The sequence below is a fragment of the Oryctolagus cuniculus genome, chromosome 14 (genome assembly GCF_964237555.1).
Source record: "Oryctolagus cuniculus chromosome 14, mOryCun1.1, whole genome shotgun sequence".
In the NCBI taxonomy this organism is placed as follows: domain Eukaryota; kingdom Metazoa; phylum Chordata; class Mammalia; order Lagomorpha; family Leporidae; genus Oryctolagus; species Oryctolagus cuniculus.
In genome coordinates this window covers 21,427,865-21,716,222 of record NC_091445.1, presented here as the reverse complement: position 1 = coordinate 21,716,222, position 288,358 = coordinate 21,427,865, and the positions used below count along the sequence as shown (strand labels likewise).

At 40.6% G+C, this 288,358-nt stretch overlaps 1 long non-coding RNA gene and 1 pseudogene across 2 annotated transcripts; one reads left to right on the top strand and one right to left on the bottom strand.

Annotated features, from left to right (window-relative positions):
- Positions 1-82,780: 82,780 nt before the first annotated feature.
- Positions 82,781-208,541, bottom strand: LOC127492777 (uncharacterized). Of its 2 annotated transcripts, XR_011381948.1 has the most exons (4): positions 207,097-208,482; positions 156,270-156,345; positions 91,763-92,468; positions 82,781-91,328 (listed from the first exon to the last, which is right to left on the bottom strand). It is a non-coding gene; the product is annotated as an uncharacterized lncRNA (long non-coding RNA). The 2 variants fall into 2 exon arrangements; XR_011381947.1 differs by lacking the exons at positions 82,781-91,328; positions 207,097-208,482 and adding an exon at positions 208,495-208,541.
- A 131-nt stretch (positions 208,542-208,672) lies between these two features.
- On the top strand, positions 208,673-209,424 carry LOC127492776 (ribulose-phosphate 3-epimerase-like; annotated as a pseudogene).
- Positions 209,425-288,358: the final 78,934 nt, after the last annotated feature.

The window sequence follows — 288,358 nt, the reverse complement described above, 5'->3', positions numbered from 1 at the left end:
TGTACTAGTTTACATTTGCACCAACAGTGGATTAGTGTACCTTTTTCTCACATCCTCACGAGCATTTTTTTTTATTTCTATCTGAAAACCATTCTAACGGGGATGAAGTGAAACCTCATCATGATTTTGATTTGCATTTCTCTGAAGGTTAGTGATCCTGAGTGGTTTTTCAAGCATCTGTTGACCATTTGAATTTCCTCTTTTGAATAATGCCTGTTCAAGTCCTTTTCCTATTTCTGAACTGGATTGTTTCTTTTCTTGTTTTTGAGTTTCTTGAACTGGATACTAATCCTTTATTGGTTGAATAGTTTCCAAATATTTTTGCCTATTCAGTCAGTTGGCTCTTAACTGTTTTCCTTTGCAGTGCAGAAGCTTCTCAGCTTGATGTAATCCCATTTGTCAGTTTTGGCTTTGATTGCCTGTGCTTCTGGGGTCTTTTCCAAGAAGTCTTTGCTTATGCTAATATCTTGCAGAATTTCCCCAAAGTTCTCTTCTGGTAATTTGATGATACCTGGTTGTAGGTTTAGGTCTTTGATATATTTTGAGTGGATTTTTGTGTAAGGTGTTAGGTAGGGGTCTTGTTACATACTTCTGCACATAGAGTTTGAATTTTCCAAACACCATTGTTGAAGAGACTGTCCTTGCTCCAGAGATTGATTTGAGCATCTTTGTTAAAATAAGTTGGTTGGATTGATTTCTTGGAATTCTATACTGTTCCATTTATTTACATATCTATTTCTGTGCCAGTACCAAGCTGTTATAATTTAACTGCCCTGTAATATGTCATGAAATCTGGCATTTCATTGTGATGCCTCCACCTTTGTCTTTGTTGTTTAAGATCACTTTAGCTATTCGGGGTCTCCTGTGTTTCAAAATGGATTTCAATATCTTTTTTTCTAAATCAGAGAAAAATGTCTTTGGTATTTTGATTCCAATTGCATTGAATCTGTAAATTTTAATTGTATGGGCATTTTGATGGTATTAATTTTTCAATCCAGGTTCATGGAAGATTTTTCCAATTTTTCATATCTTCGATTTCTTTAATGTTTTGTAATTTTCATCATTGAGATCTTTAACCTACCTCCTTGGTTAAATTTATTCAAAGATGTTTAAACATTTTGTAGCTATTGTGAATGAGACTGATCTTATAGCTATTGTGAATGAGACTGATCTTTCTCATAAATGGCATTGCCATTGCATACAAAAGCTATTGATTTTTTGAGTGTTGATTTTATATCCTGCAACTTTACCAAACTCTCTTATGAGTACCAACAGTCTCTTAGTGGAGTCTTCTAGAGCCCCTATATACAGAATAATGTTATCTGCCAACAAGGATAATTTGACTTCCTCTTTCCAATTTGTATTCCTTTTATTTCTTTTTCTTGCCCAATGGCTCTGGCTAAAACTTCCAGGACTGTATTGAATATGATGATGAAAAAGGGCATCCATGTCTTGTTTAGGGTTTAGTGGAAATTCTTCCAATTTTTCCCCATTCAATATCATGCTGGCCATGGGTTTGTCATATATTGCATTGATTGTGTTGAGGGATGTTCTTTCCATACCCAATGTGCTTAAGGCTTTTATCATGAAAGAGTATTGTATTTTATCAAATGCTCTCTCCACATCTATTAAGATAATGATACAGTTTTTATTCTTCAATTTGTTAATGTGATGTACCACATTTATTGATTTGCTGCATATGTTGCAGCAATCCCTGCGTACCAGGGATAATTCCCACTTTGTCTGGGTGAATGATCTTTCTAACGTGTTGTTGGATTCTATTAGCTAATGTTTTGTTGAGAATTTATGCATCTGTGTTCATCAAGGATATTGGTATATAGTTCCCTTTCTTTTTATTTTTTCTGGTTTTTGAATTAAGGTGATGCTGGCCTCATAAAATGTGTTTGGGAGGATTCCCTCCCTTTTAATTGTCTTTGAATAGCTTAGAAGAGTTGGAATTAGTTCTTCTTTAAGAGTCTGGTAGAATTCAGCAGTGATGCCATCTGTTCCTGGACTTTTCTTTGAAGGGAGGGTCTTCATTACTGATTCAATCTCAATCTTGGTTATTGGGCTGTTTAGGCTTTTATTGTACTCATGCCTCAAATACAGTAGATTGTATGTGTCCAGGAATCTATCCATTTCTTCTAGGTTTCTCAATTTGTTGGCATGTAGTTATTTGTAGTAATTCCTGATTATTCTTTTTATTTCTGTAGTATCCATTGTTATATCTCCTTTGTCATCTCTGATTTTATTAATTTTGCTGATTTTCTTTAAAAATCAGCTCTTCATTTCACTGGTCTTTTGTATTTTTTTCAGTTTTGTTTATTTCTTCTCTTATTTTAATTATTTCTTTTCCCTTACTAATTTGGGTTTCATTTGTTGTTGTTTTTCTAGATCCTTGAGATGCACTGATAGCTCATTTATTTGGTGCCTTTCCAATTTCTTAATGTAGTCACTAATTACTATAAACTTCCCTCTTAACACTGCTTTTGCTCTATCCCATAAGTTTTGACACATTGCATTGTCATCTTCATTCATTTCCAGGATTTTTTTATTTACTTTTTTATTTCTTCTATGACCCACTGTTCATTCACAAGTGTGCTGTTCACTCTCCACATGTTTGCATATTTCCTAGAGAACATTGAGTTGTTATTTTCCAGCTTGATTCTATTGTGTTCTGAAAGTATACATGATATGATTTCAATTTTTTTGTATTTGCCAAGATTAGCTTTATGGCCAAGCATATGTTCTAGGCTAGAGAAAGTTCCATGCACTTATGAAAAGGATGTGTATTCTTCATTGTTGCATAAAATATTCTGTTGATATCAGTTAGGTCCATCTGGCACAAAGTATGGATTAGCTCTATGGTTTGTTGATTTTCTTTCTAGTTGATCTGTCCATTGATGAAACTGGGGTGTTAAAGTCCCCCATTACTATTGTATGGGAATCTATCTCTCCCTTTAGATCGAATAACATTTGTTTCAAATAGTCAGGCACCCTGGCATTGGGTGCATAGACATTTATTACGGTCACATCTTCTTGTTGAACTGATCCTCTCATCATTACCTAGTGTTCTTGTCCCTTTTAACAATTTTTGTGATAAAGTCTATTTTTTCTGATATTAGGATGTCTGCCCTGTTCTTTTTTGCTTTCTGCTAGCATGGAATATCTTTTTTTATTCTTTCACTTTCAGTGAGAGAGTGCAAAGGCAGAAAATTTAGTAAAAGTACAAAGGAAATCTAAAGCAAACAATGGGAATATTTATGGAAAATGGCAGGGCCAAGTCATTATTTATCAGTAATAGCCTTGAATGTAAATGGCCTAACTTTTGCAATAAAAAGGTACAGACTAAGTGGATTAAAAAATAAGACCCATCTATTTGTTACCTGCCATAAACACACCTTATCAACAAAGAATGAGAGGAAGAATACTGCTAAGATAATATTCCCTGGGGATCTTCCAAGATGGCTGAATAGGGTGTAGCCACACTAACTTCAGCTACTCTGGCACATGAGAAGAACAAAGGCAGACAGCTGGCTGAAGCAATGTCTCTGTCTTCTCTCTTGTCCCACAGAGTCTTTGCTGTTTTTTAACTTCTTTGCTAAAAATTGTCATCAGTCCAACTCCTGGAAATGTGATCCTGCCACCAAATCCTTATGGAAGAAAGATGACAGTAAAATGGCATAGATATCTTACATCTGAAAAGTACTAGAGTAATGGCTTTTTAAATTTTCTCATTTGAAAAGTTACATCACCAGTGACCTGTCATGTGACATGTATCCCTGTCATATTATGGTGTACAGGGCAGTCCAAATCTGTAATGTTCTAGCCCAATCCCATAATCCCCATGTGATCATGAGAAAAACATCAGACAAACCCAAAAGGAGGAGAACTGGAAAGTACTTATCAAACTCTCAGAGCCATGAAAATAAGACAGAGTAACCATCACAAATCAGAAGATACTAGAAGACACAAGTCAATGCAATATTATTGACTTGGAACAGAAAGAAGAATTTAATAGAAAAACTAGTGAAATCTAGAGGAAGTCTAGAGTTTAGTTAATAATACTATGCTAATTCTAGTTTCTTAGTTTTGAAAAATGTACCATGGCAATGCAAAAGTTAACAGTAGAGATGGGGCCGGTGCTGTGGAATAGTGAGTAAAGCCACCGCCTACAGTGCTGGCATCCCATATGGGCACCGATTTGAGTCCCGGCTGCTCTACTTCTGATGCAGTTCTCTGCTCTGGCCTGGGAAGGCAGTATAAGGTGGCCCAACTCCTTGGGCCCCTGCACTCCCATGGGAAACCCAGAAGAAGCTCCTGGCACCTGGCTTCGGATTGGCGCAGCTCTGGCCATTGCAGGCATCTGAGGGGTGAACCAGTGTTTGGAAGACCTCTCTGTTTCCCTCTGCCTCTCTGTAGCTTTGCCTTTCAAATAATAAATAAATAAATCTTAAAAAACAAGACAGTAGATGCAAGCTTTATATTTTCTTAGCAATTTTTCTAAAATCTGAAAATATTCTAAAACAAAAAGTTCATATAAAAATAAACAAAAATGTGTTAGGATGTCATATGAAGAATTGGGTGTCAAAAACGCACTGCCCTCTTACTCACCCTTGCCCCAGAACTCTCACACTAGAGTAGGCAGCTGTCATGCTGTGGACAGCACTGAGGAGAGGCCTACAGAGAGACAAGAAACTGATGTCTCCAGGCAGAACTGACAAAAGTCGTGTAATTGAGCTGGGGTAGATTCTCATCCTGACAAGCTCTGAGGAGACTACAGCGCCATCTGACATACACTTTCAAATTCTACGTCATAGGCATCCAACTAAGTCATATATGCATTCATGATACACAAAGACTATGAAAAAACAAATTTATAGTTTTTTAAAAATTGAGCAATTTAAGAACCTAGCCAATGGAACTGACCTGTGAATTCTAGAGTTATTAATAGAACCAAGAAAGCATATTAGAACAATAGAGCAAAAAAAGCCATAAAATAAATGATACTATAAGTTATATTTCTTTATGTCTCTCCAATGACTTTTCACTTTCAGGCATAAGAAGAGATACTGAAAACAGGAAGCCTGATTCATAATTATCCCCTTAAAAAACATTACTTTACAGAAACTTGATTGAAGGAAAAGAAAAAGAATAACAGAAATATAAAGCTTAATACATCCATACATTATGCACATGTTGACAATGAAAGACCTATTATATTTGAAGTTCTATTTACACCTACAAGGACTTAGAAAAAGAGGAGATTCGTTATCAGAAATTCCTTACAATTTTCTCAATAGAAAAATATCAACATTTAGTTTATCTATTTAATGTTAAGCTTGATTCTTAGAGATTTACAAAAGAGAAAGTCAGAATCTACTACAACTTCATTTCATGACTTTCTACTTTCCAATGATTCTAAGTATGCTGTTTCATAAACACTACACCTATAAGGACAGGTAGTTTAATAGAGGCCACAACCAAATCCGTATTAGATTTAGAATTGTAATGTTCTGGTGAAAAATTCTGTTTTATTCCTAACTATAATTACCAGAGCAATTTAATAAAACCTTAAAAATGAGTTTCCTGCTAATGGTGTTTAATAGATATTCTCTTCTTTAAATCTAGTCTGTTTTAACTATGTAATCTATGACAGCAGAGAATAAGAAAGAATATGAAAATTTTTTGATATAGGAAAAACTTCATGACAGAATTAATAAAAATTAAAATGGAAAGGTTGTTACTCAAGTAAAAATTTAAATCACGTACTCCTGAAACATCAGGAAAGCAATCCAGTACTTTGGAGGAAGACATGGAAACTAAAATCTTGTTATCAAGAAGACAGTGGTTCCATGAAATAGAAAGACAATGGCTTAGTCATGTTCATTAAAATTTGAAATGTACAAATCTTTTGAACTGGTGATACAACTTCTAAATGTTAATTCTAAAGAAGCATGCAAATCATATCAATTTATGTGTAGAATGATGTATTCATTGCAATATTAGCTATACTACCCAACATTGAACATAATCAAACATCCATGAATTAGCATGCACTCTTATCACCTGTGTAGTCAAAAACACTAGAAACTCTCACTGATTAAAAAGGATGATATCAATCTATATGTATTGACATGGAAAGTTGTCCATGGTATAAAAACAAAAAAGCAAGCTGCAGAATACTTATATTTGTATTTGTATATAGCAACCCAGAAATATTCTTCCACATATATTTACATAGTTTTCTTCCTCACTCCCTTCCAGTATACAGACAAAAGTGGTCTGTACAGAAAGAACTTCCCTAACCACTCATACGGAATATAACACCCACCCACAACTGACACCACCGCTGTGCCTTTCTATGCACCACCTGACATACTACATTTATTTATTTATTTATTTATTTTTCATAGGGACTTGGTCTGTATTCCCAGTTTCTAAAACAGGGCCTAGTACATAAAGAAAAATCAGTTACTATTTGTTGAAAAAATAAACGGATTCATGAATCCTTTTTAGCGGATGAGAATAGTAGAGTACAAAAGAGTTAAATGGTTTATCTGACTTCTTGCAGCTAGTGAAAGCTGATGCCACAATTAGTCCAAATTTGAGCCTTCGATCTTAAATACTTTATGATACACCATGCCCAAATACATTCTCTGCTTTCTGTTCTTTCCTGTTTTCTCTCTCCTCACTTACGAAAGCATGTCAATAAGCACTTGTCATGCTTCCCAATTCATTTCACATTATTGTCTGTATCAAACTTTTAAAAGTTCTATTCCTATTTTATTTTACTTTTCCCTTAACTGCAAGAACACACACTACTATATATTTAAGTATATCCTTAGATGTGCATATCTCCTTGAAAGCTATGTAATCCTACTGAGCACATGTTTTTAATAGCTCTTTAAATTTTGTTTGTGGGCTTTTCCACTCATGTCTAGTCCATATTTTTAAGATCCACTGCCTGTTTTGGGAAGCTTTGCCTAAGCTTGTGAACTATCACTGGGTAGTTTCCACCCTGCGTCCTGACAAGACCTCTCCCCACATTCGACACTGAGTCCCTGCCTGCCCTCTAGTCTCATCCACACTTACTCACCATCGCCTTGCTGGGATCAAAACAACTCACAGAAATTTTTTTCTTAGAGCAGATTTTTCTTACTTTTGTTCATCATAGTCCATATCCTGTAATGCTTTCTGAAGCAGTTGACACTTTACTGACAAGTTTAGGAAACCAAGATTGTTTTGACTACTTTATCCTGTCAGTATGCTCAGAATAGGACAGAAGTGCAGTCTCCATATCCACTTAATCTTTGACCTTACTACTGAGGTGGCCAACAAGGGCCCCAATTAGTAGCAGATCTGAAAGTGGATCTAGATAGCTTCTACAAACTCTGCCAATGATCAGAGGCAGCGAATAAAAGGAAAGAAGGCACGAGAATGTCTCAGGGTTATATCTTTGATAAGAAATAACAGAAGCTCTCTGCTTCAGGCTTTTAACTTTCCATTACAAAAAAGAAAAAAAAAAAAACTAAGAAAAAAAAAAGGGAATGAAATCTGGAAGACAAGTCCTAACCAGCTACATGTTATTTCTGTTTTACAAAACATTTGCAACCATCCCCACATGCCTAAAATTCATTTAAATTCCTTGAGTTTTTACCACCTACTTTTTATATTTTTTATCATTAATAACCATATTACAAGGCTATATCTTGAAGTTGTTCTTCCTTCTTACTATCTTGCAGTTGAGGAAGTGTAGAGAGTGTTAAAGAATCAAACCCACAAACATTTTGCCCAAGTCCATTATGGAATCATTATTATCACATCATATAATAAGATTGTGAGTCTTGTTCCTTCACATCCTCATTTCTAATGAATTAGAATACCTGCTTTGTTGTCCTTCATTTATCAAATATTTTTATTGTTCTATGACAATTTCTGCTTGATAGAGGCAGTAACTATAATCATGAGATGATGAGAATATGTCCTAAAACTTAACTTACCAACATTTTCATCTAATCTTAGTTCTTATTTAGAAAAACTCTCCCTCATCCTAACTCTCTACTTCCTGATTGTATGTCCTTGAGTAAGTCATATACTATCATTCAGACCCAATTTGCTCATCTATTGTGGCCAGATGTAAAATACTACTGCAGGTCCAGGTTGAAAATCCAACCAAAGTAACTCTTTCCTCATCAATCATATTTTTAAAAAGCAGCAGATGTAGTATAGTAGGTGAAAATAACTGGAATTATTTTTTGCATTCAGATTTGAATAAATCATGTTAACAAAAGAGAATATAAATAAAATATAGGTACGTGGGGTTAAATGAAAACAATGCATGAAAGCAGTTTAGAAGTCCTGCTACTGGGCCCACGCTGAGGCATAGTGGTAAAGTCACTTCCTGCGGTGCCAGCATCCCATACAGGCACTGGATTCCAGTCCCAGCTACTCCACATCCAATCCAGCTCTCTGCTGTGGCCTAGGAAAGCATCTTAACAGATGTTCTGTAGCACTGAATTCATCAATTCCTTATTTTCTTTCTGGGACTTCCTCCCATAACTCTGATTATGCCCTTCTTCCTCTCCCTGTCCCTTAACTGTTCCCAGATCCTTGACCCTTCTAATGTGTGTACTAATTGCACATCACATATTTGATTTTCATGACTACTTCAAATGTTGACTATGCTTATGTGAATAAACTTGTGCAAATACATGAAAGTACGTATTTACACATATAAATATGTGCTCTCTGCATTTTATATATATATGTAGATATAATTTTACCTGTTATCTCTGTTTTAGCATTAAACCATATATATAACTGGCAAGAAGATATCTCTAATTTTATATCCTTCTGCCTTATCAAAACTTTCACACTGGGGCCAGCGTTGTGGCACAGCAGATTGAGCTGCCACTGGGGACACAGGCATCCCATATGGGCACCAGTAAGAGTCCTGGCTGCTCCACTTGTGATCTAGCTCTCTGTTAATGTGCCTGGGAAAACAGAAGATGGCCCAAGCGCTGGGGCCCCTGAAACCCTGTAACAGACCAGGATGAAGCTCTTGGCTCCTGAATTTAGCCAGGCCCAACCTTGGCCACCACAGCCATTAGCCATTTGGGGAGTGAACTAGTGGACGGCAGACCTCTTTCTTCTCTCTCTCTCTCCCCCTCCCCCAACTTTCACATTTTAGGATTGTTTCCTCCTCTGTTTCTTCCTATTCACTCAGTTAATGGGGAGAAACAACAAAGCAATTAAAGACCAGAGGGAGAGGGAGAGTAGGACTGAGGGAGGAGGTAGGGAGGGTAGGGTGGAAAGTTCCATTATGCTCTTAAAACTGTATTGTGAAATCCATGAAATTTCTTCCACTTATATAATTAAAAAAATTTTAAAAAAAGACTAGAATGAGTCACTCAGGTGATCTTAGTACTGGTCATACAGAGCAATGTATTCTGGTTTTCTATTTCTATACCTCCACAATTAATTAGAGCCAGTGAGAAGCTCCATTCTTTCTTTTTCTTCAATTGCCAGCCAAGAAGTCAATGCCCTGGGTGATCTCAGAGATTGCTTTTGGATCATAGCACTATAAGATGGCAGAGACGCTGTGACCTTGGGTCCCTGAGTAACTATGTGGAGACCTTCTCTTGCCATGTTTGTATTGTGGTCAGCCCCTGAAATTTCAGTGAGTATCTGGTACAGAAGTATTGTCATCCTAACAAATATCAGTAACAGCAAATAGAAGCCTACAAGATCATTCAGCTTATCATAGCAGAACTTGAGTTTGCCAGTGGGCCCCACTGACTCCAAAAATCCATGCTCTCCCCCTCAGCCATTGCTCATCTGGGTCATCAGTTTACCTAACAGTTTTTCACATGGCCACCTACATACGTTTTATATCCAATTATATGACCCTCTTTGTAGGAAAATATTCTCTCTCCTTCCATTTTCTGACATCCTGGACCCTAGTTCATACAAGTAAGTAAACAAAACATGCAAAGAAGTTACAACAATTGACACTGTAGGAAGATGAGCAAAGAAAGATTTGAACCATCTACATGATGTTACCTCTCTACTAAGGATGGCCTATGTCAGGATCACTGGGAGTGCTTGTTAATAACATGAATTCCTGGGGCCGGCGCTGTGGTGTAGCAGGTAAAGCCACCACCCGAGTGCCAGCAACCCATATGGGCCCCGGATTCATGTCCCGGCTGCTCCACTTCCAATCCAGCTCTCTGGTATGGCCTGGGAAAGCAGTAGAAGATGGCCCAAGTCCTTAGGCCCCTGTATCCGTGTGGGAGACCCAGAAAAAGCTCCTGGCTCCTGGCTTCAGATCAGTGCAGCTCCAGCCATTGTAACCAATTGGGGAGTAAAACAGTGGATGAAAGGCCTCTCTCTCTCTCCCTCTCTCTCCCACTCTGCCTCTCCTCTTTCAGTGTAACTCTGACTTTCAAATAAATAAATAAATCTTAAAAAAAAATAAATAACATGGATTTCTGGAATTCATCCCAAGCCCACTGCTGCAGAATCTGTGTTTCGTTCATTTTTTAGGTACACATCACAGGTTAGTCTGATGTACATACCAAAGATGAAAATCAATAATCTAAGCATCTTAAATTCCATCCCTTTTTCTATCTTTTTTTTTTTTTTTTTTTTTTTTTTTTTTTTTTTTTTTTTGACAGGCAGAGTGGATAGTGAGAGAGAGAGAGACAGAGAGAAAGGTCTTCCTTTTGCCGTTGGTTCACCCTCTAATGGCTGCCGCGGCCGGCGCACTGCAGCCGGCCCACTGCGCTAATCCAATGGCAGGAGCCAGGTACTTATCCTGGTCTCCCATGGGGTGCAGGGCCCAAGCACTTGGGCCATCCTCCACTGCACTCCCTGGCCACAGCAGAGAGCTGGCCTGGAAGAGGGGCAACCGGGACAGAATCCGGCGCCCCGACCGAGACTAGAACCCGGTGTGCCGGCGCCGCAAGGCAGAGGATTAGCCTAGTGAGCTGCGGCGCCGGCAATTCCATCCCTTTTTCTAAAGAGCACATCCCTGGTTAAACGTCGTAAGTCTAGGCATCTACAGAAAATTTTGAACTGTCTTCTAAATTTCATCTTCACAAGATATGAAACTTAACGGAGGCTCTAAAGGAAATAATGAATTATAAACAAAATCATTTATGCACTAGAACTCAAGAGTCTAGCTCCTGAATGTGCAGATTTTCTGTTATCTCCTTTACTTTTTAAATTATTAGGAAGACTGTTAATAGCTATTGCCATACGAAGTATATCACTACCTACAAACTGGCCTCGAATGAAATTAAGTAGACTTTTTCTTCTAGAACTCAATTATCCATTTTGCAAAGCATTTTTGAATGAAAAATATTTGGCATAAGCTTGTGCTTTTTGGCATGTGGGTTAGGTTTTTTTTTTTTTTTCTATGAAGGTAATCTAGCTAAAACACAACCTGAGCAAACATATAAATATGACTGTAAGATTTTCTGGCATTATTTATATAATGAATTTGACACAACAGGAAGTGAGCTATACCTTAGATACACTTGTCTTCACTTTTCAAAGTGCAAACAAAAGTCTCTTGTCTGGATGCTAAGTCCCACATATAAAGCGAGTACAGTCCAACTGCCATTCTGCTTGATTGCCTCCAACCATCTGGTTGGCATTTGTCCCATGTAGAGAATGCCAAAACATATCCCAAACAATAAAATATTCACTGAAATATATATTTTTATCCTGGGGAAATAGGAATTTTGGTATGCAAAATCAATTAATTCCTTACATAAGCATTCATCTATGCAAATCTGAATATACTGCATCCCCAAATTTGTTTCTCATCAAAATTTTCACTCAGATCTAACACAGTAGCTGATACATTGTAGAAGAATATTGAGAATACGATTTTTAAAATTCTAATAGTGTATAAGAGTCATGATTTTGATAGATATTAACATGTCTTCACCTTGCTTTTTTGGTCCAATTACATAACCATAAAATTATACCTCTAAATTTGTAAAAATCTGATATGTAGCTCAAATGGATGTGTGTTAATAATCAAAGGTATATGCAGTTTGGGGAAATTTCTGCATAAATAAATAATTTTACAGGTAATTTATTTAGATAGACTATCTAAGGGGAAATGTGGATCACATTATAAGAGCAACAAAAGAACTTTATGTTAACCAGAGGTCAAATGTAGAAACCATAAAGACAGGTATAAATGTGGCCAAGTTAGCATGATCCAGCACATTTATACCAGGTACCACCCATGTCCACCTTCTTACATGAAAGAGTACCAGAACAATATAATTAGTCTGCGGGCATTTGTATTGGGTGAAAAAAAATCAACATAATTTTAAGAACTGTGAACCCTTTTTTTCTGAGTTACTGGGATCGTGAAAAGAGGTTTTTACGTTAGAGATTTTGCTCATGTGTCATTTTCTATCAGATTATTTTCCTCATAAATTCATCTTAAATCATTTTAGTAAAATTTGGATGTGTTCACTTCTATTTAAAAAAAAACTAAGCACCAATAAAGATCGAGTATTATAGTCAAACCCTGTTTAAATTTTTGTCCTTCTACTCATTCAATAAATGCATTCATTTTTCTCCATCTTTGCATGATCCTCTGCACTTTCTGTTATTTCTGCAGAAACATGTGAACACAGGAAGATATGACTACGGGGCATGCTCAATCCATTGTATAATGTGTCATAAAACTGAACCCTTCAAAAGATATTTAGTCACAATTTCAAAGTTTTTCTTTAGCCTGTTTGATTTAAATTTACACATTTAAATAATGTTTTAATACAAACTTTTTCTTTTTTCTTTTTTTCTTTTTTTAAATTTATTTAACAGAGTTAGACAGTGAGAGAGACAGAGAAAGGTCTTCCTTCCATTGGTTCACCCCCAAATGGCCGCTACGGCCAGAGCTACGCCAATCCAAAGCCAGGAGCCAGGTGCTTCCTCCTGGTCTTCCATGCAGGTGCAGGGGCCCAAGCACTTGGGCCATCCTCCACTGCCTTCCGGGGCCACAGCAGAGAGCTGGACTGGAATAGGGGCAACAGGGACTAGAACCTGGTGCCCATATGGGATGCCGGTGCCGCAGGCAGAGGATTAATCAAGTGAGCCATGGCGCCGGCCCCCAGACTTTTTTATTTATCAAATTTAAAATCTTTCCCTGAAAAAATACAAAATTATTTATATCCTGATTATGCCCAGAGTTGGGACTTCAAAGCAGAGTTTGCTCCTGGTCATGTAGATCCTCTTTGATGGCTTGCGAATGAACATGAAGATCTTGATGTAGAAGGTGCAATGGGACAAACAGTTAATTGTAATGAGAATTGAAGACATTGGGTTCTGTTCACACAACTAACTATTCTGGACTGGTAGTAATTCTAAATTTATTTACCTGAGTCCAATCTGTACCCCAAGAAAGTGGAACAAAATCTCTCCATTTCCTTGGAAGGCCAACATCCTAGATTTAAAGATGTCTAACTATGCCTGAGCTATCTAGAGAAAATGTTTATTAAATTACTTAGGACAGTGCCTGGCAAAGAAGTGGTCAAATTCTAGTTTGAATCTGAATGTAGAAATCTATTTCTCTATAAATATACATAATATATAAATATGTAGAATGTATTTATATTATTATAAATGTACATGCTAAAGTTAAAGAAAGAGACTGAAAGTTTACTCATTTAAAATTCAAAATCTTAACCATTTCAATCATACCTATCCTCTGACACTTGAAATAGTAAACATATATTCAACACGAGAAATGTATGACAAAGTATACCACAAAAATCTGGCTCTTCAGGTTGGAATTGAGTGTGTAAGGACTCACAAAAATCCCTAGTCATTTTTTTGTTGGCTTGACAACTGCCTTATCCACAAAAGTAACTGAAGAACTGCTCGAGTGCATAATTTATAACGCAGATTTTTCAATTATTGTGTTTTCTAGAAAAACACTAATTTTTTTAAAAAGTTGTAGAATGTCAAAAACAGCATCAAAAGGTTCTTAGCAGTATTGCCTCAAACTCTTGCCTTCATTAGCCCTGCTGGTAAATGCTAAACTGGAGCTATTTTAAAAGCACTTTTTTACTATATACATTTATAATACCATATTCAAACCACAATCCATGAAATTCTTTGCTAATATAGGCTGGAGCCATATAAACCCAGCCATGATTTAGTGGATCTAATTATAAACCACTTCCCCAGGCCATATCATTCAACTACCAATGGAATCACAGGTTATTGCTTTCTATAATTTGTTCCATCCAAAGATTCTGGGGCCCTAACCCAAATTCATTAGGTGAGAAGTTATTCATCCTAAATGAAAAGTTATTTTCTTTTCTCAATGTCTCCCTCTGCTTGCTTTCCTCTACAGAAGATATTAAGAAACTCAACAGTGCATTTATTTCAAGATAGAAGAAGAGAATAAAACTCTCCAAGGAGAAACAATTGCCCAATTTAACATTCAACTTTCTGACATCAGTGGTTGCAACAATTTAGTGATTCTCCCTGTGGAAGCTTCCTTAACTACTTACTCAGCCCCAGTCCCACCAAGTATCAGGAGGTCATGTGAGAAAACGTTCTGGCTCTACATAAACTCAGATCAAAGTAAAAAGAAAAAAAATGTCGAGCCTAAAGCATTTATTCACCGGGTCCATTGGAGAAGGCCGTAACTTGATCCTAAACAACTGCATTTCATGAAATGTGTCAAATGTGTAGCAGGTGTTCCATAAGAGTGTTATCATTAGGAGATATAATTTCTTTCTCTGAATATAAATATTAGACCACAGACTCAGATACTTTAAAAATACTCATTTATGTCTTCTCATTCAACTAAATTACACTTGAGTCCTAGGCACTATGAAACCAGGACAGCAAGAGATTCAATTTCACACAGTTATTATTTCCCTGCACCCCTCTATGATCACACCACGACACTGGAGGCTTATGCAACTCTGAGAAAGAGAGGCAAGAGCCTTAGTGACCATTATAATATAATCTTCATTCATACTCTCAACTTTCAAGCATTTTTTAAATGATTCATTTATTTATTTGAAAGATCTGCAGAGAGACAGTGAGACAGAGACAGAGCTCTTCCACCCACTAGCTCACTTCCCAGATGGCTGCAATGAACAGGTCTGGGCCAGGCAAAAGTCAGGAGCCAGGAACTCCATCCAGCACATGGGTACCAATGGCTCAAGTACTTGGGAGTCTTCAGCTGTTTTTCCAAGAGTACTAGCAGGGAGCTAGATAGGGAGTGGGGCAGACAGGACTCGAATCAGCACTCATGTGGGATTTTGGCATTGCAAGAGGTAGTCTAATCCACTGTGCCACTGTGCCACATTGCCAGCCCCTCAGCTTTCAAACAATTCCTGGAGCAGGGAGGTTTTTTTTTGCTTTCCTTCTATGTATGCAGGGAATCTGTTGAGTTTGGAAAAACAATGCCCATGGTTTCCTCTCCAGGAGAACAACACAGCTAACCCTTTACAGCACTACCCTTTTCCAGAGAACTGCAATTGGTGATTCTCAGATGCCCTGGGGGCCCCACACCCACAGGTGCACACCTACTCACTTCCATTTGGAGCCCTATGTGGAAAGATACTCCATTTTCCTTCTCCCTTCAAGAAGCCCTGCTATTGTTGGAATACAGTTGATCCCCTCTGAAACTGATGCTGCAAAATCATTCCCACTGTGAGATATTAGCAGACTGGGAACTTAAGCCTATGGTAGTGTTTAGAGTTGGGGCCTTTGGGAGGGGATTAGAATTAGAAAAAGTCATCAGGGTGGAGCTTCCTTTATTGAATACTTTGTGGCGTCATGAGAAAAGAGAGGGAGATCGTAGGATACATATGTGTTCTCCTTGTCTCTAGCCTTGATATGATACCCTGAGTCACCTCCAGACTCTGACAGCATGAATGCCAACACCAGATGTGGCCCCTCAAGCCTGGACCAGAAGCATGAGCCAAAATAAATCTCCTTTCTTTATAACTTATCCTGTCTGTCACATAGTGTCATTGGCAACAGAAAACAGATGAATACAACTTCTATTTTTTAACCTTGTGGGTACACTTGACATGAGATCTAATCACTTTAAAAATTTTAAGTACATAACAGTATTATTAGCTATATGCACAATTTTCTACAGTAGGTATCTAGATTTTATTCATCTTACATAAATGAAACTGTTACCTACTGATAACAATTCCTTTATTCTCTTGCATCCCAGATCCAATAAGCAACCCTACCCTCTGATTCTATGTGTTTGACTCTTTTAGAAATCCTGCATAAGCGAAATGGTAGTTTTGTTCTTCTACAATGGGCTTATTTCACTTAGCATATGCCTCATCTATGTTGTCTTAGATGAAAGGGTTTTCTTTCTTAAGATTGAATAATATTTCACAGTACATATATAACACATTTTCTTTATTCATTCATCAATGAGCATTATGGTTGTTTCCATATTTTAACTGTTGTAAAAATTGCTGAAATGAACATGAGAAGCAGACATCTATTTAAGATTCTCATTTCAATTAATTCTTTTGGACATACTCCCATTAGCAGAATTGCTGAATCACATCTTCACTATTTTTTAAGAAACACCCACACCACTTTTTTCCACAGCTACTACACCATTTTATATCCCACCAACAAGGGTTTCAGTTTCTCCACATCTTTGCCAACAATTGCTACATTATAATAATAGCCAATCTAATACGTGTGTGGTATCATCTCATAGTTTTGATTTACATTATCCTGCTAACTAAAGATGTTGAGCATCTTTTTCATACCCGTTGATCATTTGTATAGCTCCTTTGGAAAAATGTCTGGTCAAGACATTTGCCCATTTTTAAACACAATATTAGTTTGAGTTGTAGGAAGTTTCTTTAAATTTAGGATAATACTCCTTGTCAGACATTTCACTTCCAAGCATTTGTTCCTCTTCCGTTGTTTTTTATTCATTTGTTTCTTTTCATGTGCAGAGTTTATTTGGAGAATGTAGTCATATTTGATTATTTTTCTTTTTTTAAAGATTTATTTATTTATTTATTTGAAAGTCAGAGTTACACAGAAAAAGAAGGAGAGGCAGAGAGAGAGGTCTTCCATCCACAAGTTCACTCCCCAGTTGGCCACAACGGCTGGAGCTGCGCTGATCTGAAGCCAGGAGTCAGGAGCCTCTGGGTCTCCCACCTGGGTGCAGGAGCCCAAGGACTTGGACCATCTTCCATTCCTTTCCAGGCCATAGCAGAGAGCTGGATGGGAAGTAGAGCAGCTGGAACTTGAAACGGCACCCATATGGGATGCCGGCACTGCAGGCGGCTGGTTTATCTGCTACACCACAGTGCCAGCCCTTGTTTATTTTTTCTTTTACTGTATTTTTGGTGTCAAGAAATCATTGCCAAGACCAATTCACCAAGTTTTACCCCTGTTTTCTTCTGTGGGTTTTACAGGTTTAAAACTTTAATCCATTTGAATTGATTTTTTATACAGTGTAAGAATCAAATTTCATTCTTCTACACTTGGATATGCAGTTGTGTCAATCCTGATTGAAGTAACTATTTGCCTACTGATTAAAGAAAGAGTGTATTCCTGGCACAATTTCTAAAGGCAGGATAAGTTTGAGTTCACTTCTGGGCTCTCTCTTCTGTTATTGGTTAGTGTGTCTGTTTTTACATATCACTGTGTTTCTGTAGTTTTGTAAAATATTTTAAACCAGGATGTGTGAGACTTTTAGCTTCGTTCTTTCTCAAGACTACTTTAGTTGTTTAGTCTTTCGTGGTTCCATATGAATTTTAAAGATTTTTTTCTATTTCTATAAAAAATATAATTGAGATTTTCATAGATGATGCTTGAATCTATAGGTGACTTTAACAAGATTCATTCTTCCAATCCACGAACATAGGTTGCACTTCTACTTAGTTATGTCTTCTATAATATCTTCCTTCAAGGTTTTGTAGTTTTTACTGTGTAAAACTTTACCTCTTCAGTTGTTTATTCCTAAATATTTTATTCTTTTTATGCTATTATAGATAATATTATTTTCTAATTTCCAGTCCCTTGTAGTACATAGGAAAGCAATTAAATTCTGCATATTGATTTTGTATCCTGAAACCTTACTGAACTTCTTTATTAGTTCTAACAGGATTTGGAGAAGACATGAGGGCTCTTCAAAAAGTTATTTAAGATGAATATTGTGAAAAATCTATGCATGATTTCAATTTTTGCAACAAAATAAACTCTTAATTCCATTTTTAGCAATCTTTAAATTTCTTAGTTTTCTTTCAAAAGTTTAACATATGAAAATTATACATATTTAAGGGGTCTATGTAATGTTTTGTTACATGTATACATTGTGTAATATACAATCAATATAAATGTATTTATTATTCCAAACATTTAACATTTCTTTATAGTGAAAGTATCAAATATCTTATCTTCTAGGTTTTCTTCTTTAATACAGAAACTCGCTGTACACTAACATTACCTGTAGTTAGCCTATCGTGCAATAGAAACAACTGTAGGACATCTTACTCCTATCTAGCTATAATCCCACACCCATCAATCAGCTTCTTCCCATCTCTCCATGTCCACTCTCCCTACCACCACCACCCAGCCTTTGGGAACTACTACTGCCTTTAATTCCTGTGAGATCACCTATTATTTTGAGTCTACATATGAATGAGATCAAATCATATGTGTCTTTCAGTATTTTGCTTATTTCACTTAACATAATGACCTCTAATTCCACCCATGTTGTTGCAACAAGATTTCATGCTTTATAGGGCTGAGTAATATTCCATCATGCATATGTCCACATCTTCTTTATGCATTCTTTGGTGGGTGGAAACCTAGATTGTTTCCACTTTTTTAGCTTCTTTGAATAGTGTTGCAATAAACATTGGAGTGCAGAAGACTTTGCAGCAGATGGATTTGATTTCCCTCAGATACACACCAAAAAGTGGGATTGTGGATCGTGTAGGAGTTCTAGTCTCAGTTTCTTGAGGAACCTCCACACTGTTTTACACAACAGCTGTACTAATTTACATTTCCACCAACAGGGTACAAGTGTTCCCTTTCCAGTACATCCTCTTTTGTCTTTTTTATAATAGCTAAACATAAAGTGAGATAATATCTCCTTGTGTTTTGATTTTCATCTCCTTGATGATTAATGATGTTGAACAATTTTTTCATTTTTCTGTTGGTCTTTTATATGTATTCATTTTATTTATATCTGCTTAGATTTTGTGATCATTTTAATTGGATTTTTCGTAAATGTTCTCTTCACTCTGTTGATTGTTTCATTTGCTGTGCAAAAGATCTTTCACTCAAAGAAATTCTGATTGCCTATTTTTGCTTTTACTACTTGAGCGTTTGTATTCTGATCCAGAGAATCCTTGCCCATTTCAACATCCTGAAATATTTTTCCTATGTTTTCTTCTAATAGTTTCAAAGTTCCAGGTCTCACATTAAATCTTTAACTCGTTTTTTAGTTTATTTTAGTTTATTAGTTTTTATTATACTTTCAATGGATTTACACTTATACAGAAGAGCAACATGATCAATGGCTCTGCACTGGATGGCTATCTACTCCTAAAGTGTACCTGGTGTAATTACAAAGATCCTGGCTGTCTGGCTAGAACATAAAGGGAAAGAAAAAGTGGTAAATTATTCACACAATTCATATAATTTTAAACTTCTGTTATAATAATCTTTGATGCTGTTGAAGTTTGGAAAATATTGCATAGGTTTTACTAGTGTTTGTATCCCTAGTGCCTAACACAATACATTTTAATGACTGACTGATGACTGAATCAATCTGTGGATGAGTAAATGGTGATGGCAGGATACTGCTTTCTAATTGTAAACTGAGTTGCAAGTTTTTTGAAAAATATTTGATGTCTTTTGATTTTACATCCATTGAATTTGTGGCACTTAATGCCTCCAAGGGAAAACCAAAGAGTATAGTACAAAAAGTCAATGTGCTAAATGAATAAATCCTTTTTGGATATTTCAAATTTTTATTTATTTATTTATTGAAATGGCAGAGGGAGTGACAGAGAAAGAGACAGACAGAGATCTCCTTTCTGCTAGTTCATTCCCGAGATGCCTGCAACAGTTAGGGTTGGGCCAAGCCAAAGCCTGGAACTAGAAACTCATCTGGGTCTGCATGAGGGTGGTGGGAACCCAGTTACTTGAGTCATCACTTGCTACCTCCTATGGTGCACATCAGTAAGAAGCCGGAATTGGGAATCAAAGCCAGCATCACAATAGTCCGAAAATATGTGTGTGTTTTGGTTTTGGGTGTTTGGGTTGCTTTAGTTTTTTGTTTTTTTTTTTTTCTTTTCCAAGGGTAAGGCACTTAAGATACTAATGGATTTGCTATAAATTTTAAAATTCCTTAGCTTGGCAGATGACTTCAGACCCTGGAGATCTAGAAGAGGAGTCAGCAAACTTTTTCTGTAAAGTGCCAGATAGCAATTATTTTAGTATATAGGGGCTATGGGGCTTCTATACAATTACTCAACTCTGCTACTGTAGCACAGGAGCAGCCATAAATGAAAAGGCATGCAATGGGACAGGTTTGTCCAATTCCTGGTCTAGAGCATAAAGCCAAGTCTCTCTTTCTTATTTATTAGGTTTAGTATCTCTCTCTTCACTTGCAGTTCCTTCAAAAGATTAATGTATTATTTGCAGGCATTTGGTTCAGTGGTTAAGTCACTCCTTGGAACATTTGCATCCCATATGGGAGTCCCAGTTTGGTGATGCCACTGGGCTTTCAGCTTAGCTTCCTGGTGATGTAAGCCCTGGGAGGCAGCAGGTGATGGCTCAGGCCTTTGCATTCCTCCCATTCATGTAGGAGATCAGGAATGAATTGCAGACTCCTGGTTTCATCAACAAGGGCTATTGCAAGTATTTGGAGAGTAAAACAGCAGAAGGAAGGCCTATCTCTATCTCTATCTAACTCCCTTTAAAATAAATAATTATTTTAAAGAGATTAACTCATTAAATTTTTTTTTTTAAATTTTTTTTTTATCTTTTATTTAATGAATATAAATTTCCAAAGTACGTCTCATGGGTTACAATGGCTTTCCCCCCCATACCGTCCCTCCCACCCACAACCCTCCCCTTTCCCACTCCCTCTCCCCTTCCATTCACATCAAGATTCATTTTCGATTATCTTAGTATACAGAAGATCAGCTTAGTATACCTTAAGTAAGGATTTCAACAGTTTGTTCCCACACAGAAACATAAAGTGAAAAATAATAGATGATTTTTTTTTAAATGATGATGAAATCAGATCAGACCTATTGTCATGTTTAATCCCAGTGAGAGTCAAGTTGGGAATTGATAGTTTCTTTTCTTTTTTTTTTTTTAACAGAAGATCAGTTTAGTGTACATTAAGTAAAGATTTCAACAGTTTGCACCCCCATAGAAACACAAAGTGAAATATACTGTTTGAGTACTCGTTATAGCATTAAGCCTCAGTGTACAGCACATTAAGGACAGAGATCCTACATGAGGAGTAAGTGCACAGTGACTTGTGTTGTTGACTTTACAAATTGACACTCCTGTTTATGGTATCAGTAATCTCCCTATGCACCAGTCATGAGTTTCCAAGGCTATGGAAGCCCCTTGAGTTCTCCGACTCTTATCTTGTTTAGACAAGGTCATAGTCAAAGTGGAGGTTCTCTCCTCCCTTCAGAGAAAGGCACCTCCCTCTTTGAAGACCTGTTCTTTCCACTGGGATCTCACTCACAGAGATCTTTTTGCCAGAGTGTCTTGGCTTTCCATGCCTGAAATACAGAGATTAACTCATTAAATTAAGGAGTAAAACCAGAGCCACAACCCTGAATCACAAAGACTCAGATGCCCCTACAGTTAACATCACAGTGCTAGCCTCTATCAAAGTAATATCCATTCTTTCCGTAGACTCTAGACCTGATCTCACTTTTGCCATTAAAAATAAGCATACACTGGCTCCCATCATTGACCCATGAAAGGTAGGTCAAAAGCCCTGTGACCCAATCAGAGGTTCACACATGAACTGATCACACCATCCAACCCCTTTTAACCTAGAAAAATCTTTGCCCTTAAACTTCCCCAGAGTTCGGAAATAAAGAATATCAGCCTGACTCCTTGTTCTGTGCATTGTAAATAAACTACCTTTTTCCACCACCACAATGTCAGCAATTAGATTGTGGTTGTTTGTATGAGTAGACCCAGTTTTAAGGGTTTTATAGCATTTTCTCCAACTTGTTTTAGGGGTGTTCTATGACAAACATAAAGTAATAAATGTTGACCACAGAATAAAAAATGTTAAAAAGTAATATAAGGAGGGCTGGCGCCATGGCGTGACAGGTGAAACTGCCACTTGCAGTGCCAGCATCCCACATGGGCACTGTTTCAAGTCCTGACTGCTCCACTTAAGATCCAGCTCTCTGCTGTGGCCTGGGAAAGCAGTGGAAAATGGCCAAAGTGTGTGGGCTCCTGCACCCATGTGGGAGAACAGAAAGAAGCTCCTGACTCCTGGCTTTGGATCGTTGCAGCTCCAGCTGTTGCGGCCATCTGGGGAGTGAACCAGCAGATGGAAGACCTCTCTCTCTCTCTCTCTCTTTCTGTCCCTCCTTCTCCCTATGTAACTGACATTCAAATAAATAAATAAATGAATCTTTTAAAAATAAAAAGGTAGCATAAGGGCAGCTTTTCCCTTCAAAAGACATGAAAACAATCCTTCCCTGGAAGAAGCTGAAAGCTCCTGGCTTTGGCCTGGCCCAACACCAGCTGTTGCAGCCATTTGTAGAGTGAACCAGCAAGTGAAAGATATCTCTCTCTCTCTCTCTCTCTCTCTCTCTCTCTCTCATATTTTCTTTTTCTCCCCTCCTCTCAATTCTGCCTTTCAAATAAATAAATATTTTTTAAATATACTGCAAAAGAAAATGGTTAATATCATTAAAAGAGTTCCTGTACCCTCAAAAATAAGGATCCTGAAAACAGAATATTCATGTCTTCCAGGACTCTGAGAGATTTTGTGCACTCTAGAACAAAAATTTACAAGAACAATGGAGCAGTAGTGGCAACAGCAACAAATCTACTTGTGAATCTGCCAGACAGTTGAGTGGTGCAAGGTGTAAGGACCCCACAGAAGACAAGCTGGGGTACACAGACCCAGGCTGGAATTGGGCAGACAATGCCACTGAGCATCAATGACAAGCAGTTTCTGTGAGTGCAAAAATCTTATCATCTAAGAAGATGTTTCTGTAATATACTTAACCTCCATATACAGGGACTTCTGAGGGAACAAGCCAGAAACTACTTCACCTGACTGACAGGAACTGTAGAAATAGGGACTAACACAAAAACAGAAAGCTGCCCATCACTGTCAGTGAAGGCCAGTGAAGACCAGACACCTCTTGTTGTCCTCTCATGCCCACATTAATTCCTGTCCCCAGGGTCCATCCTGAAAAGCAAGGGAACCTGGGAAAGAGACTGACAGCCCTGGAATGGGTGCAAATAGGGAAAGATTTATTAAAACTCTTGAATGAGTAATTGAACAAAAACAAAACTTTCAGCTAAATTACCAGTAAGTTTCAGAGCCCTTGAAGCTAAGCTATTTTCAACTACAGAAAAAAAAATTAGCTTCAAATCTCATTTGAAGCTTTTCATTGTCATCCATTAATTAGTGATAAAGCATGCAGTTCTATGGATCAAGTTCATGCTCTCTCAGCAATGCCACCAGACAACTGCTCAGGGTGTCCTTGCTGAATCGTCCAAAGCAGTTATAAAAATGCCAGCAAAGAATTCTTTTCAGTTACATAACATTGAATCGCTGCTATAGCATCTGAGTTACAAACTCACACACATTCACCTTCATGAGAAGATACCAATATTATGCTCCTTTTGTGGATGAGAAATGGAGGCGTAGAGCGATTATAGTGCTTGTCCAGGGTCACAGAGGTACTGAGTGACAGAACCAGGGTTCTGCTTAACAGTGGATCATGAAAAGGCCTGTAGAAGAGATGACCCTCGGTTTTTGTAGGACATGAACACCTCCCTGATCTTTCTGTTCCTCACACTGAGGCTCTGTAATGGCCATCATTCTTTCTGAAGTTTCCTGCATTCACATATTTGCAGGAATTGTCATGAATTTCTCTTCATAAGCCCCCAACAGGAACTTCTACTAGATAAAAATTTTTTGTTGGCTTTCAAGATAATAAACCAGAAAATGAATGACCCTGATTTCCTTAAAACCTCTCTACAATAGAGCACAGCAGGTGAACCCTGACTCTGTGCAGCACACAAAGGAAGGCCATGCATGGCTCACTCCAGACAAAAAGGAAGGCTACATACCCAGGGTAACAATGATTGCACCTTCATCCTGACTGCTGCATGTCCACTCAGCTACTGACAGTTCAAAAAACACTGCTTCTTCATACTGAATGAAGACTGAAGTGAGTCACAAAACACAGACGATGAGAACTCTTCTTACTCATGTCAGTTGGGCATAATTCAATCCATAAATGACACTGTTTGATTTCCTTATTCCCATGTGGCTTTGCCCATTCCCTAAGCCAAGCAGTTCTAATGCTGGCAAGGTCACCTCCAGGGTCACTTTGCATTTCTGGTCCAACATAGAACTCTGTCCTGGAACATAATTTAGAAGCAAATTTTTAAGCATTCTTGAGAGTTACCCTTAAAAATGACAAATATTGGGGCTGGCGCTGTGGTATAGTGGGTTAAGCTGCAGCCTGCAGTGCGGGCATCCCATATGGGTGCAGGTTCAAGTCCCGGCTGCTCCACTTCTGGTCCAGCTCTCTGCTATGAACTGGGAAAGCAGTAGAAGATGACCCAAGTGCTTGGGCCCGTGTACCCGCGTGGGAGACCTGAAGGAGGCTCCTGGCTCCTGGCTTCAGATTGGCACAGCTCCAGCCATTACAGCCATCTGGGGAGTGAGCCAGTGGATGGAAGAGCTCTTTCTCTCTCTGCCTCTCTGTAACTTTGCCTTTCCAGTAAATAAAAAAACTTTTAAAAAATGACAAATGTTTTTGAATGAAACTTTATTACTATGAATTCCAGAGAAATATGCATACTCTGATCTTTCAGAAATCTGATATATCACCTTGTAGATTTAAAACAGTAACTATACTATGGCACGTATAATATGTTATAATATGTAGTTATTGTTAAGGCCAATATACCTTAATAAGGCCCAATAATGCTAGGTATTTCCAAGGACTTTCTTATTTTATGCATTTAAAGTTAAGTTAAAAATAATCAATTTCATTCAGTTGATGTATTTCTCCAGAAGATGGAATAATCAAGTAACAGAGATTTTATTTTGTACAGTTTCAAAAGAAGAGACCTCTCTTTTACACATTTCCAAAAGAAAATTAAGCTTTCTTTCAGCTCTACATATACTGTATATCACCACTAAACATCATTTATCTTTTTGCTTTCCAGATAAATTATCTGATGTTTTTGAGAGGAGGTTCTTCTTTGAAGAGTTTAGGATGTGGATAACAAAAAAGGAAAACTATAGATGAAAGGAAAATGCTACAGTGAGTGAAAGAGTTTTTATTTTTTTAAAGAATATGCTGTCATATTCCACATCATTTTACTCCTTTTCAGGGACAGCTGGGACCCCGTTGTGAGTCCTCACTCAGACAAAAGAGAAAAGTAAGTCTCACTACCATGAAGTCCTTTGGGGGGCTTGAGAGAGCCATATAAAAAGTGACTCACAAAGTCAGGGAAAACCAAAGACAGCAGGAATCACACTGGGAAGGGAGACCAGCATCTTAAACAGCCGTCGCATATTTTTATTTCATGTAAGATTGCGAGAAACCCTCAAGCTTTATATGCTTTATATTATAAAAACTTTTAGTAAAATCATTAACTGTCTTTTCTATACAGTAATCAGATTGGTTTATTTCCTAATTGCAAAAAACAACAATGAAAAAGATGAAAACATATACCTATGTAAAAATAAAATGTAAAAAAAAACTTTAAAAATAAACATAAGTAAAAATTTGTATGTTAACTATTTTTTTATTTGACAGGTAGTGTTAGAGACAGTGAGAGAGACAGACAGAGAAAGATCTTCCTTCCGTTGGTTCACTGCCCAAATGGTCACCACGGCCAGCACTGTGCTGATCTGAAGCCAGGAGCCAGGTGCTTCCTCATGGTCTCCCATGTGGGTGCAGGGCCCAAGCACTTGGGTCATCCTCCACTGCCTTCCCGGGCCACAGCAGAGAGCTGGACTGGAAGAGGAGCCACCAGGACTAGAACCTGGCGCCCATATGGGATGCCGGCACCGCAGGCAGAGGATTAGCCAAGTGAGCGACAGCACCAACCCCCATATGTTAACTATTAAGGTGCCCAGGCTCTATAAAACTATTTTTTTGTTTTGTTTTGTTTTGTTTTTTTGTTTTGTTTTGTTTTGTTTTTTGACAGGCAGAGTTAGACAGTGAGAGAGACATAGAGAAAGGTCTTCCTTTTTCTGTTGGTTCACTCCCCAAGTGGCTGCTATGGCCGGCACATTGCGGCCGGTACACTGTGCCGATCCAAAGCCAGAAGCCAGGAGCTTCCTCCTGGTCTCCCATGTGGATGCAGGGCCCAAGGACCTGGGCCATCCTCCACTGCACTCCTGGGCCACAGCAGAGAGCTGGACTGGAAGAGGAGCAACCGGGACAGAATCCAGCGCCCCAACCAGGACTAGAACCCTGATGCCGGCACCGCAGGCAGAAGATTAGCCTAGTGAGCCATGGCGCCGGCCTATAAAACTAATTTTTAAGGAATATCATATTATTTAAATAAGCAAAGGAATAGCCTGGAAATAAAAAACAACATTCTGAAATTGCAGACCATATTCCTATATCAATAATTCCCACAGATATAAGAAACATATTTCAATAAGACATATACTTAAGCAAGGGGAATATCTAAATATCATTTCATATTTGTCAGTGTTCTGTATATAAACTAAGTCAATGAGAAATGTATGTGTGAGTTGATACACATGATATCTGTCTAAAGGATTGTCTCTCATGGGCATGGAGGTAGGCAGGTCCAAGAGCTGATGTTTCAGTTTAGGCAAGGTCAGTGGTTGTTCTATAAAAGGACTTGAACTGATTGGATAAGACCTACTCACCCACTCATTTTGTTGTTGTTGTTGTTAATCTCATTCTTAAGAAACACCCTCATAGAAACAACCAGAGGAATGTTAGATCAAAAATCCGGATACCACAACCCAGTGAAATTGACAGACACACACAAAAAAAGAATCATCACATACTTGTTTTTAAGAGTAACTATAAAACTTTCAGTTATATATGTGCATGAGTATACTTGTATATATTATTTGTTTTTTTAAAAGATTTTATTTATTTATTGAGAGGTAGAGTTACAGACAGTGAGAGGAAGAGACAGAGAGAAAGGTCATCCTTCCATTGGTTCACTCCCCAAATGGCCACAACGGCTGGAGCTGTGCCGATCCAAAGCCAGGAGCCAGAAGCTTCCTTCAGGTCTCCTACGTAGTTGCAGGGGCCCAAGGATTTGGGCCATCTTCTACTGCTTTCCCAGGCCACAGTAGAGAGCTGGATTTCACAGGTAGAGGATTAACCTACTGTGCCACAGCACTGGCCCCCTATATTGTTTATTTTAAAGCAAGTTATGGGTCAAGCATTTGACACAGTGGTTATGATGCCTCTTGGGGTGCCTGCGTCCTATATCAGAGTGCCTGGGTTTGAGTCCCAGCTCTGTTTCTGATTGCAGCTTTCTGCTAATGTGTACCCTTGGAGGCAGCAGGTATAGTCCAAGAATTTAGGTTCTTGGCTTCCATGGGGAAATTTATTGGGGAGTACACCAACAGATGGAATCGCCTTCTCTCTTTCTCTCTCTCCGTTTTAAATAAATAAATAAAAATTTAAGCTAATGATATATAAATGAATTCAGAAGGAAGGTTGCTACAAACCCTTTGTACTTTTCAAAACTTAGATTCACTTCTTCACTTATATTGAAAACAATTTGTTATAATTAAATGTTCACTTGAAAATGTACTGTTCTTTTTGCATTTGATATTATCACTTCTAAAACACAGTAACTTTGCCAGCAGGGATAATTTACTGATCTGCATGAAATATTTAGAATGCTCAAATCTCAGCAACTGCAAGATGACATTTTGTCAAGATCAATAAGGTCCTTCATCTTTCTAAAGTATGCCACTGAATGCTGGGGTTTGCTTGGGAACATTTTTCCAGTGACAACTCAAAACACATTTTTCTGGATATTTAAAATGTAGTGCATCCTCAATTACTACTAAGCATAAACAGTTTATTTTTTTGTTTGACAGGCAGAGTGGACAGTGAGAGAGAGAGAGAGAGAGAGAGAGAGAGAGAAAGGTCTTCCTTTTCCATTGGTTCACCCTCCAATGGCCACTGCGGATGGCACACTGCAGCTGGCCCATCACGCTAATCCGAAGCCAGGAGCCAGGTGCTTCTCCTGGTCTCCCATGCGGGTGCAGGGCCCAAGCACTTGGGTCATCCTCCACTGCCTTCCCGGGCCACAACAGAGAGTTGGCCTGGAAGAGGGGCAACCGGGACAGAATCCGGTGCCCTGACCGGGACTAGAACCCAGGGTGCTGGCGCCACAGGTGGAGGATTAGCCTATTGAGCCGCGGCACTGCCTCACAGTTTATTTTTACAGTTAGCAGAAGACTTCTTGAAGCATCACCATTAATCATCTCTAAGTGATTGACACCTTTTTCAGCAACACTTTGTGATAGGTCAGTTCTAGGACTCTCAATCGTGTCTTTCCCAGAGGCTGTATGGCATCCTTCTGGACAGAGAAGATAGTCAGGACATCTTCTATATCATCTTCCCCAGCCATAACCTCACGGGAGCATATTTTGGTTAGTTATCTGAACAGTGTGCATGGAGTAAGAAGATGCCTTGTTTATCTTAATGTCTTAGAAAAATTCATTACAGATCGGTCCAGCAAGTCAGATTACAGATAAAGTCACTCCCAGGGAGATTTGCACTTCACTGATACTGATGCCAAGGTGAAGCATGGTCAATGTGTTATGATAACAAAGAGATAGAGAGATTCCCCTTGCTTGTAGAGTGGAAGGAGAGTGGGGATGAAGAAAGAAAGAGGAGGAATGGAAGGAAGGGAGAGTAAGGTGGAAGGAAGCAGGGAGGGTGAGAAGGAAGAAAGGAGGAATATTTCTTCAAGGAAAAGTGTACCCTCTCACCCTCATCCTGTCTAAAAGATGTTTCTGGCTCTCCTGACAAAATCAAAATATGGGTGAAAGTAAAATTTACTTTCATTTAGTTATAATTTCAATGTTTAGAGTTTTATTTATTTTATTTTATTTATTTATTTATTTAAAAGCAGAATGAGAGAGGAAGATATATATATTTTTATATATATATATATAGAGAGAGAGAGAGAGAGAGAAAGGGAGACAGAAAGAGAAAGAGATCTTCCATCCCCTGGTTCACTCCCAAATAGTGGTAACAGTCAGAGCTGGGCCAAGTGAAGCTAGAAACCAGGAACTCCATCTTTGTCTACCATATGGGTGGAAGGGACCATTGTACTTAAATGCAAGGTCAACCAGTATGCTTAAACATAAGGCAAAGATACATTAAAACACACTATTGTCAGTAAATGGTTCAAAGACACCACTTCCCACATATATGTACTGCTTTATTTTTTTAATTTTTAAAGACTTATTTATTTATTTGAAAGTCAGAGTTACACAGAGAGAGAAGAGGGAGAAGGAGAGGGAAAGGGAGTGGGGAGGAGAGAGAGAGAGAGAGAGAGAATCTTCCATCCGCTGGTTCACTCCCCAGATGGCCACAACAGCCGGAGCTGTGGCAATCTGAAGCCAGAAGTCAGGAGTTTCTTCCTGGTCTCCCACACAGGTGCAGGGACCTAAGGACTTGGGCCATCTTCTACTGCTTTCCCAGGCCATAGCAGAGAGCTGGATAAGAAGTGGAGCAGCCAGGATTTGAACCTGCACCCATATGGGATGCCAGAACTGCAGGCAACAGTTTTACCCACTATGCCACAGCACCGACACCTGCACTACTTTCAAAATATGTGCAAAGACTTCAGTAATGTATAAAATATAAAATAATTTTAAAATGTGACTGAATTCACTGTTGCATAGTATGATGTAGAGCTAAATAATTTTGAATCAACCTGAGTTTGAATTGCAGCTCTACTACTTTCTTTTTTAAAGATTTATTTATTTGAAAGGCGGAGTTACAGAGAGGCAGAGACAGGGGCAGAGCTGGAGAGAGAGAGATCCTCCATCGTTGGTTCACTCTCCAAATGGCTGCAATGGCCAGAGCTGGGCCCATCTGAAACCAGGAGCCAAGAGCTTCTTACAGGTCTCCCATAAGGGTGCAGGGGCCCATGGACTTGGGCCGTCTTCAGTGCTTTCCCAGGCCATAGCAGAGAGCTGGATCAGAGGTAGACCAGCCAGGTCTTGAACCAGGGCCCATATGGGATGACAGCACTGCCGGCAGTGGCTTTACCTGCTATGCCACAGCGCCAGCCCTGCAGCCTGTTTCTGTACCTCAGGATTGTCATATGAAAATGGAGAATAATTAATACAGTTTAGGGGTGATTATGTAATGCTTCAGTTAATAGATAATAAAAGTGCTAGTACTACAGAATGATATTTTAACTATTTTGTATAATATTATTAAAAAATGTCTTATAAACACTAGAGGGAAAACAACAGACACACATGCAAAATGTTGAAAATCGTTTTAAAAGAAGTGCAACACACCAACCCACCCATAAATATCAAAGTTAGACTTACTACATCTTTTACTGAGTCTTCCACTTAATTTTCTTTTGCAATGTATGATAAACTTTGGACTGTCCTTGCTATAATATTTTATTTTGAAACTGAATTAAAGTTACATGCTTGAAGAAACCTTAATTAATCATTACAATGCATGAGCCTAATGTTTGAGGCTTTTGCTTCTGAAATTTCAAAAATGTTATTAATGCCTTGAAATGGGATCAATGAAGTCACCTTTATTTCTTGTTAGTTCAAATCTTGAATGTCTTTTCCAGGAGGCTTAAGCTGTATAATGGAATTAAAGAAGGTGGAAGAACACAGTCACCAGATATGGAGCCAGTCTCATTGCTGTTTAACTGCATTCCTTCCTATTTGTCCCTCACTGAAAGTAAGAGGAGAGATTATGTTAGATCATGTCTGACTTCATATGAGATTGTAATGAGTTGCATTTTCAAGAGGTAAGAAAAGCGCTGACTTGCCAGAAAATGTTGCATGATCCTGGCTTCCCCTAGCCCAGCCATGGCTATTACTACCATTTGGGGAGTGAACCAGTGGTTGGTAGTTTGATCTTTCTCTCAGGCTCTCTCTCTCTCAGTCTCTCTCTTTCTCAATCTCTCTCTCTCTCCCCCCATCTCTCTCTCTCTTCTTCTGTCACTCTGCTTTTAAATAAACAAATAAATCTAATAAACAAATAAGTTGAAAAACTTAAACTTGGAAAACAGGAACCAGATATCACTCAATGAGTTTCCTTCCTGAATATCAAGTTGTTCTTGCTTAACAAAGTAACTTATTCTACCAGATAAATGTTATTCTAGGTCAACTAGAGAACAAAATGGTGGATGAGTATAATGATTCCTCAAATATTCATGAAATCAGAGAAATACAAGCATAACCCTTGCTTTTTGATTGTTTAGAACTGGACTGATTCTGATATAAAACCATTCCTTCTTGAAAGAATGTTCTTTCTATTCAAATGTTCATATTTGGCACAATTCTTCTTGCAGGAGATACATAACCCCTAACTTAAAATTAGAAACCATCAATTTTGGGAAGGGCAAAAGGTGGAAAATGTCATCTTCCAAAGCAGTTTGCAAAGGTTACAGATGGTGATCTGGAAAGTACAAAGGTTAATAAAAACAAGGGTGAAAATACATACTAATGCCACCATTTACCAGTAAGAGAGTTTCAGTTGCAACACATTTTTTAAGAAAATAACACATTATCACCTCTGATCATTAAATACTTCTATAATTTTACTTACAAAACTATCATAATTGTCCCAGTTTGTAAGACTTAATATGTTTCAAGTTTAGGCTAAATTTAAACACAGTCTGCAATATAAAGAGGAAAGCATTAATTATTTAGAAGCACCATTTATGAGATGCTGGTACCTTACAGTCTATGGGGACAAGAATGTATTAGTCATTCATTCGCTAAGCCTTAATGTAACACCTGTTGTGAGTAGACCTTACCATAGTACGCTAAATCACCTGCACAAGAGCACCACAAAGAGTCTATAGAAAATGGAACTTAAAGATGTGCTTATTTGGATGCAAAATAAATTTGAAATCCATGCACAGTTTTTCATAATATGTACTTTCCATGACCTTTTGAAGATATGTGGATACGTGATTTTTTTTCTTTTTTTTTTTAAGGAAGACTTTTTTTTTTCAAAATTTATTTATTTGTTTGAAAGTCATAGCTACACAGAGCGAGAAGGAGAAGCAAAGAGAGGTGTTCCACCGCTGGTTTACTCCCCAAATAGCTGCAACTACTAGAATGGGACTGATTGGAAGCCAGGAGTCAGAAGCTTCTTCTGGGTCTCCCACATAGGTGCAAGGGCCCAAGGATTTGGGTCATCTTCTACTGCTTTCCCAGGCCCTAGCAGAGAGCTGGTGAATTGGAAGTGGAGCAGCCGGACTTGAACCTGCGCCTATATGGGATGCCAGCACTGCAGGTTTTGGCTTTACCCACTATGCCACAGCTTCGGCCCCTGAATATGTGATATCAAGAATATTCTGCACAAAAATAAGCCTATCTTTTCATTCCACTTGCCACAGACTTTTCAAACTGCCCCTATAAGAGCGAAAATTATGAAACACAAAGGGAAAAAAATTAAGACTGACTTGTAAATCAGTAATCTCAATAAGCTGGAGTAAGCTGATCTTTTGTGAGAGAAAAAAATAATACCTCAAATAGTATTATACAGGAAGCTGTATTGAAACACAGTGATGGCATTACCTAGAGAAGCCCCTGGGATCAATGATATTCCACAGCCAAATCCCTCACCCTATATGATGAAAATAAATAAGGAAATATGTTGGCCGGCGCCGCTGCTCAACAGGCTAATCCTCCGCCTAGCGGCGCCAGCACACCGGGTTCTAATCCCAGTCAGGGCGCCGGATTCTGTCCCGGTTGCCCCTCTTCCAGGCCAGCTCTCTGCTATGGCCCGGGAGAGCAGTGGAGGATGGCCCAAGTGCTTGGGCCCTGCACCCCATGGGAGACCAGGAGAAGCACCTGGCTCCTGTCTTCGGATCAGCGCAGTGCGCCGGCTACAGCGCGCCGTCCGCGGCGGCCATTGGAGGGTGAACCAACAGAAAAGGAAGACCTTTCTCTCTGTCTCTCTCTCTCTCTCACTGTCCACTCTGTCTGTCAAAAGAAAAAAAAAAAAAAAAGGACCTATGTTGTGGCTAGATAAGTCTATCTAAAAAGAAAATCTGCTCTGCTCAGATCCCCACCATACTTACAACCCGCCAAGAAAAAGTCCAGTTTCATTAGTATGAGACAAAATTAAATGCCTTTATAATCAATCCAGTAACATCAATGTACAGGGATAAGGAACTGCTTACCCAATACCATTACTCCAAACACAAAGCAAGATGATGACAAGGGAAAAGAAGGAACTTTGCCAGGAAAGTCAGCAGGAGTAAAAATGTACCAGGAATTGGTAGACTTTTTGGGAAATGTTTACTGAAAGAATAGAATTTACCTGAAGCAAAGAAACTCTGCCCTTAGGAATTAAAATTAACAGCTCTTCATCTTTAAAAAGCAAAATATATAATTAAAGTTAAAATGGGTTGATCTGAAATAAATGGGACAATCTTATCTAGCAGCCAGAGCAAATGGGCACCTGGAGGACAACACAAGACTGAAAAATCAATTCACAGGCTGGCGCCGTAGCTCACTAGGCTAATCTTCCACCTGCGGCGCTGGCACCCCGGATGCTAGTCCCCATTGGGGCGCTGGATTCTGTCCCGGTTGCTCCTCTTTCAGTCCAGCTCTCTGCTGTGGCCCGGGAGTGCAATGGAGGATGGCCCAGGTCCTTGGGCCCTGCACCCGCATGGGAGACCAGGAGGAAGCACCTGGTTCCTGGCTTCAGATCGGCGCAGTGCACTGGCCGTGGCAGCCATTTTGGGGGTGAACCAATGGAAGGAAGAACTTTCTCTCTCTCTCACTAACTCTGCTTGTCAAAAAAAAGAAAAAATTTGTCTACACTGATATTAGAGTATTAAAAAGGAAAGTCAGGTCATTTTAATGTTTAATAAATGAATTTGAGTTTAGTTTTTCCTGGCAACTCTGGGGAACCTACCTGCCAGAGACAGGGTTAACTTGTGAAATGAATGACCCTCCTGAATAACAAGAGGACAGAAGAGATTTATTCAGGGGGATTCCAAGATGGCCGATTAGGGAACAACATACTGTGCTAGGCTTAAAAAAAAAAAATCATAAGCATAGGAAGTGCACTCTCAGGGGAGAACTGGAGTGAAAACCACACTGGAAATCCTACAAGAGGAAGAGGAATGCTATGGACCTGTGCGGAAGGTGCAAATGTGTGGCACAAACAGGAACAAAACACACACAACTGCAGCAGCCATGAGCTGGAGCAGGAGGTGGCCTGGCAGCAGCTTGGAGATGGAGGTGAGACTAGACTGCAGTGAACCCTGGCAACAGAGCTGGTGGAGAGCCTTGTGTGAGTCTGGACTGGAGCCCTGGGGGCTAGCAGTTGCTAGAAGTTTTCCATGGACCCAGTGGAAGTAGAGGGGGCATGTTTATCTTGCCCCAACTTTCCCACAACAGCATCCGCTGCCTGGCTGAGAAAGGGTGGGCACCATTTTGGGTTTGGGTGGCAGCTGCAGAAGCATCTGTCTGCATGAAAAGTAACTGGCTGAGACAGGCTGCTTATCTACAATACTGGTGGCAGTGGCAGGGAGAGAGCAACATTCTGCCAGTGGCTCTTGTGTGAGTGTGTGATCCAGAGATTGTAGCAGAGGGAAAAAGTTGCAGTCCCTGATGACTTTGAGCCTGGCTGGGAGGTGGCTGGGCACCCACATAGAAATGTAAGATGCTGCAGTCTCCCAGGATCAAGACACTTCAGTGGAATTGGCTCAGGGAACATCTACCTCTCTGTTGAATGGACAGATTGTCAGGGTAGAGTCAAACCTCTCTACACCCAGAGACTGTGGGAGCCTAATGTGCTGAGCATGGGGACTCAGTAGTTACATGAGGAGGTATAAGGTGTAGGTGGTCTATGGGCAATCATGCTCAGAGCTTCTTAGTTGCTTGGGGCAGGTCATTGCAGTGCAAACTGTGCTCACAGTGAGGACTGTGCATATCATTTGTGCTGTTCATACAGTGGCGTGGATGACTGATGAACACACTGGGGGCTAACACCTGGGCATTGCTCAGCTTGGAGGAGAGATGGTGAGGAGATGATCATACCAATAGAGGTGGCCATTCCCCCATTTCTGTAAACAAGAAACCTTCCCTGACCAACTTGAGTGTTACCCTAGATACTTGCTCCAACTTGGAGCACCGACCAGAACTCCCTGGCCACACCCACCACACATTTGTTGGTATTCACTAAAAGTACAGACATTCCACTAAGCCACAGAGGCATTGCTCAAAGATAAAAGCCATCAGAGGAAAAAAAAAAAAAAAAAAAAAAAAAAAACAACTCCACAAATACCTAAAAACAAATACAGAAATTCAAGAAACAAGAACAAGGAAGACACCATGACCCCCCAAAGGAACACAATAACGTTTCAATATTAGACTGTGAAGATGAAGAGACTGAGGAAATGCTAGAAACAGAATTCCAAAAATTAATCATAGAATTACTCAAAAGCAATAAGAAGGAGGCAATCATTAATTAAAGAAAACCCTACATGAAATGAATGAAAATTTTCCCCATGAAATTGAGATTTTAAACAGAAATCAAAATGAAATATTAGAAATGAAGAATTCAATAGAGCAAATAAAAATTGCAGTGGAAAGCCTTAACAACAGACTTGGCAAGGCAGAAGAAAGAATGTAGGAACTAGAAGAAAAATCTTTGGAAATCAGTCAGTCAGCACAAAAGAAGAAGGAGAAGGAATCATAAAACTTGAAAACAGTGTTGGAGATTTAAGGAATACTTTCAAATGACCCAACATACAGGTCTAAGGAGTTCCTGAATGTGTGGAAAGAGAGAATGGATTAGAAGGCCTATTTAGTGAAAATAACTACAGAAAACTTCACCAATTTGAAGAAAGGAAATCAAAGCAGAGGAAGCACATAGAACTCCTAACAGACATGACCAAAAAAGTTCTTCACAACACATTGTAGTCAAACTTTTCATAGTAAAACATAAAGAAATGATTCTAAAATGTGCATGAGAGAAACGTCAGATTACTTTCAGAGGATCTCCAATTAGTCTCACAACTGACTTCTCATCAGAAACCTCACAGGCTAAAAGAGAATAGTGAGACATAGTACAAGTCTCCCCAAACTTGTTTAGACAAGTCTCAGCGTGTCTCTGTTTTAGCCTATCTTCCTTCTCAAGTACCCTCTGTTGGGTCGCTTCTGTCTGGTCCTTCCTATGTAGTATGCACCTCAGAGGAGGTTTACTAGGGAGAACTTGATTCTCCCACTATGCTTCTTTGTGACTTCACCTGCCTAGTCACCAACCTAGGTGGTAACTGGGGCTGGCACTCCCTAGCTTAAAAATACCTTTGCTAAGGCTCTCTCCATGAAGGCTCATTGTCAAAATCAGGCCTATTTTTAACTCAGGGGTAAAGCCAGAGAGGTTACCATCCCATATCCCCTAACAGAAGTTAGGGTCCATTCTTCTGGGGGAGGGAATGTGGGAAGTCAGACGGGTTAGAGGGCAGTCAGGTGGTCCCACTGGGATTTAGTGTGTAAAATACTTGCTTTCCCCAGAGGTTGTCTTTAGCAAGGTCAAAAGTGCCTGCCTTTTCATTCCTTGGAATCTTCCAATCTTATAATAAGAATAGCAAGGGAATGATGATCCCTTCTGAGCTCCCAGTTTAACGTAATGCTAGACAGGATAAAAGATGGCAAATCAGGTCTTTTGATGGGTTTGTCCCTGCCTTGTAACTGAATGTCAAGTTTTTTCTTCCCCAAAATTGTGCTTAAAAACCCCACTATCACCAGCTCCTTCAGGTTTTGCATCTCTTGGAGCCCCCTCTATGACACTCTGGCTGGGAGTCTCTGGCTCTAATAAATCTTACTTTTAAACCTTAAAAAAATCAATATCATCAAAATGTCCATACTACCAAAAGTAATTTACAGATCCAATGTGATCCCAATCAAAACACCAATGACATTCTTCTCAGATCTAGAAAAAATGATGCTAAAATTCATAATAGCTAAAACAATGTTATACAACAAAAACAAAGCCGGAGGCATCACAATATTTGATTTCAAGACATACTACAGGGCAATTATATCAAAACAGCCTGGTACTGGCACAAAAACAGACACACAGACCAATGGAATAGAAGAGAAACTCCAGAACTCAATCCACAGATCTACAACCAACATATCTTTGATAAAGGAACTAAAATCAATCTCTGGAGCAAGGATAGTCTAGTCAACAAATGGTGCCAGGGAAGCTGGATCTCCTCATGGAAAAGTATGAAACTAAACCCATACCTTGTACCTTACACAAAAATCCACTCAAAATGGAACAAAGACATAAATCTATGATCTGATACCATCGAATTACTAGAGAACATCAGAGAAACCCTATAAGAGATTGACATAAAGACTTCTTGGAAAACAACACAAAAGCACAGGTAATCAAAGCCAAGATTGACAAATGGAATTACATCAAGCTGAGAAGTGTCTGCACTGCAAAAGAAACAGTCAGCAAAGTGAAGAGGCAACCTACAGAATAAGAAAATATCTGCAAACTATGCAACTGATAAAGGGTTAATATCCTGAATCTATAAAGGGTTCAAGAAACTCAACAACAACAAAACAAATAATCAAGTTAAGAAATGGGCAAAGGATTTGAACAGGCATTTTTCAAAAGAGGAAATCCAAATGGCCAATAGACACTTGAAAAAAATGCTCAGGATCATTAGTCAGCAGGGTAATACAAATCAAAACCCACAATAAGGTTTCAGCTCACTCCAGTTAGAATGCTATAATACAGAAATCAACAAACAACAACTGCTGGTGAGAATGTAGGGGGGAAAGTACCCTAATCTACTATTGGTGGGAATATAAACTGGTCTAGCCACTTGAAGGAAAGTATGGAGATACATCAGAAACCTAAACTTACACCTAAAATTTGATCCAGCCATCCACTCCTAGGAATTCATCCAAACCAAATGAAAACAGCATCTGAGTTACCTGTTCACTGCAGCACAATTCACAGTAACTAAGATATGGAGTCAACCCAGATGCCCATCAATTGTTGACTGGATAAAGACATTATATACATATATATATATATGTGTGTGTGTGTGTGTGTGTGTACACACACACCATGGAGTAATACTCAGCTATTAAAAAAATGAAATCTTGTCTTCTGCAACAAGATGGACAACTAGAAACCAGTCCCAAAAAGACAGATAGCACATGTTTTCCCTGATCCAAGGTAACTAACTGAGTACCTAAAATGTAATGTTTGGAGTGAAATGGACATTTTGAGATTTGATGATTGTTTACAACCTTATCTCTTCTGTTGAAGAACAGTTTCATTTTCTGCTTATTGTTTTTTCTTCATAGTATTTGTTGAACTCTTTTACTTAGTGCAGGGTTAACTATACGGTCATTAAGTAAACTGAAAATAGATCTTTGTAAAAATTAAGAGTGGGAATGTGAGAAGGAGGAGGAAGAAGGGTTGGAGCTTGGGTGGGAGGGAGGGTAGAAGGGGAGGTATCACTAAGTTTCTAAATCTGTATATACATATATATATATGAACTACATAAAACTGTGTAATAAATAAAATTTAAAAAAACAAGAAGACAGGAGAACAGAAGTGTACATAGAGGAGGGGGGAAAAACAGAATCCCAGCATGTGAGACGTCCAAACTGCAAATATCTTGACACTCTGTCCATTCAACCATGAGCGTCTCTCCTCACTCCTTGGAGGGCCTCTTCTCTTCTCTTTTCACCTGAAAATTGGCTAAACCACTTCACCCTACTCTTCGCATACTGCTGACCCAGGACTGAGTCTTGAACTCTCAAAATACCTGTTCAGAGTTGAACATCATCTCTTCCTCCTTCCACATTTCTCTAGCCTACCATTTCTTCAGCTGAACAAGATCTAAGCACAGGTATTTGGCCTTAGTTCTTTCTCTTATCGCTAAATCCAGTGAATTGCCCAGTCAACATGAATCTGCCTTAGTCCCTTCCAGCCCAGCATACCTTATCTCCAGTCAATGCCACTACTGAAGAGCAGCCTCCCAATTGCCGTCCCTGCCTCCTGCAATGCCTGTGTTCAGTGCATTTTCCATCTGGCTGATAGATAAATCTATCAAAAATGCAAATGACTGGTGATGATTTCACAAGTATGTGTGGGTGTGGGTGTGAAAATTTTAAATGTACATTTTAAAAGTGTGCAGTTCAATTGTATATTAAAAATACCTCAATAAAGCTATAACCAGAACAATCTGGTGATGTTTCTGCCATCTTTATAAACCCTTGAGGTAAAGATGGATTTCATTATGTAGCATGCAAAGCCCTTCCTATTTATACTCTGCTCTCTGCGTTCATCTCTTGCCACTATCTTTACACTCTATCTGCACCAACAACACAGTGCAGCTTCTAAAGTGTGAGTTTTCTTCTTCAGACCTTTTCTAGATTATTCTTCTTCTGCCAGAACAGATTTACCTTCCAGCCACTACTGTGCCTAACCAAGTCCCATTTGCTGTTATGGACATGGTTTAGATATCATCTCCATAGGAAGGATTTATCTTTCCTAGCAATATGGGTTGTGAGTTCCTTCTCTGTGCTCCCAAAGTTCCCTGGTCACAGTTCCGTCAATGAATTGTAGATTGGTCTCTTTTCCCTATCGCCATGAGTCCCTCAGCTCACTGGCAAGGGGTTTGTATTGATCAGCATAAAATCCTCCACGCACAAAATGCACCCAACACAGAGCAGACAAGCACTTCTAGTTATTAAGAAAAACACACTGCTGTGTTGAAAACAGGTTTATGGAATTCATTTAACCTAAATAAAAGGGGAAAAATGACTCTGGAGATGAAGTGATTGTACTGAGTTTCCAGGAGGGGGCCAAAGAAGAGACCAAGAAAGAAGAAATAGTCCATAAATTTTCCAACTGATGCAAAAAAGGCAGCCCTGCCTCATTAGGTGTAAAGGTCACAGCAATGGTATTAACACACATCGATTCATGCTCTGACCCCTCATATCCCAGTTAATTCATTCTGTCTGCCTCCAGGAATGTGATAGGAAGACTGAGCACACTTGGTAGGCATATCTGTGCACACACTGCTCCATGCTTAATTACTTCTGTGATCGCTTCTAAAACATCAACAAAGCATGCATTTAAAAAAACTAACCCAATAAACCTTTAACTCTCCCTAAACACGTTGCTATCCTGTTCCATAAGAAACATTTATTAATAAGCATTAATCTGGAATTTCAGTGTAATTCTTAATAAAAGGAAACCTAGGTCTTCTCGGCTGAATAAACACTTACTGAGAAGGCGAGAGGTTTTCTAAGTTCAAAAAGAATAAAGCAACGGGAAGAACCATTTCTTTCTGGGACAAGATTTGTTTCTATCTAGCCCATTTCAACCAGCAACTATAGGCACCTTACCAATTTCAAAAAAAGTTTTTTAAAATGATCTTGAATCATATAGACCACAGATAAAATGTCCAATGCTATTACACTGCTGTTTCTATTAAGACATTTTATGGGTCTGGCGCTGAGTGTAGCAGGTAAAGCCGCCGCCTGCTGTGCCAGCATCCCATATGAGCACCAGTTCAAGTCCTGGCTGTTTCACTTCTGATCCAGCTTTCTGCTATGGCCTGGGAAAGCAGCAGAAGATGACCCAAGTCCTTGGGCTCCTGCACCCACGTGGGACACCTGAAGCAGGAGGCTCCTGGCTCTTGGCTTCAGATCGGCGCAGCCCCAGCTGTTGCTGTCATCTGGGGAGTGAACCAGTGAATGGAATCTCTCTCTCTCTCTCTCTCTGTTTCTCATTCTCTCTGTGTGTAACTATGACTTTTAAATAAATAAATAAATCTTTTTAAAAAATTTAAAAAGACATTTTATAGCTATCATAACGTGGATGTAGTGGGAAGCTCTTAGTCTGTCATATATATGCTTATGTTACAGAATTAACATTGTCTTTTCAGATGGGAGATATAAGTCTGTGATCAGTCTGCACTCCATCCCAACTTTCGGAAAGGAATTGTAATCTGTTCCATCCCTGCAACCTCATCATTTTTGAAATTCAGTGACATAAGCAAGAAAATTCAAAACAAAAAGGACAGCGGTGGGTAAAGACATGGTAAATTTATAGTAGCATATAGAAAATAGCCAATTCTACTATAACCTTATATCTAAGTATTAGAGATACTTTGCAAGGGTAGATCAATAAATTCTGTATTTAGCATCCATGGATATTTATTTCAACCTTTAAATAATCTTCGAATATAAACAACATATAATATATTCATTACCATATCCATCCACAGAATCCTACACTTTAAAGTACATGATCAAATCCTAGCTCCCTTGGGAGCCAAATTTATGCCAATTTATTGAAACCTCAACTTGGAATCTTCCTGTCCTGAGTTGTCAATAGGGAGCCACAAATAAACAACTAGAAAATTTCCTATAGCTGTTTCTGTCCCTGACAACCTATGAAGCACCTAGTGTGGACCAAACAATAGAACATATGACCAGGATGCAAAAATGGGTGACTTGTGACTCTGCTATTAAAAAAAAGAGTATCTGGCCAGCACTGTGGCTCACTAGGCTAATCTTCCGCCTGCAGCACCGGTACCCTGGGTTCTAGTCCCGCTTGGGGCACCGGTCTTGTCCCAGTTGCTCCTCTTCCAGTCCAGCTCTCTGCTGTGGACCGGGAAGGCAGTGGAGGATGGCCCAAGTGCTTGGGCCCTGCACCCGTATAGGAGACCAGGAAGAAGCACCTGGCTCCTGGCTTCGGATTGGCATAGCGCGCCGGCCACAGTGGCCATTTGGGGGTGAACCAACGGAAGGATGACCTTTCTCTCTGTCTCTCTCTCTCTCACTGTCTAACTCTGCCTGTCAAAAAAAAAAAAAGTATCCAAGAAGGAAAGATAGTGAATAAATGATTATTAAGTAGATTAACTAATCAATTAAATGTAACACTACAAGTTCAACAGCAGGAACAAGGTACAGAAAAGGAAGATTAAGTGAGAATAAGTAATGCCCAGTTGTTTTCAAGGCAGTTCAACCCAAGAAAGAGTCCAGTGAATAATACATGTGAGACGTTACCCTATACCAAGCCCTGTGTGGGTTTCACTACACATACATTATCTCATTTTATCATTAGTATCTCATCGGGCAGACAACCAAACTAAAGCTCAGAGAGATGGAACAACTTTCCCAAGGCCATGTGGTGGAAAGGTAGCATCTCTCCTACACTGCCTTGACCGGGTGCTACGATAGGGATTCATTGAGCCAAATTAAATGGAACCAGAGCTGTAACTCTGCCCAGCAGCTTCAGCAACACTTGAAAATGTTCTCAAAATGCAAACTCTGATGCCCTTCCTTGACCCACTGAATCAGAACCCAGAGGGTCTAGTGCGCACAGCCTATGTTTGAACAAACCCAGGGGATCCTAAAGCACACTACCGTCTGAGATACTAAATTAGAGGGCAAGAACGGGATATTACAGGAAACTCCTCATGCATAGTTCAGCCCAGTTTTCACCTTTGCTGCCTTTACACTACATAGGCTTGAAGGGTTCACCTGTGGCATTGCATCACAAGGGGAAACAAAGAGACTGCACAGAGAGCACTTCCAAAATCTCAATGTGCGTATGAACATGAGGATCTTGTTAAAATGCAGGTTTCAACTGAGTCGATTTAGCAAGAGCCTGTGATTCTGCAATCTAACAATGCTCTTGATAACTCTGGTCTGCAGTTCTGAGGACTGAACAGAAAGGGCAAAAGACACAAAAAGTGCTCTGAAAACACAATCTTCTAAGACGTTTTAAAATTGACAGACAAAATTATGTATATTTATTGGGTGTAATATGATGTGTTAAAAATATATACACTGTGTGATGACTAAATTAAGCTCTCAAATGTGTATTACCTAATACCTCAGCTATTTTTTGTGGCAAGAGCATTTAAAACCTACTTTCAGCATTTTGTAAGAATATAATATATTGTTAAAAACTACAGTAACCACATTGCATATTAGTACATGCCATTATGAATCTCTTAAACTTACTATTTCTATCAAATTTGAATTTTATAGCCTTTGATCAATATCTCCCAACACATCCAAAGCCCCTACTCCCTTGTAACCACCATTCTATTCAGTACTTCTATGAGATAAACTTCTTTAGATTGCACGCCTGGTGAAATCATGCAAAATTTGTCCTAATATGCCTGGTTTATTTCACTTAACATAAGGTCCTCCAGATCCACCCAGGTAGCCAAAAATCCTGGAATAACTTTTTATTATATATTCCCAGGTTGTGGTGTGTGTGTGTAAACACGATATTTTCTTCATTCTTCTGTCAAGAGTTTAGATTCTGTATCTTTCTGTTGTGAATATTGCTACAATAAACACAGGGATGCACATCTCTTCAACATAGTAATTCCTTTGGATATTGTGGAACCAGAGATGGTTTGTGGAATTCCTTTGGATATAGTGGAATTGCTGATTCATATGATAATTAACTTTTTCCAGAATCTCCATACTGTTTTCCATAATGGTTAAACTATCCACATTCCCACTAACAATGTACAAGGGTTTATCCCCCATAGATCCAACAATACTTACATTTAGACAATTTGATAACAACCATCTAACCAGTAAGAAGTGATATATCACAATGGTTTTACAAACTTCTGTATCTTTACAAATCTTATAGTGTTTTGGTGATCCACACTGGAAAAATGCCAAAACAGCTTCCAGAGAATTGGAGAGTTAGAAAAACACTAGAATCTAATTTTCATAAAATACTCTCAGATTTCTCCAGTCTTTTTTTAAAGCCCTCAAGGAAGAAATTCCCACAAAAACTTAACCACACATTTCTGTACCTGAAGGCTTCTTAATTTTAGCTCACTCAAGTCCTAGGGTTACGGCTTCTGCGTAACTTCTTGCTCCATCCTCAGTGGAAAAGATGAACAGCTGACTAATCTGTCTTAAATATGAGCTTTTCAGCCACGTTGGCGTAAGTTACAGTTAGTTCAAGCTTTGCATTTTGACAGGCTAAACTAATTATTTGATTAGAGTACCATAGGGAATGACAAGACCATACTCTCTGACCACAGGCAGATTAGATGGACTCACAGAGGTGTTGTCATGGCTTAATCACTGTGTTTCATCAAATATTCAAGACAATCAAAAAATTAAAGCAGAAACAAAAAAACAGCTGAGAGTATGGAGACATAAAAGGGGCTATATGACAAACATTTATCACATCCATCAAATGGGGTACCACACTAGTGCTCATTGCACAGGTAACTTCAGATACAGCTCTAGCCCAATCCTAAAGGCACCATCTAACCATCTTGCTGCAATATGTAGTGCAATTCCCCCAACCAAATTAAAAAGAGGGGGGGATAAAAAGAAAAAGAACCCTACAATCACAGGGCAGCATAGCTGTGTAGTGAATGCACCTAAATTCTGTCTAGGATGGTTCTGCAGAACTCCACGCCACAGAACAGCTGGATTACGAATAAGAAAACAGCATGGCACTCTCTGGAGATGGCTGGATGGTTTGTTTGTTGGTGGTTGGTTGAGTTATTAGGTGTTTATTAACTCTCCCTTGGCTAATAGGATTATCCTGATGCTGAAGGTGATTTATTTAAATAGATGCTTAGGAAATTAGTGTAGCAATGACTCTGGGTGAAACAAAGACAGAGGAAATATGGGCCTGCTCTTAAGATAACTGTCACTGAGTATGTAAGGTGGCAGAAGGAAATGGATGAGTAGCTTTAAGAATTAAATTCTGTCGTTTGCATCAAAATGATTACAATTGGAGGACATCTTGTTGAGTGAAAAAAGTCTGACACAGAAAAACAAATACCACATGTTCTCTCTCATATTTGGGAGCTTACAAAATGCAAAAGCATCGGGGCCAGCGCTGTGGCGCTGCTTCGAGAGATGGCTGCTCCACTTCCGATCCAGCGCTCTGCTCTAGAAGATGGCCCAAGTCCTTGGGCTCCTGCACCCGCATGGGAGACCCGGAAGAAGCTCCTGGCCCTGGCTCCTGGCTTAGGATCGGCACAGCTCCAGCCAATTGGGGAGTGAATCATCAAATGGAAGACACCTCTCTCTCTCTCTCTCTCTCTCTCTCTGCATCTCCTCTCCCTGTGTAACTCTGACTTTCAAATAATAAATAAACAAATCTTTAAAAAAATGCAAAGGCATCAAAAAAAGGAATGACAGGAATAAATATTCGATTTTCGCTGCCTTTGTCCTCTCTCTCCTGAATCATCCATCATCTTACTCCAATTCCCTACTGCCAAGTGCTCCCCACTACCAAGAATGGCTCTTTCCTCTCTGGTTCTCTCCACACCCTAAGACCTCCATGAGTTTTTTTAGCCTAGATGCCTCCACAAGCCTGGTCCTCTCTACCTCCAGGGACCCCAGAAGCAGCACCTCCTGTTCTACATCTACCCCCATGATCCCAACAAAAGGTGGGTGGTGATTTCTGCCTCTTCAAAATCTATATTTTGATGAAAACCAAAGTCATTCTACTCCTCTGAAGGCTGCATAATTCAGGAGCCAAAGACATCCTTTTGACTGCCTTGTTGCTGGCCTGAGAGGAAAAGGGAAGTAGGAAGAGAGGATATGAGCATGAGTCCATTGTTCAAACTGCTATCCCCAAGTGAAGAGATGTACACAAATAACCAAAATGTAAAGCAGCATGTTCTATGAGTTGCAAGAAATAGATATAGAAGACATCATGGGATAGTTAAAAGGGTAATCCCTCAGAGTGGAGCAGAGGATGAACCAAGGGTATGGCATTTAGACTGCCTTTGACAGGCAGAGATGGGTTGGAGAACTTCCTCCATAGCATTTGGGAAAATGCTCAAAGGTAGAGAGGTCTCACTGTGTTTTTATCAAAGACAAATACTGCACAGGGCAGGCACTGTGGTGTAGTAGGTAAAGTCACTGCCTGCAGGGCTGGTATCCCATGTGGGTGCCAGTTCAAGTCCTGGCTGCCCCATTTCCAATCCAGCTCTCTGCTATGGCTTGGAAAAGCAGAAGAAGATGGTTGAAGTCCTTGGGCCAGTGCACCCGCTTGGGAGGCCCGGAAGAAGCTCCTGTCTTCTGGCTTTGGATCGGCGCAGCTCTGACTGTTGCAGCCAATTGGAGAGTGAACCAGTGGATGCAAGACCTCTCTCTCTCTCTCTCTCTCTCTCTGCCTCTCCTTCTCTCTGTGTGTAACTCTGTCTTTCAAATAAATAAATAAATTTTTAATAAAAAGATAAGTAATGCAGATTGAAAACTTGAAACATCATCCTTGCATGCAAGAAGGTTCAGCTCAGAATAAACCATCATAACAATTGATCATCCTAAACTGGAGCAAATTATCCCTAGTCCTAGGGAATACAACATATTTTTTTTACCATTACTGAAAAAGTGTTTTAGAAACTCCAGAATAAATCAGGTTACAAAGGAGTCAAAAATCATTCTGGGAAAGCTTTTCTGCTTGACACGCATGTCCTTTAATTTAAGAGAACCAAGCCCCAGTTGGTGCATTGTTAAGAATGAAGAGATCTTTGCTCTGTGAGACCATCATGTTTGACTCCTGGTTTATGTTAAGGTTACAGAAAAGAACATAAAGCTTTTATTCCCACCAGTGCCCTACTGCCAAGCACAACATATTCCAGACACAACATAAGGGAATTGACTCATGCATAATAAATGTTTTTTTCATTATGACCACTGAATCTTCGTGACCCCAGTGGCTCCACACGGCATGTGGTATTGCAACACTATGAGTAGTACGGTTTATTTCTTCTCAGAAATACATTGTTGTATATGCTCTCATCGGTTAGTGTGTCCCATCATTTCATTTAGATGTTAAACCTTTCTGTGCGTGATTCTCCTATAGGCATTTATTAGAATACTTGGCGCTGGCGCCGCAGCTCACTAGGCTAATCCTCCGCCTTGCGGCGCCGGCACACCGGATTCTAGCCCCGGTCGGGGCGCCAGATTCTGTCCCGGTTGCCCCTCTTCCAGGACAGCTCTCTGCTGTGGCCCGGGAGTGCAGTGGAGGATGGCCCAAGTGCTTGGGCCCTGCACCCCATGGGAGACCAGGAGAAGTACCTGGCTCCTGCCATCGGATCAGCGCAGTGCGCCAGCCACAGCGCACCAGCCGCAGCGGCCATTGGAGGGTGAACCAACGGCAAAGGAAGACCTTTCTCTCTGTCTCTCTCTCTCACTGTCCACTCTGCCTGTCAAAAATAAATAAATAAATAAAAATTTTTAAAAAATTAAAAAAAAAAGAATACTTGCTATTGGGTCAGAATTCAATCTTGGTTGAAAGAAAACACAAAAGGATTATTTGTGCAATGGAATAAAAAAAAATGGGGTTTCTGAAGAAGATAAAAGGTTTTCAAGGTTAAGTGAAAATTCTGTGAAACTAAGATATATATGTAAGTACTACATTATTCCCAAAAATATATCAGAGTCCAATTATACAGAAAAAAACTAATGTGTAAAATCAATCTCTTACCTATGAAGAACTGGAATTTTCCCTCAATGAAAGTCTTTTTTTTTCCTTATATCTTAGCACAAACTTGACATTTATCTGTCATCATTGGGTCTTATGGGATTTGAATTATATTATCCTTATCACTTTATCTTATTTGCAGATCTTAAACCTCGATCACTAGAAAATCTTTCTGGAGGCTAATAAAGAAGAAAAACACAGAGATAAAATCTAGGCATCTGAAAATCAACAGGGAAACTGCTTTATTGGAAAATCTTTCTGTTAATGCTAAAAGGAATTGCCTGATAGGCTTTTTTTTTTTTTTTTGGATGGAGAAAACTTTCACTTTCAAAACATAAATTTCTCAATTACTTCCATTTCCAGTTCTACAGAGTGATAAAACTAAACTTTAAAAAGTTCCAAAACTATTCTCATTCTCTTTCTCTCTCTCTCTTTCTCTCTTTTTCTCTCTCCATATTCATTCAAACTCACAATTACTGTTAAGAAAATAGTCACAGGACTATAAACTCAAACACTAAAATAAAATTAAGTAGTTCTAAGTAAGAGTTAAACATGAGGTATACATACATAACTGTAGTCTCTACCTTGGTTTTATCCATATTTTATGTGGTTCTTTGGGGAAAGGGACCATTATTGTGGAATGTAAATATAGGGTAAATTTAGGGACAGAATGTTAACATGTGTATAATAGTGCAGAATACATCTCTGTGTGTAAGTGACTGATTCAAAACTAATTAACCCAAAAGAGTCTTTCTGAATATATAGTTTATGTCTGGGATTGTACATTCTCAAAATTGCTTGATTATGTGGAGTTGAGAGAGAATTAAATCATTCTTAAATTCTGTGGTTTGGAGTGAAAACTTTTTTCCTGTGTCCTCAGCAAAGTCTTTGAGTATCTTAAAAAGCACATTCAATGTTTAAGAAGAAACAAAATAAGCAGAAATACAGCTTTCATAAATCCCGGATTGCTTTTTATATTATTCCATCATCAAAATAAATCTGAAATACACCTAACCATGTAGAAGCAGGACCCTGATTATCTGAACATTAATCGACTGTTTCTATTCGAGTACCCATTTTCTGCAATTTGAGGTCATTCGTTTGTGCAGATAAGAGTTAGAGAAAATAGCCATCAATGAGATATTTTCTAAAAAAAATCCAGAAATTTCAGATCTTGTTTAAACATTGTGATTTGCACAGGAGCATACCAAAAAAAAAAAAGAGTGAAAATACCCATTTCCCTTAATAATTTTCTGTAAGGATATTCTCCAAATATCACCTAAACTTTTTTAAGTATGAGTTAACTTTTTATTCTTTTAATTAAATATTATGGTTGCTGTTGTTACTCTTTATGCCTCAACATGTAACTCATTATCCCAATGTTTTATGGAAAAATATTTAATATCCTCTCGATCTGATTTTTCTATGTACACCACAAAAAATAAAAGCCAGCATGTGACACAGCAGGGTAAACTGCTACTTATGAAGCCAGCATCCTGTATCAGACTGCTGGCTTGAGTCCCGGCTACTTCACTTCAGATCCAGCTTTCTTCTAATGCGCCTGGGAAATCAGCAAAAGATAGTCCAAGTACTAGGGTCCCTGCACCCACCGGAGAGACGATGTTGGAGTTCCTGGCCCCCATTTTCAGCCTGATCCAGACCTGGCTGTTGCACCCATTTAGAGAGTGAACCAACTAATGCAAGATATCTCTTTATCATCGTCTCTGTCTCTATCTCTACATCTCTCTCCCTCAATCTGCCTTTCAAATAAAATAACTCAATCTTTTAAGAGAAGAAAATAACAGAAATACAAGTGATTTCCCGAATGTCTGCCCTTTGGCCACATCAGTTACAAGTATTATGCACCTTATCAGTTACAAATCTGTATCCAGTGGTGCTCCAGTTCATAGGAGACACAGAACATTCCCATTTTTCCCTTTAAAATATGTTTAAAAAAATCAAGCTTCTGTGATCTAATCTGCATCTATTAAGCCACTACCACCAAAAAATGATGCACATAACATTCAAAAATGAATATAACTATATTCTTAGTTTTCTTAATATTAAGGACTTGTGTGGCTTCTTACGTGCTTCTTTGTTTTATGCAGAAATCATACCACCCTTTTAATGACTATGTACTTAATAATCACATGGCAATTGGGGTGGTTTCTTGTGACTTCATTTTCAACTCACCAAGGCAGTTTTTCATTGGCAAAGATCAAAATGCTGGATAACATGGCTATGATGCCCTTTTCCAACAAAACCTATTACACCTGTTCCAACTCCTTAACAGCTGTTACTGCTGGTGTTCAGAACATATAAAGATTTCTTGCAATCCCCTCCTCCAAGAAAGCTCTTTTTCTTTATATTTTTTTTTCTTTTTCACTCTCCTTCCCTCTGGGAAACTTCTTCTTCTCTTATAAAGTGACTGCACTTTATTGCTCTCCTCTCTTTTCTTATCATCCGCCTTCTGTCACAGCCCAGCTGGGAATTGATTGAAGGAAAAAAGTGAGAGCTGGAATTGTTTCAAGTCATTTTCTTCTGAGCCTCAGGACACCCCAGGAACTGATTCATATACTTCTCACCTCTTTGCAACCTTCTCTCATCTCTTCCTAGTACCAGTCTAACACCACAGAACAGCGTGTGGCAGCCCGTCACCAAAAAAATACACGTGATCCCAAACCCCATTATCACCATGACATTTGATGCCCTAGACAATGAGACTAATGTATTGCCTTTCCCAACACTTGTCAAGAAATTTTAAAATGTAATCAAGTTATCCATCTTTGTCTGAGAGCTATGCACTGTCTACTACTGTAATTAAATGGGATGTGCATATTGAAATAAAGGAGATCAGCTATTTAACAATAAGCCTCTTAGTCTGCTCAAAATGTCTGCTTAGGACTCACAATCAGAGCATTCGCCTTTCTCCGTCTTCACTATAAGGAATAAATTGCTTATTATGAAGGTAAAGAAGAGGTTTGTAGCTATGAATGCTGAGCATGGAGCAGAAAATAAGAGACTTCAATATCACTATGGCTGCAGTCTTTTTTCCAGCCTTTGAGAAGCGAATTATCCAAAATCCAAAAATTGCTTCTTTAATATAAGCTAAAAATTGTCATTTATTAATCATATTACTGTTATATAAAGATCCTAAAGTAGAAATATAGGGACATGCAAAAGAGGAAAGATGAAGAGAAAAGATGTGGCAAAAAGGAGCAATTGCAGCCATTATAGTTAATAGTCCACAAGAATGAATATAAATCTATGGTATATTATATCAATCTTGCATATGTATCCTAAGTCACATAAGCCCTGGACATTTCCAATAGCTACAACAAAGCTAATAAAGTGAGAGTGGTATTATACAATAGCAAAAGAAAGCAAGCTTATAAGGATACATGTTGCAGAATTATGTTTGTGTTTTTATCTATAATCTCTTTTTTATTCACTAGCTTTAGGGGAGAAAAGCTTTCAAAATTCATTATCGGCTTGAGCTTGGCTCCTTTATGTAAAGTGATAAACTGTTTTAACTGTAGGTTTTACTTTATGGGAATTTTTACAAGATTTTGAAGCTTAAACTGTCATGGTTGTCACTCTGCCTTTGTAAGGAATTGAGCAAGATTGCAAAGGCTTTCTAGTCATTGGAATTTCCATGGATTGGACGCACGATGAAAGCAGAGTCTGGTACAGTGACAGAGGAAAGGAAAAAGGTGGGATTATGAATGTTAATTACTTAGGAGATTTCTACTTAGGCATGTGATATAAAGTTACTTAATTTACGTTTCACAATTGTTCTTGTTTCCACGTGCCAGAAATACAATGTTAACTATGGACATTGTCTTTCATCTTTCTCTCATTTACAGATAGCCCCAAGATGAGAGGTCTGAGTTGAAGCTTCATGTTGTTTATCAAAATTCCCTGCATCATCATCCCTCTGATGATTTTATGTCATCTCAAGATTTCTAGTCTATGGATTGTTTTTAATCTGCCTGGGTGTTTTTGGAAGAGACAAAATCCTAACAACTTTCCCGTTTTGTTCTAGAAATAGAAATTCTGGAATTTCAGAAGGTTAATGGCCTGCAAGCAGGGGATTGTGTTTCCCAACCTCCCTCCCTTGCAGCAAGGTGTGGTTAATATGACACAGTTTCAACCACTGAAAAACTGGCAGAAATTATCAATGTAAACTATAGATCACATTCTTACGAGAAATAACCACCTCTCTCTTTCTCTCTCCCCAGTGTTCAATGAAAATAGAGAGCCTGTGAAATAACTGATCATGCAGACAAAAAAAAAATGATAGAAAAATCAACCAAGAGGAGCCTGGTCTTTGAATGTCCTGCTATATCAAAGACTTCTACTCACCCGAAATGGTCTGTTGACTCTTGTCTGTTTTATGAGAGAGAATTCCATGTCTACCTTGTTTGAGTCCCATTTTTTGGCTGCCTTTGCTACAGCAACTCAGCCTACACCCTACCTATTACACTTGCTTTACTTCTTCCTATAATGCTTGTTCTTTAATATTCTAAGTGAATATTTAAAGAAAAGTCCCAGTGAATAGATTGCGGAAAGTACCAAACATAAAGATGGTGATACTATGAGCAAAGTGTTTTATATCAATCACCAAAAAACTTAACAGCCTAAGAATTCATTGTGACAATTGTAAAACTCAAAAAAAACCATTAAAGGTATTTTTAAAAGATTATTATTTGATTCAGAGTTACAACAAGAAGGGGAGACACAGAAAGTCAGAGATCTTCACTCCCAGATGGTTTGCTCCCCAGATGGTTACACAGCTGAGGCTGGGCCAAGCCAAAGCCAGGATTCAGGAGCTTCTCTGGGTCTCCCACATGGATGGCAGGGACCCAAGCACTTGAATAATCTTCCTCTGCTTTTCCCAGGCCATTAGCAGGGAGCTGGATCAGCAGTGGAGCAGCCAGGACATGCACCACTGCCCAAATGGGATGCTGGTGTTGGAGGCTTTACCTGCTATGTTAGCTTCATTTGTAAAAATGACCCAAAATTCTGAACTGTGTAATGCAAGATTTATCTATATAATTACAATATCTCAAAATCAGCAAAGGAAATTATTCAAAACACAATTTGGAATAAAGTTTCTCAGATATATTGAACATAACTCTTCAAGAGATGAAACTTAAGGAATAAGACTTTACATATGCAAAGAAACTTTGTATTTAAATGGGTTAAATTCTCTAATCAAAGGACATAGAGTAGCTTAATGGGTTTTTAAAATAAGATTCAATTATATGCTACCTACAAGAAATGAATATTAACTTTTTGAACACAAATTGGATGAAAAGGAAGAAACTGAAGAATATATTCCATACAAACAGTAATCAAAAGAGATTAACATAGCTATATTTATAGCAGATTAAGTAGAATTCAGGTCAAAACTGTTAAGACACAAAGGAGGTCTTTATTTTAAAAAATAAAGGGATCAATGCATCAAGAGGACATAAAATTATAAATATATATTCATCTAACAGTGATGCACCTAAATACTCAATGCAAGTTATAAGCGGACAGAGAGGAAGAAATAGATAATACAGTAATAGTAGGAGCTACAATGCCCTACTTCCAACTATGAATACATCAACCAGACAAAATATCAACAAGGAAATACTGGAATTTAATAGCACCTTAGAACAAATAGACCTAACAAATATAAAACTTTCCATTCAAAAGCAGCAGTACATGCATTATTTTCTAGTGCAAATGAAACATTCTCCAAGATAGAATACATATTAGGAGACAAAACAAGTTAACAAATCCAACAAGACTGAAATCATATCTAGTATTATTTCTGACCACAACAGTATAAAACTAGAAATTGATAACAGGAAAATTCACAAGTATGTAGAAATTAATCCCACATACTGCTGAACAACAGGTCAAAGAAGAAACCAAGAAACCAAGCAAGAAAGTAAAAAAAAAAAAAAAAAAAAAAAAAAAAAAAAGCAAACTTGAGACAAACAACAGTGGAAACATAACATATAAAAAGGTCTTGGATGCAGCATAAGCAGTCTTAAGAAGGAAGTTTAGCAGCAAAATGCCTACATCTTTTATTTTAAAAAAATCCCAATAAATAGCTTAACATGTATCAAGGAACTAGAAAAAATAATAAATTGAATCTAAAGTTAGCAGAAGCAAGGAAATAATTCAGATCATAACAGATACAGATAATTGAAAAAATAGCAAAAGAATCAATATAACCAAGAATGAATCCTTTGAAAAAACAGACAAAATTGACAAAACAATAGCTAAAGTACTAAGAGAAAACAAAGACTCAAGTATATAAAATAAGATATGAAATTGGATACAGTATAACAGATTCCTCAGAAATAAAAAAGGATATAAGAAACAATGATGAACAATTATTGGTCAAAAAATTAGATATGCAAGAGGAAACAATTAAATTTCTAAAAATACATAATTTGCCAAGTTTGAGTTAGGAAGAAATAAAAAGGTTTAATGGACCAATCGCAAATAAAAAGACTGAATAAGTAATTAAAAACTTAACAAAGGAAAGCCCAGAATCAGATAGATTTATGGCTGAATTCTGCCAAACACTCAGAAAATTACCAATACTTAAACTTTCTCAAAAAATAGAGTTAGAAGAAATACCTTCAATCACACTTTACCAGCCCAGCATCACATTGATACTAAGCAAAGATAAGACATCACAAGACATGAAAACTACAGGTTAATATCCTTGATGAACTATCAATACAAACTCCTGAATAAAATATTTGCAAATTAAATTCAAACACATTAAAAAGATCATATGTCATGGTCAAGTGGGATTTACTCCTGGCATGTCAGGCTCATAGAACATATGCAAATCAATCATATGGAACATGGCACTGAGAATGAAAGAAATAAAAGGCATCTAAATCAGGAAGGAAAAAGTAAAATCATCTCTATTTTAAGACGATGTGTTGGGTATATGTGTGAAGATTCCACATCGAAACAACTGTCAGAATTAAATGAATTTGGTAAAGCTGCAGGATATAGCATCAACATACAAAACTCAATAGGATTACTGTACACAAATAAGATCTAGCTGAAAAGAAAGCCAGAAAACAAAAGCATCTCATTTATGATAGCATAAAAGTAAAATAAAATACCTAGGAATATACTTAACCAAAAGGTGAAAAGACCTGAAGTTATATACACTGAAAACAATGAAACATTGATGAAAGAAATTAGAAATACAAATAAATGAAAAGATTTCCTGTGTTCATAGATAGAATTAATATTATTAAATTTTCCACACTACCCAAACCAATATACAGATGCTTTGCAATTCCCGTCAAAGTCTAATCATTAGATTTTGGACTAGATTTGGACTAGCACAAAAGCAGAAATGTTGACCAATGGGGAAAGGATAGAAAGTTCAGAAATATATCCAGGGGCTGGTGGTGTGGCGCAGCGAGTTAAAGCCCTGGCCTGAAGCGCCAGCATCCCATATGGGCGCCGGTTCTAGTCTCAGCTGCTCCTCTTCTGATCCAGCTCTCTGCTATGGCCTGGGAAAGCAGTACAAGATGGCCCAAGTCCTTGGGCCCCTGCACCTGCATGGGAGACCTGGAAGAAGCTCCTGGCTCCTGGCTTTGGATCAGCACAGCTTCGGCCGTTGCAGCCATCTGGGGAGTGAACCATCGCATGGAATACCTCTCTCTCTATCTCTACCTCTCTCTGTAACTCTCTTTCAAATAAATAATAAATAAATATTTTTTAAAAATATATATATATCCAAATGCATTCGGTAAAGTACATTTCTATAAGGTCACCAAGGAGATTGGATAACTGGATTTCCACATGCAAAAGAATGAAATTAGACTCTTACACTAAAAACAATAATCAATTCAAAAAGGAGCAAAGACATAAATGCAAGATCTGAAATCATGAAACACTCAGAAAAGAACATACAGGAAACCTTCTGTACCCTGGCCTTGCCAATGAGTTATTGGATAACAAAAGCTCAGGCTACAAAATCAAAAAATCAAAAAAAAAAACAAAAACGCATCAAACTAGAAAGCTTCTGCACAACACAGAAACAATCAATTAAATTAAAAGGCCATCCACAGAGGCTCATATTGTGGTGTAACAGGTTAAGCCACCACCTATGATGTTGGCATCCCATATGGGCAATGGTTTGAGTCCCAGCTGCTCCATTTCAGATACAGCTCCCCGCTAATGCAAGTGGGAAAGCAGCAGAAGGGGGCTCAAGGACACACCCACCTGGGAGGCCTGGATAGAGTTTCCGGCTCCTGGATTTAGTCTGGCCCAGTCCCACCTGTTGTGGCCATTTGGGGAGTGAACCAGCAGATGGAAGATAGCGCTCTCTCTCTCTTTCTCTCTCTCACTCTCATTCTCTCTCTCCCTTTTTTAATACTGCCTTTGAATAAATAAATAAATCTTTTTTAAAAAAAACACAATCTATGAACTGGGAAAATGTAATTTCAAACCACATATATTATAAGGTGTTAATACCTAAAATTTATAAAGTATACCTACAACAATAGCAGAAAAATAAGCAATTCAATTAAAATTGGGCAAAAGACATAAACATTTTCCAAAGAAGACATACAAATGACCAACATGTATGTGAAAAGATGCTCAACATCACTCATCAGCAGAGAAATGCAAATTCTAACCATCATGAGATATTATCTCACACATACCAGGATGGCTTTCATAAAAAGACCGGAAATAACAGGTGCTGGAGGGGCTGTGGGGAAAAGCAAACCCTTGTACACTGTGGATCAGAGTGTAAATTTGTGCAGTCTGTGGAAAGCAGTAAGAAGGGTCTTCCAAAAATTAAAAAATAGAGCTACCTTCTGACCCAGCACTCTCTCTTCTACATACACATCCAAAGGAGAGGAATTCACTGCTTTGTATACACTATGTATTTCAAAAAGAGCTAGAATAAGAAGTATTTTGAATGTTAGCACCACAAAGAAATGATGAAAGTTTGACACAAATAGGTTTATCCAGCTTTGAACATTACACAATGTTCATATACACATGTACTTGGAAATATCACATTGCATACCATAAATATGGACAGTTCTTACAACCCAATTTTGACTCAGATATGTACCAGAAAAATGTTTTAAAACTACTGTGCTTTGTCTAAGAAAAATACTCTTGCTAATCTAATAGAAGTAAGATATACAATTAGAATATTCATTAATGGGGGGCCGGCGCTGTGGCATAGCGGGTAAAGCTGCCGCCTGCAGTGCCGGCATCCCATATGGGCGCCGGTTCGAGACCTGGCTGCTCCACTTCCGATCCAGCTCTCTGCTATGGCCTAGAAAAGCAGTAGAAGATGGCCCAAGTCCCTGGGCCCCTGCGCCCACGTGGGAGACCCAGAGGAAGCTCCCGGCTCCTGGCTTCGGATCGGCACAGCTCCAGCCATTGTGGCTAATTGGGGAGTGAACCAACGGATGGAAGACCTCTCTCTCTCTCTCTCTCTCTCTCTTTCTCTGCCTCTCCTTCTCTCCCTGCGTAACTCTGAGTTTCAAAGTAAATAAATTAATCTTTAAAAATAATTTTCATTAATGGGTTTATTTTCATCCTTGAAAATGCTTTTTGATAATCCTATGGCCAGAAATAAATGTTTTAAAGTTGCTGCTGATGAACTGTATATATCTATATGAGCAAGCAATTGCTAATGGTATTACCAGAGAAAGAAACCTATTAAGTCACAAGAATAGAAATTGGGCCTCAGAACTTGCTCTCCAGGACTTAGAGGAGACAACACAGGCAAACATTGCTGTCATTAAGTATTAAACATCCTTTAATGGATATTTGAATGTCAGTCTTACTATCTGAAACTTTTATCTTTTCAATGTAGTAGCATCAATTTTGATTTCAAATACAGGAAAATCACCAGTGTTCAGTGACCAGGTAAAAGGGTGAGCCATAAGACAAATGTGAATTTAACTATATATAGTGTGCAGTCCGTTGTGTATTTTAACCTAGTGTAATTTTATCAAATACAAAAAAGGAAACTCTTGAATATTCTATCACACTCAGGATGATAAAGATACCAGGTAAAATCCTGTCAAGCACATAATAAACTTATTATTTCTTTCTGATTCCTGAGATCATAAATCTTTTCTCCTGCATGAGAATGAGAACTCATCTACTTGTCCACAAAACATGAACATTTCAGCAGACATAAAGCAATTTCAAGATTGCATTAAGGAGATTGAGGACTTCTACTGCTACTCAACAGATGATGGAGAACCCAAAAGTATGAATATTTATGCAAGCTTCAAACACAAGGCAATTGCCAGTACATGAGATTATGCTGAGGCTCACTCAAACTGGAATTTGCCCTCAGCAGAATTCTTTTTACAGAAGAAAATAAGCCAATCCACAGTCAATAGAAGATATAATAAAATATGGGAAGTAGAAGTAAGAAAACAAATTGTCTCAAGGAAAATAATAAAGACTGAAAAATTCTAGGTAAGCTGAAGGAAGCCTTTTGGTTTTGCAAACCTGGTGCATTAAAGCCTCACATGGTTCCATCTGCCTGAGTTTCTATCACACTACCTGGCACAAAGTGAATTCGCACTGAACATTAGCTCCTTCCTTCTTGCCTACATTCTCCTTTCATTCCTTAATATTTTTTATTTCTTTAGTTCCCAGTACTGATTCCTTTTTGAACTTGATGGAAACAATGGCAGCCTGTTGTCAGTTTCTCAGATGCTGAATAGTCACAAGGTTATTTTGTCACCAAGCTCCCTCCCACTATCTTTCCATAATCCTAGACAAGGAGACCACATTTAACTCCTGCAGTTAATGCTTCCATGTATATGCTAGATTCCTTCTTTCATGGACAATCAATATGCTCTACCATGTGCTTTTCTCACCATCTCCTGTTAGCAATCTTTGAACTTCTCTTTTTCTAAAACCTTATATTTCACCCTCAATGTTTATTCTTCCATAGGATGATAAAGTCACAGCATATAAGTTTCTTTCCTATTGCTGCTAAATGTTTTCCCCTTCTCTCTCTAAAATTTATTTTCTGTCCTGATATTAAAGAAAATGTTACCTCAGATGTCAATGATGATCTTTCTCGGTATATTTGACTTTTCTCTAGCATTGAGCATAAACATCAAACCTGAAATTTAGATCCCAAGACTTTGCTTTGGGCTTTAGTTTCCTTTCCTATATGAAGATTAAATGAACAAATACATTTGAAACACTTAGAGAAGTACATATAGAAACTGCCAAATAAGTTTTTATTTCTTTAGTTCTTATGTCTAAAGCATCTAGTCTTCAAGGTATAGACTCAAAGTAAATGATATGGTTCTTCATTCATTTCACCATTCAAGGTACAGCTTACTCATATACATAGTTCTCCACACTTAGGACGCCCAAACAAAATCTCCAATCTTGACCTCTTTCTTCTACCCTTACTACGTATTTCCTTCTTGTTTTCAGTATTTTGGCATTTTCAAGATTTTTTAGAAGACAGTTTAAATTGTACATATCTATTGTGTACAAAATAACACTCTTAAACATATATACATGATGGAATAGGCAAACCAAATCAGCAAATATATGAACTTCCTTACATAGCAGCCATTTTGTGGTGAGAACACTGAAAATCTACCAACCCACATTTTCATTTGCCAACCTGAACTCTATACATGTATGTCTTGCCATCTACATGCATATCAGATCCAAAATTTAAATCATCCCTACAACCAACTCTTCTGAGTACTCAGTTCTACATATTTGAAATAGTTTATTTAATTTTGACTTTTTTTATCTCTATCTCCCTGAATACAATATGTAACCTAGTTCTGTTGATCCTTATTTCAGAATATTTCTGAGTTGCCCATTCTCTCTGTTCTTTTAATTCAAGTCAAAATCAGCTAATGCCTTAGGTATACCAACATCTAAATGCTCTACACAACTCTCCCCCCTTTCCTCCCAAACCCTTTAACCTATCATTGCCAAACCAATATTCCTGAACCATGTTTGTGGCTATCATTCTTGCTGAGTCATTATTCAGTTCATAGTTTCTCCTTTATGTTTAATGTTTTTCTTTTTGCTGGGTTCTGTGTCTCTGCAACTTTGCTACTTACTCTGCTGTGACCTGAGCCTCTCACTCTAGACCCCTAACCTGCCTTTCATTCTATGCTATCGTGGTATTCTCCACACTTCTACTCACTCTTTCTTCACTTGCCTTGAAATTAATAGGTTCGATTCAAGGTTCAGTCCCAAATTTACATAGTCTTCTTCAACTTTTACTATATATTATTTCCACCAAACCTCCTCATGCAAAAACAATGCTGCCCAGATTTTTAATCTTCTTTGATGTAGTTGATATTCCATCTTCAGCTATTCATCACCCTCTGTTAAGCATTGATACTGCTTTAGCACCTTGTTTTAAAATGCAAAAACCAGGGCCAGTGAGGTGGGCTAAGCTTCTACCTGTGCTGCCAGTTCAAGTCCTGGCTGCTCCTCCTCTGGTCCAGCTCTGTGCTATGGCCTGGGAAAGCAGTTGAAGATGGCCCAAGTGCTTGGACCCCTGCATCCTCATGGGATATCTGGAAGAAGCTCCTGGCTCCTAGCTTTGGACGGGCTCAGCTCTGGCTGTTACAGCCATCTGGGGAGTAAACCAGACGATGGAAGGCCTTTCTCTCTGTCTCTCCCTGTCTCTGCAACTCTACCTCTCAAATAAATAAATAAATAAATCTTTTTTAAAAAATGCAAAAACCAGAAGGAAAAAGAGATTAAATGATTGTGGATCATGTTTAAAAGAGAAGTTGTTAAACGGGAATAGAATTAGGGTGCTATTACAAATGCATTTTGTTTGTGATAATTCAACAAGCCATATGCTTAAGTGTGTTTTCCATTGTGTGTATTGCATTTTACCAAAAAGTTAGAAATTATAAAAATAGAAGACTGAACAAATTATACAAAACACACCAAAATTATTATATTTTACCTAAAAGTTAGAAGTTTTAAAAATAGAAGACCATGAAAAATGATGCAAAACACATTAATTGTGTCTACTTCACAAATCTTCCTAGGAATAGAAGAGGGGGCAGTGACATTAGAAAATAAGTATCCAAGAATGCTGGGAAGACAGAGAACAGGAACTTGCCCAATGTCTAAAAGGGACTGACCCAGAGAAAAGACGATGCCTCTGAATGGCAGACACTGATTACCTCTTGGATCCATCCTCATAGTAGGAAGGCATAATTCCTTCAGGCTGTATCTCAGCTTAACAGAGATGGCCCTTAAATCTATCCACTTCCCTTTGCTCTGGCTGATTCTACACCTGCCAAAGCCATCTATTACTAGCAAATTGGGTTTCCCGCATATATTGATGTTAAAGAGTGGTAAGAAGAGGGGACAGCTGGTACCAAGCATAGATGGCACCAGATGGATCTTCCTTTGTAAATAAGCTGGGCTGTGGTATACAAATCAGTCTCTTCAGAGTCTGATTATTGTGAATCAATTCATCAACGTGTGAAGAACTTAGGAATACTGTTAGCTAAAGAGATAACTCTGGAATAGAGAGGAGAAGGAAAACACAACATTATGGAAACCATTGAATTATTTGCCTCTTTTTGGCCTTCTTAGCAATACTAGAAGAAAAAGTGGAAGCACAAAAAAAATGTGGTATGTATATATCATGGGACATAATTCAGCTATTAAAAAAATAATGAAATGCTGTAATTTTTGGCCATACTGTTTGTAATTGGAGTCTCCCTCATACACAGAATATTAAACAGTTGTTATCAGAGTAGAAGAGAATAGAAAACAGTGAGTACTATAGGCTGGGAAGGGTAGAGAAGAAGGTCGACTGACAGAGATTTGATAATGGGTCCAAAACAGAGTTAGACAAGAGAATAAGTTCTGATGTTTTAGAGCAAAAGGGCCATAGTTTAGAAAAATTTATTATGTACATTTAAAGGAAATAGAAGAGAGGAGCTTGAAGCCTCCAAATATTAAAAAATAATGAAATAGAAATGCTAATTTCCAGATTTAATCATTGCATATTGTATACACATATTGAAACATCACATTGTATTCCATAAAAAATATACAAACATCACATGTTAATAAAAAACTAAAATAAGTACACCATACTAGAGACACGGGGAGTTAGGTAAAAGTTACTACTAAGAAAATTTTCTTTGGTAAGCCTCTACCTAAAGGGGAAAAAATATGTGTATTTTCAATGAATTGTAGTTTTTGCAGCATCATTCTATTTTGAGGGACATCTTCCTTTGGGTAACCACATTTTTCCTACATCTAAGTATCTGTCATCCAGGCGGAGCTGAAACCAACCTCCCTCTACCCTCATCATGAGCAGAGATCACCTGTGAGCTTATTCCATTTATCCAACCAAAATAACCGCTTCAGAAAAGGCATATAATCCACATGAGAAAGTTTTCTACCATGATGATGGAGCTGGGTGCAGCCGGAATAATTAAAGACTGGAATGGCTGAGTCCCATCTCCCCATCACAGAGGAGGGCTGCACAAGATCAACTGAGAAATCACAGTCAGGTGAACATTCCACAAAAGTGGAACACTTGTGTTCAGAACAAATGCTAAATATGTATCCAGGAAAATAAAACAAGCCCGCCATATCCAAGCAAAATCAGTCAACTTTCAAGAAGAGATAGGCAGAATGTTTACAGTGTAAATTCAGCATCATTTCCACCATTTTTAGATTATAGAGCCAATAAATTACCCCAGCTGTGGTATGTTTTCTCTCTCAAAATTTATTTGATGTGCAGAGAAAAATCATATAAAAATAAAAATAAGGATAATGATAATCTGTCCTCTAGAGCTACCAAGTAAAACAATAGTACCCACAGGCTGGGAACTTGAGAAGCAAAAAGGAACAACTGGGTTCACAGGTATCCCATGTTAATGTTAATTTTGAACCTTCTGCTAATTAAATATAAATAATATCATGCTTTACATTCTTGGAAGATATAAGCATGACATTTAATTTTTACAAATTTTGGTGAAACCAGTTTTCTTCAGGTGATATCTATGAAATCTATATTACAAGTAAAATAATCAACCTGTGTTTTCCGTATTAAGACAATAAGGAAAAAGGTAACAAATGAATCCAAATCATTGGGTATAGGGCTCACTTCTAAATCTCCCCTCAACCAAAGTAGAACTTCTATCAAGTATGTCAGCACACATGGATAGAACATTATCAACCACTTCCACTATTTTGATATAAAGTTGTTAATTAAGTTACTTTAAGCTCAGTTCTTTCATGTTACCACTATAGCCTGTTATGTAGCATCACATATTGGAATTACTGTTGAGAATGGATGCAACTATTTTTCTTACGTATTTCAGGCATTCAAAAGGTCAAAAAAGAATATTATCATCAAACTCTCTTACTTGGATTTTGATGTTGGGTTATATCTAACAGGAGATAATTACAGGGAAAGACTTCTCTGGCTAAATCTCTTTCAATATGTCTATAATTCATTGGGTTCTTAACAACTCTGGATAAGTAGCAATGTGAATGCAAATAAAGGAATTCTGAAACAGATGTAAAAAATACAGAAGAGAAGCATCAGGTCTGGTTTTAAGATCTGATCTTACACATAAATCTGAATTACCCTAGGTGGGCCAAATAAAATGGGAATTTCAAACAGTACATAAAATGGCACTGATCAGTAAAAAGGAGTTGATGTGAATGGATTGAAAGGGAGGTGCCTTAAAAATAACTTGATGAGTATGAAATACTATCAATATTTAAAACAATGGCGTGGATTGATTTATACTAAAATTGAAAAAAATGTCATGACAAATTATTAAATCTATACATTCCAAGCAAAACTATATTTCTGGAAACACACGCACATATTTTTAATGAAATGAGATCATACACAACTGTTTTCTATGGAAATAAGACCAGAATTATGCATTGGCCTTAACTATAATTATCTGTGCAAAAAAAGATAATGTCTAATTGATGAGTGACATTTAACCTATGTGACAGGCATACAGATAGTACTAAAAGCAAAAACATAAAATCAATAGATACTATTTTGGGTGTGAATTGTGTGAATATTTAGAGAAGGAATCACTCAGGTCTTGCACATGTTGATCTTAAGAAATATACAAGTTAATGTTCATATACGACTTTCTCAAGGAAAAATTAAAACTTGCATGAAAAATCAGAGCTAGAGATAAACATGGGATCCTTAAAAAATCAGTCAAAATTACTATATGGAGGAGGTTAGGCAAAAAGGGTAAAGACATTTTGTAATTCACCTAAGAAAAATCTACATTAAAAAAAAAAGAGGAAGAAGAAAGTAAAAGAAGATTTTGAAAGAATAATGATAGACAGAACATGAGCTGAGACACAGCACTGCCACATAGTCCACAAAGAGACTCATCAAGTCAACAGAGCTATTTGATGGTGTCATGCATTTCTTAGAGCAAGACAATACCTGCAAAGACATACAATTAGACTTGAGAGATTGGTTCCAGCAGAATGTAAATTATTGTAAAATGCCATGCTGTAAGGTGTAACAAGTTAAGTGAAAACAGAAGACATGGAGTTACAAAGTGAATAGAATCCTCCTCCTCCCCTTTGTTCTACTCCCCGCAGTCTCCTCCAACTCCTCCTCCCTCTTCAAAGGTGGGTAGTGAAAAAAGAAAGAAACAGTAGCTAGAGGAAACATTAGTAGTAAGAGAAGTCTTTTTCAGACTCAAGTTGTCCTTCCCTTACTCAGATGTCCTTGATGGCTTCTCAGAGCCTGTTTACCCTGGCACGAAGTTTTCTCTGCCATCTGGCCCTCGCCTATTAGCCAACCTCAACTCCACAGAATCCAGCAATAAACATGAATTTTATAAAATTGTATTGTACTGCCACCATTATTTTTTGCTACCATAACTAACTTCAAATCTTTCTTTATACCATTTTCCTATCTGAGGTACCTTTTGTCCTAATCCCTATAATCTGATCAATGTTAGCTTTTCTTTACAATACTCTGTAATTAATACCTTACATTATTCTAGCCCTGGTACAGTTAGTTGTGATAAGGAAGATGTTTCCAAATGGTTCAACTAATCTTGCCCAAAATAGTATTTCACTATAAATATTCAGATATATATTATGGAGTTATATATGCTAAATTTTATTGACATATATATACATATCTATGTAATCAGGGACACAAATATCATTTTTTATTTGTAAAAGAGCTGAACTGTATGTTTCACTAGTTCATATTTCTTACTCTAGACTGTGTCAAACTATATTCTGTTTTCTTAGCAGGGATGGTATCATACACCTGCTTTATATTCCTTAATTGTCTAGCTTGATGCATGAAAGAGATTATCGATGAATATTTCCTTTAAGAATGAATTTAACTTCAGATAATTGCTTAATTGGGCTCTGTGTCCCCAGATGATGATATTCCTATCTTCTTTATACAATTTTTCTATTTCTTTGTTCTTTATTGTGTAATTCAGAAATAGTTTATTTCATTAAATCTAAGACACCATGTACTTTCATTTAATGCATCTGTGCACTGCCAATTATACCATAACATACTATCACCTATAAGATACATCTCAATTCTGAAGATGTTAAAAAGTAGAAGTAAGAAAATGTACCTCTTAGAATTGATGCAATATGGTTGCTAATTCTAGGAAATATTTTAAAAACATTGAAAACTTGCTAGTTTTCTATTACTAGGAAAGACTTAGTAGGTTCTTCCCTAAATAAAATGTATATTTATGGAGATAATTACTCTCAAAGAATCTTAACCTTATTTCAGTAGCTCACAGTTACACCAAGATAATTGAAAAGAAGTGCTAACATATATGTTCAAGTCAAACATGTTTACTGAGCAATTTAATAAATGCTAGTTGATCATAACCAGAGCAAATTTCATGATGTTTTAGAATTAGAAGTGTGATCTATGATCTAGAAAAAATTTGAGTTTGCTTTCTTTGTTGAAAGCACTTGCAAGAGGGTTCCAAGATGGTGGAATAGGGAGGGAGTTTACTGCTCTAATCTAGGGAAAGATAGTTAAAAAAAAAAAAAAAGTGGAGAGAGTGCAATCTCAGGGAATAGATAGGGAAAAACTGCAGAGAAAACTCCAAGCAAATTAGAGGGACACAAATTAGTGTGGACACACACAACACAGGACCCCCAACAGCCAAGAGCCTCAGCACCAGCTTTGGAGAGTGAGGTGAGAACAGACTGCAGCAGCCCATGCCACTGGCAATAAAGCTGTGGGAAGAGCCTGGTGTGAGTCCAACTTGGAGCTCTGGGGGGGAACAGTGTACCTACCAACCTAGGAGGGAAAAGGGGACACATTTCTCTCTCCTTGACCACCCAACATGGCGTCCTATAACTAGATGAAAGGGCAGGCGCCATTATGGATTCACGTAACAGCTGCGCCAGCTCATGTCTGAGTGCCCAGCAACTATCCAAGAGGAGATGCTGAGATGCCTGAGTCCGGCTGGGAGAATTGACAGGGGGCTGGTGTGGGGAGCAATCCGGACTGGACTGTTACTGGAATTAAGACTTATTCTATGCATCTGCTCTCCCACAATATGGCGCTGGGAGAGAAGAAAACAGCTTCTACACAGCTGCCTCCAGTTCAGCCAATAAACTGTAGGACTTGCTCCTGATTGGAGGAGAGCAGCGTACTCGGCGTGTGGGTAGCAGAGTTGGGATTGGCGGAAGGACTATAAAGGAGGAGAGAGACGGCATGCACCAGGAACATCTACGGGGAACATCTAAGGGGAACACCTGTGCAGCCCCCGAGAGAGCCGGCCGGCGGTGTGCCGCTCCCCTGCGGAAGTGGGGAATGTGGCAGGGGGAACCGCCCTTCCACGGAGGTGGAAGGACCAGCAGCCAACCCGGGAAGGACCAGCAGCAAACCCGGGGAGGGCCGAGCAGACAGAAGAACAGCGCAGGGTCCTGTGTCGTTCCTCCACGAAGACGGGGAGCGACATAATGGTGCCGTGACTCGGATATGAAGCCTAGGCAGGGCTTAGTGTCGTTCCTCCATGAAGAGGGGGAGCGACAGGCTGGGTGCTCATGACTATGGGAGCCTTGGGTGTTGGAACTGTGGAAACACTGTGGCTGCATGGGAGAGCACAGGGAGTGGCTGGGTCTTTGGGCAATCACTGTGGGCAGATCCACACCCTTGGGGCTCCATGACTCCCTGGTGAGGGTCATTACTGTAAGATCTGTGCTCACACCAAGGACTGCAGGGATCCTTTGTGTGGTTCTTGTGACAGTATGGATGAAGATTGTACCCACTGGGGCTAGTGACCAGGCATTGGTCTCCTTGGAAGACAGTAGGTGAGTGCAAGACTATGCTAACAGAGCTCATCAAACCTCCCCTCTAATTAAAAAAAATGAGAGAGGGACTTACCACACCCAACTTGAGTGTCACCTTGGACAGTGTCCTCACCCTGGAGCACTGAACAGAGTACTCTGGCCAAATCTAGTGCATGCCTATGAGTATTCACTAAAACAGCAGACACTACACTAAGCCACAGAGACATCGTACAAAGATAACAGCCGTCACAGAGAAAAAAAAAGTATCTTCACAAATGCCTAAAAATAAATGCAACATTTCAAAAAACAAGAATAAGGAAGACAACATGACACCTCCAAAGGAATACAACAATACTCAATACTACAATGTGAAGATGAAGAGATTGAAGAAATGCCAGAAACTGAATTCAAAAGATTGATCATGGGATTACTTAGAAGTAATAGAAGCAAATCCATGAACTGAAATCCATACATGACATGAATGAAAATTTTTCCCATGAAATTAAGATTTTAAATAAAAATCAAAATGAAATATGGGAAATGAAGAATTTAATACATCAAATAAAAATGTGATATAACTCCTTAGCAATAGACTTGGAAAGAAAGAAAAAATATCCAAGTTAGAAGACAAATCTCTAGAAATCTTATAGTATGACCAAAAAAAAAAAAAAGAAGAAGAAGAAGAAGAAATTAGAAAACAATATAGGAGATCTATGGGATACTATCAAATGACCAAACAGGGGTCTTAGGAGTTCCTGAAGGCATGGAAAAAAAGAATGGTTTAGAAGGCCTTTTTAGTGAAATAATTACAGAAAAGTTCCCTAATTTGGAGAAAGAAAGGGATGACCAAGTACAGGAAGCACGTAGAACTCCTAACAGACATGACCAGAAAAGATCAACATGACACATTGTAGCCAAACTCTCCACAGTAAAACATAAAGAAAAAAATTCTAAAATGTACATGAGAGAAATGCCAAATTACTTTCCAAGGATATCCAATTAGACTCACAGCTGACTTCTCATCAGAAACCCTACAGGCCCAGAGAGAATGGTGAGATATATTTCAAATCTTAAGAGAAAAAAAAATTGTCAACACAGAATACCGTACCCTGTGAGGCTCTCAGTTTATGAATGAAGGTGAAATAAAGACCTTCCATAGCAAACAGAAACTGAAAAAAAAATTGTCACCATTCATTCAACCTTACAAAAGATGGTTAAGAACAAGCTACACATGGAAACACAGAAACATGGTCATCACTATGAATGAAGGTTAAGACAGAAAATACTCCAGTAGGCTGGCACCGCGGCTCAATAGGCTAATCCTCCGCCTGCGGCGCTGGCACACCGGGTTCTAGTCCCATTCTGGGTGCCGGATTCTGTCCCAGTTGCTCTGCTTCCTGTTCAGCTCTCTGCTGTGGCCCAGGAGTGCAGTGGAGGATGGCCCAAGTGCTTGGGCCCTTCACCTGCATGGGAGATCAGGAGAAGCACCTGGCTCCTGGCTTCAGAACAGCATGGTGTGCCGGCCAAAGCGTGCTGGCCACAGTGGCCACTGGGGGGTGAACCAACAGAAAAGGAAGACCTTTCTCTCTGTTTCTCTCTCACTGTCCACCCTGCCTGTCAAAATAAATAAATAAATAAATAAATAAAAATAAATTAAAAAAAAAGAAAATACTCCAGTAGAAGTACAAAAGAACTCAGTAAACAACAGGAATATTTATGGGAAAATGGCAAGGCCAGGTCATTTCTTATCAATAGTCACCTTGAATGTAAATGGCTTTAACTCTCCAGTTAAAAGATACAGATTGGTTAAATGGATTAAAAAATAAGACCCATTTTCTGCCTACAAGAAACACATCTTTCCAACAAAGAAACATGCAGTTGAAAGTGAAAAGATGGAAAAAGATATTCCATGCTAACAGAAATCAAAAAAAGAGCTAGTGTATCCATCTTAATATCAAACAAAATGGACTTTAACACAAAAACTATTAAAAGAGACAAAGAGGACACTGTGTAATGATTAAGGGATCAATTCAACAGGAAGATGTGACTACAACAAACATATATGCACCTAATTACAGGGTACCTGGCTGTTTAAAAGAAAAGTTAAAGGGAGACATAGACTCCAATAGAATAGTAATGGGAGACTTCAATGCCTCACTTTCAGCAATGGACAGAAAATCAGCAAGGAAACAGCAAAGGTAATCAAAACTCTAGACCAAATGGACCTAACAGATATCTGCAGAACTTTTCATCCTACAGTTGCAGAATACACATTCTTCTCACCAGTGCATAGAACTTTCTCTAGGCTAGAACACATGCTAGGTCATAAAAAAATGAAATCCTGTTATTGGCAACAAAATGGATGAAACTGGAAAACATCATACTTAGTGAAATAAGCCAGTCCCAAAAGGACAAATACCATATGCTTTCCTTGATCTGTGGTAACTAATTGAGCACCTAAAAGGTAAACTATAGAAGTGAAATCAACACTTCAAGATGCTATGACTTTGAACAGCCCTTGTCTTGAGGAACACTTTTATTTTCATACTATTTGTTGAACTCTTTACTTAGTATAATCTTATGTGTGTAAAGTTAATTGAAAATAGATCGTAGTAAAAAAAAAAAGAATGGGAATAGGAGAGGGAGGAGGAAGAAGGTGGGAGTGCAGGTGGGAAGAATCACTATGTTCCTAAAGTTGTATTTATGAAATGCATGAAGCTTGTATACCTAAAGTAAAAGGGTTCTGGGGAAAAATTAAAATAAATAAAAAGAAGAAAGCACTTGCTAAGCTTCAGTATCAGCTGCCTCTAACTAAATTTCATATTTGTTCTTCATACAAGTGGAAGTTAAAGTAACTAAAAGCACTAACCATATATCACCCTACAACAGAAATGCTGAAAATGCACTAATTCATAAGGGAACATGCACAGGACAAACATAATGAAGAGATACCTTGATACCACAAACCATTGCGCAACAATCATCTTCTAGAGGTGAAAAATCTAAGGTAGGCAATAGCTGATAGCCAGAGGAACTCTGTAAGGTAAATGAGACCCAAGAGATCCTAAGTTTTATTTCCCAATAAGGAATGGCATTTTTCTATAAATTATGAGGCTGGTAATCAGTGGAAGACTTCACCCAACTTTAATAGACCAAACTTGCTAAACTCTTGCTGGAGGTCAGCCAGACGTTAAAAGCACCCATATGGCCTGATGATTATCTGCCATCCAGGGAAGCAATTGTGCAGAGCCTCAAGAGAATGAGTTTCTCTGATTGGATGACCTGATTTCCTTTTGGGCTAACAACTCTTTCAATTGCTAGACAAGGCCTTTAGCCCATCTGCTGGAAGTTTTCCTACAAATTACATAGAAAGAAAATTCTTAAGGGCTTAGTACTGACCAGGGAATCATTAAGGAGCCTCTGCAACAACAAGACAAAATTTATCACCAAACAATGGTTTTATATTTTTTTGTTTTCAATAAATAGTATTTTATATTTTCCTGACTGTTTTATGTAACTTATTAAATTAGGTCAGGTTCTTTCTCAATCATGGAATTGTGTCTGAAACTACTTGCTATAATGATTCCTTGTCTCTAGTGAGACTTTTGACATTTCCACAACAGTGTAAATAAATGCCATTTGGTTGCGGAGGACCTGCCTTTATGTTTGCCAGATGTAACTTTGTCTTTATTAGTGAAGGCAAATCAACCAAGCCAGCATTTCAATTTGTCCAGTCAGCTACATTTCCTTCATATAATTCAAACAAACAGTATTCTAAGAATTTTGGTGTTCCTGCATATTGGACCAACCAAATATTTGATCCTAGCCTGAATTATTAAAATTAACATAAATGTAGCATATATCTCCTGCAGGGAATAAGCTAACTGTTGTCTGCAGATAAAATCAAGCCTGCTGCCTATTTTTTTGTATAGTCCACTAAGAATGGTTTTTACATGTTTAAATGATTACATTGTTAGTGGTTAGACAAGTTCTTAACACAATAGCCTTAATTTTGTCTCTTGGCCCAGAATGACCAAAATACTGACCTTTTGCCCTTTCCAAAAAAAGAGTTTGCTAACTCCTGTTGTAGAACATCAGTGTTTGTGTGAGGAAGCTTTCCTAGGCTTTATGCCCTTATTTTTTTATAGCTACTGCTGCAAGATCCAGCCAAAGTGTACCCAGCAGCTACACAGCCTAAGCCTACTGCTTTAAAAACCTTACAAAACAAATTGCTGGCCTTCAAACCAGGAAAAATCCATGCTTACCCTGTATAGATGCCCCAGAGCTCAGTATAATGAAAAGTCACAAAGTGAGACCTGGCCTCAAGAGCTCTCAGATTCCCAATTCAAAGATTCAGGACTCTTTTCTTGTTATTCTCCAGGACTAGATTCTGTAAGAGCTTGGAACAGCCCAGTCGTCTTCACTGTGATTTCTGTGACGCCTTTTCTCTAAAGCTTATTAATGTAGGAGGTAGGACAGATGATCATCATGACAGCCAGGCAGCTCTCTCTCTGGTCATGGCTACTAAACCACTTGTTGCTCTTTTCCATATGTTGTGAGCTTTTAGGCAAATACTCAAAACTGTTCACCTCATCAAATATCCCACCACCTATAGAAAAATCGTATTCTTTTTTATCTAGTTCCTATCTATACTCTTATTTTGACTAAACTTTGATTTTCTTCCTTAATAGATGTACTTTACAAAGTGCAAGGCTTGGCCAGCGCCACGGCTCAATAGGCTAATCCTCCACCTAGCGGCTCCGGCACACCGGGTTCTAGTCCCGGTCGGGGCGCCGGATTCTTTCCCGGTTGCCCCTCTTCCAGGCCAGCTCTCTGCTGTGGCCTGGGAAGGCAGTGGAGGATGGCCCAAGTGCTTGGGCCCTGCACCCCATGGGAGACCAGGAGAAGCACCTGGTTCCAGCCTCTGGTCAGCGTGGTGCGCCGGCCGCAGCGCGCCAGCCGTGGCGGCCATTGGAGGGTGCACCAACGGCAAAGGAAGACGTTTCTCTCTGTCTCTCTCACTATCCACTCTGCCTGTCAAAAAAAAAAAAAAAGTGCAAGGCTTAAGCCTTAAATCTTCTATCTAATTAAAATGAATGCTATGATTGACACAGCACAACAATGACCCAGGATGTAAAACGCAGAATTGCACATACCACTCCTAGAAACCACATGGTTTCTTCTTTAGCCAGGGGCAACTTTATAAAGACCATATCTTTAAAGAGTTAGGCAGAGATAAGATTTAGATTTTACACTAATACCAGACTGATTGTTTAAAACAGAATCAAGTCATATCCAATATAGATAACTATCAATTTCCTCTTTCATATACATCCTATTAGTTTACAGTGGGACAAGACAGTAATGTTTATAATTCAGATATACTAATTTGGGGCTACAGTTACTAAATATTAGCAAATTATCAAAGACAATTAATAGATCACAATGAAGCTCAGAATGTAGATATCATTAGGAAAATCTATTAGGACTGTTTTTTATGCATAATGAGACAACTGGTCTTCAAATAAAAAGAAGAAAAACATATTAACTCCAACTAGGTAAGAGAGACAATATTGATAGGTATTTGTAACTGCTTCCATGTCCTTGGAAAGAATGTAACATAAATATACAATAAAAGTAGTCAAATTGATTTTATTGCTATCTGTGAGTTAGTCTAATCTTTGCTGACATAAAGTAGCCTGGATTGGATACCAAGCATACGAAAATAAAACAAGATTTAATTCCAAAATAAAGTTTCATTTCAGGCTTAGAATAGGCTGAAAGGTCACAGATTACATCACTATATGCTCATGTAATCAGCCACCAGCTTTAGAGCATGTGGAAGTAGTAATAGCAAATCCTTTCCAAGTAATCTCACATACATAAATGTTTTTTATATTCCCCTTGCCTATAAAACAGAATGAGAAACTCATTCAGCAGACATGGTGTTCACATGGGCAGATAAACTGTAGGAGACCTTGTCAAACTTTAACCACTGTTCGCTATTGAATTGCCAATGACAGTCAGTACCTTACTTTCAATATAACACTTCATGAAATGTGCCCATGCTTTTTGATAAGTGAAAAAGTGGTCATTAAGCACAAAGAAACAATCAACCCACCAACAGAGTGCAGCTCTGAATCTTAAGAGAAGAATTAAAATAAACGCTCAACTGGAAAATATCAAAAGACAGAAGGAAGACTGCCACCTTCTGTTCTCTATGAGAACACAAGTTCCATTTCCAGAAAGGAAAGAAGAAAGGGAGGGAGGGAGGGAGAGAAAAGAAAAAGAAAAGAAAATCTTGAGCCCCAGCAAGCATCCTGCCCAAGTTACCTGAAAAATTCCAAGAAAACAAAAAAGATTTCTGCTTTAGAAAAATCATTCCAAAATTCTGAGAAATTTATTATCCATTTTGAAAGAAAGGTTGTGGCTCTTTTCTATATAAGTAATAGAATTCCACATTAGGCTCTTTTTCTCTAAATAAAAGACAATAGGACACAGAAGGAAACACAATAAAAATGGCCTTGGCAATACTACATCACATCTAAAATTCCTAATTAGCAACGCTTACTCTTCCTTAAGCTACCTGCGTTTGTCTTTTTTGTGTGTCATCTTTTCCATTTCTATGACGAAAAGGCATCACATTTGCTGGAGTTCAGATTGACTCCTTCATTAACCATGGGTGCTTTTGATCAAGGCAGATATATTTACCACTATTCCACATACCCTGACAGGGAAAAAATTTATCTAGCACTGATTTTAATGAACCAGCAGAAAACACTCTTTGTACAGGAAAACACTCTTATCAGATACAGCTTTCTCATACTATGTAGTCACCAAGGTCACAAGTAGGGTTTTTTCAAAAAGGTTTAGCAATAATTAGGTTGTTCTTTTCAAAACAAAACTTTTAATTTATGATGTATGTTTTATAATTTTATTTGGTGACAAAGAGTAAAGTGTGTGTTTATATTACTTGTATTTAATTAGTCATTCTCTTCCTCTTGCTGTCTGCTGCTGCCTAGAAACAAAAAAATCTATTCTACAGCTGTTGACACTGTTGTGTCTGAATCTGTCCTGAGATATCATTAATATCTATGCCAGGATATTTGGCGGCCATGGCCTTCACTCCACTCTGTTGAGGTCCAGTGATCAAAATAACAGACCTGCCTGCTCAGTGGAACCAGAAGCTACTGGAAGGCACTGAGGGTCAGAGGAGAGCAAACAGACAGAAACAAAGTGTTCAACTTTGTTGACACTTACCATTGCAGAATATGTGTTTCTTCATGGTCTTCCTTTTTTAAAGTTTTATTCATTTACTTATTTGAAAGGTAGAGAGAAGAAGACAGAGATAGGGAGAGAAATATTTTCATCTCCTCATTTACCACCCAAATGCCAAGGCTGGGCCAGGCTTCAGACAGGAGCTTGAAACTCACTCTGGGTCTCACATGTGGGTGGCAAGGACGCAAGCACTTGCTGGCACCCATTGTGCATGCAGCAGGAAGCTGAATAGGAAGTAAAGCTGGAACGCAAGGGATGTTGATGGGGGCTGTGGACATCCCAAGCTGTGTCTCCATTTCTGTGCCAAATGCCTGCTCCCCAGGTTATGTTTCTTAAGGAATTATTAAGGAAATACAACACGGGGACATTAGACACCCTTAGGAATTCAAAGGATAACGTTGAGCGGGCTGTGGTTGCTCTCTCTTTTAGCTAGACACTCTTTTCCATTCTCTGCACAATGGAATTCCTACCTCAAGCATTCTAAGATATCTCTCTTAATCAAGTCATGATTTTAGATTCTGCAAAGCTTAGCTTCAACATTATACAAAATTGTCATTTATGAGAGTAAAAGAACCAGAAAAATCAAGCATATAAAATATATTTTAAATTATCTCACTAGCTCCTATACTAAATAATATCCTAATATAACAATCCTAGCTTCATAGAAATGTAGTTTACCTCTCAAAGCTCCACATGCACTAAAATGGAAGTCCAAAAAAATTTTAAGAAGGCATGCAGGGGGCTGGTACTGTGGCACAGTGGCTTAACACCCTGGCCTGAAGCACCAGCATCCCATATGGGCGCCGGTTCGAGACCTGGCTGCTCCACTTCCAATCCAACTCTCTGTTATGGCCCAGGTCCTTGGGCCCCTGCACCCATGTGGGAGACCTGGAAGAAGTTCCTGGCTTCTGGCTTCAGATTGGTGCAGCTCCAGCCATTGCAGCCATCTGGGGAGTGAACCATTGGATGGAAGACCTCTCTCTCTCTCTCTCTCTCTCTCTCTCTTTCTCTCTCTCTCTCTCTCTGCTTCTCCTCTCTCTGTAATTCTGACTTTCAAATAAATAAATCTTTGGAAAAAAAAAAGGCATGCAAGATTTTTGGAGACACTTGTGAAAAGAATGAAATAAGGCAACAGCAGAAGCTAAAAAGTAAGACAGAGGGAAGCAGAAATGCCCAGTGGTAACAGGATTCTTTAAAACTGTGATGTGATCAGGTCATGGCACACACAGAGCACTGAGGTGGATGGAAGGGCTACAGCTACTCATAGCAGGGATGAAGCTGATGGTGATAACAATTTGCAAGGACATAAGACCAGAAGGATTATGTGGAATCTAGTTCCATTGATGTCAAGCTAAAAGAGGGCAAAAGTGAAATCTATTGCTTAGTAAGAATTCACAAGCAGTGAAAATCAAAAAACAAGAAAGTGATTAATAGAAACATCAGAAGAGTGATAACCTTTAAAGGAGAGAGCAGTAAAATCGCAAAGTGATATATAGGGGGGTGTTTTTGGAGCCAGTGATGTACTGTTTATTTATTTATTTTTTTGACAGGCAGAGTTAGACAGTGAGAGAGAGACAGAGAAAGAAAGGTCTTCCTTTTTCCGTTGGTTCACTCCCCAAGTGGCCACTATGGCCAGCGCGTTATGACTGGTGCGCTGCGCAGATCCGAGGCCAGGAGCCAGGTGCCTCCTCCTGGTCTCCTATGTGGGTGCAGAGCCCAAGGACCTGGGCCATCCTCCACTGCACTCCCGGGCCACAGCAGAGAGCTGGACTGGAAGAGGAGCAACAGAATCCAGCGCCCCAACAGGGACTAGAACCCGGTGTGCCAGCGCCGCAGGCAGAGGATTAGCCTAGTGAGCCGCCGCGCCGGCCGATGTTCTGTTTATTGGCGTAAGTGGTGGGAAAACTGCTGTCCCTTGGAAATTCATTGTGGTATTACACAGGTAATACTTTGTGTTTCCTTCAGTATGTGTGTTCTACATCGTCATTACACATGAAAGCAAAGGAGACAGACAGAGGACAACAAATGCAGCAAGCAAGCTGGCTGGGTGGGGGGAAGGAAGCGGAGATAGAAGGGATGCTGAAAAGCAAGCTTTTTCCTACTAGACAACTCCAGGAAAACTCAGCAGCTCGTGGATCTGATGCTCCAAGAGGTAGGAGTGAAGATGAACTAGGAGGAGAATTGGTTTGTGCCTAAGACCGCCAGAGCCTATATCCTCATCCACCTGTGCAGTTAGGGGACTTCCCAGACTCACCTGTAAGGGAGATGGAGGTTGGGGAAAAAGAACCCTGCTCTCAGGAAGCCAGACACTGATGAGAAGACAAACATGGAAACGAGGGAATTTGGTGAAATCTGCCCAAAACATGTATCATCAGTCACCTGTCTCAACCTGACTCCTCCAATGCTGGAAGCAGATTTATCCACTCCCACTCGCAGCTAGGCAGCGGAACTTCCCAAGTTCTCTGGGAACTTGGGAACTGGAGAGAAAATAGAGATATGGAGGGTCAGGTTACCAACAAAGCAAGTGGCTCTGCTCTGCTCAAGCATTATGGCTTCCAAACAGTCTTTAGATCTGCACACTTCAGGATTACCAAGGATCTCCAGGGATTTCAGAAAAGTCCCCTCTAAGAAAGAAGAGATAAAACTCAAAACAGCAACACCACAGCACATAAACTCAAAAGAAAACAAAGATCATGAAAAATGAAGCAGGATAAAACTTCAAAGGCCTGTAATCAATATTCTCAGTGAGATAGAAGAGCACCATAAAACACAAATGGGTAAATTTTATGAAATATGTTATACCTCAATAAAGGTCAGCTTAAAAGTTATGTTTAAAATTGAACTTTCAGAAACATGGAAAGATAAATTGATAATTAATAATGCAATGGAAGACTTGAGATAAAAGTTAAGATTTCCTAGAGAGAAAGTGAAAGACAAAGAAAAGTTGAAAATAGGAGAAAAATATTTAAAAAGTAGATAATTGGACAACTGCAACATTGGATTATAATGAGCTCTAGAGAGACAGCCTAGAGGAAATGTAGGCAAGGATATTATCAAAGAAGCCATAAAAATTTTTCTCTAAGCCAAAGGATATATTCCCAGGCCAAAAACAACAACAATAATAAAAACAACAATTTCCCCCACAAACATCCACTTTTCAGGAAATTTCAAGACACCAGAAATAAAGAGGAAGCCTCAAAACTTTCAGAAGAATAAAACAGATCACATAAAAGAAACAAAATCAGGCCGGCGCCGCGGCTCACTAGGCTAATCCTCCGCCTTGCGGCGCCGGCACACCGGGTTCTAGTCCCGGTCGGGGCGCCGGATTCTGTCCCGGTTGCCCCTCTTCCAGGCCAGCTCTCTGCTGTGGCCCGGGAGTGCAGTGGAGGATGGCCCAGGTGCTTGGGCCCTGCACCCCATGGGAGACCAGGAAAAGCACCTGGCTCCTGGCTCCTGCCATCGGATCAGCGCGGTGCGCCGGCCGCAGCGCGCCGGCCGCAGCGCGCCGGCCGCGGCGGCCATTGGAGGGTGAACCAACGGCAAAGGAAGACCTTTCTCTCTCTCTCTCTCTCTCTCTCTCACTGTCCACTCTGCCTGTCAAAAAAAAAAATTAAAAAAAAAAAGAAACAAAATCAGACATCATTGGACTTCTCCAATCAGCCATTATTAGACTAACACCAAAATATAGAAGATTCCGAAGCAATGCATTCAAAATTATGAAAAAGAAAACTTCAATTACAAATTTCTTTTTTTAAGATTTATTTACTTATTTGAGAGGCAGAGTTACAGAGAGAGGGGCAGACAGAGAGAGGTCTTCCATTAACTGGTTCACTCTCCAAATTGCCCCAACAGCCCAGCAAAATCAGGAGCCAGGAGCTTCTTCCAGGTCTCCCATGCTGGTGCAGGGACCCAAACACCTGGGCCATCCTCCTGTGCTTTCTCAGGACACCAGCAGATATCTGGATGAGAAGAGGGGCAGCTGGTACTTGAACTGGCACCCAAATGGTATGCCGGCGCCACAGGCAGAGGCCTAACCTACTACACCACAAGGCCAGTCCCTCAAATACAGATTTCTATACCCTGCCAAATATTTGTCAAATACAGGGGTAATATGAAGACTCCTGTTTCCCGTTTATCATTAATCAGGAACCTAATGGAGCATGCATCCCACCAAGAAAACAACAAAGGGTGGGGAACACTTGGATTCAGGTGAGACAGAAAACTGAAAAGAGAGAGGGGAGGTACTTCTTAGAATGATGGTAAAAGCTCTGTCTGAGTGGAACCTAGGGAGCATGTGATCCAGATCGGAAGAGGCAACAAAATGTCAGAACATCTCAAAGCAAACATGAATCAGTGAAAATGCATAAATCATCCAATGTGTTGGATGGTCTTGGGAGAAGAGTGGTACTTCAGGCAGAGAATTTTGGAATCAATTAGTGGTAAGTATTTCAAAAACAAAGTAAACAGGGGCAGGCATTTGGTGTAGCAGTGAAGACCTTTCTTGGGTGTCACTCCCCCTCTTCGTGGAGGAATGACACAGGACCCTGCGCTGTTCTTTTGTCTGCTCGGCCCTTCCCAGGTTTGCTGCTGGTTCTTCCCGGGTTGGCTACTGTCCCTTCCACCTCTGTGGAAGGGCGGTTCCCCCTGGCCACTTTCCCCACTTCCGCGGGGGAGCGGCACACCGCCGGCCGGCTCTCTCGGGGGCTGCTCAGATGTTATCCGGATGTTCCTGGTGCATGTTGTCTCTCTCCTCCTTTATAGTCCTCTTCCGCCAATCCCAACTCTGCTACCCACATGCCCAGCACACTGCTCTCCTCCAATGAGGAGCAGGATCAGCTCCTGCAGCTTATCAGTCAAGTTGGCGAGAGGCAGCTGCGTAGAAGTTGTTTACTCCCTTTCAGCGCCATATTGTGGGAGAGCAGATGCATAGAATAAGTCTTAATTCCAGTAACTTAGTCTAGTCCGAGTTGCTCCCCACACTTGGGACACCCACAACTCATATTGCAGTGCCAGAGTTCAAGTCCCAGTTTCGCTCCTGATTCTGGCTTCCTGCCAATGTGCAATCTGGGAGGCGGCAGGTCATGGCTCAGGTAGTTGAATCCCTACCACTCATGTGGCAAATCCAGACTGAGTTCCAGCCTTCTGGTTTCAGCCTGGTCCAAATACAACCATTGTAAGTATTTGGAAAGTAGACCAGAGGATAGAAGATCTCTCTCTCTCTCTCTCTCTCGCTCTCGCTCTCGCTCTCCATCTCTCTCTCTCTCTCCATCTCTGTCTCTCTGCCTTTCAAATAAGAATAAACAATAAATTTAAAATTCTAAAAATAGGGAAATCACCACAGGAAAAATTTAATGTTTATCCAAGATTTTTTTTTTTTTTTGACAGGCAGAGTGGACAGTGAGAGAGAGAGACAGAGAGAAAGGTCTTCCTTTGCCATTGGTTCACCCTCCAATGGCCACTGCGGCCGGCATGCTGTGGCCAGCGCACCGCGCTGATCTGATGGCAGGAGCCAGGTACTTATCCTGGTCTCCCATGGGGTGCAGGGCCCAAGCACTTGGGCCATCCTCCACTGCACTCCCTGGCCACAGCAGAGAGCTAGCCTGGAAGAGGGGCAACTGGGACAGAATCCGGCGCCCCAACCAGGACTAGTACCCTGTGTGCTGGCGCTGCTAGGTGGAGGATTAGCCTAGTGAGCCACGGCGCCGGCCGAAGATGTTTTTCAGATTCAAAAAATATATATATAGTGGCCCTAAAAATGTAAACATTGAATTTAGATATGAACAATATTGTGACATCACTCTAATGGAATATTGAAAAAGAAAAATGATGGTGCTGGCGCTGTAGTGTAGTAGGTTAAGCCTCTGCCAGCAGTGCCAGCATCCCATATGGGTGCAGGTTCATGTCCCAGCTACTCCACTTCCGAAGCAGTTCCTGCTGATGGCCTGGGAAAGCAGTAAAAGATGGCCAAAGTGTGTGGGCCCCTGCACCTGAGTGGGAGTCCAAGAAGAAGATCGTGGCTCCTGGCTTCAACTGGACTCAGCTCCAGCTGTTGTGGCCATTTGGGAGGTGAACAGAGAATGGAAGACATTTCTCTGTGTGTAACTCTGCGTCTCAAATGAATAAATCTTTTAAAAAAGAGAGAGAATAAAAAAATGAATAAAAGTCTATCCTTACTTTTCATAGTATGAAATCTATTCCTATCAGTTTTTATTTCCTCTTGGTAGTTACACAAATTACCACAAATTCAATGTCTTAACTCAGCACAAATATAAGATCTCACTGTACTGGAATCAGAAGTACCAAATTAGTCTCACTGGGATAAAGCCCAGGTATGCAGCAGAGTTGTGCTATTCCCTGAGGTTTTAAGAGAAAATTCTTTCCTTGTTTTCTGGCTTCTAATGGCTCTCCCCACCCCCTGGCTCAGGGCCCCTTCTTACAGCTTCTAGCCAACACAGATCACCGTGGTACTAACATTGCCTGCCTTCTCCACATATAAAGGAACCTCGTGGTGGCCTTGGGCCCAGCTGGGTGACCCAGGATACTTTCCTTATCTTGAAGCCAGATGATTAGCAACTAGAATTCCATCTGTTAACTCACTTCCCCTTTGCCATATCTCTAGGTTCTGGTGACTAGGATATGGACATATTTGGGGGAGGCATTATTCTACCTATGACAATATGTAAAACCAAAAATCAAAGCTGTTATTTTGAAACACATAAGTAAATACCAACAAAGAACCAGCTGGAAACATTGAAAATGGTTGCATCTATGAAGAAAAAATTGAGACTAGAGAGAGGAGAAATAGCACCCTACTGTATTCATCCTAAAACTTGTAGAACTATTTGATTTTATAAATTATGTACAGAAACTACATCCAGAAAATAAAAATAAGCAAATACTTGCAGTGTCGCTCCCCCTCTTTGTGGAGGAACGACACAGGACCCTGCGCTGTTCTTTTGTCTACTCGGCCCTTCCCGGGTTTGCTGCTGGTTCTTCCCGGGTGGGCTACCAACCCTTCCACCTCCGTGGAAGGGCGGTTCCCCCTGCCACTTTCCCCACTTCCGCGGGGGAGCGGCACACCGCCGGCCGGCTCTCTCGGGGGCTGCTCAGGTGTTCCTCAGGTGTTCCTTCAGATGTTCCTGGTGCATGTTGTCTCTCTCCTCCTTTATAGTCCTCTTCCGCCAATCCCAACTCTGCTACCCACACGCCGAGTACGCTGCTCTCCTCCAATCAGGAGCAAGATCAGCTCCTGCAGCTCAGTCAATCAAATTGGCAAGAGGCGCTGTGTAGAAGCTGTTTACTCCCTTCTCAGCGCCATATTGTGGGAGAGCAGATGCATAGAATATGTCTTAATTCCAGTAACTTAGTCTAGTCCGAGTTGCTCCCCACATTGCAGTAATATTCTCCTTCCTTCTACTCTTTGCATGCATCAGAAGCATCCAAAAAATAAACTTTTGAAGCTTTTATCAAAAACAAGAGCTTTGAATGTAAAGCCTTTTGAATGTAAAGCCATTGTTTGGCCAACAAAAGAAAATTCCCTGAGTCTGAGGGTGAGGCACTGAAGGAAGTGCAGTTCTGGTGTTTTTCTGTTATAAAAACAAGCAGAGGCCGGCGCCGCAGCTCACTTGGCTAATTCTCAGCCTGTGGAGCCGGCACCCCGGGGTTCTAGTCCCGGTTGGGGCACCGGATTCTGTCCCGGTTGCTCCTCTTCCACTCCAGCTCTCTGCTGTGGCCCCAGAAAGCAGTGGAGGATGGCCCAAGTGCTTGAGCCCTGCACCCACATGGGAGACCAGGAGGAAGCACCAGGCTCCTGGCTTCGGATAGGCGCAGCACGCTGGCCGTAGCAGCCATTTGGGGGGTGAACCAATGGAAGGAAGACCTTTCTCTCTGTCTCTCTCTCTCTCACTAACTCTGCCTTTCAAAATAAATAAATTAAAAATTTAAAAATAAAAAATGAAAACAAGCAGAAAGAGTATAGCAATGAACCAAATAGCCCTTTCTCCAAGATGCCAGATGACAGACATGGGACATTGGACAGGGCCTCGAAACCTGCTAGGGTAGGGGAGATGGAAGGAGGAAAGAAGGAAATCATCAATTAGAGGCTGCCAGCCTCACCCTCCCACCCACCCAAGCTCCACACCAGGGAAACTGGTGCAGATGGAAGCAGAGCCTACTTAGCTGATCTAGCTGACGTCTGGTGAGTGCCTTCCATCAATGCCCTTGGATCAAATAGGAGAAGTGACATGAATTATTTTCTCGTTATTTTCCTGAACTTATGAACTGTCCCACGGCGACACCCCTCAGGACAGTCATATATCCCCTCAACTAGACAGTGCAGAATCACCCACCAACATTACACAACTGCTGCCTTTGGAAAATAATTTTTCATAGCCTGTCTCACCCTTGTATACATCTGACAATCACACTCATTCCTCTATCGTAGAGTTTGGTACCTACTCGACGATGGTCTAGTTCCTTTCTTTTCTACCCCCCTTGTCTCTTGTGAAATCCTGGATGGATGGCAGAAGATAAGTCATCTCTGTTTTCCTAGAAATAAACCACACAGGCTCAGATGCAGAAGATACAAATGGCCACATAATGAATAAGTGCTTAAGATGTCCCAGTGTAACAGTTGTCTCCAGACTGATACACTGCATGCCCTGAGACTTCCTTTAATACAAAGAATAATCAGTTAGGTTAACAGAAAATAAAGTAAGAAATTGTTCATTTAATCTGAGTGACTGTAACAAGATGTTCCCAAAAATATTAGTTGGTTTCTAAATTCCTTCTCTTCTTTTTGAGAGGTGTGTGTCACAATTACTGCTCAGAATCAGATAGATTTTGATTCAGAGAGCATCAATATAAAAAATGAATTCATTATTATGTTATGTGTGACTTTAGCTCCTCTTTTACATGGAGGTAACATAATACCTACTGCATAGGATTACTAATTAAATGAAGTATACTTTTTAAAAATGCAAAGATATATGTGTATATCATCAAAATGTATTATATGAGATTTTATGGTAGTGGAAAAGAGTGGAAAACTGCATCAACTAGCAACTCAGGTCTTAAATATTTATAAAACCATCACTAACAATAGGAACAAATAGCTTATTTTATGCATATCTCTGTAGTATAATTAATTAAAATACATTTTATAAACAGATTTATTATATATTGGATCACTTAAGGAAAAGACAGTTAATAATGTTCATTAAATTTAATAGTGCATTTACTTCTTTATAAAAGAAACACAATATGATTAACACAAAAGCTATGAAACAGAAATTATGGCTACCACCCCAAAATCTAGGAAAAACAGAAGCAACATTCAAAGATAAAATTAGAAGAATACAAATTTTGAAGTAAAATTAAATATTCAGGTCTGGTTTCAGTACTCAAAAAATAATGTCTTTTTTTTTGCCTATTTGTCTAAATCAGTTTACATATGCAAAATATTAACTTATCCTCCAATTTGATTCAGATTGTATTACAATTGACATTAAATGAAAGAGAATATATGAAACACATATTAGAAGCCAAAGCATTTAATAAATATTATTAAATAACTGACTACATAACCATCACCAAATCACAAAAAGGAATTCTCTTGGAGCCATAACACACAGCTATAAAAAAGTGCAGATATTTTATTCTAAAAATGATTCTAATATTTAAAGAAGCAATTGAATAAAACAGTATTATTAAAAGGCAGTATGTTTTTTAAAGTTTATAATGTAGATATATATTATGAGCATTGATTTTGTCAGGCTCAAAATCTTTCAGCATTTCTTTTTTTAAAGATTTTATTTACTTATTTGAGTGGCAGAGTTACAACTTCAGAAGCTCAATATGTGCAACAGATGGACTTGGGCCAACCTGCTTGGTTGAATTAAGATGAGAGATGAAGATCTACCCTTCATAACTTTGCCCCCACCACTTCAGAAGGAACTCCCAAGGAAAGAGATTAAAACCCACTGCTGTCGATCTTTCCTTCACCCAAAATGTACCTGCTGGGGACAGCTCCCTTTAAAGGTATCAGTGTGAAAATGGTAGCTCCCCCAGGACAATCCTCTCTTCTCAGCACCAGATGGGTTACCTGGACTGATAACATGGAGCAATAAAACCTTCACAGCCTTCCTCCAAAGCAGGCACCCTACGGGAAGCTCTTCTGCCTGGTGCCAGGAGGGCATCCCAGTCCGATAAGACTGAGTAGTAAACCTGAGGAGAAATTTTCCTAATTTACACTCAGCAAATGCTTTGTCCTGGAGGAGAAGGGGGAGGAGGTAAAGAGAAACAGTGGGAAGAATTAGACCAATTCCCTTAAAAACTAGCAATCTGAACAAAGACCTTGCACTCAACTCTCAGCTCTGATTACACCTGGCCCGTCAGGTGTAATCTCTCCATTCAACTGTGTGCCCTTGCTTTCCCCCAGTCTGAGTGACTGGACACTCTCTCTGTGTCCCTTGTACTCTGACAGATGCCCTATCCCCATAAAACTTTGCTACTTTGCAAAGGAAGGGAGGGAAGGAGGGAGGGAGGAAGGAAATGCATGGGAGACACCTCCTGAGCCTGTGTCACATCTTGCTGTCACCCAGTTGTGAAACAGTTCAGATGCTTGCCACGCCAGGTTCCTACCATGTCCCAGAACCTTCCCCACCACCAAAGGAGAACACTGAGCCTGCTTTCCAGTAAAATCCAGGAGCCATAAGGAGTTAATGCCCCAGGGCAAACTTCAAGCTGTAGCAGATAGGACTGAGTGGACAAATGCTCCAGCTGTCTGCTTCCCAGACAGACATGGGGGACCAGCCCCTGTGGCCTATCTCTCTAATGCACCCTACACTAACTTCTCTTCTTTCTCCCTCTATCTCTGCTCTTGAATCCTGGAATCAATGCAACAATAAACTGCCTCCAAAAAGTTCTTGCCTCCAGCTCTGCTTTCAGCATTCACAGACTGAATATGGTATTCTGAAAGCTAAGACACACCCTTAAAACCAAAGGAACTGGCACCACACATCATCATAACAGGACCATTAAGGAAAGAAGTAGCAATAGCAGCTTGCTGGAACCCCAAAATTATTATTATATATATCCAGTAATAACTGATATTTACTAAAAGTTGTCTAAGTACCAAGGCACTGAAGATAGACTGGACAAAAAGTGCCTGTTCTCCTAAGCTTATGTTTTCCTGAGAGGAGACAAAAATAAAATAAATAAATACATTAATAGGGTTCTTGTTGATAAGATAGGTGATGTCAAAGATATATCCACACATCTATAAACTCTCTCATTCAAAATGATTCTTTTTGATAGTTCAGATCCATATGTAGAGACCCAGCTAATTATTTTAAATTACTGCATAGCATTCCATTGTATGAATGTACCACAATGAACATTTAGTTTACATTTTATTGTTTCGTTTTCCAGTTGAAGCGGTAGTCCTCACTTTGCACGTGTACTATGATTTCTTTAATATATATTCAGGAGTTCATTACCCAGGACTTTACTTGCACAATTCAGTTTCACTACACCTTTTTTGTTTAGCAGTAAACATGCTAGCCAAGTTTAATGAAAAATACACCTGGCAGACCAGGTGGGCATCTCAGTAAAGAACTGAGTGTCTAGGGGTTGGCACCGTGGCATAGTGAGTAAAGCCACCACCTGCGATGCCAGTATCACATAAGGGCACCTGTTAGTGTCCCAGTTGCTCCACTTCTGATCAAGCTCCCTGCTAATGCACCTGAGAAAGAAAAAGAAGATAGTGCAAGTGTTTGGTCCTCTGCCACCCATGTGGGAGATGCAGAAGAAGCCCCTGGCTTCAGCCAGGACCATTCTTGGCCATTGCAGACATCTGGGCAGTGAAACAACTGATGGAAGATATCTCTTTCTCTTTCTCTCTCTCTCTCTCTTTCTCTCTCTCTCACTCTGATTGTCAGATAAATAAATAAATCTTAAAAAAAAAAAAAACTGAGAGCCCAGTCTGCATTCCTACTTGGTCCTTTATGTATATGGGTATGGGTCCTCCATTTCTCCACTTCCCTCTAAACCCTCTCCGGGATATGGCTGGCTGGAGAGCTTTCCAGGTGTGGAATTCCTCCTAGAAGTTCACAATAGCCCCCTTGGCAAATGATGATGAGATTCCCTTAAGCTGCCTCCAGAAGAGGACTGAGACCCATCCAACCAGGTTATTGAATAATGACAATACTTTTGTTATGTAAATGCTGGTTTGTTACTACATTTCTTTCAATACTCTAGATACATAATTGCTAGCTTATTTCTACATTTTTCCTCATTCAGTCAAACAGAAATGCCTCTTTTTCTCTGGCCTCTTATTCACGCATTGGCTCATGTCTAGCTAGCTATGTTAACATTCCTCCCTCAAAAGAAGTAACCCATAATCTTATAGGGGTAATATGAATGAAGATCCATCTTCTGTATTTTCCTCAGAACTGGCATATGGGCATACAGTTGCTTATGGCTATTTTCTTGCTGTTCGTCCTGTGGTGTTCAGAGGTGGCCTGGGAGAACATTGTCTTGTGTAGTCCAGAGATGGTCCAATGGTCACATTGTCCACTGGTATGGGCTTGAAACCCTGACTCACAACCATCTGTAGCTGAATGGCTTTTATTCACTGTTCTCCTTCTAGTCCCTTCATGGTGGTAAAATATGTTACCATAGATCAGTTGCTCAGAGTTCCTTGCTTTGCACAAGAAAGAATTCAGACATGAGACAGAGAGTAGCAGCAGGCATGCTACTCAAGTGTAATGAAGAGAGTACACGTGACATACCAGGTGGGCATCTCAGTAAAGTACTGAAAGTGTACCACACCTTTCCTGATTGCCCTCCCAAGTTACCATTGAGCTTTCTGTTCAATGGTTGTGTGAGATATTTGCCTATATCCTTGCTTCACTTGTTGGTAGGCCATTCAACATTTACTGAGCTGATGCTTGTGGAATGGTATCGTTGTTGTTTTTTTTTTTGTTTTGTTTTGTTTTGTTTTGTTTTGCAGGAGCCAGGTACTTATCCTGGTCTCCCATGGGGTGCAGGGCCCAAGGACTTGGGCCATCCTCCACTGCACTCCCTGGCCACAGCAGAGAGCTGGCCTGGAAGAGGGGCAAGGAATGGTATCGTTATTTTAATATGTGTCTGTGTCTTCTTGGTAACTGCTCTGTTTAAATGTGTTTTTGTATGCTTAGGCACCATCTACTGCTTCCTCTTTTGCAAATTGCCTGCTCATATCACTTTACCAATTTTTTATTGGGCTGTCTTTTTCTTGTTGGTTTATAGGCATTCTTTTTAGGTTCTGGATAGTGATTCTTTGTATGTGGCATGTGTTGTATCTACCCAGTGGTCCCAGCATCATCCTTAACATCTTTCTCACCTCTAACTTCTCACCTGCCTCACCAATTATATGTACTCCTGCCCTCCAAGTGGAAAATCTCAGGTGAATTAAAACATAGAAATGGTTACCAATAGATAAGTAGTATTTTATCATGTCTCCAAAATAAAAGGAATATTTCTGTATGATAACATTGCTCTATTCCAACATAAGAAGCATGTGAAAATAAAACAAGAATTTTTTTGCAAGTCTTGATATTCGATAGACACATTGGAGTTTACAAAGCACTTCTTCATCTAGAATCTGGAAGCCTCTGAAGAAAGCAGAGAATGCCTGGAAACAGGAAGTCAACAACAGCCTTACCTTATCAGGTCCAGATTACTCAGACCCCCAATGCCATAGGTGCTTACTTCCTCAAAGAATGTAGTGGAATCCTTCTTGGTTAATATTTATTTAATTTCAGAATATAAAACATAGAAGTCAATAGATACAACTAATGCCAAATTCAAAATCAGCAGTAATTTACTATTTTACAGAAACTTGTCAAAAAAAAGTAAAATCATTTGAGTGTGCAGTATCGGGCAAAGCTCCTAAAAAGAACTATGACTTGTTGTGGGTTGAAATTTGAAATAATCAGCAAAGAGAGAATGGTATCCCATATGAAGAAGCATTGGAGATGAAGGAAGGACCAATGAAGAAGAATGGAAGGGCAAGCATTTGGTGTAGTATCCCATATCAGAGTGCCTGGGTTCAGGTCCCAGGTCTGCTCCCAATTACAATGTGTACCTTCTCCAATTCCAATTCTAATGTGTACCTTTAGAGGTAGCAAGCAGTGGGTCGAGTCCTGTTGCCCATGTAAGAGACCTGAATTGGGTTCCCAGCTCTCACTTTGGGTGCTAGCCCATTGAAGGTGTTTGGAGAGTGAACCAGTGGGTGGGAGAGCACCCTTTCTTGCTCTCTCCCTTCTCTCTCAAATAAATAATTTTTAAAAAAATTTTTAAAGAATGAGGATAGGAAAGAAAAGGAAGGCTAGAAGTGGAGCTCAGCGCCAGAACATCCAAATTACCACCATGTTGGCCCTAAGGGCTATCTGAACTGGGATTTGTTGTTGAAATGAAAGCTACAAATGTGAGTGCAGAAGCCCTAAAGCAAGCAGCAGTTCAAGATTAGAAAGTGTGGCTTTCAGAGCACTGTAGACAGATAGCTCAATTACTTCAGTCTTTTCATATTTGTGTGCAGCCTTTCCTAAGCACTCAGCTATAGAATCAAAATTCTCTTTTTATAAATACCTCTAAATATAAAGTTTGAGCTTTAAAATATAATATTTAATATTGCAGCTAAACATTAAAAAATTTTAGAGACACAATTAGTCTCAATTTGGCTACATTTCTAACTTATTTTTCATGGCTTTTTATATTTAAGGATTAAATTTTTAAATCACTATACTATTCACATGATTGAAAGATTGCAAAAATAAAAAGGCCTGGAAAAGGATATATAGAATCTTATGTTTATTTCACATGAATTTTAGTCTACATTTTTAATTGACATGAAGGACTCCAAAATCTACTATAATTTAATATATACTTACCTTTTCTAAGAAATTTTTATTATAATTTATGCTTCTAGTTTAATTCAATAATTTAGTTAATCTTCAACTAATATTTCTTTCTAACCAGCTTAGGAAGTGTAAGTTAATTTGAAATATTTCACTGAAGTAGGAAAAAACATTTAAGTACAAAAGTTCTTAAATTATAAACAAGGCCATTTTAGAGAAATTCCCTTTTACTTTACAAATAAAAAAAGCATGTATCTTTTTCAAATAATCACTTAAAATATGATTCCTTTGTATTCATTCTCTTTTGTGCAAGAAATCAGAGTACCAAATTTCCCTCTTAGTTTCAGTTTCTAAGGAATCATGTCATGAAGATCATTTTCATTTTCTGACATGCGTCATTTGGAATCTTGTCTCATGATTACTTCTGAAGATATGATTTGGTGCAGGCAAGCAGAAACACGGTAGACATGTCACTTGAAGGTGACAAGCTGGCCATCCAGATAATGTTTGTGTTCTGTGCGACTGTTTGGGGGACATCACTGTCAGCCCTCTCCTCGCCTGCATGTCCATAAACTGACGTTTTAACAACACTCACAGAGTAATCTAAGTCAGGATGACTAATCTGTGACAATAAAATTATTAGAGTCTAAATAAATAAAACATTCTGTCAATGTTCTTTTTAATGATGATAAATAACCACTAATGAGAAAGAATATTTCATAAGCTCCGTGAAGACTGAGCCTATGCTTCTCTTGTTTTAGACCCAGGTGTAAAATAGATGCTCCATAAATATTTGTTTCATTGTTCAAATTAATTAATTTGACATTGAGGGAGGGAGGAGCTGTTACTTGTCTACCTAAATTCTGTAATTAAATCCCCAAACTGCTGCTTGACAATTGTAGAATCACACTAAGAGGATACATACACAACTCGATGAGCCACTGAGCTGGGATACCCAAGTCATCCTCTGTAACGTAGATCTGGATGTGCCAGACAAGATCAAAACCCATGTGGGCTTCCTAAGGACTCTCCCCTCCCAGGGTGGGCACAAATGGAAAGTGTGGGATCCTCTCTTTTTTTTAGGAGCTTTGCAAGCCTTCTCCCTTTTTGTTAATTTCGTATTCCTTTGGCTGGTATAGACTGCAGCTGATTAAGGCTTCATTGCTAGAGTTACACTCACACTCCTGTCTCCCTGATTCCACACCTCAGTGACCCTAAGTCTCCCAGAGACACATTTGAGAACCCTTGCTTGGATGTCATCCTCAATCGGCTAATCTCATTTATTATGCATCCATTTTTAATGATCTTCCCCTTCAGGCTCTGCAAGTAGCTTACCCTGTCCTTATTTTCAGTCACTACCATGTCTGATGTTCTGTTAAGGCAACCGTTTAGAAGAGGGAATTGCAAACAAATGAGGTGAGATTTAGTTTTAGCCTCAGGTTATGTGGTATTAAAATAGACCTCAAGGAGGTGTATACTGTTCTTGATTTGTCCTAGAATTTTACCTATTTTAAATGCTGTTTAAAATGACTAGGTTAGCAGGTAGGATTTGTAAAAAGCATGAAATTTTACTCAGACATGTTCATTTTGATATTGTTTGCTACATTTATAAATGTATTTAAAAACCATTGAAATATCTTGGGATTTTGAAAAGTTGAACAACTTTATATGAACTCATAAAAGGCATATTCAGTATTATATCCTTTTTATGAAATATGTACCCTAAATTTACTTACCATTCACTCAACTACCTTTCTATGTCTTTTTCCTTCTTTGCTTTCTTTCAGTGATAGTCACCAACCAGTAATACCAACTAAGAGGCAAAATAGAAGTTGAGCAATCTATAATTGACTGGTTTCAGAAGCTTATCCCCAAGTCATACATTAGTCCTATTATCATGTTGACTTTGATCATTTTTCTTGCTGACTTACAGCAATAAAATGGAATTCTTTCTATCCAGTAATTGTCTCGATAGTATGGTAATTGTTGTATTTTCCATAGTACTGTACAGCTTTTTGAAATATCTGCAAAGAAATTTCTAGATAACACAATGACTAAAATTGCAGGTTTAATTTCTATTTTAGCAAACGAGGCGAGATAGTGCTGTATTTGTATAATCTGCCAATTTTCTATTGTGTGAACTATATATCATATGAGCATTCACAGTGACTCTGAATGGCTAAATGGAGTCTGCTTGAGTATCGATGCACACTTTGGACCGATTAGAGTAATAAATGAAGCACAGACCTGAATTCTGCAGCTAGAACACAGGAGAAACAGCTGTTGTTACAGTCTGCCATCTCCTTAGATGAGACTCTCAGATGACTTCTCTCTGCTTTGCATAGCACCACCTTCTGTCAGGTTCACTGCCCTTTGCTGCAAAATGGCCCAAGCCTGCTGCCCATGGACAGGGCTAGTTTGCATTGCTACTTTACCATGGAAGAAGGTCTGCCACTGTACACTATTTCTAGCAGCAGTTCAGCAACAGCATTGGCGTATCTCTGCATTCATGCCACTGTTGTGGTAATATCCAGGCTATTGGCACAGGTGCTTATTTTCCAGGTTGCCCTTGGCCCTGAGAATGGATGAAACCATTCCAACGAAAATATCAAAAATAAGTATTTACATAGTTACAAGTATATAAAGAAAAATGAAAACATGAAATTGATCTCTTAGAAGATTGTGTCTATCTACTCCGGTCCTCTCAGTAACGCCATGACACAAGAAGCAGAAAGGATCAATTGCAAGCTAAACTGCTTTTCAGATAGGTTACAAAGATAGAAGATAGAGGATACATGCATCCTAATATAACACGTACATCTCGCACATCCTTTACAAGTAAAATGAAAGGTTCAGCACTTAGCTCAGGTATCAAGATGCCTGTCCCACAGTGGAGTGTCTGAATTTGATAATTGGCTCTGATTCCCGACTCCAGCTTCCTGCTGATGCAGACCTGGGGAGAGAGTAGTGATGGTTCAAGTAACTGAGTTCCTGCCACTCACGTGGGAAACCTGTACAGAGTTCCCACCTCCCCACACAGATACAACCCAGCCCTGGCTCTTGTGGACATTTGGGGAGTGAACCAACAGATGAGAGCCCTTTCTCCTTCAGTCTCAATCTTGTCACCCTCCCCCATCTGCCTCTCAAATAAATAATTATGAATGAAACAGAATCCTTGACCTTCTCATACACCATCTAATGATGGTATATTTATTTACTTTCTCTTCACAGAGAATCTTCCCCTTAAGATTAATCTTTTATTCTTCATCTCACTCTTTCTTCTACTCTGTTTTGTCTCCTCACTCCATCGAATGACATTGACAAGGTCACCAAAATCTCCACTTTTGCAGAATTCTAAAACCGTTCTCCATTCTCATTTTACCTGATCTCTCAACCACATTTGCTGCCTGTTTTCTCTGCATTTGTTCTTGTTAAGATATAAGATGGGCTGGCGCCACGGCTCAATAGGCTAATCCTCCACCTAGTGGTGCCGTCACACCGGATTCTAGTCCCGGCTGGGGCGCTGGATTCTTTCCCGGTTGCCCCTCTTCCGGGCCAGCTCTCTGCTGTGGCCCAAGAAGGCAGTGGAGGATGGCCCAAGTGCTTGGACCCTGCACCCCATGGGAAACCAGGAGAAGCACCTGGCTCCTGCCTTCGGATCAGGGTGGTGCGCTGGCCGCAGCGCGCCAGCCATGGCGGCCATTGGAGGGTGAACCAATGGCAAAAAGGAAGACCTTTCTCTCTGTCTCTCTCTCTCACTATCCACTCTGCCTGTCAAAAAAAAAAAAAAAAAAAGATATAAGGTGATCCATTGGAGTCTAGGAAGAAAACATCAAAACTTCTGACTTAGATTCATTGTGAGGAGAGACAGACTTGACTAATTTACTAAATCACCACTAAATCACCAAGCTGTGGTGCTCCCACCTGGCCCAGACAAGATATGATCATAGTCACAGAGCGTATTTCAAATGGAGAGAAGAGTGGGGACCTCCCAACTCAGAAAGGTTCTAGTGAACCCAAGTTTATAACTTAGCCAAATACACTGCAGTTGATTTGTACATGGTTAATAGATTTATGAATTATTTTATCTACCTTAAACCAAAAAAAGATGTTCATTAAAGAAGGGGAGAGTGGATTTAAAATTGCTTCCCATAATACTCATGTAATGAAGTTTTTAATAAAACTTTGTTTTATGCAAAAGTAAATCACTTGACCTCAAAAGTAAGGACAAATTTGTATAAAGTTCTCTCCATTTTAGAGAGATCTGACAATAGTTAGGGCTAAGGGCAAGTTCTACAGATTAATAAAAAGTAGCAAAACCAGACTTATTTCTGCTAGAGGCTCTTAACTAAACATGTATTTTATAGACTTTATATTTTTTTGGAGCAGTTTTAGGTTCCAGCAAAATTAAGCAGGAGTCAAAGAGATTTTCCCTATACTCCCTGCCCCCTACACATGCGCAGACTCCTCCATTATCAATATCCCCCCTACAGAATGATACAATCCGATAATTGATGAACCACACTGATACACTCGAAGTGGTAATGAACCATTCAAGGTTCACTCCTGATATTATCACACATCTATGCAGCCAAACTTACAGTGACATGTACCCACCATTATCGCATCGTACCAAGTAGTTTCACTGTCTTAAAATCCTTTGTGCTATGCCTGTCCTTCACTCCTCCCCTCCAAAGCTCTAGAAATTACTGATCCTTTTACTGTTTCCATGGTTTTGCCTTTCCAGAATCTTCATATTCCAATATTTATGTAGCCTTTTTTAAACTAGCTTGTTTCACTTAGTAATAAGCTTTTGCATTTCCTCTGAGTATTTCCATGGCTTAATAGTTCATTTCTTTTTAGCACTGCATAACGCTTCTTTGTATAAACATGCCACACTTTATCTCACCTGCTGAAGAAAAAGTTGGCTACTTCCACATTTGGGAAACTATGAATAAATCCACTATGAACATCCATGTGTAGACACAAGTTCTTAATTCCTTCGGGCAAATACTAGGAATGCAACCACTGGATATTATGGTAACAGTACGCTTGGTTTTGTAAGAAGCTATAAAATGGTCTTCCAGTGGCTGTGATATATGGAATTCCAACCAATAATGAATGAGAGTTTCTGTTGCTCCACAGTCTTGCCAGCATTTGGTGCTGTCGGTGTTTAAATTTTGGCCATTCTCATAGATGTGTAGTGATATATATGAGATGATGCATACATACATATGTATATATGTATGGATATGCTTAAAATTTAATTCTACTGATGACATGAGATATGGAGAATCTTTTCATATGTTTATTTGCCATCTGTATATCTTCTTTAGTGAGGTGTCTTTTAATGTCTTCAGCCCATTTCTGCTTTTATTGCTTTCTTATTGTTAAGAGTTCTTTGTATATTTTGGATAGTAATCCTTTATCAAATGTCTTTGGTAAATTTCCACTAAGACTGTGGCTCATCTTTGTATTTTCTTGACAGTGTTTTTAACAGAGGGGAAATTTTTAATGTTGATGAGTTGGAATTATAGATTGTGCCTTTAGTGTTATGATTTTTAAAATTATTGCCAACCTGGAGATTTGATTATTATTTATAGCCCTTATCTATGCTCCTGAGAAACAGTGGTTTTTCTATTTACTACATGTTGAATTCTTTATTTAGTGGAGATTAAGCTTTTGATTGTAAAGTAAATTAAAGTAATCACAAAAATTAAAAGAAAAATAAGAAAGGGAGGAGGAGAGAAGGTAGGAGTGATAGAGGAAGAGAAGTATCATTAGGTTCTTAAAACTGTATATATAAAATATATTCCCTTTATATAAATAAATCTTTAATGTTTTAAAAAAGATCAAAAAAGTAATGGCTTCTTTAAAAGTTCTACTGAAAAATAAAAATAGAAATAAGTAAAAAGTGTTTGCCAAATCCAAAGTTATGAGGATTTTTTCCCATGATGTCTTTTAGGAGGGAGACTGTTTTGTGTTTTGTTATTTATTTTTAGTAAATTTTTGTGGAGGATGTGAGATCTGTGTCTAGATTTTACATGTGGATATCCAGTTATTCCACAATCATTTGTTGAAAATACCATCTTTTTAAAAAATGTTAGTTTTTATTTATTTGAAAGGCAGAGTTGAGAGAGAGAAAAAGAAAGAGAGAGAGAGAGAGAGAGAGAGAGAGATCTTCCAACTGCTGGTTCACTCCAGAAGGCCACAATGGCCAGAGCTGGGCCAGGTCGAGGCCAGGAGCCAAGAGCTCCATCTGGGTTTCCCCCCATTGTCACAGGGCTCCAAACGCTTGGGCCACCTTCTGTGCTTTCCCCAGGCTTTCAGCAGGGAGCTGTATGGGAAGTGGAGCAGCCAGGACATGAACCAGTGCCCATATGGGATGCTGGCATTGCAGGTGGCAGCTTTAGCCTCTATGCCACAATGCTGGCCCCAATTTCAACATTTTAATTTATTTATTTTCTTCCTATCTTTTTTCAGACATATAGTTGAAATTACATATGCAATTTCTTATTTAACTTTTAACTTAGCAACTCATCATAGACACTTCAAAAATCATTGCATTCCATAACATAATAGCTGGACATTTGAGTTAAAACCTAATGCTCTGATGAAAGTGTTTCTTCACTCTTTTAACTCTGTTTTTTATTCTCTTCCCAACAAACACCCTTAGATATACAATAATTGGATCAAAAGATACAAATGTTTTAGGTCTTTGTATAGAAAGTTTTTCTAAGAAATGCCATCAGGAGATAACTGATTTGCAAAAATGCTTCCCAATGCATTCTTGCAAGCATAAAGCTTTTTTTAAAAGCTTCATTTATTTATTTGAAAGGTAGAGTGTGAGAGAGAGAGAGAAAACAAGAGAGAGAGAGAGAGAGGTCTTTCATCCACTATTTTACTCCCTAAATGCTTGTGTTGGGCCAGGCTGAAACTAGGAACCAAGAAGTCCATCCTGGTCTCCCACATGGGTAACAGGAATTTTAGTGCTTAAGCCAGCATCTGCTGCTTTTCAGCTGTATTAGCAGCAAGCTGGATTAGCCAGAACTTGAACCAGCAGTCCAGTATGGTATGTGAGCATCTTATGCAGCGGATTATTCTGCTACACTACAAAGCTAAACCGGCATTAAGATTTTTTAAACTTCTATAACTGCACAAAGAGAACAAGGGGCTTATTTGATATCACTATGTATTTTCAATAGCTAGCACAGTGGTTTGCACAAAAACATGTGGTCAGTCAATATTTGTTGAATGGATATTTTTAAATAAACACTTCAACAAGTCATTTTTTGGTTGGTAGTCAGATATAACACTTTTTGCCTTGTACCATTTGTTTTTTCATTTTTATAAATGAACTTTTGGTATCCTATACCAGTTATCTATTGAGATCTTAGTGGCTTCCATAATTAAACTACAGCAGTTCTAGCACAAAGTCACATGAAAGCAACAAAGTCCATCATGTGCAATTATATCTAAAAAGAAACACAATTTTAATGGAAGGCAACAATATATAATTTTATATCAATCCAAGTAAATAAAAATAAATGACATAAAGCAATCCATAACAGTGCATAAGGTTACGGTCTTATTCCCAACTTTATATCCTACAGAGAATATTAAATGTCCATGGAACAACTTAAAATGTAATAATTCTAAGGCGCAGCACAAACGTAAATGTTTCAGGTTAATTCCTTCTCCTCGGAGTGGACCCTTGAGCCCACCAGAGGTTCCTCCTTTGGGCCCTCCTGACTTCAGATCCCATGGGAGTATGCAGTATTCTGTTCCTCCACTGGCCTCTACTAGTTATCTGGTTGTCATTCTATATGGACTTTCACCATTAGATCCCATTATTCTCTCTTTTGGAGAAGACCAAAAGTAAAATATATTCTGGCATGCTCTCTCTTATAGGACCTGCCACCAGTCCACAGAAAATACTCAAAATTCCTGTATTCTATTAAAGTTTGTGATAAAAATCCAACTTCCACCCTTCATTCATAGACTGCCTTAGCTCTATCAGTTCTGAGTCAGATAGTACCACTAACTCTCACTCCCCACTGCTGTCTGACATGTAGTTGAGATTCACAGAATGACAACAGCTCTCTAAAAGAAAACTTTCCATAAAGCATGCTTCAATATTCTTGGGACTCTTGGTATTTTTGATCTAGCCAAGGCGTTCAGGATCCACCAATGCATTCCTGCATAGTTTTTATTTTTATGCAACTTCTGAATGTAAGGATCTAGTCCCCATTCACCTTCACAGCTGAAATAGACTTTATTGATGCCTTGCTAAAAATGAGGCAGGAAGGGTCTTCTTTATACATTCAAGTAAAATAATATCCAACCAGAAATCACTGACACATTCTCTGATGAGCTAAAGCCATGCAAGTCCAAGGACAGGATACAATAGATCACTCTATATAAATAGTATGACATAATTTCAAATACACAGGAGAATCCAGGGAACAGGGTTCAATTTGGCACAGTGGTTAAGGTATTGCTTAAAGACTTAGAAATGCCTGAATTCATCCCAGCTTGGCTCCCAGTTCCAGCTTCCTGCTAATGCACACCTTGGAAAGCCATAATGATGGCTGAAGTAGTTGGTTCTTCCCACCATCTGAGACTTGGATTGTGCTTCCAGATCCTGGCTTCAACTAGTCTCAACTCCAGCTGTGTGGGCATTTCAAGAACAAATTAGTAGATGAGAAACCTCTTTCTGTCTCTCATTTCCTCTCTCCCCCCCCCTTCAAGCAAATAAAAAAACTTATTAAGAATTTTCAAAATTAGATAAAATCCAGAAAGCAAGGAAATTGTTTATACAGGCCATATAAATGAGCTCTCTGGGAACAAAGCAAGAGGAAAAAGGGTAGAAAGCAGATCTAGAAGGACAAAGGTAAAAATGGTCCATTATGAAAGTTTATAGAAACTTTTCAGTGCAAGTAAGGGCTTAAACTGGAGATCAGAACTTTGCATTTGCAAGAAAAGTATCTTTCACCTAATGCCCAAGTTATGCTCCAGTCAAAATAACAGTCACCATATATCGTGTTATAATGCCGAGGACCATCTAGACTCTGTATCTTGGATGGAAGTTAAGAAGTTCAATCAATGTGAAAAATAAGATATGGGCCCACTCACTTTGAAACATGTAGTCACATGAATTCTTCTTTAGTGTTAGCAATCACCTAAAATAACACAGTTTTAACAACTGAAAACCAGTTAAGATGCATGATCTTAAAATTTTCAAACATTGTGATCAATTCACTTGATTGCGAATGGGGCTGACGTAAGTGTAAAACCATGGGAACAGGACAAGAAAAGAGTTATTTGAACCAATGTTTTGTAGCTGATGAAATCAGGAAAGTACACAAATCCAAGGCACTTAAGAAAATGAACACCAGCTGGATAATCTGGAAGTCTAGAAAGTGACCACAAAGCAGTAACAAATAAAGAACACTCAAGACCCATGGAAAATGCTTTAACAGACCTGGTTTCCTGTACTTTAAAGAGAAAGGACATTTTGGCCACAGAAGAAACTTTGTGGACCTGCATTTAATAGAACAACTGAAAATTCAGCAACCAGGCAGTCAATCAAATGCTGCTACAGGGATATACTCGGCTCCCCACCCAGGAGACAGCAGCTTGACACATCGCCCCATGCCAGCGAAGAGTGCCTTATCGCCCAATGTCAGCAGGAAGTAGCACTAAAGACCATCATCCCTCTACCCGTCCTGGACTTTTGGGACTAATGTAACCCCATACAACTCCTGCTTTATAAAAAACAAAAGGGGGGAGTGTTAGTAAAATGGGGCAGTCTTATCTATGGCACTATCTACACCCTGATTTACATCCTAGGCTCTAGCATGCCCCCTCCCCTATGGCTGGAAGCCAGGTGGCCACACGGCCCAACCACCAGTGTCAGCCCCACCCCCATCCTAATGGGATTCGCTGTTCCACTTCCCTGCCCGCCCCCCGCAAGGTTTTAAAAGGACCTGTTCCTGAACACGTGGTGCTCGCGCTCACACTCTCTCTCTCTTCCTCTCTGTCTCCTGATCTCTCTCTCTTACGCTCCCCTTCTGCCTTTTCCTTTTTCGCCCCTTCCCTCCAGTCTGTCGCGTTTCCCCCAATAAACTCTTTCCCTTAAAAAAAAAAAAAAAAAAAAGAACAAATAAAAAAAGGAGCAAGAGAAAGAAGGTGCCTCCCTCGTTCTGAGGAGACCCGATTGTACTTCCTAAAATGAGCGCCCATCAGATTTCCCTGCCACCCAACTGGGAGACCCAGATGGATTTCCTGGCTCTTGGCTTTGTTCTGGCTCAGTCCCAGCTGTTGTGGGCATTTGGAAAGTGAACCAGTAGATGGGTGCTTTTCTGTCTGTTTTTTTCTCTCTCTTTCTCAATGACTGAATAATTAAATAAATACATTTAAATGTATGCTTTGATTTAGAAAAGAAAAGAAAAGATAAGCCTGGGAGAAAATTTTCAAACTAGATACCCAACAAGGGATTTGTATCCTAAATATATAAAATACTTTTAAAATCCAATAAGACTAACTACCCAATTGGAAACTAACAAAATATTTGAATACACATTTCACCAGAGAAGAATGGCTACTAAGCACATAAAGAGACATTGAACATCATTTGTCTTTAGGAAAACCCACTGAAATCTGATGTGATACCACATCACAAGTACTAAAATGATTATTTCAAAAATACAAATAGTATTGGTGCAGATGGAAAGAAACTTGAAATTTCATAACTTGTTGATGGCAACAGAAAATGGTATAATATTGAGGCCAGTGCTATGGCACAGTGAGTTAAGCCTCCATCTGTAATGCCAGGATCCCATACTGATGTGAGTTCAAGTCCTGGTTGTTCTACTTCTGCTCCAGCTCCCTGCTATTGTAACTGGGAAAGCAGTGGAAGATAGGGCAAGTGCTTGGGCCCTTGCACCCATGTGAGAGAACTGGAAGAAGCTCCTGGCTCTTGACTCTTGGCTTTGGCCTCTCCCAGTCCAGCCACTGCTGCCATTTGGGGAGTGAACCAGCGGATAGAAGATCTCTCAGTCTCTCTCTCTCTCTCTCTCTCTCTCTCTCTCTCTCTCCTTCTCCCCCTCTGTAACTTTACTTTTCAAATAAATAAATCTTTTTAAAGAGAAAAGGGTAGAATATTTTGTCTAGAAAATTGGAACACCATTTGGCAATGTCTTGAAAAGTTAAAATTAATTTACATTTGACACTGCAACTTCATTCTTAAGTATTTACCCAAAAGAAATTATTTTTAAAAAAAAGAAATAAATTATTTACCCAAAAGAAACTATGTCAGCACAAAGCTTTGCATGAAAACACTCACAACAGTTTTATTCACAATAGCCAAAAGATGGAAGCATCTCAAATATTCATCATTAGATAAACAAAAAGCACTATATCCATACAATGTAAATATTATTATCAAAAGGAACAAAATACAGATATGTGATACAACACAGAGTAATCTCAAAGCCATTAAGCTCAATACAAGCAACCAGATGCAAAACTCTTCATTTTACATGAGTAGATTTCTGTGCCGTTTCCAGGCAAGCAAACCAATAGAGACAAAAAGCACACCAATTATCAGTTAGAGGGTAGCAGTGAGGATAGACTGACAGTGGACTCAAGGAATATTTTAATATGGTGGAAATGCTCTAAAACTGTACTGTACTGATACTTGCACAACACATAACCAAAAATGCTTGAATTAGACTCGTTAAGACTCCTTAATTTTACTATATGTAAATTATATCCCAGTAGAGTTGTTCTGTAGGAAAGTAAAAAATATTTGCAAACCAAAGAAGCAATCTGGTTATATTCTTAATCCTCACCACATGCAACATTCTGCCTTTAATAATGCAGTCTCTTTAATTTTGCCTCCTTGCAAATAAAAGTCTAATGGTCATTGTGTATGATCTTTGTTCCCAAATAAGAAATGACGACATAGAATTAATTTTAGCTTCTTTAAAAAAAATTACTGACTCTAATCTTCCTTAAATGTCTAAGCACCCACACTGATTTTACAATTGCCTAGAGCTTTAGGAGGAATTGACTGCTGGGTTAAAAAAAATACACATGTGCATATAGATTTGTAGACAGCAGTGAATATTTGTAACTGAGTGTTGATCATACTCTCTTCTTTAAATGTTTTCTTACTTTTTTAAGCTTCATTTTATTTATTTTAAAGGCAGCATTAAACAGAGACAGAGAGACACACAGAGAGAGAAAGATATCTTTCATCTATTGGTTCATTCCCCAAATGCCTACAAGAGCAGGGCTGGGCCAGGCCAAAGCCAAGGGCTTGGAAATCCACACAGGTCCCCAGTGTGGTCCCCAGTGTGGGTGCATGGACCCAAGTACTTGGGCCATCTTTTGCTGATTTCCTAGGTGCATTAGCAGGGAGCTGGATTGGAAGTGGAGCAGCCAAGTCTCAAACTGGTGCTCATATGGGATGCCAGCATCACAGGCAGCAATCTACCCACTCCTGCTGCACCACAATGCTGGCCCCAGAAATTTTTTTACTTTAATCTCTCTACACATCCAGTGTAGGGCAGAAGAAATCTCATGTTAAAACTGAAATCCTGTTTATCATTATGGCTGTTGGCTAACAAAAGTGATGATAGTGGTCTTTTGATGCTGATTCAAGGGGTAAAAAGACCTAACACTAAATCTCTAGTTGATAAATACTAACTTAGAAACACAAGTCAAGCTGCACAGGGACATAACATTTGTACTAAAAGAACATAGGAATGTGACAGAAATGTCTTTTTCTCAAATCACATCCACTAAAGCCCAGAAACAGGCTCTAATGTAATACCCCCCTTTGGTTCACCATTCATGGCCTAGTATTCCCTGGCATTTTCCTTCAAATCGTCATGCTGTGCATTGACTACACACTGCCTATTCTTAGGCAGTGATACAATAGACATTCCCACTTCTACAATGAGGGGCGAATTAATCCAGGACCCAAAGCAGTGGCCACAACCAGTTTTCCATTCCCTTGTCAGGAAAACAGCACCAGGGGCTAAAGTAGAATGTGACAACCTCAAAAGAAAACAAAACAGTGACCATTATAAAATCCAAATACTCCAATATAGGTAAGACCACTGCAGTACTCTACCAAGTACTCCAATACATGTCAGACCACTGCAGTACTCTATCGAGTACTCCAATACATGTCAGACCACTGCAGTACTCCAGCAAGTACTCCAATACACGTCAGACCGCTGCAGTACTCTACCGAGTACTCCAATACATGTCAGAGCTCTGCAGTACTCTATCAAGTACTCCAATACATGTCAGACCGCTGCAGTACTCTACAACATACTCCAATATAGGTCAGACCACTGCAGTACTCTATCAAGCACTCCAATATACTTTATTAAAGATACAAAAGGGAGCTTAGTGTTTAGGAATGAAAAATTTTTTAAAACTAAAGCTGTATTCAAATAAATAGTTGTTTATGAATGTTCATATTGGTCAAATTAAAAATATCCAAAAAATGGAAACAACTCAAGTATCCTTTAATAGAGGAACAGATAAACAAATCAAGAAGATAGATGGATAGATACATAGACAGATAAATATAGATAATTATTCAGCCATATAAAGGAATGAAGTACTGACACATGTTAGGATGTGGGTGAACTTTGAACACCTCAAGCTAAATGAAACAAGCTAGTAACAAAGAACCACATATCCCATGAGTCCATTTATATGAAATATGTAGAATAGGTAAAACTGTTCAGAGAGAACTCAAATTGATCACAGGAGCTGTAAAGAAGATGAAATAGGGAGTAGCTGCATTCTAGAGATTTTTCTTTTTTATTAAGATTTACTTACTTATTTAAAGTCAGAGTTACAGAGAGAGGGAGAGAGACAGAGCAAGATCTCCCACCCATGGTTCACTCCCAAGATTGCCACAAAGGCCAGCCCTGGGCCAGGCCAAAGCCAGGAGCTTCATCTGGGTCTCCCACATGGATGGCAGAGGCTAAAAACACTTGGAACATCCTCCACTGCTTTCTCAGGTCATTAGCAGGGAGCTGGATCAGAAATTGAGCATCTAAGACACCAATCTGTGCCCACATAGATTCCCGGCATTACACACAGCAGCTTTACCAACTATGCCACAATGCTGACAGCACTGGGAATGTTTTCAAACTATATAGAGGTGCTAGTTGCACATTATGAACGTACTAAAGGCTACCAGACTGTACCTTTTAAATGGCATAATTTTATGTTATGTGAATTTTATCTCACTCTAAAAAAAATGGCTGTAGCTATTTCTACTTTCCAAAGCCAGTGACACAATCCAGATGAGTGCAAAACTGAATCTATGTCTTTTTCCCTTCCATTTGCAGAGACAATGGAGAAAGAAAAAGAAGAAAGAAATGTCAAAGTCTCTGTAAGTCCTGTAAGCATGGCTACTGGTTCATTACATAAAATCACCCTGAATTATAACTGGAGATGGAAACAACTAGCAGGTAGAGCAGTAAATTACCACGCACAGCAGTAAGGAATGGATTTTATAGGCAAGGGTTTGACACAGAGGTTTTCCCATAATGGAGAACCTGCAATAGAGTCCCCACTTCACTTCTGATTCCAGCTTCCCGTAATGCACATGCTTGGACGCAGGTAATGGCTCATTTGCCTGGTCCCTGCCACCCAAGTGGAACACTAGATTCAGTTCTGTGCTCTTGTCTTTGGCCTGGTCCAGTCTTTGCAGTTGCAAGCATCCGGGGAGTGACTAACAGATAAAAGAACTCTCTTTCGTCTCTCCCTTTCTCTCTGCTTTTCAAATAAGTAAAATTTTACAAAAAAAAAAAAAAAAAGGAAGAAGAGGATTTTAGAGTAAGATGGAACACTGAGACAGAGCTCATGGGCAAAGTTGGCCAACGAGAAAATCTCAGGATCAAGATGGACAGACAACACTGAAGAGCAGGGCTGTCTGACATCCAAATACACTGAGGAACACAAACAGTGATTGATTCCCTGTGGTAAACACGAAACTAAGGGAGGAGAACAGACACTGGAAATGTGGGAACTGCAAGACAGAAGTGATCATGAAGACTTGTAAACAAACGGGAAGAATTCACAGATATCTCACCCAGAATATGTGATTACAGCTCAAGTACACTTAATCTAAAGAGATCGCAGCATGGAGTCCTTACCTGGCAACAGGGACATAATTCATTAACTAATATATACAGATTAAGTGGGCCCATGTTAGTAATCTTGTCTACCTATTAATCATAGCTCTTTAAATGCATTGAAGAGCCATTTGCTGCATTTCATTTCTTCAGTGTGTGGGCAAAGTCTCACACTGATCACTGGTGTATGAATTTAAACCTTGAGGAAAATATGAAACATTCTTCTAGTTCCTTTAATACAGATTTCTCAAAATGTTTGCTAAGAAACTACAATTGTGATATTTAAGATGTTTGATGAAATGATAGATTTCCAAGTTACACTTTAGACCTGTGAAAGATCTTTTTGGTTGGGGGACTACAGATCTGAATTTTAATGTTTTTTTTTTTTTCAGATTATTCCTGTACCCCCTAAAATGTGAGAATCACAACTTTAGCTCTGTGATCGCCAGAGTTTATAATAAACCATTGGGATTTGAATTTTTCAATTAAGTATTTTTTTTAAGAAAAATAATTTTATTCCTATGTAACACACAGGCTGGTCCAGGCACCCTGCTGATGTAAGTAGAAGGAATGAAGGCTACATCAGAGATGGTCTGATGGTCTCACCCTCCCACATTCCTTGACTGGCAGCTTTGTGATCCACTGAAGTTAATTGCTTTGGAATACCATTGAGTTATTGCACAAGAATATTAATAGAATATGCATAGTATTCTGTGTGGAATGAGAAATTTTTTTCTACCACATCAGATTCAATGGTTAGCTCAAGACAAGCACTTAAGATTTTTCTATTTAAATATGAGTGAAGCATTGTTCTTTTAGAGAAAAACAAGAGTTCCAAAATTGTCCATCTTTGTAGGATAAAGTAATCCATATCTAACAAATATTTTTGACAAAGTAAACATATTTTAATAGGACTTTTTATGAAAAATCTGGTGTTTTTAAGAAGTGCGAAATCAACTTGCTTTCAAAGTGAAATGGCACATTTTGAAAACAAATACTTGAAAATGTTTCCATTTTTATGCAGTTTTCTTGCTAAAAGTGATGAATGTGTACTTCAAGCAAAATGCTCACATCTTCACACTCCAAAACTTTTGAAACACTTTTTAATGTATTTTGAAATGTTGCATATAAAAGGCTGAGAAATTTTATAACTATTTTATTCTAATATAGAATATATTTTAATTGGCATGCCAAATATATTTATAGCAAGAAATATGCAAATGATGAGTACTTTAAAATTAAAAATTCACAAAATTATAGATAAAATGCTTCATGAAATCTATAATTCATAAACACAGCCAATTGTACATCTATTTCCATTTTGATCTTGTATTTGTGAGTTATCCATCAGCTATTACAAGTATTAACAACAAGTCCTAGGGGCTGGCGCTGTGGCGCAGCAGGTTAACGCCCTGGCCTAAAGTGCCAGCATCCCCTATGGGCGCCAGTTCTAGTCTAGCTGCTCCTCTTCCAATCCAGCTCTCTGCTGTGGCCTGGGAAAGCAGTAGAGGATGGCCCAAGTCCTTGGGCCCCTGCACCCATGTGGGAGACCTGGAAGAAGCTCCAGGCTCCTGGCTTTGGATTAGCACAGCTCCGGCTGTTGCAGGCAACTGGGGAGTGAACCAATGGATGGAAGACCTCTCTCTCTCTCTCTCTCTGTCTCTCTCTTTCTCTCTCCCCTACCTCTGTGTAACTCTGAGTTTCAAATAAATAAATAAATCTTAAAAAAACAGCAAGTACTAAATATTACTTCTGAAATCAGACTTTCAAATAATTAGATCACAAAGTGTTAATCCAAATTTTTCAAAAAGAATAAAATGGGTTCTAATTCTGCTAATTATGATATCAGTATTTTCAGTAAAAGCAAGGATTTTGCTGTATATTTGAAATTTTAATTTGAACATATTATTTAATGTTTATTTGTGCTTTAAATTTCTATTCGCATGCACATTTTATAATATATGATAATTCATTACATAATTTTGAATAAATAAAAAACAAGATTTGGAAAATGGGTGCTTTTAAATGTCTAACTGAGAAGTGCAATTTGGAAAATGTGGAAAATAGTGCTTCAGGTGGTGACATTTTAGTTGACATTGCTATCTTTTCGTGGTAAAATAAAAAGAATAGAGAAAGTGCAAAACCTCTGCTTTCCAAGCCACTCAGTAGAGAATGACTTTATTTGCATTTAAGTGATTTGGTGAATTTTATGTTGGGGAGAGGTACTCATGAAACATTTAACACCAATAATACCCCATGTCTTGAAGTCAACTTTCTTTTACCAGCCTCTGGTAACTCTAAGGGAGAGAAACCTGGTCCTACAAAACATTGACTTGCCTACTGCTGTTCTGTAGAGATAACAGTTTATCAGTACTGTGATAATCATATCTGTGTGAAATTTCTTTTCAAATCTGTGGCTTCCAACAGTTTCAGGGAAGAGAAAATCCATAAGCTATCCAAAAACCTTTTGATTTAGATCAAAGTCTCAAGAATTGTTGAGCCCAATTTAAGTTTTTGTAACGAAATGTTTTCAAGCATGCAAGGCTCCCTTTGCTAAAAATGTTTCATTTTGTTTCTCCCCAAACACCAATGTACATTTGTAGATATCTCCTTCACAAATTTGAAATTTTATCACACTTATAGACTTTGTTTTTCTTGAGGTTTGCAGCATTTACAAAGTCTTCCTACCTACATGTCTGTTGTCAAGACTTTAATTAGAAAAAAAGGTATGAACAGGCAGAACTTAGAAAAATTTTCATAGAGAGCATAACAACCTATCTATTTTTTTGCATTGGTGCTAGTGGAGTCTACTACAAACTGTCTATAGTGTCGTTTCAAGCAATTGTAAAAGGATTCAGTGGAATAAATACAGGTATAAGACTCACAAAATGGGCATTTGTAGGGCACATTCTGTCATTGATACATTTTGCTATAACTCTTCTCTTGCACTTCATACTTAAAAGAGGTTTTGTAAAACTCTAACTTACAAGCTTAATGGAAAGGACTATATAAAATAAGGTATTAAAAATTATCCTGTGCATATAGGGAGTCAGCAGAATGCTGGAATTTCATCTAATTACCCTATCCCTTATATGTTCCCTGACTTCTTTTCTTCAGCAACTTTTTAATAATTGGTAACTCAGGGGTTGGCACTGTGGCACAGTGGGTTAAAGCCCTGGCCTGAGCCTCCAGCATCCCATATGGGCACCGGTTCCAGTCCTGGCTGCTCCACTTCTGATCCAGCTCTCTGCTGTGGCCTGGGAAAGCAGTGGAAGATAGCCCAAGTCCTTGGGCCCCTGCAACCACATGGGAGACCCAGAAGAGGCTCTATCTCCTGGCTTCGGATGAGTACAGCTCCACCCATTGCAGCCATCTGGGGAGTGAACCAGCAGATGGAAGACCTCTCTCTGTGTCTTGACCTCTTTCTGTAACTCTGTCTTTCAAATAAATAAAATAAGTCTTTAAAAATAATAATAATAATTGGTAACTCACCTCAGAAATTTCACCCAGTTCCAACATCCCTGAAAATATTATCAGCAAAATTTGATACTGATTTTCCACAGGCTCCACTTGTTAGTTTGGTTTGCATAATGGGGACAATTGCTTTGGAAATATTACAGCAGTATGTGGTCCATAATCCTGTAAATCATGTCCCTGTACACCATTCAGTCATTAGGCATTAGCCGTGGGTCAACTGAACCAGCTAATTGACAGTGGGCTCACAGAAGCTCATGGAATAAAAAGGAGAAAATGTAGGTCACAGAGAAGTTCCTAGTCAACAGAGCAAGAAAGGACATTGTCAGAAACAAGCTGAAAGAATCAGGAGGTAGCAAGAGGAAAGAGAAATGTGGAATTCCAGCCTTACTGCTCCAGAATTCACTTAACAGAGGCAAAGATGTCAACGTATAAGAGGAGAGTTGAAGCTAGTGTGGCTTTTGCCCAACCTATATTCAGAAATCCTAAGAGAAAAGTCCTGTGCAGCTGTATGAACAGCTGAATGAAGCAAACGAAAAATGTGTGGGGAAGGTTTGGGCAGAAGAGGACCAGAGAAAGCACCCCTCCTTGGGGACACCTTGACTCCACAGGTAATGCCACACTCTGGATAAGGAAGGTAGCTGGGTGAGTCCTCCAAGAAGGCTGAATAGGGAGGAAGCGCACTGATAGTCCAGCAAAGATAGTTTAGTCAAAGCAGAGATATTGTAGTTTCAGGGAAGAGTTAGGGAAAAAACTGCTGAGGAAACTCTTCTGGAACCAGTGGGACACGGTGGACCTACGTGGAGGGCACAGGTGCCCATGGCTTGGGACCCCAGCTGCTGAGTCTATGCACCAGCACTGGAAAGGGAGGTGAGGCAAAACCTCAGTAGCCCAAGACACTGGCGGGAAAGTGGCAGGAAGAGCCTAGAGGGAATGAGACTTGAAGCCCTGTGGGAGAAAGTTCATCAGGCTAACTAGAGGAGAGAAAAATAAATAAATAAAAGGGACTGGTACAGACACAATTCTCTCTCTCCACTCACCTTACAAAGGCAAGCAAGACAAAGAACAGGCGCCATTTTGGACATACATAACAGCTACGCCACCTCAGGGATGCGTCCACCCTCAGCCAAGCAGAAAAACCTTATTCTGGTGGGGAGAAATAACAGGAGATTAAGGCCTAGTGAATGTATGGAGCTTATGAAATGAGACTGTGAAAAAAAAAAAAAACTGAGGGTGTGTGAGAGAACTCATGGAGTGCATGAGACGTGAGTACTCGGTGGGAGACACCACAAACTCAGTAACCTTGGCAACCCAGTGGGAGATTGAGGGGAATCTGAGCTTACAGTGAGGACTGAACAGATCATTTATGTGGTCCTTGGGACAAAATAGAAAAATATTATACTCACAGGGGCCAGCGCTCAGATACTGATTGCCTTCAAGGAGAATAGCTCAGCTGTGTGGAATTACTTTCCTTCTGAATAAAAGAGAGAAAGAGAGAGAGACAGATAATTGCCACACTGAAACTGGTTGTGTCACCTTTGGCACACCCTTGACACTGAAGAATTGAAGAGAGCTCTCTGGCCAAACCCACACAAGCCTCTAAAGATCCACCAAAAGCAGACAGTCCACTTAATCTAGAGTGATAGTATAACGAGAAAAGCCACCACAGTGAGGAAAAAAAGAAGAAACCAAAGAATATCTCAACAATACCAAGCAACAAACACAGAAACCAAGGAAACAAGAACAAGGAAGACATTATGACTCCCCCAAATGAACATGACACTCCAATTCAAGATTATGAAGATGCTGAGATAGAAGAAATACAAGATACAGATTTCAAAAAATTTATGATAAGAACATTTAGAAGTTCTCAAAAACAAATTCTTGAACTACATAAATCCTTACTGGACAGGATAGAAAATCTCTCTCATAAAAATGAAATCTTAAGGAGGAATCAAAATGAAATGAAGAATCTAGTAAAACATGAAATTGTGAAGTCAAAATGAAATGAAGAATTCAATAGGTCAAATGAAAAACACATTAGAGAGCCTTAAAACAGAATCAGTGAAGCAGAAGAGAGAATATCGGACTTAGAAGACAGAGCACAGGAAAGCATACAATCAAACCGAAGAACAGAAGAGGAAATTAGAAATCTAAAAAATATTGTTGGGAATCTACAGGATACTATTAAAAAAACCAACATTCGAGTTCTAGGAGTTCCTGAAAGCATGGAGAGAGAGAAAGGATTAGAAGGCCTTTTTAGTGAGATACTAGCAGAAAATTTCCCAGGTTTGGAGATGGACAGAGAAATCCAAGTACAGGAAGCACATAGAACCCCCAATAAACATGACCAAAAGAGATCCTCACCACGACACGTTGTAATTAAGCTCACCACAGTGAAATATAAAGAAAAGATCCTAAAATGTGCAAGAGAGAAACGTCAGATTACTCTCAGAGGATCTCAAATTAGACTCACAGCAGAATTCTCATCAGAAACCCTACAGGGTAGGAGGGAATGGCGAGATATAGCCCAGGTACTAAGAGAGAAAAACTGCCAGCCCAGAATATTATATCCTGCAAAGTTCTCATTTGTGAATGAAGGTGAAATAAAGACCTTTCATAGCAAACAGAAATTGAAAGAATTTGTCACCTCTCGTCCAGCCCTGCAAAAGATGATTAAAGATGTGTTACACACAGAAACACAGAAACACGGCCATCAATATGAAAGAAGGTAAAGGAAGAAAACCTCCCAGTAAAAGATCACAGGAAGTTCAAAGCGTATATTAGAAATATCTTTGGGGAAGGAGGTATCTTTCTCTGAAGGGAGGAGAGAACTTCCACTTAGACTATGACCTTGTCTAAATAAGATCGAAGTTGGCAAACTCAAAAGGCTTCCATAGCCTTGGCAACTCATGACTAGAGCCTAGGGAGATTACTGACGCCATAAACAAGAGTGTCAATTTGTTAAGTCAACAACAGGAGTCAGTGTGTACTTACTTCTCATGTGGGATCTGTCCTTAATGTCTTGTCCAATGTGAATTAAAGTTATAACTAGTACTGAAACAGTATTTTACACTTTGTGTATCTGTGTGGGTGCAAACTGATGAAATCTTTACTTAATATATACTAAATCGATCTTCTGTATATAAAGAGAATTGAAAATGAATCTTGATGTGAATGGAATGAGAGAGGGAGCAGGAGATGGGAGGGGTGCGAGTGGGAGGGAAATTATGGGGAAGGAAAGCCAATGTAATCCATAAACTATACTTTGGAAATTTATATTTACTAAATAAAAAAAGAATAAAGGCAAATTAATTAACTAGAAAAAAAAGAAATATCTTTGGGAAAATGGCAGGACAAAGTTACTACTTATCAATAGTCACATTGAATGTTAATGACCTCAAATCTCCAGACACAGACTGGCTGAATGGATTAAGGAACAAAACCCATCTATATGCTGCTTTTCAACAAAGATGCATGAAGACTGAAAGTGAAAGCTTGGAAAAAGTTATTCCATGCCAACAGAAACCAAAAAAAGAGCTTGCATAGCCATCTTAATATAAGACAAAACAAAAACTTTAACACAAAAACTGTTAAGAGAGACAAAGAGGGGCACTATATAATGATTAAGGGATCAATTCAACAGGAAGATGTAACTATTATAAATGTATATGCACCTAATTACAGGGCACTGGTTTATTTAAAAGATATGTTAAGGGACTTAAAGGGAGACTTAGACTTCAATACAATAGTATTGGGGGACTTCAATACTCCACTCTCAGAAATAGACAGATCAACCAGACAGAAGATCAACAAGGAAACAGTAGATTGAATCAACACAATAGCCGAAATGGATCTAACAGATATCTACAGAACTTTTAAACCTACACTTGAAGAATTTACATTCTTCTCAGCATTACATGTAACCTACTCTAGGATTGACCATATCCTAGGCCATAAAGCAAGTCTCAGCAAATTCAAAAGAATTAGAATCATACCACGTAGCTTATAAGACCACAGTGGAATGAAGCTGGAAATTAGCATCTCAGGAATCCCTAGAGCATAAGCAAACACATGGAGACTGAACAATATGATCCTGAATGAACACAACACTGGGTCATTCAAGAAATCAAAAACTTTCTGGAAGTAAATGAGGATAACAACACAACATATCAAAACTTATGGGATACAGCAAAAGCAGAGCTAAGAGGAAAGTTTATATCAATAGGTGCCTACATCAAGAAATTGGAAAGGCACCAAATAGATGAGCTTTCAATTCACCTCAAGGATCTAGAAAATCTGCAGCAAACCAGAACCAAATCTAGTCGGAGAAGAGAAATAATTAAAATCAGAGAAGAAATCAATAGAATTGAATCCAAAAAAAATTACAAAAAATCAGCCAAACGAGGAGCTGGTTTTTTGAAAAAATAAACAAAATTGACACCCCATTGGCCCAATTAACTAAAAAAAAAGAAAAGACTCAAATCAATAAAATCAGAGATGAAAAAGGAAACATAACAATAGACACCACAGAAATAAAAAGAATCATCAGAAATTACTACAAGGACTTGTATGCCAGCAAAAAGGAAAATCTATCAGAAATGGATAGATTCCTGGACACATGCAACCTACCTAAATTGAACCAGGAAGACATAGAAAACCTAAATACACCCATAACTGAGACAGAAATTGAAACAGTAATAAAGGCCCTCCCAACAAAGAAAAGCCCAGGACCAGATGGATTCACTGCTGAATTCTACCAGACATTTAAAGAAGAACTGACTCCAATTCTTCTCAAACTACTCAGAACAATCGAAAAAGAGGGAGTCCTCCCAAATTCTTTCTATGAAGCCAGCATCACCTTATTCCCTAAGCCTGAAAAAGATGCAGCACTGAAAGAGAATTACAGACCAATATCCCTGATGAACATAGATGCAAAAATCCTCAATAAAATTCTCGCCAATAGAATGCAACAACACATCAGAAAGATCATCCACCCAGACCAAGTGGGATTTATCCCTGGCATGCAGGGATGGTTCAATGTTCGCAAATCAATCAATGTGATTCAACACATTAACAGACTGCAGAAGAAAAATCATATGATTATCTCAATAGACGCAGAGAAAAAATTTGATAAAATACAACACCCTTTCATCATGAAAACTCTAAGGAAATTGGGTATAGAAGGAACATTCCTCAATACAATCAAAGCAATCTATGAAAAACCCACAGCCAACATCCTATTGAATGGGGAAAAGTAGGAAGCATTTCCACTGAGATCTGGTACCAGACAGAGATGTCCACTCTCACCACTGCTATTCAACATAGTACTGGAAGTTTTAGCCAGAGCCATAAGGGAAGAAAAAGAAATTAAAGGGGTACAAATTGGGAAGGAAGAACTCAAACTATCCCTCTTTGCAGATGATATTATTGTTTAGGGGATTCAAAGAACTCTACTAAGAGACTATTGGAACTCACAGAAGAGTTTGGAAAAGTAGCACGATATAAAATCAATGCACAAAAATCAACAGCCTTTGTATACACATGCAATGCCACAGCTGTGAAAGAACTTCTAAGATCAATCCCATTCACAATAGCTACAAAAACAATCAAATACCTTGGAATAAACTTAACCAAGGACATTTAGGATCTCTACGATGAGAATTACAAAATCTTAAAGAAACAGAAGAGGATACCAAAAAATGGAAAAAGCTTCCATGCTCATGGATTGGAAGAATCAATATCATCAAAATGTCCATTCTCCCAAAAGTAATTTAGATTCAATACGATACCAATCAAAATACCAAAGACATTCTTCTCAGATCTGGAAAAAAATGGTGCTGAAATTCATATGAAGGCACAGGAGACCTCGAATAGCTAAAGCAATCTTGTACAACAAAAACAAAGCCGGAGGCATCACAATACCAGATTTCAGGACATACTACAGGGAAGTTATAATCAAAACAGCATGGTACTGGTACAGAAACAGATGGATAGATCAATGGAACAGAATATAAACACCAGGAATCAATCCAAACATCTACAGCCAACTTATATTTGATCAAAGATCTAAAACCAATTCCTAGAGCAAGGACAGTCTATTCAATAAATGGTGCTGGGAAAACTGGATTTCCACGTGCAGAAGCATGAAGCAAGACCCCTACCTTACACCTTACACAAAAATCCACTCAACATGGATTAAAGATCTAAACATATGACCCAACACCATCAAACTATTAGAGAACATTGGAGAAACCCTACAAAATAGAGACACCAGCAAAGACTTCTTGGAAAATACCCTGGAAGCACAGGCAGTCAAAGCCAAAATCAACTATTGGGATTGCATCAATTGAAAAGTTTCTGTACTGCAAAAGAAACAGTCAGGAAAGTGAAGAGGCAACCAACAGAATGGGAAAAAATATTCGCAAACTATGCAACAGATAAAAGATTAATAACCAGAATCTACAAAGAGATCAAGAAACTCCACAACAGCAAAACAAACAACCCACTTAAGAGATGGGCCAAGGACCTCAATAGACATTTTTCTAAAGAGGAAATCCAAATGGCCTACAGACACATGAAAAAATGTTCAAGATCACTAGCAATCAGGGAAATGCAAATCAAAACCACAATGAGGTTTCACCTCACCTCAGTTAGAATGGCTCACATACAGAAATCTACCAACAACAGATGCTGGCGAGGATGTGGGGGAAAAGGGACACTATCCCACTGTTGGTGGGAATGCAAACTGGTCAAGCCACTATGGAAGTCAGTCTGGAGAGTCCTCAGAAACCTGAATATAACCCTACCATTCGACCCAGCCATCCCACTCCTTGGAATTTACCCAAAGGAGTTTAAATTGATAAACAAAAAAGCGGTCTGCAGCCTAATGTTTATTGCAGCTCAATTCACAATAGCTAAGACCTGGAATCAACCCAAATACCCATCAACAGTAGACTGGATAAAGAAATTATGGGATATGTACTCTACAGAACAATATACAGCAATAAAAAAAAAATCCAGTCATTTGCAACAAAATGGAGGAATCTGGAAAACACCATGCTGAGTGAAATAAGCCAGTCCCAAAGGGACAAATATCATATGTTCTCCTTGACTGGAGAAAACTGAGCACCAAAGGGGAAACCTGTTGAAGTGAAATGGACACTATGAGAAACAGTGACTTGATCAGCCCTTGTTCTGACTGTCGATGAACAACCTAATAATTTATCCCTTTTAGTATTTTTTGTCCTACTTAATACCATTGGTTGAGCTATGTAATTAACACACAATTATTCTTAGGTGTTTAAATTTAACTGAAAAGTGATCCCTGTTAAATATAAGAGTGGGAATAAGAGAGGGAGGAGATGTACAGTTTGGCACATGCTCAATCAGACTTGCCCCAAACGGTAGAGTTGGAAATGTGCCTAGGGATTCCAATTCAATCCCATCAAGGTGGCATGTACCAATGCCATCTCACTAGTCAAAGTGATCAGTTTCAGTCCACAATTGATCATAATGAAAGTATTAAGATAAAAGGGATCACATAAATAAGACTAGTGTCTGAAAATACTAACAGAAAGAATTAAAAAGGAGAGAACAATCCAACATGGGAAGCGGGATACACAGCAGACTCATAGAATGGCAGATGTCCTAAACAGAACTCTGGCCTCAGAATCAGCCCTTAAGGCATTAGGATCTGGCTGAAGAGCCCATGACAGTGTTTTAGGCATGGAAAGCCAAGACACTCTGGCAAAAAAAAAAAAAAAAAAAAAAAAAAAAAAAAAAAAAAACAACCCTAAATGAAAGACCTATGCGAGTGAGATCCCAGTAGAAAGAATGGGCCATCAAAGAAGGAGGTACCTTTATCTGAAGGGAGGAGTGAACTTCCACTTTGACTATGACCTTGTCTAAATAAGATCAGAGTTGGCAAACTCAAAAGGCTTCCATAGCCTTTGCAACCCACGACAAGAGCCTCAGGTGATTACTGACGCCATAAACAAGAGTGTCAATTGTTAAGTCAACAACAGGAGTCACTGTGCACTTACTCCCCATGTAGGATCTCTGTCATTAATGTGTTGTACAATGTAATTTAATGCCATAACTAGTACTCAAACAGTACTTTACACTTTGTGTTTCTGTGTGTGTGCAAACTGTTGAAATCTTTATTTAATATATACTAAATTGATCTTCTGTATATAAAGAGAATTGAAAATGAATCTTGATGTGAATGGGATAGGAAAGGGAGCGGGAGATGGGAGTGTTGCAGGTGGGAGGGAAGTTATGGGGGGGGGGGGAAGCCACTGTAATCCAAAAGCTGTACTTTGGAAATTTATATTTATTAAATAAAAGTTAAAAGAAAAAGGAAAAAAAGAAAGGTAACCTACAGCTGAAGCCAGTGAGCCTGACATAGAGCTACTGTAGTGAGGTTAGCTGATTCAAGGGCTTGCAGCTTGAGATATCACATGTCTACACCTCAAAGAACCTGCAGGAACAGTAAGTGCCAAGATGAATTCAGAGGGAGACAATCATTCCTCTGACAATGTGCTTTGTCAAAAGACCAAACGATGAGAGTAAGATTGTTGTGGCTGGCTAAGTAATATTCCCTCAGAATTCCTATGTTGACTTACAAACCTTTGGTACTATTTGGAAGTGGGATCATTGCAGATGTTAATTTGTAATGTTGAGATCATACTGAAGTAAAATAGGCCCTAATCCAATGTGATTAGATTAAGAAAATGGCCATTTGGACACAGAGACCTCCACACAGAGTTGATACCACATGAAGATAAGAGCTATACTGCCAGGGCCAGTGCTGTGGTGTAGCAAGTAAAGCCTCCGCCTACAGTACCAACATCCCATATGGGCACTGGTTCAAGTCCTGGCCGCTCCACTTCCAATCCAGCTCTCTGCCTGGAAAAGCAGCAGAAGATGACCCAAGTGCTTGGGCCCCTGCACCCATGTGGGAGACCTGGAAGAATCTCCTGGCTCCTGGCTTCAGATTGGCACAGCTCCAACCATTGCAACCAATTGGGGAGTGAACAAGTGGATGGAAGACCTCTCTCTCTCTCTCTCTCTCTCCCACTCTCCCTGTGTAACTTTGATTTTCAAATAAATAAATAAATCTTTACAAAAAAGAGCTAACCTGCCATGGCTGAGAGTTAAAGAGAGGCATAAGAGGGGGCAGCATTGTGGTGTGGTGGGTTTAAAGCCACTGTGCCTGCAAACACTTGCTTCCCATATGGGCCCTGATTCAAGTCCTGGCTGTTCCACTTCCAATCCAGCTCCCTGCTAACAGCCTGGGAAAAGCAGCAGAAGATGGCCCAAGTGCCTGGGCCCCTGCTACCCACATGGGAGACCTGGAAGAAGCTCTTGACTCCTGGCTTCAGCTTGACCCAGGCATGGTCCAGCCCTGGCCTAGCCCTGGTCGATGTGGTCATCTGAGGAGTGAACCAGTGGGTGGAAGATCTTTCTCTCTGTCTCTCCCTCTCTCTCTCTGTAACTGTCTCCTTTTTTTTTTTTTTCATTATACACTGATCTCTTTTTTTATTTTATTTAAGGTATACAAATTTCATGTATTTCCTATATACAGGTTCAGGAACATAGTGATACTTCCCACCCATGCTCCCACTCTTTCTCCTAGTCAATTTCCTATTCTCATTCTTAATTTTTACAAAGATCTATTTTCAGTTTACTTTATACTCATAAGATTAACCTTAAACTAAGTAAAGGTCTGTAACTCTGACTTTCAAATAAATAAATAAATCTTTAAATTAAAAAAAAAGGCAGGCATAGAACAGATTCTTCCCTCCAACTTTCAAAAGAAACAGCCCTGGCAAACAGCCTCAGTGTTAATTGAAGACTCAGTTTGTGGTCCTTTGTTACAGAAGCCCTGGCAAAACAGTACAAATACAAAACCTTGAACACTCTCAGTCAATTTGATGCAGCATTTACAGAACATGCCTCCTAACAGCAGTGGTGCATGCATTGTTTTTCATTACAAACAGAGCATTAACTAAGATAGGCTACATTCTGAGCCATAAAACCAGAGCACACATCATGTTCTCTGTCCACAAAATTAAAGCAGAAATTAATGATGAAGCTCCTTATATTTTTCATTTTCTTTCTTGAAACATAAATTGATTATGTTTCAGTACTTGCCTATATTGGGAATGTGAAGTTCAGATAATCCTCATGTAGACTTAAAACTATCACAATTAAGAATTTGTGATAGAGAAAGATAAGTTGATTCATTTTTCATGACAAAGACAGTAATAAAAAATGTTAATAGGGGAACTGAAGTGAGGGATATATGGGAACTCTTTGTGTTACTACCTCACAATTTTTTCTTGTAAACTTAATGCTACTATGGAATAAAATGGTTTTTTTACAAAAAAAAAAAGAGTTTGTGAGTCGACAAATTGTATTTTAACTCAGAAAGGTTCTAGCCAAAACTTTGTAAAGTGCAAGGGAAGGTATAACATTTTAAAGCATTTAATAATTCTTTAAGTCATAGCAATCATAGCAAAACAACCAACATTTTATAATTACATTGGGATTTCCAATTTACAAAGTGATTTATCACACAGTACCTAATCAAAGTTTTTAGTATATCCATAAAAGAAACAGAAAGAAGATGCTCAGTTATCTAAGTTTTAGTTAGCTAAAAATGCATTTGTAAAAAGTTGTTCCAGAATATTGAATGAGATCAATGTTGCTTATCATGGTCCCAAAGTAAATGAATTACAGGGGGCCAGCATTGTGGTGTAATGGGATAGGCCTCTGCGTGTGATGCCCAGCATCTCATTTGGGCACCGGTTCAAGTGCTGATTGCTCCACTCCTGAATCAACTCCCTGCGAATGCTCTCAGGAAAGCAGCAGAGCATAGCTCATGTCCTTGGGCCCCTGCACCCACGTGGGAGACTCAGATGAGGCTCCTGGCTCCTGGCTTTGGCCTAACCCAGCCTTAGCCATTGTGGCCATTTGGGGAGTGAAGCATTAGATGGAAGATCTCTCTCTGTTTCTCCCTCTCTCTCTCTGTAATTCTTTCAAATAAATAAATCTTTAGATCAAAACAAAAATCATGTCTGGTCAGAAAGCAGGAAAAATGACCCAATAATTTGTTCTTACATATGCTTATCTAACATTCTTTTCCATTGTTGAAGTCCCCTTATCCCATTACAGTGCTATTAGGGTAATGAATGCAGAAATAAATAAATAAAATGAAACAAGCTTTGCCTCACAGCAGATACTTGCATTGCATCCGAGAGAATTTGCTGTTATTAAATTAGCTACAGGAGGGCTTTTTATTGCCTCCTAAATGCAAGAAAAATATTCAAATCAAATAAAATTCCATTTTAACAACCAAATGTAACATAAAAAGAGCTCAAGCACACCTGTTCCCTTATTACAGGTGCACAGTTTGTAATACAGGCAACCTTTAATTTTCAATTAAAAATGAGAACAACACTTGCCCTCTGTTTGGCCACTCAGATCTCCTCACAAATAAAGATGATATGAAAACTGTATTACATGAAGATGATGAACTTAAGAAGCGTGATGACATATCATTCAGTTTTTCTGCCTAGTTTATTGCTAACATATTAACCTCATTAACCAAAACTCCAGCCAAGAACCAAAAAGTACACCATCTATTATAGAAAAAAAAAGATTGAATCTTAGAGACAGATGGAACTGATTTTTAAACCCAGCATAATCACTTGCTAACAAGGTGATTTCAAACAACTTGCTTAGATTCATCAGTAAAACAGAGATAATAATAGCTATTTCTTATGTTTGTACAGCTCAAATAAGAAGTGAATAAAGCATGTGGGATGGCTTCTGCACGTAATGGGTACTCAACTGTTATTGTTGTTATTAAGCTGATACAAGATGGAGATAATAACCAAGGGCTTGATTTACTATTGTTATACACATGACCCTAAATATCTTAGCTTTTAAAATCTCAATTTTTTTCATTTACTCAGCAAATATGTATTGAATTCCAGCTATGCGCCAGGCACTGTTTAAGCATTAGATATATCATAGTAAATAAAACAAATCAAAATCTCCAGTCTCATGTAAATTTATTCTCAGAGAGGGTGGATTCAGACAATATAAAAGACACATGAGGAGGATGGTGTTGTGGTAATACAGGTTGAGCAGCCTTCTGTGACACCAGCATGCCTTATGGGTGCTGGTCCATGTCCTGGTTGCTCCACATCCAATCTAGTTCCTTGCTAATGTGCCTGGGAAAACAGTGGAAGACATTCCATGTACTCGGACTCCTGCTTCCACTTAGGAGACCTGGATGGAGTTCCAGGCTCCTGGCTTCAGTCCTAGCCACTGTAGCCATTTGGAAAGTGAACCAGCAGTTGAAATATATCTCTAGCTAGCTAGCTAGCTAGCTCTAGCTCTAGCTCTGTCTATCTCTCTTTCTGCAACTTTGCCTTTCAAATAAATAAAATATTTTTAAAGGTAATTGAGTAAAATTTATCGTAAGTTGAATAGCATGAAGGCTAAAGAAAAAGAGCAGAACAGAAAAGGGGTATATATAGTATTTGGGTTGGGGGAAGGGGTGTCTGATGTGTCTTATCTTCACTTTCAGTGAGTAGGTGGGGCTTGAATAAAGACATACAGGAGATAAATAGAGAAGCTACATAAGATGATCAGGGGGTCAGCATCATGGCTCACTTGGTTAATCCTCCACCTATGGTGTCGGCATCCTACATGGGCACCGGTACTAGTCCCGGTTGCTCCTCTTCCAGCTCAGCTCTCTGCTGTGGCCTGGGAGGGCAGTGGAGGATGGCCCAAGTGCTTGGGCCCCTGCACCCGCATGGGAGACCAGGAGGAAGCACCTGGCTCCTGGTTTCGGATTATTGCAGCACCAGCCATGGCGGCCATTTGGGAGTGAACCAACAGAAGAAAGACCTTTCTCTCTCTCTCTCTCTCTCTCTCTCTCACTGTCTATAACTCTACCTGTCAAATAAAAAAAAATAAGATGGTCAGATAATAGTTATAGCTTGATGGTACAGCTAGGAAATTTCCTGAGAGGTTAGCTATAGGTTGAAAGAGAAAGAGAAAAATCAAAGATGACTCCAAATGTTTTATCTCAACAACCAGAAGAATGTAATTGCAGTTGACCAAGGTGGGGAAGTTTATGAAAGCAACTGGTTTGGGGAAATAGCACTGGGGATTCTATTTAGAATAAAAGGTTGAGATAACTATTAGATTCAGAGATGAAGAAATTTCAAACAGTCAATTAAATATTTGAATCTAGAGTTCTGGGAATATCCTGGAAATATAAACATGATAGTATATTATCAACATGTAATCATGAGACATAAAAATGCTTAAGACTCATTAAGCAAAGAGGGTATACAGAAGTTAAAAGAGGTCCAAGGACTGGAACATAGGCTCTCTATCATTAGGAAATCAGAGAAATGAGAAAAAAAATAGCAAAGAAGTCTAATAACAAGAAGTCAATGGGATATTAGGGGCCAGCACCATGGCTCACTAGGCTAATCCTCCGCCTTGCAGCACCGGCACACCAGGTTCTAGTCCCGGTCGGGGTGCCGGATTCTTCCCAGTTGCCCCTCTTCCAGGCCAGCTCTCTGCTGTGGCCAGGGAGTGCAGTGGAGGATGGCTCAAGTACTTGGGCCCTGCACCCCATGGGAGACCGGGATAAGTACCTGGCTCTTGCCATCGGATCAGCGCGGTGCGCCGGCCACAGCGCGCCGACCGCGGCAGCCATTGGAGGGTGAACCAACAGCAAAAGGAAGACCTTTCTCTCTGTCTCTCTCTCTCTCACTGTCCACTCTGCCTGTCAAAAAAAAAATGGGATATTAGGGAAACAAAACAGGAAAACTAATTATCCAACAAGACAAGCAAAACCAAAAAACAAAAGCATATCAAGGTGAAAATAGTGATGTGAAGTCTGAGGCCATCGAATTTATCTACAAATGCTTCTTTATTTACAGTAGGGTAAGTGCCAATAACCTTATTGTAAATTGAAAACATCCTAAGTCTAAATTGCATTTAATACATCTAACCTATCAAACATCCTAGGTCAGCAACACAGCACACTGTAGAATGTTGGCTGTTTCCTGTGGTGACCACAGGGATGACTGAGAGCTGTGGATGGTGTCACTGCCCAGTATCATGAAGACAGGATGATACTGCATCTCATTAACCCTGGAGAAGATCAAAATCCAAAGAACAGTTTCCACAAAATGTGTATTGCTTTCACATCAGCATAACATTGGAAAATTGTAGGTCAAATCATCATAAGTAGGGGACTATCTGTATTTAAAGTCATCAGTGACTTTGATGAGATTCTCTTTCAAGAAGAAAGATCAAAAACCACATTGGAGTGAATCAAGAGATTATGGAGAACATTTTTAAGGTATTTTAGAACGAAGAGAAAGAATGAAATTGGGGGTAGTAGAAAGTAAGTTAGGAAGGGTTATTTGTTGTTTTTGTGGTAGTGGTGTTGGTGATGGTTACTGTTGTCTTCAAGAAGAGAGAAGTTCCAGGACTTTGTGTAATGAGGGTAAAATTCTAGTAGATGAGGAAACCTGCTGATGTAGAAGAAAAGGAGGGTGCCAGCATTGTAGCCCAGCAGGTAAAGCCGCAGCCTGCAACTCCAGCATCCCACATAGGCACTGGTTTCTATCTCATCTGCTCCATTTCCAATCCAGCTCCCTGCTAATGGCCTGGGGAAAACAGCAGAAGATGGCCCATGTATTTGGGTCCATGCCATCCATGTGGGAAGACCCAGATGAAGCTCCTGGCTCCTGGCTTCAGCCTGGCTCATCCCTGACCATTGGGGTGATTTGGGTAGTAAGCCAACAGATGGAAAATCTCCCCACCTCTCTAACTCTTTCAAACAAATAAATAATTTTTTAAAAATAAGAAGGTAGGATACTTGTTAGAACAAAACTTTGAGAAATAAGGAAAATTGGTAAGAATTTGTGCTAAGTAGACAAATGATAAGAAATAGAAAGGCAGTGTATATTGGGGCTTATGTTTATGGGTAATACATACAGCTGTGAAATCTTTTAGAAGTTCTGTTTTGATACTTAAAAAACAAAACAAATAACTGAGAGTGAAAGCTGGTGGCTTTTTAAAAAATAAAATAAGGTTTGAAATAAGTTTATAAAGGGTGAGAGAGAAAAATAGTACTGTCAATATTGAGGTTCCAGTGCAAATAAATTATCACAAATTTAAAATGAAATCATGAATGATAAACAAACAGTAGAATATACAATCTGCTTAAAAAATAAATGAAATTCTGGCACACACTACAGGGTTGGTGAACTTTGAAAACATGTGAAGTGAAATAGCCAGTCACAAGAAGGTAAATGCTATATGATTCCAATTATAGAAGATACCTAAAATCACCAACTTCACAGAGACATAAAGTAGAATGGGGCTAGGGGAGAGGGGGATAATAATTTATTATCATGCATATGGAATTTCAGTTTGGGAAGATGGAAAAGTTCTGGAGAAGTAGAGTGGTGATGGTTGGACAACAACGTGAATGCTCTTAGTACCAATGAACTATGTATTTCAAGATGGATAAAATGGTAAATTTTATGTTATATAAGCTTTATCAAATTTTTAAACAGTGTCAAGCTAAACTATAAAAAATAATGAAATCCGATTACAGGGTTGTATGTTTTTTTCCAGGCTTGGTCAGCTTTGCAAATAGAGTAGTGGCGGGGGGAGTTGGATTTAAACAATAGTGTTCTTTTGCTTTTCAAGTTCAAGTAAGAAGTCATTAAAACAAACTATGTAATTTTAAACAAAAAATGAGAAATTGTTGGGTTTCAGGCACTAAAATGGTGGTGCAATCATACTTGGTAGGATTGGAAGGTTGTTGGAGTTGGGATATTAAATAACATGAATTGAAAACATAAAAAGTGATGCTCAAAGAAAGGAAAACTTAAAATTGAAATTAGGGATGTATTAAATTATAGGCACTGACAAAGCCTAAGATACAGTCATGGGGATGAGGGATTTATGGTTCACTGAGGTCAAAAATCACTGGAGAAAAGAACATCAAGAAACTGGGGTCCAGAGTATGGGATGTATCATCCATGAAGATATTGAAATTATCAGTAATTATAACAGTAGTATAGTTCTAAAAGGTGTCAGTCAACTAGGAGTCAAAATTTCGGCAATAAAAGGTATGAGGTAGAGTGATGATTGGTGAAGACACATGAATCTGTATATATGAAATACATGAAATTTGTATACCTTAAATAAAATTTAAAAAAAAAAAAAAAAAAAAAAAAAACAAAATTTAAAGCTCAGCGCTGGCAGGGAGAAGGAAGAAAGATCTGGAAGCTGTAAAAAGGATATATAAAGGGTCTTCAGAAAGTTCATGGGAAATGTGCATTATGATAAACTATATGGAATTCCAATTTTGCACAAAACAAAGATGCATATAAGAGAACAGAGTCATTACTTGAACTACAGCAGCAAAGGTGTCCACATTCAGTTAGATCGTGACTTTAACGTTATATTCAGGAAACAGTTCAGTGACAACGCAGGTTTCTAGTGAAACCAAAGACCAGAAAGAACAAGCCTGTGGTCTGACCAACCCAAATTTCTTGACTCAATGCACTGAGGGAAGGCACTCTAGAGGAAACCTAGAAGGCAGCCTTCAACAAAAGACATTCAGGGGGCCAGCCTCATGGCATAGCAGATTAGGCTACTCCATGGAATTCCCACATCCTGCATGGGGGAGTCATTCCGCATCCTTGCTGCTCTGCTCCTGATGCAGCGTTCTGCCAATGAGCCTGGGAGGCAGAGGGTGATGGACCAAGTAACTGGGCTCCTGCCACACACATGGAAGACCCAGAGGGATATCCTGATTTCTGACTTTGATCTGGCGCAGTTCCAGTCATTACGGACATTTGGAGAATAAGCCAGTGGATGGAAGATTCTGTGTGTGTGTGTGTGTGTGTGCATGTGTATGTATGTCCCTCTCTCACCCCTGTCTGCCTTTCAAACAAATTAATAAACATTTTTAAGTCTCTAAAAAGAAGGAAAAGGAAAAAAATGCTTTATAAAAGTTGTGTTCCTGCTAAAAAGGTTCTGGGAAGGATCTAAAGTAAACAGGGGCCGGTGCCGCGGCTTAATAGGCTAATCCTCCACCTAGTGGTGCTGGCACATGGGGTTCTAGTCCCGGTTGGGGCGCCGGATTCTGTCCCAGTTGCCCCTCTTCCAGGCCAGCTCTCTGCTGTGGCCCAGGAAGGCAGTGGAGGATGGCCCAAGTGCTTGGGCCCTGCACCCCGTGGGAGACCAGGAGAAGCACCTGGCTCCTGCCTTCAGATCAGCGCCGTGCGCCGGCCGCAGCAGCCATTGGAGGGTGAACCAATGGCAAAAGGAAGACCTTTCTCTCTGTCTCTCTCTCTCACTGTCCACTCTGCCTGTCAAAAATAAATAAATAAATAAACAGGGATCTGTTCTAGATTGGTTGCTACCTCTGCAGTGGAATTTAGAAAAGCAAGAATTAACCAGGTGCTGTCGTGAGGCAAGAGTGGCTTAGTAAATGGGTTCCCTCAAAAATAGATGAGTACAGAAAAGTGAGTCCAGAGTGTCATAGGTAAAAAAGCAATTACCATTCTAAGAGGGCATGCTCATGGCATTTGACAGGTGCTGCCTGACCTCTGCAGAAATACTGCTTCCCATTAGCAATGTGGCTGGCTTTGTCCTTGTCTGACCTCCCAGCCTGATTAATAGCAAGGATGCTCTTTTCTCTTTTCGGTCTGAGTACGTAGGTTCTTTCTCAACTTCTGTGAGAAAGCAACAAATAGAAAGGAAGAAACAGCTGGTATAGGTACTCCACAGTGAGGAGAAGCGACAGCAAAGGAAGAAATAGAAACTACTATAAAAATCAAATTTCCAAATGCAAAGCAATTTGGAATTATTTGAATTAAGGACAAGCCAATATGCAACATATTCTCTGAAGTCATACAGTATTGTAGCAGGATATAACTAACATTAATAATGTCCTTGAAGTATCAATAAAATGAGAATTATTGTGTGTACATTGTCTATATGGCATTGAGGTGAAACCAGAATATATTTTATTTCTTTTTATTCACAATGAATATTCCATCCCTCCTGCTTCACTAGGTCCTTCCCCATTAAATGTATTTTGGAAAATATTTGACCAAGAAACATTGCTAAGTACTGACATTTGAAAGACTAAGCCATCAGCCACATGGAAAACTCGGCTCTGCTGAGACTTATATCCCAAAGATTGTCCAGTGAGTGGGACTAGAACATGACATGTCCCCATACTCACATTCTGTCTCAACATCACATAGCTGAAGAGGTCCTTCTACCAGTACCACCCTTCCAGATGAACTACTCCCTGCTTTCACACACATTCTACCACTTGCCTCTCTCAAATACCCCGTCAAGAGTTGTAAACTCTTTTGCAAGGGCAGAAACTGCTTCCAAGGGGTATGTGAACTTTACCAAGATCGCAATGTTAATGACTAGAGGCTGAGCTTTCAATTCAGGCCTCAATTTTTGTACCTGAATTGCTGCTTGGACAGAGGAGGAACAGGTAGTTTCCTTGAGTATTTGAGGACAGGCAACAATAATCCAGCTTCCCTCATCCAATCAACGCAGAAAACCTGTGAGATTTGCCAAGAGAATGAGGATGTGCCTGTACCTCAAACAGGTAAGAGACAGGAAGCAACCAAAACAGGCCACCAAAAGTCCCCTTGTGTTCCCTCCCCTCCTGAACAATAACAGACAAGTATATTCTATGTCTGCAATCATTCTCACTCAGGCGGAATTCATCTGAGTTTGATCTCAGAAGAATTCACTCACATTACTGGCTCGATTTCACTTGAACCACTATCGCAAGTATTAATTCAGGGTGTTTACATTGGTCAAATTATATAAGCTCATTTCTTTCTTTCTTTTATTTATTTATTTATTTTTAACTTTTATTTAATGAATATAAATTTCCAAAGTACGGCTTATGGATTACAATGGCTTCCCCCCCATACCGTCCCTCCCACCCGCAACCCTCCCCTTTCCCACTCCCTCTCCCCTTCCATTCACATCAAGATTCATTTTCGATTATCTTAATATACAGAAGATCAGCTTAGTATACATTAAGTAAGGATTTCAACAGTTTGCTCCCACACAGAAACATAAAGTGAAAAATAATAGAGGATTTTTTTTAAATGATGATGAAATCAGATCAGACCTATTGTCATGCTTAATCCCAGTGAGAGTCAAGTTGGGAATTGATAATTTCTTCTTTTTTTTTTTTTTTTACAGAAGATCAGTTTAGTATGCATTAAGTAAAGATTTCAACAGTTTGCACCCCCATAGAAACACAAAGTGAAATATATTGTTTGAGTACTCGTTATAGCATTAAATCTCAATGCACAGCACATTAAGAACAGAGATCCTACATGAGGAGTAAGTGCACAGTGACTCCTGTTGCTGACTTTACCAATTGACACTCCTGTCTATGGCATCAGTAATCTCCATCTGCTCCAGTCATGAGTTTCCAAGGCTATGGAAGCCCTCTGAGTTCTCCGACTCTTATCTTGTTTAGACAAGGTCATAGTCAAAGTGGAGGTTCTCTCCTCCCTTCAGAGAAAGGCACCTCCCTCTTTGATGACCTGTTCTTTCCACTGGGATCTCACTCATAGAGATCTTTTGCCAGAGTGTCTTGGCTTTCCATGCCTGAAATACTCTCATGGGCTTTTCAGCCAGATCCGAATGCCTTTAGGGCTGATTCTGAGGCCAGAGTGCTATCTAGGACATCTGCCATTCTATGAGTCTGCTGAGCATCTCACTTCCCATGTTGGATCACTCTCCCCTTTATTTATTCTATCGGTTAGTGTTAGCAGGTACTAGACTTGTTTATGTGCTCCCTTTGACTCCCAGTCCTTTCATTATGATCAATTGTGAACTGAAATTGATCACTTGGACTAGTGAGATGGCATTGGTACATGCCACCTTGATGGGATTGAATTGGAATCCCCTGGTATGTTTCTAACTCCACCATTTGGGGCAAGTCAGCTTGAGCATGTCCCAAATTATACATCTCTTCCCTCTCTTATTCCCACTCTTATGTTGAACAGGGATCACATTTCAGTTAATTTTCAACACTTAAGAATAACTGTGTATTAATTACAGAATTAAACCAGTCATATTAAGTAGAACAGATAAAAAAACTACTAAGAGGGATAATGTATTAAGTTGTTCATTAACAGTCAGGGCTATGCTGATCAAGTCACCGTTTCCCATAGTGTCCATTTCACTGCAACAGGTTTCTTTTTTGGTGTTCAGTCAGTTGTCACCGATCAGGGAGAACATATGGTATTTGTCCCTTTGGGACTGGCTTATTTCACTCAGCATGATGTGTTCCAGATTCCTCCATTTTGTTGCAAATGACTGGATTTCGTTGTTTCTTACTGTGGTATAGTATTCTAAAGAGTACATATCCCATAATTTCTTTATCCAGTCTACCATTGATGGGCATTTAGGTTGGTTCCAGGTCTTAGCTATTGTGAATTGAGCTGCAATAAACATTAGGGTGCAGACCGCTTTTTTGTTTGCCAATTTAAATTCCTTTGGGTAAATTCCAAGGAGTGGGATGGCTGGGTCGAACGGCAGGCTTATCTTTTGACAGGCAGAGTGGACAGAGAGAGAGAGAGAGACAGAGAGAAAGGAGGTCTTCCTTTGCCATTGGTTCACCCTCCAATGGCTGCCGCCACCGGCACAGTGCAGCCGGCACACCGCGTATAAGCTCATTTCATACTAAATTGGATAGGATACTATCCAGTTCCCCTTGTGTGGAAATTCTGTTTTCATTTTTACTATTCTCATGTTTTATTACCTTAGTCATATAGGCAATGTATTGTGTTTTAGAGAGAATGAACTTTCCATTAAAATAAAAGACTTGGTAGGCCGGCGCCGCGGCTCACTAGGCTAATCCTCCGCCTAGCGGCGCTGGCACACCGGGTTCTAGTCCCGGTCGGGGCGCCGGATTCTGCCCCGGTTGCCCCTCTTCCAGGCCAGCTCTCTGCTGTGGCCAGGGAGTGCAGTGGAGGATGGCCCAAGTGCTTGGGCCCTGCACCCCATGGGAGACCAGGATAAGTACCTGGCTCCTGCCATCGGATCAGCGCGGTGCACCAGCCACAGCGCACCAGCCGCGGCGGCCATTGGAGGGTGAACCAACGGCAAAGGAAGACCTTTCTCTCTGTCTCTCTCTCTCACTGTCCACTCTGCCTGTCAAACAAAAAAAAATAAAATAAAATAAAATAAATAAATAAATAAAAGACTTGGTGATGTTATAAGTATGCTCCTTCAATTCTTTTAAAGATTACCTCTCCAGATCACTGAAGTCAAATACATTATCTTATATATCAAAATGCACATTTAAGAACCTAAGGACTCAGGCCGGCGCCGCGGCTCACTAGGCTAATCCTCCGCCTAGCAGCGCCGGCACACCAGGTTCTAGTCCCCGTTGCCCCTCTTCCAGGCCAGCTCTCTGCCGTGGCCAGGGAAAGCAGTGGAGGATGGCCCAAGTACTTGGGCCCTGCACCCCATGGGAGACCAGGATAAGTACCTGGCTCCTGCCATCGGATCAGCACGGTGCACCAGCCGCAGCGCGCCGGCCGCGGCGGCCATTGGAGGGTGAACCAACAGCAAAGGAAGACCTTTCTCTCTGTCTCTCTCTCTCACTGTCCACTCTGCCTGTCAAAAAATTAAAAAAAAAAAAACTAAGGACTCTTTTAAAAACATAAATAGTTGTTTGCTCATGTGCAAGGAAAACAAGTAGAATTAAAATATAAGCATTTCAGTTATTTTTTGTCCCTTAAATATACTTAGAATATTATGTCATTCGTTCCTTTGCACAGCAAACATACAGGGAGAGCCTGCTCTATACTAGGGTCTTCCTCCATGAAAAAAAAATGCAAGAAAATATATAAGTTATGGCAGGAATATAAAAACCAAAATGACAAATTATGTACTAGATTATCAAATGATTCATATCAGCAGAAATAAATTTTAATCTGGATATTAAAAAGGGAATAAATGTTTTTCATGTAAATTGAGAAGACTGGAAACTACTAAATAAGAGTGGTTGCAATGAAACTGCAAATGAATGGCGCTCACAGAGAGCTAGATTAGGAAAACACAGAAAAAAGACCATGAAATATACTTTGTGCTATAAAAATGAGCATGAGCATTATTCCCTCAATAATATCCCTATTAATCAGGGAAGACTAACCACAGCAAAAATCTCCAATTTTAATCTAAAAGCATTTTTAGTCAATATTGTAATTTACTCAAATGTGATACACAAATGGGTGGGAAGATGATGTTTGTGATGGTGAAGCAATCAAGACAATTTGCCAGATATTACTCCTTGTCTTTCAGCCTTTCTTGCTCCATGGGTAAGATTTTTCCCATGGGTCCATGATCCAAGATAATTACATAGTTCCATTTTTCTTACATATCCAAGTTCAATGGTTATGGACAAAAACTGACGGATTTATTCTCCAACTTTTGTGAATGCTATGTAATAATTATTGAGCATGTAATATCCTCTAGGTTCTGTATGAAGCTTTTTTTTATGTAGCATGAAGTTTAACCCTCAAAATATTTGTAGCAGTTAATGACATTTTTCCCTATTTTACCAAGGAAGAAACGGAAGGTCAAAAGATTTAAATAACTCATTAAAGTTCTTGCATCTTAAGAAGTGCAAACTTGGAACTTGAACCCAGGTCTCATGGACAACAAAGGCCATACTCATGATGATTAAACTGACTTGGGGAATATAAACATTCATAAGCACAGTTCCCTCCCTCAAGGAGCATGTAATTTTAAAGGATAATTCATTGTAAACTAGACAGTAGTTTTTATTACACTGTGAAGGCACCTTAGATTGGAGCCTTTGGGAAATCTGTCCTTAATGAGTTGTACTATGAGAAATAAATGTAAAACTTGTTTTCAAACAGTACTTTATACTTCGTGTTTCTGGGTGGGTGCAAACTGTTGAAATCTTTACTTAGTATATACTAAGTTGATCTTCTGTATATAAAGATAATTAAAAATGAATCTTAATGAAGAATGGGATGGGAGAGGGAGTAAGAGGTGGGATAGGAGTGGGAGTGGGAAGGCGGGTATGGGTAGAAGAACCACTATATTCCTAAAGCTGTATGTATGAAATTTGTATTCATTAAATAAAAGCTTTCTAAAAAAATTGCTAAGAAACAAAAAAAAATTTACAGGTGTATGGTTTAGGATTTTTCTATATGCTCAAACAACCTTCATACGACTTCATCTATTTTATTTTCTAAAGTGAAATAAAGGCATATATGTTTAAAAAAAATGAAAGCTGCAAAAGGAGGGAAGAAGAGGGAAGGATATTTCAGAATAAAGGGACAGAGGATCAAGAGCACCATGTCTCTGGGGTAGACCATAAGCACTTCCATTGGACTACAGGGTCTGACAGTTGTTATCAGGACTTTTACACCAGAACTTACATTGCTTATCCACTGGTTGGATCTGCTAGCTTGGACCTTTACCAATACTCTACCTGGCGTCTATTTAGTCCAAATGAAAACAGTAAAGTTAGAGACCCATGATTTACACAAACCCCTAAACTTTGAGCAGCAGGAGAATAGTTCTGATAAGATAGGATTAGGAAGTGTACAATTTCTAAGAACTGTTTTCTCTGTCCAGAGCCATACATACAATTCTTCCCATCCTACTTGCGGGCTTTCACAGTTAGTCATCAGGTATCTTATATGCAATAGGGCAGCTATTGATGTAACCAGCCCAATTCCATTTGTATGTCAAAAAAATATTTAAAGTTTAAATGACCATCAGAAATCACTATATGAGAGAGGTCTCAGTTGGGGTTGGAGGGTTTGAAGAACAGAGAGCAGAAAAAATTCTAAGGGAGGAGGGGATAGGAAAGAGGCCCTCTGGGCACTGGGAGAAGACTTGGCCAGGATCCAGAGAGCAGAAGCAGCTGGTCAGACTTGGGCACCAGGTAAAGCAGATGAGGAAACTGAGGCACAGAGTGGTGACACAAAACCCAGGGTTCCACAGCAGAGCCGGGATTTGAAGCCAGATGATCAGAAAACTGGAACTCAGGGTCAAGCCACTTGCCCACGTTCACACGGCTCACATTGGGACATTCAGAGTTCGAAACCAGGCTTCGGGAGCCAAACCTCAAATTCACTGCACCCTTGAATTATCTCTGAGGGGCACATCCCCAAAAGAATGCACCAAGAGGAAAGACAAGGGCTTGGACCACAGTGAAATGGAGTGGGTCCCCTTGGCAGGCTATGCAATCCTGTGTTCCCCTGGCTGCCTGGCCACAGTGCAGGTTGGACACTTTCCCTAGTCACCCAGAGAGCAGCTGTGCAGTGCAGAGCAGGTCAAGTGCAACCCCACCCATCCCTCCCCCCCAATCTGTAACACACTTCCTCATGATCCAACAGTACAGAATTTCTGTAACTATCTAGAACGTGGCACTACATGAAATCCTTTACATACGTGGTCTACCTTAAGCCACACTGCATTCTGTTTTGTGACAAGGCAAAAATGAGAAATTTTGCCTTGAGATGGAAATATAAAACAAAGACTACGATAGCCTCTCAAGAAAGGCCAGCATCACCCTGGTCACAATATGGGACCTGTATGGCTACCTGGCTGCACTGTTTTCCTTCCACACATATCCATCAAAAACCCAGTCCCCGTTCAGCCCCAGGATTTTCTATCACTCCCACGGTGCTCCTAGAAAACATGATGATGTAATCTTGCAAACTGATGCCACAAAGAATCACAGGTTTTAATGTCACTAGAGCCCAACACTCTACATGTGCTTAGAGCCACCCCAACATCTCTCAGCAGCTATCTCCATGACTTTTCCCCAGTCTCTATCCACCAAACCACAGGATTGTTCACTTCTTTGATCTTGATGACCACTAATGCCTTGCAAAAAGTTGTCCCAATCAAACTGGAGTCACTTGTGAAAACACTAAAAAAGTAAATAAATCTGAGATGTTAAGAAAGAAGGGTCTCTATGCAATTGCGTGCTGGTAATTATCACAAAAGGCTCTACCAGAACCACAAGCTTGCACAAAGGCTGCTGCAACCTTGTTTAAGAAGTACTTCTCAGGGCCGGCACTGGGGTGTAACGGGTAAAGCACTGCCTGCAGTGCTGGCATCCCATATGGGCACCAGTTCGAGTCCAGGCTGCTCCACTTCCAATACAGCTCTCAGCTACGGCCTGGGAAAGCAGTAGAAGATGGCCCAAATCCTTGGGCCCCTGAACCCGTGTGGGAGACCTGGAAGAGGCTCCTGGCTCCTGGCTTCAGATTGGTGCAGCTCCAGCCACTGGGGAGTGAATCAGCGGATGGAAGACCTCTCTTTCTCTCTCTCTCTCTCTCTCTCTCTCTGCCTCTCCTTATCTCTTTGTGTAACTCTGACTTTCAAACAAATAAATCTTTTTTTAAAAAAAGAATTACTTCTACAGGGATGTGTGTCCAATAGCTGTTTGTTTAACCTTGGACTGACATTACTGTTGTTATGAATCACTCTGACCAAAGATATTTGTTTCAAAATGGGAAACCTGCATACCATATATTGGAGTGCCTGGCTGGAGTCCTGGATTCTTCACTTTGAATCCAAATTCATGCTAATGCACACCCTGGGAGGCAGTAGATAATGCTAAGTACTTGGACCCCTTGCCACTCCTGCAGAAGACTTAGATTGAGTTTTGGTCTTCTGGCTTTGGCGAGGTCAAGCCCTGGCTGTTGCAAGCGTATGGGAGGTGACTTGTAGGTGAAAGCTTCTCTCTCTTTCTTCTCAAATAAAATGAAAGCAAAAAAAATTTTTTAAATAAAATAATTAGGCTTCCATAGCCTCGGCAACTCATGACAAGAACCTAGGGAGATTACTGACGTCATAAACAAGAGTGTTTTGCCTAGCTGTTAAGGCAATCATATCCCATGTTCAATTTCCAGCTCCAACTCCTGATTCCTGCTTCTCACCAACACAGACCCTGGTGGGGGCAGCAGTGATGGCTCAAGTAGTTGCATCCCTGCCACCCTCATGAGAGACTTGGATTGAGTACCTGGCTCCTGGTTTCAATCCCAGCCATTGCTTGCATCTGGGGAATCAACCAATAGATGGGCTCACTCTTGCTCTCACTCTCTCTCTTCCCCCTGCCTCAAATAAAAATAACTAAATAAAAAGTAGTCTAGCATCCTAGGTCTAGTAACACTGGAACAATCTTCACATTTCCATGCCAGGAGGAAAGCCCACCAGAACCCAGGAACAGCAAGAGACAGAGCTATGTGTCAGGGCCACCTGAATGGATCTGTGACTACATCCTTGGGCAAAGGATGCATCCAGCTGTAGCAATGCCACAGAGTAGAAACTAGAGGAAGAATTTTTTCTTCTCTCCTGAAATATGTTTGTGTCCCAACCAGAAGACACAAGACAGGAAACCCCTTCAAGGCCATCCATCTAGCTTAGCTTCTCAGAGCACAATGTAGAAGACTAGATACTGGATTCCAATGGCCTAAAGCCAGGCCCTGCATAGTTGCTGAAACTCTCCATTCACAAATGAGTTCAAACAGATGCACAAGCCAAACAACAAAAAACTTTCTGACAGTTGTCCCTCTATCTATCAGTGTCTTCTACACACTTGCACATCTTTAAGAACTAAGTCAAGCTGTGTACGCAGAGCACAAATGAGTGGTGTTGTTTTTCCTTACTAAGAGCTGTACAATGAGTACACATAACAAGTACTCATATCAGTGAACACAGAGTAGTGGTATATAAAACAAAGTACTTTCATTCAGAATAATTTCTCATCTTCTAGCTAAGTAAAAAGATAAGAATATTTATCTAACATATTTCTATCACCATTTACCATATACAACTAATTTTTCTCCCTCCCATAAAGTCATGAATTCAGTGTACCTAACAGAAGAGCAAAAGGACACTATGGAAAGATAGCTAGCAACCACAAGCTCAAGGTAAGATAATGTTGAAATATGCCTAACGTCTTCTTTAAAATAATAAGAACACGTGTATTTATGGGGCTGATTAGACCTCCTTTATACACATGTCCTGGAGATGAACAATAAATTATATCTCAGAGAGAGCATTAATCTAATTCAAACTAAGTGTTTATAAAATCTAGATTTTATAAACTAATAATTGGATGTGCACTATATGTCAGATATTGTGCTGGAAGTTTATAGCCTAATCAAAGATGACTAATTCATAAGCAAATTTGTATAAAGCCATCTGAGTCAAGGAACAATCTATTGAATCACAGCATCAGTTCTTTCAGACAACGTACTTTTTCACAGCTGTGTGACTGAACTCTTCTGTTTCCTTGCTCTCCATGTCTCCAGCTTCCCTCTAGGTATTTTCCCTTTTTTCTCCCAAATTATATTTCAGCTTCAAAGTTTAATTCAAGCCCTGTGTGGCAGACATTGCCAACTAACCATCAAATTAATTCTTACCTTTCTGCTGGGAACATAGCTTTATCCCATTACTCTGTCTTCCTGAATGTTAGGTTGAGCCCTAAGGATAAGCACTAGCTCAATGGAATTTGAGTGAAGGGTTATGAAGCACTCCAGGCATGCCCCATAAAAAAATGCTGCCCTCCCAGCTTTATTCTCTTTTCTGCTACCAGGAGACGGAGATGGGAGTACTCAGATGAACTTTGGAATCCATGTGCTAAATAAAGCTGGCTTCTGCCACTTGTCTGGAAGAAGCCACTAGACACTAGACTGCTACATGAACACACAGTAAGATTGTGGTATGCTGAAGCATTACACTACAGGTTCCATTTGTTACAACAGTTAACTCACCTTAATCTAGCTCTTTTATTAATCCAGTTGTGGTCATTCTCATTCATACCAATCAAACACCCATATATAATATCATGCCTTGGCTGTTCCACTTTTTTTGTTTTATTATTTCATTAGTGGCTCCTTTGTATTTTGTAGTTCCTTCATTTCTTGAACAAGAGATAATTGTATCCCTGAACCTAAGCCAAGAGTTTTATCATAAAAGGCAAATGATGCATCTTTCAAAGTGAAAACACAACCTAGATACCTGGTTGTGTAGTGAAGAATCCATTTTTTTCCCAAAAAGAAATCTGCCCTTTGCCCAGTTCCTGGGAGGTAACTTTTAAACCCTTAGAATTTGCCAAGTGATGGGAGTAACTGCTCTTTATACTGGGCCTCTCAGAGCACACTTGAGAGTTTATGTAACCATGTGACTCCTTATGGGGCCTCTGGGTAGATTATGCTAATGAGATGACACAGGGTCAGGGCTGGCCACACCAGAAAGATCGTGTGCTTTGGGTTGGGTTTGAGCCATATGCTGTCTTCTTGGTTTCTGGGGAGGGAATGCAGCTGGAGACTGAGCTCAGCCAGACTGGTGATGATTCAGTCATGCAGACATAATGAAATTCCAATAAAATCTCTGCACACCAAGCTTGAGTGAGCCTCTGCGTTGCCACCACTGCAGGTGTGCATCACCATCCATAAGGGCCATGAAAGCAATGCATCTCCAAGGACACAGAAGTCCTGCTATTGGAACATTCCCAGTCCCAAATTTCTGTCTGTCGCCTCCTTTGTCTGGGTCTGATTTGTACCCTTGCTATAACAAAACTGTAATCATAGGCATAGCACTTTTAAGAATTTCAAAAGTCATTCTAGAAAAGTATTGAACCAGGAGTCCATAGGGAACCTGAATTCGTAGCCAGGTGACCTGAATTCAAGGTGGTCTTGGAGAGCCCAAAACCTGTGGTTGGTATCAGAAGCCCTGGTTAGACTTGAAAATCTGAAGGATTAACCCTAAGTTTGACTAATTCCAGGCACTTGTAAATTCTATATTCTAACTGAAAATGTCAATAGCAAGTCACAACTTTTTAGTCTTAAAAAAAAAAGACTCTTAGTGGCCGGCACTGTGGTATAGCAGGTAAACCCCCAATCTGTGACACTAGCATTCCATATGGGCACCGGTTGGAGTCCTGACCACTCCACTCCTGATCCAGCGCTAACACACCTGGGAAAGCAGCAGAAGATGGCTCCATGTTTGGTCCCCTGCCACCCACATATGTGGGAGATTTGGATGGAGTGACTGGGTCCTGGCTTCAGCCTGGCCCAGCCCTATGATCTTGGAGTAGTACCGTGGTGTAGAATGTTAAGCCACCACCTGCAGTGCCAGTATCTCACACAGGCACCATTTGGAATCTCAGCTGTACCACTTCCAATATAGCCCCCTGCTAATGTGCCTGGGAGAGCAGCGAAAGATGGCCCAAGTGCTTGGGCCTCTGCACTCATGTGGGAGACCCAAAAGAAGCTCCTGTCTCCTGGCTTTGGCCTGACCCAGCCCAAGCTATTGCAGCCATTTGGGGAATGAATCAGCGGATAGAAGATCAATCTGTCTCTCTCTCCCCCTTTCTCTCTCTCTGTATGTCGTCTTCCAAATAAAAAAAATGAATTTTTTAAAAATGATCTTTATCATGCATTTCCTAACTGTGTCCACTGGGAAGGCCTAGAAGAAATGACTACCCTGTAGGAATAAATATACTTAGCACCTAGATTGTGGTGGTTTCTAAATATCATTTCTGCCTGGGTTTCTTGGTTGGGCAGCAAGTGGTCATTCTGCACCTGTAGATTCAATCAGCCAAAGATCAAAATATTTGAAAAAAGAAAATGCATCTGTACTGAACACATAGACTTTTTTTCTGTCATTGTTACCTGAACAATATAATGTAATAACTATTTACATGGCATTTACATTATAGTAGACATTAGAAGTCATCTGGAGATGATTTAATGTATCTGGGAGGGTTCATATAGGTTCCATGCAACTGCTACAACAGTTTATATAGATTTTAGCACCTTCAGATTGTGTTATCTGCAGGGAGTCCTGGAACCAATCTCCCAAAACAACTGAGTGGCATCCATATGTACCACAGACTGGCTCACGCTGTTGTGCAAGAAACCAAGAAAACTATCAAAGACTAATGGAGTTGATGTCAAAAGGATATAGGAGTGAACATAAAGGAGCTCACACTGCCCCTGCCCTAAAAATGGGATAATTTAAACATCAAAAGGGATAATAGCAATACCGTGAGATACATCAAACTGAAATATGCTTTTTAAAGGGAGTGCAGTGGAGGATGGTCCAAGTACTTGGGCCCTGTACCCCATAGGAGACCAGGATAAGTATCTGGCTCCTGCCATCGGATCAGTGTGGTGCGCCGGCCACAGTGCGCCGGCCGTGGCGGCCATTGGAGGGTGAACCAACGGCAAAGGAAGACCTTTCTCTCTGTCTCTCTCTCTCTCACTGTCCACTTTGCCTGTCAAAAAAATTTTTTTAAATAAAAAAATAAAATAATTCAATTAGTTCATAATCATATTTTTTCAAAAACAGACTCATTGGCCACTGATGAATACTGTTAAGGTATCAACTCTTTAATCTGAAGACTGATTTTTAAAAAGAAAGGCAAGGGGTGAGAATGAAGCGCATTTTCTTCTTTTCCTGTACAAATAGTACTCAGGATAACAATAGTGTTGAAATTATGCTTTTCACTAAGGAAAAATCCTTGATAAAACACACAAAGGGGACAACCAAACCAGAAAAGCATCCTTTTAACTATTCCTCTTACCTTTCCCTCTCTCCTCTTCTCCCTTTCCCACTCTCTCACACCCTCCTCTTTGCTTTCCTTTCTGAACAACTCAGCCTGAAAGTCAAGAGATGCAGTATGACAAGTAGGTCCCCACAGTGGAGGCAGAGGCAGAGCCATGGTGTTCTAGCGTGGAATATCCCAGGAAGAATAAGCGTTTTCATTATCTTATAGCTGCTACATAACAAATTGCCACAAAATTAGAGACATAAACCCACACTCATTTTCTGTCTCCCATTTTCTGTGCATTCAGAGTGAAGGCAGAGCTTAGCTAAGTCCCCTGGCTAGGGGTTCACAAGGCTACAATCAAGCCATCAGCTAGAGCTGTGGTCTCATCTGACTTGGGGAGGATTTACTTCCAAACTCACTCTAGCAGATGGCAGAATGTAGTGTTAGGGACCGGATGGTCCTAAGGCATCAACCACCTGCTGGCTAGGGTTCCCACTCTTCCTTTTTCACACAGCCTTCTCCAAGACAGCCACTCAGCACCTAATAGTCATCAAGGATGAGAGACTCCTGCAGGATCATCCTACAATCGTATTTAATATACATAACATAATTTGGAGATCATAGTTATATACCGCCCTGTCACCTGTACTGCATTCCATTGCTTTGCAGTGAGTCACAGATCAAACCCAAACTCAAGGGGAGGACATCACAGAAAGAAATGAACACAGGAAACTCAGGTCACAAGGACCACCTTAAAAGTCTACCAAGCATAGGAAGAAAGATGATCATACACCTGGGTTGCTGAAATTGGGGTTTAGGAATCCAAACAAGAAGTCTACTGTCAGAGACCACAGAGTCCACGCAGAGAGTGGAGGGCATCTCCCCTCTCCACCCCACACCCTCAAAGAAGCTGTTGGAGCTGGGGAAAGAGGGAGAGAGGGGAAGCGAGGACAGCAACCAACCTTGAGGTGGTCAGCAAGGGGATCCAGAGCACAAACACTGTAAAGGCAGCTCTCTCTCAAGCGTGGGCATTCAGAACACACTATGGTGGGAAAGATGTCCCTGGGAAGAGACATCCCACAAAGGAAGTGCTCTGGAATCTTCCAGAGAGCCACAGTGCAAAGGTCAAAGAAGAACTGTGCATTGGCGCCAGGGCTCAGTAGGCTAATCCTCTACCTGCGGCAATGGCACACCGGGTTCTATTCCCGGTTGGGGCGCCAGATTCTGTCCCAGTTGCTCCTCTTCCACTCCAGCTCTCTGCTGTGGCCCCGGAAGGCAGTGGAGGATGGCCCAAGTGCTTGGGCCCTGCACCCGCATGGGAGACCAGGAGGAAGCACCTGGCTCCTGGCTTCAGATCGACGCAGCACGCCGGCCACAACACGCCACCCATAGCAGCCACTTGGTGGGGGTGAACCAATGGAAAAAGGAAGACCTTTCTCTCTGTCTCTCTCTCTCTCACTGTCTAACTCTGCCTGTCAAAAAAATAAAAAATAAAAATAAAAAAAGAACTGTGCAGCTGCTCCAGGCCAGAGGATAGTAAAGGAGCAAGTCAGCTGAAGATGAAGCAGAATTCTGAACTAGATACTTTTGCTATAAGTGACAATACTGAGACATTTGGCAAAACTTGATTAGGGTCTGAGGTTAGATCACATTAATGTGTCAATGCTAATTTGTTGATTTTGATGGATTAATTATGTAAGAAAATGCCTTTGTTTTTAGGACATGCATATTAACACACTACATAATGGTTAGGTACCCCATCATCAGCAAAATTCCAGAAGTACAGGGAAAAAAAAATTCTATTCTGTACTTCCAAGTAGAAGTTTAAGATTTGTTTCCCACAAACATTAGTAAAGAAAAAAACAAATGACCAAGTCATAGCTACAATTAAATGATGAATCAAGATAAAGGTCAATAATGGACACTAAAGCTGTAAGATGTCTTGTAAACATATCTTGGGGCCAGCACTGTGGCATAGTGGGTAAAGCCACCACCTGCAATGCCAGCATCCCATATGGGCACCGGTTCAGGTCCCAGCTGCTCCACTTCTGATCCAGCTCTTTGTTATGGCCTGGGAAAAAAGTAGAGGATGGCCCAAGTCCTTGGGCCCCTGCACCCGCGTGGGAGACTCAGAAGCAGCTCCTAGCTCCTGCCTTCGGATCGGTACAGTTCTGGCCATTGCAGCCATCTGGGGAGTGAACTAATGGATGAAAGACCTCTTTCTCTCTCTGCCTCAGCCTCTCTGTAACTTTGACTTTCATGTAAATAAATAAAATCTTTAAAAAATATATGATATCATATAGCTTTAGCCCCTATTTGCTTTCCTTACAATAGATTCACAGGCCAGAGATGGTCTATACACTGATGAATCAGCTGTTAAGGTTTCTAGAGTCCTAGGATTAAATTCTTTATAATCTAAAGAAATATCAGCACTCTACTATGGCAGGGTAGATTTCTATGTATAATATTAATTAAACATTCAAAATCAAGTTTCATTTAAAAATAAAATGACACAATAAACCAAAAACATATTTTGTATTTTTAAAGGAAACTTATCTGTACTTCAATTACAAAACTTTTCTTCACAATGAGACTTGCAGAATATCTTTAATACATTAAGTACCCGTTCCCACAGAAATGAAAAACAAGATTACAAACAGAAAGAAACTGGTCCAGAAGCTTTGCTTAAACCATGTTTATTTTCTATTTAAAAGAGCAACACTAAAATCCCTTGGAATTATTTTACCAACAATTGAAAGTTACAAAGGGTTTAAGGTAGCTTGCCCCAAACTACCCAACTGTTATAGCACAATGGTAACCTAAACAGCCACAAATTAAAACTCTGCATTTCCACAGCCTGCACGTTAGTCCTTTTCTTTTCTACCTTTCCTCTTAAACAGCTGTGCAGGGGAATAAAAGTAATCTTTAAAAGTGAGACAGATGAGTAGAACAATTCAAAGCAAATACGGAATGTATCAGATTTCCTGCAGGGGAAAGGAACATTGCAGAGCTATCACCTTGTGCTGAGCGAATATTCTGGGTTTAATAGTTCACGTTAACCTTTTCCCTGCTGGAATTTATATTAGCAAATCCAAGCTCAGCCATCCCCCCTGGATCCAGGTGTGTCCTTTACCTTGGTCCGCCATGGGATTTTTACACATATGGAAGTAGAAATTGGCTTTTCACAGTGGATCGATAAAGCTCTCTGGGAGTGAGCAGAATGCTTTCCAGAAACATTTCTGTCTTTACATCTTATAAAATGACCTCAATATCTGGAATGAAAAATGTTCTAGTTTCCCGTGATTTCTGTTTTCCCATCTGACAGAGAACACACATTGCTTATCCTGTGCAGTACATGATGAAAGAGAGGAGAGAACGTTATCACATTCTGCTGCTTCTCAGTTAAGAGAGGTCTTGCTGCTGTTCCGTTTCACTTGAAGCCATCTAACACATAAAGAAAATGAATTCAAATACTCAATAAAGTGAAAAATTCTATCAAACAATTCAGTCAGTGTATTTTCTGTCCTGTTTTTTTCTTCATATTCTCTTTCTTCCTTTCATCTTCCTTTCTCAATCAAACCATTTGTTCTCATGTATTGGTACAAAATTGAACATGGTATCCTGTATTTCAGAATCATGTTTACTAAACACTTGCCACAATCACTTATCATCATGGATAAAACGTATCTCTTTGTGAAAGTTGACACAAATAAAGCACAACTTCCAAATAAATTACACTAGGATTAGGGGAAATATTTTAGATTTTATTTTTAGGTATCATAATTACCCAGAAAATAATTAGACTAAAACAAAGCTGCAGAGTAGCATGCCACAGTTTTATATGAAATAAATAACTTTAAGAAAACTCCTGTAACTGGAATTTAGATGTTTTGATGCACACAATCTCAGAACTATTTTTTTCAAAATTTATTTAATAAATATAAATTTCCAAAGTACAACTTTTGAATTATAGCGGCTTTTCCCCCATAACCTCCCTCCCCCATCTTCAACCATCCCATCTCCCACTTCCTCTCTCATCCAATTCACATCAAGATTCATTTTCAATTATCTTTATATACAGAAGATCAACTTAGTATATACTAAGCAAAGATTTAACAGGCTGCACCCACACAGACACACAAAGTATAGACTACTGTTTGAGTAGTAGTTTTATCATTAATTCACATAGTACAACACATTAAGGACAGAGATCCTACATGGGAAGCCAGTGCAGAATGACTCCTGTTATTGATTTAACAATTTACACTCTTGTTTATGGTGTCAGTAATCACCTGAGGCTCTTGTCATGAGTTGCCAAGACTATGGAAGCCTTTTGAGTTTGCCAACTCTGATCTTATTTAGACAAGGTCATAAGCAAAGTGGAAGTTCTCTCCTCCCTTCAGAGAAAGGTACCTCCTTCTTTGATGGCCCATTCTTTCTGCTGGGATCTCATTCACAGAGATCTTTCATTTAGGTCATTTTTTTGCCACAGTGTCAGAACTACTTTTTTAAAGCCTGTAACTTGGATCAATAAGATAGAAATTGTTGAGAAACAGTTTTTTATACTATTTGTTGAACTCTTTACCTAACAGAGTTAAACATACATATATAAAGTCAATTAAAAATAAATCTCAGTAAAAATAAGAGTAGGAAGAAGAGAGGGAGAAGGAAGAGGGGTTGAGAGTATGGGTGGGAAGAATCACCATATTCCTAAAATAATAATTATGAAGTGTATGAAGCTTATAACTGTAAATCTGTGTAGTTCTGCATACATTCCTGTGGACTTACTTCTTTAGGTACAGTTTAAAAACTTGCCATGTGCCGGCGCCGCGGCTCACTAGGCTAATCCTCCGCCTAGCAGCGCCAGCCAGCACACCGGGTTCTAGTCCCGGTCGGGGCGCCGGATTCTGTCCCGGTTGCCCCTCTTCCAGGCCAGCCCTCTGCTGTGGCCAGGGAGTGCAGTGGAGGATGGCCCAGGTGCTTGGGCCCTGCACCCCATGGGAGACCAGGAAAAGCACCTGGCTCCTGGCTCCTGCCATCGGATCAGCGCGGTGCGCCGGCCGCAGCGCGCCGGCCGCGGCGGCCATTGGAGGGTGAACCAACGGCAAAGGAAGACCTTTCTCTCTGTCTCTCTCTCTCACTGTCCACTCTGCCTGTCAAAAAAAATAAATAAATAAATAAATAAATAAATAAATAAAATAAAAAAAATAAAAACTTGCCATGTGACCCCAAATCCCCTTAAACTGGGTGATAAAAATACCATCTTAAGTGTTAAAGTGATCATATGGATAGGATTTAGAGTCTGGTAACAATACTAGATAGAATTAAAAAGGAGTGAATGTTCCAACATGGGAAGTAGTCCACACAGCAGACTCATAGAATGACAATCACTTTAAATAGCACTCTGACCTAAGAATCAGACTTTAAGGCATTCTGGTCTGGCTGAAAAGCCCACCAGAGCATTTCAGGCATGGAAAGCCAAGACACTGTGGCAAAAAATGTCCTACATGAAGGACCTTGGTGAGTGAGTCCCCATTGGAAACAAGTGGTCATTCACAAAGGAGGTACTTTTCTCTGAAGTGAAACAATAACTTCCACTTTGCTTGTGGCCTTGTCTAAATATTGACAGAGTTTGTGAATTCAAAAGGCTTCCATAGCCTAGGCAGCTCATGTCAAGAGCCTCAGGTGATCACTGAAGTCATACATAAGAGTGTTAATTGTTAAATTAACTAAAAGAGTCACTGTGCACTAACTTACCATGCAGGACTCCTATTCTCAAAGAGTTGTATTATAATTATGTCTAAATATTTGCAAAAGATATATCATTCTTGGGTGCTTCTTTAAAGTTAATAAGTTTCTGAGGCCAGCACTGTGGTGCAGTAGGTTAATCTTCCACCTGCGGTGCCAGCATCCCATAGGGCATCGGTTCTAGTCTCTGCTGCTCCTCTTCCAATCCAGCTCTCTGCTAAGGCCTGGGAAAGCAGTGGAAGATTGCCCAAGTCCTTGGATCCCTGCACACACACGAGAGACCCTGAAGCATCTGGCTCCTGGCTTCAGATCAGTGCAGCTCCGGCCATTGCAGCCACCTGGGGAGTGAACTAATGGATGAAAGACCTTTCATTCTGTCTCATCCTCTCACTGTCTGTGACTCTCTCTCAAATAAATAAATGAAATATTTTTTTAAAAAGTTAATTAAGTTTCTAAAAAAAAGTGAAATTAACTTCTTCAAGATGCAATAACTTTGAACAGCCTTTGTCTCAACTGTTGAGGAACAGTTTTTGTGTTTTAGAATAGAGTTGGTCTTCCGTATAAAGATAATCAAAAATGGATCATGGTGGAGAAGGGGACTGGGTATGGGAAAGAGAGGTGCAGGGGTGGGAGAGTGGGTGGGAGGGTGGGCATTGTGGAAAGAACCACTATATTCCTAAAGTTGTACTTATGAAATGCATGAAGTTTGTATTCGTTAAATAAAAGGTTTCTTTGGGTGAGGGATAAATTAATTAATTAATTAATCAAAAAGATAGAAATCACAAGCTAAACTTTAAAACATCTTGATTGCCCCTTTAGTTTTCTCAGTGTCTTTAAATAAATAGCCTCATTTCTTTTTTTTTTTAACTTTTATTTAATGAATATAAATTTCCAAAGTACAGCTTATGGATTACAATGGCTTCCCCCCCATATCGTCTCTCCCACCCGCATCCCTCCCCTTTCCCACTCCCTCTCCCCTTCCATTCACATGAGGATTCATTTTCAATTCTCTTTATATACAGAAGATCAGTTTAGCATACATTAAGTAAAGATTTCAACAGTTTGCTCCCACACAGAAACATAAAGTGAAAAATAATAGAGGATTTTTTAAATGATGATGAAATCAGATCAGACCTATTGTCATGCTTAATCCCAGTGAGAGTCAAGTTGGGAATTGATAATTTCTTCTTTTTTTTTTTTTTTTACAGAAGATCAGTTTAGTATACATTAAGTAAAGATTTCAACAGTTTGCACCCCCATAGAAACACAAAGCGAAATATACTGTTTGAGTACTCATTATAGCATTAAGTCTCAAGGTACAGCACATTAAGGACAGAGATCCTACATGAAGAGTAAGTGCACAGTGACTCCTGTTGTTGACTTTACAAATTGACACTCCTGTTTATGGCATCAGTAATCTCCCTATGCACCAGTCATGAGTTTCCAAGGCTATGGAATCCTTTTGAGTTCTCCGACTCTTATCTTGTTTAGACACGGTCATAGTCAAAGTGGAGGTTCTCTCCTCCCTTCAGAGAAAGGTACCTCCTTCTTTGAAGACCTGTTCTTTCCACTGGGATCTCACTCACAGAGATCTTTCATTTAGGGTTTGTTTTTTTTGTTGTTGTTGTTGTTGTTGTTGTTTTTGTTTTTGTTTTTTGCCAGAGTGTCTTGGCTTTCCATGCCTGAAATACTCTCATGGGCTTTTCAGCCAGATCGGAATGGCTTTAGGGCTGATTCTGAGGCCAGAGTGCTGTTTAGGACATCCACCATTCTATGAGTCTGCTGAGTATCTCGCTTCCCATGTTGGATCACTCTCCCCTTTATTTATTCTATCAGTTAGTATTAGCAGGTACTAGACTTGTTTATGTGCTTCCTTTGACTCTTAGTCCTTTCATTATGATCAATTGTGAACTGAAATTGATCACTTGGACTGGTGAGATGGCATTGGTACATGCCACCTTGATGGGATTAAATTGGAGTCCCCTGGTATGTTTCTAACTCTACCATTTGGGGCAAGTCAGCTTGAGCATGTCCCAAATTGTACATCTCTTCCCTCTCTTATTCCTACTCTTATGTTTAATAGGGATCACATTTCAGTTAAATTTCAACACTTAAGAATAACTGTGTATTAATTACAGAATTAAACCAGTCATATTAAGTAGAACAGACAAAAAAACTACTAAGAGGGGTAATGTATTAAGTTGTTCATTAACAGTCAGGGCTATGCTGATCAAGTCACCATTTCTCATAGTGTCCATTTCAAGGATTTGTGTATGTACAAAGAAACAGTAGTATGGCAGTTCCAGTGCAAACTTAGGAACTTCTAAATGGAACTTCAATACACCTGTATTTCTCTTTTTGAAGCTTTATCATATTTATTTGAAAAATAGAGTGATAAAAAGAGGGAGATTCAGAGAAGGGAAAAGGGGGAAAAAGAGACTGATCTGCTGGTTCACCCCCCAAATGGCCACAATAGCCAGGGTTGGGCCAGGCCAAAGCCAGAAGCCTAGAACTGCATCCAGATCTCCCACATGGGTGGCAAGGGCCCAGGTACTTCTACTGCTCTCCCAGGTGCATTAGCAGGGAGCAGAGGGGCCAGGACTCAAACCAGTGCTCAGATATGGAGTGCTGGCTTTATATGTGGCAGCTTGATGTGCTATGCCACAATCCCAACCCCACACACATTCTTCAGCCTTCTTGTGAATATCATATCTTAGTATTCCCAAACATAAACTCCTATTTTAGGTGCATGAGTTAATTCACTAACCCTATCTGATGCATTTGTATTACTCTTTGCTCATATGCCTTTGCTACTTGCATTATCTGTGCTCTCCAATATGGTAGCCATTAACTACATGTAGCTATGTGAATTTTAATTGAATTGAAATTATAGGAAATTTAAATTTATTTTCTTCAGTAACATTTGCTTCATTTGAAGTGCTCAATAATCAGACATGACTTGTTGGTGCCATATCAGACACTGCAGGAGCAAAATTACATCACCACAGAAAATTTTATTGGACAGAGATGACCAATATTGTCTTTATCTAATGCTTACCTTGGCTTCTGTCCCTGGGAGCCAACATAACCTCTCTAGCTAAATGGCAAATGTACTTCAGAGCTTATATTCTACTGCTCACCATTGCTATCCTAAACTCCACAGCTCATAATTTAGTGGCCACTTTTTTAAAAATAGAAGGCCTTTTTAGTGAAATAATAACAGAAAATTTCCCCAATTTGGAGAAAGAAAGAGACATCTAAGTACAGGAAGCACAAAGAACTTCTAATAGATATGACTAGAAAATATCTTCACCACGACACATTGTAATCAAAGTCTTCAAAGTAAAACATAAAGAAAAGATTCTAAAATGTGCACAAGAGAAATGCCAGATTGCTTTCAAAGAATTTCCAATTAGACTCACAGTACATTTCTCAACAGAAAGAATGGCAAGATATATTCCAACTCTTAAGAGAAAAAAACTTTCAACCCAGAAGGGAGAAGACTCAAATCAATAAAATTAAAGATGAAAAGGGAAATGTAAAAATAGATACCACAGAAGTAAAAAAGAATCATCAGAAATTACTATGAAGAGCTGTATGCCAACAAATCAGGAAATTTAGAAGAAATGGAGAGATTCCTGGACACATACAATCAACCAACCTAAATTGATCCATGAAGAAATAGCAAACCTAACCAGAAAAAATAACCAAGACAGAGATTGAATCAGTAATATAAGACCTTCCCAACAAAGAAAACCCCAGGATCAACAGCTTCACTGCTGAGTTTTACCAGACATTTAAAGAAGAACCAATTACAATACTTCCCAAGCTATTCAAAACAATTGAAAGGGAGGTAATCCTCCCAAACTCCTTCTATGAAGCCTGCATCACCTTAATTCCTAAACCAGAAAAAGATACAACAAGAAAGAGAATTATAGACCAATTTCTCAGATAAACATAGACACAAAAATCCTCAATCCAGCCGGCGCCGCGGCTTACTAGGCTAATCCTCCGCCTAGCAGCGCCAGCCAGCACACCGGGTTCTAGTCCCGGTTGGGGCGCCGGATTCTGTCCCAGTTGCCTCTCTTCCAGGCCAGCTCTCTGCTGTGGCCAGGGAGTGCAATGGAGGATGGCCCAAGTGCTTGGGCCCTGCACCCCATGGGAGACCAGGAAAAGCACCTGGCTCCTGGCTCCTGCCATCGGATCAGCGCGGTGCACCAGCCGCAGCGCGCCAGCCGTGGCGGCCATTGGAGGGTGAACCAACAGCAAAGGAAGACCTTTCTCTCTGTCTCTCTCACTGTCCACTCTGACTGTTAGAAAATAAAAAATAAATAAATAAATAAATAAATAAATAAATCCTCAATCCATAGACAAAAGATGGCCAATTGAATCCAACAACACATCAGAAAGATCATTCATTTGGGCCAACTGGGATTCAACTCTGGTGTGCAGGGAGGGTCCAACATTCACAAATCAATGTGATACATCACATTAATAAGCAGAAGAACAAAAACGATGTGATTATTTCAATAAGTGCAGAGAAAGAATTTTATAAAATAAATGTTCTTTCATGATGAAAACCTTAAGTAAATTGGATATAAAAGGAACATTCCTCAACACAATCAAGGCAATTTATGACAAACCCATGACCAGCATCTTATTGAATGAGGAAAAGTTGGAAGCATTCCCACTGAGATCCAGAATGAGACAAGGATGCCCACTCTCACCATTGCTATTCAATATAGTCCTAGAAGTTTTAGCCAGAGCCATTAGGCAAGAAAAAGAAATCAAAGGGATACAAATTGGGAAGGAGGAAGTCAAACCATCCCTATTTGCAGATGATATGGTCCTATATATATATGGGAACCAAAAGACTCCATTGAGACTATTGGAACTCATAGAAGAGTTTGGTAAAGCGCCAGGATAAAAAAATCAACACACAAAAATCAATAGTCTTCGTATACAATGTCATAGCTGAGAAAGAACTTCAAAGATCAATCCCATTCACAACAGCTACAAAAAAACTGAATAGCTTGGAATGAATTTAACCAAGGATATCAAAGATCTCTATGATGAGAATTACAAAACATTAAAGAAAGAAATAGAAGAAGACATTTAAAAATAGAAAAATCTTCCATAGTCGTTGATTGGAAGAATCAATATCATCAAAATATCCATATTACTGAAACAATTTACAGATTCAATGCAATTCCAACCAAAATACCAAGGATATTCTTCTCAGATTTAGAAAAAACAAAGCTGGAATCATATGGAAACACAAGAGACCCCAAATAGCTAACGCAATCTTATACAGCAAACACAAAGGTGGAGGCATCACAATACCAGATTTCAATACATACTACAGGACAGTTACAATCAAAATAGCCTGGTACTGGCAAAAAATAGACATATAGACCAATATAGAACAGAATAGAAACTCCAGGAATCAATCCATGCATCTACAACCAACTTATCTTTGACAAGGGAGCTAAAATCAATCCCTGGAGTGAAGACAGTCTCTTCAACAAATGGTGCTGGGAAAATTGGATCTCCAGATGCAGAAGTGTGAAATAAGACCCCTACTTTGCACCTTACACAACAATCCACTCAAAATGGATCAAAGACCTAAATCTATGACCTGATACTATCAAAGAGAATATTAGAGAACATTGGGGAAACCCTGCAAGATATTGGCATAGGCAAAGACTTCTTGGAAAAGACCCCAGAGCCACAGGCAATCAAACCAAAATTGACAAATGAGATTACATCAAATTGTAAAGCTTCTGCACTGCAAAAGAAACTCAACAAAGTGACGTGGCAACTGACAGAATGGAAGAAAATATTTACAAACTATACAACTAATAATAAAGTATTAATAACCAAATTTATAAAGAGCTCAATAAGCTCAACAACAACAAAACAAACAAACCAGTTAAAAAATGGGCAAAAGACTTTATTAACAGGAATTTTTCAAGAGAGGAAATTCAAATGGCCAATAAACACTGGAAAAAAGGTTCAGGATCACTAGCCATCAGGAAAGGCAAATCAAAACCACAATGAGGTTTCACCTCACCCCAGTTAGAATGGATTTCACACAGATATCAACAACAAATGCTGGCCAGGATATGGGGAAAGGGTACCCTAATCCACTGCTGGTGTAAATGTAAACTGGTAAAGCCACGATGGAAGACAGTGTGGTGATACCTCAGAAATCTGAATATAAACCTACCATATGCCCCAGACAGCCCACTCCTGAGAATTTACCCAAGGAAATGAAATCCACATATGAAAAGATTTATCTGTACTGCCATGTTTACTACATGTCAATAGCTAAGATATGGAATCATCCTAGATGTCCATCAGCTGAAGACTGGATAAAGAAAGTATTGGATATGTACACAATGGAATACTACACAGTGGGGAAAAACATGAAATCCTGTCATTTGCAACAAAATGGATACAACTGGAAACCATTATACTTAGTAAAATAAGGCAGTCCCAAAAAGACAAATAGCATATGTTCTCCCTTATCTGTGATAAGTAACAGAGTACCTAAAAAGTAATCTATAGAAGTGATATTGACACTTTGAGATGTGATGATTTTGAAGAGCCCTTGTTAAGGAACAGATTTTTTTTTTTATTTTTCCATACTATTTGTTGAGCTCTTTTCTTAGTGTAGGGTCAATCTTATGAGTATAAAGTAAATTTAAAATAGATATTCATATAAAATAAAAATGTGAATAGGAGAGGGAAGGGGAAAAAGGGTGGAAGTGGGAGTGGGAGGTAGTATAGGGTGGGAAGAATTACTATGTTTCTAAATTTGTATATATGAAATGCATGGCTTGTATACTTTAAATAAAAGGATTCTAAGTTAAGAAAAAATATTGATATTTTAAAAGAAATTTTAGAAGAAAAGTTAGCAAAAGACTATCGCAAGGGCATTTAGGATTCAAACCCCTACATGAAGGATGCACTTAAGATAGTCTGATCTTTACTAGGTTTTCCTAGCCACGCATTATAAGGAATTATCTCTTATAATCTACAGGCAGAGAGACCTGTCTTCAGTCACATTAACTCATCAGCAATGCCTGCATCCCCTGTGTCATACACAGCTTCAAGAGTACAGTTTTTCCCACCAACTATACTTTGGTATTGCCACCAGGGACAAACAATTGAATCTGACGTTCCCTTCAGCTAAATTATTATGTTCTTGGAATTCTAGTTTATGACAGTGACCCAGAAAACTGAAAGAATATTGCCTGCTGCCAACCTTGAAAAATATATCTTATTGAACCCAGTCCTTCGTGGTGTCACTCAGACTCAAATATTAATCCACCCACTTGTCCCAGCTGGCAGTTAGGTTGCAACTAACAAAGATAGATGATAGATAGATAGATAGATAGATAGATAGATAAAAGAAATGTGATTTATGTTTATTTTTCTAAATTCCAAGGCTGTTCAACCATATTCAAATTTTGATAAAAACTTGAAACAAAGCTGTTAAATGTCTTTTGGGATTAATTAATTTTTTAAGATTTGTTTATTTATTTGAAAGTCAGAGTTACAGAGAGACAGAGGCAGAGAGATAGAGAGAGGGGCCCTCTATCTGCTGGTTCACTCCCCAGATGGCCACAACAGCTAGAGCTGCACTGATCTGAAGCCAGGAGCCAAGAGCATCTTCCGGGTCTCCCAAGTGGGTGCAGGGGCCCAAGGACTTGGGCCATCTTCCACTGCTTTCCCAGGACATAGCAGAGAGGTAGATTGGAAGTGCAGAAGCTAGGACTTGAACTGGCGCCCATATGGGATGCTGGCACTGCAGAGGGCAGCATTACCTACTATACCACAGTGTAGGCCCCAGAATTAATTCTTAATAATCAAAAATATGGGGTTCCAGGGTTTTATTGCCACATAAAACAACAATTATTATGGTCTCTCACATTTCTGACTTGAACAACCCAAACTGTTTTGCTCAGAAAGCACCTGGGACTGAAGTTAGTTCAAAGCTCTGTGGAACTGACTCCTCAGACATGGCTGACAACTGATAGTGGACACAGGATGGAACATCAGCTACTGTCCAAGGCTGCTACACACAGCCTCCACAAGTGGCTTTAGCTTTACTACATGTACCTTCCTTCCAAGAGCACCTTTTCTAAAGTAGCAGAAGTAGAAGCTGCTATTTTATTAAAGAGTAGGCCTGAGAACTAGCACAGCAACATCTCTGCTATGTCCTACAGCCAGAGCACTCAAGGAGCTCACCAGGTTCAATGGGAGGGGCTGGAGGCTCCACTTAGCGATGGAGGAGTCAAGAAATTTGTGGATTCCCTTAATTGGTCACACCTGGCTGTATATGCACTGCAGATGCAAGGAACAGCAACGAGATCATTAAAAACCTTTTTTGTATTATTAGATAATTAAACTAAAAGTGATAGTTCAGAACAAAATAATTGACTTTAAATTACTTCAAATGAAGTTCATCTGGCCTCTAAGGAATTACTGAAGTCCTGTTATGGTTATTACATTGTAAGTTATAGAGTTCTCTTCAACAGAAGCAAAAAGCTTGATAATTAAAGTGAGATCCTAAGGTAGCAATAAATATAAAAAATAAAAACTTAATGATTAAATTCAGAATACCCTACATTGTAAGGAAAGAAAAGTGAACAGGTCTTTCATGAAAAGGCAACAAGGAAACATTTAAATTAATACATCCAGATACCACCTGTTCATCATTCAAAGGGAATTTTAAATAGAGATAATGTTTCCCCAGAGATATTCGACATAAACATAAAACATTTGTAAACAAAAGGCACCATGGCACCCACAGGCTGCTTGTCACTCCCATTTTCTCTTTCGGAGCCTCGTGAAGATTGTGTTTCCCTGCTTCCCTTGCAGTGACTTAGGGTTACAGGGTTGAGTCCTTAAATGGATGTAGAATTGATGTCTGCCACTTCCAGATCTAGCCATAGCACAACCTGTGCAGTTCTGCTTGCTTGCTTGCTTCACTTCTCAGCCAGACAGATGAAAGTGATCCAAGGGAGGTCTCCCACTGACTTCTAAGGGTCAACAGAGACAGCTCACCTCTATAGAAATGTGCTGTCTGCATCTGATGTGGCCAAGAAAAACAAACTTCTATTGTGCTAAGCCACCAGCATTCAATATTCTGACTAACACAGGAAGCAAAAGTTAGTGTCTCCCCTCCATCTTCATAGAGACACTATAATCACTCTATTTGGAATTATTAATGTTTCTTAGGAATTCAAAGTTGACAGTTACCAGAGATGTCATTGGCTAATCTATTGTCTGAATACCAGTAACTGTGCACTACCACCAATGAATAAGACACTTATAAATACCCAGACTCAGAAATATACCCTTTGGATCCCGTGTTGCCATGACAACAAGAACCCAATTCCATATCAAAGGGATTGCACACTCCCGTATGAAAAATAAACTTCCCTTCCAAGCAAGGTTTTTTAAATGTCACATGCAGGAAGGAAAATATTGAACCTCTCACACCAAAGCACTGATTACAATCTTTGGTACCATCAATACCAACTTTGACCAACAGTAAAAAAACACTGTGGTTTCTTCAGGTGTCCCTGAAATGTGAGTGCCAGCACAGAATGAAACTTCCAGCTAACATCTCATTTTTTTCTGTCGGTGAATAAAGTAGCTTTTGCATCAATGGTAAAAACCACATAAACTCCATAGTTTCCTCAAAATGAAATACTTTGATCTAATAAACTAACCTTATAAATAAACTCATAGCCCAACAGTCTTCCTTTTCTAAATACACTATTCAAGATTACATGATGGGGGTCAATGATGTGATGCAGTAGGTTAAGCCTCCATCTGTGGCATCCCATATGGACACCAGTTCAAGTCACTGCTGCACCTCTTCCAATCCAGTTCCCTAATGGCCTGGGAAAGCAGTGGAAGATAGCCCAAGGGCTTTAGCCTCTGTGCCCATGTTGGGAACCTGAAGGAAGCTCCTGGTTCCTGGCTTAGGAATGGTTCAGCTCCAGCCATTGCAGCCATTTGGGGAGTGCACTGGCAGATGGAAGATCTCTCTCTCCCTCTCTCTGTCCCTCTCTCTGTCCCTCTCTCTCTCTCCCTCTCTCTCTCTCTATATATATATATATATATCTGCCTCTCAATAAATAAATAAATCTTTTAAAAATGCTCCTTTAAAAAATTACATAATATTGACATTTGATAGTAATATTATAGATACAGGTCATTTCAGAATTGTGCATACTCTTATAGATCATTCACACCAAATTCTTCAGATTGTACAGAATTGAGACTGAATTGCTGGTAACTCAACTAGAGCTATAAGGTTACTTAGTTGTATTGCTATTAATATTCCTATGATTCTACACAACATGACACAGTATACTAAAAGTAGTATGTTATACTGTCTTATAACAATACTGATAATATTGTTTTTGCTGTACAAAAATAAATCATCACTTTCAGCAAATACTTTAGAATGTCTACAAGGTCAATATTATAATCTCTAGGTATTTCTAAAATCTTTTACTGAGATTATGCAGCAGCATATAGCAATAACATCTAAAGTAAAATTCCCAACTGTAAGAAGCTTAATGAAATATGTTGATCTAACAGTTTTAAAATCTATCTTATCCTTTACCATCCTTTGAAAAATGGATATTGTAAACATTCAGACACTTATTAATTGCAAAGAAAACTATCTTACCTAATGAAATGGTTCATTATTATTTATCTAATTTTAAATATAACATAAATTTAAGTGTACCTCTTTATTATCCCAACTATATACATTAACCGAACTATCCTACATTAAAGTCCTATTTTAATGAGCACATAAGAATGATTTTTAATTAAATGGCTGAAGTATCTGAAGTCTAGTTTATGTATTTATAAATGTAATCACACTATTTTATGTTTAGAGTGTTTCTAAGCTGGTTGAAAACAATTCATTTATCCAATTAGGTAGACATGCCACTGAAATTACACTTACTATTAATTTTTTAACAAAAATTTGTTCATGGAAAACATAAAGATGAATTTCAGCTAAGCCCCTATTCAAATTAATGTGAACTCATGATTAATAAAAGTCTAAATATTTTTGCATATTAATTGCAACAACATTTATATGTCAGAAAAGGATTACATATAGGGGAAATGCAAAGAAAACAAAGCTTAAAAGAACTTATAAATAAAATGTCCTTCTTCACTTGCCTCTTTTTAGCTCCAGTTTTTAAACTTTAGCTTTGAAGAATGATAAGTTTAGAAAACAGACCCATCAATATTATGACCCAATAATTCATCATATATTTCAGATAAAGGTAGCAGAGCTAATCTATGGAGAGGGCCAAATATAAGGACTGAGAATGTGTGAGTTTCCTATCTTTCACTGCGATGGGCACCTTCTTTTTGGGGAGTTTTTCTTTCCTCTCTCACTGTCTACCCAGCTAATATCATAGCCCAAAACAGTCGGATCATAAAGCAGACCAATCCCCTTTCAGTTTACCACATACAGGCACACACGCACTGCTGAAATGGAAATTCGGTCTCACTGTCATTATGTAGTTGCCACATATTAGGAACAAGACCTGTACAAAAGCAGAAGCAATGGGTTATATATTCCTACCAGCCATCATATCTTCTATACAACAACATATAATTTGAGTACCTTCTTTGATTTAACCCTTGTTCCATCTTGGTAGAGTTAATATGGCATTGCAAAGGAGTTATCACTCCCATTTGTGCTGCAAAATAGAAATTGTAAATACTCAAATGAGGAAATAACTTGAACAGAAAGATTTATAAATTATCCTTTTATCAATATAATCTTTTCACACACAGCTATGTTGAGTTATTGACAGGATGATATTAATATATGGCACAAATTCTTTCTTGTAGAAGGTCATTATTTCACTTTCATTCATAAATGAAAGTTTTGCAGAGTACAGTATTCTGGGTTGACAGTTTTTTTCTCTTGAGACTTGGCATATATATTGTCATTCACTCCTAGCCTGTAGAGTTTCTGATGAGCAGTCTGCTGTGCATCTCACTGTAGATCCTCCGAAAGCAATCTGGTATTTCTCTTGTGCACATTTTAGAATCTTTTCTTTGTTTTACTGAGGAACATTTGACTACAATGTGTCATGGTGAAGCGCTTTTCTTGTCGTATCTATAAGGAGTTCTTTTTGATCCATGTACTCAGATGTCCCATTCTTTCTCAAAATTAGGGAAGTTTTCTGTAATTATTTCACTGAATATTCCTTCTAATCCATTCTCTATTTCCATGCCTTCAGGAACTCATAAGACCCATATTTTGGACCCTTTGATAGTATTCCATAAACCTCCAACACTGTTTTTAACTTTTCTAATTTCTTTTTTTTTTGGTTTTTTTTTTTTTGGCCTAACTGAAAAATTTCCAAAGATTTGTCTTCTCGCTCAGATATTCTTCCTTCTGACTCACCAAGCCTATTATAAAGGCTTTACACTGTGTGCTTCGTTTGTCATATTGAATTCTTCATTTCTAATATTTCATTTTGATTTCTCTTCAAAATCTCAATTTTGGAGCAGAATTTTTCATTCATGTCATGTATGGATTTCTTTAGTTTGTGGACTTGCTTTTGATTGTTTCTGAGTAACCCTATGATTGATCTTTTGCATTCCATTTCAGGCATTTCATGAATCAGTTCATCTTCACTGCATAATACTGAAGTGACGTTGTGTTCCTTTTGGAGGGTCACGTTGTCCTTATTTTTTCTTTAATTTTTCTGTTTACTTTTAGGCACTTGTAGAGATACTTGATGGGTTTTTTTCCTCTGATGGCTTTTGTCTTTGAACTAGGCCTCTGTGGCTGAGTGGAGTGTCTGCTCTTTCAGTGAACACCCAGAGTTGTGTGCTGGGCATGGCCAGGGAGCTCTGGTCAGTGCACCAGGGCAGGGTGAGTATCCTGGGTGACACCCAAGTTGAGTGTGGTAGATCTCTTTTTTAGCAGGAAGGAGAGGTATGACCACCTCTGTTGGTGTAATCACACCCTCATCTTCTCTCTCCCAAGGTGATCAATGCCCAGGTGTTAGCCCACAGTGGGTACAATACTCATGAGCACTGGAGTATGAACCACACAAAGGATCTGGGCAGGCCTCAGTGTGAGCACAGACACCGTTACAATGACTCATCCTAGGCTATTAAGGTGCTCTGAGCATGTGGAGCCACACATAGCGACTGCCCAGAGACCCAGCTACACCCTGCACCCTCTCGTGCGTGCAGTCAGAGTTCCCACGGTCTCAGCATACAGGGCTCCCACAGTCTTGGAGTGCAGAGAATCTGCTCCACCCCACTAGCCTGTGCTAACCTCAGTGAAGTGGAGATGCTCTCAGAGCCAGCTTCCTGTGGATACTACGCCTAGACGGTTTGAGCTCTGGAGCCTATGATATGATGAGAGGTGAGGGCACCTCACAGTCCTATGGGATATCCATCGGATACGGATATCCCCATAGGATATCCATAGGATACCATACCCCTTCTCAATCCTCCCAGCACAATTCAAAGTCTTTGGGGGACACAGATTCTTCCCTCTCTCGAATCCCTGGACCACACGCATGCACAAGAGCCATTGGCCAGGTGTTGCCTTCTCCCTGCTGGTTGCCAGGTACCCACACCGAGCTGCTGCCTGGGGTACAGCTGACAAGATGGGGTCTTATTCAAGCCAGTTGCTGGGCACAGAGAACATCCACAGCTTCTGTTTATCCCCCAAAATTGCACCTGCCCTCTCTCAGCTAGTTTCTGGGTACTGTTGTTGGAGAGATGGGGTGAGAGAAACATGCCCCCTTTTTGCCACTGGGTTAGCATGTAGCCTATCCCCCCCTTAGGACTCCAGGGCAGACTCACATGGCACTCTCCCTCCAGCTACATCACCAGTGGCATGGGCTGCTGCAGTCTGATCTCACCTCATTCTCCAAAGCTAGCACTTTCTCCAGCTCTTGGCTACTGGGGTCATGTGCTGTGTCCGTGTTCATGGTGCACATCCGTACTTTGCACACAGGTCCACAGCATTCCTCTTCCTTCCATAGAATTTCCACTGTGGTTTTCTCTCTAACTCTCCCCTGATAATATACTTTCTATCCATATATACGTTTATATATATGTATGTATGTATGTGTATATATATATATGTGTGTGTGTGTGTGTGTGTGTATATATATATATGTTTATATATATTTACCCCTAGCCACAAAACTACACCTTTCCCTATTCTGCCATCTTGGAATCTCTCAATATATAAATAAAAATAATAATAAATTATACTAGAGATGAAGATATTTCAATCTCAGTGGAAAAGTTTTTCACACAATCATAAAATTTTATGACTGTTTTTGTGTTTTCTGTTTGATTTAGTTTGGTTTTCAGAATAATACTTCTTGTCCATCTAGTACAATGGGAATCATCAATAAATTACCAGAGTACACACTGAAAACTCAAATTTCATTTTTAAATTTAGTTCTAATTTTAATATAACTGAAGATTAAGTTTGCCCACCATCACCAACAACATTTTCATCAAAATGTGAATATTTTGTGCCAGCATTTTAACATAGCCAATAAAGCCAGCACCGGCAATGCCAGTATCTCGTATGGGTGCTGCTTCAAGTCTCAAATACTCCACTCCTAATCCTGCCCCCTGATAATGCACCTGGAAAAGCAGCAGAAGATGACTCATGTTCTTGGGCCCCTGCACCCACATAGGTGACCTAGAGAAAGCTCCTGGCTCCTGGCTTCAGTCTGAATCAGCCCTAGCCATTGTGACCATTTGGAGAGTGAACCAGCAGAGGGAAGACCTTTTTCTCTCTTTCCCCATTCCCCCATACCTTCTCTCTCCACTCTGCCTTTCAAATAAATAAAATAATTTTTTTAAAAAAAGCAAACATTTAACCCTAATGAGGGGAACACAGAAATCCATCCATCTCCTTATCACATTTAGTTAAGGCTGTGGGGGAGAAAAGGATAGCATTCCCATCGTTCCCTTCACCCTCCATTCCTCCAGAACGTAGCCTGAGCACATCTGCGTTTCTCTATAGGAAAGAAGCAGTCATGATTAAAATATCTGATGTGCAAAACTGAAAATTAATGAGGTGAGAAAAATTGAGAGATTGTGAATAACTCAGCACCTAGGAACTAAACAGGAGTAAATGAGTGTAAATGGCTCCACATTACATGAAAACAAATGGCAGTATACCATGGGTATTTTTCCAGAACTAAGAGAAAATAATCTTCTCAACTCATCTGTTACAGCTAATTTCAGCATTTCCAATATTTTCAATTCTGGATGTGTCTCTCAACACTTCAATGTGTAAAGGAGACACAATGGCTCCTGTCAAACCCTAACCTAAGTCTGTTCCTTAAGGACACTGGCCACCTTCCCCTGACTTCTCTTTTTCATTAAAGTAGAAAATGCCACTCTGGATTAGAAATCCCATTAAGTACAGAGGAGGGACTGGCTTACCAGATTAAGCCACTGCCTGCAGTGCTGGCATCCCATATGGGCACCAGTTCAAGTCCCAGCTGTTCCACCTCCAGTCCAGCTCCCTGCTAATGCACCTGAGAAAGCGGTAGTAGATGGCTCAAGTGCTTGGGCCCCTGCACCCACGTGGGAGACCCAGAAGGAGCTCCTGGCTTCTGGTTTTGGCCTCTCCCAGGCCCAGCCATAGCAGCCATTTGGGGAATGAACCAGCTGATGGAAGATCTTTCTGTGTCTCTCAGTCTCTTCTCTCTCACTGTAACTCTTTCAAATAAATAAAATAAATCTTTTTTCAAAAAACTACAAAATAAAAGGTGCTTCATATGTCTTTAATAATGAACACCTCATATATGATCTATAATGGGGACCTAAAAGGTTTCAGTCCATTTTTAAGATAATTGTTGCTTAAAGACAGAAGCACAACAATAATAAACCACCACCACCACCCACAATTTTACCAAGCCACAGAAAAATTCCAAACCAGACTGGGAATTGAAATGTAGTCCCCCAATGTGAATCATTAAATGGGAAGATTCATTTCCTATATGGAGAGCATTTAAGGACACAGAGTGTATGTCTGGTAAATATATGAATATTTAACTACCTGCCCTAGTGGCACAGTGAGTTAAGCTGCTCCTCATGACACTGCATCCCACATCAGTGAGCCAGTTCAAGTCTACTTCCCATCCAACTCCCAGCTAACGCGCCTGGGAATCAGAGGATGATGGCTCAAGTGCTTGAGCTCCTACCACCCATGTGGGAGACTAGATTGAATTCCTATCTCCTGGCTTCAGTCTGGCTCAGTGCTGGCTGCTGTGGTCATTTGAAGAATGAAACAGTGGATAGATGATGATGATGATGATGATGTGTGTGTGTGTGTGTGTGTGTGTGTGTCTTGTTCTCATTCTGCCTTTCAAATAAGTAAATCTTTTTTTTAAAAAAAATTACACCTCTTGGCCTGCCCTTCCTCCTGTACCACTTTCACAAATAAAACCATACCCTCAGCATTGACATAGATTGGGACCAGACTGAATCTTGATCATTGTCTTAGAATTTTATCTCCTTATTCTGACCAATTATTCATTCTTAATACCTTGCACATATTACCAGCTAACTCTAACACAACAAAAGAAAACCTATAAGTTCTACCAAGAGAATGCCCAACTTTCTATGGTGGTTACATATTGAATATTTCTTTTTAAGAGAATTTACAATACTAGTTCTGTGTAAAGACAAAAAGAAATAGGAATCAGGTCTGGCAACTCAAAAGCATTATCTCATTATTTCAAATAGCAATAGCCTTCCTTCAATTTCTGATTTTTTTTTTACTCTCTAAAAGTCATCTTTAATGTGATAACAGTGTTTTCAAGTTTTTCTTTTTTTTTTTCTTTTACCAAAGGAGACCCTATATGAACCCTGTGGTTTTATTTTTCTCCCAGATGTAGACAACAGTTCAAACCGAGAAAAGAATAAAGCTGAAAAGATAAGAACTAAGACCCACTCTATCGGCTTTGTCTCCTATCATTCTTCACCTGTATTTGATGAATTTTTCTGAAACCCACTGGCTTAAAAATGTATAACTTGCCTTTTTACTCCCCCATTCTTTTATACCTATCCAATATTTCCCAACATGTTACAAACTGCTGCAAATACGAATTGTAATCTTTAATTAACACATATTATTTTCTATTAATAATTTAAACCTATAGGCTATTCATGTGACTAGTTATCTGAGATAAGCGAATAAGCCCTGGAATCAATTTTTTATTTGGTAGACAGAGTTTTCAATAATAGATTTGATAAACTGTGACACTGAGGACCTCTGCTGGCAGTTTGGTGGCATGATTTTCTTTCAAACAATGAGGATATTACCAAGAGGAATGAAATTACCTACTGAATCTAAGGTGTTACTTAGAATTCTTAGTCTTCCTAGGATGTTGTTTATTGTTTCTACCACATATGCAACTATTTGAGTCTTTCATTTCCACAATAACTGGTTCATTTTTTGAATAAATATACAAAAATACATTTTAATAATATTAATATTATAAAGCAAATTAAATTTACTCATAATAACGTGATAGTTGTGTGTGTATACATAGGTGTTGATGTATATAGATAAATGTAGGTGTAGGAGTAGATATATAGATATATATATACACGAGAGAGAGAGAGAGCAAAACATCCTCACAATATACAAAATGGAATTTAATATAAAATGCTATGAGCATAATCACAGACAGGTCTCACTTTTTCAGAAATGAGAGTTGATTCATGTTTAATGTATACCTAGATATCCTTGGGAGGCAAGAATTTACCTAACTGCCTGGAGCAATTACATAAAGCTTGAAAATTATGTACAATTGGTATACAGCAGTTTAAAATTTTTTAAGCTTGAAAGTTGCACCAGTTACTCTTCACTACACTGTACTGCTATCATTCACCCAAGCATTAGTTCTATTACTTATAAGTGCATAGCTTATTACGATGGAAGGGGACCTAAGAAGTCATGTCATCTAACCTTTTTACTTTACAAATTAAAGTATGAGATTTATAAAGAGGAACAATAGCCTCTGCCTCTTCTTGCCTGGTCAGCATGAGACAAGCAAACAACTAGCAAAATAGCACCCAGGAAGATCTGTTCAAACAAGACAGGAAAGGGGACCCAGAGCTGGAGTCACAGGCCACAATAACTCAGCACTGCTTGTGAATACAGAAGACTAATGCATGCCTGCTTCCAAGCATTCAAGCTGCTAGAAGGGAGTTCAAACCTAGGGGTCAGAAATAATAAAAATCTTGACTAACACAAATTAGCACTGAATACATGGCCAGTGGGCACACTTATATGTACTCGATATTGGATAGCCTTGTAATCATCACGGCTATCCTGCAAAATTACCATTGGTGCCATAACCAAGGAAACTGAGACAGAAGGTCAGATCCGTGCAGTGTGGGTCTAAATGCCATGCTCTAACTCCACATTATGAGAAAACACACCAAGCCAAAAAGTGGGTCCCAAAATATCCAACCCAGAATTTTATAAGACTCTGCCTGACTCTGACTGTGACAGAGACATTTTGTAGCCCAATTCTATCATGTCTAGAAGAATTTTTGAAACTTAAAGGCTGGAAGATCCACATAGAGTAGGCTATCTTTCATCTCTGCTATATTACAGACTCACTTGAAAGCCTGCTACAGGTCTAAAATCTACACTCTGAAAAATGCAGGCATGTTTATGACAGAGTAGCAGGTACATACACAATTTTCCATAAAATTTTGTGTTTGGGGGTGGGCATTGTGGCACAGTAAGTTGAACCATCACTTATGATACCCTATCCCATATCAGAATGGCTGCATAGAGTCCCATCAGCGTTTTCTAACCAGCTTTCTCCATTGCACACCCTAGGAAGCAGCAGGTAATGGCTCAAATACTTGAATACATGTCACCCATGTGGGAGACTCATGGATTTCATGGCTCCTGGCCCAGTCTTGCCCAGTTTTGGATGTTGCAGGCATTTGGGGATTGAACTAGTGAATGAAAAATATCTATCTCTCTATCCCACTTTGGTCTTTCAAATTTTTAAGAAAAATCATTGAACTTTCATTCTTAAAACATTTACAATGGAGATCCCAAGATGGCAGAATAGTGATAGAGTAGTCTGATCTAAGCTAGGCAAAAATAGAAAAAAAGTGGAGAAAGTATATTCTCAGTGCAAAGAAACTGCAGTGGAGACTCTGCAGAAGCAGGAGAGATGCCATAGATCTGTATGGAAGGTACAGATGTGCAGCAATGCGCACAGACACAACACATGACCCCAGTTGCCCTGAGCTGGAAAAAACACCAGCTCTGGCAAGCAAGGTGAGGTCAGACTGCACAGATCCATGTCACAGTTGATAATGCCAGAGACAGAGCCTGGTGTATTACACTCTTTGAGTCTAGCCCAAAGCACTGAGGAGAACAGAGTGACTGCTAACCCAGAGGGGGAAAAAAAAGCAGCACATCTCTTCCCAACTCCCCCCACCAAAATAGCTCCCTGCAACCTGCTACGAGAGGGTGGGTGCCATTTTGGGTATAAGTAGGTAGCAGCTGCTGCAGCTCTTGTGTGCACACCCAGCCAACTAGCAAGGACAGTCCTCACCCTGTCAGCAGAGGCAACCACAGGAATCCCTCAGCCTCTCTGTGGACAGGACAGACTAGCAGGGCAGAGTGGATCCTCTTGGACTTCTTGACCATGGGAGCCCTGAGAGCTGAGACTGTGAAAACACTGACACTGTGTGAGAAGATGCAGGGTGTGGCTGGATCTCTGGGTAGTCACTGTGAGTGGCTCCACATGCTCAGAGCTCCCTGATGGCCTGAGGTGAGTCACTGCTGTGGGATCTGGGCTCACACTGAGAACTGCACAGATCCTTGGTGCAGTCTGTGTGAAGGACAGCTGAGAATTACACCTACTGAGGGCTGACACCTGGGCAGTAATCACCTTGGAAGAGAGGAGTTGAGGGTATGATCAAGTCAATAGAGGTGACCATACCCCCACACATACTTCTGTTAAAGAGATATATCATTTCCAACTTGGGTGTCACCCCTGATACTCACCCCACTCTGGAGCACTCATCAGAGCTCCCTGGCCACATCCAGCACACAATTCTGGGTATTCACTGAAAGAGGAGACATTCCATTAAGCCATAGAGGTAAAGTTCAAAGAAAAAACCCATCAGCAGAAAAAAAAGTATCTCACAAATGCATAAAAATAAATTCAGAAATGCAAGAAACATAAAGGAAGACAACACAAACCCCCAAGGAGCACAACGCTTCAATATTAGAATGTGAAGATCAAGAGATTGATAAAACGCCTGACACAGAAGTCAAAAGACTAATCACAGGATAACTCAGAAGCAATCAGAAGCAAATCCATAAACTAAAGAAAACCATACATGACATGAATGAAAAATTTTCCCCTGAAATTCAGATTTTAAAGAGAAATCAAAATGAAATATTAGACATGAGGAATTCAAAAGATAAAAAATATGTAGTAGAAAGCCTAAACAACAGATTCAGTGAGGCAGAAGAAAGATTATCATAGCTAGAAGACAAATTTTTGGAAATTTTTCAGTCAGAGAAAAAAGAAGAAATTAGAAAAATTAATAACAGTGTTGGAGATTTATGATATATTACCAAATGACCCAAATACAAGTCTTAGGAGTTCCTGAAGGTATGGAAAGAGAGAATGCATTAAATGGGTTATTCAGTGAAATAATTACAGAAAACTTTCTAAATTTGGAGAAAGAAAGAGGCATCCAGGTACAGGAAACACATAGAACTCCTAATAGACACGACATAAAGATCTTCAACATGACACATTGCAGTCAAACTTTCAACAGTAAAACATAAAGAAAAGATTCAAAAGTGTATACAAGAGAAACATCAGATTACTTTCAGAGGATCTCAAATTAGCCTCACAGCTGAATTCTCATCAGAAACCCTACAAGAGAGAATGAAGAACCATAGTCCAAGTCTTAAAAGAAAAAGCTATCAACCCAGAATACTGTACCCTGCAAAGCTCTCATTTATGAATGAAGGTGAAATAAACATTTCCCATAACAAATAGAAATTGAAAGAATTTGTCACTACTTATCCAGCCTTGCAAGATGCTTAACGATGTCCTACACACAGAAACACACAAAGATGGTCATCATTATGAAAGAATGTAAAGGCAGAAAATTTCGCAGTAAAATACAAAGGAAATCCTAAGCAAACAATAGGAATATTTACCAAAAAAATGGCAGGACCTATTTGTTACTTATGAATAGTAACCTTGAATGTAAATGGCTTCAACTGTCCAGTTTAAAGTTACAGACTGGCTGAATGAATTAAAAAACAAGACCCAGCTATTTGCTGCCTACAAGAAACACACCTCACCAACAAAGAAACATGCAGACTGAAAGTGAAAGGATGAAAAAAGGTATTTTATGCCAACAGAAACCAAAAAAGAGCTGGTATAGCCACCCTAATATCAAAAAAAATAAATTTTAACACAAAAGCTCCTAAAGGAGACAAAGAAGGGCACTGTGTAATGATTAAGAGATCAACTCAACAGGAAGCTGTGACTATAATAAATGTATATGCACCCAATTACAGAATGTCTGGCTATTTAAAAGAAATATTAAAGGAAGACATAAACTCACATACAATAGTAGTGGAGGACTTCAGTACCCCACTTTCAGCAACGGACAGATAAACCAGAAAGAAAATCAGCAAAGAAACAACAGAGCTAATCAACATATAGACCAAATGGACCTAACAGATATCTATGGAACTTCTCATCTCACAGTGGCAGAATACACATTCTTCTCAGCAGTGCACAGAAGTTTCTCTAGGATAGACCACATGCTAGGCCCTAAAGCAAGTCTCAACACATTCAAAAAAATCAAAATCATACCATGCATCTTCTCTGACCACAATGAAATTAAATTGGAAATCAACAGTCCAAGGATTTCTAGAACATATGCAAATGCATGGAGACTGAACAACATGCTCCTGAATGAACAGATCATAAAAGAAATTAAAAAATTTATGGAAACAAATGAAGATGACAACAACACATATCAAAAGTTAAAAGATATAGCAAAAGCAGTGATAAGAGGGAAGCTTATAGACCTGTATGCCAGCAAACAGGAAAACCTATCAGAAATGGATAGATTCCTGGACACATGCAATCTACCAAAATTGAACCATGAAGACATCGAAAACCTAAATAGACCCATAACTGAAACAGAAATTGAAACAGTAATAAAGGCCCTCCCAACAAAGAAAAGCCCAGGACCAGATGGATTCACTGCTGAATTCTACCAGACATTTAAAGAAGAACTAATCCCATTTCTTCTCAAACTATTCAGAACAATCGAAAAAGAGGGAATCCTCCCAAATTCTTTCTATGAAGCCAGCATCACCTTAATCCCTAAGCCAGAGAAAGATGCAGCACTGAAAGAAAATTACAGACCAATATCCCTGATGAACATAGACGCAAAAATCCTCAATAAAATTCTGGCCAATAGAATACAACAACACATCAGGAAAATCATCCACCCAGACCAAGTGGGATTCATCCCTGGTATGCAGGGATGGTTCAACATTCGCAAATCAATCAATGTGATTCACCACATTAACAGACTGCAGAAGAAAAACCATATGATTATCTCAATTGATGCAGAGAAAGCATTTGATAAAATTCAACACCCTTTCATGATGAAAACTCTAAGCAAATTGGGTATAGAAGGAACATTCCTCAATATAATCAAAGCAATCTATGAAAAACCCACAGCCAGCATCCTATTGAATGGGGAAAAGTTGGAAGCATTTCCACTGAAATCTGGCACCAGGCAGGGATGCCCACTCTCACCACTGCTATTTAACATAGTTCTGGAAGTTTTAGCCAGAGCCATCAGACAAGAAAAAGAAATCAAAGGAATACAAATCAAGAAGGAAGAAGTCAAACTATCCCTCTTTGCAGACGATATGATTCTGTACTTAGAGGATCCAAAGAACTCTACTAAGAGACTATTGGAACTCATAGAGGAGTTTGGCAAAGTGGCAGGATATAAAATCAATGCACAAAAATCAACAGCCTTTGTATACACAAGCAATGCCATGACTGAGAAAGAGCTGCTAAGATCAATCCCATTCACAATAGCTACAAAAACAATCAAAAACCTTGGAATAAACTTAACCAAGGACGTTAAAGATCTCTACGATGAAAATTACAAAACCTTAAAGAAAGAAATAGAAGAGGATACCAAAAAATGGAAAAATCTTCCATGCTCATGGATTGGAAGAATCAACATCATCAAAATGTCCATTCTCCCAAAAGCAATTTATAGATTCAATGCAATCCCAATCAAGATACCAAAGACATTCTTCGCAGATCTAGAAAAAATGATGCTGAAATTCATATGGAGGCACAAGAGACCTCGAATAGCTAAAGCAATCTTGTACAACAAAAACAAAGCCGGAGGCATCACAATACCAGACTTCAGGACATACTACAGGGCAGTTGTAATCAAAACAGCATGGTACTGGTACAGAAACAGATGGATAGACCAATGGAACAGAATTGAAACACCAGAAATCAACCCAAACATCTACAGCCAACTTATATTTGATCAAGGATCTAAAACTAATTCCTGGAGCAAGGACAGTCTATTCAATAAATGGTGCTGGGAAAACTGGATTTCCACGTGCAGAAGCATGAAGCAAGACCCCTACTTTTCACCTTACACAAAAATCCACTCAACGTGGATTAAAGACCTAAATCTACGTCCTGACACCATTAAGTTATTAGAGAACATTGGAGAAACCCTTCAAGATATTGGCACAGGCAAAGAATTTCTGGAAAAGACCCGGGAGGCACAGACAGTCAAAGCCAAAATCAACTATTGGGATTGCATCAAATTGAGAAGTTTCTGTACTGCAAAAGAAACAGTCAGGAGAGTGAAGAGACAACCGACAGAATGGGAAAAAATATTTGCAAACTATGCAACAGATAAAGGGTTAATAACCAGAATCTACAAAGAGATCAAGAAACTCCACAAAAACAAAACCAACAACCCACTTAAGAGATGGGCCAAGGACTTCAATAGATATTTTTCAAAAGAGGAAATCCAAATGGCCAACAGGCACATGAAAAAATGTTCAAGGTCACTAGCAATCAGGGAAATGCAAATCAAAACCACAATGAGGTTTCACCTCACCCCGGTTAGAATGGCTCACATACAGAAATCTACCAACAACAGATGCTGGCGAGGATGTGGGGAAAAAGGGACACTAACCCACTGTTGGTGGGAATGCAAACTGATCAAGCCACTATGGAAATCAGTCTGGAGATTCCTCAGAAACCTGAATATAACCCTACCGTTCGACCCAGCCATCCCATTCCTTGGAATTTACCCAAAGGAGTTTAAATTGATAAACAAAAAAGCGGTCTGCACCCTAATGTTTATTGCAGCACAATTCACAATAGCCAAGACCTGGAACCAACCTAAATGCCCATCAACGGTAGACTGGATAAAGAAATTATGGGATATGTATTCTTTAGAGTACTATACTGCAGTAAGAAACAACGAAATCCAGTCATTTGCAACAAAATGGAGGAATCTGGAACACATCATGCTGAGTGAAGTAAGCCAGTCCCAAAGGGACAAATACCATATGTTCTCCCTGATCGGTGACAACTGACTGAACACCAAAAAGGAAACCTCCTGAAGTGAAATGGACACTATGAGAAATGGTGACTTGATCAGCATAGCCCTGACTGCTAATGGACAACTTAATACATTATCCCTCATAGTATTTTTTTTTTGTCTGTTCTACTTAATATGACTGGTTTAATTCTGTAATTATCACACAGTTATTCTTAAGTGTTGAAAATTAACTGAAATGTGATCCCTGTTAAACATAAGAGTGGGAATAAGAGAGGGAAGAGATGTATAATTTGGGGCATGCTCGGGCTGACTTGCCCCAATTGGTAGAGTTGGAAACATACCAGGGGATTCCAATTCAATCCCATCAAGGTGGCATGTGCCAATGCCATCTCACTACTGCAAGTGATCAATTTCAGTTCACAATTGATCATAATGAAAGGACTAAGAGTCAAAGGGAGCACATAAACAAGTCTAGTATCTGCTAACACCAACCGATAGAATAAATAAAGGGGAGAGTGATCCAACATGGGAAGTGAGATACTCAGCAGACTCATAGAATGGCGGATGTCCTAAATAGCACTCTGGCCTCAGAATCAGCCCTAAAGGCACTCGGATCTGGCTGAAAAGCCCATGAGAGTATTTCAGGCATGGAAAGCCAAGACACTCTGGCAAAAAGATCTCTGTGAGTGAGATCCCAGTGGAAAGAACAGGTCTTCAAAGAGGGAGGTGCCTTTCTCTGAAGGGAGGAGAGAACCTCCACTTTGACTATGACCGTGTCTAAACAAGATAAGAGTCGGAGAACTCAAGGGGCTTCCATAGCCTTGGAAACTCATGACTGGTGCATAGGGAGATTACTGATGCCATAAACAGGAGTGTCAATTGGTAAAGTCAACAACAGGAGTCACTGTGCACTTACTCCTCATGTAGGATCTCTGTCCTTAATGTGCTGTACACTGAGGCTTAATGCTATAACGAGTACTCAAACAGTATATTTCACTTTGTGTTTCTATGGGGGTGCAAACGACTGAAATCTTTACTTAATGTACACTAAACTGATCTTCTGTAAAAAAAAAAAAAAAAGAAAAAGAAAGAAAGAAAGAAATTATCAATTCCCAACTTGACTCTCACTGGGATTAAACATGACAATAGGTCTGATCTGATTTCATCATCATTTAAAAAAAATCATCTATTATTTTTCACTTTATGTTTCTGTGTGGGAGCAAACTGTTGAAATCCTTACTTAAGGTATACTAAGCTGATCTTCTGTATATTAAGATAATCGAAAATGAATCTTGATGTGAATGGAAGGGGAGAGGGAGTGGGAAAGGGGAGGGTTGTGGGTGGGAGGGACGGTATGGGGGGGAAGCCATTGTAACACATGAGTCGTACTTTGGAAATTTATATTCATTAAATAAAAGATTAAAAAAAAAAAAAGAGGGAAGCTTATAGCAATTAGTGCCTATATCAAGAAATTGAAAAGGCACCAAATAAATAAACTATCAATGCATATCAAGGATCTAAAAAAGCAACAGCAAACCCAACCAAAAACTAGTAGAAGAAAAGAAATTAAAAATTAGAGAAGAAAAAAAGAAAATTAAAACAAAAAAATACAAAACATCAGCAAAATGAAGAACTGAGTTTTTGAAAAAAATAAACAAAACTGACACACCATTAGCCCCACTAACCAAAAAAAAAAAAGAAGAAGAAGAAGACTCAAATAAATAAAATTAGAGATGAAAGGGGAAATGTAAAAATGGGTACCAATCATCAAAAATTACTGCAAAGAGCTGTATGCAACAAATAGATGAAATGAATAGATTCCTGGACACAAACAACCTACCTAAATTGAGCCATGAAGACAAAGAAAACCTAAACAGACTGATAACTAAGACGGAAATTGAGTCAGTAATAAGGATACTCCCGAAAGAGAAAAGCCCAGAACCAGATGGCTTCACTGATGAATTCTACCAGACATTTAAAGAACAGTTAACTCCAATTATTCTCAAGCTATTCAAATCAATTGAAAGTGAAGGAATACTCCCAAACTCCTTCTATAAAGCCTGCATCATCTTAATTCTTAAACCTGGGAAAGATAGAACAGAGAAAGAGAACTACAGGCCAATTTCCCTGATGAACATAGATACAAAAATTCTCAACAAAATTCTAGCTAACCAAATCCAACAGCATATCAAAAAGATCATTCACTCAGACCAAGTGGGATTTATCCCTGGTATGGAGAGATGATTCAACATTCACAAATCAATCAATGTGATACATCACATTGAAAAACTGAAGAACAAAAACCATATGTTTATCTCAATAGGTGCAGAGAAAGCATTTGATAAAATACAACATTCTTTCATGATGAAAACCTTAAGTAAATTGGATATAGAAGGAACATTCCTCAACACAATAAAGGCAATTTATGATAAACCCACAGCCAGCATCTTATTGAATGAGCAAAAATTGTAAGCATTCCCACTAAGATCTGGATCCAGACAAGCATGCCCACTCTAACCACTGCTATTCAATATAGTCCTGGAAGTTTTAGCCAGAGCTATTAGGCAAGAAAAAGAAATCAAAGGGATACAAATTGGGAGGGAGGAAGTCAAACTATCTCTATTTGCAGATGACATGATTCTGCATATAGGGGATCCAAAAGACTCCACCAAGACATTTGAAATGCATGAGTTTGGTAAAGTGGCAGGATATAAAGTTAATACACAAAAATCAATAGCCTCTGTATACACAGACAATGCCATAGCTGAGAAAGAACTTCTAAGGTCAACTCCATTCACAGCAGCTATAAAAACTTGAATATCTTGGAATAAATTTAACCAAGGATGGCAAAGATCTCTATGATGAAAATTACAAAACATTAAAGAAAGAAATAGAAGAAGACATTAAAAAATGGAAAAACCTTCCATGTTCATGGATTGGAAGAATCAATATCATCAAAATGTCCACACTGCTGAAAGCAATTTCTAGACTCAATGTGATCCCAGTCAAAATATCATGACATTCTTCTCAGATCTAGAAAAAAATCAATACTAAAATTCATATGGAAACACAAGAGATGCTGATTAGCTTACAGCAATCTTAACAGCAAAAACAAAACCAGAGGCATCACAATACCAGGTCTCAAGACACATTACAGGACAGTTATAATCAAAACAGCTTGGTATTGGCACAAAGACTAATGGGACAGAACAGAAACTCCAGAAATCAATCCACATATCTACTACGAACTTATCTTTGACAAAGGAGCTAAAATCAATTCCTGGAGCCAAGGACAGTCTGTTCAACAAATCATGGGAGGGAAACTGGATCTCTGTGTACAGAAGTATGAAATAAGACCCCTACTTTACACCTTACACAAAAATCCACTGAAAATGAATCAATGACCTAAAATCTGTGACTTGATACCAACAAATTACTAGAGAACATTGGGTAAACCCTTCCACACATTGTCATAGGGAAAGACTTCTTGAAAGACCCCAGAGGCACAAGCAATCAAAGCCAAAATTGACAAATGGATTACATCAAACTGAGAAGCTTCTGCACTGCAAAAGAAACACTCAGCAAATGAAGAGACAACTGACAGAATGGGAGAAATTATTTGCAAACTATACAGCTGAAAAGGATTAATATCAAGCATCTATAAAGAGCTCAACAAACTCAACAACAACAAAACAATCCAGTTAAGAAATGGGCAAAAGCCTTTAGAGGCATTTTTCAAGAGAAGAAATTCAAATAGCCAATAGACACTGGAAAAAATGCTCAGGATCACTAGCCATCAGGGAAATGCAAACCAAAACCACAATGAGGTCTCACCTCACCCCAGTTAGAATGGCTCTCATACAGAAATCAACAACAATAAATGCTGGCAAGGACATGGGGAAAAGGTACCCTAATCTACTGTTGGTGGGAATGTAAACTTGTCCAGCCACTGTGGAAGACAGTATGGAGATACCTCAGAAATATGAATATAGACCTATCATATGTTCCAGCCATCCCACTCCTGGGAATTTACTGAAACATAAAGAAATCAGCATGTGAAATAGTAATGTGTACACCCATGTTATTGCACCTTAATTCACAACAGCTAAGATATGGAATCAACCTGGATGTCCACCCACTGAAAACTGAATAAAAATTATGATATAATATATATATATATATATATATATATATACACACACACACAGAGACACACACTGGAATACTACATAGTGGTAAAAAAAAGAAATTCTGTTGTTTGCAACAAAATGAATGCAACTGGAAACCATTAAACTTAATGAAATAAGCCAGTCTCAAAAAGACAAATACATATGTTCTCCTTGATCTATTGTAATAGTCTAAAAGATAGTCTATTGGACTGAAATTGACACTGAAATGCAATTATTTTGAACAGCCCTGTCTTGAATGTTAAGGAACAGATTTTTTTATTTTCCCATATTATTTGTTGAACTCTTTACTTACCACAGGGTTAATCTTATGAGTATAAAGTGAACTGAAAATAAATCTCTTTGTTTAAAAAAATAGAATTTAATAGGAGAGAGAGGAGAAAGAAGGGTGGGAATGTGAGTGGTAGTTAGTGTATGGTGGGAAGAATCATTATTTTTCTAAATTTGTATATATGAAGTGCATGAAGTTTACATTCCTGAAATAAAATTTTAAAAAATTGAAAAAAATCAAATCATTATGGAATATTTGAATCTCCATTTATATTGATCCCTAGATGAAAAAATTTGATTTAGTCTAATCTTGATAGTTCACATTTTATGTGAAGTTATATTTCTCGTCCAAGTACTTCTGTATCCAAAGCAAAGATTCTGACCTTGTAAAATGCCAAGATTTCCCAATAAGTCTCAAAATGGTGGCACACATAGAAAACAGTAATATTGTATGTCACATCAGCATGAGGAAAGAGTGTTCTCAAAACTCAATGACTAATCCCAAGAACCTAGCTTCCACAGAATTTGCTGAATGAACGAACCAAAGGACAGAGAAAAATAGAAAATATCTATATCTAATTCACAGCACAGCTGGAAGTCCTGGCTTATAGCCCTCTAGTAGATGACAAAATATTTGCTGCCTGTCATCCCTTCCTATGCTTGGATACACTTAAAATTCTTATTACCTACCACTAACTCCAATTTAGTGTAGATTTTAATCCTCACTTACAAGATCTTCATAATGATAACTACATGTTAGGTACTGGATATTCCATAACAAATTAAACTTCACTTAGTACTTTAAAACATAAGTATTATTATCTCACAAACTAGGTGGGTCAAGAATTCAGAAGCAGCATAGCTCTGTGGTTCTGTCTCATGAGTCACATCAGGATGCAATCTGAGTGTCAGTTGAGGCTTCAGTTATGTGGGGCTTGATGGGGTGTGGAGATTCTACTTCTAAGCTCAAGCACTGAGTTGTTGGAAGGCAGCATCAGGTCCTCCTCATAGGAACCTCCACATAGGATTGCAAGCAACATGACTTCACCATGGCAAGGAAGAGAGACAGAGAGAGATTGGTGTGTGTAGGGAAATGGACTGAAAAGTAAACTGCAATATTTTTATTGCCTACCATCAGAAGTGGCACTTGGCCTGTATTTTATTGTCTCATAGACCAACTCAGATACACTGTAGGAAAGAACAGCATAAGGGTATGAAGGCCAAGAGGTAGGGCCACTGGGTATCATCTCAGAGACTGGCTTCTGCCCTAGTGTTATACTGAGGGTCATCTCTATCAAAAGACATTAAGTGTGTAATATATTAGGAGACCGACACCAAGAGAGATTAATTTCCCAAGGTCACCCAAATAGTGCGTGGCAGAAAAGAAAGTCAAATTCTATCTGTTCCCAAGTATTCACATTCTTATCTACATCTTATGATGTTTCTAGTCTGTGCTCAGCACTACTGTATCTCAGCTTCCTGGACTCCAATTCCCACACATAAATAACTTCTCACTTCCTTTTCAGTTCTGACCATCTTCCTATATTCTGCTCATTCCTACTGCCAATCACAAGCCCTCTGATCACCTAAATTGATAGCACTTGTTCAGACTATATTTGATTCCATCTTCTCAACAATCACATGAGAAAATGTGAGCACTACATATCAAAATAAGAGTATAAAGCTTTAGGAATAGAGATTGTTTAAAATAATACAAAAGAAAAAATGTAAAGACGTTGTAGAGCAAACTTGAAAGACAAATTAGTTTGACCAGTAGAGTTGAAGGAGTAAGTCCCACCATCTGCAATTGTGGGCTGAGTTTTCAGTGAAAAATGAAGCAATTTGGAGGCACCACTGATTTAATTTCCACATGTTTCCTGAAGACTATTGATTGTGATCGATGAGTAAGAACCCACATGATGAAAGAATGCCAGTTGGCCAAACAGATTTTCACTTCAGAAGAAACAGGAGTCAGGTATATGAAAAAAAAAAATGATTCACTTCCTGATGCTTCCGTTTATTGAATACATCAAATTAGTCTTACTGAATTGCACTGTGGGGCATTTATTGATTAACAGAATATCATCTATCCAGTATACCAACTATTCAGGTGTTAATTTCTCAGGATATTTGAATGATCAATTTGACATGATAAAAACTCCAATACAATAGTAATGTGGGACCTTAACATCCCACTTTCATCAATAGATCAACTAGAAAGAAAATCAGCAAGCAAACAACAGAGCTGATCTATACTATGGACCAAATGAACCTAATATCTACAGAACCTTTCATCCTACAGTTACAGAATGCACATTCTTTTCATCATTGCATGGGACTTTCTCCAGGATAGACCATATGCTAGACCATAAAGCAAGTCTCAGATAATTTAAAAAATGAGGTCATATCATGTATCTTTCCTGACCACAATGGAATGAAGCTGGAAATTAACAACTCAGAAGTCTCTAGAACATATGCAAACACACGGAGACTGAACAACACGCTCCTGAATGAACAGTGGGTCATAGAAGAAATAAGAAGGCATATCGCAAAAGACAAATATCACGTGTTTTCTCTGATCTGTAATAACTAATACAGTACAAAAAATTTATGTATATTAGTGAAATTGACATTTGGGGGCTTGATTATTACTTACAGCTCTTATCTCTACTGTTATAGAACAGTGTGTCTTTTCTTTCTTTTTGTTGAATTATTTATTTAGTGGAGGGTTAAGTTTATGATTATAAACAGTTGGGGATGTGGGTTTTTCCTCTGCTAGAATCCCTGGATCACATGCATGCACAAGACCCATTGGCCAGATGTTACCTTCTCCCTGCTGGTTGCCAGGTACCCACACCGAGCTGCTGTTTGGGGTACAGCTGACAAGAGTCTTATTCCAGCCAGTTGCTGGGCACAAAGAACTCCCATAGCTTTTGCTTATCCCCCAAAATGGCACCTGTTCTCTCTCAGCTACTTTCTGGGTACTGTTGTTGGAGAGATGGGGTGAGAGAAACATGCCCCCTTTTTGCCACTGGGTTAGCATGTAGCCTATCCCCCCCTTAGGACTCCAGGGCAGACTCACATGGCGCTCTCCCTCCAGCTACATCACCAGTGGCATGGGCTGCTGCAGTCTGATCTCACCTCATTCTCCAAAGCTAGCACTTTCTCCAGCTCTTGGCTACTGGGGTCATGTGCTGTGTCCGTGTTCATGGTGCACATCCATACCTTCCACAGAGGTCCACAGCATTCCTCTTCCTTCTATAGAATTTCCACTGTGGTTTTCTAACTCTCCCCCTGAGAATGTACTTCCTCCACCTTTTTTTTTATTTACCCTTATCCTAGAGCAGTGCACCCTTCCCTATTCTGCCATCTTGGAATCTGTCACCTTCTGTGTCTTCTGGGCCATTCAAACAGTTGTCAACAACTTAACCAGTGATATTTTTGTCAATCATCCTAATAGGAGTTTCTCAGTTCTGAACTGGACTTCTAAGACACTTCTGACAAATTTTATTCCTATCATCTTTTTGACACCCTTTTCTTTGTATGTCAGGAAAGGTTGGAATGAAGGAGGAACAGAGAGTGTTGAGACAAGGGAATAATAAGTGTAAAGATGCCCAAGCACTAAGGAATTGGTCCAAAGGACTAAAGGACGGGTATTGTGATTGGGGCATATGCAGTAAGGGAAGCACAGGAGATAAGCTGGAAAGACTGGTAGAAAGGAGGTCATGCAGGCCATTTTAAGACTTTGGACTTAAGAGGAAAGGATGAACACAAAGGAGGAATATTATCTGTCGCTCCCCCTCTTCGTGGAGGAACGACACTAAGCCCTGCCTAGGCTTCATATCCGAGTCACGGCACCATTATGTCGCTCCCCCTCTTCGTGGAGGAACGACACAGGACCCTGCGCTGTTCTTTCGTCTGCTCGGCCCTCCCCGGGTTTGCTGCTGGTTCTTCCCGGGTTGGCTACTATCCCTTCCACCTCCGTGGAAGGGCAGTTCCCCCTGGCCACATTCCCCACTTCCGCAGGGGAGCGGCACACCGCCGGCCGGCTCTCTCGGGGGCTGCACAGGTGTTCCCTTAGATGTACCCCTTAGATGTTCCTGGTGCATGCCGTCTCTCTCCTCCTTTATAGTCCTCCTCCGCCAATCCCAACTCGGCTGCCCACACGCCGAGTACGCTGCTCTCCTCCAATCAGGAGTAGGTCCTACAGTTTATTGGTTGAACTGGAGGCAGCTGCGTAGAAGCTGTTTTCTTCTCTCCCAGCACCATATTGTGGGAGAGCAGATGCATAGAATAAGTCTTAATTCCAGTAACTCAGTCCAGTCTGGGCTGCTCCCCACAATTATCCAATTTTTCAAATTTTTTTTTTTTGACAGGCAGAGTTAGACAGTGAGAGAGAGAGGGAGAGAGAAAGGTCTTCCTTTTTCCATTGGTTCACACCCCCCCTCACAAGCGGCCACTACAGCCAGCGCGTTGCGGCCAGCACGCTGCACTGATCTGAAGCCAGGAGCCAGGTGCTTTCTCCTGGTCTCCCATGCTGGTGCAGGGCCCAAGGATCTGGGCCATCCTCCACTGCCTTCCCGGGCCACAGCAGAGAGCTGGACTGGAAGAGGAGCAAGTGGACAGAACCCGGTGTGCCAGTGCCGCAGGCGGAGGATTAGCCTAGTGAGCTGCAGCGCCAGCCCCCAATTTTTCATTTTATAAGACTCCCCTGGCTGTAGTCAGGAGAAAATAATGTGGATGTGTGTGGCAAGGCCACCTCGGAGGTTATTAGAATAATTCAAGTGAAAGATGATGATGGCAAACTGCAGTGGGGGTGGTGGGGATGAAGAGAAATAGCTGAATAACACTTTGTTCTGGTTTTACTCTGACTTTTCTGACCACTCCTTGTTTTGCACGTGACTCCTGATTTAACCTGATTTCTAAAATACTGATGTCATCTGATTCACTTATTCTACATTCGACCATTTTCATTTCATTCTTTACCATTCTTTCTATATTGAGTACATACATTAGAATAGCTATGTAGCTTTCTAAACAAATATATGTCCAGAGCTCCCTTTTTTTAGAATTTGACATATGTGGTAACCATGAAAATGTGCCTCTCAGATCTCAACCATAGTGGGTAGAACTGATGGAGGACCACAGGTGCCACATAGGAAACCACCTCCATGTGTATATTGAGGCCATGCTTGTGACCAAGAGTCCTTCCTAACTAATTTCTTATCTATTTAATCCTATTCTGTCATCCATTTCTTGGATGGCCCAAACTGTCCCTACAGAGAAAGAGAGATTATTAGTGGTTTTATATGTTACACATCACTATATAGATTTATCCTGACTTATTGAGCTAATTATCATTTTATATTTCTGATTTTTAATACTACAAAAGTGATGTAATAATACACACATATTGTACTTACCTGGCTATTTTTTAGAGGTAAATTTCTGCAAGGTGGAGAGGCTGGCTTAAAAGGCAGGCATGTGCAGGGCCAGCGCTGTGGCATAGAACATTAAACTGCAATGTGCCGTACAGACATTCCATATGGGCACTAGTTCTAGTCTTGGCTGCTCCTCCTCCAATCCAGCTCCCTGCTGATGTGCCTGGGAAAGCAGCAGAAGATGGTCCAAGTGCTTGGACCCCTGTACCCATTTGAGAAACCTGGTAGAAGCTCCTTGTTCCTAGCTTAGTGCTGTCCCAGCCCCAGCCATTGTGGCCATTTGGGGAGTGAAGCAACAAACAGACGATCTCCCTCCTCTCTCTCTCTCTGTGTCTTCCTCTCTTGCTGTAACTATGACTTTTAAATAAATAAATATTGTTTAAAAAGGTATGCATATGGCCCGCATCCTGGCTCAATAGGCTAATCCTCCACCTGCAGCGCCAGCACCCTGGGTTCTAGTCCCAGTCGGGGCGCCAGATTCTCTCCCAGTTGCCCCTCTTCCAGTCCAGCTCTCTGCTGTGGCCCGGGAGTGCAATGGAGGATGGCCCAGGTCCTTGGGCCCTGCACCCGCATGGGAGACCAGGAGGAAACACCTGGCTCCTGGCTTCGGATCAGCGCAGTGTGCCAGCCACAGTGGCCATTGGAGGGTGAACCAACGGTAAAGGAAGACCTTTCGCTCGTCTCTCCCTCTCTCTCTCACTGTCCACTCTGCCTTTCAAAAAAAAAAAAAAGGTATGCATAATTCTAAATACTACTTTAGTGGCATACCACAAATCTTGGTATGCTCTGTCTTCAATTTCATTAAGTTCAAAGTACTTTCTAATTTTTCTTTCTACTCATGGATTTGTTCATTCCCAAACTTAAGAGATTTTCCAAGTATCTTGGTTAATGCTTTCTAATTTAATTCCATTAAGATCAGAGAACATACTTCATCTGACTTAAATTCTTTTATATTTATTGATCCTTATTTTATGATTCAGGATATGCTTTATCTTGATAAATATTTCATGACTTTCTCAAAAGATTGTATTTTCTGGTGTTGTTGAGTTGACTGTTCAGTAAATCAAATTTGTTTATAACATTGTTCAAGTCTTCTTTCTCCTCACTGGTTTTACCAAGTCTATAAATTAGTAAGATATATTGCAATATTTTACCATAATTGCGAAAGTGTTCACTGAATCATTCTCCCACTTTGTGTTTAATGTAATTTCAAGCTATGTTACTAGATAAATAAATGTTTAAGATTCTTGGCCAGCGCCACAGCTCACTAGGCTAATCCTCCACCTATGGCACCAGCACCCCGGGTTCTAGTCCTGGTTGGGGCACCGGTTCTGTCCCAGTTGCTCCCCTTCCAGTCCAGCTCTGTGTGTGGCCCTGGAAGGCAGTGGAGGATGGCCCAGGTCCTTGGGCTCTGCACCTGCATGGGAGACCAGGAGGAAGCACTTGGTTTCTGGCTTCGGATCAGCGAAGTGCACCAGCAGTAGCAGCCATTTGGGAGGTGAACCAACAGAAGAAAGACCTTTCTCTCTCTCTTTCTCTCACTGTCTAACTCTCCTTGTCAAAAAAAAAAACTTCTTATATTCTTTGAAAGGACTCCTTTTTATTTTTTATTGTGAAGTTACTCTATTGTAATAATATTCTATTCTGAAGTCTGTTTTGCCTTTTGTTAATATAAATACTCCACCCTTCAGGAAAAAAAGGTATGCATGTGGCAATGATAAAAACGTCACACATACTAAATGAGTTATATATATTTTAAATTATAATCTTGATCTTGTAATTAAGAAAATATTAACACTTGTGTGCCTACAATATTGATAACTTCAGACAATCTGCCCCCACCCAAGGAGCTGCAGCAACAGACCATTACGCTGGTATAGGAGCACACAGGATTGACCAGCACTGGGCATCCTAGCACAGGATTTTCTGTAAAGCAGCTTCCAGAACAGCTAGACTGTCTCGAGCCCCTGGTAACCAATAGAATTGTTTAACTTTATAGCAGGAAATTTGGGGATGCACCAAAAATCCACAAGTGATATGTGCAGAGGCAGACTGCAAGGAGTGGATACTGTGAGACCTAAAGTTCTTGAGGAGTTGTCTAGAAGGAAAATGCTTGTCAGCAGGGTGAACAGTGGCTCCATGTGTGGTAAATATGTCTGATAAAGGATCAAACACGCTTTCCTTATCCAGGAGCAGAAAATCGTTCAGAAAGTATTAAAGGCACACACAGAGTCACAAGGCTAAGTTTTAAAAATGAAGTGTGTTTTTTCATACTGAAGTACGAAAAAATCAAAAGGCTAAAGAAAATATTTATAACTTCCCTTTCTACTTAAGTAGTTGTGAAAATGACAAAATTTCTTTGCAACTTCTCAGTAACCTATTAACAAAACATTGATAACAAATGTGCACATTACATGATTTGCATGTTTATAAACCAGCTGTTGCTATTTGCCAGCAGTTGATGAATGACACTTCAGAACCCATAGTGACAAATTATTGAGTAGAATAAACTTGATCAGGCACTTACTTTGCAAATGCATTAAGAGTTGAGCATATGTGGGAAATCCTCAAGGAGGATGAAGTTTTCCTTGCCCTCTCCCACAAACTTTTGTAGCTCCTTTAAAATTATGTGGTCCAGGTAAGCAAGATTCCAAGTCTGCTAAAATTGTATTCCAAAATAATGTTCACTTTTCTCCATTTCTCCATTGTAAAAGTACAGATAATAGCATTTGTATAATATTTACTAGGTCAAAATAATGAGATGTGCTTTAGATAATTACTAAATGTCTGCACACTTGTCCCAGGCACTTAATGCTGTATAGTCTTCACAATTCCATAACACAAGTAAGAATACTATGAATCAAAACTGGAACAACAAAAATGTAGATAGCATATATAGAACACAGTGCATTGAATATTGGACAGTTATAGTCTGTCAAATAGCAACCAGGTGTTCTCAATATGAAAAAGGTAAATTCTTACTATGGTTCTTCAATTAAAGAGGTGTTGATGAGTGACAAGTTGTAACTTTATAAGCTGCGTATCAATCAGTCTAAAAGTCAGAACTAAAATCCTTCTATTGGTCCATTCTGATTAAAGAGTCATGAAAACACTTTAAGTTCTGATTACAGCTAAAAGTATACTAGAAGTTTTTTAAAAATTAAAATGTGTTAGAAGCTAATAAAGCATGAATTATGAAAATTTGAAATCTTTAAGTGTGTGTTACTACTCTAGTAAGGTTGGTTTTGTTTGAATTTGACATGTGCTTATGCCTGAAAATAAATAGAATATTTGAAATTAGAAAATTCTGCAAAAGATCTAGCAGTGAAGATACTATCACTTATCTATCCAAATCTATTTACAGTTGGTAGATATGTCAGCAACAACATAAATAGCAAGGAAATCAGTGCTGCAGAAACTCAACAGGACAACAGACTCTTAACTAACCTCTGTAGTATAAAGGTATTCTTCATGCATTTGCATATACTTAAATATCTATAATAACCATGTATTTTATTCTCACCTCAGGATACACTAATACATAAGAAATATACATTTTAAATAATTTATTATAAAAATATTAATTATTTAAATAAAAATAAAATCGATTTCTCAATGACAGCAAACCTTCAGATGATATTTTCTTTCTAAATCATTTTTATCTACAAAAACTGGTCTAAAATGGCTCAATAGGCTAATCCTCCACCTGCGGCGCCAGCACACCGGGTTCTAGTCCTGGTCAGGGTGCTGGATTCTGTCCCAGTTGCCCCTCTTCCAGGCCAGCTCTCTGCTATGACTCGGGAATGCAGTGGAGGATGGCCAAAGTACTTGGGCCCTGCACCCGCATGGAGACCAGGAGAAGCACCTGGCTCCTGGCTTTGGATCAGCTCCAGCTGTTGTGGCTGTTCAGGGAATGAACCAGCAGATGAAAGACCTTTCTCTCTGTCTATCCCTCTCCCTGTCCATAACTCTGCCTCTCAAATAGATAAATAAAATCTTTAAAAAGAGGGAGGAATGAAGGGAGGGAGGGAGGGAGAGAGAGAGAGAGAGAGAGAGAGAGAGAGAGAGAGAGAAAGATCTTCATTTACCACTTCCCTTGTGAAGGATACCAGGTGACTCATGTCCCCTACCTCCTTTGCCATCATTTTAAAAAGAACTGGCAAAAAACTGGTCTTAAGGTGATTTGTCTAAAACTTCTATTTTTACCACTGGCCAAATCCCCTCCAGGGCCACTTTTCTTAACTCCAGTTTTGTTTTATTTTGATTTTGATTTTTTGGTTTTTTTAGAATGGCAAGGGTGAGTCTACTGGCCTCTCTAACCAAAAGGGTTTCCATTTTTTTCCACTTGCTGAATTTTGGAAGTTTCTCTGTCCAACTATTTAAGATCACTCTGTTCTATGGTTGGGGCCAATATAGTCTTGTGAAAATCACACAGCTCTCTGCCCACCATTGTCCCCTTTTATAGGTCACAAGACCTGAAAGGCTAAAATAATCTGTGAAACCCTACTGCACTTTTGAAAATACTGTAAATTGATGAGTTACTGTGACCATGGATATTTTAAATCTTCTGTCCTTCTGGCCTCAGAATCAGCCCTTAAGGCATTCAGATCTGGCTGAAGAGCCCATGAGAGTATTTTAGGCATGGAAAGCCAAGACACTCTGGCAAAAAAAAAAAAAAAAAACAACAACAACAAACGCCTAAATGAACGATCTCCGCGAGTTAAATCCCAGTTGAAAGAACGGGCCATGAAAGAAGGAGGTACCTTTCTCTCTCTGAAGGGAGGAGAGAACTTCCACTTAGACTATGACCTTGTCTAAATAAGATCGGAGTTGGCGAATTCAAAACGCTTCCATAGCCTTGTCAATTCATGACAAGAGCCTAGGGTGATTACTGACGCCATGAACAAGAGTGTCAATTGTTAAATCTACAACAGGAGTCACTGTGCACTTACTCCCCATGTAGGATCTCTGTCCTTAATGTGTTGTACTATGTGAATTAATGCTATAACTAGTACTCAAATAGTATTTTACACTTTGTATTTCGGTGTGGGTGCTAAATTGATCTTCTGTATATAAAGATAATTGAAAATGAATCTTGATGTGAATGGAATGGGAGAGGGAGCGGGAGATGGGAGGGGTGTGGGTGGGAGGGAAGTTATGGGGGGGAAGCCATTGTAATCCATAAGCTGTACTTTGGAAATTTATATTCATTAAATAAAAGTTTAAAAAAATCTTCTGTCCTTCATAATTGTGATTCTCTGAAAATATTTGCAATTAAATTCATGGAGCTGTCTTTTAATAAAAAGTTGGCTCTATGTTTAAATTTTTGTCTTCTAGGATAAACACTTTCCTGAGATTTCTAGGGGTCATAGCACTTTGGTAAAGTATGATTGTGTAAACAAAGATAAACATTTACCTGTTTCCTACCTAATTCCTCCAAAATTCAAAAACTACTTTAAAGTAACAATAGGCTAAAATTTTGTATTTTCCTTTAAAAGTTGTTTTTCTTTTACTTCAGAGGTCCTAGAGAATTGTTTCAGGATGTAAATTGAAGGAACCAATAGGCAGGAAAGAAAGAGAAGGAGAAAGCTATAAGCATGAGAATGTATTCTTTAAAAAGAAAGGATATATTTACTTATTTGATTTTTTCCCAGAAACCTTTTATTTACAGTATACAAACTTCATGAACTTCATAAATACAACTTTAGGAACATTGTGATTCTCCCCATCATGCCTGCCCTCCAACCCAGAGTGAGACAGCAAGAGGAAGAGACTGAGAGAGGCAGAGAGATCTTCCATCTGCTGGTTCTCTCCCCAAATGGCCTCAACAGATGGGGCTGGGCCAAGATAATGTACTCTTGGTGATGAAGGTTAAGAGAGAGAATACATGGGGGCGGCATTGCAGCATAATGTGTAAAGTTGCCGCCTGCAATACTGGCATCCCATATGGGTGCCAGTTCATGTCCTGTCTGCTTCCCTTCTGATCCAGCTCCCTGCTTCATTTATCTAAGAATAATCCCATTCCCCACACTTGATAGATGGGTCCAGCCATTTGAATTAAGATATAGTACTATCTTACCCTCAAAAATTGAATCAAAAGCAAACTGCTCTCTCCACTCTCATTCACTTGGTCTCCTCCATGCTCCATTAAATGGAACCAGAACCTCTACTGGCTTCATATTAGTATAAAGCAAGTCTACCAAAGGGAAAGTCCACCATATTGAAATCAGCAGAGCCAAGGAAACTGCAAAGAAAAGGAGCTATATTCATGGAATTAAGACAGCCCTGAAATCCATCTTCCTTAGTACTTTACTTACTTTATGAGCCAATTTAAACCAGTGGGATTGGATTAAATTTTATTGCTTGATTCTAAAAGTATGATAACTGATGCAATCTGTAATTTCAAGATGACAAAGTGGCACACAGAGCCCAATCTTTCCAGGTAACTTCTCATTTTCTTCTCCCTCTGAAGACTCATATGAGAAGATGAAGGAGAAGAAAAGAAATAAAAACAAGGGAAACAAAACAAATTTAAGTAATAAAAATCCTGGCCCTTCACTCTGCATGGAGACCTCAGTCTTCCGGTAAGGTAGAAAGAGCCAACCAGGTTCTATGGAAAACATCACAAGTATAGAAATGTGTGCTTGGCAAGAAAGGTTAAGAAGGAAGAGTGTTCTTGGGAAGAAAGGCTAAGAAGGAAAGAGTGTTTTTTATAATAAGGAAAGGACATGGTTTATAAGAATGACTTTATCCTGATGGCTAGTTTACTCTAGACTGGAATGGAAATGAAGGAATGTTTCAAACAAGTTGAAGGGGGTGTGCGGAAGTCACAAAAGGTTATGAAAGAAAAAATATTGGACATGCTAACTGCTGCTCCAGGAGGTATCTGTGCCATGCTCCAGGAAGAATGTTGTCTCTGGGTCAATCAGACTGGACAGGTACAAACCCAAATTCGCACTTTTCCTGGACAAAGCCAAACAGCTCCAGGACCAGGCCAAGCAGGGCTGGGATTTCTGGCCTGACATCTCGTCATGGAAATCCTGGCTATTTCCTCTCCTTGGCCCAATAACTTCTGTAATCTTGCTGCTTCTTTTTGGACCGTGTGTTTTTAATGCCCTTGTTTATTTTGTCTCTAACAGACTAAAAGCTGTCGAACTCCAAATGGTCATCAGACAAGGCTTCCAGCCCATTCCACTGGACGACCTGAGCAGCCCTCTGGACCAAGCAGGACAGTCTTTCCAAGGCCACTGTTGCACACCATAAGACAGATAGCAAGAGGAAATACCCAAATCCCCCTCGACGCCCACATGCCAGCTTTGAAGAAGTTACAGAAAACGGAACTCCATCCATAATCCCAAAGAAGAATTTTGGGTATTGCCTCTTGAGGGGGGAATGTTAGGTAGGAAGTCAGATATGAGCTTGTGTGTAACAATGGCCAGTATATGCATCTACATCTCAAAGCCATCCTGATAATGTTTCAGGAGCAGCCCAGTATTCGCATCCTACTCTGCCCCCTTCTACCTGATAATCTATCAGGTGGGGGGTCCCCACCCCTTCTGCCTGACAAATCTTCCACAATCTCCCAGGTGCAGCCCAGTATCTGCATGTCAAATACTCTGCTCTGGATCCCAATTCTCTAGGGGGACCTGCCCACTCTTCCTCTGTCTGATAACATTTGCATCCATAAAGTCCTTTGTTTCAGGAGGAGGGAAAACTCAAGGAGGAGCTTCTTAACATTTGCATCCATAAAGTCCTTTGTTTCAGGAGGAAATGTACCTTCAAGGGAAAACTCAGATAGAAGTTTTTCTAATTACATCCAAAAATCCCTTTGTTCCAAGAGGAGCAGAGGTGGGGAAGCAAGACCCATCTCCTTAAACCCCCCCCCCCCCCCCGCCTCAACCAGATGGCACACTCAGCCCTCTGCCTCTCTGCTGAGCCACCCGCCTGGTCTGGCCAGGTGTAATCTCTACTCAACCATGTAACCTTGCTCCTCGCCCCCCGCCCAGTCCAAGTGACTGGGCACTCTCTCAGGCTCTGTCTGGAGAGGTGCCCATCCGTCCTTACGGATGTCCCTTCCCTAATAAACCTTGCTATTTTACCTCCCCCCCAAAAAAAATCCAAGAATCAAAACCCTATGCTATATTAATATGAGACAGAGGAAAGATCATCTTAATGAAGACACTTCAATATTGTGTATGTATGTGAGGATACTTCTAAATTTGTGGAAAATTAAATTCAAAGGTAAGATTATTTTGTGCAAAAGATTTTTGGAATCCATGCATAGAAAATATATTTAGAAAACTCATAGGAAAATGCATATTACGAAAAAACTATGACCAAGTTTCCAAAATTTTTGCAACAAAATGAACTTATTTTTAATTCTATTTCCATGAAATTTTTGAAGTACCTTCAAAATATAGAGAGTATGGTTAATTCATAAGCAGACCCTAAGGCTGTGTCAGAGAAACCAGATACTTCTCAAAAAGTATAAAAAATAAATGGGATTACTAATGATTTATATAAAAATATAATTGATACATATACCTAACACATGAGTAGATTGTAGCATAAACTCAGTAATTATGAAGTGTGGTGTGTTACAGTGTAAAAACCTATTAAAAAAGAAAAAGAAAAACCTCTCTTATAGTATATAATGGTAAATCTAATCTATAATTGTAGTTGTCCTTGAGGAAATATTACAAGGGACAATTTTCCTTTCTGCCCTATAGTCTTCATCTTTGCTCATTCATGCACTGCCTGAGTGACAACTAAACGTAATTCCTCATCACCTTTCTCTCTGTTTAGAATGTAGTTCCCACAGACGGCTGGTCTAACAGACCCTCTCTAGCCTTGGAAGGGAGGGGAGCCAAGGAGCTATACCTCCTAGCTAATGCCAAAGAAAGTCTTGTTTCCCAGAAGTTCCTATATGACTTAGGGAGACTGCCTGTCTCTATTGAACAAATTGTCCTTGAAGTTTTTCCTTTCAAAGCTGTCCATAAGAGAATGTAGAGATGGAAAGAAGTCTAGGAATAGAACAAGGAGAAGAATAAGAAGGAGCCTCTCTTCAACCTATCATGAATGAAGTACTAATGTTGTCTTTAAATACTTATATACTGCAATGCCTCAATTTTCAAAGGACATCCTGAACACCATTTGTTATTTTTTGTCTTTTTGATAATGACCGTTCTAGGTGGGGAAAAGTGGTATCTCATTTGGGTTTCATTTGGGTATCCTTGATAGTGATGTTCAACACTTTTTTCATATTTCTGTTAACTGTTTTCATTTGAGAAATATCTATTCAGGTCATTAGCCCATTTTAAAATTGGATTATTTGGGGTCTTTTGCTATTGGGTTTTATTAGTTCTTTATATATGGCTATTATTTTAAAAATAATAATAACAAATCCTGACAAGGATACAGAGAAAAGTAAACTCATATATTGTTTTTGGTGGGAATGCAAATTAGTATAACCATTATGGAAAACAGTATGCAGGTCCTCAAAAAACTAAAAGTAGGATTTCATGAAATAGCAATTCCACTACCGGTATGAATCCAAAGAAAGTAGCATCAATCTGTTGAAGAGACGCCTGCACTCTCGTGTTTATCACAGCCCTATTAACAGAAGCCTGAATGTGGAGTCAACCTAAATGCCCATCAACAAATGAATGGAAAAGAATTGTGGCTCCACTGGCACAATTATTTAGCATGTGGTACTTATAAGAAAAAGCACTCCCAAAAAGACAGATACCTCATGTTTTCCCTTACCCGAGGTAACCAGAAAAGTACCTAAAATATAATGTATTGGAGTGAAATGGACATTTTGAGATTCAATGATTGTTTACACCCTTTGTCTCTTCTGTAAAGGAACAGTATTTTTTTTCTTTGTACTATTTGTTGAACTGTTTTACTTAGTGTACAGTTAAGCTTATGATCATTAAGTAAACTGAAAGTAGATCTTTGTAAAAATTAAGAATGGGAATGGGAGAGGGAGGAGTAAGAAGTGTTGGAGCATGGGTAGGAAGTATCACTATGTTCCTAAATTTGTGTATGTGAAATACATGAAACTTCTATAAGTTAAATAAAATTTTAAAAAAGAAAATGTACTATATATACAATGGAATACTATTCAGCCATAAAAAAGGAAGAAAATCCTACTATTTGCAACTACATGAATGACCTGGCTGGTGAACATTGTGTTAAGTGAGATACACCAGGCATAGAAAGACAAATAGCACATGATCTTGCCCAGATTTGAAATGTTTATTAAAATTGATCTAAAAAAAAAAGTTGAGAAGAAAACAGTGGTTATCAGAGGTTGGGAAGTGGTAGCAAGTAGAGCCTGAGAGAGGTTGCCAATGAGTACAACATACAGTTAGATGAAAGACATACGGTTGTCCTAAGGCACAGTGGAATAAATATAGTTAACAATAATACACTGTATAGCTCAAAATATAAGAGAGGACTATAAATGTGATCACCATAACAAAATGATAGAAGTTTAGAAGATGCTAATTACCCTGATTTGATCATTACCCAATGGGTACATGAATAATAATATCACATTATACTCCATAAATATGTACAAATATCATTTTGTAAAAATTTGAAGTTTATAAAATTTAAAAAGACAAGCATATGGGGGGCCAGTGTTGTGGCATAGCGGGTAAAGCCACTGCCTGCAATGTCAGCATCCCATATGGGTGCCAGTTTGTGTCCTGGCTGCTCTACTTCTGACCTAGCTTCCTGCTAATGGCCTGAGAAATGTATTAAAGATGGTCCAAGTGCTTGAACCCCTGCCACTAGCATAGGAGACCCAGATGAAGCTTTTGGCTCAGACCTGGCCATTGCAGACACTTGGGGAGTGAACCAGCAGATAGAAGATCTCTTTCTCTCTGTCTTTCCTTCTGACTTTCAAAAAAAATTAATAAATCTTTTTTAAAAATTTTAAAATTAAAATTAAAGACAAACATAGAAGTGAGCATACAGGAATGTTAACAACATAACTGAAAGTATTTCTGTTTCTACAAAGAAGTTCAGTAGAAACAAGTCACCAGTAAGACTTCCCTGGGTGGTTTCTAGGTTGCCAGTCTATTCCAATCAGTTCTGAGAGCCCAGCTAAAGTGTTGTAGTTAGTATCTTCATTCAGCTTTCTCCCATACATGCTAGCTATACTATAATTTTTATGTTCTTTCTAATTCTGAATTGCAGAAAGTATGTCTTTATAATCACCATTGTATATATGACAGCAGCTATTAAATAAATACATTTGAATAAATCAATTAAAATTATAATACACTGGGGGATTAACAAATACAGAGAAAACATTCTTCTAATTCTATAACACTTATAAAATGGTTGTATTACTAAGCTTACTGTAGATTTATCAGTCACTAGTCGCAACCAAGACTTATTTGATGGTGAGTAACTGAGCAGGAATGTAATCATAATTATAGATCCCTGTGGAAAAATATACTTTGTAATGCATTTTCCAGAAATGAATTAGAAAACATGAGGTTTATTTTGATATTGTTATCTTTTAAATTCACATGCCAACAAAACTAGATTTAAATTCTCTTGGAATAATTGGTCTTTATTTCAGAGTTTATAAGTTTGCTTATAAAATAGAATTTAGATGGTGGCTAAGATTGCGAATATTTGCTTAAAAGTAAGTTTGGTACCTGTGGTTATTAATAGATAAAATTTGCACTAGGGCCAATGGAATTTGGGTCTGTTTTCTCTCAGCTACTTGTCTTTTACATTATAAAATACAGCAAAAAAATGTCCAAAATCTAATGAATGCTAAGTCAAGCATTTGAAGTCAGCTTTTAAATGTCATTCAAATAAATTGGGAAAAGAAAATTGGGCCTAAAGGAGTAATACAGATATGTGGAAATTCTCTAGGGGAATTTTAAGTTTAAAATTAATTGCATTGGAGTGGGTGTTTGTTCTAGCAGTTAAGATGCCTGAAAAAAGAAAAGATGCCTGCATCATAAATCAATGTATTAGTTCTCTTTTCATTACTTTAACTAAAATACCCAAGAGGAGCTTCTTAGGCAAGAAAAGGTTTATTATAGCTCACAGTTTGGAGGCTGTAAGTGGTCCCATAGTCTGGCAACTGTGGGGGTTGGTCAGGGCAGGGCAGGTGAATTATCACATGATGAGAAAGAAGCAGAGAAAAAAAAACCAGGCTAAACACAAACTCACCAACCCTCTTGTAAGAACCACCCTCCAAGGGCCCAACCCCAATGATCTAAACACTTCCCACCAGACCCACTTCCTAGCTGCCACAATTATATAAAGTCTTCATCCTTAATCCATCAACCAGTAAGAGTTTAAACATCTGCATGAGTTTTGGGGATACAAGTGCTACTCAACTCATAACATTCCACCCCTGGCTCTCCTAAAATTATGCCCTCATGTACAACATGCAATGAATTCCATTCCCAATCCTTAACTTAATCCAGCATTAATTTAAGTCTGCAGTACATAGTCTCATGTGAGACTCAGGGTAAACTCTATTAGTTGTAAATTTGTGAAATCAAAATCAAGTTAAATATTTCCAAGATACAATTGTGAGGCAGACAAACGGTAACTGTGTCCATTCCAGAGACGATAAGGAAATGAAAATGTAGGAGTGTGCAAGAGTGTGCACCCTAGTCCTTGTCTTCTTTGTGTAGATAGAGATAGAGATAGAGATAGAGATAGAGATAGAGATAGAGATAGAGATTTTACTATAGAAATAAAGAAATCATTCAAGTTGAAGTGAAAGTATTTTTTGAGGCAAGTGAGAGAGCAAAGGAAAGCCGAGCTCTCCAGTCCTAAGACACACAGAGGGGACTGCAGAACTGGATGTCTCATGGGGACAAACCCTTTCATCTATGTCACCTGGTGTGGCCGCTGGGACACAAGGTGTAGGGCCATTGTTGATTTGGCTGGGATCCATTCACGAACCTGGAGGGAGTTGGGGTTGGAGGGTTCCAGCTGTTTGCAAGCACTCTCCAGCTCAGAAGGGGCCATGATTGGTCTAGTCTGGGCAGGCATGTAAAATAGGAACCCCGTGAAATGAGGGAAAAGAAGGGGGAAGTTTACAATCTTCCAGAAGCATGCCCTGCCCTACCTGCATCTCCCTACCTCTACAAAAAGTAATTGGGACAAAGCAAGACCAAAATCCTACAGGGAACACATTAAGTCCCAAAGCTGCATGACTAGCACCCAGGACACACTACGGTGGAGACTTGGGCATCCCTGCCCCTACCTACGGCTTTGCTAGTCACAGCCCACGTTTCAATTCTTGCAGGCCAGAGTCTAATCTCTGTGATTCCACTGGGCATTGACCTAGTGGGAGCTCCTTGTAGTGACTCAGCCTCTAGAACTCATCTCTGTCTGGGCCCCTGTTCATTCAAAATATCCTTTGAGATCCAAGTGGAAGCCTCTGTATCTCCATGGTCCTGTTTTTCCTTATCCACACGGCTGTTCCAGGCTTCACTGTGACACTCAGTGTAGATTTTCTCAGTAGATGTCACATGTTGCTTGCGTATCTAATATTTTTGAGTTTTATCTGCCCATCCATCTTAACAGCTTCAGTGCCCCCACAGCACAGCTCTCCATGGCCTCACAGTCTTTCCTTTGAAAACTTGATGGAAATTCCATGATCCTATAACTCATGTATCCCACATGTGGCTGCAAAGCTAGAATCATGTGGACAATTCCAAGATTTGCCACCAGCAGGAGGTATCCCAGGACCCACTAAGATGGAATCCAGAGCTAGTTCAGACAAACAGGACGCCCAAAAATCTTTGAAACAAATTAGCACTATTTGGCCTTTGATGAGAATCTGACGGGAGCTGCAGCTTCAAAGATCTCTGAGACACCTCCAGGGTCTTTTCTCTCACTGCGTTGCTAATTCACACCCTTTCTCTGCCTCATTGCCCTGTCCCAGTCTTCTTCATCATCCCTTCTCTGGCCATGTTGCCAGTGTTTCAAACACTTTTGCTCTGCGTCCTTTTGTTCCACATTCTCACTGTAAAACTTTCTAAGAGAAAAATCCATTGACACCCATGCTGCACAAGGAACATTTGGCTGCCTTGAAGTCTCCTCCACTGATCCAAGGTGGCTGAATAGTGAGACACCACACTGACCTCAGCCACAGAAAGATACCAGGAAAATAAAGAAGGGTCATGTTCCCAGGGAACTAATTCAGAGAAATTTTCATTGGAAAATGGACAGATCAGAACAAAAACTCTGTGGGGCAGTGAGGAGAGAGGACAGACACTCAGTCACTGGTCGTGTGCTACCCACCACCCTGGCATCTATATGGCCATCTGGGAAGCACCTTCTTACCAGGGTGACCCGAGAGGAGGCTGACTCAGATGCCACCATTGATAGCTTTGACTTAAGGAGAATGTTATGGTCCCCACTGCCTTTTGTACTACCTGGGAAGCTGACAGGGGTCTGGGTGACTACTTTGCTCCATAAGGGAGGTCACATTACCTACCTCCCCCCCACCTCCACCTCCCTCCACTAAACACCAGACCCGATTTGCTGCAATGGGGTTGCAAAGAAACTTCACTCTATCTCAAGGGATAGCTAGCAATTCTACCACTGACAGGGGACAATGGGGTCAGAGCAGCTTGCAGGACAGAGAGCAGACCCCCTACACCCTGAGACTGTAGGAGTTCTGGGCATATGCCGTGGCACTGAGAGGGTCACAGGTGCTGACTCAGCTATGGCTGAGTTTCCATGCTCCTGCCCACTCTGACATTAGGAACTTGGAGTTCCCTGCACACTGGGGATGGATACTGCTGAGGGATTGGGGGAAACACTGCATAATGGATAGTGGATAGTGTGAGTGCCTGGGTGGGTGTGCTGTGCTGCTACTGTGTGCTCGCTCTAGGTGGTAAATCAGCTAGTTCATGCTGGCACAGAAAAGGGATGGAATTGTAAAGGTTCTTGCTGGTTCCAACACCTCCTCCACCCATTGAATGTAACCAAAGCTGCTTCACCATGCCCACTCAACTGCTGCCCCACCCACAGATGGTGGCCAGAGTTCCTTGCCTCCACCCAGCACTCATCCTTGGAACTCCAGGGTAAACATTAGGCACTCCACTGAGCCACAGAAGTACATTTACTAAAACAAAGCCTTCAATTAAAAAAAAATCTTCCAGAGAAGATGGAAACAAGTGACACCCAGATGTGTAAAAATCAACATGGAAACACAATAAACATGAACAAGGCAATATGACCCCCAAAAGGAACACAAGAATACATTAATATTGGACTTTGAACAAGAGGAGATTTATGAAATACCTGAAAAGGAATTCGAACGAATTATTACAAGGTTACTAAAGGATACAAAGAAACAGTTAAGTGAAATAAGGAAATCATACATGGCATTGATGAGAAGTTCTGTGAAAAGATGGAGATACTGAAGAAAAATCAAACAAATATCAGAAATAATGATAAGTTAAATAAATAAGTTTAAAAATACGGTGGAAAGCTTAACAACAGACATTGTAAGGCAGAAGAAATAATATCTGATCTAGAAGATAGGTATTTTGGTATCCTGTGAGCCAGTTCCTTATCATAAATAAATAAATAAATATTTCCTACTGCTTCTGTTTCTGCAGATAACCACAGCTAGCACACCAGACCTTCCACATTAATTCATTATCCTATTCAGCTCATAGGAGGGTACTTCAAAAAATTCATGCAAAGTGTATTGTATTAAAAAATGCAGATTTTTGATATTCTTAAGGCACCAAATAAACTTGTCTTTTAATTCAATTTTTTCATGAGCTTTTTGAAGTACCCTCACATGTTCCTGTTTTAGTGATGTGCCCATGACACTAGCTTATGTCAAAGGCATTATGCTTTAAGAACAGCCAATTCTTTCTTCTTATTATCTTTAAATTACTTTACTGGCTTTCTCATAGTGGTTTCACAGAAAGTTTTTGTTATTGGTAAAAGAACAGGTAAACCACCAAACATAAATTTTCCAGGAACTTCCCATCAAGAGATTTAATTTTCAACCAAGTGATTTCAAGATTAATGCATCAATTCTCTTTGGGATATATTTGTCTCCCAAAGTCTGATAATTCCTGGAGGGACTCACCATAAAAGGATCCTCAGTACAAAGGCTGAAGAGCAGACCTTGATTCAAAGTGAACTCACAAGGAATGCCTGCTGCTAATGACTTCTCTGAAACACAGACATTGAACTACTCTGTCCTCTCCTCCTTCTGCATTCTTCAACTTTCTGCTCCATCTCACCCTGTTGGCAACATCACATTTCAGGACTTCTCACATTACACTATATTTAGGGAGTGGATAATAAGTGTTCTAACCCCAACTTCTTGTTCTAATTCATTAGTAGCAGCTGTCTCACCCATTATGTTGAGAAGTAACAGGTGTGAACCATTTAACAGCCTTGATCAATGAGCTCTATCTGCCACGGCTGAGGAGAAAGCAGTGCCTACAAACGTCACACGCTGACCACCCGTTCTTCAGAGTGTTCATTCAACACCCTGTTAAAATACACACAGGGGCCAGCTCTGTGACACAGTGGGCTAAGCCTCTGCCTTGCGGCACCAGCATCCCATATGAGCTCCGGTTCAAGTCCTAGCCGCTCCACTTCTGATCCAGCTCTCTGCTATGGACTGGGAAAGCAGTGGAAGACGGCTCAAGTGCTTGCACCCCTGTACCACATGGGAAACCTGGAGGAAGCTCCTGGCTCCTGGCTTCAGATGGACGCAGCTCCAGCTGTTGCAACCATTTCGATGGAAGACCTTTATCCCTCTCCCTCTCCCTGGCTGTAACTCTACCTCTCAAATAAATAAAAATTTTTAAATATATAAATAAATGTAAATGTAGATATTAAAATTATATATTTATATACACACATATGAAGAGCAATGCTGCAGTGTAGTTCACTGGGACAATAGTTTCTGTCCTACATGAAACTCTCAGAAGAAATGCAACTGTCACTGCATTAGTTACCCAGATGCTTAGAAATGGGAACTTCCTAGGGGCTGGCGCTGTGGCTCACTTGGTTAATCCTCCGCCTGCGGCGCCGGCATCCCATATGGACACCGGTTCTAGTCCCGGTTGTTCCTCTTCCTGTCCAGCTCTCTGCTGTGGCCTGGGAGGGCAGTGGAGGATGGCCCAAGTCCTTGGGCCCCTGTACCCACATGGGAGACCAGGAAGAAGCACCTGGCTCCTGGCTTCAGATCAGCACAGCGCCAGCCATAGCAGCCATTAGGGGAGTGAACCAACTGAAGAAAGACCTTTCTCTCTGTCTGTAACTCTACCTGTCAAATAAAAAATAAAGAAGTGGGAACTTCCAGTGTTCTGCTCTGATTCCCTTTATTTCAAGGGCTTGTTAACAGCTTTAGGTTTCAGAGGCAGAAAGAGGAGTTGTCTGGCAACAAGGGAACAACTCACTTTTAGGCTTTTGTTTGGAAATCAAAGAACCTTTCATTTATCAGGGTGGGCAGTCCCAGAGGGAGGAGGGATAAAGGCTGAGCGTGGAGTCATTTTGGAGAATGGCTCATTCTGGGGAAGAAAGAAGAGCTTCCGGGAGCCTACTGAGGGGACAGGAGGACTGCCTGGTTTTCACATCAGGTGCACATTTACAAATTTTTCTCCAGTGCCAGAAACAGGGGAGGATGGAAGGTCTGGAACGTCTTTGGAATCTGGCTTCAACGTTGTAAGATCAAGGAAACAGAGACGTCCTGTGGACAGCGCAGAGAAGCAACGTGAAGGCATCCAGATCCCTCCAGGCCAGCAGCACCTGGATGATGCTGCAGAAACAGCTCCTCACAGCAGCAGCCCTTGATGGAAGGAATGACACTGATGACAGCCATCACAAGAGACGAAGGACAAGGATGTCCTGCCACCTTCCAATCACTTTACTGTGCACAAGCAAGGAGAGGAAGCAGTCTACTGCTCTCTCCCTCAGAAGAAATGAGGAGAATAAAAATGAGGGGCTGAAATCCATATCAAAGCTGAAAAAGTTGCACATTGTCCCCCAGGGATTGCGGGGTAAAATCATACCCAATATAAAAACATACATAGGACAAGTGAAAACAAAAGCTAACTTAAACATGTTAAAAATCCAATGGCATTACTAGAAATTTCACACAGATAGGAACTGGATTCAGAGGATCTCATAGGCACACAGACTGAGGATGTGGGCACTGATGGTTTATACTCCCTGTCTAGGCTCACACAGCTAGCATTTGAGAGTTGCAATACTAACATAAGTCTTCTGATACATAGACTCAAAGGCCCAAAGTGCTTCAGTATTAAGAAGGGTGGTTCACGTAGCAGTACCTGGAATTAGGTAGGGACCAGAGATCAAGTGGCTAAAGGTGCCCCTTAGTGCACCTACGCATGTAGGGAGTGGAGGGGGAATCCACAAGAAGAGGGTGGACTGGGGTAACACCCTGGTGTGACAGGATCAGGCGCCAAGAAGAGTGGACAACTGCAGAAGGGATTCATAGTCAGACACACCCGATTTTTCTCCTTTCTGTGGGAAAAATTTCTAAACTCTCCCATCTTAGGAAATGTATGTAATGTGGCAAGGACATGGTAAGTATTGCATGAACAATCTTTCATTGGAAGTGCAAGACTGTAGAAAAAAAATCTTCCATGACAATATCAGAACATTACTGAAAGTTTATTTTTATTTGCATGATTATTTGAGAGGCAGAGAAAGGGAGAAATAGAAATTTCTCAGCCACTGGCTTATGCCCAAATGCCTGCAACAGCTGGAGCTTGACCAGGCTGAACATGGAGCCAGGAATTCAATACAAGTCTCCCACGTGGGTGGCAAGGATTCCAGTCCTGAGACACCACTGCTACTTCCCAGGGTCATGTTAGCCGGAAGCTGGAATCAGGAATCAGAGTTCAATATCAAACCCAGGAACTCTGATATGGGATATGGATTCCTTAACTGGTATCTTAACTGGTAGACCAAACTCCTGCCCCAAAACACTATGAAAGTTTCCTAAAGGCAGTAATTCATGAAAATAATTCTGGGGGTCAGCGTTGCAGTGTAGCAGGTAAAGCTGCTGCCTGCTACACTACACTGGCATCCCCTATGAGCACTGGTTTGTGTCCCAGCTGCTCCACTTCTGATCCAGATCCCTGCTAACAGCCTAGGAAAAGAAGTGGAAGATGGCCCAAGTGTTTAATGAAGATGAAGCTCTTGGCTTCAGCTTGGCCCACTGCTGACCATTGCAGCCATTTGGGGAGGGAACCAGTGGAAGGGAGATCTCTCTCCTTCACTGTCTTTCAATCTCTCTCTCTGTAACTCTACCTTTCAAATAAATAAATAAATAATTTTTTAAAAGTAGGGAAACGTCAGTGTGGCATTGTGGTTTAAGCCACCACCTACAGCACCAGTATCTCATAAGGGCACTAGTTCGAGTTCCGGCTGCTCCACTTCTGATTCAGCTCCCTGCTAATGAGCCTGGGAAAGCACGCTCAAGTGCTTGAGCCCCTGCACCCCTGTGGGAGACCTGGAAAAAGCTCCTGGCGTTGGCCTGGCCAAGTCCAGACCAGCAGATGGAAGGCCTCTCTCTCTGTCTTGCCTTCCCTCTCTCTGTAACTCTGCCTTTCAAATAAATGAAATAAATCATTTTTTAAAAAAAGAAAAAGTGAATTCTGCATTGGTGCAAGTTTTTCAGGGCTTCAATTTGTAGTTTGTTTCAGAAGCAAGTATTTTGTAAACTTTTATTAATAACCATTTTACATTTATACACCTATTCTTTGATGTATATTACAATATTTACTGAATTTGTTGATTTCCAAATGCCTATGAGACCTCAATCCTACTAATTCTATTTCCCATTAAATACAGGAAAATAATCCTGAAACTTGGTAGGAAATTAAAACATACCAGAATTCACTGTTCTCCCAATCTTTTATTATATATGTGTGTGTGTGTGTATAATGTACTATATTTAAATCCATGTATATAATGTGTAAATTTGCCTTCTATATTTGTAGTAAATATTGTTGGTTTAAAAAAAACTAAAGAAAAAGAAAAGGGGGAAATTTTTCTTCTTAATGGCACTCAATTATCTCAACTGCTGCTTAAGCTTAAATGAGAGTCTCTCTTTTTTTTTTTTTTTTTTTTTTTTTTTTTTTTTTTTTTTTTTTTTGACAGGCAGAGTTAGACAGCGAGAGAGAGAGACAGAGAGAAAGGTCTTCCTTTTTCCATTGGTTCACCCCCCAAGTGGCAGCTACGGCCAGCGGGTTGCGCTGATCCGAAGCCAGGAGCCAGGTGCTTCCTCCTGGTCTCCCATGCAGGTGCAGGGCCCAAGGACCTGGGCCATCCTCCATTGCCTTCCCAGGCCACAGCAGAGAGCTGGACTGGAAGAGGAGGCACTGGGACAGAATCCGGCGCCCCGACCAGGACTAGAACCCAGTGTGCCGGCACCACAGGCAGAGGATTAGCCTAGTGAGCCGCGGCGCTGGCCGAGAGTCTCATTTCTTAAATTATTTAAAAATTGTTTGGCAAATGTTCAGAATGCCATTACATTTATAATATATTTGTAATTATGTTCATATTTTTATCAACTCTGGAAAAAATATATATCACAAGACTAGTAACACACACACATTTTATAATCTCTGTAAAAGTCAATCATTTCCAAACCTCATTCAGCAACTAATTACAAATAAATACTATAATATAGCTGAGTAACAAGCAGCTTTCTATTTGAATCACTTTTTCTATTTGATTAGTTTTATTCACATTATGTAAAATAGATTAGGATTTGGCTGAACAGTTAACTTGTTAATTGCTCTATGAACAAGTTGGAAATGTGTCATTATTATCTACATAACAAATAATTGTGGGTGTGATTTCAATATGGAATAAGCTGCCTTTGGCTTTTATTTCTTTGGAGATGTAACAACACTACAATTGCATTCAATCAGATGTGACATCTTCTGTGCATTGATAGATGCATTATTGATACACATGGTCTTGATGTGACAAGGTATCTCTTTCATCTTTGAGGAAAATGAATTATTGCATTGTCACTGCTACACTCCAAATTGTCATTGGCATAGCGAGCTATCCACCTGTTCCCCACAGCACTTTCATCTTCAGAAGCTTGTTCAGTGAACACATTTGTGTTTCTGCAGATGCAGCCTAGGTCCCTGTGTCCTGGTACAACAGGCTTCTAAGATTCTACCCCTCTACTGCAAGAACCTGGTGCTCTTGCCTACCAGACTTCCTTTCTATGTCTGGTCACAGCAGCCCAGCTTTCCTGGTGAGACCCTTCCCTAACAAGTTCTCAGTCCCTGCGATATGAGTGGGGCTGAGCTTACCAGCCTCCCAACCACCCTATCACTAAGAATAAGCAAGTGAATCAACCTGACCACTGAGGGTAGCCCATGACCATTGAATGATTCATAGTTAGGGTCTTTATCCAGTCGAGTACATCAGAATCATTCCCTAGACTTTGTTGGCACCAAAATGAGTGAAAATAAAAGTTAGGCTAGGGGTGAGACCCAAATCCTCATGACATTGTTCTTGATTCTTTGAATGTAGCTATGGCTAAATATAAAGATCCATTTGGAGCATTCGATTATATAAACCATTCACTTTGTTTCTCTTTAAAAAAATTGAGAGGAATAGTCAGTTACTTGCAATTTCTGATCAACATGCTTATGAACTGATAATTTTCCACTTAGATAATGTTAATCAAGATAAGATAAACTCTGGTGAAATAAATAAAATGTAAATCTTAGTCACTTAGGGACCAGTGCTATGGCATAGCAGGTAAAGTCAATGCCTTCTATGCTGGCATCCCATAAGGGCACTGGTTCAAGTTCCAGCTGCTCCACTTCTGATCCAGCTCCCTGCTAATATTCTTAGGAAACAGAAGAAGATGGCCCAAGGACATGGGCCCCTGCACCCATGTGGGGGACCTGGAAGAAGTTCCTAGTTCCTGGCTTCAGATAAGCCCAGCTCTGGCCTTTGCAGCCATCTGGAGAATGAACTAGTGGATGGAAGATTCTCTCTCTCTCTCTCTCTCTCTCTCTCTCTCTCTCTTTCTGTGTGTGTGTGTGTCTTTCTCCCTCTATATAACTCTGCCTTTCAAATAAATTCATCTTTTAAGAAAACCTCAGTTACTTAACACAACTAAACTTCAGTTTTGTAGACATCACAGTCTAGTACTTGTTGGGCTGCCTTCTATGGAAGAGGCATGTTGTTGGGGCACATAGTTTCCAAAGTCCTTATTGCCTGAAAAGGAAGAGAAGGAGAAGGCATCCTGGCTCCTCAGTGGACTAAAGACTACATAAGTCAGCACTTCTCACAGCCTATCGTCCAACCTGGCGGCTTAGCATCAAAGCAACTCTTGGGAATTCAAGAAAATGTAGGGAAGCACATGCATACTCACTGAGCAGTAGCTGTGTGTGTTAGTCAGGAGTCTGTAGAGGAAAAGGACCAACAAGTGACACAGATAGAGGTAGATGTAGGTGCAGGAATAGACATAGACAAAAATATGAACATGAGCATGGACATGAACATAGACATGGATATTGATGTGCATACTTGTATACAGAAAGAGAGAGAGTTGTTAAGGAACGGCTCACATGGTTGTAGGAACTGGTACATCCGAAATCCACAGGAAAGATTGCTGGAAACAGATATGGGTTGATAGTTCAATCTTTAAAAATATGATTGATTGATTGATTGATTGATTTGACAGGCAGAGTGATAGAGGGAGAGAGCTTCCAACTGCTGGTTCACTCCCCAAATAGCTGCAAAAGCCAGGGCTGTGCTAGGCCAAAGCCAGGGACCAAGAACTCCATCCTCTTCTCCCACATAGGCAGCAAGGCCTAAGTACTTGGGCCACCTTCTGCTGCCTTTCTGGTTGCAATAGCAGGAAGCTGGATCAGAAGCAGAGCAGACAGGATTGGAATCAGCACTCCAATATGGGATGCTGGCATTGCAAGCAGTGGCTTAACCTGCCATGCCACAACTCCCAGGCCCACTATTGCAGAAATTTTTCTTCTTTTGAAAAACTTTTAAGACCTCTGTTAATTGCATGAATCTCACTCAACTTACATAAAATCAACTGAGTATAGATACTAACAACATCTACAAAACTCCTCCACAGGAACTCCCAGATTAGTGCTTGATTTAATAACTGTATCCTACAGCCTAGGCAAGTTGATACATGAAATTAACTATTACACTATCTCTGCCACTGGTCAGATGCCCTTATTTTTTTTTCTCATAATATTTCTGAGGATATCCATATGTGTGCTACAATGAGGGAGATTCACAGCCATCTCATTGCTGGACATACTCTGTGTCTCCTCCCACACCATGAACCTAAGTTTAACATTGTCCAAACATTTCTCTGATCAATATAAGGCTAATTAATTTCTAAAATGTTTAGCTAAATTTCATTGTTATACTTTCAACTGGTTCCCTTTATGTGTTCCTTCAGTTATTCAGTTAATATTTTTGTGTGTATTGTATGCCGGGCACACCAATGTTCACCTTTTCAAGGCAGGTATCTGCATCTTCATATTGAGGGAGAATAGATAACTATATTAAGAATTTCATGCTTTGTGACAAGTCACTCCAAACTTACAGGTTTAACACCAGAATAACTTATTTTTTGTGCTTTCTGGAAGTCAAGAATCACAGACCAGCCTCATTGGGTGGCTCTTGCTCATGTATTTCACTGAAATGCAGCCAGATGTTGGCTTGTGCCACACTTGTTAGAAGGCTTGACAAACACTGCAGGAACTATTTCCAAGGGGATTCACTCATTTATTCTGCAAGTTGCTGCTGGCTGTTGGCAAGAAGCCCCAGTTGTTTTCCACACAAACCTCTTCCTAGGATTGCCTGTCTGTTTCCTTCTGGAATGGGAGACCCAGAAGTCTAAGGCAGAGGCTTCAATGTCTTTAGTGTCCTAGGACTGGAGGCAACACACAGTCACATCCACTGTGTTGTGTGCTCACACTGACCACCTCTAGTCAGTGTGGGAGGAGACAACACAAGGGTACGAATTTTGGATGAGGATCATGGGGACCACTTGGAATTCAGGAGCCAAGCCTTTGCTTGAAATATCTTTTGTTCAGAGACACAGCTGGCTCACCCTAGTGAGTATACGATTCCATCATTCATATATTCAGGTGTGACAAGTTAAAGAGCTGACGCTTCAGTTAAATTTAGCATGAACCTAAAACTTCTGCTTTACATAAGTGTAACAGAAGGGAAGAAACTTCCAGAAATTCTCTGAAGAGGTTCAGCTGGAGGCTGTGGACACCAGACACATATACACACACTAGTCATTGACTTCAGAGTCACAGTCACAGTCACACCATCTTGGGGCCCACCACCTTACAGAAGAGAAGTTTCCTATCTATGGTAACAGAAACAAACAGATCAAGACTAAGTATGATTTGAGCATTATACTTAATAAAAAATAATAATGAGGACCTGTGCTGTGGCATAGCTTGTAAAGCCCGCCACCTGAGTGCCAGCATCCCCATGTGCCAGCATCCAGTCCTGGCTGCTCTACTTCCAAACCAGCTCTCTGCTGGGGCCTGGGAAAGCAATAGAAGATGGCCCAAGTCCTTGGGCCCCTGCACCCATGTGGAAGACCCTGAAGAAGCTCCTGTCTCCTGGCGTTGGATCGGCCCAGCTCCAGCTGTTGCAGACATTTGTGGAGTGAACCAGCAGATGGAAGACTTTCTCTCTTCTCTCTCTCTCTGCCTCTGCCTCTCTATAACTCTGCCTTTCAAATAAATAAACAAATCTTTTTTAAAATTTATGTAATTCTAGGTGATTTACATGTATTAACGTTCTTTCCCATCTTCACGCAATGAAAGTATCCAGAATGCTCAGTCTCAGAGAAGATATACTAGCAACAGGGCAAAATTGTATTTATTTTGTTGCAATGGTTACAAAATTGAAATGTGGTACAGCTGGTCATGAGAATTCATGGGAAGAAGTTAATAGGATGAAAAATGTGATAATTACCATCCTGGGTACAACTAATATTGGGATAGGTAATATTAGGGGTAAACCTCCAGTTTTTTATATTAATTGGTTGTGATAATCTCATAAAAACTAAACACAAAAAAAAGCTTTGAATTAAAGCAAATTCACAATAGCATCTATTTTGATACAAATGGTAGAATTTTATTCTTTTTATAGCTGAATAATATTCTATTGTGTGTGTATGTGTGTATGTACCACATTTTCTTCATTCATTCATCTGATGATGGACACCTTCGTTCATTCTATATTTTGACTATTATGAACACTGATATATGGTAGTGCAGGGTGCTCTTTGACACTATGTGTTCACATCTTTTGAACACATCTCCAGAAGTGGGGTTGCTGGATTATATGGCAAGCCTATTTCTGGTTTTTTGGTTTTTTGTAAGATTGATTCATTGATTGATTTGAAAGGCATAGTTGGGGGGAGGGGTTCTTTTTTATTTCTCATTAAAGATTTATTTTTATTTGAAAGAGTTACAGAGAGGAGTAGAGACAGAGAGAGAGAGAGAGAGAGTTTTTCCATCTGTTGATTCACTCCCCCAAATGGCCACACTGGCCGGAGCTGAGCCAATCCGAAGCCAGAAGTCAGGAGCTTCTTCCAGATCTCCCATGTGGGTGTAGGGGCCCAGGGACTTGGGCCATCTTCCGCTGCTTTCCCAGATGCATTAGCCAGGAGCTGGATCAGAAGTGAAGCAGCTGGGACTCGAATCAGCACCCACATGGGATGCTGGTGCTACAGGCTGTGGCTTTAACCCACTATGCCACAGCACTGGCTCCAAGAGAGGTCTTCATCCACTGTTTCACTCCACAAATGGCCACAACAGCCACAGCTGGGCTGGTCCAAAACCAGGAGCCAGGATCTTCTTCCAGGTCTCCCACTTGGATTACAGGGGCCTAAGCATTCGGCCATCTTTGGCTGTTTCCTAGGTACATTATCAAGGAGCTGAATCAGAAGTGGAGCAGCCGGGACTTGAACTAGCTCCCAAATGAGATGTTGGTATCCCAGGTGGCAGCCTAACCCACTATGCTATAACACCAGCCCCTATTTCTTGTTTTTTTAAGAAATCTCCACACTATTTTCCACAATGGCTGCACTAATTTACATTTCCACCAGCAGTGTATGAGTTCCCCTCTCTCCACATCCTCACCAACATGTTACTCTCTGTCTTTTGGATTTTAGCCATTTTGACAGGGGTGAGGTGATGTCTCATTGTAGTTTTGATCTGCATTTCCCTCATGGCTAGTGATGCTGAGTATTCTCTCATAGTTCAATGGCCATTTGTATTTCTTCTTTTGAGAACTGTCTGTTGAGGTCCTTGACATTTCTTAACTGGATTGATTGTTTTGTTCTGATGTTCTTGTGTTGCTGATATATTGTGGACATTAATCCTTTGTCAGATAGGTAGCTTGAAAATATTTTTTCCCATTGTGCTGAATGTTTCTCCACTCTATTGATTGTTTCCTTTGCTGTGTAGAAGCTTCTGAGTTAGACATAATCCCATTTGTCTACTTTTGCTTTTGCTGCCTGTACTTTGGTATCTAGCCAAAAATCAACACCTACACCAATGTTTTGAAGTGTTTCCCCTACATTTTCTTCCAGTAGTTTCATATTCTCAGGCCTTAATTTTATATATTTGATACATCTTAAGTGGATTTTTTTATATGGTGAGAGATATAGATTAATTTAATTCTTCTACATATATGTATCCAGTTTTGCCAGCACCATTTATTAAAGGATTTTCTTTCTTCAATGTGTAATCTGGGCACTTTTGTCAAAAATCAGTTGGCTGTATGTAGATAGATTAATTTCTGGGCTCTCTATTCTGTTCCATTGATCTATATGTTGGTGTTTGTGCCAATATCATACTGTTTTAATGAGCCATACACAGAAAAAAATACTGGATGCACCCCCTTATATGTGGAAGCTAAAATTAAAAAAGAACAATCAAAAATAAAAAGAAATATCTGTATCAGTATTGCTGAAAATACATTCATGTCAAACTTTGTTTTGTATCTTTCTCAAACCAATTGCTAAGAATGATATACTACCATCATTTTAATGATCTGTGATTATTTTAAAATTTACTGTATGTGAATGAAATAGTCCTTTCATTTTATTACTGTTTAGAGCCCTTGCCCTTTTTTCTAGCTGTACTATGGTCTTTTTTTTACAAATTTTTTACTTGTTGAGCTCTTTATTTAAGGGAGCATTAAGCCTTTGACCACAATGTGTTTAAAAAAGAAAAAGAGAGCGAGAGAGAGGGAGAGAGGGAGGGAGGGATGTATTATATTCTTAGAATTGAATCTGTTCTCTTTGTATTAATATCACATTAACAAGAGAATTTTATTGTAGTAATTATCATACATTTGCTGTGACTCTGATAATCTAGTGCATTAATAAATTCCTGTATAACAAAAAGAAGGAAATACAGAGTAAGAAAAAAATGGAGACTGTACATCTCTGACCCAAAAGAAAAAATGTATTCACAGGTTGTTAGTCTCCGGGGAGATTTAGAGGAGGAAGTTAATATTTTCTTGTGAAATTCCCCATCACTATAATGCTAAATATTGCAAATAATGCAAATGTTTGTGTGAATGAAAATTATCTATATGCACAAAGAGCTGGAAGAAAGCAAATTTAGCTGCTAAAGAGATATGTTATAAGGCTTTTTATTAAAAAGTGGTTACTATTACCTTCTTCTCCCAGTATTTTCTACAAATGATTGTTAGCCAATAATATTACAGGAGAAATTTATTATATTCATTGTTTTCCACTTAGTATTTTTAAAATAAATATTATATTGCTTTTTCATCATAAAAAAATAAAAACAATATAAGAAAAAAGACTCACCCAATAAATCCAAGGTTTCCTCCTCACAATTCTTTGTGACTCCTCCTGAATCTGTTTTCATTTGGATCCTAACCCATGCATTGCAAATCTAATCAAGGTCAGTACTAAGCCAGGTGTTTCAACTAATAACACTACAGAGACAGGGGCATGCTAAACTGCCACCTTCAATGCCAACACCTCATATCAGAGTGCCAGCTCAAGTCCCAGCTACTCTGCCTCCAATCCTACTTCCTGCTAATCACCTGGGAAAGTAGTGGATGATAACCCAAGTGTGGTTCCTGCCACAAATGTTGGAGATTGCTAGTTCACTCTCTCTCTCTCTTTCCCTCCTCCTCACACCCTCCCCCTGTCACTCTGCCTTTGAAAAAGTAAACAAATGGGGACCAGCATTGTGATGTAGTGGTTAGGCACTGTGGCACAATGGTTAAGCTGCCAGGCCAGCATCCTACATTATAGTGCTGGTTTGAGTCCTAGCTATTCCATTTCAAACCCAGCTTCTGCTAATGTTTCTTGGAAGGCAGTAAAGGATGGCTCAAGTACTTGAGCCCCTGCAACCCATGTGGAGACCCAGATGGAGTTCCTGGATCCTGGTATCAGCCTGGCCCAGCCCTGACCATTGAGGTCATTTGGGGAGTGAACAAGCACATGGAAGATTCCTCTCTCTCTCTCTCTCTCTCTCTCTCTCTCTCTCTCTCCCTCTCTCTCTCTCTTTCTCTTTCTCTCTCTCTCTCTTTCTCTCCCTCTCTCTTTCTCTCCCTCTCTCTTCATCTTCTTTCTCTGTGTGTGTCTCTCTCTCTGTATAGGTCTGCCTCTAGAATAAATAAAGTTTAAAAAATACTATAGAGACTTCTAGTGAGATGTTCATGATAAGCTATTTTAAAAATTTGAGTAACTTGGACAAAGAAATGTTTAAATTTTTTTCCAAGTGAAATAATCAGTATTTTATTACTCAAAGAAGGCTGCATAGTACAATGTGAATTTTAATGATCTCATCAACAGCAAGTTGTAATGAAACTATTAGAAGATTGTTTTCAACACTTTAGGATGTCACCGGATCCATTATCATTGTCTGCTTCCAAGGGCATTGATTTCAAGGAACAATTTATTAAAAATGAAACTCATGGATAAGGAGTCTTCAAAAATTCATGGAAAATGCACATTATAAAAAATTACATGATTTCAAATTTTGTAGGCCAAAATACACTTATCTCTTAATTCCTTTTTCCCATGAACATTTTGAAGTAACTTCATATATCCAATTCACCTCTACCCAAGCCTTTTACCTATAGATTTATGTAACTTTTAGGTTGGAACCAGAAAAAAAAATTCCTTCAAAAATGAGCTTTTCCAATCAGGGTGAGCTCTTCATCATGCAGGGGGACTCATGGGATTACTTACTCTTGGGAAGCAGCACCATGGCGTCAGGCTGCAAGATTGGCCCATCCCTCAATGATCTGCACCTAGATATAGTAGAGGATGCTGGCCTGGCAGCTTAACCACTATGCCACAGTGCCTAACCACTACATCACAATGGATGGGCATTTCATTGCCAACATCCCCTTTGATCAACCTGAGGTAGAAATCCTGCAAAAGTGGCACTCCGTCATGCATGTGGTGGTCTCCAGGCCAGAATACTGGATAAAGCCAAAGACTGTAGCAGAACCAACTCAATACACTTTGCTTTTTAAGGCTACTGAGAACTCACGGGCTTTGATTAAAGATATCGGGAGAATGGGGTAAGGGTTGGCCTTGCCATCAAACCAAGAATTGCAGTTGAGACTCTGGCCCCAAAGGCTCATCAGAGAGATGTCTTGGTTAAGATCATAGTATCTGGGTTTGGAGGACAGAAATTCATGGAAGACACAATGCCACCTTGGTTTAGGACCTGATTCCGTTGTTGATGTGGAGGTTGGGTCCTGACGCTGACCATACATGTGCACAAATGCAGGAGCCAACATGACTGTGTGTGGCAGTGCCTTTGTGAGGAGAGAAGACCCCAGATACAGGATCAGCTTGTTCAGAAATGTTTGCTCAGAAGCTGATGGAAAACACCTTCTTGATCAATGAAACAAGGAGCCCAAAGTTTGTGCTCACGGAAACATTTTGCTAGAAAACAGGAATACTGAGTACCAGTGCTGCTTTTCTGAGCAATTATGCACTCTCATGATTAAAATATATTGTGAAAATCTTCAAAGAGGTTAAAAATTGGTATGTATAACTGCATTTTAAAGATTAGTGTGGTGAAATGCCCTGTTTTTACTGGGAGACTTGATTTTTATAAAGTGGATATATGGCTGTATTAATGTTACAAGCAGAAATATGTTAATGTTTAAGGAAGGTGATACTACTATGAAAAAGAATTTGTATTTTAAAAAAGAAATTTCTGTTGTTTCTCATCTAGTTTCCAAAAGCATAGGAAGTATTTAGGCTTTTCCTATTTCACATCATTGTTTATATGATTGAGAATATGAGTAGAATGGAACTTATAAATACAAGCTTATGTGGTATTTATGGAAAACCAAAAATAATAATAATAGCAGCTCTCTGCTGTGGCCAGGGAGTACAGTGGAGGATGGCCCAAGTCCTTGGGCCCTGCACCCCATGGGAGACCAGGATAAGTACCTGGCTCCTGCCATCGGATCAGCGCGGTGCACTGGCCGCAGCGCGCCAGCCGCGGCGGCCATTGGAGGGTGAACCAACAGCAAAGTAAGACCTTTCTCTCTGTCTCTCTCTCTCACTGTCCACTCTGCCTGTCAAAAAAAAATAATAATAGCTTTTTTAATACTTTCAGAATAAACAGAAAGAACAGACAGTGGTATGTCAAATGAGTAATTGTTTTTATATTATAAAGCCCACCTGTAGAAGATAATAACAAAACCATATCTGACTAACATAAATCAGCAAACCACTGTAAATTTACATTTATTTCAAGTCTCCAAAACAAAAGCATCAGTATTTCTATTAAAAGCAAACACACAGCATAATTATGTTGTTAATGTAGCTATAATAATCAATCCAATTAACTCTATACTTTAATGATCATATCTCTGGGATTTTTTCAAAAGTTCATAATATGCAAGAATTTACTATTAAGTCTCACAAAGAAAGCTTATGTGACACTGTCAGTATGATGCTGTAAGCCCCATTAAATTGTACTTGCTGACTTCTTTAAATAAAAGAAAATATATCTCCAAGTTTTATATTTGTTAAGAATGATTCACAGGAAAAATTTAAATATTGTGTATTAGTTATTCACTGAAATATAACAAAATTATCCCCAAATTTGGTGTCATCTGCAGTAGTGTAGTGATCTCTTAGGATCCAGAATATTGATTCCAGGACAGCTCTCAAATACCAAAATTAGCAGATGTTCAAGTCATCTATATAAAGTGGCATGGTATTTATGCTTAGCTTATGCACTTCTTCTAATATACCTTAAATCATCTCTACACTCAACTACTGTGGGCTTAACTACATAGTCCTCAAACAAGATCCATAGTGAACAACCTGATTCCAACAAGTGTTGGAGAGAGAATGAGGCAAGAATCCACAGCAGGTCATTCCTACACCTCACACATTTCTCACAAATTCCACACACTGAATCATCTATGACAAAATCAAGTTTTGGTGTTTGGAACTTTCTGGATTTTTTTTGCATGAATATTTTCAATCCATAATTGGTTCAATCTGCAGATGTGGAACCCAGAGGTATGGTAGGTAAGTGGTTATCTCACTGTTCCTGCAAGTCATGAATCCAGGCACAGCTTAGTAGGATCCTTGGCTCCAGATCTCTCATGAGGAGCACCCAGGTCTTCAGTCATCACAAAACAAGACTGGCAGTGTAAGTCTGTCTAGGCGCACACCACTCTTGGTGGAATTCAGCTGCTTTCAGGCTATTGGAGTGAGGGTCTCATTTCCTCCAGAATGGGGGGTTGGATGCTACCCTTAGTTCTTTGCCTGATAACTGCCTCCACATGGTAGCTCACAACGTGACAGCTTGCTTCCTCACAGCAAGGAGCAAGATGAACCTGAGAGCCTAGAGGAAGCATAATGGTGATTCCCTGGAAAGCTAAAAATACATCTATTTCCATATGACCCAGCTATCCCATTCCTGAGACTACATCCAAAGCAAGTAAATCAGCATATGAGAGATATACCTGCACCCCCATGTTTATAGCAGCTCAATTCACAATAGCAAAGATATAGCATGAACCTAGATGCCTATCAACTGATGACTGGATGAAGAAAATATGGCATATATACATGATAGAATATTACTCAACCATAAAAAAGAATGAAATCCTGACATTGGCAACAAAATGGATGGAACTTGAGATCAATTATGTGAAGTGAAATAAGCCAGACTCAGAAAGACAAATATCACGTGTTTTCTCCTATTTGTAGAAGTTAATATAAAGTATAAAAATTGTGTGAATGTCATATAATTTGATATATAGTTATAAATATTGCATCACTGAATCATACCATTGTGCGTGACAACATATCCTTCTTACCCCATGTCATGATCGCTGTCATGAACCCCTTGTTTCATAATATTAATGTTTCTAATTTCAGGAAAACATAGTATATATGTGTATGTATATAATGTCTACATATGAAATGAATGTGGCAAAATGTTAGAAATTGTTAAATTTTTTTTATTTATATTTTTTTGACAGGCAGAGTGGACAGTGAGAGAGAAACAGAGAGAAAGGTCTTCCTTTACCGTTGGTTCACCCTCCAATGGCCACTGTGGTCGGCGCGCTGTGGCCAGCGCACCGCGCTGATCCGAAGCCAGGAGCCAGGTGCTTCTCCTGGTCTCCCATGGGGTGCAGGGCCCAAGCACTTGGGCCATCCTCCACTGCACTCTCGGGCCACAGCAGAGAGCTGGACTGGAAGAGGGGCAACCAGGATAGAATCCAGTGCCCCGACTGGGACTAGAACCTGGTGTGCCGGCACCACAAGGCGGAGAATTAGCCTATTGAGCCACGGTGCTGGCCAAAAATTGTTAAATTTTAAAACTAAAACTAAAAAAATTTTTAAAGATAGAAATCATGGAATTTTGCAACTTAGTCTTAATGTGTCATCCCATTTCCCACCCACACTAACTACCAACAGAAAACCAGTAGACCCAGCAGCAACAAAAGATGAGGGAAATACCCAAAGACGTTGTTAGGAGGTGGGGGTCATTAAGTTATTCCAGAAACTGTCGGCCCTATGGAGCTATTAGTGTGAACTTAGATAGATTGTCAGCATTGAAAAATGTCCCTCCAAAACCCATATCCTTCCCAGAATGTTAGACAGCAACCTTACGTGAAAACAAGGGCACAGCAGATGAAAGTAAGCTGGACTTGGATCATACCGGTGTTCAGTGAGACTGTAATCCAGTTTGATTGGTGTGCTTATAGAGAGGAAGGAGGAAGGAGGAGGAGAAGAAGGAAGAAGAGAAGAAACCACACATGAAGGTGTCATGTGAAAGTCAATGCAGGCAAAGGTTGAAATGATGCATCTGCAAGCCAAGGAAAGCCCAAAGCCTCCAGCAACTACCAGAACCTAGGAAGAGGAAAGGAAGTTTCTACCCTTGAGTCTTCAGGGAAGCATGGCCTTGCTGAGAACTTGCATTTGAGAGAATTTTGAATGGAATTTTGGTGTTTTAAACCACCTAATTTGTTGTACTTTGTTATGATCTTAAGAAACTGATATGGTGGTGAAGTACTTTTATATAGATGCTAATTTAAGGAATAACTTTGCAGATCATCCCAAGAGTTTACAAATAAGAGCTTTCCTCAGGGTTAGCCCAGGTTAACCTATACATTATTTTATTATTATCTTATTTGAAAGGCAGATAAACAGAGATGGAGAGATCTCCCATCTTTTTTTTTTTTTTTTTTTTTTTTAAGAAAATCCAGCAGAAAGAATAGAGAGCCCAGAACAAATCCGAACACATATGGTCAACTGACTTTCAACAAGGTCGCCAGTAGGATCCAATGGGGAAAGGAGAGTCTTTTTAACAAATGGTAGTGCAAAACTGAAAATGAATAAAGTTGGACCTTGACCTTAAACCTTACACAAAAGATTAACTCAAATGGATAAAAGACCTAAATATAAGGTCTGAAACCACAAACTTCTGGACATTCACCTTGGCAATAAAGTTTTGATATCACACCAAAACTTCGGTCAAAAAAAGCCAAAATAAACAAGTGCAACCACCTCAAACTTAAAAATCTCTGCAAAGGAAAGAAAACAGCCAACAAAATGAAATGGCACCTGACAGATTAGGAAAAAAGTGTTTGCAAATCATCTGGTAAGGGGGTAATACCCCAAATTTATAACAAACTCCTACAACTTAATACTGGAAAAGCAACCTGATTAAAAAATGGTCAAAGAACTTGAACAGATATTTTTCCAATAAAAACAGTAGCCTATTATGCCCCATCTTCCTATTTATAAGACATCCAAAAAAACAAATTGAGAAAAAAAATCACTTACGGTAACTTTGAGATGTATATTGTCATTGAAATATTCACAAAATTGAAAACTTAGGATTTAATGGGTTACAATGGCCAATAGGTACACAAAGTGGTGCTTAACATAACTAATCATCAGTTAAATGCACCCCATATCTCCTAGGATGACTATGGTGAGAAAAGTTAAAAGAAAACAAATGTTGGCCAGGATGATCAAAAGAGGGAACTTTTATACTACTGATGGGGATGTAGATTGCAATAGTCATTATGGAAGATACAGTATAGCGATTTCTAAACATTAAAAATGGAACTACCTCATGGCCCAGGAATTTATCCTGGGCATATACCCAAAGGAAATGAAATCACCATCTTGTGAACAATGCTGCACTCCCATACCCAGTGCGATATTATTCACAACAGACTGGATATGGTAACAACCTAAGTGAATAAAGAAATCATGGCACATTTACACAGTGGAATATTAGCCCTGAAATGACTAAGACTTTGCCATTTGCCACGATATGAATGGGGACAAAGGACGTGTTAAGCAAAATACATCAGACACAGAAAAAAAAATAATTGCACAATCACACTTACATGTGGAATCTTAAAATAAGAACCAAATACACACAGAGAACAAAATAGTAGTTACCAAACCTGGGAGCAGAGAGAAAAAGAGTAGATGTAGGTCAGAGAATGCAAAATAGCAGCTATGTAAGATTGAACAAGTCAAGAGACCTAAGGTACTACACAAAGACTCTGGGTAATCAAATTACACTAGACATGGGATTCCATGCTAAATGAATGCATTTAGTTGCTCATGCCACAAAAAGAACAAAAATGAGTCACAATATGAGATGATGGATATAGTTTACTTCACTATAGTAATCTTTTTGCTATCTATATGTATCCCATAACATATGTTTCATATTTTAAACATACCCAATACAATTTATCTGGAAAAGAAAGGACAGCTGAACAGTTTGAAGCAGGGTGAATGTTTGACCTAGTGATTAAGACACAAGTTAGGACGACAATATCTCACATTAGGATCCCTGAGTTCTTTCTCAGGTTCCAACTGCTGATTCCAGCTTCCTGCTAGTGCAGACCTTGGGAGGCAGCTTAAGTAAGAGTGGCTCCCAGTTTCAGCCCCTAGCTGTTTGTTTTAAGGAACTGAGGAGTGAACCAGCAGGTGGGAGCTCGCTCTCTCTCTCTCTCTCTCTCCCTCCCTTGCACTTGATCTTGACCTCATTCTTGCTCTATCTCATTGTCTATCTTGTTCTCAAATAATTGATAAAAAGTTTTAATATTTATGGTGTCCTGACCACTCCATGCTTCCAGTCCAACTTCCTGCTAATGCACCTGGAAAGCAGAGAATGATGAGTCAAGCACTTGGGTTCCTGTCAACCCTATGGGAGACCTGAATAGAGTTCATGGCTCCTGGCTTCAGCCTGGTCAACTCCCAGCAATTATAGGCATTTGGGGAGTGAACCAGTGGGTGGAAATCTGTGTGGTGGGGGGAGGGGGTATGCCTTTCAAAGGAAAAATGAAGGCCGGCGCCGCGGCTCACTAGGCTAATCCTCCGCCTTGCGGCGCCGGCACACCGGGTTCTAATCCCGGTCGGGGGGCCGGATTCTGTCCCGGTTGCCCCTCTTCCAGGCCAGCTCTCTACTATGGCCAGGGAGTGCAGTGGAGGATGGCCCAGGTGCTTGGGCCCTGCACCCCATGGGAGACCAGGAAAAGCACCTGGATCCTGGCTCCTGCCATCGGATCAGCGCGGTGCGCCGGCTGCAGCGGCGGCCATTGGAGGGTGAACCAACGGCAAAGGAAGACCTTTCTCTCTCTGTCTCTCTCTCTCACTGTCCACTCTGCCTGTCAAAAATAAAAAAAAAAAAAGGAAAAGGAAAAATGAAGATGGACAGCACAGAGAAGACAGGTAGTAACAGCCTATGAAGACAAGTGTGGCCATTTGTAATCCTAGATCTACCATTGGTTCAATATGTCACCTCGGCTTGAGAACTTTTTGAATAAAACACAGGAAAATGGACAGCCTAGACCAGCCCATTCCCTTACATGGGAGGATATTAATTGGCTTCAAGGGACCTGAGAGCACTCTGAAGTTCTCCAACAGGGTGTACCTTGTATGCCCACATGAGCCCATATGCATTTTTCCGGGGAAAAGGATCATTGTTTCCAAATCTCAAGCAGATATGTAATCAAAAAATTTTAAGGTGTTCCTGAAGATACATTTTGAATCCTAGGTCTTTGCTACCTTAATTCCTACCCATTATAGAGCCAATTTGTAATCCTTTCCAAATGTATAACACTTCAGGGGAGAAGAACAGAAATAAGTTTGTATTCTCAAACATTCTCTATAGTTCTCTGGTGGATGTTTGTATTTTGCCCAGCAGTTGAATTTGAACTGTGAGTCTTTGAACAAATGCATTGGTTGAGGAAACATATGGTCATCTTTCTATCAATGTTTCCTAAACAGACTAACATGGATTGCCTTTGCACAATTACAGAAATCTGCAAAAAAGACATATGAGCATAAACCAGTAATTCATATATATATATATGAATTCTATATATTATATACAGATAAAGGCACAGATAGATAGATGATTGATAGATCGATGGATAACCACCACAATAATTTGTTAAAACCAAGAAATGTGGAATTCTTAGTTGTATTAAGCACCTTTTTTAGACTGTGGAAGAAACTAATTTTTTTTCTCTTAGAGGAGACTTCCTACTTTCTGAGAAGAAATGTTTTGTTAAGGGTTTTATATTCAAGCAGCAATGACAAGATCATTGCACATTGTCGGAGGAGCCCTGAAACACATAAGTAATCCAAAGGTAGATACTTACAGAATTCAACCAATAGTATTAAGGAGAACAAACAATAAAAATACTCAGAGGGATAACGTATTAAGTTGTTCATCAACAGTCAGGGCAAAGGCTGATCAAGTCACCATTTCTCATAGTGTTCACTTCAGTTTAACAGGTTTCCTTTTTGGTGCTTGGTTAGTTGAATTCTGTAATTAATACACAGTTATTCTTAAGTGTTGAAACTTAACTGAAAAGTGATCCCTGTTAAATATAAGAGTGGGAATAAGAGAGGGAAGAGATGTAAAATTTGGGACATGCTCAAGCTGACTTACCTTAAACGGCAGAGTTAGAAACATACCAGGGGATTCCAATTCAGTCCCATCAAGGTGGCATGTACCAATGCCATCTCAACTAGTCCAAGTGATCAATTTCTGTTCACAATTAATCATAATGATAGGACTAAGAATCAAAGGGATCACATAAACAAGACTAGTGTCTGCAAATACTAACCAACAGAATAAAAAAGGGAGAGAACGATCCAACACGGGAAGCGAGATACACAGCAGACCCATAGAATGGCAGATGTCCTAAACAGCACTCTGGCCTCAGAATCAGCCCTTAAGGCATGCGGATCTGGCTGAAAAGCCCATGAGAGTATTTCAGGCATGGAAAGCCAAGACACTCTGGGGGAAAAAAAAATGACCTAAATGAAAGATCTCCACGAGTGAGATCCCAGTGGAAAGAACGGGTCATCAAAGAAGGAGGTACCTTTCTCTGAAGGGAGGAGAGAACTTCCACTTTGACTACGACCTTGTCTAAGTATGATCAGAGTCGGTGAACTCAAAAGGCTTCCATAGCCTTGGCAGCTCATGACAAGAGCCTAGGGTGATTACTGATGTCATAAACAAGAGTGTCAATTTGTTAAGTCAACAACAGAAGTCACTGTGCACTTACTCCTCATGTAGGATCTTTGTCCTTAATGTGCTGTACATTGTGATTTAATGCTATAACTAGTACTCAAACAGTATTTTTCACTTTGTGTTTCTATGTGGGTGCAAACTGTTGAAATCTTTACTTAATATATGCTAAACTGATCTTCTGTATATAAAGAGAATTGAAAATGAATCTTGATGTGAATGAAAGGGAAGAGGGAGTGGGAAAGGGGAGGGTTGTGGGTGGAAGGGAAGTTATGGGGGGGGGAGCCATTGTAATCCATAAGCTGTACTTTGGAAATTTATATTCATTAAATAAAAGTTAAAAAAATTAAAAATTTTTGTCATTTCAACAAGATGGAGGAATTTGGAAAACATCACGCTGAGTGAATTGAGCCAGTCCCAAAGGGACAAATATCATATGTTCTCCCTGATCGGTGACTACTAACTGAGCACCAAGGGGGAAACTTGTTGAAATGAAATGGACACTATGAGAAACAGTGACTTGATCAGCTCTTGTCCTGACGGTTGATGTACAATGTAATACTTTATCCATTTTAGTATTTTTTTTTTGTTCTAGTACCATTGGTTGAACTCTGTAATTAACACACAATTATTCTTAGGTGTTTAAATTTTAACTGAAAAGTGATCCCTGTTAGGAATTTGGAAAACATTATGCTGAGTGTAATAAGCCAATCCCAAAGGGACAAATACCACTTGTTCTCCTTGATAGGTGACAACTAACTGAGAACCAAAAAGGAAACCTGTTAAAGTGAAATGAACACTATGAGAAACGGTGACTTGATCAGCCCTCACCCTGACTGTTGATGAGCAACTTGATATGTTATCCCTCTTAGTATTTTTTTTGTTTGTTCTACTTAATACTTTTGGTTGAATACTGTAATCAATACACAATTCTTCTTAAGTGCTGAAACTTAACTGAAAAATGATCGCTGTTAAATGTAAGAGTGGTAATAAGGGAGGGAAGAGATGTGCAATTTGGGACATGCTCAAGCTGACTTACCTCAAACGGTAGAGTTAGAAACATACCAGGGGATTCCAATTCAATCCCATCAAGGTGGCATGTACCAATGCCATCTCACTAGTCCCAGTGATCAATTTCTGTTCACAATTAATCATAATGATAGGACTAAGAACCAAAGGGATCACATAAACAAAAATAGTGTCTGCAAATACTAGCTGATAGAATAAAAAAGGGAGAGAATGATCCAACATGGGAAGTGAGATACACAGCAGACCCATAGAATGGCAGATGTCCTAAACAGCACTCTGGCCTCAGAATCAGCCCTTAAGGCATGTGGATCTGGCTGAAAAGCCCATGAGAGTATTTCAAGCATGGAAAGCCAAGACACTCTGGGGGAAAAAAAAAAAAAAACTAAATGAAAGATCTCCACGAGTGAGATCCCAGTGGAAAGAATGAGTCATCAAAGGAGGTACCTTTCTCTGAAGGGAGGAGAGAACTTCCACTTTGACCATGGCCTTGTCTAAATATGATCAGAGTCAGTGAACTCAGGGGGCTTCCATAGCCTTGGCAGCTCATGACAAGAGCCTAGGGTGATTACTGATGCCATAAACAAGAGTGTCAATTTGTTATGTCAACAACAGAAGTCACTGTGCACTTACTCCTCATGTAGGATCTTTGTCCTTAGTGTGCTGTACATTGAGATTTAATGCTATAACTAGTACTCAAACAGTATTTTTCACTTTATGTTTCTGTGTGGCAGCAAACTGTTGAAATCTTTACTTAATATATGCTAAACTGATCTTCTGTATATAAAGAATTGAAAATGAATCTTGATGTGAATGGAAGGGGAGAGGGAATGGGAAAGGGGAGGGTTGTGGGTGGGAGGGACGTTATGGGGGGGGAAGCCATTGTAATCCATAAGCTGTACTTTGGAAATTTATATTCATTAAATAAAAGTTTGAAAGCAAAAAAAAAATTTTTTTAAAAAGTAGATACTAAAAACTAGATTTGTGACACCTAAGTGGTCCCGGAAAATTCTAAGAAATACAGGAGGGATGGCAGATGCCCATAACTTATATGTCTTGGGACTTAACTGAGTTCACTGAGTCTTAAAAGGGGAGGAATATGAGCTAAGGGACTATACTAAGAAAACAAACATGCTTTGAAGTGTTTATACACACTTAACAATAGGGTCTCCAGAAGCAAAAAGAAAAGCACTGCTGTGTTGTGTTGGCTGATTTCCAAAAGACTTTCCAGAAGCCAAGACACTCTGGCAAAAAAAAAAAAAAAAATGACCTAAATGAAAGATCTCCACGAGTGAGATCCCCATGGAAAGAATGGGCCATCAAAGAAGGAGGTACCTTTCTCTGAAGGGAGGAGAGAACTTCCACTTTGACTATGACCTTGTCTAAATAAGATCAGAGTCGGTGAACTCAAAAAGCTTCCATAGCCTTGGCAACTCATGACAGGAGCCTCAAGTGATTACTGACGCCATAAACAAGAGTCTCAATTGTTAAATCAACAACAGGAGTCACTGTGCACTTATTCCCCATGTAGGATCTCTGTCCTTAATGTGTTGTACAATGTAAATTAATGTCATAACTAGTACTCAAACAGTGTTTTACACTTTGTTTTTCGGTTTGGGTGCAAACCGTTGAAATCCTTACTTAATGTATACTAAACTGATCTTCTGTAAATAAAGATAATTGAAAATGAATCTTGATATGAATGGAATGGGAGAGGGAGCAGGAGATGGGAGGGTTGTGGGTTGGAGGGAAGTTATGGGGGGAAAGCCACTGTAATCCATAGCTGTACTTTGGAAATTTATATTTATTAAATAAAGTTAAAAAAAATGTTCAAAAGAATAGCTAAGTATTAAGATAGTGAAGAAATAAGAGGGAAGAAATAAAGCATTGTTTAAAAATAAAAAAAAGACAGGCCTGTGATTAACCAGGTTGGAAGGACAAACATGTACAGTCGGCCACAAAGTGGACAGCACATATTGTGTCTCTGAAGGACACGTGATGGTAAGATGTGACAGGCATCCTCAGTGGATGACTGATTGCCAACAACACTCCTGATGCCACTTGTTATTCTCAATTGGGTGCCCACTTGCTAAACATGACAGCCTGAAATCCCTATATAACTCTCACGTCTAATCCTGGCATAGAAAGATCAAGCTGCCCAGGGTGGAGCACCCATTCCCTTAAACACTCCTCAGAACCCTACAGCAACATTCACAAAACATGGTTCTCTCCTCCATGTCCAGAGTGGACACCGCACATTTCCTGCAAGTGCTCGCCCTTGCCACAGTGGGTCAAGAAATCTGATTTAGTCAGTTTGCAGGGTGGGCGTTTTTGGCTGATAAGGTTATAACATTTTCATGGTGTTAATATACTCAACAAGGCAGATTTTATGCTACCATGTACTATCCCACAGAGCTGAGAAGAAATGAGCCCAAGCAGCTGAAGCAGGTATAAACTGACCCCAACACCCCACTACCCACAGTACACCCTCACCAGCCATGGGAGAGATCTGTGTTAGTCTCTGACAGAGAAGGAAACGGAGGCTCTGAGTGCTTACGTAAGTTGTTGAAGGTCACAGAGCTGGTGTGACATCCTTGTTTAAATCTTGGGCATTTGGGGGGCCGGCATCGTGGCTTACTTGGCTAATCCTCCGCCTGCGGCGCCAACATCCCATATGGGCACCGGGTTCTAGTCCCGGTTGCTCCTCTTCCAGTCCAGCTCTCTGCTGTGGCCCGGGAAGGCAGTGGAGGATGGCCCAAGTGCTTGGGCCCTGCACCCGCATGGGAGACCAGGAGGAAGCACCTGGCTCCTAGCTTCGGATCCATGTAGCTCCAGCCGTAGCAGCCATGTTGGGGGTGAACCAATGGAAGGAAGACCTTTCTCTCTGTCTCTCCCTCTCACTGTCTGTAACTCTACCTGTCAAATAAATAAATAAATAATCTTTAAAAAAAAAAAAAAAAAGAAATAAAGTAGCAGAAGAAGAGGGCCCAAGTGCTTGGGCCCCTGCCACTTATATGGGAGACCTGGATGAAGCTCCTGGCTCCAGAAAAAAAAAATTCTTGGGCATTTGGTGCAGTGGTTAACATTATCACTTGGAACACAGAAATCCCAGATTGAAGTGCCTGGGTCTAAACCCTGGCTCCAATCCCTCTCACTCCAGAGGCGGCAGGTGAAAGGTCAAGTACTTGGGTCCCTGCCACCCATGTAGGAGACCCAGATTGAGTTTCAGGCTCCTGACTTTGTCCTGACTCAGCTCCACTCTTGCAGCCATTTGGGGAGTGAACCAGTGGATAGGGAACGTGTGTGTATCTACCCCCCCCCCCCCGGGTTCGCTCTCGCTTTCACTCTCTCTTCATCTCTGTGTCTCTATCTCTTTCTCTCTGTGTCTCTCTGCCTTCTAAATAAATAAAATAAATTAAAAATTAATAAAATGATCCAGCTGGCCATGGAAGACAGTGTTTGAATGGTTATGAATGGGGTCAGCCCAGGAGCTAAGGCACAGTCTCAGTTGCCAGTGTGGTTGGTCCATGCCTGGGCTGAGTTGAGGCCCTTTAATACCACAAAACCCTCTGTGTAAGAGACTGTGGTATCCGAAACCCACAATGTTAAAAAATGAAAATTTGGGGACTGGAGCTGTAGTGTAGCAGATTAAGCCATTGCCTGCACTGGCGTCCCATATGGGCACTGGTTCAATTCCTGGTTACTCCACTTCTGATCCAGCTCTCTGCTAATGTGCCTGGGAAATCAGCAGAAGATAGCCCAAGTGCTTGGGCCCCTGCCACCTACATAGGAGACCTGGAAGACTCTCCTGGCTCCTGGCTTCCATCTGGCCCAGCATCAGCTGTTGTAGCCATCTGGGAAATGAACCAATGGATGAAAAGTCTTTCTCTCTCTCTCTCTCTTTCTCTCTCTCTCTCTGTAACTCTGCCTTTCAAATAAAATAAACAAATCTTTCTAAAAAGTGAAAATTTTGTAATTGCATTCAAGGATCCTTCTACTGATATTTCTAGGAAAAGAACGTCTAATTTCACTAATAACATGAAGAGGTTAACAAATCCCCAAAACACTAGGTGGCTGACATAAATAGTTGGATGAGCTGTGAAAAGCCCAGATAAAACATGTAAGGCGATCTATTGCAGAAACAAAGTTCATCATTCCTTTCCAAATCCTTGTTACAGAAGCGGCGCCTAGAAGTAGGAGCTGTGATGTTGGCTCGTACAGACTGCCTGTTTGCAAAATCACACCATGAGCATTGAACATACTGGGTTAATTCCAGGGATTCCTGCGTTTTTACAGACCGAAAGTTCATCATGAAAATACACTGAGTTTTTTCCCAGAGATTTCTCAGAACCATGACGCAATGGCCCAGATTTTACTCAACAGGAATCTGAGATTTAATGTAGTTTTCACTTTCTGGGAAAGGGACCTACACATGAATTTGTAGGTCTTAGAGATCTTGGAGCTGTGATACCTGTGCTTGGAGAAAGTTTCCAGGAAGAAAAACATTGTATCTCACCAGGTTACTCTGTAGCCCTGCTGCTTCTGGGAAAGCCATTACCTAAAAGCAAACTTGAAGACATGTCAGAGTTGGTTTAAACTGGCTTCAAACAACCATAAAAAAGGGTGATGATCAGACTATCAGCCAAAACAAATTATAAATGACAGAAATATTCAGATTTTAAAACAACAATAAAGTGGATAGCGAGAACAGGAAATCCATTTTGCTTTGGTTGCAGGATATGGGCTAACGTAGCTTGGGATGTAGATACTTCCTTACTACTGTTGCATTGAGACAGTCTACTAAAGAGCATTTGGCTATTCAAAACACCCCTTTACTATATAATTTCCAAAAACAGATCTTTTCTGAGAACCGTAGACTGTGGAAGAAATTGAAACCATTATTTCTTAATCAGGTGCGCGCATACACACACACACACACACAGGGAGAGAGAGAGAGAGAAATCACTAATGAAACTGTAACAACCTACTTGACATTCAAGTGGAGAAATATCCAACAAGAGCAGCTTCAGCTTCAATGAAGTGAAACTGCACAAAGAAAACTGTTCACTTTTGTTGCATTTCGGATTTATATGGTTATTTGGTAATATTGTTTAAGAACTACAAGAGAGAGACAGAGACTGAGAGACAGAGAGACAGAGAGACAGAGGGGAGAGATCTTCCATCCGCTGTTTTACTTTCCAAATGCCCCCAACAGATAATGTTGGATAGAGGATCTCTCTCTCTCTCTCTCTCTCTCTCTCTCTCTTTCTCTCTTTCTCTCTTTCTCTCTTTCTCTCTTTCTCTCTTTCTCTCTTTCTCTCCTTTTTATAGCTCTTCCTTTCAAATCAATCAATCTTTTAAAAGATTGCATTTTATTTTTTTAAAAAAAGAACTTAAGTGTATACAGCTGTATGTTGGAAAGACTTTGAAAGTTTAAAACATCAAAGCAAATAACCAATATTAAAAAATTTTGTCAGGGGCCAGTGCTGTGGCGTAGCAGGATAAGCCACCACCTGCAGTGCCTGCTTCCTATATGGGTGCTAGTTCAAGCCTGGCTGCTCCACTTCCGATCCAGCTCTCTGCTGTGGCCTAGGAAAGCAGTAGAAGATGACTCAAGTCCTGGGAGACTCATGTGGGAGACCCGGAAGAAGCTCCTGGCTCCTGGCTTCAGATCTGTGCAGCTCCAGCCACTGCAGCCAATTGGGGAGTGAACCAGCAGAAGGAAGACCTCTCTCTTTCTCTCTCTCTGCCTCTGCCTCTCTCTAACTCTGTCTTTCAAATAAGTAAATAAATGTTTTTTAAAATGTTCATATTGAAAAAATAATAAATGTAAATTATTTTGTATATAGAATTAATGTTAGCTATCAAAATTATAATGCTATCCATTTTATGGGCATTCAATTTCATAAAGTGTTATAATTCTCATTTAATTCATTTTCAGATTTTCATATACAACAGATGACATCATTTTAAATCTTTCTGGGGGCAGCCATTTAGCCTAGCAGTTAAGATACCACTTGGGGGTGAGAGTTGTGGCACAACAGGTTAAGCTACTGCTTGTGATGCCAGCGTCCCATATCAGAGGACTGGTTTGAGTCCCAATTGCCCCACTTATGATCCAGCTTCCTGGTAATGTACTTGTGGAGGCTGCAGAAGACAGCCCAAGTATTTGGATTCCTGCCACCCACGTGGGAAACTATGATGGACTTCCTAGCTCCTGGTTTCAGCCTGCCCAGACCTGGTGTTAGCAGCCATTTGGGAAATGAATCAGCAGATGGAAGATATCTCTGTCTCCGCCCCATCCCCCCACTGTATGTCATTTTGCTTTTCAAATAAAATAAATAAATAGTCAAAAAAAAAAACACCAATATAGTAGCATCCTATATCAGAGTGCCTGGGTTCAAGTCCAAACTCCACTTCCAGTTCCAGTTTTCTGCTAATGTACACCCTAGGAGGCAACAGATGATGGGTCAAATGGTTGGATCCCTGCCACTCATGTGGAAGGCCTGGATCAAGTTCCCAGCTACAGTGAGCATTTCGAAAATGAAACAGGTTGGGGCTGGCACTGTGGCGCAGTGGGTTAACACCCTGGCCTAAAGCGCCAGCATCCCATATGGGCACCAGTTTGAGACCTGGCTGCTCCTCTTCCGATCCAGCTCTCTGCTGAGGCCTGGGATAGCAGTAGAAGATGGCCTGAGTCCCGAGTCCGTGGGTCCCTGCACCCATGTGGGAGGCCAGGAGTAAGCTCCTGGCTCCTGGCTTTGGATCAGTGCATCTCTGGTCATTACGGCCATCTGAGGAGCGACCCAGTGGATGAAGGACCTCTGTCTCTCTCTCTGCCTCTCCTTCTCTCTGTGTGTAACTCTGACTATCAAGGAAAATAAATTTAAAAATCTTAAAAGAAAGAAAGAGAGAGAGAAGGAGGGAGGGAGGGAGGGAAAGAAACAGAGTGGTAGCTCTCTGTCAGTTGGTCTCTACCTCTCTCTCTCCATCTCTGAAATAAGTTAAATAAATAAAAATTTTGAACAAATATATTTTTGAAACTGTGTTTCCATTATCTATTGCTCCTTTATCAAGTAAAACTTACTGGTTTAAAGTCACATTGATATATGTGTGACTTTCCACCTTTCTGCAGGTTGACTAACTGATTCTGTTCCAGGCAGTGTCAACTGAGTTCTCAGATTTGGCTACATGCAACTAGAAACTTGTCTGGGGCATGTTGATTTTCTTGCAAATGGCCTTTCTACACACCTGTCTCTCTGGAGCAATATGGACCTTTTTTTTTTTTTAAGATCGTTTATTAATTTGAAATTCAGAGTTACACAGAGAAGGAGAGACAGAGAGAGAGAGAGAGAGAGAAATAGAGAGAGAGAGAGAGAAAGAGAGAGAGAGAGAGAGATTGTCCGTTTGCTGGTTCACTCCCCAATTGGCTGCAGTGGCCAGAGCTGTGCCATTCCAAAGCCAGGAGCCAAAATCTTCTTCCAGGTCTCCCATGTGGTGCAGGGGCCCAAGGACTTGAACCATCTTCTACTGCTTTCCCAGGCCACAGCAGAGAGAGCTACATTGGAAGTGGAGCAGCCAGGACTGAAACCAGTGCCCATACAGGATGCTGGCACTGCAGGCAGTAGCTTTACCCACTACACCGCAGTGCCGGCCCCAACATAGACTTTCTTACAGTGTGATATCTGTGCTCCAAGATGGAGTTTTCCAAGAGGAGAACTTGAGCATGCAGTCTGCAACAAGTCTGGCTTGTGTCATACTGGCTAATGTCCATTGCCACAGCCAGTTCTGTGACCAAACCCAAAGTCCTTGAGGAAGGAGGCTACACAAAGGCATTACTACTGAAAGACATGGATTGCAGGGTATGAGAGGTAACAATGCACTACCTGGGTGCCATAAATTCTTCTGCATATTCATGTATACATCTCTTTCAGACTCCATAAGAAGATGCCAAATAACTGATTTATAGAGAGAGCCTTTAGCCATGTGAATAATGAGAGCAGAATTAGAACTGACTTAAAGTTCCCATCTGTCTGATTTCCTGTGTCACATATACATGACCTTATCATACAATGAGATCTTAGCAATAATAGAAAAGTCATCTTAATAAGGTAAGAAAAAGTGAATAATTCATGGTCCCATAAGTACCAACCTCAATCTGCATCAATGCATCCCAAAAAATGACTTAGATTATGAGATCAATTCATCTAGCCACACATCTATAATATCATCATCATTAGGGTTGCTATTATTACCATGAAATTTTTATTAACATTTCCTCTCTGAAATTTCCATTTAAAATTTCGTTTTGAAGTCAGATCCAGCTGTGAATGGCTCCGCCACATGTTTTGTTTCTGAAGTCAACTCTCCTTGACAGAAGCTGGCCTGGTTCTTGCTTTTCTTTTTCCTTGCCTCTGCCCTCTTAGGAATGAAAAAGAAAAGGCAATTTCAGAATGGAATTATTGTATACTTACCATAATTATAAGTGAGATTCAATTACATGGCTCTAAAATATTAATTGCAAATTTGTGATTTAAAGATATTTCATTTCTTATTCATGGATAGTTCTCATACTTGCAGTATAAATATTTACAGTTATTATGGACAATTCCACATGTTAATTCCAGTAGTGTAGAAATATAATTTAATAAATTTCCATTAATAAGTAATAATTTTAAAAATTATTTTGGATTGGGGAAAGAGAGGATGTTGTATAACTATGGTAGCCATAGGAATAAGATTTAGGGTCTTTCATTTACCCTCAAGGCCATATTTACCTAATCATATGCTTTTGTAAAATTTGCATTTTACAAAAATATTTTATATTACATCCGTGTCCTTCCTCTCCATACCATGTCATGTCCCTCCAGAGAGGGTGGTGTTGGAGTAGCTGTGGCATATTTAGAATCTGGTAAGGAGAAGTTATGTCAAAGATGAAATTAGCTAGGGTTTTGTGGGGTATATATATGTGGTTTGCGGTTGCTTCAATATATGAGGGTATCTTGAAAGTTTCATGAAAAATGGAATTAAAAGATGTTTATTTTGGAGCAAAAAAATAAAATCTACACATACAATGAGTCTTCAAAAAGTTCATGGAAATAAATTTATGAAAAAATCATATTATGAAAAAACTATGCAAGGACTTCAACTTCTTTTTGCTCTAAAAGAATTTGTCTTTTTTTTAATTATTTTCATTTTATTTAAAAGGCAGAGAGAGGCAGAAAGATAGAGATCGTCCATCCTCCAGTTCATCTTCCAAATGCCCACAACAGCCAAGGATCAGGCCAAATCCAGGAACCTGGAACTCCATCTGGCCCGTGCGGGTGGCAAGGACCCAAGTACTTCAGCCACCACCTGCTGTCAACCAGGAAGTGTGCTACCAGGAAGCTAGATGAGAAGCAGACAGGACTTGAACCAAGCCCTCTGATATGGGATGGTGTCTTCCCAAGATGCGACCTAACCACAAATCAAAAGCACAGTCCTTCCCAAAAGGCAGAAAGGAAGAAGAGAGAATAGAGGGAGATCTTCCATCCACTGGTTCACTCCCCAAAAGGCTGCAAAGGCCCAGGTTGGGCCAGGCCAGAGCCAGGAGCCTGGAGCTTCATCCAGGCTGCTTACATGGGTGGCAGGGGCCCAGATACTTGGGCCATCTACTGCTCCCTTCCCAGGCACATTAGCACGGAGCTGGATAGAAAGTGGAACAGCCAGTGCTCAAACCGAGAGTGACTGGTTTCAATACTCAGCTCTGATTTCTCACTCCAGCTTCCTGCCAGTGCAAACCCTGGGAGACAGTGATGCTGGCCAGAGTGATCAGGTTCCTGCCACCCACCTTAGGGATCTGGATTGGGTTCCTGGCTCCTGACTCTGACCTTGCCTAGTCCTTGCTATTACAGGCATTTGGGGAATGAACCAGTAGATGGGAGTTTTCTCTCTCTCTCCCTCTCTGCCTCTCAAATAAAATTTTTAAAAATGAGGATGGCGCCATGGCTCACTAGGCTAATCCTCTGCCTGTGGCACTGACACCCCGGGTTCTAGTCCCAATTGGGGCGCTGGACTCTGTCCCAGTTGCTCCTCTTCCAGTCCAGCTCTCTGCTGTGGCCCGGAAAGCCAATGGAGGACGGCCCAAGTGCTTGGACCCTGCACCCGCATGGGAGACCAGGAGGAAGCACCTGGCTCCTGGCTTCGGATCAGCACAGCACGCCGGCCACAATGTGCCAGCTGTAGCGGCCACTTGGTGGTGAACCAACAGAAAAAGGAAGACCTTTCTCTCTGTCTCTCTCTCTTTCGCTAACTCTGTCTGTCAAAAAAAATTTTTTTAATGTATCTATTATTATTCACCTATTTAAATATATATAAATAGATTATTTATATTGTAAAAAAAAAAAAAAGCACACTCCTGCACTTATCTTTTATTCCATTTTCCATAAACCTCTTGAAGTCCTGTCATGTCATTAAGCTATGGCCAGTCCGATCCAGCTCCTTGTTAATGTGCCTGGGAAAGCAGTGAAAGATGGCCCAGTACTTGGATCGTTGTGCCCATGTGGGGAACCTGGATGGAGTTCCAGCTCTTGGCTTCTGCCTGGCCCAGCCCTGGCTATTGCAGCCATTTGAAATTTGGGGAGTGAATCAGCACGTGGAAGACTCTCTCTCTCTCTCTCTCTCTCTTTTGCGCTCTCTCTCTCTCTCTGTTACTCTGCCTTTCAAATAAATAAATCTTTAAAAAATTCAAAGATTAGATAAAGCTATCTTTATTCAGACATCAGAACACCAGGGCATGTCTCTTGATAAAGAGCATAGAAAGAATGTCAAGGGGCCGGCCTTATGTTATAGCAAATAAAGCCACCTCCTGTGAGGCTGGCATTGCATACAGGTGCCAGCTTGTATCTAGACTGCTCCACTTCCAACCCAGCTCCCTGCTGATGCACCTGAGAAAAGCAACAGAAGATGCCCTAAGTCCTCAGGTCTCGGCACCCATCTGGGGAACTCCAGGCTCCTTGCTTCAGCCTGGCCCAGCCCTGGCCATTGGGGTCACTTAGGGAGTGAACCAGCAGATGGAAGCTCATTCTCTCTCCCTCTCTCCCTCTCCCTCTATCTCTGTAACTCTTTCAAATAAATAAATAAATATGGGGCCGACACCGTGGAGAAGTAGGTTAAGCATCTGCCTGTGGCCTGACATCCCATATGGGTTAGAGTCCTGGATGCTCCACTTATAATCCAGATCCCTGCTGATGACCTGGGAAAACAGCAGAAGATAGCCCAAGTACTTGGGTCCCTGCACCCACGTGGGAGACCCGGAAGAAGCTTCAGCTCCTGGTTTCAGGTTGGCCCAGTTCTGGCCATTGCGGCCACTTGGGGAGTAAACCAGTGGATGCAAGACCTCTCTCTCTCCATCTCTCCCTCTGTCTGTAATTCTCTCTCAAGTAAATAAATGAATCTTTTAATGAGTAAATAAAAATCTGTTTTTAAAAAATAAAGGATGTTGCCTGGGTTATCAGGTTGGTGCTGTCCTAAAGAAACACCTAGAAAAAAAAAAAAACAGATTAGTTTCAATTGTATTTCTTCCAATCCTTTATTAATGCCAGGAAAGCACATCACAGCCCTGTGAGCCAAGATCCCTTGCAGTTCTAATCTTCTCTAACTCCATTTGAGGTTATTATATGAGATTAGGGCAGATGAGGAGGAACTATTGAAGCCAGAAGATTTGGCAATAACTCCCCATTAGGTGTGTTGGTGGCACACGCTACCTTTTGTCTCGAAGAACCTATCATAGCAATAGCATCCGAAAATGATAGTTTTGAGAGGCAAAGGAAGTTATCCAATCAGGTATTTATAGTTCACATCATAGATCGGAGTAGCTGGCTCTCTAACCAATGACTTCTTTTGTGTGTGTGTGTGACAGAGTGGATAGTGAGAGAGAGACAGACAGAGAGAAAGGTCTTCCTTTGCCGTTGGTTCACCCTCCAATGGCCACTGCGGATGGCAAACCACACTGATCCATAGCCAGGAGCCAGATGCTTCTCCTGGTCTCCCATGTGGGTGCAGTGCCCAAGCACTTGGGCCATCCTCCACTGCACTCCCTGGCCACAGCAGAGAGCTGGCCTGGAAGAGGGGCAACCGGGACAGAATCCAGCACCCCAACCGGGACTAGAACCCAGTGTGCCGGTGCCGCAGGCGGAGGATTAGCCTGGTGAGCCACGGCGCCGGCCTACCAATGACTCTTAGAGAGTGCTTGAAGGAGTTAAGTATAAAATAACTCCCCTGGGTGACTGAGAGCTTTAATATTTTAAAAATGGAATTCATGAATTAGACAAAAACTTCAAATACATTTCATGGGATGCCATGTCATAATTAGCATTTTTTTTTTTTTTTTTTTTTTTGGCAGGCAGAGTAGACAGTGAGAGAGAGAGACAGAAAGAAAGGTCTTCCTTTGCCGTTGCGTTGGTTCACCCTACAATGGCAGCCGCGGCCAGCGCGCTGCGGCCGGCGCACCAAGCTGATCCGATGGCAGGAGCCAGGTGCTTCTCCTGGTCTCCCATGGGGTACAGGGCCCAAGTACTTGGGCCATCCTCCACTGCACTCCCTGGCCACAGCAGAGAGCTGGCCTGGAAGAGGGGCAACCAGGACAGAATCTGGCGCCCCAACTGGGACTAGAACCCGGTGTGCCGGCGCTGCAAGGTGGAGCATTAGCCTAGTGAGCCGTGGCGCCGGCTAACATAATTAGCATCTTAGCAGCAGTGAGATTCTAAGTAGAAATTATCACTCCAAATCCCAATACTCTTAATAGGTTTATGAGCCTTTAGTCAAAAATTTTTTAAAAGATTTGTTTTATTTATTTGAACAGCAGAGTTGGAGGGGAAGCGGGGGTGGGGGGGAGAGAAAATCTTCCATCCATTGGTTCATTCCCCAAATGGCTGCAAAAAGCCAGGGGTGGGCCAGGCCAAAGTCAGGAGCCAGAAGCTTCCTGAGGGTCTCCCATGTGGGTACAGGGGCCCAAGCATGGGGGCTATCCTCCACTGCTCTGCCAGGTACATTAGCAGGGAGCTGGATCTGAAGTGGAGCAGCTGAGACTCGAACCAGCACCCATGTGGGATGCTGGCATCACAGGCGGCAGCTTTACCCACTGCAGCACAGTGCCAGCCCCTAGTTCAGGTTTCTTTCCACAGTTATTACCTCCTGCAGTTGAGTGCGACATGACAGAGGCACAGTGTCTGTCAAATCAAGCCCCCTACCACATCTTCTCTTGCTCTCTAACTTGAGTCCACTGTGTTACAGTAAAAGTTTGTCTGCATACCTCCTTTTTCCTACACTTTATGAACTCACCAGCTTCTGTATTCTCTTTGTTTATACCAAGCCAAACCTAATACCTCATTCAAAAAACAGACCTGCATTAACCCCCCAGTAATTTAAAATGAGTGCAAAGAGGACCATCATGAGAGTACTGGGGCAGGCACTCAGTGCAGCATTTAAGATACTCCCTGGGATGTCTGTATCCCATCTCAGAGTGCTTGGTGAGAGCCCAGCTCTGTTCCTCATTCCAGCTTTCTGCTAATGTGCACCCTGGGAGACAACAGGTGATGGCTCAAGTGCCTGAGTCTCTGCCAACAGTGAACAAAGCCTGAATCTGGGCTCCCAGCCCAGCCTCAGATCCTGCAGGCATTTGGGGAGTGAATCAAACAGAAGATTCTCTTTCTCTCTCTCTCTCGCTCTCGCTCTCTCTCTCTCTCTCTCTGTGTATGCCTTTCAAACAAATAAAAATAAATAACAATAGTAACAAAAAAAGAAGATGCTATTGAAGCATCCAAAATTTGTAACTAGGTTTTTTTTTGTTTGTTTTTCTTTTTTGTTTGTTTGTTTTTGACAGGCAGAGTGGACAGTGAGAGAGAGAGACAGAGACAAAGGTCTTCCTTTACCATTGGTTCACCCTCCAGTGGCCGCCGCGGCCGGCGCACTGTAGCCAATGCACCTCCCTGATCCAAAGCCAGGAGCCAGGTGCTTCTCCTGGTCTCCCATGCGGGTGCAGGGCCCAAGCACTTGGGCCATCTTCCACTGCACTCCTGGATCATAGCAGAGAGCTGGCCTGGAAGAGGGGCAACTGGGACAGAATCTGGCACCCTGACCAGGACTAGAACCCAGTGTGCTGGTGCCGCAGGCGGAGGATTAGCCTATTGAGCCGCAGCGCCGGCCTGTAACTAGTTTTTGAGCCATTCTTTTGCAAAACTTCAGATTGCCCTCAAACTGATCTGAAATACTTTAACTCCTGGAGTGTGGATGTTGGACATCTGACAGGGTTTGGGTATGACTTGTCCCCAAAATGTTCGTGTATTGGAAGTCTGGCCCCCAATGTGATAGTACTGAAAGGTCTAGGACCTCTAAGAGGTGGTGATTGAGCCATGACTGTCCTCCAGAAGAAATTAATGTTTGTGGGTTATATCTCCAGGAGCAGATTAGTTCCCACAAGAGCAGGTTGTTTCAACAGTGACCTTGTCTGCTGTCTGGTCCCTTGCTTTTTCTCTCCCTGTGTGAAGCCACCTCCCATGTTACAATACAGCTAGAAGGCCCTCACTAGTGCCCCACTAGATGGGAGCTGCCCAGTCTCCGACTTTGATCTTCCAAAACTGTGAGCTAAACAAACCTCTTTTATTTATGAATGGCCCTGCATAAGTTACTCTGTTACAGCAACACAAAACAAAATCAAAGTCTTTTCCCAATCTGAATATTAAAAATGTAGTTGTTAGATAAAACTTTTGACATTAAGGAATGTATTTCATATGTTTAAAGTAATTCTTTAGGGACTGGTGTTGTGGTGTAGCGGGTCATGCTTCCGCCTGCGACTCTAGCATGCCATACAGGCCTTACTTTGCGTCCAGACACTCCACTTCAGATCCAGCTCCCTGCTAATGTGCCTGGGAAAGGCAGCAGAGGATGGCCCAAGTGTCTGAGCCCCTGCCACCCACATGGGAGACCCAAATGAAACTCCTGGCTCCAGGCGTCAGCCTGGCCCAGCCCTGGCTATTGTGGCTATCTGTGAAGTAAACCAACCGATTGAAGATCTCTCTTTCTCTCTGTGTGTGTCTCTCCCTCTCTCTCTCTCTCTCTAAAACTCTTTCAAATATATATATATACCTTTAAAGTAATACTTCAGTATCAGCTAGTATCCCTAAAATGACAAAAGCAGTGTCAGTAAATGAATACCAATGAAAATTGAAAAAATGTTTCATTTTATCTTCTGATGGATACTAGCAGTCACTAAATTTCACTGGAGTATTCTCCTTCTTGAAAGCTGGAGATCTTATTGCAAATTAATACCTCAACACTGATTATGCATGATAGTATCCAAAGAGCATGTTTCTGATATCCCTATTAGCTCAAAGTACATCAACACAGTTTTTAAAAATTTTGTTTATTTGAAAGGTGGAGTGACAGAGAGAGAGAAAAAGACATCTTCCACCTGCTGGTTCACTCCCCAAATAGCCACAACGGCTGGAGCTGGGCTGATCCAAAGCCAGGAGCCAGGAGCTTCATCCAGGTTTCCCACATGAGTGCAGAGAACCAAGGACTGCTTTCCCAGGCCATTAACAGAGAGCTGGATCAGAAGAGGAGCAGCAGGTGGAGACTTAACCTATTATGCCACAGCACCAGTCCATACATAGTTTCTTTATCTGAAATTTTTAGACCATGTGACCATATGACACCATGCGGAAACACCATCACCAACTAATCTTAGAAATGTACAAGGATTCTTTACTTACGTAATTGTAAGTGCCTCAAGGGCTCAGACCATGACTTCCACTTATTTGGTAGCCTCCACACTGCCTGCCATGTTCCTGGCAGAGAAGCTTAGTAAGTTTCTGACATGGAAGCCTGTGGGGAGCAACTGGGAGCAACTCGGACTAGACTAAGTTACTGGAATTAAGACTTATTCTATGCATCTGCTCTCCCACAATATGGCGCTGGGAGAGGAGTAAAAACAGCTTCTACACAGCTGCCTCCAGTTCAACCAATAAACTGTAGGACCTGCTCCTGATTGGAGGAGAGCAGCGTACTCGGAGTGTGGGTAGCAGAGTTGGGATTGGTGGAAGAGGACTATAAAGGAGGAGAGAGACAACATGCACCAAGAACACCTGAGGAACATCTGAGCAGCCCCCGAGAGAGCCGGCCAGTGGTGTGCCACTCCCCTGCGGAAGTGGGGAAAGTGGCCAGGGGGAACCGCCCTTCCACGGAGGTGGAAGGGACGGCAGCCAACCCGGGAAGAACCAGCATCAAACCCGGGGAGGGCCGAGCAGACGAAAGAACAACGCAGGGTCCTGTGTCGTTCCTCCACGAAGACGGGGAGCGACAGAAGCCTGCAACGTTAGAAGCTGTACCTTCTTCACCCTCTGACCCACACACATCTCCCCAGCACCACTCCCAGCTGCAGATCTCTTGATCAAAACCACAGAGCAGCTGGAGACCAGTGCTTTCTTCTGTTTGTTCTCCCCACCCCCAGGGTATCCAGCTGCTCTCACACTCTTAACTACTGAAAAAGAATCCCTGGATATCGGTACCCTCACCTCCTCTCAGCAACCAGATCTCTATAAACCCTAAGTGCACTGGCTGAGAGCAACAGCAGCACCGTGGAAGTCACCTTTAGCAGGTGCTCAATTTGCATCAGGCCTTGTGCTGAGCTCCTTAGGTGGATCATTGGATCACATTGCCTATTTCTCTTAACACATCTCAAGTCACATTGGTCACAATTCAAGGGCTCAACAGCCCCAGATGTCGATGGCCGCTGTATTGGACTGTGCTAGCCTAAACAAAATAAAGGGAAGACTCAAAATCATATGAAAGGATGCTTCATGGCCTCCACTCCTTTCCCCAGAGTTTCCTTCCATAGCGTGTAGCAGAATTCCTGTCTTACCCAGAACACTACTTTCCTTTGGAGAAAAAAACAAAACCTCAGGTCTCAGGTATTTCAGGAATCCAGCTTAGCACTTTCTTTTAGTACGACAATTTGCATTTTAATTTTTCTTCTCTCATTTTTTTAACAGTTCTATTGAGGAACAACTGATACACAACAGCTTTCATTTTATAAGAAAATTTGCATATTTCTCTAGCAAGAATTGAAGTTTACCAAGCTTTCGGTACAGGTGCAGAGCGCCCTGGATTTCACTGGTGAACTCCATGAAGTCTTGCACCCTACAAAGTAGGTCCCTCTCTCAGTCTGCATATCAGGAAATGGGGGCTTAAGGGACTGAAGTAACCTGCCATGATGATTCAGCTAGAAAATTAGAGAATCTGAATTCAAAATGAGGCAGGCTTCCTCCACTTAGCAGTACTGACTACACAGCTACACGGCTACCCATCTGTAAATATCAGGAAAATCTGGGTTTCTGTCATTGGACCGTAAAGTGCTAAGGGCGGAGATGGGGCAGTTTTAAAGCATTACCTTGAAAACCAGAAAAAAAAAACAGAAAATCTCTGTGCAGACTTCTGGCTAATTGAACTAGATAGTTAATGCCTGCTTGGCATGGAAAGCCAAGACACTGTGGCAAAAAATGGTCTAAAGGAAAGATCTCTGTGAGTGAGATCCCAGTGGAAAGACAAGGTTATCAAATAAGGTACTTTTCTCTGAAGGGAGGAAAGAACTTCTACTTTGAGTATGGCCTTGTCTAAATAAAGTTGGAGTTTGTGAACTCAAGAGGCTTCCATAGCCTTGGAAGCTCATGACAAGAGCTTCGGGTGATTACTGACTTCATAAATAAGAGTGTCAATTGTTAAAAACAGGAGTCACTGTGCACTTGCTCTCCATGTAGGATCTCTATCCTTAATGTGTTGTACTATGAGAATTAATGGTAAAAATAGTCTTCAAACAGCACTTTATACTTTGTGTGTCTGTGTAGGTGCAAACTGTTGAAATATTTACTTTGTATGTACTAAGTAGATCTTCTGTATATAAAGATAATTAAAATAAATAAAATAAAATAAAAAATCTTCTGTATATAAAGATAATTAAAAATGAATCTTAATGAAGAATGGGATGGGAAAGGGAGTAGGAGATGGGATGGTTTGTGAGTTGGAAGGTAGTTATGGGGGGAAAAACCGCTATAATCCAAAAGTTGTACTTTTGAAATTTATATTTATTAAATGAAAGTTTTCTAAAAAATAAAAAATTAATTAATTAACTTTTTAAAAAAGATAATGCCTGCTGGCGCCGCAGCTCACTAGGCTAATCCTCCGCCTGCGGCGCTGGCACACCGGGTTCTAGTCCCTGTCAGGGCGCCGGATTCTGTCCCAGTTGCCCCTCTTCCAGGCCAGCTCTCTGCTAAGGCCTGGGAGTGCAGTGGAGGATGGCCCAAGTGCTTGGGCCCTGCACCCCATGGGAGACCAGGAGAAGTACCTGGCTCCTGCCTTCGGATCAGCACAGTGCGCCGGCTGCAGCGTGCCGGCCGCGGCAGCCATTGGAGGGTGAACCAACAGCAAAAGGAAGACCTTTCTCTCTCTCTCTCTCTCTCTCACTGTCCACTCTGCCTGTAAAAAATATTAATAATAATAATAAACAAAAAAATATAATGCCTGCTTACTTACACTTGATTGAATATTGTTGAATATTGACTCTTTTTTTTTTTTTTTTTTTTTTACAGGCAGAGTTAGAGAGAGAGAGAGAGAAAAATGTCTTCCTTCTGTTGGTTCACCCCCCAAATGGCCGCTGCGGCCGGCACGCTGCGCTGATCCGAAGCCAGGAGCCAGGTGCTTCTCCTGGTCTCCCATGGGGTGCAGGGCCCAAGCACTTGAGCCATCCTCCACTGCACTCCCGGGCCACAACAGAGAGCTGGCCTGGAAGAGGGGCAACTGGGACAGAATCCAGTGCCCCGATCGGGACTAGAACCCGGTGTGCCAGCACCGCAGGCGGAGGATTAGCCTAGTGAGCTGCGGCGCTGGCCGAATATTGACCCTTATGGCCTCGATATTTCTAAATGATAAGTTTTACAATAATTTGGCATAACACTGAGCGCATCACAAAGTGAGAGTGCTTTCTACAGAAATGTTTCACAGGGTAAAGGCTGAGGGCACTTAGTTAAGCACTTACAGAAATCTGTGGAAACTCCAGAAATCATTGCAGTGGGGCTACTGGAGGCAGCTGGAGGCAAAATCAGGGCTCTAATCTACATGTTCGTGGCTCTGAGCCTGAGTGTTTTTGTGGCTTGAGTCCTCTGGGCATGGGTTATGCTCCAACTCATTAAGCCTCATTAGCACATTAGCGCTGGGCTAAAGCCCACTACTGTGACTCAGACTCGGCTCAGCATAAATGCTCAGTGATGGCTCAATTAATTTTTTTTTTACCTCAAGAACAGAAATGAAGGTGTCAGGGGAGGACAAGCCATCCGGGAAGGATCGAGGTACACCACTGTTGGGGGAGAAGGCGTGGAGGACGGACCCAGCAGTCATTACAGGGCTATGTCCACGGATCCACCGGCAGTAGCAGACTCCTCACTATCCCGTGACTGCAGTGGGTCCTGACCCTGGACCGGGGCGGGAATGCTGATGAAGGCCCCCTTCAGTCACGTCCTAACTCGAGAAAGAAAGCAGCAGAGACGAGTGGTGTTCTTGCAATTAATTATTATCAATAAAAGAACCAATGATCCCACCTATACCGAACAAAAACTTTAATAGGAATTTAATCGCTCTATCAAGTTTTAATAAATATGTTTCTTTTTTACCCTAATAGGAGTTTATCTCAGCCCCTCAACCCTGTAACTGAGCAAGAAGTGAGTCACGCTGTTTCAGTGCATAAATAAATGGGTAAATAATTCGTTTGTCTGGGATTTCCCTAAACAAACTCCACCTGGGCTTCAGGGAGGCCAACACCAGGAGCATTTCTCCACAAGAGGGCGCCAAAAGCTACCATTCCTGAATACAATCTGCGGGGAGCGAAGATCTCTTGAGTTTTATGACACAGTAATAGGAGGGAGGGAGCCAAATGCAGAGCATAGGTAGTTGTATCAGGTTACACGCCTGCTCTTTGCTAAGGCTTAGATAGTATGGAAATCTCCATGGTGATTCGGGATATTAAATATGTAAATAGCAACATCTGAGCACGGGAGATAGTGGTATCACTCTACTTGGAATTGCCTTACTGAATACAGAGGCTTTTTTTAAAAAATGAATTAATTTTAATAGGTTTTTCTCCACTTAAAAGGGAGCTCAGAATGGTGTTTCAATTAGTAGAATCATTGGTACATGTCCTCTTATGCAATTGCCAAACTGTTACATAAAACAATGGACAGCGTAGCGGGGTGGCTCCTGGCTGTGTCGTGGTGAATTTCCTAAGCAGTGCCAATTTCCAGGATTTGGATTTTGAAATGAAGCTGTTTCACATATTCCGTTATAAAAAGAGAGCCACAACGCTGATTTTAAAAGGATAGAAGGGCAAAAAAAAAAAAAAAAAAAAAAAAAAAAAAAAAAAAAAAAGATAGCAAATTACAGTAGAAATGGATTTAAAAAAAACTTTTTGAAAGAAAAGGTCAGTGCACTGAGGCACTAACAGTCTGATTATTTTGAGGAGGAAAATGTGAAACTGGTGATTCTCATGAGTTGATTCCTGCTATTCACTCTAATAGCTGTGTTTAGTTACTCTTACATGTAAATAACATCAGCATTAATGAGTCATATTTTTCACTGTACCTTGTATTTCTCCCTTCAACACTGAAGATTGCAACCTGGACCCTACACCCTTTATTATGGAAGGACAGGATGGGGTGGTCCAGAGTTCTCAAGTCTTGCTGTGAGCCAGTAAAACAGACAATCAGCAGGCAGCTCCGCTTAGAGCAACACCCTACCTTAGACACCTTAGAGACCCCTACAGAACCCACAGGCCGGGGGGCGGGGGAGGGCGGATGGATGGGCTGGCCGAGGACTTTCTACTTAGTCCGTCTCTCTGCTCATTCATCTTTTGGTGTCACATAAAGCACAGTGACTTAAAGCAACCAAGATTTCTTATCTCTTAGCTGCTTCCGGTCAAGGATGCAGAAGAACCTCTGCGGGTGGCTGACTCAGGTTCACGCGATGGCAGTAGGACGTGAGCCCAGGTCTCAGCCTCCCCGAGCCCCTCCGTGGACCTCTCCGCAGGGCAGCTTGAGTGCTCACAACACTGGAACTCACTTCTCCCTCACGGCCTGGCCCGTCCAAGAGGGCAAAGCAGAAGCTGCATGTGCCCTACGACCGACCGGAGCCTCAAAAGACAAACTGTGTGTCTCTACGTCATCCTCCCAGTCCCGTGGGTCAGCTCTGCCAGTGTTGGAGGAGACAACATACAGCCTTGGGTACCAGGGAGGCCACAGCCAGCTCCCCCAGCACTGCAGATAGTGTGGCACCTGCTTATGGCCAGCCTAGAAGGGGGCAGAAAAATACCCCTGCCGAGGGCCCTTTCTTGCTTCCTTCCACAGCCTCTACGCCCTCTCTGTATCTGTCTCCTGACTCTGACCTTCTTCACCCGGGGCCCTGCAGTCGGTTGCTGAGCCCCCTTGTTTAGCTCCTCCATCTTCCATTGCCGAGTTGTTCCAGAGATCAGGTTGCTGAGGACAGAAGAGAAAATAAATCTCTTTCCCGAGGTTGGTCTTTCAGAGTCTCAGCTATAGCTGCCTGCCACCCAGATTAACACTTTGTAGTGTATCTCCTCCCTCTGTCCCTGCCTTCAGTCAAATTTCCCAAGACCCTCTTTGCTTGGTCTCAATATAAGCTGGGGCTCAGGTGAAACAGAGGGTGAGGGGTAGGAAGGGAGTAGGGGAGGAGAAATCCATTTTGCCACCCAACAATTGTAACGTACACATGATTGGTCAGCTATTCCTTTGGTAAACATTCTGTCTAATAAGGCAGAGGTGTCATTTGTGCAGGCAGTGACTTATTTGGGAGAAGTTTAGAGACTTACTGAAGCCAGGAGTCTCTGAAATGAATTCAAGGGAGAAGAAGCTGCCACAGGGCCTCCCTTCACCATCACTCGATCTGCCACACCAGAGGAGTCACACAGATAGGAAGGTTTTCATTGCAAAAATATGCAAAAGATACTTGGGGGAGTTCCCACATCTATCTCAGGGTATTTGCATGCATCCATAAAGGTGTATAGAGCCCTAAAGGCATCTATCAGCAGGAAGCAGGCAGGACAGCCCATAATAACAGGCAAGGAGAGAACCCAGCCAGGGATGGGGCCACCTGTCCAGTGTTTGGCTGGGCCTGGATGCAGGAGCTGTCCCACTGTCCATCTACTCCACCTGTCCTGGGAAACCTCCTGAACTTAGTGCACTAGGCAAAACTGGGATAGGGGGTTTGGGAAGCACCCACCAGCCAGTGCTTTGCAAGCCTTGGGAACCTGCAGTGCAGAGCAAGATTCTTGTGGGTGGAGAGGAAGGCAGAGAACACATAAAATTGTTCCACCAAAATGAACCAATGTGGCACACCCACCAAGGCAAAGAACACTCAACATCCAAACACAACAGCCCCAGGAAAAACAAATAAACAACCCCAGTAAGAGCAACCAGTAGCACATGACAGTTATTGAATAAATATTGCACATAAATTAACCCAGATATTCCTTACTATCATAAATCACTATTGGGATCCTTTAAGGAAGCCGAGAAAGATACAACGGAGTCACAGCCAAGGTCACAGAGAGGAACTCTAATCCCAAGCATCTGATTCCACAGCCCAGGATCTTTGCTTCCCATTTTACCCATTTACCTCTCACTGAACCTCCCCCACACACAAACACCTCTCCTCCCTGGAAGAGCCAGCGGCAGCACCCAGAGAGGGGGAGTAGGGGAGGGTTTGGAATAAGGGGATTGAAAGATCAAGAACACTTCCCCCATCCCGCCCACACCACCAACCCCTAACACAGGTCAGACCCGAGCCTAAAGGGACAGCACTTGGCTTAGAATGGATTTTTTTCCTTAACATTTATTAGTGGCCGACTAGCTACCACGTCTGTTCAAAATGCTACCCAACAGTGTGTGGGGAGCAGCCCGGACTGGACTGAGTTACTGGAATTAAGACTTATTCTATGCATCTGCTCTCCCACAATATGGCGCTGGGAGAGAAGTAAACAGCTTCCGCACAGCTGCCTCCAGTTCAACCAATAAACAGCAGGACCTGCTCCTGATTGGAGGAGAGCAGCGTACTCGGCGTGTGGGCAGCCGAGTTAGGATTGGCGGAGGAGGACTATAAAGGAGGAGAGAGACGGCATGCACCAGGAACATCTAAGGGGAACATCTAGCTGAAGGAACACCTGTGCAGCCCCCGAGAAGAGCCGGCCGGCGGTGTGCCGCTCCCCTGCGGAAGTGGGGAATGTGGCCAGGGGGAACTGCCCTTCCACGGAGGTGGAAGGGATAGTAGCCAACCCGGGAAGAACCAGCAGCAAACCCGGGGAGGGCTGAGCAGACGAAAGAACAGCGCAGGGTCCTGTGTCGTTCCTCCGCAAAGAGGGGGAGCGACACAGTGGGGAAGAGAAATTCTAAAAGTCAGATGTGACACACGGTGGTGAGACAAAGGAAGCTATTTTCTGAGTCTGCTCAATGGAAGCCTGGGACTTCATGGTGTTTCATTTTTTTTTTTTAAAGATTTATTTATTTATTTGAAAGTCAGAGTTACACAGAGAGAGGAGAGGCAGAGAGAGAGAGAGAGAATCTATCATCTGCTGGTTCTCTCCCCAGTTGGCTGCAACAGCTGGAGCTGTGCCGATCCGAAGCCAGGAGCCAGGAGCTTCCTCCAGGTCTCCCACGCAGGTGCAGGGGCCCAAGGACTTGGGCCATCTTCTACTGCTTTCCCAACCCATGGCAGAGAGCTGGATCAGAAGTGGAGCAGCGGGACTAGAACCAGCGCCCATACGGGATGCCGGCGCTTCAGGCCAGGGCGTTAACCTGCTGCGCCAGCCCCCATAATGTTTCATTTTTATAGCTATTGTTAAAAGTTTAAAACTGGTAAAACTGCGCTTACGGCTCTGCCGCACAGATAACAGAATCAACTCTCCAAGGAGTGGCCAAAATTAATCTGAAATCATGAGATCATCGAGATCTGAAACCTTATAAATCAAAACCAATCATGGAAAATGAGTGAGCACATGAGTGAAATACAGAGACAAGTCACTGCTACAGAAGTCCTCAGAGACATTGAGGCTGAATGATGACCTCAGAACACAAAATGATGAAATATCAGAATATTTATTTGCATGTTTTTGAAAGTTGTCAACTTTTTGAAGTTGTCAACTCAAAATTTGCAACTTCAAAAATTGTTTCCTTACTAACTGGATCATCTCTTTACTTCAGTGCTGGCAGTAAGATTAAACTCATGAAAGCTATTTGATAAAAAGTACAACATTTTAACTTAAAATAATATTATAACTCAGAAGAGTTTGAAATAAGTTGAACAAAGACTTTTTCTTCTTATTTGTACCCTAAATTCAACTCATTCTTGAAAATAAAACAGATTTAGGTTGGTGCTGTGGCTCACTAGGCTAATCCTTTGCCTGCAGCTCCGGCATCCCAGGTTCTAGTCCCGGTTGGGGCGCCAGATTCTGTCTCTGTTGCTGCTCTTCCAGTCCAGCTCTCTGCTATGGCCCGGGGAAGGCAGTGGAGGATGGCCCAAGTGCTTGGACCCTGCACCCGCATGGGAGACCAGGAGAAAGCACCTGGCTCCTGGCTTTGGATCGGCGCCGGCCGTGGCAGCCATTTGGGGGGTGAACCAACAGAAGGAAGACCTTTCTCTCTGTCTCTCTCTCTGTCTAACTCTGCTTGTTAAAATGAAAGAAAGAAAGAAAGAAAGAAAGAAAGAAAGAAAGAAAGAAAGAAAGAAAGAAAGAAAGAAAGAAAGAAAGAAAGAAAGACAAATTTTCCAAAGACATTTTCCTTTCTAACAGGTTACACCTTAAGATTCTCAACAGTTATGGAGAAAGAAAAATCTGTCAAAAACATTGAGAGGCCTCCACCTGCAGTGCCAGCATCTCATGGGGGCAGAGTTCAAGGCTGCTCCACTTCCTATCCAGCTCCCTGCTGATGGCCTGGGGAAGCAGTAGAAGATGGCCCATGTGCTTGGGCCTTTGCACCCACATGGGAGACCCAGAAGAAACTCCTGGCTCCTGACTTTGGATTGACTTAGCTCCAGCCATTGTGGTAATTTGGAGTGAACCAAAAGATGAAAGACCTCTCTCTCTGTCTCTCCCTCTCTTTATAGCTCTGCCTCTCAAATAAATAAATAAATCTTTATTTTAAAAAATATTGATGCAAATAAAATATTTTTAAAAAAAGAATAAAATCAGTATCTCTCCTCTCTATCTCTGCTTTTCAAATAAATAAACACAATCTTCACAAATAAAAAAAATTTGATATTATTTTGCATGGCATTATTTTTTACCTGACTTATTATGGTAAGTCACAAAGAAAAAAAAATCTGTTATCAAGGCTGGCCCTGTGGCATAAGGGGTAAAGCCGTCGCCTCCAGTCCATATGGTTGTCAGTTCAAGTCCCAGCTGCTCCACTTCCAATCTAGCTCTCTGCTATAGCCTGGGAAAGCAGTAGAAGGTGGCCCATGTCCTTGGGCCCCTGCACACACGTGGGAGACCCAGAAGAAGCTCCTGGCTCCTGGCTTTGGATCCACATAGCTCCAGTAGTTATAACCATTTGGGGAGTGAACCAGCAGATGGAAGATCTTTCTGTCTGTCTGTCTGTCTCTCTCTCTCTCTCTGCCTCTGCATCTTTGTAAAATAATCAAATCTTTAAAAAATAATAAATAAAATAATTAAATCTTTTTAAAAATCCATTAATTTTCTAATTAAATAAAAAACGTTATTAAGCCATTCCACTTACAAAAGTGGGCTGAAGCAAGAAACCTTGTTAGAGAACCTAAATTGTCTATAAAGTCTTTGAAGCAGATTAATCTTGGAGAGGAGGTTGTCTTTCAATGGGAAAAAGTGCAAGCGCCCAAAATAATTCTAAGGAGCTGAAACCCTAAGCAGTGGCTCAGTCAGGAGATTGTAGATTTGTCTCGCAGAGGACATAATTATAATGGTTACCTCATTTTGCTTCCTTCCTGACCTATTGTAATTTAAAAAAAAAAAAAAGATTGTTATTATTTGAGAAGCAAAGAGATAAAGAGCTTCCGTGTGCTGATTTGCTCTTTAAATGCCAGCAACAGCTGGGGTTGGGCCAGGCGGAAGCTGAGAGCTCAATCCAGGTCTCCCATGTGGGTGGCAGGGACAAAACTACTCAAGACTGCTGCCACCTGCAGTCTGAATTGGTAAAAAAAAAAAAAAAAAAAAAAAAAAAAAGTTGAAGTCGGGAACTGGAAACAAACCCAGGTGCTCCAATACAGGCACCTGGTGTCCTAATCAACCCTGAACCTCTAAGCCAAATCTAATTTTACATGATTTTCAAAAAAAAAAAAATCATTTACTCCCATTTTTGTTGTTGTTGTAAAAATATGTATTATTTATTTGAAAGGTAGAGCAAGAAAGAGAGAGAGAGAAAGAGAGAGACTGTGCTGCACTGGCCTGAAGCCAGGAGCCAGAAATTCCATCTGGGCATCTCATTTGGGTAGCAGGGGCCCAAGCACTGGGGCCAGCATCTGCTTCTTCCCAGGTGCATTAGCAGGGAGCGGGATCGGAAGTGGAGCAACCGGGACTTGAACCAGCGCTCATATGGGATGCCGGCACTGCAGGTGGTGGCTTTTACTAGCTATGCCACAGCGCTGGCCCTGCGGACAAAATTAAAGGGAGAGTATTCTAGCTTTTTTAAACACCAATAAATGTTAGGCCATACCTCCAGAAATTCTGATTTGCAATTCATCTTGGGTGAAACTGGATATTAGTGTTTTCTAAATAGCTTCCATTGCTCTGGCTCACTTGCATAGACAAGTGATTCTTTGTTCCTTCACTAAAATGATGTGATGTCCAAATGAAAGAGAGTAGATGGATGTAAATCTGCAAGCAAAACATCTCTTGTCTGTCCCACCCTTCCAGCAATTCTGTAATTATTTCACTTGCTGGTCATTCCCTGTATTTTCCAACTGTACAATACATTCCTTATTTGGGAATCATAATGAAACTAAATGGACTCTATTTATTTATTTATTTTTTGACAGGCAGAGTTAGACAGTGAAAGAGAGAGAGAGAGAGAGAGAAAGGTCTTCCTTCCACTGGTTCACCCCCCCAATGACTGCTACAGCCAGTGCACTGCGCCAACCCAAAGCCAGGAGCTAGGTGCTTCTTCCTGGTCTAACACGTGGGTGCAAGGCCCAAGCACTTGGGCCATCCTCCACTGCCCTCCCGGGCCACAGCAGAGAGCTGGACTGGAAGAGGAGCAACCGGGACTAGAACCAGTGCCCTTATGGGATGCCGGCGCCACTGGGGGAGGATTAAACAAGTGAGCCATGGTGCCGGCCCCTAAATGGACTTTCCTAGTTGGTTTTTTAAACCAGTAAATGAATTAGATGCCCAGACACTAAACATGGGTTGAGTCTTCACTAAAACAGAAATTAGGGTCTTGATTTTTACTTTTTTTTTAAGACATTTTATTTATTTGAAAGAGAGAGAGAGAGGGAGACACAGAGAGAGAGAGAGAGAGAGAGAGAGAGAGAGAGGAGAGATCTTCCATCCACTGTTTCACTCCTCAAATGGCTGCAATGGCCAGAGCTGGGCCAGGCTAAAGCCAGGAGCCAGGAGCCAGGAGCCTTGGCTCTCCCACAGAGGTGCAAGGGCCCAAGCACTTGAGCCATCTTCCACTGCTTTCCCAGGCACATTAGCAGGGAACTGTATGGTAAGTGAAGCAACCAGGACCCAAACCAGCACTCATACAGGATGCCAGAGTCACCAGCACGGCTTAATCTATTGTGCCACAAAGCCAGCACCTGATTTTTACTTTAAAATAGTCTTCTTACAAATTTATCTAGTAGTCATTGGAATGGCATTCTTGCAATGACATTTGTACTCACAGGCATTCGCATTTGTGAGGATTTCCATGGATATTCCATTTTAATTCAGCAGTGCTTAAAAAGTAGCTGATGGTTCTCCTGTTGACCTGTCACCAGAGAACTGCAGTGCCCTTCACACAAGAAAGAATTCAGGAGTGAGACAGAGAGTAGTGGAAAGCAAAATAGCAGGGTTTATTAGGGCAGGGACATCCGCAAGAACGGATAGGCACCTCTCCAGACACAACCTGAGAGTGTCCAGTCGCTCAGACTGGGGGAGAGCAGGGTTACATGGTTGAGTGGAGAGAGTACACCTGGGCAGGCCAGGCGGCTCAGCAGCGAGGCAGAGGGCTGAGCGCACAGTCCAGTTGAGGCGGGGCGGGGTGGGTGGGGGGGTTAAGGGTATGAGTCTTGCCACCCCACCTCTGCTCCTCCTGGAACAAAGGACTTTTTGGATGTAAATACTAAAAATTCCTTTCTGAGTTTTCCCCCTAAAGTTATCAGACAGAGGGAAGCCTGGCCTGGTTAGAGGAAGGGTGAGTGGGACCCCCTGGAAGATTGGTAGGATGTCTGAAGTGCAGATACTGGGCTGCACCTGGACGGTTATCAGGCAGAAGGGGTGGGGCCCCCCCACCTGGCAGGTTATCAGGTAGAAGGGGCAGGGCAGGAGGTTTCAAGTGCAGATACTGGGCTGCCCCTGGAAGGTTATCAGGATGATTTTGAGATGCATATGCTGGACCTAGATGTCAACTCCTTAGGCCTTTGACACACACTCATAAGCTCATATCTGACTTCCTACCTAACAGACCTATGAGATGGGAGCTTTGTCTGCACTTCCTTCGGAGGTGCTCTGAGGCTGGCATAAGCTAGACCTCTGGATTTATAAGGCAATGTCTATGAAGTACTTCAAGCAATTCGCAGAAAGTGAAAGTAAAAGATCAGTTTATTTTGGTGCAAAAAATATTTTGAAATGTACGCTTCTATGAACGTCTTGAAGATCCCTTCAGATCGTCTCACATTGCTACCTAATTCAATGACCATGATTGACCATGATTACAGTTGGATTCTCACTCAGTGAAAAAAAAAATCGATAAACAGGATTAAATGTCTGGCCCAGTGATTAAAGCACCACTTAGGACGCCTGCATTCTATGTCAGAAAGCCTGGCGTTGAGTCTCTGGCCGCATTTCTGGTTTCAGCAGCCTGCTAACATGCAACCTGGGAGACAGCAGGCGATGGTTCAAGTAGTTGGGGCCCTGCTATTCACATGGGAGGTGCAGACTGGGTTCTGGGCTGCTGTCTTTGGTCTGGCTTAGCTTCGGCTGCCACAGGCATTTGAGGAGTAAACTAGCAGATGGAGGAACTCTGTCTCTCTATCTTTCAAATGAAAGTAAACAACTAAGTCAATTTCTATAAAAAGCACATCAAAAGATGGTGTTATACACTGTTACCATTTTTGTAAAAAAGCAACTGTGAAAAGCAGGTATGTGTGTTCATATGTTTTTAAAGCCTACAAGGATTTTTTTTTTTTTTTTTTTTTTTTTTTTTTTTTGACAGGCAGAGTGGACAGTGAGAGAGAGAGACAGAGAGAGAAAGGTCTTCCTTTGCCGTTGGTTCACCCTCCAATGGCCGCCGCTGCAGCCGGCGCACCGCGCTGATCCTGGCAGGAGCCAGGAGCCAGGTGCTTTTCCTGGTCTCCCATGGGGTGCAGGGCCCAAGCACCTGGGCCATCCTCCACTGCACTCCCTGGCCATAGCAGAGAGCTGGCCTGGAAGAGGGGCAACCGGGACAGAATCCGGCGCCCCAACCGGGACTAGAACCCGGTGTGCCGGCGCCGCAAGGTGGAGGATTAGCCTATTGAGCCACGGCGCCGGCCCCTACAAGGATTTTATTACTGATTATCTCTAAAACCCATATATATTTGTCGCTCCCCCTCTTCGTGGAGGAGCAACACAGGACCCTGCGCTGTTCTTTCGTCTGCTCGGCCCTCCCCGGGTTTGCTGCTGGTTCTTCCCGGGTTGGCTACTATCCCTTCCACCTCCGTGGAAGGGCAGTTCCCCCTGGCCACATTCCCCACTTCCGCAGGGGAGCGGCACACCACCGGCCGGTTCTCTCGGGGGCTGCACGGGTTCCCTTAGATGTTCCCCATAGATGTTCCTGGTGCATGCCGTTTCTCTCCTCCTTTATAGTCCTCCTCCGCCAATCCCAACTCGGCTGCCCACACGTCGAGCACGCCGCTCTCCTCCAATCAGGAGCAGCTCCTGCAGCTTGTCAAGTTGGTGAGAGGCAGCTGGGTAGAAGCTGTTTACTCCTCTCCCAGCGCCATATTGTGGGAGAGCAGATGCATAGAATAAGTCTTAATTCCAGTAACAGTCTAGTCCGAGTTGCTCCCCACAATATTGATCCATATTTTCTAAAATTTAAGAAAACTTTCAGGAAAATGACAATTCTAAAATAAAAATAAATAACAAAATTGTCTAATAAATAAAAATGTATTTAAAAATAAAAATTCATTTTAAAAAAGAAAGTTTGGTTGGATCTTGCTAAATTTACTTAATTTCAGTTACTGTTAAGTTTTAGATTCTATTTTAAATTAGCATTTTCAATGACGGAATGGCAGGTGCAAACACAAAAATAAGAATGTAGGAAATACTACAGAACTCACAACCCCTTTTTTTCAAAAAGAAAGACTATAAAGAGAAAGAAAAAGCAAGGAGAGAAACCATAGATTGAAAAACAAGGGTAGTGACCTGATGCAGCAGTTAAGACTCCACTTAGGATGCCCACATCCCATATCAAAGTGCCAGGATTTGGGTCTGGCGCCGTGGCTCACTTGGTTAATCCTCTGCCTGCGGCGCCAGCATTCCATATGGGCACCGGTTCTAGTCCCAGTTGCTCCTCTTCCAGTCCAGCTCTCTGCTGTGGCCCGGGAAGGCAGTGGAGGATGGCCCAAGTGCTTGAGCGCCTGCACCCTCATGGGAGACCAGGAAGAAGCACCTGGCTCCTGGCTTCTGATTGGTGCAGCACCAGCTGTGGCAGCCATTGGAGGGTGAACCAACGACAAAAGGAAGACCTTTCTCTCTGTCTCTCTCTCACTGTCTATAACTCTACCTGTCAAATAAAAAAAAATTTTTTTTTTTTTAAAAAAAAAAGTGCCAGGATTTGAGCACCAGCTCCACTTCTGATTCCAACTTTCTGCTTAATGCACACCCTGGGAGGCAGCAGCGGTAGTGCTAGGATCACTGCCACCCACATGGGAGACCTGGATTGAGTTCATGGCTCCCAATTTCAACTTGGCCCAGCCACAGCTATTGTAAGCATCTGGGGAGTGAAACAGAGGATGGATGATCTCTCTCTCTCTCTTACTTTCAAATAAACAAAGATAAAATGAATAAAAAATTTTAAAAAGTAAAAATTAAAAATCTGTTAAGAAAACTATCAACTAAGTTTAATGGCTTAAACTAAGTGTGTCTTGTTTAGGTGCTAATTTGAATAAACCTGAAGTAGGCAGGCATACAGGCTAAAATTGATTAGATTTGTGAGCTGGAAGACCATGCCTTCGCCACGCCCCTGTGTGACCTCATCCCCCTACCTGGCCACACCTGGGTGCCTACCAGCCAATCAGGTTAATTAACCACTCCCCTTTGGAAGTGGGTTAAAAGCCTAGGACATGATGTGTCCACCCTTCTCTTCAGCCCTGGCCTCTTGCTGTAGCCCTGTGCCTCCAGGGTGCGTGACCTTCGGGCCAAGCACCCTAGGCTTCTGGGCCTAGATGTTCCTCCACGTGGCTGGTTCCCGGTGCTCGGTTTAAACCCATATTTACCTCTCTCTCTTTTTTTTTTTTATTATTATTTTTATTTTTTTTTTTGACAGGCAGAGTGGATAGTGAGAGAGACAGAGAGAAGGTCTTCTTTGCCGTTGGTTCACCCTCCAATGGCCACTGCGGTCGGCGCACCGCGCTGATCCAAAGGCAGGAGCCAGGTACTTATCCTGGTCTCCCATGGCGCTGATCCGATGGTAGGAGCCAGGTGCTTCTCCTGGTCTCCCATGGGGTGCAGGGCCCAAGCACTTGGGCCATCCTCCACCGCACTCCCTGGCCACAGCAGAGAGCTGGCCTGGAAGAGGGGCAACTGGGACAGAATCTGGTGCCCCAACCGGGACTAGAACCCGGGTGTGCCGGCGCCACTAGGCGGAGGATTAGCCTATTGAGCCACGGCGCTGGCCTACCTCTCTCTCTTAAATAAAGCTCTCTTCCTCTGCTTTATTTATTCCTCTCTTAAATAAAGCTCTCTTCCTCTTCTTCCTCTGGTGATAAGCAGTGGATAGCAGCTCAAGGTGCTGGCTGCATGTGGCTTTTGGCCTGCTCTCTGAGTGGTATGGACGCTACCCTAGTTTCCAGACTTCCCCTCTCTCCAACCTGAACTAAAGCTCTCACTTTCCTAGATACCCCTCACACTAAATAAAAGCCTAAAACATACCATGCTGCCTCGTTTATCTGTGCCGGTATTCAGAATTCTTCTATAAATATTAGGCAAGAACGCTCTCTGGCTTATTAATATTGGGGATTTAGTAATAAGCCCATGGTGAAAGAGTATGGCACCCCAAATTCTGGTAGCATATGCGGCATCCCAGATAGCAATTCTGGGGAGCTTTAAAGGGCCACATTTTTGTGTAAATTTTAGAGGGTCATGTCCGATTTCAAACCTACTAGGGGATTGTGTGAGTGCTGACTTGGCACTTATGACAGCAAAGCATCTTTGGTCATCTCTGACGAATGGGCACATGCTTTTACAATAGTCCTCAAATTTTAGAGATAATTCAGCCAATTTATACTGGGAATTTTACTGGTTCCAAGGACTGTGCCAGTATATTACATCTACTGTCTCATTTAAATTAACACTAAACAAGGGTCTCATTTTACAGGAGAAAAACTGAGGGTGAGATTTCTTAAGGATAATACCCAAAATCAGGGTCACCAATGCCTGAGCCCGTATTTGAATCCAAGTCTGTCTGATTACAAAGGGCAAGGTTTAGGCATTCCCTATGTAGTTCATTGTGTTTTTGCCTACTGCAAAGCTCTAATCTATGCTTTTGAAGGTAGAAGAAATAAAGAAATTGTGTGAGTTTCTTTTTGAAAACAGAACAATCAAAACTTTTACTGCTACTGAGTAAGAAATGTTTCACAAAGAGCCACTTGGATTCTCTTTTGAACGTCCCTGTAAGGAATTTGAAGAATGCCTTGGGGGAGGCAGAAACATTGTTCCTCTTCCAAATTGGTTCTATAAATTCAGCAAGTGAGTGAACACATTCAAGGAGGAGGGATGCGGCAGAACAGGCATTTAAATCACTTCAACCTCACAATGCCTTGTGCTCCCTAAATGATTTTGATCGTTAAGCTAGCTGTAAATAGATGTCTAAGTAGGACATTTTGAGGGACATTTTCTGGAAAGTTTTTAAGAATTGCTGCTTCTTCAACCTGAATAAATTCTTCTTTAATATTTTATTTGAAGGCAGATGAGCTAGCACTCCAAGGAGATAACCCTTCATCATGAAAGTGGTGAATCCTTCACAAGTCCTAGAAAATAATTGGAGGTTGTAAAAGCTGAAGAACAGAGGAAAGCGTCGGACACACGACACTTACACAGAAGCAGCAATGTCTCTCAGATGGACGTCTTTGTCCTAATATCTCTCCCACATGAGAGAGTGGTGTGAGCTAGCATGCATTTTAAAAATTTGCCAGGAAAAATGGAACTATTGCCTGCTCCCTACCCCATTCTCCTGCCTACATTTAACCAACAGTATGTACTGCTCAGCACGGCAATGCGGTACAAATGCACTACTATTTGTAAAATGTGTGCAAGGAAGGAGTTAGCAGAAGTACATTACAACCATCCTGGGGTCCCAGTTGCTATACTGACCTCCATCTCTTGCAAGCAAAAGATGAATATGCAATAAAAGGAAGTGCTCTCCTCCTAGTTCTCTCTTCAGATAATAAATTCCAGGTCTGTTATCAAAGACAAATTTAGAATTGGGAATGATGAGACCAGAGTCTTGGCGTAGCAGGTGAAGCCGCCTGTGATGCCAGCATCCCATATGGGTGGAGCTTTGTGTTCCGGTGGCTCCTCCACTTCCTATCCAGCTCCCTGCTAATGGCCTGGAAAAAGCAGCAGAAGATGGAAGTGCCTGGGCTCCTGCCACTCATGTGGGAGACCTGGAAGAAGCTCCTGGCTCCTGGCTTCAGCCTGGCCCAGGCTGAGCTGTTGCGACCATCTGGGGAATGAACCATGGGATGGAAGGTCTCTCTATATCTGTCTCTCCCTCTCTAACTCTTCCAAATAAATAAATGAATTTTAAAAAAGAAGAATTAAAAATGATTTAGAAATCATCTGGTCAGACTTTCACGATCTGCAGGTAGAAAAAGTGAATCCAAATAGGACCTTGATGGCTATGAATATTACATACTTCATACTGTTTGGTGAAAATTATTTGACTAAATTGTCTATTTGCATAATTTGCCTAAGTCCAGATTAATCAAAGAGCTCACACTAGAAATAAAATTTCCCTGCCCTGTAAGGCCATTTTGCAGTAAGTAGCTATTTGAATATATTGGGAAATTACAGTTAACTCTTCAGGGGAACTGTGCACAATTTTACTTTATGACATAAGCAATATCTCACAGGACTGTTTAAAAAGATTTATTTATTTATTTATTTGAAAGTCAGAGTGACACAGAGAGAAGGAGAGGCAGAGAGAGAGAGAGGTCTTCCATCGGCTGGTTCACTCCCCAATTGGCCACAACAGCCGGAGCTGGGCCCATCCGAAGCCAGAAGCCAGGAGCTTATTCCGGATCTCCCATGTGGGTCCAGGGATCCAAGGACTTGGGCCATCTTCTACTGCTTTTCCAGGCCATAGCAAAGAGCTGGGTTGGAAGTGGAGCAGCCGGGACACAAACCGGCACCCATATGGGATGCCGGCACTGCAGGCGGTGGCTTTAGCCACTATGCCATAGCGCCAGCCCCTATCTCATAGGATTTAAGACTTCAAAATCTCCTTTATATAATGAGAATAAACCAGTTCTGGAAATACATGTTTTTCTCCATTTTAAATTGAAAACATTAGTGACACATCCAGAAAATACTTTGAAAGAGCTTTAATGAGCTGATAGCTTACTTAAGAAGTGAAACATACCGGTGACTCCTGTTGTTGATTTAACAATTGACACTCTTATTCATGACATCAGTAATCACCCAAGGCTCTTGTCATGGGCTGCCAAAGCTATGGAAGCCTCTTGAATTCACAAACTCTGACCTTATTTAGACAAGGCCATAAGCAAAGTGGAAGTTCTCTCCTCCCTTCAGAGAAAGGTACCTCCTTCTTTGATGGCCCGTTCTTTCCACTGGGATCTCACTCACAGAGGTCTTTCATTTAGGTCATTTTTTGCCACAGTGTCTTGGCTTTCCATGCCTGAGAAACTCTCATGGGCTTTTTAGCCAGATCTGAATGCCTTAAGGACTGATTCTGAGGCCAGAGTGCTGTTTAAGGCATTCGCCATTCTATGAGTCTGCTGTGTATCCCACTTCCTGTAGGATCTCTGTCCTTAATGTGTGTACTATGCAATTTAATGGTAAAACTAGTATTCAAACAGTACTTTGTGTGTCTGTATGGGTGCAATCTATTGAAATCTTTATATACTAAGTTGATCTTCTGTATATAAAGATAATTAAAAATGAATCTTAATGAAGAATGGGATGGGAAAGGGAGTAGGAGATGGGATGGTTTGCAGGTGGGAGGGTGGTTATCGGGGGAAAAACCACTATAATTCAAAAGTTGTACTTTCAAAATTTATATTTATTAAATAAAAGTTTTCTAAAAAGAAAAAAAAAAGAAGAAGTGAAACATATCAGGGGTAGGTAGCCAGCACAGTGGTCTGGCACCCACATGAGACCTAGATTGAATTCTGCATCCCTGGCTTTAGCCAAGCCTACCCCTGGCTGTTGTGGGTATTTCAGAAGTAAACCAGCAAAGGAAAGATCTCTCTCCTCTCTCTCTCTGTCTCTGACTCCTGTCTGTCTGTTTTTCAAATGAGTAAACATAAACAACTTTTAAAATGAAGTGAAACATCAGGCCAGTGTATGAAGCAGGAAGGTGTCAAATACAACTGTGAAATACGCTGTCACAGGAGATTTCCTTGAGGAAGCCCTGTAGATCAACATTTATGGACAATGTTGATTTCCTGCAGGATTTTGATTTTTTCAACCTCCAGATGGATCCAGAATTCTGAAGGTATGTTAAGTTTCATTAATTCAAAAATCCACAAGACATAATCTTGAAAGACAGGGAACACTAAGAAAGTGGTCGTCAGAAGACTGTCACACATAAAAGCATACCAAAAGCAAAATCCAATTTAAGGTCCATGACTACCTTCTCCCATATTACTCTCTCAACTTAGGAAAATATTTTCTTGAGAAGACATAATTTTCCCTGGTATTTAAGAATATTAAATTATATGTATCTTTAAGAAAGCTTATCCTAAAGATATTGAATAAACCAAGTAATTATTTCAAATTAGTAAATCACTCATATCTGCAGCTTAACGTAGGACATAGCAAATGAGTTACAAATCTGAAGGTTAAATCTTCTATGAGTCAAGAGGAATTAAGATGCAATAAATGTCCATGATCGTGGGAAAAAACATAAAAGAAAAACAGGACTGGTGCCGCCGCTCACTAGGCTAATCCTCCACATGCGGCACCGGAACCCCGGGTTCTAGTCCCAGTTGGGGTGCCGGATTCTGTCCTGATTGCTCCTCTTCCAGTCCAGCTCTCTGCTGTGGCCAGGGAGTACAATGGAGGATGGCCCAAGTGCTTGGGCCCTGCACCTGCATGGGAGACCAGGAGGAAGCACCTGGCTCTGGCTTCGGATTGGCACAGCACGCCAGTGGTAGCAGCCATTTGGGGGGGGGGGTGAACCAACGGAAGGAAGACCTTTCTCTCTTCTGTCTATCTCACTGTCTCTAACTCTCTCTCTCTCTCACTGTCTAACTCTGCCTGAAGAAAGAAAGAAAGAAAGAGAGAAAGAGAGAAAGAGAGGGAGAGAAAGGAAGGAAGGAAGGAAGAAAAATAAAAACAGTCTGAAGGGGCTCTCGCTGACCAAATTTAGGATAATTTGACATCAAAATAACAGTAATGCTAATGAACTATAACACATTGAAAAAATACTCATCATTCACAATATAAGGGTTCTTCAAAAAGTCTGTGGAAAATAGAAAAGCTTATATTGTATAATTTTTTTAAAAAAAATCCATACATTTCACTGGTCTTCAAAAACTTCACAAAAATGAATACTGTGAAAAAAATGTGCATGGGTTTCAAAATTTTTCCACCAAGTTTGTGAATTTTCCTGTTATCAATAAGGAGAAAGGGAAAGAAGGAAAAGAAATAAAGCTAGTTTGGCAAACTATTAACAATTGGTAAATATAAATAAAAGAGATACAAGATTCATTGTGCTTTTTTACCAGTATGATAATTTTGAAATTTTTCAAAACAAAATGTTGGAAAAACCATTACCCACCCACCCCCTTTCCAAATACACAGCAGGAGGAAATAAAAAGTAAATAATATAATCTCTCATTTCTTGCTAAAGAACGATAACCCAATCAATCAAAGTGACCTAGACCAAAGCTCAGGGGTGACAGTTCAAGTCATAAGGAATAGTCATCAACAGGAAAGCTTTAGCCAATCAATTTACTTTAACTAACTTAATGTGAAGTGGCCTCTTGTTATTTAAGAAAACAGAGGAGGCAGAGCCTTATATCAGTGGTGACGTTGGGTCTCCAGCAGATCTAGAGGCCAGAATGGTCTCACATGCAGAGAACGCGGTATTAACTCGAGAGTCAAACCATCAGTATGGAAACAGGCAAACCCAATACCAACCGTGGTGGCCCAAGCCTTTAAAATCATGTTGGGTGGGTACTCAGCCAAGTGGTTAAAATGCTGGTTAAGATCAAAGTTTGATACCCAGCTCCAGACAGTGACTCCAGCTTCCTTTGAATACAGTCTCTTGGAGGCAGCTCAAGTTATTGCGTTCCTGCTGTCCTTGTGGGAGACTTGAATTCCAGTCTATCATCGTCAGCCTGGCTCGGATCCAGCCTTTGTGGGCACTTGGGGAGTGAACCAGCAGATAAGAGTTCACAACCTTTCATTCTCTCTCTCTCGCTCCTTGTCTCTCAAATAATTTTCAAAAATCATCTGATTCTCTGTGCATGAAAACAACTCTAGATTTTGGTGGGGGAAAAGGATGGAGTAGAAACATACCAACTAGTTATGTGTTCTATTTGGCAGATACAGTTTAATCGACAATCTGATTGACATATTCATCTCTAGTTTTAGTGATAATAGATGGTTATGTGTATCTTAGTGAATAGAAAAAAAATTGTGTTTCTGGATTTTCAGACAGCCAAACATAGGCAACAGAACAGAGACATGATAAAGATAAGAAGGTTTTCTTCAATTAGTGCCTTTATTTTACTGCCAAATATTTCTGAAGTGACCTTGAAATTTAGCACTAATATCAGGAAGAAACTAGTGTTGCAGGCAGTGTTTTATTTTCAAGAAACACAAAAGAACTTTGACACATTTTCCTGTAGAAGCAGAAAATACAGATTCTTATTCAAGAGAGGAGATTCATGACAAAACAGCTCTCAGTCAACTCCTCTTCTGTGCGTTGTTTTAAGGATCTTTAATTTACATGGAACTGAGCAAGTTGTGGATAACGAACATTTCTTCAGAGTCTGTTACATGTGAGGCTTCTCTCTGGGATTAGGCATCGGTAAGAACTCTCGTGAAGCCTGTGTTGTGTTGTCTGTGATTTATTTTAAATTTTTTAAACCTGGATGGCAAAGTAGTCTTCTTCCACAGGGTCTCTTGTCTCTGAAACCACACTCTGTTTCCTGTGTTACACTGGCCCAACTAGTACGTGAAAATATTGCTGTTTCCAGCACAGACTAAGGGGGTTCCATGTGACAATCCACGTATTGTCAAGTCTAACTCCGTTTCACAACCAACTAAAATTTCCCAGAGGTGACTCTGGCCAGGTGGGCTAGATCACTGGTAGTTGTACTGCAAAGACTTATTGGCCATACAAATTCTTTCCAAGACCACCCACAAGAGAGTGGGAAGTTATAAGCACTGGAATATGACTAATTTGTGGAAATCATCCCAGCACCAAATAATGTTGTAAATGGAATGATCAAGACAGAAGAGAAATCGTGAAACATTGTGGAAATACCCTGGCAGGAGCATAGTACCACAAATGAACCAATCTATCCTTACAAGGAAATCTGATGAATAGGCCAGGGAACATGATTAGTATGCTTCCAGGTACTAAGAGAACTTTCCATAACAACAAGAAATACAAAAGAAATGCTATACACCATAATAATACAGAGCATACATCATAAAGCAACCACACTGGGCAGGGTCAATTAGAGTTCTGGAAACAGATATCTGCTCAGTGAATTACCCCCAAACTGTAGAGACAAAAGGAAGAATTGGCATTTATTCCTCCTTTCCACAAGGAACTGCGATTAAATAGCCTCAACTGAAGAGGACAAGTCTGTATGACAGAAGAAAGCATGCTTATAATGGTGAAAAAAAGTGACAGTTACAAACATCGCTATTTTGCAAGCCTTGACAAGATTATTGATTCCACATACTCTTAAGCTGTTTGTGTTGAAAAGCATTAGCCAAATGGCTATTGGGAACCTGGAAATTCATACAGTTCCAGCCCCCCAAAAAACTTTGGTAATAAGCTGAGAAATGGAATAATTAGAAATTCATTTCCTTACTCTTGTGGTCAAATTTAATATCACCAGTGAGTGGGGCGGAGGCAATAAGACATTTGTGATTCTCCAAAGGTATGCAGTGTAATGCCTAGAACTTGAACTTTGACAAAATGTTTAACTTGAATTTAATAAAACTTACAGATTTGACTCTTAGATTGTGAGGTACAAAGGAAGAAGTAAGACACACCCAGCAGAAAGGTCAAACACCTGAGATGCTATAAAGGATGACTGGGAGAAGCTCAGCAAGCCAGAGTGTGAGAGGTACCTTTGCGGAATGAAGAGGCTCAGGGATTTAACATTTGTACTCAGGGGCTGGCGCTGTGATAGTAGGCTAAGCCTCCGCCTGTGGCACCAGCATCCCATATGGGCCCCGGTTCTGGTGATCCAGCTCTCTGTTATGGACTGGGAAAGCAGTAGAAGATGGCCCAAGTCCTTGGGCCCCTGCACCCACGTGGGAGACCCAGAAGAAGCTCCTGGCTCCTGCCTTCGGATCGGCACAGCTCTGGCCATTGCGGCCATTTGAGAGTGAACCAGCAGATGGAAGATTCTCTCTCTCTCTCTCTCTCTCTCTCTCCTTCTATGTAATTCTACCTCTAAAATAAATAAATAAAATCTTAAAAAAAAAAAAAAACATGTGCTCAAATTGGATCTTTGTTCAGATAGACCACCTGCCAAGTAACAATAGGAGAAATGGAAATGTGGACTGGGTATTACCTGATATTAATAAACGAATCATTGTTTTCAAAGTTATATTTATTTATTTGAGAGTCAGAGTTACAGAGAGAAAGGGAATGACGGACAGACAGAGAGAACTCTTCCATCCCCTAGTTCACTCCCCAAATGCCTGCAATGGCCAGACTGGGCTCCACCAAAGCCAGGAGCCTGGAACTCCATCCAGGTCTCCCACGTGCGTGCAGGGGCCCCAGCTCCTGAGCCATTTTCTGCTGCTTTCCCAGGCGTATTAGTAGGAAGTCGGGTTGGAAGTAGATGGGGTACCAGCATCACAGGAAGTGGCTTAATCCACTGTGCCACAATGCTGGCCCCAAAAAACTAGTAATTTTTTAGATGTGATCATCTCACTGTGGCTATGAAAAGTGATCTTAAAAAGTACGCTAATATGTTAATATGGAATGTAGTATTTATTTTATATAAAGTACATCACCATAGACAATAAGAACATTGGCTTTTATCTGTATACTATAAGCAAAATACTTGCAAAGGGATAGTAAGCTTTTAGAAAAACATTCAAAAGCCTTGCAAAACTAACTGTTTCTTGTCTCAACCGTTGAGAAATAGTTTTTTTTTTCTGTTTTCCATATTTGTTGTGCTCTTTACTTAGTATAGAGTTAATCATATTGTATAAAGTTCAATGAAAATAGATCTTAGTAAAAAATAAGAATGGGAATAGGAGAGGGAGGAGGAAAAGGGGTGGGAGGGCAGGTTAATGTGGGAAGAATCATTATGTTCATAAAGTTGTACTTATGAAATATATGAAGTTTGGGTTTTTTTTGTTTTTTGCTGTTTTTGTTTTGTTTTGTTTTTGACAGGCAGAGTGGATAGTGAGAGAGAGAGACAGAGAGAAAGGTCTTCCTTTTGCCGTTGATTCACCCTCCAATGGCCACCACGGCTGGCGCACTGCGGCCGGCGCCCCACGCTGATCCGAAGGCAGGAACCAGGTGCTTCTCCTGGTCTCCCATGCGGGTGCAGGGCCCAAGCACTTGGGCCATCCTCCACTGCACTCCCTGGCCACAGCAGAGAGCTGGCCTGGAAGAGGGGCAACCAGGAAAGAATCCGGCACCCCGACCGGGACTAGAACCCGGTGTGCCGGTGCCGCTAGGTGGAGGATTAGCCTATTGAGCCGCGGCGCGGGCTGAAGTTTGTATTCCTTAAATAAAAGGTTTCTGGGGAGAAAAAAAAAAAAAGAATTCACTTCAACAAAAATATAAAAAGTAGTTGTTTCTAGATCCAACTTTCTCTATTCCCCAGTCATCAAAGTATTTATTAATCAACCTTTGGAATTTCTTTGCACTGATGAAATGACTGGCGCTTGACGTAAGTGAATTGACTAGAAACACTCTGCAGGCACACTGGTCCCGAATTCCACTGCTATGTCCTCATTGTGTCTGCCTTGTGCAAACCTGCCTTGCAAGTTGCTTGATATGAGTTATTGTTTGCATGCTAATAAACGTCGAGCTTCGAACCTCAGGTTGAGGTTCACCTCATTTCTGTGTTTGTAACATATCATCTCATACCTATGTGCTGGGAGAAGAGACAGTACCTACCTATATCTACCTATCGGAAATCACTATCTAGCTACCAAAGAACCTCATTGTAAATGGAGAAGGAGTGAATGCCAGTTTGAGATTTAGTACCCTCATGTGTAAGTTCTGAGCTGAGTGCAACAACAACTCGCTGTGGTGGTCAGACAGGGAAGTATTAAGGAACTTACGTCGTAAAGGCCTTAAGGCCCTAAAGGTCCATTTTTCTCTCTTTTAACTTAAAGAAAGCTTCAGAAAATGGTTAACTATACTTTCATTTAAGTTTGTATATAAAAGTAACATCAGATATATATTTTCAAATCAGAATTTAGAGCTTAACTTTAATTTTCAATTTTTTGCCTTTTTTATTTTCCTCATAAGAGTATCACCCTCCCTAAAACAGATCTTACTATCTTTTTACATGAAAAACATGCTTAGGTTGGTTCTTTGAGGCTAATGTAAAACATATTAAACCTATAATCTCTACCAAGGTGAAAAAACAAAGGGTGTGTTAGAGGACTGTGTGGTCCATCTTATTAATTGATCATAAATCATTGCTTGCCATTTATATGCTAATTCTGGGAAAGGCCAAGAACCCCCCCACCTCAGGTCCTTTGTTCAAAAAAGCATTCCTGGTGCTGAATCTTGTCAGAATAACTCTCAGCTTTGTGCAAGCATTAAAAAGCAGAAAGAAGCTGCTTAATATGCTATCATTCAGGACTTGACACGCCTGCAGAGTCAGCAACTTATTTTAAAAAATCAAAGGTCAGATGTCAAACCTTTCTGGCCGTGCTATGACTTCTTTTAAGATCCCCTGGTCACAATTTGTTAAGAGCAGCATGGCTTTCAGCATTTTCTACCATTAACCCCTTATGCACGAAATGATTTATATAAATAAATAATATACATTTATATTATTTTAGTTTTGAGCTAATTACATGATAGTTAACTACAAATTTGCTCCCAATTAATGTAACAAGTTTATTCTTAAAAAATTGCCCGAACATCAAATATTTGTGATGTATGTATTTTAACTTCGTCAGGAGCACATGTTTGAATTAAATGGCATCAAAAATGTGCAATGGGGACACAGAGTGTGGCGCAGCAGGTTAAGTCACGGCTTGGGACACCCATGTCCCATATTGAAGTTCCTGGGATTGAGTCCCACTTCTGCTTCAGATCCAGCTTCCAGGCTTTGGCCTGGCCTACACCTGGCTGTTGCAGGCATTTGAGTAGTGAACCAGTGGATGGAAGATATCTCTCTCTCTTTCTCTCCTGCTCTCTGTCCCTCTGCCTTTCAAATCAATACATCTTTAAAAAATAAAATACACAATGAAATTCCTTATGTAACAAAAAATAATTTATGTTAAGTTGTAGGTGCTTTTAAATATCAACTTTATGTTTGAATTTATTTCATATGCACCTGTAACTTCTAAATAAGGCAATAATTAGAGTTCAGGGCTCATTAATCCAGCGGAAGAAGTGAAAATTTAAATTCCTTGATATTTCCTTATTAAGGATATGAATCAAATGTATACAAAAATTATTGTTTTGTTTCATATCTGGATGTTTGCAAAGTAGGGGTTAATAAGGCCACCTGAAGAAAGGTTGCCATCCCCGAAGGGAGGTACTTTGGGATATGACCATGTCACTGGGCATTGCACCATAGCTAAGAGCAGAAGCAGCTTACAGGCCACTCTGTTATTCTTCCTCTACAAAATTTGCTTCCCTACAGAGAGACAAGGAGAGAGAGATTCCCCCATGCAACTAGTTTACTACCCAAATGCCTGCAGTATCCAGAGCTGGGAACTCAGTCTGGGGCTCCCATTTGGTTGCCAGAGACCAACTACTTGAGACTTTACCTGCTACCTCCCAGGATGCACATTAGCAGGAAGCTGAAATTGGAAATAGAATGAAGAGTCACTCTGATGTGGGATGTGTGTAGCCCAGGTGGCATCTTAACCACTATGCCAAGTGCCTGTTCCTACAATGTTCTGAAATATAAAAATTCACACACTTCAGATGGAAAGCATATAAACAATCACATGATCTGAAAAGTAATAGAATTATACTGTTTTATACATTAATGTTCTTATATATTTTTAATTAACTTATTATTAACTTTTACAAAAATCATACATATATCTTCTCAACCTATTTTTCCTGCAGAAGTATAATATTTTCACATATGAAAAACTATTCTATGATTTTAAAGAAATCATAGTAATAAGGGTGTTTTTAAGTAGTGTACATTATTCAGCTTTTGTCTATCTTTAGAGGTAAAGCAATAGAAAAAATCCATAAATCAGAAAGTATATTGAGATTTTTATTCATTTTCACATATCAAAGCAATTCTTTCCAAATGCTTTCTATTTTCCATTTACATACAAAAAAAGATAAATGGTGAGTTTTTATTTTTTATATTTATTTTTCTGAAAGGCAAAGCAACAGAGAGAGAGTCAAAGAGAGAGATCTTCCATCTTCTAGTTTACTCCTGAATGCCCACAATAGCCAGGGCTGGTTCAGGCTGAATCCAGAAGCCGGAACTAAACCTGGGTCTCCCATGTGGGTGTCAGGGATCCAAATACTTGAGCCACCACCTACTGCCTCTCAGGGTCTGCATTAACAGGAAGGTGGATTGGAAGCCGAGGTGGCATTCTCAGCCCTAGGCACTCAGATATGGACTGCAGGAGTCCCAAACAATGGCCTGACCAGCTATACCACAACACCCACCCCAACAGCAGGTTTCTAGAGCAGTTGTAGGATAGGTAAGTCAGTCCATTGTTTCTGTGTGCTGAGAACAATTTCAAAGATAGGCCTAATCACGGAGGAGCACAGAGAACGGGCATCAAGCAGGAATGAGAGTCTCAAGCCAGAACTCACAAATTGGCCTGATCATTAAACATGGCCCCACTTCCGAAGCTTCCAGTCCAATAAGTCTAGGACCAGGCTGGGAATCCCAACATTTAATAATGTCCTGGGGAGTCCTGGAAAACAATTCTAGTCCCTCCAACAGGAAAGCCTAGCTGTTTTACGGGTTCAAGGGTAGAAGGAGGCCATCAATGAGGCTTCTTCCTGCCAAAGATGGACCCTGTGGCTTATGCTTTGAAGTTACCACCAGAGCTAAGAGTCCACAGGTTAGCATCCGTAAGGATCCCCCAAGACAACAGAAAGGAAAGCTGTTACAGAAAGAAGGCTGGTTTTGAGATGGCTCACTCTGACCATCTGGGGGAGAAATTAGGGAGGCCTCCATTAATTAATTAAAAGATGCCTGGCCGGCACCTCGGCTCACTAGGCTAATCCTCCACCTGTGGCGCCGGCACACCGGGTTCTAGTCCCTGTTGGAGCGCCGGATCCTGTCCCGGTTGCTCCTCTTCCAGTCCAGCTCTCTGCTGTGGCCCAGGAAGGCAGTGGAGGATGGCCCAAGTGCTTGGGCCCTGTACCCACATGGGAGACCAGGAGGAAGCACCTGGCTTCTGGCTTCGGATTGGCGCAGCGCTGGCGGTAGGGGCCATTTAGGGGGTGAACCAACGGAAGGAAGACCTTTCTATCTGTCTTTCTCTCTCATTGTCTAACTGCCTGTCAAAAAAAAAAAAAAAAATGCCAGAGGTGTTAGTGACTGGCTGGACGTCAGTGAGAGTGCTCGGAGAAGGCAGCAAGGGAAGTGACCGGATGACCAGTAACAGATGTGCCAGTCAAGGGGATATGGCGTTCCAGTAGAGCTGGACTGAGCAGAAAGAAGGAAGGTTTTCTTCTAAGTGTGCAGTTCAATCCAAAACCTGAAAGAAGGGTTTGGCGGTGGTGTATCTGAGAAGAGGAGAACCACAGAGCTCTGAGGAGGCTCCGTAATGTAACGTTGGCTTAATGTTCCAGCAGAAAATTTGTTTAAATTTTTTGCAGGTTTGCAAGAGGGGCTGGCACTGTGGCGCAGCGGGTTAACGCCCTGGCCTGAAGCGCCGGCATCCCATATGGAGGTCAGTTCGAGACCCGTCTGCTCCTCTTCTGATCCAACTCTTTGCTATGGCCTAGGAAAGCAGCAGAAGATGACCCAAGGCCTTGGGCCCCTGCACCATGTGGGAGACCCAGAGGAAGCTCCTGGCTCCTGGCTTCGAATCGGCGCAGCTCTGGCTGTTGAGGCCAATTGGGGAGTGAACCAATGGATGGAAGACCTCTCTCTCTCTCTCTCTCTCTCTCTGCCTCTCCTCTGTCTGTAACTCTGACTTTCAAATAAATAAATAAATCTTTAAAAGAAAAGAAAACTATAACCTGCAAGAGAGACTAAAAAAAAGGGTTTGGGCGTTTGTTTTGTTTGTTTTTAGAATGAGGATAATGTCACAGAAAAAAAAAAAAAAGAAGGCCTTGGGAAGGAGAAAAGCCTCATTAGTGACAGAGAAAGCCAGCAAGGTAAGATCAAAACCAGGATCAGGGACCTGTGCCCTTCAGAAGTCAATGGTGGGCCGGCGCCTCGGCTCAATAGGCTAATCCTCCACCTTGCGGCGCCGGCACATGGGGTTCTAGTCCCGGTCGGGGCACCAGATTCTGTCCCGGTTGCCCCTCTTCCAGGCCAGCTCTCTGCTGTAGCCTGGGAGTGCAGTGGAGGATGGCCCAAGTGCTTGGGCCCTGCACCCCATGGGAGACCAGGAGAAGTACCTGGCTCCTGCCTTCGGATCAGCGCGGTGCGCCGGCTGCAGCGCGCCGGCCGCGGCAACCATTGGAGGATGAACCAACAGCAAAAGGAAGACCTTTCTCTCTGTTTCTCTCTCTCTCACTGTCCACTCTGCCTGTAAAAAAAAAAAAAAAAAAAGAAAGAAAAAGAAAAAGAAAAAGTCAATGGTGAGTGTGCCAAGGCCCATCTCCTCTGCATGTGTTTCTGCTGAGCCACACAAGGTCGATCAAACGTCCCCTTCCCGCTGATGGATCCTGAGTAGTGACACACAGGGAGGGAACATGGTGGAACCCGGGTCTGTCGATGTCACAGCTTCACTTGCAATGATCCTGTATTCTGTGCTCAGAAGACTTCTTTGTTCAGCATTTTCTATGCTATGACTCACTCCAGGATCTTTCCAACAAATGACACTTTATCTCATGTTATTCTTTTATTTAAAGAAAAAAAATTTTTTATTTGAAAGGCAGTTTGACAGAGAAAGACAGAGAGATGGAGTTCTTCCATCTGCTGGTTCACTCCCCAAATGGCTGCAACGGCAACAGTAGGAGCTGGGCCAGGCCAAAGCCAGGAGCCAGGAATTCCATCTGGGCCTCCCATTTGGGTAGAAGGGGTACAAGTCCTTGGGCATCTTCTGCTGCCTTCCCAGGCACATTAGCAGGGAGCTGGATGAAACACTGAGCAGCCAGAATGCAAACTGGTTCTCCGCTGTGGGATACTGGCATCAGGCAGCAGCTTAACCTGCTGTGCCACAAACTCTGCTTCCGCATGTTACTCTGAATTGGCTTCTTTTGCTTATAATTAGAGATCCCAAGCTAATCAAATAGTCTTGCCTTTTTTTTTGACAGGCAGAGTGGACAGTGAGAGAGAAAGGTCTTCCTTTTTGCCGTTGGTTCACCCTCCACTGGCCGCCGCGGCCAGCGCACTGCGCTGATTCGAAGGCAGGAGCCAGGTGCTTCTCCTGGTCTCCCATGGGGTGCAGGGCCCAAGCACTTGGGCCATCCTCCACTGCACTCCCTGGCCACAGCAGAGAGCTGGCCTGGAAGAGGGGCAACCGGGACAGAATCCGGCGCCCCGACCGGGACTAGAACCCGGTGTGCCGGCGCCGCAAGGCGGAGGATTAGCCTAGTGAGCCGCGGCACCGGCTGTAATCTTGCTTTTGTTTTCATTTTTGATAAAATGAACCATTCTTCGGCTTATTTCCTGAAGCAGGAGAGAAGAGGGGGCAGGTGATTGATACAATAAAGTCACCGAGTAGACAGAAGGGGATGAAATCCAATCTACAGCATGAAAAATGAGCTGTGAGTTGTGCACCTCTTCCCTGAGGAAGGGGAAATACAGAAGCTAAAGAAGCTCTTTGTAAAGGGAAGTCAGGTGCCCTCACTCCATGCCCTCAGTCTTTGTTGGTGAGATGGGCAGAATCAGCACCTGCTGAGCATAAGAACGGCGGTGGGAAGAGGCTCCGAGAGCCAAAGGAAACGTTCAGAACAGCCACTGGTGCTTGATCAGTCACACACTGACCAACCCCAACTCCTAGCCTCGGCCAGAAGGCAGCAATTTAGCAGCTTCAGTGCATAGAGCTGTGATTTTTCCTCCAGGAACTCTCAGCTGCTCCGTTGCAAGGGCAGAGAAGCAGGATGGCTAGATTGAGAGCTGAAAGCAATATTGAAAGCATGATTTAGGTACAGGACACCAGGGTCTGGGGCTGGCCAGGAGAAAATGGGAAGACAGACAGAGACTGATGGATTAGGAGAAAATGGAGGACTCAAAGCATAGGGGGTCACGAGGTCAAAGAGCAAGCATAGTTCAAGTAAGGACAGGAACATTACCAAACACAGATGCTGGAGCAAGGCACATGCCGTGCCTCATCCTGCACCTGGAGCCGAATCTCTCTATGGACGAACATTGGCTTTTATCCATCTTGAATCTGCTGTGCTGTCTCAGGAACTCCTGGTTTTCTATGACTGTCACCCACACGCTGCATGACCACTTGGGGGGGCTCTTGCAAAGAGAATGTCAGCCCACTGATTGATAATGAAGCTCCCCTAAAAAAAACTATGACATTATGTAAGTTATTTTAGCCTAGTCCAGGTAACTGGTGGGTTTATGGAAAAATCTTTTTTTCTTTTTTTTCATTTTTGTGAACAACTTCCCCATTGCTTCCAACGGAAGAACAACTGACTTCTGGTGTTCTAGCAACCGAGATTTTGGAAAATGCTTTGACTTGAACACAACAATTCGAGTTCCCACTATTGCTAGCCTGATCTGCATCCTTCTTATTATCTCTTCAGTGGTAGTAGATGTTTCTTTAGGAGAGGATCTGAAAAAGGCACCATAATAGAGACATTGCTCTGAGGGGTAGCCTATTAATAATACCTTTAATCTATTCTGCTTCACAGGTTTTGAAAAAATTCTATTGCTTAGTGCCACTCCTCTCTACTGCTGACTATGAAACAACAACCTGTTGCATAAATTGCCACCTACCTTTTATTGTACAGCAGCCATGTATTAAAGCTGTAAGGCCAGTAATTACAGTGATGAGAGTGGTGTTATCTGCTATGACTTCCTGTTCAGTTTTACTTTGCAAGGGTGTTAGCCAGTTACCTTACTTGGATAGTGTGGATTGTTCAGCACATAGATGATGCATTCTCCTCCCCAGCATGAGTCTCTAGACTGTGGCTAACTTGCGGAGCGTTCTTCACCAGGCTTCAGATGATGGCTTTTGAAGTTGCTACACATGGTTTTATGACAAATACACTTCCTAAGAGTGTGAGAAATGTAACCCAAAAAAGGTACTTAAATTGGTTACAAAACACTATATGGAGCACCAGGAAAACTGGCAAGTGCTTCCGGTTCAACTTCATGTCACAGATCAAAGTTCAAAACTTCTGTAAGCAGTTTCCGCCTCTTTTTGTTAAGGGGCATGGCTATCTTTAGCTACAAAGAACTGAATAGAAAAGGGAGACAATGAGATGTGGCTTTTTTAATTACTTTTTTTTTTTTTTTAGAGAGAGTCAGAGACAGAAAGAGAGCTCTCCCAAATGCTGGCTGCTTCACAGTTCAAAAATCCGCAACGCCTGGGGCTGGGCAGGGCCAAAGCTGGGAGTCAGAAATTCAAACCAGGTCTTCCATGTGGGTGGTAAAAACCTAATTACCTGAAGCATCACTGCTTCCTCCCAGGGTCCACACTAGCAGGAAGCCGAATCAGGGGCTACGGTCAGAGATGCAAGTGTTCTAACAGCCACTTAACCACTAGGCCAAACTACCCGCCCCAAGGTAATGATTTTGACGTGTTTTCAGGTGACAAAAATAATCCTCAAAATTGTGTTATCAGTGTTTTTTCTCTGTCCTTCTCATGGTGCTAGTAGGTGGCTTGTTTTCTTTTTGCACTGATAGGGTATACTAAAGTCTGTCACATCCCCCTTAAGACACAAGGTTTTATTATAGATTTGGAACAAACTTTTGGTTGCATTTTCAGTGTTCTTTGATTTCATCAGCACCACAAATGTTTTTAACTGGGCACTTCATGGTTCTGCTTTCTTCCAGGAAACACACACATAATCGGATTTTCTGCTACTAAAGAGGAATAAATAATAATCTCCTCTCTCTCTCTCTGTCTCTGTGTGTGTGTGTGTGTGTGTGTGTGTGTGTTTCCAAAAGGAAATGAGTTCCCAACAGAAAGAAATAAGCAAAGACAAAGAAAATCGCTAGTGGGAGAAAAAAAGGAAGTTGAAGGGCAGGGTGGTGAGAAAGAGGAGGAAGAGATGTCTACAGCTGAGCAGAGCATTCACTTTCTCTGAACCCCTTCAGTCTTTGGCAATACCCTAGGGGATTGCAGCTTGGAGGGCCCTTCACTGACAGGGGGAGTGGACAGAGAAGGAACTTACACTGGAGAAAAATGCCCATTGTATAATCAGAACAGGGAGGGGGCATGAACGTAGAGGAGGGTGTGGCTTTGCTAGGGGGGATAAGAAAGAAGGTCTGGTTAGCTCAACACCTAAGAAAGATGCATCATTGTACAAGGGGTCTGCAGAATGTTCCCGGAAAATGTGTATTATGAAAAAAAAAAAAAAAACTATGTGTGGATTTCAAACATTGTTGCAGCAAAATGAATGTTTTAAGTTCCAGTTTTCTGGAAACTTTTTGAATATTTGTATAGCTGTAGTCTAATTTGTCACTTACCCAACCCACTAAGTCTATTAACATACAGACAGAGTTGTTTTAAAAAGGGAGACCATAAGACAAGACATATGCACAAGGGATAATTTTTGGGAATAATGCCAAGGATCAGGGAGGGAAAGTGGTATGGGCAGGGAGTCTCAACTTGAACAAGACCACAGAGCGTGAGCCATTGGATCCTCTACAGACCCATATAGGATGAACCTCATAATTGTGCATTCAAGGGATAAAGGAGGACAGCATTTATCCCCGGGGACCTGACCTTCATTGGTCACATATAACGTGACAGATCTGTTACCTACCACAGGCATCCACGCAGAGTTAGCAGGGGCAGAAATGGAGAAATGGCCAGTGCAGGTGAGGAGTGATAGCAATCTTTACCTAGCCATGCATGACTGCCTCAGTGATGGCTACAGTCAGAGGAGTCCCAAGAGGCTACTTACAAAATTAATCCTAGCATGTGTATTCTAGTATAAACATGTAGTGTACCCTAGTGAGAGAGAGATTTGAAGGCCCTGGCATAAGTAAAAATGCAAAAATTAGCAACTTTATACTAGAGAAAACCTAGAGGATCTCACCAATGATGATGGCACAAACTGACATTACCTCACAATGTGATGTGTGTGCTGATAAGGGTACAGTGTTAATCTAATGTAATATTCTGCCCAACCTAACTTGAATCATGATGAAACATCAGAAAAGCCCAAATTAGGATACTTTTTACAAAACAAATGACCTTAGCTCTTAAAAAGTAGCAATGTCATGAAATGAAAAGAATGTAAGAATGTAATTTCCAGATTAAAGGAGATTAAAAGAGAAGTACAAATTGAATGCTGTGTGTGATCTCACTCATTTTGAACCAGAAAAAAAAAGATATAATTCCTAAAATAGATGATTAGAAAGATGTGGAAACCTATAACAGGTCTTTTGATTAAAGTAATATCTCAATGTCAAATGTTCTGATGTTGATCATTTTATTACAGTACGTAAATAAATATTTCTGTTCTTGGGAATGTATTTAGGAGGAAGGGAGCATGGTTTCTGCAACTTACTTTCAAACGTTTCAGTCTCTTTGTCATTTGTTCATATTTGCAGCCTTGAAGCTCCTCTGTTCTTTTTGTTGATAAAAAACATACACAATGTGCTTGTTACAAGAACTACTGGATAAAGGAGGGAGCAGGGAGAGAGAGAAAGAGAAACAGGGGGGGCAGGGAGGGGTGAAGGAGAGAAAGAGAGAAGGAAGAAGGAAAGAGGAAGGAGACAGACAGCAAACGTGGTCATCTGTAACGATGGGTGAACCTGGGTTCAGCACGCAGGTGTTCTTTGCGCTATTCTTGCAGCTCTTCTCTAAGAGTGAAACTATTTCAAAACAAAAAAGAAGTTTAAAAAAAAAAAATGCTCTGCATAAATAGAGTTACCACTGAGGCAACAGAAGACCCAAGCCCTAGACAAAAGGCGTTGAGGCCTGTTACGTTTCTGCTTTCTTATCCAGTATCTTAAAGAATTTTGAGAGCTAACTAAGGCAATGTATGCAAAGGCGATCTGAAAGTTGAAAGTAACGGTGTTACAACTGGGAGTCTGGTGTTTGCAGACCGATTAATAGATGGGGTGTCAGATGATGCCTCATCTAAGCAAAGGCGGATGCACCCAGAGCAACGGAAGTCAGGAGCATTTAGGTCATCTTCAGCTACCAACCCCCTATCCCAAACAGTTCCCTTTAACAAGCTTCCATTATCTACTCTACTCTAGAGAGTGTGAAATTTTAAAATTCTTCTTATTATTTTATTGTACATATGTATGGGGTACAGTATCATAAGTCAATACATGTAATCAGGTTAGAGTTTCCATTTTTTTAAACATTTAAAAATGTGAGTACCATTTAATAATAATTGTACACAGTTTAGGAATGCGCCATTTCAGCGAATATTGTAACACACCCTGATAAAATCCGGATTCGCTGTCTTTGTCCTTACTTTATGTTTGCAGCCTTGAAACTCCTCCATTCTATTTGTTGATAAAATACTCACAATGTGCATATTACAAGAACCACAAGGATAAATGTTTCATATCCTCAAAGATTTTGGAGCCTACCAGGAATGAAAGTACAACAGTAAAATAAGAAATGGTTACACAAACAAAGAATCGGAAATCAGTAAACCCGAGGTTTGGGAACAAATAGCGAGTGTTTCTGAGCCCTGATGAACGAGATCAGTGGGAAATATGAAAAGAGCATTCCAAGCAGAGAAAACAGCTGGGAAAGTTCTGAAAACAGCTCATGTATTTATTCTCTTGGGAATTCTTTGCCTCCGAACACTTTCCTTCCTGTCACCCACGATGCCATGAAAATCTCCACATTTTTACTTTATGTTTGATCCCAACTTTTGAAATTTACAGTGTATGCAAAGGCTGGGTAAGCACACCACAGTCATGAAAAATGAATGGAAGATCCTGATAAAACTTGTTGTCAGGTTTGATTAATTTTCTTCCTTCCTTCTTTCCTACCTACCTTTCTTCCTTCCTTCTTTCTGTCTGTCCTTCCGTCCTTCCTTCCTTTTTTTCTTTTTAATTTATTTGAAAGGCAGAGTTAGAGAGAGAGAGGGAGGGACAGAGAGATAAAGAGATCTCCCACTTGCAGTTTCGCTCTCTCAGATGGCCACAATCGACAGGCCAAGGCCAGGAGCCTGAAACTCCATCTGGGTCTCCCACGTGGATGCACAGTAGTCCAAGCACTTGGGTCATCTGCTGCTGCTTTCCCAAGTACATTAGCAGGGAGCTGGATCAGAAGTGGAGCATCCAAGACTTGAACAGGTACACATGGGAGGCCAGAGTCGCATGTGGCAGCTACATCTGCCGCACCACAATGCTAGCCTCTGATAAATCTTCTTAAATCTGCTGCTGGGCCCCAAAAAGGTTATGGGATTTTTTTCAGCTAAAAAAAGCAGCAAATATTTGTATACCATGCAGTCTTCGTTGCATTGGGATTTGGGTTATTTCAAAGAGCCCTTTGATTAATGATGCAAATTAGTCTAATTACTGAACTGAAGCACAACTCTCGGAAGTGATGTCAATGGCTTGGAAAAACCAGGTTCATCACAGAGCCCAAAGACCACCCTTGGCAGTAGCCGTAAGATGACTCAGATAGCAAAATAAATAAATAAATAAATAAAAATAAGGTAAGATAAACTGTGAGGATGCAGGTGAAACACACCTTTGTGTTTTACAGATTTCACTTGCACCAGGGAGCAAGGCAGCCAGCAGATGCCCTCCACTGCCCCGGCACACAGGTAAAAGTGGAGTTTCAGTTTCAGCTTTTCTCTCTCTTTCTTTGAAATGATTCTAGCTTCTGCTTTTGAACAAACAGTAACAGTTTCTGATCCCTGTTTGACTGTCATTGAAGACCAAATAGAGAACTTGTTTTTGAGGCAGGAAATGCTGGTGAAACTCCTAGCTCTCTCAGCACTTTCTAAGCAAATTTAGGGTGGTGGCTTCTGTGCCCTTGTTGTGGAGTGGTGGAGTGCTTTCTCTCAGTGAGATGCACACTGGATTCTGGAAGTTACAACCCAACCCTGGGCATGTATAACCTATCTCACTTAGCACCTGCAGAATGGAAGACCTAGTACTGCTGACTTTTGAAAGTAGTACCATGACTTGATTTTAGGCGATGTCCAAAAAAATGCTCTCATCATCTGGGAAGAAAACAATTCAGCCTTGAAACAAGAGACTTGGGAGGCATGGTTAGAACTAACCTGCTACACTTCTGCAACAACTCAACACTGAATGAAGATGAGCATACTGGACCTTTTGTCTTGAAAGGGCAACAAAATGCAACTTGTTAGAACAGTGTTAGCTCTGATGACTTTGGCTGCCAATTTATGCTAAAGTAAGTATTTTTCTTTTACATTCCTGACAAATTCTTCCCTTTCTTCTGCTCTCTTCACCAAAACGATTTATGAGTCAGGTTTCCCTCTACTCAGTTAATTTAGGCCATCACTGGCTTTTATGGAATAGTCTCTCTTTCTTACCAAGGTCTTTGATGTGCATTTTATTTTTCATTAAAGATCTGTTTATTTGAAAAGCAGAGTTACAAAGAGAGAGAGAGAGAGTGAGAGAGAGAGAGAGCGCTTCCATCCTTTGTTTCATTCCCCAAATGGCTATAAGAGCCAGGGCTGAGGGCCAGGCCAAAGCCAGAAGCCAGGAATTTCTTCTGAGTCTCCCACGTGGGTACAGGGGCCCAAGGACTTGGGTCAACATCTGATGTTTTCCCAGGCACATTAGCAAGGAACTGGATCACAAGTGGAGCAGCTGGGGCTAGAACCGGCGACCATACGAGTTGCCAGCACCCACAGGCAACAGCTTTACCTGCTACACCACAGCACCAGCCTCTTGATGTGAATTTTTAATGTACTCTACCTATAATGAAAATGATAGCAGCTGTCAGGTAGGAGAGGCAACTAGGGAGATTTCTCAAAATATGGCTCATCCTAGGGTGGATTGTGAAACCCTCAGAGAATTTCAGAAACCCTCTAGAGGCAGTTTTACTAACACACAGCCATTTCTAGCCCAGGTTGTGTTTTCTCCCTTGGGACTCCAGCTTTAATGAACAGTATTTTACCTAAAGCATCCCTCGGTGCCACACTAAGGGGATTTCCCTCAACTACGCCCTGTTCCCAAGCCTCCTGCCAAGCTGTTCTGGAATTGCTCCCCCTCACCACTCCCAGTAAGCAAACTCTCTCTGAGTTAACACCTAAACTGCATCCATTTGAGTGTGATTCATTTGGTCTCACTTTACTGTCTGCTAAAATCAAAACATTATTTGCACTGTTATTACTTAGGCTCTATTATGATGGAAGAATGAAAAAAAAATTTTTGACTGACAGCAGAGTACTTATGACTTTGAGAATGAATCAGCTGTAATTGAGATGTTGGAGAATAAACTTACTGTCATTATCACTCAGTGTGTGAAAAGGTCTGGATGACACTTTTTTAAAGGTAAGTTTGATAGATGTGGTTTTTTTTTTAATAAAAATTTATTTATTTGTTTGAAAGCCAGAGTTACAGAGAGACATAAAGGTTTTCTATCCCCTGGTTCACTCCCCAGGTGGTCACAACGGCCAGAGCTGCACCTATCCGAAGTCAGGAGCTTCTTCTGGAGCTCTCATGTGGGTGCAGGGGCCCAAGGACTTGGGACATTCTCCACTGCTTTCCCAGGCCATAGCAGAGAGGTGGATAAGAAGTGGAGCAGCCAGGACTCGACCAGCACCCATATGGGATGCCGGCACTGCAGGTGGCAGCTTTACTCACGATGCCACAGTGCCCGCCCTGATAGATGTGGTTCTTAAGACTCTAACAATTCCACCAAGCAGGTGTTCTTCTCTCTATTGTGCAGAAGGAAGTTAGGAAAGGCAAGGGTGGATGTTTGAAGCAGTGGTTTAAGGTAGCACCTGGAACTCCTACATCCTATATTGGAGTGCTTGATTCTAATCCCACTCTACTTTCAATCCAGCTTCTCTCTCTCTCTCTCTTCTCTCTCCCCCACCCTCTGCCATTTTAATAAAGTGAAAACAAACAAAAATGAAAATTAATAAAACAACAACCAAAAAATAGTGCTGCAGGGCTGGCATACACTGATGCCAGCCATCATCTTGTTTTTTGTTTTGTTTTGTTTTGTTTTTCAGTGTTCTAAGAAAAAGATAGAGAGAGAGAAGGAGGGAGGGAGGGAAAAGAAAAGAAAAAAGAAAAGAAGAGAAGAGGAAAAAGAAAGAAGAGAAGAGAAGAGAAGAGAAGAGAAGAGAAGAGAAGAGAAGAGAAGAGAAGAGAAGAGAAGAGAAGAGAAGAGAAGAGAAGAGAAGAGAAGAGAAGAGAAGAGAAGAGAAGATTGACACCAGGGCTGGTGTTGTGGGAAAGTGGTGTTAAGATACCACTTGTGGCCGGCGCCGCGGCTCACTAGGCTAATCCTCCGCCTAGCGGCGCCGGCACACCGTGTTCTAGTCCCGGTCGGGGCGCCGGATTCTGTCCCGGTTGCCCCTCTTCCAGGCCAGCCCTCTGCTGTGGCCAGGGAGTGCAGTGGAGGATGGCCCAAGTGCTTGGGCCCTGCACCCCATGGGAGACCAGGAGAAGCACCTGGCTCCTGCCTTCGGATCAGCGCGGTACGCCGGCCGCGGCGGCCATTGGAGGGTAAACCAACGGCAAAGGAGGACCTTTCTCTCTGTCTCTCTCTCTCACTGTCCACTCTGCCTGTCAAAAACAAACAAACAAACAAATAAAAAGCAAAGGCACTTCAGAAAGTTCATGAAGGAGCAGGCATTTGGTGCAGCTTGGGACACCCACATCCCACATCGGACTGTGTGGGTCCTGCTTCCAATTCCAGCTCCTGCTAATGCACACCTGGGAAGCAGCAGGTGGTGGCTTAAGTTATTGGGTCCCTAACACTCATGAGGGAGACCTAGATGGAGTTCTGGGTTCCTGGCTTTAGCCTGGCCCAACCCTGGCTTTTGCAGGTGTTTGGAGATTGATCCAGAAGATGGAAGATCTCTCTCTCTCTCTTTCTCTCTCTGCCTTTCAGATAAATAAAACTTATAAATGACAAAATTTGAATCCATGGTAAATGGATTAAAAATATTTTTGTTCTTCACACATGTATTTTGAAATCCATGCATGTGAGGGGTCATCAAAACATCCATGGAGGCCGGCACCGTGGCTCACTAGGCTAATCCTCCACCTTGAGGCGCTGGCACACCGGGTTCTAGTCCCGGTCGGGGCACCAGATTCTGTCCCAGTTGCCCCTCTTCCAGGCCAGCTCTCCGCTGTGGCCAGGGAGTGCAGTGGAGGATGGCCCAAGTGCTTGGGCCCTGCACCCCATGGGAGACCAGGAGAAGTACCTGGCTCCTGCCATCGGATCAGCGCGGTGCGCCTGCTGCAGCGTGCTGGCCGCAGCGGCCATTGGAGGGTGAACCAACGGCAAAGGAAGACCTTTCTCTCTGTCTCTCTCTCACTGTCCACTCTGCCTGTCAAAAAAAAAAAAATCCATGGGAAAAAAAGTGTGTATTATGAAAAAACTATGCATGGGTTTCAATAAATTTTTATACCAAATAAACTCATTTTTAACTCAGTTCTTCCATGAACTTTAGAAGTCCCCTCATGCACATTCTTATTTCACATAGCAGAAGAGCAGAGTGGATAGAAGAGACCTGGGAGAGCTTTTTGGACTCTGGGAGAAGGAACCCAAGAATGACAGAAAATGGAACAAGAGAAGCGACATATGACATCTACTCATCTCGGAATGCTTACTGAGTGGCTACTCCGAGTGAGGTCCTGTGCTATATGATGACAAGCAGGAAGAGACAACAGTCTCATGCTTCCTGAGCTCATATGGGAATGGAAGGTGGCAAAGCACCATGACCTGCCCAGCAAGGGACATCTACAAAAGAGTGGCCCTTCAGGGTAGAGCTTCATTTTCATTTTTTTGGAGGGTGAACCAACGGCAAAGGAAGACCTTTCTCTCTGTCTCTCTCTCTCACTGTCCACTCTGCCTGTCAAAAAAAAATATTTTATTTATTTGAAAAGTTTACAGAGACGGAGAGATGGAGAAAGAGAGATCTTCCATCTGCTGTTTCACTCTCCATATGGCTGCAACAGCTGGGGTTGGGCCAGGCTGAACCTAAGAGCCAGGAACTCTGTCCAGGTGTTTCATGTAGGTGGCATGAACCCATGGGCCATCTTCTGCTGCTTCCCGGGCACATTAGCAGGAAGCTGGATCAGCCACACAGAGTAACCAGCACCCAAACCAGCACTGCGATATGGGATACAATTGTCCCAAGGAGCAGCTTAACCTGCCACACCACAGCACGGGGTTCTTAAAATGTTTGTTTGCCCACATATTTTTGTTCCTTTTTCAAATAAATGACATATACATGTGAAACAAATTTCAAAAAGTAGCAGAGGATATACAGTGGAAAGTAAGGACACTTCCTAGTTCAATCAATTCCTCTTCCCAGAGACAAGCCTTGCTTTGAGTTCCTTTCACATTCTTCTGGGGAGGGGGGTTGTCTTTCAGTCTTTGTTTAAACATATGTAGGTATACATAATTTTTGTTAACTCTACATCTTGCTTTTCTTAACAATGCCTGTCATGTCAGTTTGACATGAGCTGGGCAGAGAGCTAGGTAGAGAAAAGGAGCTGAGAGATTGACAGCGGTTTCCTTGCCAGAGCCAGGCACTGCTAAAATCCCACTCCCTTCTGGGTGGATCCAACACGGCCCTAGGCTCAACACATACACTTCCTCATGATGTACCTGAGCCTCAACTCCCATCAAGTACAAGATGCCATGACGCCCACATGCACACCGAGCTCAGTGTGGAGGTGCTGAGTTACCAGTTGCCCTGACACCCTGCCCAAACTCCATCCTATTTGCTTATTCAGTTAGGGTACCATTCCTTACTTTAGGAACTCAACCTGAACTTTGGTGGGTGCAACGGCAGGGGCAGCAGATGCCTCTCTCTCTCTCAAGATTTACTTATTATGTGAAAGTCAGAGTTACAGAGAGAGAGAGATCTTCCATCCACTAATTCACTCCCCAAATAGACTGGGCCAGGCTAAAGCCAGGAACCAGGAACCTCTTCCGGGTCTCCCATATGGATAGCAGAGGCCCAAGCACTTGGGCCATCTTTGGCTGCTTTCCCAGGCACATTAGCAGGGAGCTGGATTGGAAGTGGAGCAGCCAGAACTCCAGCCAGAGCCCACATGGATGCTGGCACTGAAGATGGCAGCTTAACTCGCCACATCACAGTGCCGGCATCTCCACTCTTTCTCTTGGAGAGAGGCTGCCTGCCTTCACTTCTGAAGGTATACTGTCTCTTTAATCTCTTTAAATGACTGCTGCTCTTATTCTTCACATTATTTGTGTCTCTGCTTTAAATTCTTTCACACCAAGACAAGAACTTGGAAATCCAGCTGGAAATACCGTTTCCCATAACTATATAGGAAGTACGTCAAAAAGCTTGTGGGAATGGAATTAAAGGATAAAGTTTTTCTTGGTGCAAAACTTTTGAAATCCATGAAGTTTTTTTCATAACAGACATTTCCTGTGAAGTTTTTGAAGGCCCTGTGTGTGGAGTTGTGGTCCTTCATCGTAATGGCTACATAACATTCCACAGTATTGATGTGTCTTAGCTAATTAACCAGTTCCCTTTTAATAGTCTTATAGGTTTTAACACACAGAGTGTTCTTCAAAAAGTGCATGGAAAATGTGTATTATGAAAAAAACTATGCATGGATTTCAAATCTTCTGTGTACCAGAATAAATTTATCTTTTAATTCTATTTTCTATAAATTCTTTGAAGTACTCTCATTTATGTTTAGGTATATGCTACAATGAATATCCTTGTATATATGTATATATATATATGCTTCATTTTTCAAGTGTGCAGTATATGTATGAGGTACACTCATGGAAAAGGCATTCCTGAGTCATGTGTTTATCTAGACTAAATTTTGACTGACGTCTCCACAGAGGTAGGCCCAACCTTCATTCTCACAGATGAGAGCATCTGTGAATATTTCCTTATACCACACCTTTTGACCTTAGCCAAACCCTAGGTAAAATTATGCTTATATCTGTAGTTTTTATTTGAAGTGTTGACATTTTTAATACAAGGTATTTCATGGAAAAAAAGAGTTCCAATTTCTGTTGAAAAATCTGAAAATTTGGCCAATCTGAACCCACTTTCCACATGGTAACAGCTGACTGCTTACTGCCCTCCTTAGACAGGGTATATACAACACGGCCCCCACCAAGTCCATGTTCACCCCCTACACTGAAGCCAAGAGCCAGTTATCATCTAACACACCTGAATTGCTAGCCCACATTATCTTCCTGGACTTAGATGTTTCAGAGTTTTCAAATGGGCTCAAGAGAGATTAATAATAAAAGAGAAAACAAATGAAACAAGAAGATAAGTGGAAATGGAAAAAAAGACAATAATGAGTGAATGTGGAAGAAAAGTGTGCATGAATAACAAACTTTAGGCACTGCTGAATGATCACCTGTTCTCCTGGAGTTTTGTTGCCAAGTTTTTTGCACAAACTTAACCCAACTTTGAGTAACTTTTTGCCTCTGGCACAAACATCTCACAGTAACTTCTGAGAATCTTAGGGACAACTCTGGATATGAGTCTAATTTTACAACAATTTTGGTCCTGCCCTTGTAGAAGGCAAATGTCTTCTATATACCTAGGTACAGAGAGAATTGCACTGCTTTATTTTATTATTTATTTTTGACAGGCAGAGTGGACAGTGAGAGAGAGAGACAGACAGAAAGGTCTTCCTTTTGCCGTTGGTTCACCCTCCAATGGCCACCGCGGCCGGCGCACTGCGGCCAGCGCATTGCGCTGATCCGAAGCCAGGAGCCAGGTACTTCTCCTGGTCTCCCGTGCGGGTGCAGGGCCCAAGGACTTGGGCCATCCTCCACTACACTCCCAGGCCTTAGCAGAGAGCTGGCCTGGAAGAGGGGCAACCGGGACAGAATCCAGTGCCCTGACTGGGACTAGAACCCGGTGTGCCGGTGCCACAAGGCAGAGGATTAGCCTAGTGAGCCACGGCGCCGGCCAGCTTTATTTTCCTACATCAAAATGAACTCAGAGTTGTGCCCACACTCACCAGGAAAGTAAAAAAAAAAATAGCAGCTATTAGTCATTACAGTGAGGCAGGAAAGGGGGCTATCCCTGGGACAGGCAGACCCTGCCCTGATAAGTAGGAGAAAGATTCTAGTCTGTGCTCTGCCATCATCTGAGCCCGTGGTGTCCACCCAAAGACCAGCAGCCCATTCTTTTCATGGCAATTCCAGGGACAAGGGACTTTCACCATGGTTCTCAGAACCTCAATCATTGGCTGCACGGGGGGCAGTTAGCACCCTGAGTCAGCACAACTCTGGCAAGTGACTTGGCGGAAATAGGCCACCTTCTTCTGTTCAGCTCCAAAATCCAGTTTTGATTCTTTACTCCTCTGAGATAATCTGGTTTACTTTCCTCCTGACAAAGCAGGGGCAGGAAGAGAAATTCTAACTCAGACCTTTAGAAATAAATGCTGGCCACCCCTGCCTCGCTCATGGAAATGAGATACTTTATCTTCCCTCTGGTATTCACTTTGGAATGCATTGGGGAAAAAGATCACACTTTGAGTGTGATTTTCTTATTCCTTGCTGCTTAAGAAGGAAAGTTAAGCAATTAAAAAGGAGGTTAAAGAAAAAAAAAAAAGGAGGTTAACCTTTATATTGCAAACAAAAAATGGACAAGGTCTTAGATTAACCAGGCCAACCTACAGAATATTAAAATTACCACAGATGAAACTGACTATCAAAAAGGTTCACTTGAGGATGGTGCTGTGGTGTAGTAGGTTAAGCCTCTGCCTACGGCACCAGCATCCCATATGGGCACCGGTTCGTGTCCCAGCTGCTCCTCTTCTGATCCAGCTTTCTGTTAATGGCCTGGGGAAGCAGTAGAGAAAGGCCCAAGTGCTTGGGCCCCTGCACCCAGGTGGGAGACTCAGAAGCAGCTCCTGGCTCCTGGCTTTGGACTGACTCAGCCCCAGCCATTTGGGCCATTTGAGGAGTGAACCAGCAGGGTGGAAGAATCCTCTAATTCTCTGTCTGTAACTCTGCCTCTCAAAAAAACAATCTCACTTGAAATGCCTGCATTCTGTATTTCCTGTATTTGAGTGTCTGGGTTTGAGTCTCCCAGCTCTGCTGCTGATCCCAGCTTCTTGCTAATATGCATCTGAGAGGCAACAGTACTTGGGTCACTGACAACCACAGACGGAGTTTCAGGCTCCTGGCTTCTGTCTGGCCCAGTGCCCGAAGTTACAGGCATTCAGGGAGTGAACCAGCCAATGGGAGAACAAATTCTCTCTCCCTGCACCCCCCTCCATTTTGGGCCCCTTTTCTACTTAGCTTCTGATGGAAACACATTTGGCCTGGATCTGAGTCCCACCTTCCTGGGGGTTTTTAAGCAAGTGTTCATGTCATCATGGCTGACCTGCCGTTCATCCTGTTTTCCTCAGGAAGTTGAAATGACCTCTTCAGAGTGAGAGACAGTTATAGTTACTGTACTGAAGCTTTCCCTTGAAGGGAAGAACAGGGGAGGTGAGGGACAACAATATGATTCAGGGTCAATGCAAGCTTGAATGCAGATAGGGAAAGTTGAAACAAATCATCACTTACACAGATTTCCATTCTTCCCACTACTGACAGATTGCCACATAAATATGAGGAGGCCTCAACAGGGTCATAGCAATGCATGGATAAATTACTTATAGATCTCAAATTTTTTTGGCACCAAAATAAATTCATATTTAGGTTCTGTTTTTCCAGAAACTTCTGATACCCTCATAGCCTTCTTTCTTTTTTAAAAAAATTTATTTTATTTATTTGAAAGAGCTACAGAGAGAGGAAAAGACAGAGAGAGAGGTCTTCCATCTGATGGTTCACTCCCCAGATGGCTGCAGCAGCCGGAGCTGCACCAATTCCAAGCCAGGAGCCAGGAGCCAGGAGCCAGGAGCCAGGAGCTTCTTCCGGGTTTCCCATGTGGGTGCAGGGTTCAAGCACTTGGGCCATCCTCCACTGCTATCCCAGGCCATAGCAAAGAGCTGGATTGGAAGAGGAGCAGCCAGGACTCGAACCAGCATCCATATGGGATGCCGGCACTTCAGGCCAGGGCTTTAACCTGCTGCATCACAGCGCCAGCCCCCCTCATAGGTTTCTGATTAAGGCTGCTACTTTTTCTTTTTTTTTCTTTAATAAAATTACTGCAGGGAAACAGCTCCCACAGCCAAGGTGAGAGCATCTAAGGCACCCCCGCACGTTGTATACAAGATCTCAGCAAGTGACCACAGCTGAAAATTCTGCTCATTGCCCTTTTCCCCAATATTTTGTGATATTTCTAATAAATAATCTGATATTTTAGGCTAACAGGCAAAAAAGATATTTTTTTCCAATGCCTAAGACTAAAATACAATACTACATTTGAACTAGCTTTAACTATAAAGTTGGTTGACTTTCCAAAGTCCACTTATTGTGACTACTTCAGAGATAAGGTGTAGAGTGGAAATTCTGATTGTTTATGTCTTGTAGGAGAACAGTTAAGCCTCCATAAAAACTCAACTCTGTACTTTGCCCTCCTGAGTCCAAGTCTTCATGCAGAACCCAATCCACTTAGGAATATAATTAGTTGCATTCAGTGATAGTCTTTCATGAAGCATTCAATATTATGATGCAAGGCTTTTGCACTGATTTCAGGCAAAATGGCTACAGACAAATAATCTTTACAGGGTCGAGTTTTCCAGAACTGAAGTTGTTCTTAAATGAGAATGACGTCATAATAAAGCAGTATATCAAGGACAATTGCCCAACATGTGGTCTGTGAAAATGAACTTCATTACAGGTTTCATGCCATGAGTCACCACAGCTATAGTCACTGGATAATGTCTTCAGTGCAAATTTTGAGTAGATTTTCCAGTTCACAGACATTTTTGGCACCTTTCATACATAAAACATAGCAGATTTCTCCACATCTCACTTTGTTTTGTTTTGTTTTGTGTGGATGGAGCCCAGAGCGTCTCCAGAGCTCCCTGAGGGAGAACAGAGCTCCTCCCACCCCCTCCCCGGCCATCCCATCTGGCTGCTTCCTCTGTGCTGTCCCTGTCCATTTGACACCATTTGTTCTCTACCTTCCACGGATTCCTCCTTGCTCAACTGTGTGATGCTATGGTTTCGTTACCAAAAACAAGCAAATAAAGCCAGAAAACAAATAAAGCTTTCCAGGCAGTTCAGTGTGAGCTGGACAGTAGTGTGAGGGAGCGGCACGAATTCACTCCTGTTCCCTGAACCCTCTCAATGGCTCCCTATAACTTACTGAAAAAGAAAATTAATTTCCTCAGCCAAGTATTCAAAGCCCCTTATATCCTGCCCTAGTGGGTCACTCCACATGTATTCATGTTGCTCACAAATTACCATCACCTAAAACTGCTGCTGTGGGTGGAATGGTACCCCCCAAAACATATGTTGAGATCCCCAGTCCATCAGAATGTGCCCATATGAGGAAGCAGAGCTCTCTGACTGTAGTAAGCATGTTAAAATGAGGTCACCAGGGTGGGCCCTAATCCAACATGACTGGTGTTCTCTATTTATAAAAAAGGGAAATTTGTGTACAGAGCAGACACAAACAGAAGGAAGATGCTGCAGAGAGACGGACAAAGCCACATGGCGACGGACTGGAGTGACACATACACAGCCAAGGAAGGCCACAGCTTGCACACAATCCCCAGGAAGCCAGGATCATGCAAGGAAGCGCCCCCTACAAGTTTCAGAGGGAGCCCAGCCCCGCCAGCACCTTGATGTTGGACCTCTAACCCCCACAACTGTGAGATAAGACATTTCTATTGTTCTTAAGCCACTCAGTTTTAGTTGCTGTTACAGCAGCACTAGGAAACTGGTACAACTGACAAGCAGACATCAAGATTCTGTTAATTTAATTTCTTGTGCATCAACTTCCCCACCTCCCTTCTTTTCTCTTCAAAATACTTCTACCCATTTATAGAAGCCCAATCACACCCTACTTCCTCTGCTGGCACTGACTCTTTTTTTTTTTTTTTTTTTTTTTTTTTTTTTACAGGCAGAGTGGACAGTGAGAGAGAGAGACAGAGAGAAAGATCTTCCTTTGCCGTTGGTTCACCCTCCAATGGCCGCCGCGGCCGGCGCGCTGCGGCCGGCGCACCGCGCCGATCCGGTGGCAGGAGCCAGGAGCCAGGTGCTTTTCCTGGTCTCCCATGGGGTGCAGGGCCCAAGCACCTGGGCCATCCTCCACTGCACTCCCTGGCCACAGCAGAGGGCTGGCCTGGAAGGGGGGCAACCGGGACAGAATCCGGTGCCCCGACCGGGACTAGAACCCGGTGTGCCGGCGCCGCTAGGCGGAGGATTAGCCTAGTGAGCTGCGGCGCCGGCCATGGCACTGACTCTTGTAAAAACAACAGTTCCTCAGAATTTGAACCTTCTTGCCTTTTTCTATATTCTTCATGATGCCCTATGGATATTTAATTTGTAATACAGATATTCTCTTCCTCAATCTAAACTCTTACCTGTAGATATCTCATATGTTTAAACTATGTATAAGTAGTCAATATTCATAGCTGTGCAATGGTATTATATTCCAGTAGACAAATACACCTAAATAGTTTAATGAAATACAGAAAGCACAAATCTAATTTTAATGCATTTAATTACATAAATCATACATATTTACAAGTTTTTTCTTTCAGTCTTTTTTGTTTATGTAGTTTGAAAGGCAAATTTAGATTCATACTATACAATATTATACTCCCTTTACTCATTTGATATTCATTTAATATATGACCATAGAAACATTTTTCTTCCATTTTTATATGTTAACATAGTGTTTAAAAAACAGAACTGGGAGGTGAATGTTTGAGGCACCAGTTAAGACACTGCTTGAGATGCCTGCGTCTGATATCAGAGTGTCTGAATTCGAACTTGGCTCTGCTTCTGATGCATCTTCCTGCTAATGCATAACCTGCAGAGGATGGCTCTAGTGTTTTGGCCCCTGCTACCACATGGGAGATCTGGTTCTCGGCTTCAGCCTGGCCCAGCTCCGAATGTTGAAAGCATTTGGTGAGTAAACCAGTGGATGGGAGAACTCCCTCCCTCTCTCTCTCTCTTTCTCTTTCTCTCTGCCTTTCAACTAAAAATGAAAAAATGCCTTCTTAAAAAAAAGACAAATACAAAATTGAAATAATAATGTGTTCAATTTCCCCATTTTATTAATTTAATATTGTACTTTGAGTAATTTACATATTAAAATTATTTAAAATCATATTTTATTAGCTAATACTTCATTTATATGGCAACACCATAATTAAACAATTCTCCTTGTGGTCAGTTAAATGGCTGCAATGTTTACTAGAAACTTCTTGATCATCTTTGCTCATATATCCTTGATAATATCATTTTCTTAGGAAGGAAAATAATTGCTGGATCAAACAGTATGGATATACCAGAGTGTTTCAGAAAGTTCATGGAAGATGGAATTAAAAGATTTGGTGCAGGGGCTGGCACTGAAGCCCAGTGAGTAAAGCTGCCACCTGCAGTGCAGACATCCCCTATAGGCGGCTGCTCTGCTTCCGATTCCAGCTCCCTGCCGACAGCCTGGGAAAGCAGTAGAAGATGGCCCCAGAGCTTGGGCTCTTGTACCTGTGTGGGAGACCCAGAAGAAGCTCCTGGCTCCTGGCTTCAGATCAGCCCAGCTCCTGTTGAGGAGTGAATCAGAGGATGGAAGACTCTCCTATCTCTCACTTTCTCTGTCTCTCCCTGTCTGTAACTCTGCCTCTCATGCTCTCATGTAAATGAGTAAATCTTTTTAAAATAAAAAAAAGTTTTGATGCAAAATAATTTTAGAAATTATGCATATGAGGGGATCTTCTAAAAGTTCATGGAAAATGCATGAGAAAACAATGTATGAATCTCATTTTTTGGACCAAAATAAATGATCTTTTAATTCCATTTTCCCAAAAACTTTTTAAAATTATTTATTTTATTATTTATTATTATTTAATTTTGTTAATTATTTTAACTTTACTGGAAAGGCACAGAGAGAACTTCCAACTGCTGGTTCACTTCCTGAATGCCTGCAACAGCCAGGGATGGACCAGCCAAACCTGGCCTCCTATGTCAAAGTCTGCTGACCTCAGGATGCACATTAATAGGAATGCTAGGTGTCGCTTCCCGTCTTCGTGGAGGAACAACACTAAACCCTGCCTAAGCTTCATATCCGAGTCACGGCACCATTATGTCGCTCCCCGTCTTCATGGAGGAACGACACAGGACCCTGCGCTGTTCTTTTGTCTGCTCGGCCCTTCCCGGGTTTGCTGCTGGTTCTTCCTGGGTTGGCTACCGTCCCTTCCACCTCCGTGGAAGGGCGGTTCCCCCTGCCATTTTCCCCACTTCCGCGGGGGAACGGCACACCGCCGGCCGGCTCTCTCGGGGGCTGCACAGGTGCTCCTTCAGATAGATGTTCCCGGTGCATGTTGTCTCTCTCCTCCTTTATAGTCCTCTTCCGCCAATCCGTGCTCTGCTACCCACACGCCGAGTATGCTGCTCTCCTCCAATCAGGAGCAGGTCCTGTTGTTTATTGGTTGAACTGGAGGCAGCTGTGTAGAAGCTGTTTCCTCCTCTCCCAGCGCCATATTGTGGGAGAGCAGATGCATAGAATAAGTCTTAATTCCAGTAACAGTCTAGTCCCAGTTGCTCCCCACAGCTAGGTGAGACGCAGAGGAGCCAGGGCTTTCACCTGGCGTGCCAAGTGTTGACTTAACCACTGCACTAAACACGTGCCCAGCCACAAAGTGTTCAAAGTCATTCTGTGTTTGTGGTTCTTGACACAGGTCACCAAATTGCTCTTCATAACTGGTTGTTCTGATTTAAAGCCCCGTGAGCAGTGTGTGAAAAATGCCTATCACACCACAAACTGGAAACATTTTAGTTTAGTAATGCTGCATGGCAATGGGCTAGGCAAAATTGTTCTAATGCTGGCCTAACAATTTTGCAAGTTATTTGATTTGCATTTCCATGATTTTTCTGCTTAAGCTCCTTGGTCATTTTTCTATTGCCGTACGAGAAGTTTTCTTACAGAATAGAATTTAGGTAGACTTTTCTAGTCTCTTGAGACTAGATTTTAGCTTAAAGCTGAAGTCCAGAGGTACAACATACCCTACATGCTGAAGAAAGACATCAGAATGATACCAAAATTGCACCCAGACAGTTCCTACTGCCTCCAAGGTTTACAAAGCAGCAGCAAAAACAGTCCTGTTCCCGCTTCTTCCCTTTCCCTATCTGCCACCCCAGAAAAAGCACACAACGATCAAGTAAGAAAGGGGAGGATGCAGAGTAATTATTTTTGGTTTTTTGGGAATGTACAGTTTTTGTAGCATTTCTCCAAACCCTGCCCCCATTTCCTGAAGTCACTCCCACTGGCCAGATGCAACTTTCGGCAGTACTAGCAGTGGAGAAATGAACCTGTCATTTTAAACTGTTCCGAACCCATTTAATCACAAAATGGCCAGGTGGTTTTGGAATCTGCCCAAGAAAGTGTCAAGAAATGAAAAAGAAATTTCAACACAGCACATTTCCAAGCAATGATATAAAAAATAAACTATTTCATTTTTTATCTCAAAAAGTAAAAAACAGTCAAAGATCTGTTACATGTATTAATATAAAATGCCTATTACTCGACAAAGTGTTAATATGTGTTGAAATAGATTTCTCAACTTGTCTTTGCCTTTTATTTAAAGTTGTTATTTAATATGTTGTGCTACATTAAAACTATTGGTCTATTTTGCACTTTAAATGAACCTTTTACCATGCATGATTTTGTAACCACGCTTTGAATGTTTGGAAAATATTGCTTCACTGAGTTATTCAGACCTTCCAAATGGTGGCGCATTGCATTTTAGAATATCAAAAATAAAGTCACATTAATTTGTATAACCATTAATATTACTTTAAAAGTCTTTATTGTGACACTTCCAAGTTCACAGGGGCAGATCATCTTCCAAGCTACTAACTTTTAATTGAAAGCTTAAATTTTGTCTTTGGGGACAACATACTGTCCACTACTTCCCTAGAAGTATACCGCTCACATCATTCACTTCTGGGAAAATATCTGCCAAATGTTCAAGTCTCAATCATTCTAGCCCTAATTATTAATTTGTCTGTGGATTGTTCTTTAAGTAAAAATGAACAAAATTTTTTAAAAAAAGCATCTAGGGGTTGACATTGTGATACAGTGGCTTAAGCCACTGCTTGCAATGCTGGCATCCTGTATCAGTATACTGTTTGCCCCTGAGGCTCCAGTTCTGATCCAGCTTCCTGTTAATGCACCTGGGAAGGCAACAGAATATGGTCCAAATGCTTAGGTCTCTGCCACCCACGTGGAAGACCCAGATGGAGTTCCTGGCTCCTAGCTTCAGTTTTGCCCAGTTTTGGCTGTTGTGATCGTTTGGGGAGTGAAACAGCAGATGGAAGATATCTTTCTTTCTCTGTCTGTCCCCCGATCTCTGTAGCTCTGCCTTTCAAATAAATAAATCTTTAAAAAAAGA